This window comes from Argiope bruennichi, chromosome 10 (assembly GCF_947563725.1).
Source record: "Argiope bruennichi chromosome 10, qqArgBrue1.1, whole genome shotgun sequence".
NCBI classification, from domain to species: Eukaryota; Metazoa; Arthropoda; class Arachnida; order Araneae; family Araneidae; genus Argiope; species Argiope bruennichi.
In genome coordinates, this window is record NC_079160.1 from 64,555,232 (window position 1) to 64,843,589 (window position 288,358).

Sequence of the window (288,358 nt, forward strand, 5' to 3'; positions counted from 1 at the left end):
ATATAAAGGCCATTTTAATTAAACGGGAATTCTTCAGTAAACACAAGAAATAAGTGTATAATGTTTCTAATATAAGTCTTTTACCCTTTTGGTTAACATAAAAAAGGGCACTTTCGTGTTTGAAATATATCTTAGAAATAGGTGGGCGTCATTCTAGGCTAATAATTCTAACGAATGTAAACAAGAAATATTATGATAAAAATTACTTTTGAAGAACATAATTGCAGAATATCATTAAAAATAAGCAGATACTTTGTGTAAATTTATGTTGGAAATTATCTTTCGGATGCTTTGTATTTCTTTTTTCTAGATATAATCACACACCTTTACAAAATAGCTCATAAATATTTTTAACAATCTTATTAAAAAACAAAGAAGCCTTTGAAGTGAACAATAATGAATCTTAGCAGGAGATTCGCTTTTATAAAAAAGGAAAAAGTTAAAATATCTCCTAAATTAATATTTATAAAATACTTCATGAAATGCTTTAGCGAGCATTTTCATAATTCTTATACAACTGAGGCTTTAATCATAAAAATATTATTAATTAAAACTTATAAAAAATGTCCGAAAATTATCGAAAGATTTGAATTTGCCACCATTCGGGCAAAAATATGTTGGCAATCCTATTAAAAAAGGATTTAATAGCTGATATATTAGGGTTAGTAAAATTGGAGAGTTACAGGATAGAAAAACGTGTCAACGCAAGATTTGAATTAAATAAATAAATTAAAAAAAACAGTTTTTTTCCTTTAAATTGTTATATTTTTTATTGAATCATAAAGTATACAGGGTAGGATTATGTCCGGCTTTGCTGATGACCATTTTGCATAAATGTGGTTGGATTTCGTCGATGCAGAGTTGAATTTCCTTCTTCAATGCACGCGTGCTTGTGAGCTTGTTGGTATAAACATTTGATTTCAAATAACACCATAAAATGAAATCCAATAGTGTTAAATCATACGATCTAGGGGGCAATTCTCAAATTTTCGAACCGTGGTCATCAAATTTTTATTATTTTAGAAATATTGTTCAACAATGAAAACACATTGATCTATCGTGTAACATTCCATTTTTACTAATCCTAAACTATCCGCTGTCAAATGGGTTTTTTAATAGAGTTGCAAATACTTTACTGTGCGAATGGTAGCAAATTCCAATCTTGAGACATCCTTTATATTTTCACTAAATTTTCAGAAATAAAGTTTATTCACTAAGAATGAATATTTCTAAATAAAAGAAGATAGAGAAGAGAAGGAAGCTCTTAATTGTCTAGAAAGTACCCTAGTTTATTAATTATTTAATTATAATTTTTAAGATTTTTGATGCTATATGCTGCTGTATGACAAATATTTAGTATTCTGTGTTGAATAACATATAAGCCAGTTAACAACATCGGTACACGAGCATATGCTTTTGTATCCTGGTTATGTTACTTGACTGCTAATCACAAGGTCCCAGGTTCTATCCTCGCGCATCCAATCTCCTAAATTGGTAACCTCGGACGATGAATCTTGAACCCTCGTACAGCTGTTGTGGCGCCATCTACCCACAGCACACCGAAGTCATCAGACTCACTTAACGCAGCAAGCACTCATCCACTCACGATCGTCACAACGCTTGGCGCTACCCAACTGGGTACAGACCCATTAGACAACAGCTAAATGCATCAGCACTCAACAGCCATATCGCTCGTCTCCCCTCCGACTCACTGGAGGGAGAGTCTGTGATGAATAGCATATAAACCAATTAACAACTACGCTACACGATCATAGGCTTTTGTATCCTAGTCATGTTACATGACTGCGAACCACAAGGTCCTAGGTTCTATCCTCGCGCATATCAATCCCCTAAAATTCTTTTTAAATAATTTATCTTTTTTGATATTTGGATGGTCATTTTTTAATTACTCGCTTTTCAATAAACATTGTTAAATATTCAAGAAAGACAATTTTACATATGACGATGACTATCTATTTAAAAATATTTATTTTTAACATATTACCGACAGATTTTGATACAGATATATGAATCCTGTAATGTAAACTAGCCTATTTTCGTTTGTTCAGTGACAATAATGAAAAAAATTGAAGAACTCTAAATACGCTCTCATAATACTTTCCATACACATCTCTCATATTTTTTACCCATTAAAATAGAGTGCGGTGTATATTAATCATTTAGAGGCCAAATTGTGCCTTTGCAATCAGTTGTAAGAAGGAGGAAAAATGGAAAGTGGGATGAGTCCATTTTTCTTTTTCTTCGTAAACAAACTTTCGTATACATTTAGATTTAGATTCCTTTCAGTACTAAGCAATCGTACGTAAGTACAATGTGGAGCTGTTTGTTTATATTTAAGAGGAAGATCGTGGAAGCTCCAGTAAAAGCTTTCACAATTATTCATAAGTGGTCTTACTGTGTTTTTGAATGTATTGTTAGAAACATTAAGTGATTTTTTTATTCATTCTTTTCATTGTGCTTTTTGAGTCATTCAGGATTACGATGACTAAGTGGTATGGCTGCTGTTTGGTGATTAAAAGGCTCCAATTTAACATTCGATTTTAAAAAAGATAGTTGAGAATGTGAATCTTAAACAGGTGAAAGCTGGTTTCGACGATGAGAGGCCATCTTCATTGTGTTATATAATTGGTGGACCCAGTAGCAAACAAATATTGTACAATATTGTATGACATTGATCAATATTCACAATATTGTTTAATATTGTGGAATATTGTTTAATATATAATATCGCACAATATTGTGCAACAGACTGTGCTACCTATTAGAAGAAGAAAGGCTTTCATTCCAAAAATAAAAACTACCTATCAATATAGACAGGGATTTATTTCGAAAGTCAATTATATAATTAAACTAAATCTTGACCATGTTGTTCATTTCGTATAATTATGGGGAGTAACGTTTGGGTCATTATGATCCGAAAATTAAATTCAACTACAAGAAATTAAACTCTACAATTTTTTTTTAAAAAATACTGTATTAAACGATAACTAATACAGGATATTATTTTAACAATGTAAATTTTATATTATTAAAAATAATTATTAAATATTTAAATGCAAAACGTATATACCTAAAATAATAAATATGAATCACATCATTTTTAAATATTACTTCCTTTATATTGTCTATTTGAACAAAAGTATGCTCCATAAAGCTTGATGGTATATATATTTCTAGTAAAATGCATTTCATTTTTAATAGACCATACCAAAATTCCACATAATGATTATTTAATTTAAAATTATTATTAGATGACAAACCCGTTTGTCTTTTAGCTTGTAATTTTGATATTTTATTATGTTATTCATCATTCTGCCATGATGTTGTACTTACAGAATTTTCCCTAGTTCTTCCAATAACAGCCTTCATTTATTTGTTTGTTTTTCAATCGATTTATTAATTATCCAAGTCCTAAGAATAAAGATGTTGCTAGCAAATCTACCATAATAATATCTTCGGTCAACAATCTTGAAAAAATAATATCTTCGGTCAACAATTTTGTTCCTTTAACAAGTATATATAATCAAAATTTGAAAAAAAAGCCCATCAAAGCTCTTATTGATTTAATGTCATTTCTCGGTTTTTGTATGGTCGCTTATTAATTCATTTCTGATGATATAGTAGGCTCATGTATCATGCAAAATCAGAAAGCTGTAGGTTATTTTTCTCTAGCACCAAATATAGTAGTAATATGTGGTTTTAGAAGTTTATCCATTTTGTAGGAAGTATAATTATCATTTCTACCACTGTGCTCTCAGGTTTATATGTTAGATCTTTAGCAGATCACAAGTCTTTTTTAGTGAATAGGTCTGGGCCTTTTTCCTCTATAAATACATGAAAAGAATACAATTTCATTATCACATAAAGATAACATTTTGATTCTATATTTAGATGACATATTTAACAGGTGCTATTTAACGATGAAGGGAAAAAAAATATGCTACTCTATGGTAAAATTTTCTTATATCTGTTATTTATTCATAATTAAGATAAACGTATCATGGTGTGCTCTTTCAAAGCCAAATTACTGAACCTAGAGCTGCCAAATTCAGCACAAATAAACTTTGGTGAATTTTAATACAGTGAAATTTAAAAGACATATTAACAACACATTAATATTTTTGACAATACAAGATGTAATAGGACTAATCTCCATTTGAAAGGTCCGTGGTTATAATTAATAGATCCTATGCAAGACAATTAAAATAACTCTGTATTAATGTCTAACAACTTAACTGAATCACACAAATAAAGTTATTGTACGGTTTCAATGAAATTAAATATAACGATACCCCAAGAGAATCAGCTGATCACCAAAGGTCATTTTATAACAATAAGTATTTACTTGCAATCATGAGAATTTACTAAAAAATAAGACGATTATCATGGAGGAATTAAATTAATGTTTTTAACATGTTAATCGCCAAATCTCTTTATATAACCGTTTTTTAGCCAGATGTATCTGATCTGTCCTAAGAATAAAGATGTTGCTAGCAAATCTACCATAATAATATCTTCGGTCAACAATCTTGAAAAAATCGATATATTGGTTTTTAAAAATCTATGCAAGGATTCTATAATATCATATATGTCTATCCATGTCATAATTCATAATACTTCGGGAATTTTTCTTTGATGCATACAATCTAATCTCTAGTTAAAAAACTTTTTGAAAATGCTGCCTTTTCAGTCAATTATTTGTCATTTATTTTCACGTGTAAATTAAAAATACTCCCTAGAATCGTTTTGGGTAGCAATTAATATTCAAATGAATTTTTTATGTTCGTAAATCCTTTAAATTTTATAAATAAGAGAATATAATTATACATGTATACTTAATCAACAATGATTGGAGCAGATTGAACAAAATGTTAACTTTCAGTTACTGGTGACTGATAAGGCCTGGACAGTCAGCCACCGATGACTGATATAGTCCAAGAGAGATATATAGTATTAGTCAACGGTAGCTGATGTTCCCTAGAAGAAAAATATACTGATAATCATTGATGATTAACAAGGTCCATAAAGGATATGTATGTCAAGTACTGCGGCTAATGTGACCTGGAAGAAAAGAATATTGTCAATCACCGATGACTTACATAATCCCAAAGGATCCAATACGGTCAGTCGACAGTGTCTGACATAACATGAACAAAATGTACATTGTTATTTATTGTGCAGGTTGATTGTCAAGGTTTGAAAGAAAAGAAAAGCATTAGTCACTGTTGATTAGCATGATACTAATATGCAAAAAAAAAAAAAAAATCTGTTTATCAAAGAAAGGAACGATAACATAATTATCTTTAATAATTATATATTTTTCTTCCTATTAGATTTAAATTTCTTTACAGGCTGAAATTGAAGTAAATAATTTATGAGCTTTATTTTATTTTGACAGTTAAACGTTTGAGGTAATTAATTAAAAATGTTAACGCTATTAAATATGCATGAAAGTAAAGAGTATAGTGGTTTTCTTACACTATTTTAAGCCATGGACACCCTTTTAAAATAAAATGATTTTAATATTAAAAAGTAAAATTAATTGAAAAATCTTACATGTTTTTCATTAAATGAATATAAATGAAGTTTTAATAACTTCGTTCACCGAGCCTGAAGTTTTTAAATGGGAGAATAAAAAAAATTAAGTAAAATTTTTAATGCCTGGAAAGCTTTCTAATTTGAAGACACTTTATTTATAATTAAAATTTCTCATCTTTTAAATTTAGAAAATGAGAAAATTTAATTATAAGTAAATTACCATATTAACATATATGGTGCACCTTATGGGCGAGATTTTTTAACTTTTTGCAAAACACTTCAGCGAATTTAATCTTTAATTAAACATCCACTCAATTTTAAAGTTGATGACATTTTCAGTAGCAATTTAATCAATCTGTACTGAAACTTTTGAAATTATTTTCTTATGTCTTAACTACAAAAAAGAGTGATAAGTTTATTTCTTAATATTTTTTAACGGTGAATTCTTTTTAATTTGCTAATTGATTAATTTAATTGATTTTAAAGAATCTAATAATTCTAATTTATATCTTTATCATAATAACATTTTAATTGATTTTTAATACTTTTTTAAAAACTTCCATTCTGTTTCAATGAGCTAATTTTTTGAAATATTATATAACAGTATACTATTTCAACATTTCCAACATTTAATCATGAATTGAATAAAATTCTAATTCTATAAAAACAGTACCACATGGATATGAGTTTGAATAACAATCACCTTAAACAATAAAAAGGTATAATCTGAAATAATGACAAATATCTGGCTCCCAACAAAAGAATATAAATTAGCTTTTTTCAAGGTTAAAACTCAATGCCCACTCATTTTCCCCTTGTTTTTTAAAGAATTTTTGTGATCTGTGAACTAAGATTGGTGGTTACCACTTATGCGCTGATTTGAGACGTTTATATTCTAATATTTACATCAATTAGATTGATTCGAATAATGTTGCTTAAATGTAGAGGTGCAAAAATAATCTTTAGTTATATCTTTAGTAACATTAATTTAAACTTGTCTTTATCTGCAGACACATGTGTAAAATGCATGGCATTTATTGCTTTTTTATAAAGGGAGAATTGAGAATAAAATGCAAAAATGTAGAGATGTCTAAATAAACCCAAGAGCAAGAAAATAATCCTTTTATTAATTTATCACAATTTAAAGCATGACTATGTGACATATAGATTAAAAAAGTTTTAAACAATTGCGCTTTCATTTCTGTAAAAACATGTAAAATGTAACGTTAACCAATGTAAATAATTTTCTTTTTTAGAGATTTTTATTTTTGACTTTTTAAATCATGTTTGTAAAGATAAAATTTTGTAATAGATTTTTTAATCATTTCTCGATGCACTTTTTTCTGATTTTGTTGATAAGAACATTCTTTACTTTTCTATAAGAAAGATGAAAACCTTTTTTTCTTTAAAATTACTCTTTTATAATACTCGCAGAAAATTCTCAGTTGATTGATAAATATTTTTTTTTTTTTTTTTGTTAATTGCATATGAATAGTGCGACCTGGAATGATTTAGAAAAAAAATATTTTAAATTTTAAATTATCACATTTAATAATTAATTTTAAATTTAAAAAAATCGGCCAGATTTCTCCTCCCCCCCCCCCCCTCAACTTTTTCTTATACTAATATAATATAGAACTTTCCGCGGTAAATTGTAAAGAGGAAAAATTATACGAACTTTGGTATTCCTTTCGCTGATAGGGTTACAAACTCAATACATATTTAGGTTGAAATCTAATTTAATGTGCCCTTTGAATTTGTCGCCAATATGGTAACCTAAGCAAGAAAGTAGAGTAATTCTTCCAGCAAACCTATTCGCATTATCATTTATCTTGTTAGCCATTTTGGTTTTTGATTTTAACAGCTTTGTGCTTTTGCCATTCTGGGGGATATGAAAGTGCACATTATAGTAGATTTCAACCCCTTATTTACTATTTTGCTGAATAAACTTATTGAATTTCAGTTACATAAATCTTTGCTATATAGAATTGCTTAAAGGAATATATCTTATAGCCTATTTTGGTTACCTTTACCACATATCTTGTCACTAATAGGGCGTATAATGCTCACCATACAGACCTAAAGAAATTATGTGTTAAATTAATCAAATGCACATAAATTAATAAAATCAAATGCACATTAAATTAATCAAATGCATTTTTTTCTTTTTTTCTAACTAATCGCCTCAAGCAATCGGATGGTTTAACCGAGAATATTGATTATAGAAAAATAATTTAAACACAATTTCATGCCCATGATTCCGCCAAATTGACAGATATTAAAGCCGTGTTATTTTAATGGAAGGTTATTGTGTACATGAGCTTTGCTAACCGTCATGATATCATAGCGTTTTTAAAAATATAAATATCGCATAAATCTGTTACCAAAAAGGGAGATATTGTAACTTCATTTTTTGCCTTGCAAACTACATAGATGTTAAAGAAAATTCTTCTTCCCTTGAAATGAAAATGAAAGAAAATGAAAGAAAAATGAAAGAAAATCAAGCTATTAAATAATAACAAGACAATGGAAATGGTTTTAATTTCAGGGCAACATAAATTTTCTATTATCTTATTTGGAAGAAAGCAATTCTGTATTTAAAATAAATAATGGAATCATTCAGTTGTATAAAAACAATGAACTAATGTATTTTAGCCGATTCTTTTTATAATTCATAAAGTGTGTCAACAAAAATAATAAAGAAAAAAGAGTAATAATGCGAAAATTTCTCATTTATCGCAATTTTCTTAAGTATCCATAATTAAGAACATAATTCTAGAATATTTTAGAAATACTTAAAAGATATATTGAATACATTTAAATAATTCTTTTTTCAATCTAAAGAAAGAAAGAAAGAAATTAGTTCAAATTAAAATATACCAAAAACACAAAATTTCAATAGTTGGAAAAAATCAAATCCTTTCAACTAAAATAATTCTTTAGTAAACATTAAATGTGAGCTTAACATTAAAACTTTTCTTGAAATTGTTCCAAAAAACTCGAATTTTTTATTCTAAATAAAAAAAGGGAAAAGTAAGAATATTTATACCGTCTCAATTAATTCAATGCATATTCTACGATCTATGTTTGTTTTCTGAATTACAATAATGCTTCACAGTGTGCTAAAAAAATAAAAACAGGAAAGAATTGAATTGTTTTCTCGGTTTTTGAAATAAAGGATACTTGCATCTCTATTCGGAACATGAATGATAAAAGAAATCACAAAAAGCAGAGTTTAATTCAAATGTTTCTATTCTTTTTTTGTTCCTTTTAAACAATAGGATTTTTTAATGCATATATACAGATATTAGAAAGAATTTACAATAGCTTTTAAATAATTATTTTGTAAAAAATTGCCTTTCTGATTTATTAAATGATGAAATTAACATAACATTTATTTACTATTCTCCATTACATATAGACAAGATTAAAACTTTATTGTTTTCGGAGAAACATAGAAAACATAAATCTCTAGCAGGTTGCTTGCTTGACTTTTATTGCAACTAGGGATTGCAATATCGGACCAAAATTTCAATACCGGTATTCGGTATTTTTTAGATCTTAATACCGGGATACCGGTTTTAATACCGGTATTAGAAATTTTAGAAAAAGAAAGAAAACACAGGTGTTTCTTTGTTTTATTTGCCAGTTTTATTAGAAAGGGTAAATATCACAAAAAATAATTTGTAACTTATAAATTATAGCAGTATACAAAGAATCATAAAAAAGTAAAGGAACAACTTATTTATTTAAATCACAAAAAAATTGTAAATATCACTATTCAGTCTGTGATACTAATACAAATTTTTGAAATGTGATCTTAAAAAACATAATGCATCAATTGTACTGTCATTAAACCTGAAAAGTAATTTTGTGCAAAAATTACTAGCTGTCGAAAACGCTCTTTCGGCATCTATGTTAGTGGGTGGTAATGTTAGCAATGCGCGATATACTTTTTCCAAGTATTTACCTCTAAATCCCTCACTTTCAAATAAATCGATTTCTTATCGGATGGTTTTGGATATAGCTGATTTCTGTATTGTATTTTGGTTCATTGAAATTTTCTTATTTATCGCTAATTCTAATTTTTGTTCAAGAGACAATTCCTTTTCACTATCGACATTAATGCCATCCTAATCTTCGATAACTGAACCGAATTCTTTTGAATGTAAATAGGTTTGTGGGTAAAAAATTTTAAGAAAATTTACTATAAACTTAATCAGATTTGAATTCTTTATTTTCTTTTCTTCTTTTTCATTTTCATTTTTAAAATCATTATAATTATGTAAATACCATAAGACATTTTCTATTTCGATATGCCTTTCTTCTGTGCGATTATTCAATGTAATATATAATCTTCAGATAGTGATGTGTGCTGTTAGGAGTAAAGGGTTCTAACGTGTTTTAAAATCAAATATTAACATATATTCTGTTTTATTTTCAGTTAGTATGTATTTTAGTAATATATTTTATAGGGGAACATTTAAATATCTTAACAATTTTTCGATCTTTATAAATTATAGGAAGCAATTCTTGATGGGTTAATATTTCATCCTCATTAGCAATATCTTCTTCAACAATTACATTGTCATTATCTTCATTGTCAATATCACTCTCACTCTTACTCTCTTCAAAGTTGGAATCCGAAGTTTCTATATCCACAGTATTTGGATTTTTCTGTTCTTTATTTTTTTAGTATAATACATATATTACTCCTAACTGAATTCCATGAGCATAACACAATTGCTGATTTGCACCAATCAACTTTCCACCTTTTTTCATAACTGTTGCTCCATCAGTCATTATGGATACAATTTCTTTCAGGGATAATCCATGTTCCGCTAATTTAGTTTTAAGCAATTAATTAAGCCATTAATTAGCTAATTAATTTCACCCGTTATGGAGATATAAAAACAAAAACGTATACTATTTTGCTATGTTGGCGATCTCTGAACATATAGTGGAGACAATTTTAAAAATTTCTAGTAAATACCGAAAAACCGGTATTTAAACTTGTGAATACCGGTATTACAAGATTGTACAAATGGCTCAAAATACCGGTATTCGGTATCCCGGTATACCGGTATTGCAATCCCTAATTGCAACTTTATACTTCCAGAAAGTATCCCACGGGGGGTGGGTTCGTAAGGAGAAGCTTTCGGCATGATGGTTGGTTCTCGCCACCCTGTAGGGTACACGAAAACGTGGGATTTTGGCTCCTCCCATCGATGACTGGATATACTTCCTTATGGAAGGGTTGTACCATGGTCGGTGATGACCTTCAGGACTCTACAACAGTTCCCGTCAGTGTTGCTTTGCGACGGTCCAGTCATTCAGTTTTTTCCGTGTGTTTTCAAGTGGGTCAAAGTTGTTAGTTTATGATGGTTATTTCCAGAGGCGAAATTTCAGCTGATAGTTGGGGACAGTTAATGTCTCCGAAGTGATTATCAAACCTTCCTTTGGCTCTAGAAGGTTGATTTTGGAAATACATATGGGTTGAACTATTAAATTGTCATTTTTACAACTCTACTTGAAACAACTGAAATAAATTAAAATAATAAAATATTTTAAGCAAAACATAATGTATAAATTGTTATTATAAAAAAATTAAATAAAATGCCTTCTCTTTAATGAAAAATTCAAAATTCTTGATTTAAATCGCTTCTCGTTGCATTATTTGGTATTAAAATTAAAAAAGAAGAAATTTATCAGAAAACTGGCACTCATAACTATTATAATTAAGATGAAATAAGAATTTTCAATGAAAAAAGAATTTATCTCAGACGATGCAGTATAAATCGTAATAATTGATTTTTAAATAAAATTTTATTATTTTGAACTCATTGTCGTCGTCCTATTTCTCCTTAATTGATAATTATTAATAACAGGAGAAAAATAGCATATGTCTTTGGTGTTCTTCATAGGAATGTTAAATTTTAATTAACGCTGCTTCACCTAAGATCTTCATAATTCAATGTTAAATTTCATTTATAAATATGTTTTAAAACATATGAAGAGTTAAATATGAAACATACATCGAATCAAAATCAAGTAACTACAAAAATTAATGTTGTTAAAAATTAATGTTAAAGATTCTCTGAATTGGAAATTTCAATTTGTTATCTGAAAAAGGATTAAAATTTTGAAATTTCAGCATTATTATATTTAAAATGGATAATTCGGGAAATGTTATTCCAAATATATATGTATGTAATTTAAAATTAACACAGTATGATGAATTTGATAATGAATATAATCAAAACACTTTTGAAAAATTAGATTTTTTATTTTTTATTGCCATTTATTATTATTATTAATTAATATTTTAAATAAAAGTAGAAGTTATCTTCATTTTTTATTACTTAGCCTTTAATTTATAATTAATTTTATAAATATTATAAGATTTAAAATCAAATTTTATTCCAATTCACAAACAAATTTTTTCACTACAAGGAAATAATTATTTAATTCAACAAAATTTGAAATTATTAAGTTAATTTATATCTATGAAACTATTGAATAATTAATTTATTAGAAACTATTGAATTATCAAGAACTGAAAACGCTGTCAAAAATCTATAGAACTTCAGGAAGATGATTGACAAATTAATTACAACACTCTTTTCAAATTTTGAAAAAGATAATATTAATTTAAAAAATAATTCAAATTATAACATATTTCGATTCATATATAAAAAAAAACATATCGATTTTTAATTTTTTTTTAACTTCGATATATTTTGATAAAATTATACATGTTTAAATTCAAAATTCGTGGTTTATATCCCCTCCCCTCCCAAAAAAAAGTATAGCTGCAAAATCCTTTAAAACAAATTATTGTTCTAATCTTTTTTCCATATTAATATTTGAGAGTGTAAATTCAAATTGCATTCATAATAATTGATTTTCCAATAAAATGACAATAAAATTTCCTTATTTTGAACTCATTGTATTCGTCCTATTAAATAAAGAAAAATTTATTTAACGGCAAAAAAAAAAATAATCTCATTCTACTTGTTAGGAAAAGTAAGACAGGCGTTCAACATTCCACTTATTAAGAAGTCATTACATCAAAAATCAAAGAAAGCCATTAGATATTCTTAGATTTTTCTGCAAAGATTTCCATTAAAGTCACGCTTCTTAAAATTGAAGAAGAATTTGAGTTGGATTTCATTTCCTGTTAAACAACATGTCAGCTATCTTGATTAAGATTTTTAATCTATTCCATTTACTTTACAATTCGATTCCAGACGAGTTTCATTTAATTTTACTAGCTCTAGGTTATGTCTTTTTAAAATCATATATATTTTCCGAAAAATCTCCACCGTGCTTATTTTAAAGTACATATTATCGTTAAAAGATTGTTAACACTCAGAAGAAGTTTTCGTATCGAAAAAGATTAATGACTTTACTTCATTTCTATCAGATGTTAGTGCCTAAATAAGTATGTTTAGAACTGTTAAATGTTTTGTTAAGCATTGAACACTTATGTTTATTTTCTTCAAAAGGGGTGCACTTTGATGAAGGTCAATTCTAGTTATTTTTAAAAATATTATATATCACAGTATTTTGCATTACCTTTTATTTTTCCCTTTCTTTTAGGAGGAACAAATTTTGTACCTCAAGATTTCTTTACTTCTGTGTGCTTGCTAAAACACTTGCACACAGAAAAACCAACAATTTTCTTTTTTTGTGTATTTTATCATCTTGCAGAAATATAAGTATTTTCTTTATTTTATATATTCCTATTGAAAGTCTACAATTAGAAAGTATTCTTAGTTTAAGAAATTTGACCTCTAATATTTGAAGAATTTCTGCATTTCAGATTCCGATAAGTTCAAAAAATTGTATATAAAATTATTCCTCTCTGCGACTGTGTTTGTGAGATAATAATCTATAATGGAATGAGTAAATTTAATGCTTTAAGAAAGGTAACTCTATCAAAAAAAATTTTCAAAAATCTGATAACATCCATCTACATTTAGTGCTGCATTTGTTAATTAATCAAAAATTATTTTTTTAGCCAAATAAAAGTTACTATTTCATTTATCTAGTGAGCATAATTTTGGTAAATTTATCAAATTTAGAGCCAAATATGCTTTATATGTATGTTAAACTATTATTTGCTGCATTAGTGAACATGGAATACTGTAGCTTATAATCGAAAATGCTAGAATTTCAGTGAATGATTATGACATCAAGTCTGCAGACAGTGTCTGAGTTTTGACTATATCCTTGAAACATTTGGCCGTTTCTCCGTTTTACATCGCAGAATACACAAGCTGACAATTTGAAAGTGCAATGATTTGGATAAATGAAAAGCTTTATACTGTACTAATAACAAAAATATAGGCATATACTACAACTTTATCCCAAATGACAATGAGAAGTTGTTCAATACATATATTCAATTTTTCATTTCATAGGTTTCTTATAAATTAATATCCCATCTTTGCAGTTTTATTTAAAAAAAATGTTATCTTGTTGTACATTGGAAATCAAAAATAGCAATTGGAAGTTTATAACCAATTTAATTATAAGTGTTCAACATACGACAACTCATACGTTTGATTTGAAACTTTGATAGATGTAGATATGCATGAATGACAATAGCCGATATCTTTTATAAAAGATTGCATCAAACTTTTTTAAAAAGTTGCATCAAACAACAGATGTCTGCTTCATTGCTGCCAATTGACGTCGATGAATTTACAACACTGGTATGTCCAGCGTTTCAAAGCATCACACAAGACCATATAATTAATCCAATATCATAAGCAAATGAAATATAATTAGTAGTTTCTGACAAAAATCAGTGATTTGATTGTTCTTAAACCAAATAAATTAAAAAACCCTCCTTATATCTTCCGGCATTCTATTTTTAGTGTCTTTCAACAGCTAGTAACTTCACTGAAAGGATTAAGCACAGAAACATTGGAATTTCCCTCTATATCTTTCTTGGAAACAAGAATTTATAGAGATGCAAGAGCTACACTCTCTTTGGAACAACATGGTTCAGACAAAGAGTTTTCAGAATCGTTCTAAAGGTGAGACATCTTAGTTTTTTTCTCAAACAAGACAAAAAATAGTTTTCAGATAAGTGCTTTGCTGTGTTTATCGTGAAGGAATTGATGCTTATGTTATTTTTTAGGAGACACGTTGATTAAAGTTGATCAGGATATGTCTTAAACAGATTTTAATAAAATTTTAGGATTTTTTTTCTTAACATTTCTTAACTAGGTCAATGCCTAGTTTTATAATTCTTCAGTAAAACTTGAATCTCTACTGATAATAAAGGACATCTCTTTTAGATACATTTTGGGGCTTCTACAGGTCAGATATCAAATCTGACATAAATGTACTTGGAGAGAGGAAATAAATATCAAATTTGATTTAAATGTACTTGGAGAGAAGAAATTTATAAATTCAGAAGAATGTTTTGTAATATTAAAAATGAATTTTAATACATCAAAAATAAATTCAGGTGTTGTCATTTTTTAATGATTATTTTCCCTAGAAATGATGCGAATAATAATTACTATGTCATCTAAAAATGCAAAATATGTGCTTTTTATTAAACTAGATTTTTTTACTGACAACGATTTTCTGATATTTCGATACGTTAATGATTTTCTAAAAATATTTTTTGAATTACATCCTGTAATACATTTCATTGTTGCTATAACGTTCAAAACGATTTTAGTTTTCCTTCATATACATAGTTTTATATTTTCCTTCTGCAGTTGAAAATTAAAGGATAATGATTTCGTTTATTATTAAAATAAATTACATGAGGCTTAAAAAAACGTAATTATAGTCCGACATTAGGTATCTTACAATCAGATGAGAATTTATTTCGGACAGCCACGCTTTTAAATGAGAACTTGGGACTTCTCAGTGTTAAGAAGTATTCTCTACACAATAAACAGTGCAGATGAAAAATTCTAAAAATGAAAGGTTTTAATGTCTATTCTAATTCAAAGCATAGAAATAATTTGCGGAGGCAATAAAGAACATTATGTAGTACATAAGAAATTTATTTGAAATTAAAAATAATAACTAATTTTTACGAAATGGTTGAATGTCATAAGTATATGCTTATTAAATAAAAGATTAAAATTTTATATTTAAAAATTATTTTTTACTTCTTGAAAATCCATCTTGATATAAGTCTCAGAATTTCAGCCTCAAATTTTAATTATATTAAAAATATAAAATGCAAATACATGCAGAAGCAATTATTAGCACATTAAAAATAAATGAATTAAAAGTAATTGTTAAGAGTCAAATTGTCTGAATTAACTTTTTCAAGCAACATGAATTCATTCACTTGCTTTTTGAATTCTTATAAGTTATTTTTATCAAATATCTACAGCAGAGACAAAGAAAAAATGGAGAAATGGTATTGAATGCTAGAACTATGAGAAATATATTCAATTTTTCATTATATTCTTCAAAAAAAACATAAAAAATACAGTAATTTCTTCAATAAACTCGCACTTTGTTAGAATTGTTTATATTTTATATCTTATTATCAGTATAATAATACCTTTATTAAAAAGTGCGCGAGAAAACTCTTGGGAGACCTCTCCAGCAGCAGCCTTGGCGACAAACTCTCTCACTGTGAATATTAGTTGTGTTTAATTTTAATTAAACATATAATGAATAAGTTGTATTCATCAATCACTCAAATAAGTACTTATAAACATCGAATTGTGATAGAAATTTTAATAGCTTTGAATCTGTGTTGTTTATCAAATGTATGAACGTTTCTAGTTCCATGTATAAGTATTATGGTATTGCAGTCAATTTAAAGCATAACTGTTCAGGTAATCTAATTGCTCATTGTTTTTCGATGTATCATCACTTCACATCTTGGTTGGTTCCTAGTAAAAACTATTGATATAATAAATTGAATATATCTTCGTTATCTTTAAGTACTCGTAGAAAATGACAATATTGAATATCAAATTGATTATATAAACAGATTGAATTTGGTCACAATAATATAAAAATATTGCTGAAAATTAGCTAAGGTAATAATTTTTAATTGCAAAATTTATTAAAAAATGCATGTAAGCTAAATTTATAACATTATATTCGTAATATTGTGAAAAAAAATTAAAACTATAAAGACGTGTTTATGAAATTATCTATTCTGAAGTTAATACAGGAAAACATAAAAACAAGTGCAATTCTTGATCATATAAACGCAAATAAAAACTAAAAAAAAAAAAAATAAACACTTTTTCCCAGTTACACATTTTTATCCTTCAAACTACACTAATGACAAATATGATATCAAAATCAAATGATCTAATAATGAAATCAAATGATCTATACATCATTGATTATAACAGTTGTCATTAGAAACAGACGTCTATGAAAATAACGATTACATTTAGCCAGAGTAAGTAACATATGTAAACATTTTTTTCCCCGAATACGCTTTGCTTCTCAGATGTGGCTATAACATGGAGCCTTGGTCAACATTCTGCTCTCCTCGATATTTTGATAACATATTACAAAAAGAAAAAAATTAGTTGATTATATTTAGTCATGTCATAGTGATGTATTAATCTCACGTTAACGGAAACTTGATCAACACAATCTTGGCTACGTGAGGTCCAGAATATCATTATCTTTTGTGCCAAAGTTCTCATCTTCCAATAATAGAAGCGCATAAGTTATTCGATTATCATTAAAGCTCTTATTAATGTCTTGCAAGTCTATTATCTAACGTGTAAGAAGATTGCCTGTGAGTTATTGATGAACTTTCTCTATAATTCAGTACTCTAAAGAAGAATAACTATGTAATGGTTTCGTTAAATTATTCTGATATATCTAAAATTCAAATTTATGTGTAAGAATAAACGTGAGTCAGTTGGGATTATTCTTGTTTGTTTGTTTGTTTCTTATGGCACTTGCCACTGACAAGCCCGCTGTTACGAAGACAGCGATTTAAGCCTGAGGGGGACGTCTCTTATTTTTTATAGCAGAGCCAACTAGGGCCAAGAGTACGACTTTGCCACTCACGCATCATTCATTCGCTTGCACAACCCCTGTTTACAGGAGGGCGCATTCACACATCTCACAGATAGAACAACAGAAGAACAACCATGCCCAAACCGGGACTCGAACCCGTGACGCCCAAATCACGGGGAAGACGCGCTACCCCTATGCCAGGACGCCGGCGTGATTATTCTACTTCTCTACAGCATTACATCGATTGCCAAAATTCAGATTGCAAATTCAACAGCATTCACACCATGAATTGCAAATGCTTGATGATTTATCTATGCTTTATGCGACATATTGTTTGAGATTGATTTGTATTTTATAATAAAAATGTATTTATTGCCTATATAAAGTAATTTTAAACATTAAAATGAAACGTATATAAGTAACGCTATTTCGTAAATGAAATAAAATATTTAGTATGTAAAATAAAAATGTTAATTTGTTATATTTATAAATCATTTTTCATAACAGTTGGAAGAATTTATTATAACAGGAAAGACATTTTGATGTAAATAACAGCTCCTCATGTAATCCTTCAAATTTTAATTAGGAACTTATAGAATGTACATTAATATAATTGACTCGGAGAGAAGAGTTACAATAAAGTGATTTCTGTTGTAAAACGATGCTTTCGTAAAATATAAAGAATAAAAGGGACATTGTTCAATCTCTTAAGAGGGAAATTAAATATCGCATGCAATCTTTCATTTTTCAACAAATAAAATCACTATTTCTTCAGTTACATGAGAGTCATTCAGCATCTCAGTTATCAAGATTGGAGATGATTTAAACTACATCGAAAAATCATCTAAATGAATATGTTGTGAATTATATATTATTCTGAAATAAATTTTGATTAAGTTATTCAGTTTTAAAAGAGCTATTACTTCATGAATGTAAAAAATAAGAAAAAAATAAATATATTCTTCCTGCATCCATATCACAATCATTATGGATACGCCTCTGCCTTTTCTCGAACCTCAATAAGACAGAACATTATAAAGATAAGAGAAAAAAAATCCAAGGTATTGACAGATCAGATTATATAAAATTTCATTTCTTCGAACTTGAAATAAGATAATTTGTCAGCCTATTTTAACGACACGATTTTTTTTACCAATTTTAAGGGTACCTTGACTTACGCAGTTATTGTAAGGTAATTAATAAAATAAATTACAGAACTAGCCTCTCAAGAACGATGCAAGTATTAAGTAATTGAAATTTTTCGCCTTTACATTTTTTTTTATCATTTATTTTATGAGTACAACTGATCTGTTTTTACAATTGTTACAGATATAAACCATCTAGCTATTTTTTATATATTCATTGTTTAATTTCACATTTGCACTAAATCTATAACATGTTCGCCTGCTAAATATATATATTACATGAAATGGCAGTAAGAAAAATATAATTTTCCTTACTCAAATAAATTGTAATAAATATAGAATTTATCGGTTACTGAAAGCAATATTTGTAGTCTTTTATTGTTTACACATTCTTCATAATGACAATTAATAAAACTATAAACATGAAAAAAAATCATTCAAGGCTCAAAATTCACAAATTAAACCGATTTATTATATATGATGTCTGTGCTTGCTTAGTAATTATAAACATTTTTTTCAGGTATTCTAACGAAAAAAGAGACCTTTTTTAAAATCAGATAAATATGTGTGAGATCTAATGCTACATCACCCCTTTATTACTTTAATTATCATCCCCCCACACAAATCCATCAAGATACTAACTTGCATAGTATTGTTTTGTTCAATGAGTTATTTGGTAGTTAGCCTAGGAATCCTTTATATCTAAGACTACTAAATATTTATTATTGGTTATTATTTTCGTGTTTTATACTTTATAATTCTCATTTAAAACCAAATATTTATTGAGTTATAAATATACAAGATTTTCAAAATGTAACTGTTAAAATTGTTCATCTATATACTCAAAGATGGTGCAAGCTTACTTGCAACGGTTTTTTCCCCAAAAGGCGCATTTGCCCAGGCTTTACTCAGAGGGCAGAGGTTTTTTTGTTTGTTTGTTTGTTTGTTTCTCAAATACTTTGTTATGTCAATATGTTTATTTGACTTTAGATGCATTACTTACGTAGATGGCAAGTAAACAAATTACTTTATTCCAGGGCTCTAAGAGTTTTCGAATTAGTTTCAATCATGTTGTGATGGAAATATTGAGATATTACATCATTTTCAACATCCATATGAAATATATCTTGAATGCGTGGCGTAATGTAGTAAGACTAATCATGTTAGTTTTATTCTGAAAAAAAGATTTCAACATAAATGTCAGAAAATCCTGAGATTCATTTCTTAGACTAATGAGATTTGCATTTCTACTAAAAATATATGTTTAAAGGTCTTGAAAATAAATTTTATTACTTAAGCCTTAATTCATGTTAAAAATGAAACATTATTCCATATGAACCTGACCTGCAGCATGCTGTTTTCCGATTAAATGTAGATAAACCGATTCATTTAAGCACTTCCATGGCACTCTACAACACTAACAATTTATAAGTTTCTATTCGGTACCATCGTTAAACTAGAAATATGATTTGTACGATAACTGCAATTTTTGGAATTGTTTGACTCATTTATTTCACATATGCCGGTGTCCTGGCATAGGGGTAGCGCGTTTTCCCTTTGATCTGCGCTTCCTGGGTTCGAGTCCCAGTTCGAACATGGTTGTTCTTCATATGTTCTATCTGTGAGATGTGTGAATGTGCTCCCTTGTAAAAAGGGGCTGTGCAATTGAATGTGATACGTGAGTAGCTAAGACGTACTCTTGGCCCTAATTGGCGCTACTAAAAACAAGAGACACAACCTCGGCTTAAAATCGTCAGCGAAATTGTCCATGGCGCTATTAGAAACAACAACACAAATTTCACATATTCACGCATTTATTGCATTAATTATTCGATTCACAAAAATACCGATGTTTGTTGAGAAGATACTTCTAAATTGAATTAATTCGGTTGTAGTAGCATATATCTTCAATAATTTTTATAAGAGCTAAGCAAAGAAAAAATACCTATTTTGGACATCCAATACTGCTCTTTCAGGAAAAGAATTCCCGTGTGAAAGTTTTAATTTAGTTATTCTCTTTCCTATTGTAGTTAAGAGAATAATAAAAATATATTTATAATAGAACGATTTTTTAAAGAATCTTTAAAAAAACAAATTAATTTATATGCTTATTTTCAGCATTCTGCCGCCATATTTTTGAATTAAAAAAGTATATACACGACATATATATCCAAAAGTATATATATATATATATATATATATATATATATATATATATATATATATATATTTATATTTATATTTATATTTATATTTATTTTATATTTATATTTATATATATTTTATTTTATTATTTATTTATATATTTATATTATATATATATATATATATATATATATATATATATATATATATATATATATATATATATATATATATATATATATATATATATATATATATATATATATATATATATATATATATATATATATATATATATATATATATATATATATCCATTTCATAACAGAATTAAGATGTCGGTCCTTAGAGTGCAGCTTATGATTGCAACAAACATATTTTCATTCTAATAATTTCTTTATCATTAATTGAAAATTTAATATTAAATTAATAATTTTCAAAAAATGTATATTATGCTTATGTTTCTTTCAATGAGCAAACATTTTTAAACGCCTTAGAATCATGGGACAATTATTCATGAAAGAATATTTTATTTACCTGTGTGCTTTTAGTGCTTTTTTCCAAGATGCCTGTATAAAAATGTATGCATGGAATGAAGCATTTTCTTCAAAATTCTTCAACATTTCAATTTTTTTTTCACATTTTGGAAAAGCATTCTTTATTGAGCAGACGCACACTCTTCTCAAATTTAATTAGTTCAAATAAAGGGATATACCATCAGCTAAGAAAACATCGAGCTAGAATAAGGCACTGGTGATAAAAATAACGTATTTACTTAACATATAAATGAAGATTTAAAGAATGAATATAATGAAAGTTTGGAAGAAATAAAAGGATTTTCAAGCCTTGGATAAACATGGGCTTTTATGATATGAATACGTGATGAATAACATAGATGAAAATATGCAGATTAAAGTAAAATTCTAAAATGATATTTATGATACAAATAATGATAAACATTAATGTCTGAGAATTTCGGGATACATTTCTTAGATTAACTAGATTTGCATTTCTATCTCTTCTAAAAATATTCTTAGATTAACTAGATTTGCATTTCTATCTCTTCTAAAAATATATTTTTAAATCTATAAAAAAATTAATTTTATTATTTAGGCCTCGAAATTTCCAGCAAAAAAAAAAAAAAAAAAAAAAAAAAAAACTGTATCGAATTTTGAATGGGGGTGGGGTTTATAAATGGATTTGTTGTCTAAAACGTTTAACAAAAATTAAAAACTAATTACTATGATAACGCCATATACAAGTGGTGGTGGGTATTAATGTATAATGCCAATATATAAACATTAGATACCAATATTTAATATTAAAATGACAAAAAGGGATTAAATTCGTTCTGCATAGGCAGATTAGTATGCTATCTACGTGGTAAGTTAAAATGACCAGAAACTCTTCAGATTTCTTGAAATGTGTTGTAATCAATATGTTAAAACTCTTTTTAACAGAAACAATTGATAAATTGGATTTTCATTTAAACATGATAAAGGTATTTTGAATAAGGAATATGATTCATAGGTAACATCAAAACTCTTACACTGTATTTGGAGTATATTGTAACACCGATCATATGAATCTTTTAAATTCAAATAAATAAATGCAATGATGCTGTTTAGTTAGATTTTTACGCTAATATTAATAGAAATTTCTATCTTGCTATAAAAAAGTTATTTTTATCGTTGCTGTATTCAAATTCAATTCATTTTATTTATTACTATTCATTTATTCATTTTATTTTATTTATTACTACTAATATTTCATGAGTGGTTTTCTATTGTTGATGATCAACATATAAATATTCGGAAATATTGTTTCATATTTAGTAGGTCTTAGTATAAAGCATGCTTTAATTAAAATTTTGGAAATATTGTTGTACTGATAATAATTACAGATAATACTGATGTACTGATAATAAATGATGTACTGATAATAAATGATATTAATTAATATCATATTCAGAAATAAATAAAAATTATTTAACACTTACTCTCTCTATGGCATGAGTTAAACACTTACCATAATTTGAAATTTAAAAAAAATATATTTTTATTGATTTAATTGGATTTTTTTAGCAATCATTAATCACTGACGGCTATTAAAGTATATTTTGTTTCAGCAATATTTATTATAGCTATGTTTCCTTGATTAAGAGTTTTATTAAAAGCTTTATGCTACATTGTGTACATATTACAAATTATGAAATTTTGTTAATTAGAAAATTCAACATATTTTTATAAAATAAAGTGTTCATGCGCACGCTAAAAAGTATTTTTTTTTCAATTATTGTGTTTTTAAATTATTCATATATTGGATTTTAATAAAAAAAATATGATTATTATATGAATTTTGACAATAAATAAAGCATTTTTATACGATGTGGCAAATTTTTGAAAATTGTTTCGTTTTCCTTCTTAAACTGACAATATCAGTGAATTGCCATGCCATTTGGTTATCTAGTAATCCACAAATTTCTAAAATAATAAAGAAAGTATAATTAATACATATACATCTCTAATATGTCACATATACAAACAAAAACATGGACTGTTATTTTGTTATTTCAGTGTTGGTGTCTTCAATTTTCGTAAAGTAAATTGAATCCTTCCTTCCAATTTTTTCCACATTAATAAATATTAAAATAACTGTAATGAAGAAATTGCTTTTTATCTATATCAGGAACTCTATCTATCAGAAAGTGAAGATATTATTGATAAATTGCAAAAAAAAAATTATATCAGAATTTATTGGTAAATTATTATAACAAGTTGGAAGAAAATTACGAATTCGATCTGAATTTATATATTTTTTTGTCAGAAACTTCTAACAAAGTATACAATTTTAATTATGAATTTTATTTTAAATTTATGAGATTTTTAGTCAGAAACTTCCACCAAAATATATAATTTGCGAATACAGCATTAAAAGATATAAAATAGCATTTAAACGTGCATCATGAAAATGTAAAGATCAGTATAACTTCCTAAAAATGGACTTAGAAACAAATTTCAAATAGTTTTATAAAGAAGCTGTTAAAAATATTGAATAAAAATAATATTGGATAAAAATATCAACTTCTCTATGTAGTGATCCTTTGATTTTCATTGAAATGTGCCAACAAACACCTACAACTTACTTTAATATTAATAGAGGCGGAAATGCAGCGAGACACTTTGACCTTCAAGAAATTGATAATAACTACACTTAGCCAGACTAAGTAACTTACGAGAATAATTTATTTCCAAATGCATGCATTCCTTTCCTGACGGAAACAACTTTGATAAGAAGCTTCTGTCAACACTCTATTCACTTTAATACTTTGGCAACACATCACAGACACATAAATGAGCTATATTTAGCGTTGTCATAGTGATGTATTAATCTCATATTAGTGCAAACTTTATCGACTAACTTTTGGCAGTACGAGGTCCAGAATATCATTAACCCGTATACCAACATTCTCATCTTTTAGTAAGAGAAGTGCACAAGTTATTGGATTACGATTAATGCTTTTATTAGTATCCTACAAGCCTATTATCGCGTCTAAGAAAATCGATTCGCCAGTAAGTTTATTAATTAATAATCTGAACGATGTAACTCTATACAGGACATAAGTATAGTTATTTGATTAAATAAATTTTTACCATACCTAGAATTTAAATTTATGTATATGAATATGCTAGTCATCTGGAATTATTCTAACACCCTTCGAAATTACTTGAAACAACTGAATCTCGATAACAAATTCAAAATATTTCATTGCATAAGGTTAGTAAAATCCATAATTAATTATATAATTTTTTAAACATTATGAAGATATAAAAGAAGGAATAATATTTTATTTAATATGATTTTTTTTATCATTTAAATCTGAAAATGAGATTGAGTATTGAATCTGCTGCACACTTATTTATGTAACAAGGAGAGTGATTACATGATCCGGGGAGAGTTGAAATCTGATACTTCGCAATCTGAACATTACTAAGAAAAATCCATTTTGCTCTATTTACATATGTGGACACAAAATTAAGCCGAATTGTTAATTATTATTTGACAAAAACTTGTACGTTCGGATTCTCTGCCTGTTTACCACGGCAAAAAATATTGAGCCATATCATGTTTTTTTTTAGAACTGGATAGTACGAAAAAAATGAGGATATATCGAGCAGTTTCTATTGCGAGTGGAGATCTTGGAAAACAAAAAGTTAGGGCAAATAAAAATATTTAAGAATAATTCGTAAGAATATCCAGTGAGAATGAGAAAAAGTGCTGCATATATTTGTGATTTACATACAAAGTTTTCAAATTAAGGAGCATCGCCAATTTTCGTCACCAAGTAGATTCGCCACTTTCAAGTAAATCTAACCACTCAGAATGATATATCATTATTTCTCAAGTATAATTTTAAAAATATGATAAAAATAATGTCTTTTATTAATAAGATGTGTTCGTCAATGTTGATTGACATAACCAAATTAAGAATATTATTTATTTCCCTCTTCAACGATTATTCCAGTTTCATCATTATGTCAATCAATTTTGATGAAATATATCTTATCAAAGAGGAGAAAAAAAACTATTTTGATTTTTAAACATTTTTGAATTATATGTTTTTGCTTTATAGCATTTGCATTTATATCTCTCTATTACCAGAAAAAAAATTATTTTTGAAATTAATGATTCAAGTTTTAGTAATTAAGTAAAAGTTAATGTTATAATTGCATGCAAATTGGAATAATTTAAATTTACTTTTAGTAACAAATGTATTTATAATTTTTTTCTTACTGGCTGATATATATATATATATATATATATATCCTCCTTAAAAATTTAATTAAAAATGATTTTCCTAGAAATTACTGTAATGTCAATTTTTTAATTAAACAAGGTATGGTTTGGGATTAATCCTTTGGCTTAAATAAAAATAGAACTTTACTTGCATATTGGATCACTCAATAGATGGCGCTGGGTGCCTACCTCTGTTTACATAATTTACCGTTAACTTTTTTAAAAACAGGAAATCACAATCGATTGTTTAAAGTTTCCTTGACTGTTGGATGGTATGTGCTGGCTTTTTCGTTTTTAATTTTAATGCTGTTTTTGTTTTTATTGTTATTGTTTTTATTGTATTTTTACTTTGTTGTGGTTCTTTTTTTCTAATTTGTTATTTTGTATTTCCTTTCTGTTAAAATGGTATATCTCTTGAGCATAATTTCAGGGGATTTTCGGGTCACGAGGAATCATTATTAGACAAAGTCTGTATGTCCTCACAGAAAAAATCCCTTTATTTGAATCCCTGCCTGAGGGTGACCCTTGAAAATGTCTTCAGGCCGGATTCTTTTTTTAATATTTTTTTAATAATTTTTTTGGTTTAATTTTTATTTGATTTTTGTTTTTCCTATTAACTTGGTTCTAATACTTTTGTATATATATATATATATATATATATATATATATATATATATATATATATATATATATATATATATATATATATATATATATAAATTCAACATTTAACGATTTAATTACCAAAATAATATCATTACAGATAGAAATATGTTTCTTTAAATCATTGTTATTTAAAAGTAAGTATTGTTTTAAGAAACTCTCCTATATTGACGCGAAGTATTTCAAAAATAGATTTTTCAGTACCATGGACATTTTAGCTAAGTGGTAGTAAAAATCATCTGTTTCTAAAAGCCTCTTAGCTTCTAAACAGTATCTATCGCGAAATACATTATTTTTCCGCTATAATAAATGTCCGATAATTAGACGTTAAATTTTTTATTTTTAATGGAAATTGAAACAGTTATCGAAACCATGATAAAAGTATTTATTAAAATGTTCGCAAAACAAAGTAATAACAATAATATGCGAATATTTTCCATTACGAACAATTCCATTATCAAGTTATTTTGGCCTCCTACGCAAGATTTAAATAGTTCTACAGATTGCTGTTGCAGATGATAACGAGTTTCAAGCTGATTCAATGACCATTTTAATCTAACGCTGCCGTGTTTCGAAGGCACAGTTCATGCCACGGTGATGTCTCTAACCGGTTTCAGCTTCCAGCGAGATGGTATATTTCCCTAAGTTTGCATTCCATTAATTTAAATTGAATTTTGCAATATTGCTTCTGGTTACGTAGTCGCTTCACATTATTACCACTCATTCGAGGGGTTCGTTATGGAATGGAAGGAAATTCTCATATATTTGAATTGCTTCCTTCAATTTACAGTGGATGTCCTTAATAATTTAATATGTGCCCCGTGTTCCATTTCAATTCATGCTATAATCAAAAGTATACGAACACATTTCCGGAAAATAGTGTCGAAATGTTTTTAATTATGTTGCAAATTCAGTTACATAATATTAACTACAAATTACTTTCATAATATAATCATAATATTCACACAAATATTATGTTCTAATGATTTTATGAATAAAAGTGAACAACTTATGAAACTATTTCGCTAGTTATGATGCTTAATTTGCAATAATTTATGTAAAATTCTTAATTTATAATTATAAACAAATATTTGGTATATTTATAATCTTTTATTGAATTCAGTATTATTATAAGAAGATTTAAGCTTAAAGAATATCAATTTGTGTAAAAATTCTGGTCAGTTCCTTCCTTTTAGAAAGTCAAGTTAATATTTTTTTGAATCTTAATGGTATTTAACTTGAATTTTTACATAATTTGCGTATATATCTGACTCTGAAATTATTAATAAATAACATATTATATTTCGAATATAGACAGTTAGAATCAATTTGTTAAAAATTTTCAATTTATTTTGAATCTTTATGAAACTTAGTTTGATTTCCAATATCATGTTTCTTTGTTATTTTACCATATATAATGAAAATTTTCTATATTGAATCTTAAAAGTATGCATTTAAAAAAAAATGTCTGAAAAAATTTAAGAATTAAAAAAAAAAAATTGTATTTTTCTGAAATGATGTTATTTTTCAAAAAGCATGTAATTATTACCCAAAACAAACAAGCGCATTATTGAAAATCTAAAATCAGTGTATACTTTTGTGACAAAAGATAAGCCAATAAATCATTTCTTCTTCATCAATTTCTAACCGTTCACTTGAATGGATTCGGTAACAAATATTCACGTGTAAATGTGAGTTCTGGAATGTGTTTTGCATGGTTATATCCCAAAAATAGTTCGTCAAGCCTTTCCGAAGAAATTCGGGAGCGTTCATAGATCTGAAAGTGTCCAGATACACATCACAGATTTGATCAAATTGTGTATAATACCACTTTGTTTCAAATATTTTATTTGCTGTTTTAAGGTTCCTATTTTTTATTAGATATTATGCATTGTATAAAAAGTAATATTTTAACAAAAAAGGTTGTAATTGAATAATTATATGCAGCTATGTTATATTTATATGATTTATGTGAAGTTGCAAGAACAATTGATTGTAATTTTGCTAAACGCGCTACACCATTTCCATATTTTTGTTTCAGCGTGTACATAGTATAATTTGTGAAAAATGACCTGTAGCTTAAATTTGGACTTTTTTAGAATAAAAATGTAAAAGATTCAGAACTTATCAAAATTAGGAATCAATATTTTTCTTTACAATTATCATGACATAAACATTATATTGGGTTTAAGCATAATTATCAGGTGTTTCTTTGCCGTGTTATATTTTAATAAAAATTTACAAGATTTTATAAATTTAAGAATGAAAATATTCTTTTACTTTTAAGTTACAAAAATTCGTGTCTATAATCATACTCATATAATGCTATACCACTTTGAGAAAGATTGGGAAGCAGCGCAGTCATTTCGCAATCTCAACGAACTTTTCGGTGAGGGCACAATTAGCGAAAGTCGATGCAGAGAATGCCCGTTTCAAATCTGGTGACACTAGCTTGTACGATAAGACTGGAAGAGGTCGACCCTGGAACAGTTTGCATGTCGACAAATAAGATACAATGCAATGTGTGCCAAACACGTCAGAGCCTGTTTAGAGCTCTCGCAAACACCATTTTCGTTGATGGAAAGAATACAAAAACTGAGCATATCATCATTATGACCGAGGGCCCTTTATTGATGAAAGCCGAGTTTATGCATTTGAAGAGATCGGGAAATTCATAATCAAATCTTCAACTTGGTGTCGGGTTTCTCGCTTAAAGGAATACCAAGCTTGATAGCATTGCTGATTTCCATATCTTTCAAGGAGATTTAATTGGTGATTAAATCATTGGTGCTCATTGTTATACCCAAATTCTTCTTCTCCTTCAGCACCTATTTTGAAGTTATCACTTCTCTCTTAGGATGACTACACTACACCTTATTGTACACTGAATTCGCAGAACTGTTAAAAAGGGAAGCATAGTATATCAGCATATGGGTCGATAAGGTGTCGGTAAGGCTGGATTACCACTACAAGAGAAATAAACTGAAATGCATCAGCATTTCATTGACAACCTCATAGCCAGAAAGGTCAGGAAACGTAAAATGAAGAAAGTTCTTATTCCTTATTACTTGTTAGATTTTTGTAACAAACAAGCAATATTATGAAATTTTCCCTTTTATGTACAGTTATGTCTGAAAATAACCTTAATAAAGCCTGTTTTGAATTTATTTATCATTATTTTTTTTTCTTTCATTTAACTATTTCCGAAACATTATGGTACAGTTAGTGCCAACTTATAACATTTCTATGCAACATTACTTAAGGAAAAAATGCAATCTCGAACTAATTTTTGAGCACAGATTTGAATAGTTAAAACTGTCATTAAATTAGTATTTAACAATTTCTCTGGTTTTCCAATAGTACAAAAGTTATATCGAAAATATTATTCTTTTTAAAAAGTTAATAAACATGCACAAATAATAACTTATATATTATTACATTGATATACATTCGTTTATATCTTACACACAGTACCATTATTATCATTGAATTTATTAGCTTGCATTCTTAACATTAAAATAAATATTTTTCTTCAAAAAGAATTACTAAAGAGAAACGTCCGGGAGAAAATTTTAATATACTTGAAAATATGTTTAAAAATAAGTTTTTATTTCTTTTATAAATCTATAAATATGGCATTTCTTTAAAGTGGAATGGTCCAATTTATAAATCGTTTTATATGGAAGAAAAATAAAATATTAAACATCATTAGAGACAGAAATCGCTTTTCAGACTGAGTTATTTTCAAAACTAGCTTTCTTCTAGTTTTTGAATGCATCAAATAACCCTTCAGAAAACTTAATAGGGTCCATTACTCTAGACTCTTTTCAGAGTTTCAACTGTTTTTATATTAAGAAAATATCTTATTTTTCTTACAAGAATAAAAAGGAGAATATTGCTTCGAATAATTCCATATATTCTTGAGAGATAATCGCATATATTTGGAGAAAATATTTAATAATTTTCTACACTGGTAAAAAGAAACAATAAAAAATTAACGAATATGCTGCAGATGAATAACATGCTTATGCTCCTGCTGCAGATGTTGTGCTACAAAAAAACAGCATGTTATATATGAAGCTCCAAAAAATTCCTCGTTTTAATCTTGTTTCACATTATTTATTATTTAATTTTATTTCAAATAATTTATTTCACATTATTCTGCTACAAAAAACTTTTAAAAAATAAGGGTAAAATTGAATCCCCGAAATTTCTAAACGAGTCTTTCAATACTCAGTTGAATGAATTTTTAATTAATGATATTAACACACCATTTTAAATAACTCTACATTATGTAAATGTTCTAAGGAGCTATAGATTTTATTTATTATTCATCTATTAACTCATATTCTTTTAAAATCTTTAGATTTTTTATAAAAAACTCAATGTAATTGGGTATTTGTTTAATATACCTAATTAATATACATAATAAAATATTTAACAAGAATTTGGTATAAAAATAATTTTTATAGTCATCAATTTCTTTTAATTAGATTTGAAAATCATCCATAGCAATGAATCAAAACAAAATTTAAGGGGATAATTTGTAAATAAGAATGGCTTGTATCATTTGTTATTTTTCTTATCATCATACTCATATGAACAATAATTTTGTTGAATATAATTGATAAAATATAGTAACTAGAAATTGTGTTTTTAAATTTCCAAATCTTCAAAGTAGGTAATTTGAAGTTCATGATTTTGTTTCGTTGTGTATGATTGCGAATTGCAGAAAATGTTAACATTAAATGAAAAACAGTTATTTATTATTTTTGAAGAAATCGCATCTTTTACCACATCATTATCTTACAATTTATATGCTTAAACATGGTAACTATGGTATTTCCAAATATAATATATTAGTTGAATTTAATTGTTCAGAATATTAAAGAATTTTGAATTATTAAAATGCACTTTTTTCATATTTCTTTAGCTATAAACATATAGCTTTCGGTCCCATGACAAACAAAGTGTCACAAAAAAAAAACCCGTAAAAATTAATATAAAAGTAGGAGATTAAAACTAATTTTATATAAAACTATTGAAAATCTCAAGATATCGGATAAATGAATCATTATTTGTTCATAGTTTTAAATAATTCCAAGTCTCAATTTAAAAAAGACTTTTACTGTAAGCGTCAAAACTAAGACATATTTTTAAAAAAATCCAGCTTATTAAAAGATGACGAAAAATTGATAAAGATGAGCATTATTTGATATCACAGAAAATTGGAAAGAATAAAGTTGAATTTATTTTTTAATTGTAGATACATAAGAAAATAAAACTACAATACTTTTAGCTTCAAACCTTACAATATGCTGTTTTAAGCTCAGCTTTTAAAATAAAAGAATATTAATTGCACATTTAATGCTTAATCTTTGAAATAATATCCTTTGAAATTCAATATCCTGTGCTGGGAAAAATCTTTTTTTTTTTAGCCATGAAAAAAAAGGAAATAAAAATTCTCATTATATGGTGAGTTCTCTCATTAAATGCCGTGTTTTCAATATCAGGAGCTCAAAAAAATTCTGCAATTAAAAATATTCGAAGTCATATAAAGCTCAAAATGAATTTTCTAAGGGATCTGTTGAGAAATAATTAAGAAATAGAAATACTTATACAATAATAATAATTATTATTCGTAATTAGATATGATTCTATAGAATTTCTTAATGAAGTTATAAATTTTAACACCGTAATATCCCTTCTTTCTAAATAAGAGCATGAAATCCCTTGAAAAATAAATAAAGAAATGGAAATCGTCAAGCAATTGATATGTGAAATATTATGATATGCTTAAAATTTTTTATAATGCTCATTGTTTTTAATAAAATAATCAATGGGTATGTTGAAATGTGCAATATAATGAATTAATTTATGTTGCATCAATTCTATTAAAGAGCAAAATGCATTTCCAGACAAGAATATTAAAAGATGTATAAGTTCCAACATGAATGTAATATTGTCTTTAATTATATGAATCGAAAGCCAAATAAACGCATGGAAAAGTAAGGATTATCGATAAAATCTCAATTATTTTCACTTGTGTCTAAATGTGGAAGAGCAACTCATAATAAAATTCTGTTTTCGATTGGAATCAAGAAAGTCATTCGTCTATAAAAATATATATTTTAAGAAGAATGTGGTACGTTATATATTGATAATATGTATTTCATACTTTCGACTGGGAACTATAAGAATTTTGACAAATTATGAATGAAAATGTTGTGAGTATTCAAAAATTATTTTTGGAACAACTTTCATTTCATAGCACTATGCTGTTTAGTAAATATTTTATATCTGCCTGACGTTCTTCTCAGTTTCATGACTAGAATCTTACTTCCAGAAATTGTAATTTTAAATCCTTCCAATGAGACATAAAGCAAAAAAACTATGCATCTCAAGAATACTAGAAAGAAACTCTTGCCAGTCATGTATTTGTCATAGTGTATTATTTTTATATTTTTCTACATTATCAAATGTTTCTGACAGACGGGAGTTTCATATTTTGTGATCCGGTTTGTAAACTGTAACGCTTGAAAGAATATTTAGAAGTGTTTTTTTGTGTGTGTCACATATTTATTTCTAGACAAAATATTAAAAGGTTTACAATTATTATCAAATAAGCTGAAAATCATTTCTATACATAAAAAGCCAACATTGAAAATCAAGCATTATTCCTAAAATTATAATCAAAACTTCTCTTTTTTTTCTAACACATTTTAATTATTTAACTAGCAGAAAACTTTAATTAACTTCATAAGTATTATTTATTTTAAAATTAATCCTCCTCCCGAACTACAAAAAATAATCATAATATTTTATCAAAATATAGTCATTATCGAAAGCTTCTCTCAATTTTGTTTCGGATGTGAATTTTGAGGTGAATTTATAGCATTATTTATTAATTAAAATTCAAAACTGTGTCTGCTTTATGTCCAATTATAAATAATTCTCATTTCTTAAACATTATTATTATTATTATGCTTTGGGACTATTTTTTAAAACATTTTAAAGTCTAAAAAGATAATTAATTAAAAATTTTCAAAATCCTTTTAATAGGAGATGGATTTATAGTTTTCTGGATCATAAGTCATAATTATAATGAAATATAAATATTGGAGTGAAATTTTGTACTTGAACATCAAATTTGATGATTTTTTTTGTTGTAGTGTTTGAAATGCAAGAAATGTTTTGATAAATGTTTGATTAAAAGGCAAGAAAATGATGCACTGTTTTTAAGATGGTAAAAGGAAAAATCAATTTAGAAAGAATAAAGGAAATTCGATGGAAATTTTACACAACATGAATGAAAACGTTAAATGAAAACATAGTGAATGCGAAACCTAGAGAATTAAATTTTGTTCCAAAAATTCTAGTAGAAATGTTTACTAGAAATCGTTAACTACTGCCATTATTTCAGTAACGAATCCGCATTTGAAAGAATCTTTTCTCAGATGTAAACTGCGGAATTAAACAAAAATAAAACTTTATTGACAAAAAGACAATTTCTGCAAACCCGTCTGGCATAAAGGAAGAGTTTAGAGAAATATTCTTTAAAACGATACAAGATTTCCTGTAACTGCTAAAGATGTCTGATATCTATTCGGCATTCTCATTAAAATATTATCTACCAATTCTTGATATTTGCTAGTTCATTGCTTCACCAACATCTGTTTATTCATCTGTGGATATGGACGTTTAAAGAATTTGTTCTCAAGATATTACGCTATGAGCAATGGAATTTAAATCAGAAAGAACATTCTTGTCAATATAATCAACAATTTTCAAAAAACTTATTCACAGAATGAAATCGATATGGTCTGCCATCGCCTACTTAACAATTCTCAATGCTTACAAGTCAATTGAACCAATATTTGTTCTGACTCTGGTTTATTCGATTGTGGACATGGATAAGAACATAAACTTTCTTCCAAGACATTACGAATAAGAATCATGGAATTTAAATCAGGAGGAGCATACTTGCAAAAATATTTGAGCAAGAACAACTTTTCAACAGCTAATCCACAGCATGAAATCAACACGGTCTGCCATTATTTGACTTTTCCGCATACGGGAAAGTACGTTGTTGCTCTCTTTATTTTATATGCTATTACCACAATATGCAATCTTTTCACAGCTTACTGCATTTGGAAATGATAAGATATTTGTACGAATGTCTTTTATTGTACTTAATTTGGAATTAAGTTAGACTTTCAGAAGCATCTTTTATACAACCGCTTGTGTTCTGCCTGCTGTTACTACTTAGTTTTGTTTTAGTTCGTCTTCAACAACTGAGGGGCACCTCGAAATGAGGATGAGATGCTTCCGGCATGGTAGTTGGATTTCGCCATCCTGGAGGGTACACAAATAGGGGGGATCTTCCTTCGGGGGAGGGTTGTACTGTGGCCGGTGATGGCCCTTAGGACTCAACCACAGTTCCCACCAGTGTTGCTGTCTCGGCGGTCCGGTCATTCAGCCTTATGGTTTAAATCCGTATGCCTTCGTGGCGGGTCGGAGAGTCATTTGGTTGACTTGTAATTCGTCTTCTCAATCATTTTATTTAATAATTGCATTCACAAAAATTTTATACGATGTAAATTTATATGATAGTTTTAAAAAGTATTAATATCACTATATTATACATTACAAGTAGCATGTACACGTACATAATGTACTATACATTATAGAAATATAACAATGATATTCCACTTAATTCGAATTGAGTCAAATTTCTAGTTTATATAACCCTTAAGTAATTCGTCTTAACGTCTCCAACGTATGTATTCATCACATTTATAAACATTTAAATAAGAATTAAAAATTCGTAAATGAAGAATTCATAAATATTAAATTTCATTACAAGATGAATGGAAAATACCTCGAATATTTCGCAAATTCTCACGTGAATCAAAACGATCAATAGCTCTAAAAAGGTAGATATTATGTAATTATATAATAGAGAAAAATAAACCAATCTAGAGGATTTAAGTGAATCATTTACAAGATAATCAAATTTCATAAAATGAGAATGAATCTTTTATAGAAGGTCAAATAACAACATTTTGAATGTATGTTACTTCATTCCTGCTGTTATGTACATGAAATTGAACTTGAGGTTTAACTTTCTACCTTTTATTGAGTTGTTATTCACTTGATAATAGCATTAAGGGAAAATTTAACATCATATTGCTTTTATAATATATTGTTCCAAATTGAGCATTAGAAATAAAATGCTTATATCGATAGGAAATTTAAGTGATTTTTTTGTAGTTATATTTTTAGAAAAGTTATTAGCTTTACATCTTAAACCAATCGTCTCCAATGCGACCACCTTTTACATGGGTTAATATTACAATTTTATGAGTCGATTTTTAAAAGTGGGAGTGGTAGGTTAGGTAAAAAATGATATCTTATTTTATATTGCTTCTTATGGTTTCATTTTGAGCTAGTGTGCCCTCTTAAGCTTCGTAAAACCCTACTGCATATTCACTAGTACGCAGAAATCAGAAGAACTCGTGACAGTCTTCACAGTTAAAGAAAAAGATGAGACTGAGTGTTCTTTTCTCAAATGGTTAAATATCAATATCTCTGCATAAAATAGAAATTAGCAGTTAAATTCCAATAACAATGTCTTCCCTTTATGTCATTGAAATAAGTTACCCGAAATAATACTCCTGCTTATCAGGTATCATCCTCAAAATCTGAACAGGGTTCAAAATTAGGATTTACTAACCAGAATTCATTCCGAGAAACTTCTAAACCAGATTAAACTCATACCGCAAACCAAACTGACTTATATCACAGATCTTTTATTTCTATTCATTCTTGCTTAATTTGACTTGGTAGTCCTTTCTTGAGACAATCTAACTTGCAATGCTGTACTTATGAGGGAAGGGCAAAGGGACTTGGAGTTTCACCATATTATTGTCTTTGTTACGTGTCATGTAAGCAAAACCTTAGTGCGTTTATATCAGTTTTTTAAAGCTTGATCTAATAAATCAGCGAAGAATTAAAATAATGTCCCAGGCATCATTTACACTGGCTCTGTCATTATTGATTTGTCGACTTATTCTGTTTGCTTCTTTATCCTTTGAAACTTACGATGGAATCTACCAGAAATTAAGTACCTGGATAAGTCATATCACTGACTTTCTGACCCGCTCGAAGGCACACGGATAAATAATACTGAATGACCGGAACGCCGCAACAGCAATACTGGTGGGAACTGAGATTGAGTCCTAAGGGCCATCACCAGCCACGGTACAACCTTTCCGGAGGGAAGTACGTCCCGTCATCGATGGAAGGAGCTAGATACCCCACCTTTTTGTGTGCCCACCAGGGTGGCGAGATCCAATAACCATACCGGAAGCACCTCATCCTGATTTCGAACTGCCCCAAGGGGCTTTAAATAACTAGATAAATAAGTTGTGTTGAAACCTTAATTTTTATTTAATGACACGAAATAGATGGAAAGATATTAAGTCAGAAAATATAACTATGCATTCAAAATTATAGGCAAATAATAGTTTTCACATAAAAAAGTATAAAAATAAGAGTATAAAAAAAGGAATAGTCCGGGATAGAGTTAATGTCAATTCATATCTCACGAGATATTTATTCCATTTGTTCTAAAGTTTCAGAGAATGAAGTGATGAATGATCCCTTAATAATATAAAACTCAGACTTGAAAAGTCATCACTGCCATGAATTATAGTTATCGCATCGCTTTAAAAGAATATTTCGATAACTGTCTGAAGCATAATTGTATTTTATATCTTATGAAGCATATATGCAAATCTGTCTATTCCAAATGTTTGCATATAGTTTTGGCAAAAGATTATTCAGATTGTATATATCTATCTCCACAAATTATAAATAAAGAAGATCAATAATCTGCATTGTAAAGCTTTGGAATTTTCAATATTCAACAGAAAAAGTATCTAAAATTTTATCTTCAGAAAAAAAAATAAAGCATAGAAGATACAAATATTGGAAATTAAAATCAAGTTGAAAGAAATCACTAATATGCAATAGACATTGCGTCTAAAATTTGAGAGAAAAAAAATATAAACTTGGTCATTATTGCTTCTGAAACGGTTTTTTTTCTTTTCATTATTATACCATAAATTTCGAATGAAAAACAAACCTGTAACATTTAAAGTTCCCGTGTAAAAATATTTGAATTAGGGAAGATGTGCATGAATCATTAAATTGAAAGAAAAAAAAATAACAAACAAAATTAAAACTATTTTCAACATTTTTTTTTAATGCTGAAGTAATAAATTTTCGAAATACGAAACTGGGATCGTAAGATTTACTTTGAAACTAGATTCTGCTTACATAAAAACATTTGATATGTGCGTGGGAGGGAAGGAGTTTACGGTCACTGACTTTTAACAACCAGGAAACCTCTCTTATCTGGGATATTCGCACTTCTCGCGTGTGGGAATGATAAAGAAGAAATTTTGTCGTCTTTTTTCGAAAGCTTCTTGCTTGTAGACTGATATTTATTTTCAAGAAATATCTGCATGCTTCTGTCTACATGCTTCACGATTTCTCTGCTTTCTCTTTGTCAGACAGTTTCAGAGAACCCATGTTCAGATAAATTAGTCACTCGGAGGTCTAGAAATAAAATTCCGGAATGCGACAAACTCATATTTCATGTCAGAGTGACTTTTGACAATTTTCCATCTACGCATAGAAATTACCATATAGAAAGCTGAAATCCTAAGTTTAGTTTGTTAATTAATTCCGATATAGCAAGTATTTCAGCAAATTAAGTAGTTTTATTTATTGCATACTTATTTATTTAAGTCATTATTTGCTATAAATAATAGTAAATAATATTTACATAAGAAGTTTACTTATTCAACATTTAGTTCATGTGGTATAAAATCTCTTCCCATTTATATATTGTCTCTTCCCATTACAGAGATAATATCTTATAAATTTCATTAGCACAGCCAAAATAAAGGGAAACAAAATCATCAGCTATTTGTTCGAAGTTCTTTATGAAGCCTTTTTAAAAAAGAATCATCATATCTGCAAATAAAATGAAAATGTAAGCTGTATTTATAATTTATGAAGTGAAAAAACAAGTATGATAATATTTAGAAAAAGGAAAACTCCTTATTCAAAAATTTTGTTAGTTGTTAAAAAGTGTGAATTTAATACCTATCTATTAATAAATTCAAAATTATCTTTCTTTCTTGAATAGGAATATTACCACAAAAGTTATTTTTTTATAATAATTAGAATGTCAAAAGTCATATGAAAAATTCAGGAGTGTGTTTAATTTTCATAGTCGATCAATACATATGCTTGAAGGCGATTGCACATGAACTATATTAACCGTTTAATTCAGAAATATTATTTTTTTTAAATATCAAAAATTAATATGTTTCTATAAGTTTTGGCAAAATTGGGAAATTATGATGTACAAGATTTTACGCATATCTTAATTTTGCAAAACCTTAAAACTTTGCTTAATTTTGCATGATACTTTGTCTTCATTTCTTTTGTAATGAACATGATGCCCATCCTATCTTATAGTAAAAAGATATTAAATATTTAAATAATTGTAAAATATTCTTGCTGAGACATTTAAATCGACGTATAAAATTCTTCAAGCCTAAAATTTAAAACTTACATTACGTACATTACACAGTGAAACTGGATAGAACCTAGATTCAAAATTCATGAAACTTATCTTCTCAAAAGAGTTTATCGAAAATAACAATAATTTTTTAACAAATGACTCATAAAAAGAAACAGACAGTTTAGATAAAATCTCTCCAAAAATATCTAAAAATACCAGAGGTTTCGATGCCTTTTCGTCAAATAAACATGTAAAAGAAAAGTATCGTAATTGTTAAACAAAGCAAATTCGAAGTTTTGATGATTCTCCACGTTTCAGACAGATTCTGTCTGAGTTCGAAAAACAAAGTTTTGAAATTTCTGTCTGTCTGTCTGTGTATATCTTCGGCAACTCCAAAATTCCTTGGGAAAATGAATGCAACTTGGTGTCTGGTATCCACACCAAATATGTAGACCTCTACTGAATTTTGAATGAAAATCATTCAGGGGAATCTTCATCTCCCGAAATACAAGTGAATGCTATAATTGAAAGACAAAAATCTATACAAATAGAACTTCTACTGAATTTTGAATGAAATTCATTCAGGGGAATCTTCATCTCCCGAAATACAAGTGAATGCTATAATTGAAAGACAAAAATCTATACAAATATAACTTCTACTGAATTTTGAGCGAAATTCATTCAGGGGAATCTTCATCTCCCGAAATACAAGTGAATGCTATAATTGAATGACAAAAATCTATACAAATAGAACTTCTACTGAATTTTGAGCGAAATTCATTCAGGGGAATCTTCATCTCCCGAAATACAAGTGAATGCTATAATTGGAAGACAAAAAGCTATACAAATAAAATACAATATACGATCGTAATATTTAAAGTGAAGATACCCATCAAAATTTGAACCAAACACGTCAAACAATCCATCGATTTGTACTGCAGGAAGCATGTATACTCAATAGCCTGGAAAGGAAAAGTATTTTATAATTGATATTTACTGCACAGTTTTAACTTCTAAAGCGTAGATAACAAATTTTGAATCAAATCTGTCAATGGATTGTCCATCTCTTGGTATGTGGCTTTGTCTGCATGTAACGTTTTAACTCAGAAATCCAATTGCTTAAATGAATCAAATTTGGTACATGATGCTGTTATTAAAATTTTAATTATGTGTCCAATTTGGTTTCAGTCAGTATGGAGTAAGGAGTACAAAATATAAACTTGGATTTTTTTTATCATATTATTTAACACTAAACTTTCAATTTAGAAAAAATAAAAATGGGCCTTTTTCCATGCTCCACAATTTTTATGAAGAAGGAACTCCTATAAAATCTTTATAAGGAAGAATTCGAAAGTACTTTATTGAAGTATTTGAATAGTAAGAGATATGTTTGAAGCTCAGAAATGTTATTATGCAATCCGAAATCGTCGAGTTCAGGAAACCGAAATGTTTTTAAAATAAATATTCCTTAATAATGAAAAATTGTATATCATATCAAATTGCTCATAATTTCTTATACAATATATTAAAAACATATTATTTACATTAAAAATTCAATTTAATTTGTAAAAGTTCTTTTTTTAAAGAAATATTAGAAAAACTGGCAATTAATGGCTTAAAGAAATAATGCAGAATTACTCAATGAACAAATCTTAAAAGAATTAACAAATTTCCAGAATCAAAATAAGCGATATTTTATTTATGTACCATGGCTTCTTTGCATAATTTTTTTTTTATAAAATCTTGTTAAAGATGCTTTTGATTCTTCTAAAAAATATTCGAATTTTGATTTTTTTTGAAAGGATGAAATTCTTTTCGCAGAGGAAGCAAATTAACTATCTTATCTTTAACAAAAGTATTTACAAAATTCAGTAAAATATTTTAAAATATTTCGATAGTATTAAATTTGATACCATCTATTTGTATTATATAATACAAAGTATATATAATAATTTGTATTATATAATTCAAGTAACATTATACTTATAATAATATATATATATATATATATATATATTTGTCAACAAAGTAAAAATTCAGCTATTTCAAAATAAACACTCTAATCGAAAGAAATTTTATCTTAGAACAAAAAGTGAAAATTGCTTAAAAAAAAAGAGACTTAGTACACTTTATTTTTATTTTCCCTGCAATATCCTTAAGGAAACTAGACAATAAACTGCTCTGTTATTTAAGATAATGATAGCTGGTTTATAGAGAATTCGGGAAGTCAATGAAGTAAAGATTACTCTTAGCTAATCGACCCTCTTGCAAGGCAAATTCTTGTGATTGACATTATAATTGATTAGCCCGGATCCCGTGTCACTGGCAGGAGGCTTCGCATGGAGCGGTAAACCTCTTTCCTCTTTAATTAAAGCTGGAAGGATTTATAGCCTTAGGAAAGAGTTGCTTATGAGAATCTTTGAAATTGTCTTTCCTAGTGTATACTTAGTTGCTTTACTATGGATTTCATTTTGAACATTGTTGCCAAGACAACATGCTTATAAAATGATAGAAATTTTAAAAATTTTTTAACATATTAAAAAACAAAACTCAATAATTAAAGGTAACATAAAAATTCAAACGTAACGTAACAAAACTCATAAGTTTTCCGTTTTATGCAAAATACTGCTGTATATACACATTTATTCGTATTTTTAATGTGTTCTATCCAATCCTAACGCTAATTTCAAATTTTGAAAAAAAAACTAATATAGATGAAACGATACATACGCTATGGAAGGAATACTATTATTTTCTGATCACTAGCTGATTCATCTTCTAGCCTATGTTTCACTAAATGTTCACCCCTTCATATAATGTCCACCAGGATTAAGTAATTTTTATTATGAAAATAATCCCTGACCTTGGTCAAGACCATTAAATGTCAAGCAATGACCTTTCTTGAGATTTATTGAATAGCATTGGCTTTTTAGCAAATACAATTTGAGAGTATTTCAACGCCTTACTTATTGGTGGATTTACTGTCATAAGTAAAGGTCTTGACCTTAATAAAAAAAAAAGCCATTAAATGTCAATCAGTGACCTTGCTTGACATTTATTGAAGAGCATTGCCTTCTAAGAAATGATAATTTGAGAGAGTTTCATCGTCTTACTCATTCGTGGATTTGCTGTGGATAAGCATAGGTCTTGATCTTGATAAAAATAATCCATTAAATACCAACCACTGACCTTACTTGACATTTATCGAAGAGCATTGCCTTCTAAGCAAAAATAGTCTGAGAATGTTTCATCATCTTAACACTAGTTCGGGAAATCTCTATCCAAGTAAGTAACTCTAATTACTATTTTATGATCATAACGGCATACAGTAGATGCAACAGTACATTTCTCTCTCAAAATAGTTTGGGATAGATGAGATATGAAAACTTATAGAGGATCAGGAAGAGAGATATTTGCCAAGAAAGCTTGGAGAGTGTGCCTGGAATCTCCATTATTTAACGAAACTGAAAATAAGTAACACAACACAGTAAATTGATTTCATGATATTTCGCAGAAAGGATAGTATGAATGGATGGTATTTTTCAAAGGAAAAAAGGGGGAGACACTGAAGGGAATTTCTTTATCAATCACCATAACGACGGAAAATAAAAAAAAATCATAAAATAATGGCTTTGGTTAGTAGGAAGGTATGTGAATTTAAATGGCTGAAATTGAATTTTTGCAGAGACCATCTGACGTTGAAAAGTTAGGAATATCAAAATGGAGAAGTAAATCTTAAACACTTCCCTTATAAGATAACTTCTGATAGGCAATCTTAGCAACTAGTTTCGGTTCTGGACTATGATCGTACTTAAGAATGGGGAAGTGGCTTATGCACTGTAATCTTGAAGGTTACACGAAGGTGCTAAAAAGAAGAAATTTGGAGCGATGTTTGAAATATGTAATGCTTACGAAAAATATAACTTTTTTTAGATAAATTAAATGCTAGGGTCTTAAAAATTTATAATAAATACAGTATAGAGTGTGTCATGATTTGTATGTTGAGGAAGTTTACTAGTACTGCAGTTACATCTTACATAAGCTGTATCGGTTGTATTTTTATTTGCCAATTTGATGCGTTTCTAAAATTTCATTTTATTAAATACTGACAATCATTATAAATATTTGCTCGTCGTTAAAGTAATTCTTACACCTCTGCTGCAATTCTGGTTTATAATAAGAAATAGGCCTATCGAGTGATGATGATGATGTGTCCGCGTTACCACTGAAAGGGGGTGCTGTAGCTTCTGAGGGTAAAGACCCCTGTGCATCCGAGGGCAGAAGTCTGACTTCTAGCTCGTATGAAGATGATAGACACACTTTCGCTTGCACAAACCCTATTTACAGAGGGGCACATTTACACACCTCACAGATAGAACACAGAACAACCATGCTCGAAGCAGTACTCGAACCCGGAACGCCTAGATCACGAGACGCGCTACCCCTAGGCCAGGACGTTAATTGATAAAATTGTCTATCGGGTTTAATTGATAAAAGATGGTAAATCTTAGAACCATAGTCCTTAACACGAAATGATTTATAAACCCTTTTTCTTTTCCTTTAATTGCATATTTGTACTAATTAATTTCATCATATATTAATTAATTAATCAAAGAAGACAACACAGATTTCCATTCAATATTTTATTCACGTTACATAAATAGTACACATGAAAAACAATCAACACTTAATACAATATTTACAGTCTCTACTATCTTTGCAATGACACGGAGTGCACAAGCATGGTACATAAAAATATTCTGAATAAAGGCTTTATAAATTCGCTACATCGAAAATATTTCTAGGAGTTTGAAAAAATGTCGTTGGTTAATTGAGGTTTCTGTGATAAAAAGAGTTGATTTATGTATCACAATATCAACAATACATACAGGCGTTAAATTATCTTTTATTAATATACAACATGGTGTAATCTCAAAGCAGGATTTAACTTGGAGGTTGTAAATCAGGAACTATTTAATTCAGCCCAATAAATGAAATGACGAAGGTTATGTTATTTAAAACTCGTATATACAATATTTTTAACAGTTTCTGAGTGCATGTGCTCACTGGTGGATTTTTGTAAGTTGGTATCATTTTTAAGACATTCACTGATGAAAAGACAAGTATTGATTTATACATGGTTTCTTTATGTTAAATAAGACATGCCCTTTAAAACATTCATTTCAGAAAAAAAGATTATAGTTTAAAAGTGAGTTAAAAATTAAAAACAATCCGTCATCAGTGACTTAATAAATGCGGATGGCATTCATGGGAGCATCTTATTTTAACCCATTGATCATATTCAGCTTAGAAAGAAGCCCTAAACACACTGATAACACTGTGATAACGTCACTGACAACTAAACACTGTGATAACGCCACCCGAATGCTGACACAAGCATCTGTATTACCGGTTGCTACACAGCTGACACTTACTAAAATCTTAATACATTGATCCATTAAAACACTGTTAAATAATTGTGCTGAAAAGGAGTGAAAAGGTCTTTTATGTTCAGAAATAAAATTAGTGTAAATAATGAACATGGGGCCATTTATTTACATATAGTAAGTATTGTTGTATGTGATATTTTACACTAACAGCAGATCTGGTATTTACATCTTCCTTATTTCTCCTGTTTTATGTAAATTAAATTCAAGTGGTAAAGTTTATATGAATCAATAAATTTAAGTGATGAAATTAAATTAATAAATGAAAATAAATTTAAGTAAATAATAAAAAAATCAATTTTCCAGATTTTAATTTATAAAATGAAATACGTTTCATTAATTACGATAATATAGAATACGTACAGTTTTAAAAATCTGTAACTAACTTTTAAAAATTTAAATAACAGGTGCATTTTATGGTAAAGAGATATATTTTTTAAGTTATTTTTCAAAACATTTTTTTTCAAATCATTATAAGCATATAAAAATAAATTTATTGTATTTATACAATATTTTAAATAGCAGCCTTTACTAGGATAATTATCTGTTAAAAGTAAATTTTACCATTTATGAGATATGCCATATTTTAAAATAATCTATTTATAAAGAAAAAATAGCGTGTAATTTTGAACTTTTTCAACATCATATCATTCGATTAAAAAAAATTTATTGTATTTATATAATATTTTAAATAGCAGTCTTTACTAGGATAATTATCCGTTCAAAGTAATTTTTAACCATTTATGAGCAATGCCATATTTTAAAATAATCTATTTATAAAGAAAAAATAGCGTGTAATTTTGAACTTTTTCAACATCATATCATTCGATTAAAAAAATTTATTGTATTTATATAATATTTTAAATAGCAGTCTTTACTAGGATAATTATCCATTCAAAGTAATTTTTAACCATTTATGAGCAATGCCATATTTTAAAATAATCTATTTATAAAGAAAAAATAGCGTGTAATTTTGAACTTTTTCAACATCATATCATTCGATTAAAAAAAAAATTTATTGTATTTATATAATATTTTAAATAGCAGTCTTTACTAGGATAATTATCCGTTCAAAGTAATTTTTAACCATTTATGAGCAATGCCATATTTTAAAATAATCTATTTATAAAGAAAAAATAGCGTGTAATTTTGAACTTTTTCAACATCATATCATTCGATTAAAAAAAATTTATTGTATTTATATAATATTTTAAATAGCAGTCTTTACTAGGATAATTATCCGTTCAAAGTAATTTTTAACCATTTATGAGCAATGCCATATTTTAAAATAATCTATTTATAAAGAAAAAATAGCGTGTAATTTTGAACTTTTTCAACATCATATCATTCGATTAAAAAAATATTTCATGTATATTAAAATGAAAGTAAGTTCAAGGAAATTATTCATTCAACATATATATACTATTATACTAATTTTTACTAAGTAAATATTGAATCAACTGCATAATGAATATTATGCAGTTGATTCAATATTTACTTAGTCGAAATTCCCTCTTTTATCTGTAACTCAGATTTAGAAACGTAACCAACGCCAACGACCCATTTTAATTTTTAACTATTACCATTTTAAAAAATTGTTTATCTTAGAAACCTTCTTATATTTTGTTACTGGCGATTTGGCATCCATTGGCGGTTGATTAGGGATTATTTAATGATTTTCAATCACATTGAATATTTGACAGACTAATATTTGTAATATGAGCGATTCATCATCGCAATTGTAGAATATATTGCTTTAATAATATTGATATTATTATTATATTAGGGCTAGAAAACAAAATACATTTTTGTATTTGTCTTGGCATTCAAATAAAATGTTTTCCAGCTTTTTAAACGTTAAAATTGAAATTAATAATTAATGAGCGAATTAATACACTCATTATCTTTCAAATTTTGATAAAGCCTTGAGATTACACATTATAAGAGCAATAAAACATTTATATGATGCAGGCAACAACAACAATTCAAAAGGACTCGCTGGCTCTTAACGGAAGCAGAATAATTGTATGTACTGTTATTGGATTGTATTTGTTTTTATCACTTCATATGCTCGAGCCTATGTGTAAAAATGAAGTAAATACATTTATTTGAATATTTTACATGCAAATTAAGTTCAAGTATTGCAGAAAAACAAATGCAAATGTGCACTTAAATAGAATGAAATAAGAAACACAACATCAAAGACATGTTACGCTAAATATTTACAAATAGTAAAACACTGAAATTTGCGAGAAATCTACACTTTAATTCTGATTTTAGATTTGCAAAAGCACTTTTAAAAAACACTTTTAATTCTGATTTTAGATTTGCAAATAGCCTTTCTGTAATTTTGACAGAAAGGTGCAATAATAATTGCATAGAGAAATTTCTATTTATCTTTCGGAAATGATTAAAAATTGATAAAAATAGTTATTTAATTTATTGCATTTTTGCAGTAAAGTCTTGTTAACAAACAACTGGTAATTACAAATAATAGTTCAACTGTCCGTATCATATATTTTATTATAATTCTGGAAAAACGTTTCACTTTTGATTTTTCCCTGCTTTTTTAGGATTTGATTTATTAAAATGTATTTTTTAAATGAAATTATGTCATTATATTTATTTTCTAGCCGTATAAATTATGATAGCTTTAATAAATAAAGAAGGAATTACACAATCACTATTTCTCTTATCAAAGAGTTTTGTTATTCTTAAAAATATCTGAAATTTTCTTTTTAACAAATATTTGAAAACAATGACTTGCTAAAACATTTCACTTATTTTGTCACATTTATATGAACACTAAAAGTTCACTATTTAATATCACATTGATGAGTGATTGCGATATAGTACAGTTTATTTTTAGTCATCTAGCAGTGAAAAATAATCTGTACATTTTTATAAAATCTAACTTATACAGAGACATTCAGTAATGTGTACAGGAATTTCTTTTATTTATTAATGATATTATCATTTTCATAAGAGTTATTTAAGGAATTTAAAATAATAAAAGATTGTATATCTCTTCAAAATATTTCTATTCATTTATGTACGAACATAATTTACTCACCAATTATTTACAAGCTACTTGAAATAATATTTCAATAGTAATTTATAAATGTATTCAACAATCATTAATAACTATTTTGTTTGAGAAGCATTGGAGATAAACATAGCTCTATTTTAAGAGTTTTTGTATATTGCCCTTTAAATATCGTCCGGAGTGTCACATGGGCATCGAACCATCACTTCTCAAACGTACAGATGAAATTAAATCTTTTAAATATAATACAATTCGATACAAAAATGAAATACAGTCAATTTTTGATTCAATGACTTATTTGAATCAGTATAACAGCACCTACCAGAAACAGAATGAGCCATCTAATTAGATAATAAATAAACACAAAATAGCTAAAGTGTTAAAAATTAAATCATAACTATTATATGCAAATGCTTTCAGTTGTGGTGGTATAAAATTCAGCAAACAATTGTTTTCTCGATAGAGTACTGCTTTCAGGATTTTTATATTGAATTATTCTCTTTACAAATAAATTTTCATCAAATAAAGTACATCACATTTCGAAATCTCTCAAATATTACATAAAGCATTTAAAATTTCAAATTGACAAATAACAAGTATGGTAAAAATTTTGTTTTATATACATAGCTTTATTTTTAGATTAATTTATATAATAGAGCATTTATTTATCAAAATTATCGATGTAATATTATAATTTTATAGAAGACAGTACTTGAAGGGAGAAGTATTAGTCCATCATTCTTTAGAGTTATTTTGACATGGTTATCTGTTCAAAATTAACGTTAAAAATTCGTATATCGCTCTTTACCTTGGTGATCTTTGATTAAACAACTGATCCACTGATTCCAAGGAAACAACAATTATTTACTCTTGCAGAAACAGAATATATTCAGTTTGATTTTTGAAAGAAAGAAATTGAAGAAAGGAAGTAAATAACCTAAAATGGGAATGCAGATGTTTTGATTCTATATCACTGTTGACATTCTCTTCCTTTCAAGTAAAATCTATAGGATTTGAAATTGGACATTTTAAATTTAATATCGATAACAACTTATAAATTATGTTTATTTATGAAGTGTATTCAGAAAGAGAATTCTTATTCCCAGAACATTCTGAAAATTATGCAATACTGTTTAATTTTTATACAGTATTGCATCTGCATATTATGTATATAATGTATTGTTGTGCATTACCTAAAAAAAATGTATTTTTCCGCTTTCTCTTGCTCTACTAATTATATTTATATTCTTTCTCCAGTATCAATCTTGAAACAAACTTTATGTCAACAAATCATGCACTTATAAATTCAAACATTTAAGAAAATGAAATTTTCTTTATTGCCCTTAAAAAATTATTAAATTTTGATATATAATAATTATCGCCACTAATAGAAAGTTTTCGTGGCTTTACGTCCATTAAGTTATTTAAATGAAAACAAAAATTCTTATAACTGTGATCCTATAAAACATCCAAGTGGTATATTATCAATATCAATTAAAATATAATTCCTGAAAACAAAGTAGATTGTAAAGTAATTCATTTGACAAGATTTTTCTTAAAAGAAACCCTCTTTTCGGTTGTGGGAGTTGGAGTGGGTGATGATCCCATCCCTTTAAGGAAAGCTTCGATGGCTCCTCCCAATAAATTTGGATCCACGAAATTACTATCGTCCCATGGGACAGGTGTTTCTGATGCTTCTTCTCCATCCTCGTTCTCTTCCACAATTTTGTCCTTCACCTCAATTAGAGGTCCAGACAACCTTCTTTTGACCTCTGGTACTACTTCAAGGAAGGCACCCGTTTTCTTGATGCAGATGTCATCCGTCGTCTTTTTACTGCCTTGTCGACTCGGCTGGGGAGGTTGGTAGACCGTGGTCCTGATCGCAGGCTTGTTGGGAACTCTAGCAGCAATACGCTCTACATTTGGCAAACTGGTCGGATCTAGAGAAGCGGACCGGGACGATCTGAAGGACCCTCTGGTTAGCGGTGAGTTGGGGGCTACTTTGAGCGATGGTGACTTGAGGACAGGTATCGGAGACGTTGGAAGACTCGAGGACACGGGTACAATAAGTTCAGCAGGTGAGGATACTCGTCTCTCCTTTGCTCCTGGGACTTTTGTCATAAGATTCATGAGATCCTCTTTCTTGCAGATAATACCTCGGACTTCAGCACTGCCATGCTAAATAAATAAGAAATCGTATTATGATGATTAAATAAATCTCAGCCATATTTAGGCATTCAGAATCTGAAATGATGCCTCAAATAAATTTACTATATGGAATTAATTTCGGAGAATATAACTATGTAAATGGTATTCCAAAATTAAAGCAAGATTTGAATTAGCCATCATTCGTGCAGTAAAATATTGGTAACCATATTAAAGAAACTATATGAGAGCTGATAGTTTAGGGTTAGTAAAAAGTGAGCGTTAAGCGATAAAATAACATGTTTTCATTGTTGAACAATATTTCAAAAATAATAAAAATATGGTAGCCACGATTCAAAAATCTGATAATTGTCATCCTAGATCGAATGATTTAACGCCATGGGACTTATTTTTATTGGGTTATTTATATTCAAATGACTATGCCAATACGCCCACAAGCACATGTGCAATGAAAAAGGAAACTGAACCCTGCATGAACAAAATTTCGCTATATCTATGAAAAATGGTCATGGAAAATTTCAACGAAAAGTTACTTATATACCAGCAAAACCATGGAGGTCATTTTCCCTTAGTGTTATTTCATACATAACCCTATCCTACATACTTTGTGATTCAAGAAAAATATAACAATTTAAAAAAAAATCTCTTTTTTTATTTAACTCAAATTTTGCATTAATACATTGTTCTATCGTGTAAGCCACCATTTTTACTAATCTAAAATATCAAAAATCCATTTTTTAATAAAGTTGCCAACACGAATGGTGGAAAATTCTAAGCTTGAATTAATTTTGGGACACCCTTTACAAACTTAAGTCGCTGAGAAAAATCTGAATTTTGGAATGCTTTTGGCAAGTGCAAATGCTGCAAATCTAACAAAATTGATTTGAAGTAATATAGTAACTATGCACTGCAAAATAAAAAAGGAGTTTCAAATTTTTTTGCGTGTGATTCTATTTTCCTTTGTTAGTTCTTTCAAAAAGGAAGCAAATTTCTTTTGACCGATTGTGAAGTATATAATTTCGAAAGACATGTATGTTCCTCAATATAATTTCTAATATAAATTTCTACAATAATGCTTTTTTTTGGTGAGTTAGGATTTTTTCTACTGATGTCATAACAAAACCATAAATATTAAAAACTAAATGCCCATCTAATAACATATCAATTTTTTATCTCCTTTAACTTCAACGCAATCGATTAAATACAGGGTGATTATAAAAAGAACTATCCGGATATATGAGTGTATACTATCATACTGTTCACTGGAACGGAATAAAATTTGGGTTCAAGGTATTGTGAGGTGTGCTTTTAAGAATCATTTGAAAAACAACAGTTAAGCTCTAACAATTACGTTTATAACAGAAATAAATTCCAAAATTTTCAAATGGCAACACCACCTTTTTTTTCTGTAATGTGTTCTCCGTAGCAATAAACAATAAACAGCTTGCTACAGTAACTGTAGCAAGAAAATCACCAGCGATAGACTAATTAAGAAGAAAATAACAAATAACAGTAACAGTCTTTTTTGTGTTTTCCAAATTTTCTACTTGACCTATCTCAATCACGATGACATTTTTCATGCGGCAGACAGTGCCTAGAACCAAAGTACATGCTATGCCGAAAGGAATCTTTTTAATTTCACATCTCTGTTATGCAACCACAGTTGTTTCCCCCTTTTTTTTTCTTAGTCTGTCTAACGTGTATGATGTTTTACTACAGATACCATTCCAAAGTTGTTGATTTTTGCTATGGAAAACATATTCCTATTAAAAAAACCTTGGTGTTGCTATTCCAAAATTTTGAAATTTCATCACTATAAGTGCAACTGTTAGAGATTAACTGTTGTTTTTCATATGAATCTTGAGCGCATGCCTCAAATACCTTGAAACAAAATTTTATTCCGTTCTTGTAAACTGTATGATAGTTACGGTCTCATATAATGGAACCATATTCTCCTTTTTATAATCACCTTGCACTTTATACATATTGAAAGCATATTGAATACAGGACAACATGACAAGCATCTTATATATGCATCTTACCTTTAATGATTCGCTGTCAACATTAGGGACACTATCTGAATCGCTTCCACTTTTACGTCTCAAAGAGCTGAATCTGCTCTTGAATGTTTTTGAATCGGTTTCTTTGTTCTCAGTTGTTGGCACCACCGTAGTCCCATCTTCTTCTGAGACGACAATGCTTGTCGTTGGAGTTGCAGTGGACAATTTCTTGAATCCTTTCAGAAGCTCTCCAGAAGCCATGCTTTTACTAAAGAATTTGGAGCTCTTCCAAGCTGCATGCTTTGGAGATTTGTTTTTGGTTGGAGAGTCAACCTTTCCCTCGCCTTTTTGCATCAGGAGGCGTGTGGATACTCGCCGTTCACTCTTCGAAGGCGATCGAGCTTCTGGTGTAGAGCAGCCAGATGAGGATGGTGAAGAGGTCAATTTCGTGGATTTTGTACCATCTGGGGAATGTTCGACAATCGGTTCATTATTTTCATCATTCGGGCCAGATCCTCGGCGAGGACTCAGAGAACGTCTTCTGGCTGATGGGGATTCCCCAACTTTGCAAATTTCGCGTTGCTGAAGGGCCATTGTTACTCAGTTGAGATACCTATTTCAATGGCCACATATAAATATCTGAAAGAAAGAAAAATGATCTCTATTTAATGAAAAGTAACAGAAAATAAAACATATTATTATATTTTATGAAGTTACTAAAGTAATGTTTAAGCATTATATTTTGTTTTAGAAACATCAATATTTAAAATTATTAAGCTCTAAAAATACATCAAGATAAAAATTTTCTCCCATAAATAAAAGGATGATCAAATTTTTTAAAAAAAAATTCTTTTGAGCAGGAGGGAACTAATCTTTTAAAAGAATAAACATTAGGTTGATAAGATTTTCTATGATTTAACGATTATAAAAAAACATTAGCACTCAAATAAACATTTTATCTACTCTATCACTTTTAAGAACAGTAAGTATCAATTTTTTTCTTGCTTTCATGGTAAAATTTTAAATTTAAATTGTTTTTTAGATTTAAATTTACATCAAAGTATTAGTAATCAGTTAATAAATAACTTTAAATTGAGAAAGGAAAGACAAAAATCTTAATTTTTATGATTAAAGAAAAGACTGTAATTCAGATACTTTTGGAATTGGAATCCGTTCATGTATTTATGTGTATATGTATTTGTATTATATATTTTGTATATATTTAAAATTTGTTACAATATAATTTTTGAAAAGTTCCTGGATAGTTTTAGAAAACTGTTACAAAAAATTTCAATTTTTAATTGAGTGGAAATTAACATTGTTTTGTTCTTTTTCCCTGACAAAAATGCAAACGAATTCAAATAAAAATTTAAACACATGATGAATAAATATATAACACGCAAGATATCCTTTGAATTAACTAAATACCCCGTAAATTGCTCTTACAAGCAAGTTGAAGAATATTTTATTTAAAACGTACAGTCACATTCGTAGTTACTTTTTCTCCTTTCTTTTTAAAAAGTCGGTGTAATTAAAATTCCAGTTAAGTAACTTAAGAAACAAAACAGTGAATTTAAATAACATTTTAATTAAAGTACATACAATAGCATAGGAACAGTTTAAAATTAAAACTGTTACTACTAATTTCACGGATGAAGGGAATTTCCTTGCCAACCATAAATAAATTCCTTAGAAGATTAATGGAGCTGCAGGCTAGTGGTTTCATAAGTTAAGTAAATACTTATACGATTTTTTAAAAAAAATTGTTAATTTTTTATTTTATAATGATTAACTGGTAAATTACCATTCATATATATATATATATATATATATATATATATATATATATATATATATATATATATATATATATATATATATATATATATATATATATATATATATATATATATATATATATATATATATATATATATATATATATATATATATATATATATATATAATAAGAGTTTTCCTATTCTGGATTCATTATCGATTTTAGAAAATATATATAAAATAAAGAAGAAAGTAAATTTTGAAAATAAAACTTATATGTTTCATTAGAGTTGCTTTTATTTTAAACTGTCTTCAATTATCGAACTATTTAATTATTTCACCTTTTCGTGATTTTTTTTGTTTCATATTTTCTTTTGGAATTTATTGAATAAGTCAAACAGAATTCGGTTTTATTTTTTAATTCTTTTCATAAAGTCAATTAAAATAAATAATTGCATTGTCTAATTTTTTTAAATCATTCTATACAAGAGTTTAGAATTATTGAAGTACTATTTCAGTTCGTTTTTTTGTTTCTTCATAAAATCTAATGTGTTAAATGTTATTTTCTTTATATTGCTGTAGAAGCAATATATTCAAGAAATGTCATGGATTTTAGACTTAGAATTGGCAGAATTCTGAAAAGAACAAAGGGGAAAATATTTTCATTTTCTGTTCTCTCGCATGCTGCTGTTTTCTATTTCAGTAATAAAAGAATCATTAATTATCAACACTACATCAATAATTATTTAATGAAAAAATAATTATTTAACGAAAAAATAATTATTTATTGTAAATAAAATAATAATGATTTATTAAAACAATAATTATTTTATAAAACTATAATTAATTATTAATTTCAATTGCCTATTCTTTTTATAGAAGGTCTTCCATTAAAATTTAATTCATTTCTTTTCATAATAGAAAAATTAAATTTTAATTGATGATAAGAAGTTTTCATTCTGTGATTTTAAAATGAACAATCTATTTTTTATTATTTAGTACAAATTAGAAATGAAACTTTCAATAAGAATATTCCACTTTTTTCCCTTACAAAAATCTCAGTTTTTATAATATAATAAAATATAATATAAGGCTACCTACCAGATTTATTTCATGCTTTACATAAAAAAAAATCATTATTTAATTTACATATGACAAATGTTTCATGTGATTTCTGTATTGATTTGTTTACTGATTTATATTATGATTATTTTTTTAGGATTAAGTATATTCATTACAATGATTCAGCCTTTGTTTATGGATTTATTTTTTAAATAATTTCAATTCGATTTTAATGCATCATCTATGATTCCATGGAAATTAATTTTCTTTTTATCTTTCACTGATTTGTACAATCCGCTTGTTTTGTATCGAACAATTTCTAGTAATTAGACATTTTGTACGCATTACTATTTTCTTGATTTGTCTGAATAACTGGCGGATTTTTTACTTTGATAATATTTTTTGTTAAAACAGTTTTCCGTCTTTCCAATTAAACTCACTTCCTAATAAAATCTTCCATGCTGCTTTTTTGACATATCAGAGATTTCACGTAGATTGAAAAAATAATTTACTTATTTAAATTTAAAAATGTTGTAATAATTATAATAAAATATATATGCAAAATAAAAATTTATCAATATCCAAAATTACGAAATTGTGCATTGAAATATGTCATCGTACTCAAATAGATTCTGATTCCACTTTTTATCCTGAAAACTATAAGGAGAATAAAAGCTTTCATATTTAAAAAAAAAATGCCGAACTTCACTGAGACACATTTTAAAAATAATATTTCATAGAGACTGTAGATACCATCAATGAAAAAGCACTTTTGAAAAATTCCTCGCGTTACGTAATAAAATAGGGAAGAATGCTCACGTTTACCGCCCCCCCCCAAAAAAAAAGGTTTCATTACAATGCCCTAGGGATTTCTGTTAACTAAAAATTTTAACAAATATTCATCTTCTTAATTTGTCTGTTAAGTGTATACAAAGCCAAACTTTTTCTCAGAATATTATAAAAAATTAAAGCAAGATAAATCCTTGAATCCCACGTTTTTTAGATTTCAAAATTAGATTTTTAAAAATAATTTCCGTACGTGCCATTTATGAAAACAACAGCAAAACGCACATAAAATAATCGAAGTAGAATTCAGGAAGAAATTTATATATTCTAAATTCTATTCTAAAAATATTTCTTATTATTTGAAAATCTATTTAATTTTTTTTTAATTTAAAAATTATAAAATTCCCTTCTTGTAAAAAAAAACCCTCCTTATCATTAGCATTTGCTTTGCGTTATTGGCTTCACATAAATTATGTATCAAAAAGAATCGTTTTTTGTGAATGTATATTTTCTTATATCTCATCTACAGTTTGAAATCCTCTCTTTTAAGATATATTTAAAATTTAGGAATTGAAAAACTACAGCAAGTCGATTCTGAAGTTACTTATAAGTTTACTATCCACTTATCAACTATTCCTCAATTATTGACTAGTTCGGCATCAATTCATGATTTTCTCAAGAAATAAGACACATATTTTGTACGTCTGCAACATATTAGTCAAAATTTTCTGAAATGAGTTTTTGAGAGAACGTCAATTTTCTTAAATCTTGGATATTTAACTACGATTTGTACATTTCAAGGCTTAAATTTGTACATTCAAGGCCCATTTGACTTGGAATTTATCCTATAGTTTTAGATGGATGTTCTGCGTCTATGAAATATGTATTATTCACACAGTTCGTACAGGTTAAAATTATCTTTTCTATAAATGTGTTGCATTATTTTACTAACATAGTTTAAAACTTTATGCAGAATTTCTCACCTGCTTTTCTTTAGTCTTATATATTTGCATTATAAAATTCAGAAAATAGGGCAATATGACTTGAAGTTCCCAAAAGAGTAGCAGCCGACATTTTAATGTGATTGACAAATTATAACGTTAAAACTCTACTTTGAAAATCCGAAATATTTTTAAGCAATATAAGTATTATATAATTATGATAAGTGAGAAGAAGAAAAATTCTTGTTAAATCATTTTTATTCTTCATGACTGAGCAAAAGTCTAAATTTAGCTATTTTTAAAAGTGTTTTGTTTAAAACATATACAAATTTACCTATAAGAAGGGCGATATAACTTGAAGTTCCCAAAAGAATAGCAGCCGACATTTTAATATGATTGGCATGTTATAACGTTAAAATTCTATTTTGAAAGTCTGATATATTTTTTAACAATATAAGTATAATATAATTATGATAAGTGAGAAGAAGAAAAATTCTTGTTAAATCATTTTTATTCTCCGCGATTGAGCAAATGGAAAAATTTAGCTATTTTTAAAAGTGTTTTGTTTAAAGCATATACAATAAATCAATAGACATGTTCAAAACTCTGGTGAATGTACAAAAGGAATATAGGAACACGTATTCAGAGCTTATTTGCCTATAAGAAAGGCTTTACAGAGATTTAGCTGAGCTAACATTTATTTTATAAGTCCAATTTTCTTATGAAATTGAAGTTTGGTGAATTTGTAGCAATTATGCTCTGAAAAGTGTGTGAAAGAACTAGGCGCAATACAATTGTTAAAATTAAAGTGGCGTTAATATTCAAAAGATTAGGAATACTTTTGAGAATATGTAGTACGTTCGATAAGAAGTTCTCTTACACAAGAAATTAATAGAGTAAAGATCTTAAAAATCACATCGGCAAATGTTTAACTGAATGAATGTTAAATTTTATCGTATTCGTTGACTATTGGATTTGTGGAAGCAATCTTCATTTTAACCAATGATATCTGAATTAAAGAAGTAATTCAAGTGGATTTATTCTTGCATGTAATGAAGTAATTAGTGAAAACGATTTGAAGAGAAATGAGTATGATATCGATTGTCAGTATTTAAGTTGAATAATTATCACAGAGAATTAACCTTTCTAACAGATGTTCTCTCACGCAAAATTTTCGCATGAAATTAGGTTAAGTAGTTTTAAATGAAATAAACTGTGTGATTTTAATTGCATTTAATAAGAATTGAGTTATTAAAAAATGATTACGAATTTTTTTGTAAACATTGAATAGTTTAGACTTTAATTTGTTTTCAGAACTCAAATTTCAGTTATGTAGAGCAGTAAGCAAATATTAGTTATTGCTTAGGAATTGAATATTTTTTGCTTTCAATCCATTCATAAAATGGAAGATAATATTATGTTTTTACAGAATTGAATCTCTGTTTTTTATTGAATCCATAAATGGTGGGTAAATTGCAATTTTTTTTAAAAAATATAAATTACTATCTGGGTATTATTTTGTCATTATTGTTATCAACATTTATTTTGTGATTTTAGAGGGACACAATTTTGTTGGATTCCAACTATCTACTTAAAAATCAGAAATCTGATATGATTTGAGTGAAGTCTTTCTCGTCATTTAAATTCATTAGTCATTCTAGCATATTAACAGAATAATTGAATCGAAAAATAGCTACATTTAAAAAAAATATATAAAGTTTTCTAACCTTATTTCCTTATTTTAAATGTGATTAAACATAAAAATAAAAGAAACAAATAAACTTTTTTAAATAAGTTTAATACTATCATAACAGAAACATAATTATTGACAACATTACGTAAAAATGATCAAATTCAGAAAATTTGAATGTATTTCTTTTTGATTGCATAATTATTTAATCTTTATCATAAAAGCAAGTCTATGAGCCTTTTTTTCTTGTGTTACCTTTTTTTCAACTTTTAAGATAAGCCAAATTATTTTGTAAAATTGCATTTTATTCGTGACAACATTTTATATAACAATTTTCCAAAAAAATTGCTAAAAATTATTTATTTGCTTTATTTACCTGAAAAATACATACAATTAGTTAGTAATTGTGTGAAGCTCTTTTTATAGGAATTTCAAAACGAATTTCATTCCGTTTAAAGCAATTAAAATGTATAGTTTATATTTTTAAATAATGATAAATTCAATCTCATAAACAGTTTTTTCTTCGAAAACACAACATCCTACCCCGTGACATATAGTTTTTTCTTGATTTTTTCTGATTCTTTTTCAAAAATCAGTTAATTTTAACCCCCAAATCAGAAAGCATACAGGATCACAATTGATACAATAATCAAAAAAGTACTTATTTATCTTCTAATAATAAATATATATCTGGTTGTGTGTGTCAGTTGGCACTCTACATGACAGACTGCTGGATTTAGAAATACTAAAGTTGGCACAAAATTACTACGAAAGGCAGGATGTATATTTCTGAGCAATTATTTGAGATAATAATTACAATTTAATTCATTAAAATTTAATTATTAATAACGAAATGAATTAATTTTGCGTATTGGTTACAATTTTAACATTTTTTTAAAGCTAACACTAATGTAGCAGTGCTGTAATTTTTTCCTACCGAAATTAGAATATTCAAGAGAGCACAGTATTTAGCTTTCCAAAAAAATTACCAAGTATTTAGTGTTTATTTACTTAATTCTTGACATGCTGCCACTATTTTTACATTGTTCGACAAGTATTAATAAGATGTAAATGGAGTTTGCCATAATCACTCGAAGATGGAATTTCGTCGATTTCCCCCGAAATGGTGATGGGAAAAAAATCCATTATTCTCTGAGTCAATCTAATTACCTTGAACAGCTGCTTTGGCTTATTTGTTATTGTAAGAATCATTTGAAGATAATGAACTTAAGATTTTCTGTTAATGAGTTTTCTGATCAGAGGCGAATAATGTGATGGTCCATTTGGCCCCATCTCTTATACTTTCCATCTTCCTTATGCCACCATTCATAAGGCAGGATATAGTCTTTGATTTCTTTATGAAAAACAGAAATCTGAGAACGTCTTCACAATGTAGTGAACATTTATGGGCGCAAATACTTGAATACTAATTGATTTGTATATAATTTTATAAGCACCAATCAGCTACAGCACATCCCAGAAAAGTGGTGGATGCCCACATTCTGAACCTCCTGTTCCAGAGGTTACAGTGTCTTCTTACAGGTTAACGGTACATGTACAGGTAAGTATCAAAATAATGGAAACAGCTTAGATTTATAAAGAATCTTTTATTAGTATGGTGTAGGACCGCCTTTGGCATGTATTACAGCTTGGATTCTCCTAGGAATCGATTCATACAAGTAATGAATAATGTTTATTGTCCCATTCTGCCTGGAAATATTGTGAAAGTTCTGGGAGAAATGCCGGTGGAGGATATAGATTCCGTATTAAACGCTCTTAAATGGTATAAAACTGTTCAATTATATTGAGGTCGGGTGAATGTGCGGGCCAAGGCAGAACTTCATCCTCGTGTTCATCAAACCATGATTAGGCAAGTCTCGCTGCAGAGATAGATGCATTATCATCCTGGAAAATTCCATCTCTTGCAGGAAACAAAGTTTGCATCATAAGTTGGACCCAGTCAGCAAACATTTTTCTATACTTCTCCCCAGTGATCCTTCCTTCCAGGGTTGCGATTGATCCAGAAGAAAACCACGACATGGCTGTCCATATTATGACAGATCCACTTCCATGCTTGACAGTCGGAAGGAGACAATCATGATCATACGCATGTGCTCATGTCCTCCAAACGCGTACCCGTCCTGTTGCAGGGAAAATTGTGAAACACGATTCGCCAGACCATATTACTTTCTTCCACTTATCAATCGACCAGGTTTTGTGAGTGTGACACCACTTTAGACGACGTTTACCATTAACATGCTTGACATGTGGCTTGGGAATTGCTGCTCTGTCATAAATGTTCTGTTTATGAAGATGCCTTTTAACTGTAATCACAGACACTGGAGAATCCAGATGGATTTTGAGCTCTATGGTCACTTTTGCTGCAGTGTTTAGCTTTTTAGACATTAAAATTCCTACGGATTGTAATGTCTAAATCTTTAGTACCCGTCAGTCACAGACACTGGAGAATCCAGATGGATTTTGAGCTCTATGGTCACTTTTGCTGCAGTTTTTAGCTTTTTAGACATTAAAATTCCTACGGATTGTAATGTCTAAATCTTTAGTACCCGTCAGTCACAGACACTGGAGAATCCAGATGGATTTTGAGCTCTATGGTCACTTTTGCTGCAGTTTTTAGCTTTTTAGACATTAAAATTCCTACGGATTGTAATGTCTAAATCTTTAGTACCCGTCAGTCACAGACACTGGAGAATCCAGATGGATTTTGAGCTCTATGGTCACTTTTGCTGCAGTTTTTAGCTTTTTAGACATTAAAATTCCTACGGATTGTAATGTCTAAATCTTTAGTACCCGTCAGTCACAGACACTGGAGAATCCAGATGGATTTTGAGCTCTATGGTCACTTTTGCTGCAGTTTTTAGCTTTTTAGACATTAAAATTCCTACGGATTGTAATGTCTAAATCTTTAGTACCCGTCAGTCACTTTCACTGAGCTAATCTTTCTACTCACTAATTCGCTTTGCTGAGCTTTCTTCCTGCGCTGTATGTATGCTATCAGAACTTTAGATACCGTACCTATAGAATCGCCTGAAATTTGGTATGTTTCGACCACACTTGCTCCAGCAAGACGGGCTACTACAATTTTTCGTCTTTGAAAATCTGAGAGGTCCGACATTTCAAGCTTTTGAAAAAAAAAAATACAAGAATTACGGAGTTTTAATAATTCTAACACATACTACCAGAATATATATATTTCTATTTATAAAAAAACTGATGACTATTATTATATTTTAAGCGCATTATTTCGAAGCGCATTCAAAAGTATTATTTTGATAACCACCTGTATATCCCTCGTCTTACGAGCCGCAACCAGAATGCCTGTCATGCCATGTTAACCACTAATTGAATCAGAAATTAGCCATACTACTTAAAAGTCGATTAATGATAGATTATACAATTTTCAAGCTAATATCACGTTTAGTTCCAAAATAGTTATGATTATTTCAAGTGTTAACTCTTACATTAAATTTTGGTGATCTAGAAAAAGGAACTCTGCACTAAATGTAACAATTTTTTTATTATTTAGAAAACAGCTTATTTTATCCTAATTTCCACGAAAATAACTAGCATCCTTAAAACATTTATTCAAATAACTAGTTAATTTCTTATTAGTTTTTTCTGACTTTATTTGAACTTTAGTTAATTTCTTTTAAAAGAAAAACTTATAAATGAATATATTTTGAGTCATTTTAACCATTTGTGGGTAGGTTGGCAAACTGTAAACACTAGCTCTGCTTTTTTTTCTCTAGATGTGCAAGTGTCATTTTTTTGCAAACACTCTGTGAAATCAAATATAGAGTTTCCATTTATGATTCCTAGGAGACAGCTCAATATATTGGAATATTTAATTGAGGTTGAAGCACACGAAAAAGTGACTATTTTTATGAACTTCATATTAAAAAGTCTTTAAAAAAGTACGATGTTTTTTTTTTAATTCCAGTTTCCATTGATATGATATTATAAATAAATGATTAAGAAGCAGTAACATTCATTTATATAGTCATTTTTTTAACTTTCCAAAGGTATGTGCAAATTTACACCCCTCCGCTCCCCCCCCCAGTAAAGCTTTTTTTATTGCAGTAATCTTCAGCTAACTCTTGGGAGAGAAGGTTCATCGCTTCTCAAATTCTTACAGTTGTATTTGTGCATCCAGTAAAGAAAGAAGGGATGGGTTTAATATTTTTCTATGTGCCTGAGGTTTTCACGCCTGTAAAGTCAGTAAATAAAAAATGTACTTCTCCGGCTCTCATTTCTAGAATTTCTTTCGCTTGAATTTGCCGCTTTTACAACTTGGAGATTTAGGAAATTTTTTCTTTGATTTTATTTATTTTAACTCTTATCTTATACATACATACATATATGTATACATATGTACATACATGTAATGATATCTCTTAATCTAATTTAAATTCTAATTTATTTTCTTAATTTTGTTTTAATTTAACCCGCGTTGATTTCATCCAAAATTATTCTCTTATTTCCTGATCCAATTCCCATTTTTTTATTCAATTAATCCTACATGCGTTCTATAAAATGGCAGAATTCAGCATGCCCTCACGCTCTGAGCGAAGGGATAAAGATAATTATTTTTATAAGAAGAATTATTTATATATTTTTTTAATAATAATACAAAAAATTATTTATATATTTTTTATATTTTTAATAAGATAAAAGAATTATTTTTAAAGAATTTTTTTTCATAAATATTGCACGGTGCCCCTCAAAAAATTAAACCCTTGATTGTCGTCCCCAAATGTCACACGGGCATCCAAACCTCAATCTTATAAGCATTACTTAAATCATTCAAATACCTTATAATTTAATATAAAAATTACACATTAACTTCAATTCGTCTGTACTATGCCAGCGCCCTTCAATAACGAAATCAGTAACTAAATAAGAACTAGTAAGATTCTTAGTAATAAGCAGTAATATCAGTCATTCAAATTTCAGTGATAATCAGTGCGGCATTCAAAAACGGAAGATATCATATTAAATTAAGATTTAGATCATAATTAGATTTAGAATTTAATTCTAATTATATGATAAATTAAATTTATGGTTAATTATAAATAATTTTATGGAACATAGAAATTTAGATTTAATGCACTTCAATAATCATGAACTCTTTATGATTTTTTTAAAATCTGAAACATCAAAATATGTTTTAAAAATTCAGCATATTAATTATTCCTAGAAGCTATCATTTACACATTTATGATAAATTTGGCATTTAGTTTTACTAGAGCCTAAAACAACCGTTAAATTTCGCAATGCGATGGTTAAGTTTTCCTCTAAAACTAGTTAGTAGCATTCATAAAAGATGAATCAGAACCTTTTCTAATTTACATGGTATTCTTTTAACATTTTTCACCATTCGTACCAAACGTCATCCCTTCATTATATCAAAGACATTCTCTTTGTAAATATAACCAAGAAACAAATAAATTAGCAAATTCTACACTCAGTATGTTTATTTAATAAAACTAATGGATTCTTAGTGATTAAAATGTCTTTCAAAAATGGCAGGTCTCGGTGATAAAATAAAACCATCTCACACTGCTTTTGTCTTTAAACAATCAGTAATGAACAGAAAAAAAAAGTCAACCGCTTAAGCAACCATCTATGTAATTAAACATCTCCCGTCACTTCTTTTTTTTTTAACCTGTCTCATTTACACAGCGAAGATTCTGTGTTATTTGCGAGAAAAATGTAAGAATGGTGATGGAGAAATAGCGTACTTTACACTCGCCGGATACATCATTATCGTCATGATGTGTTTCTTTCCGCATCATTCTTGTTACTCTAGAAAAGTGTCTGCTTTTACCCGTGAGGCATGAAAATGAACAATCTCTGTTCTTGAGAATGCATTGAGAAGAAAAGTAATGATTGGAAATCGATTTATCGATTATTTTCTTGCCAGACATTACATATCACTCAAAACTGGTTTTGGAATATAAAGAGACTTGGGGGTTACTTTAGACGTATAATTTTGTAATTGTGACTTTAGTTATAAAACAGTGTAAAAATATATATAGTTTTTAAACAAAATAAAATAGTTTCTTTTTTATTTTTTCGCTAAGAAATTTGCTTGATAATTCAATTACATCAAAACTACATTGATCAAGTAAAATTTTGCCTTACAGTATGTGAACTGAAATTCACACTTTTTGAATAGCACTTCCTTTTGCTGACAATAAATATGTGTATCTTTTCGGTGTTCATTATCTTATAATCTTTTTGTTTATATATACAATAAAAGGCTGGATTAAGAAATTTTTAATAACTTTTTTCAGAAACAGAATATTTGAAATAAAAATCCATACTCAGATATGTATTTTGAAACAATAAAATTAATATTATTGCATTATACTACAATTTTAATACATGGAATGCAAAATTTCTGAAAGCATGAAATCAAAATGAGTATGATTTAAATAAAAAACATCGCATGACATAAATAACTTTCAGTCATAAAAGTATAACAAAAATTTTGTTTTTTGAAAAACAGAAAGTAAATTTAGAGAATATAAACATGATATACCAGACAGAATGTCATAAAATAATCAGTTTCTTTTTTCCAAAAACTATATATTTATTTGTTAACAATTTCCTCAGAAAAGAGATATTCAAATAAAAAAGAATCAGGTGAAATCGAATTAACAAAAAAATTTTAGAAATGAATAAAATGAAACGATTATTTATAAAAGTTATGAATTAATTATATCTTTTTATTAAGGAACTGTTTGCAAATATGCAAGCAATTATTGTATCTTAGATTAAAAGTGTGGTACAAGGTAATATAAGGTATGTATCTTAGACTTTTGGAAATGAATATATATTCAGAGATTCAATATTCAAAAAGTACAATAACAACGAATATTTTTCTAGTGGGGCTGTTATTGACAGTTTATGAAAGCAGGGATATTTAGGAAATATAACTTTATATTATTAAACACCTACTCTTGCTTTATTTCATTATACATAATTTTCATATAACGCTATCAGACATTTTCTATTTCACTTTGTAAAATTACTGGAACTGCTTATAAACAAATTTTGGTTACATATATAGTTTAAAAAGCATAATTCTTTTAAATTTATAGTAAATGTTTCTTTATAAATATTAAAGCCAATAAGTAATATAAATAATAAGGGCAAAAGTAGGACAATTTCATTATTCAATGAAGCGTGCTAAATAAATTGCTTATACGCATGAAAATTTTCCAATGAATATTATGCTAATATAAACAAATTATAAAGTTACAACAAAAAATTTATGATTATGCATCAATTTTTACAGTAGTCAGATGGGGAAAAAATTTGACTTCGGATCTTATTGGAAAAAAAATAATAATTTATAATCTGGAAGAAAAATAATCATCAGATTTTAAATGTTGAAAGATGTAAAAAAAAAATAACCGTAAAAAATAACGGTTTTCTTTTTCTTCTAACTCCTTTGCTAAATACAACTGGTCCAGTAAATCTCAAGCTCTTCTTCTGCATTTGTTATTAGTCAAGAAAAATGTATGCTTCTTTAGCCATTTATCTTTTCCTTAAATTTAACTCTTGTATACTTTTTTATCTTGAATTCTCTCTGTATGGCTAAACCCCTTACTCAAAAGTAAGGTCTTTTTTATGATTTGCAAATACAAGGAAACGTAACAGCTGTCTTCACATCAATATGTTTAAAAAATGAGTTTCTAAACCTCTTCTGTCTTGGTCGATCCTTGCTTTGTTTGCTGGTGCATTGAAGGACTTTGATTTTGAATAATGAGTATAAACGCATGCTCTTTTGCTTTCTTATATTGAGTTTCAGCATTCCATTTTAATATGTTGCGTACAATTCAGTGGTAATGTTTAAAATAGATATTTTTTCTTATATATTCGATATTTCTTCTAATAGATAAAATTATATTATATTATTAATTATTATATTATATATTATAAATAAACGCGTTATGTTCATTTACCAATCATGAACAATTGGATCTTTTGCATGATTGAATGGTCACAAATATATGGAAAAAAATCATAATACATTTCAAATATTTAATTATTTAAAAAGACATGGATGCTATTATGTATAATGTTATATATGTATACTACACACACACACACACACACACACACACACACACACACACATATATATATATATATATATATATATATATATATATATATATATATACATCTATGCGTTGGTAACTAAAGTTAAGTTTTAAAGGCCATCACAGGTCATGGAACTACTCTTCTAGTAGGAGGTACGTCTCATCATCGGAGTAGATTTATTTTTGCATCACATTATTTCTACACCCAAAAGAGAAGTGAGAGCCGATTATCACAACAATAGCTGTTCGTACTCTTTTTTGGGGTGTCACAGGATGGAGATAATAATCAGCATTAAAAAAGAAATATTTTCAATAATTATTTGACCAAAATTATCATTTAACTATAAATACCCTGTATGAATTTTTAAGAGATTTCATCATTCACAATCTTATCATATTATGTCTCATTAACCATAAATTAGAGATAATGGTGTGCTTCATGCCGACTTGCATCATTAAAAGACATTCATATGCATACAGAATGCAAGGAAAAATCATTCTATGTATAATCAGTAAACTGTTGCAGAATTTCGCTGTCTACTCTGTAATTCTAACCTAGATCAAAATTTTCAATTAAGAATAACTTACTTACCTATCATCAGCCGCAATCTTATTGGATAAGATTTTATTAACCATGTATTAGAGAGAATGTTATACTTCATACCAACTCGCATCATTAGAAGAAATTCTTATACATACTGAATGCAAGGAGAAAGCATTATATATACAACCAGTAAGTTAATAGAAGAAATTCCATGTCTACGCTGCAGTTCTAAACATTTTCAATTATGAATAACTTCCCTAATGTAGTTTCTCAGAGTTTTCATCAGCCACAGTCTCATCGGATCACGTTTTATTATCTATGCATTAGAAAACATATTGTATTTCATTTCGGCTTGCATCATTAGAAGAAATTCTTATACTTATTGAAAGCAAAGAAAAAGCTTTGTATGCATAATCAGTAAGCTGTTGGAAGAAATTCCCTATCTACGCTGCAGTTCTAACGAAAGGATTTCTCGTAACAACAAGAAATATAACAATGCGAATAAGTGAATCATTCATTCGGCTAAATCATTTAGGTCAAGTAACATGTATATCCAAGAAGCGGAATTTCTTTCTGTTTCTATTCAACTATGAAAGAGGTCTTCTCCGTTGCATAGGAAAGCGAGCAAGCAATAGAAGGCAGGCGTAACGGTGAAAAGGTGCTGATTCTAGCAGCTTGGCAGAAACTACATGTTTTCTGATTCGCTTAGCACAAGACTGTTGGAGATTAAATTAACTCGGATATTTCTGTCGCTAAGACAGAAGTCTAGAAGATGTTAGAAATGGCTAGAATATATTATTGTATATAATAGATCTTGGTGATGTATGTAAACTGAAAATATAATAATAAAACTGTGATGTTTCTATTTCATGATAAGTTCCATGGAATAAAAGTTTATTTCTTGATATCCATTCTTAATAAAATATTTTTATGTATATAAAAAGATTCAATGTATAATTTAATCTCTAATTTTGGTATATATTCTTTTATAAAAAAGAGATAAGAAATTATAAAATATGGGTAAGTAAATTAAAGCGATTTAATAATATTAAGGGAACAATTATAAAAAGTAAATATCATGAAAATTGTGTTTCGCTTGAAATAAATGCACAGAAAAATTAAGATATAATTATTTAAAAGAATCTAATATTTCAAATTTTGTATTATTTTGATTGTAAGTATAAATTTTCTACTCTAGGTAGAAACTCTGATAGCTCTTAAATATTTTTCAGATAAATTAATTGTTAAAAATTTTTAGTAGATCAAATTATTAAATGGAGCATACCTCGATGAATATACAAATGGGGCAACAAGGGAAAATTAACATTTTCATGCCATAAATTCCTTTGAATATTATAATATCACGATAATATTTCTGTTCTAAAAAAGAATTAATTTTCAAAAAAATGTTGTTCATTTTTAAGTTTATAAAATGGGTCTTAATGGTGATTTTCAAAAAAGAAGTACTGGAAAAACTGAAAGATATCGGATGAAAATTTTTATGTTTGAAAAACTACGTACGAAAGACTAATTTTAAATTTTCTAGGTTGTTACTATTCGTAAAATTAATAAATTCATTTTACTGATATATATGATAAATAAAAGTGATGATATATAAATGATAAATAGTGATAAATAAATATGATAAATAGTGATAAATAAATATGATAGATAGTGATAAATAAATATGATAAATAGTGAAAAATAAATATGATAAATAGTGATAAATAAATATGATAAATAGTGAAAAATAAATATGATAAATAGTGATAAATAAATATGATAAATAGTGATAAATAAATATGATAAATAGTGATAAATAAATATGATAAATAGTGATAAATAAATATGATAAATAGTGATAAATAAATATGATAAATAGTGATAAATAAAAATGATATATAGTGATAATTCTATAAACATCATTGTGTCGGCTTTTTTTTTTGTAGAAGTTTTTGCTCAAAATGAATATGCTATTTCTGTGATATTTGCTTATGATGCATTTTACTAATATTTTTGATAGAATCCAAATAGTACAAGACCATCTCAAGAAATCAAATTCTTTCTTCGCCTTATTCATAGATTTTGTGAGGAAAAAAAATCTGTTCAGATTTTGAAAATAATATTTTCATTTTTAATTTCTAAAATTTCAAAATATTTTTTTATAAATAATTTAATTACTTATATATACCAATTTGCTATTGAGTAGTATTAAGCCAAAATGAAAATTCTAAGAAATCTAAATATCTCACAGAAAGCAGCAGAAAAAAATATGTCTCCTTTAAACAATAACCAGTAATAATATCCAATATCAGATTCATTTCAATAAAAATATGCGTTTTATGTAACGCAGCAAATATTTACATTCACGTGAGATAATGTATAATAATCTTCTTACTCTTAATTAATTGCAGAGGAAATAGACTAATTTAATAATCCTACTTAAATATATTATCATCCAACGATCATAATCTTTGTTTGAACATCACGGGTTCCACTAACTACGCACTAATGAAATTATCACAGCTGTTTCATGTTCTTAATCAATGGGTGAAATTATTAATTTATATTTTTATCTATCGATAAGATATATTGCTAAGGAAAAAAAATTGAATTAAGAATAATACGATTATATATTTTTCAATTAAGGAATATTATATTACTGAAATGAATGAAGAGTACTTAAGTATTAATCGATTTCTAAAATTTTCAATCCGGTTATCCCAGTATGCTGCGATATACTTTTTAAAATTATTTGATAATGCACAGTTGTGAGCAAGATAATGTGATAAGGTGAATATTACACGATATTTTGCGATATTATAAGATGTTGTCTTAAATGCTTTAATAACCGAAAAATTATCGTTTTAAAATTTTATCTAAATTTGATTTTTTCTTAATTTGATAATGAAAAAATTTAATTTTATATAATAACCTTTAGGATCTGATGTGAATATTTTTCGAAAAAAAAATACCCATTTATAACTTGACATTGAATTCAATTCATAATTAGCTTTTTAAAATTTTTAAACGCATAGTTATTTTACGAAAGAATCTTAAGAAAATAAAGCAAATTATGCATAAAATGACAGAGACATTTTTCTTGACAGAATTTGATTTACATGTATATAAGTCATGTATATAAATATGTATATAAGTCATGTATATTGTTTGTTTGTTTGTTTCTTATGGCACTTGCCACTGACAAGCCCGCTGTTACGAAGACAGCGATTTAAGCCTGAGGGGGACGTCTCTTATTTTTTATAGCAGCGCCAACTAGGGCCAAGAGTACGACTTTGCCACTCACGCATCAATCATTCGCTTGCACAACCCCTTTTTACAGGAGGGCACATTCACACATCTCACAGATAGAACAACAGAAGAACAACCTTGCCCAAACCAGGACTCGAACCCAGGACGCCCAGATCACGGGGAAGACGCGCTACCCCTATGCCAGGACGCCGGCAGTCATGTATATAAATATGTATATAAGTCATGCATATAAATATGTATATAAGTCATTTAGTGAAAATCGGAAAGGGGCCACATGAACTCTAGAAACGGAGGCGTGGTGTGGTATTAAGATGGTGTGGTATTAAGAGTTAAGTGTATATAATCATTATAAGTATATAAGTCATTATATTTGCTTTTATATAAGCGTGAATCAAATAGCAATTTATAATTCCTTTTTCAGAAGTAATTCAATCAAATCAACAGCAACAGCAAAACTTAAGATAAAGTATAAAGCAAAAAATATAAAACAAAAACATAAATCAAAGTTACTGACACTTTAGTAACGTAGTAGATTAATTTTATCTCAGTCTTTTCAGTTTAACTCAATATTAAAGTGAACTGTTCTGGAAATTTAATATCCCGAAATACATTTTTTCATCTTTAAGAGAATATTGATTTTCTTTGCAAGTGCTGCTATATATCAGTGTCAAATCTTGCGAAAAATTTATTTTCTATAGTTAAACGTGGGAAGTCAGCTAATTATGATAGAGACTTTGCGGTTATATTTGCCAAGTATGATTTGTTTAAAGCCAAAATTAATTTCTGCATCGCATTTTTACTTGGTCCCCTCTTGAACAGGTTTTAGATATTAAAGAAACGTTCTTTCATTAGCGAAACCTACGCACCATTCTCAAATATCTTTGATGTAGACAATTCGCTTTGCTCTCTTAATAAGACAGAATTTATCATGAATTCCTCTGTTGAGAAGAAGGCTTTTGTTTCGAGAAAGATAAGCTTTGATTAAGACGTCTTTATTCTATGAATTTTCACAGTCGACTCTAGAGGAATGGCTAAAAGCTGCACTTCAGTTACAATTTTCACTTTATCAAAGCCATTTTGAGCAGTAAAATTTCCATAAGTTTTGCTTAAACATCATTTCGGAAATTTCTCGTGGGATTCGTAAACTCATGAGCAAATATATTTAGAAAGAAATTAGATGTTAGTTAAAACGACAATACCAGTATGTGTAATAATCGACCAATAGGGGCTGAACTTGAAAAGACTTGCTTATCAATATGATCATAATGGGATTTATTTCTTTTAAAATTTATATTTATTATATAAGTAAAAAAATATTATAATTATTTTTGAAAATTAATATTTGAAGTTATTTATTAAAAGTTTCTAAAAAGTTACCTTTTTAAGATTTGAATATTATGAATATTGTTGAACTTAACTTGAAGGCAGTAAATATAATTATTTAAAATATAATGATATAATGCTGTCATTCACCAGGAGTAGTAATACTAAGGATCAAGTAGTTTTCTGTCTAAAATAAAAGCATAGTCATTTGAAAAAAATATTTAATTGTTTATCACCATTAAAAATTATTATTTAAACGATTATTATCATTACTTCATTTTAACTTGAATTATCATTATAATTACATCAAAATGTTATTAATAAAGCTCGCCACAAAAAATTTTTTCATCTAAATAACGTGTATAAATAAGGTTAGTGCGCTTTACAAAATACGTAATTTTTGTATTTTGTCACAAAATCCTGTCCTATGTCACTAATGGTTACACTTTCTAAAAGTTCATGTTTATTAATAATTTAATATAAAAGAAAATTTCAGTAAAAGGATTAATCATTGTGTGCAATTTCGTTTAAATGAGATTAATTAAACAAATTGCCAAACAATGAACTTTTTCATATATTTGATTTAAATTTTCTTATTGATTTCTTTTTGCCGAAGTGAAACACAAATGTGAGCCAATTCCTCCTGAAACCTCTCTAGATAGATAATTTAATACTTCAGAAATAACCATCAGACTTCTACATTAGGAAAGAAATTTCAAACTTGTTTTTATCTATAGAAAGGATCGACTGCTATCTATGAATCTAAATAAGCATCAAATCAGATGTAATATTGTTACGAAATTTCTAGGTTCGTTTGGATAGGGGAAGTGATATGGTGTGTAGAACGCTCAATCAGCAGGCGGCAGTAGAAAAAAAAACGACGTTTATTTACACGAAGACAGGACATTACAAAGACAACTATATACAGCATAGAGGAGACAATTATCTTCAGCCAAGACGTGCACATAGCAGCACACAACAAGACTCTACTGCAGACAGTAGCGCACAGCTTAGTTCAGCACTAGCTTGACTCCGTCACTGCTCTGCTAATCTCTGGAAGACCCGTTGTTTACCGTCGATTCCGACTACTACCCGGCAGCTGCAGACTGCTGCCTCCTTTTATAGGTCTCAGGAGACGGGACTAGAAGCCTCTCAACCAATCAGGAACGTTCGAGGCGTATCTCGGTTCCTAATGGGCGGATCGGGAAAATTCTCAATGTTTCGGGTATAATCTATTTTGGCGCCAAAGTCGCCAAATTCGTCTCTAAGCCGCCAAATGGTTACAAAGTTTGTCGCCAAGCTCTGGGATCTCCTACGCGACACCCGGACTCCGTCCAATACAGATGACTGTAAAACAGTCTTTCTGATGATGGAACCAACTATGCTGGGAAGCAGCATCACAGATTCGTAACAATATGTATTTCTTTGTAATAAGAATTTGAGGCGATATTTGGTTTGTTATAAACTTCAAGCAATTTTTGAATCTTTGCTTTTATTTTAATAAAGCCTTGGGCATTTCTGATCTGGCAATAAATGATCCCTGTAAAAAAATTTCATTTATTTTTCTAGAGAAAATCTCACATATATAATTTGAGACAGGTATAAAAAGCAAATTATTAAAGGAAGCAAAAAAGTTATCGTTTGCAAAACTATTACCTATCATAAAAAAGCTAAAGATTTAAAAATGTCGATATTTTTCACTTTATCTCTCTGAGATATAAACCAAATTATAGCTTTTATACTTCGATATTTTTTTCTTCAAACTTTTATGAAAAAGAAAATCGTGCTAACTCTCAAACTATTCTTTGTTTTCAATTGATAATGCGAATCACGTGATAGTACGTGATAGAACATAAATCACGTTTATCTGGAACTTGCCGTTTCTTTATTCTTTCTTTACGAATCGATGTAATTGATTCCTGTTGTCAAGCCGGAAGTTGATGATAGATTCATTTTGTCTAGATATATAAGGAAAACAAATGTTTTTCACCCTCTACCATCTCTCCCAAGAATTTTATAAGTCGTGGAGTTCGTTATCAACGTGCGAATGAAGAAAATGCAGTTGATAGATTTCAAATAGAATAGCTTGAGTTTAAGAAGAACAAAGAAAAATATATAAATTAAAAATTAACTTTTGATCCTTAAGAACAAAGAAATGTAAGCTATCAAAGAAATTTTGGCACAATAAATGTTTAATCTGTTCTATTGCACAATACTGTTTGTAAGACAAAAATTTGTTTGTTTTAATTATCTATCAACTGAGTGAAACGAGGAAATAAAAATTTATGTAATTATTTATTAATTTTCTGTAGCATATATACATACTATAAAAATATAAAAAACTAACATAAATTACAGAGATGAAAAGTAAAAAAAAGGAAAAACCTATTTTTGCTTACACCATAAGCTGCATCAATAAAAATGACATTAATCCAAGGCAAAAGATAATAAATCCGAAAATTGCGAGCAAAAATGAAGAAAAAAGAAAATATAAAATGCATATTACGGAAAAATGCATATCAAAAGAAAAATATCTCTCTGATATTCAGAATACTCTTTATTTTGCACAATGGAGATCACGTTGTTTTAAATTTGATAAAACGTTGGTTTTAAAGTAGAAAAAAATATTTTAGAAATCAACTGGATGCTCTTCTCCTGCTGAGCAAAATTCTGTGATTATTTTCTTTTATTTTCCCTGTTTTTTTTATGCTCTGAATTTCTTGCGCATTTTATTTGTTATATGCTCTGAATTTACATTATACTAATATTGACACTAATTTTTACAGCTCAGTTGGATTTAAAAAGTCAATGAATAATGATTATTATTGAATAGTTGCGTAAAATTTTATTTTACCACCTTCCACAAAAATATGTATATAAAGTACTTAAACCTGAATGTTATGCAGGTACTTATGAGCATTAATAACAGTGAAAACGCTTTTCTGAAATTATTTAGTATGCATATTGCTTATTAGAAGCTTATTATCTTAATATTTCAGCAATTTTATTACCATTAATAAATAGAGTTATTATTTAAGCATATTAACTTCATTTGTAATTTGTATTTTCAAGAAAAATTCGGTATGTATAATTTCATCCCAATAAAAATGTTAGGTAAATTCTACATTGGAAACAATTTCCAAGTTACATCCAAGTTAACATAAAAAGAAAATTCTTATATTTAGAATAATAAATATTACTTTAATTCACATATGGACATAAAAAGAAAGCATTAAGAAGTCATAACTTTTACAATCTTTATTTAATGCGACACCTTCCACGGCAATAACTTTAAATATGAGCATAAACTTTATTTAGACTTTAACTGTAATGTATCTTTTGAACCCAATACGTTTTGAAATCTTAAATATCATATTTGTTTAACATTAAAAGCGACAAAAATATTTTGTAACAGAAATAATTGGGAAAAAGTAATCTCTATGGAAAACGTTTATAATAGACACTGTAATCATTATTTTAAGTGATTACCTACTTTATCTTGGAATTCATTTACATAAAACACGCCCTTCTCATCTTAGACTATCAATACAGATTGATGCCACAGAGCACATTTGTTTATTAAAATTAAATTAATAATAGTTTAAACTTAACAAAAGCTTTTGAGTCCTTTAAAGCCTTTAAAATTTTTTTAAAAAAATATATTATAAATAATAGCAGATGGTATTAATTTCTATGAAATTATATTGTTAAAAAAATAAAAATATAATTTCATAGAAATTAATACCATCCTCTATTATTTTTAAATATTGTTGTTTTTTTTTTCATATTCTAGACGTATATGAACAATTAAATTCAAAATGAAACGGATTAATCTATGCAATTATTTGAAAGTTCAAAAATACCATCGAATATCAAGTAAAAATCGTCTGTACTTCTTTATTAGTATGATCAACTATTCTCAAAATTGAGTTCATATTAGCGGTAAAATTTACCGCAATTAATAATTATGCTATTATAAAAATTAGTATAATAATTCATTACGACAAAAATAGCTATAACAGAATTAAATTATAATCATAAAACTGGTTTCTGGCGGTTATAGGAAATTTTTGCTTGTAATTAGAATAATTTGTAATAAAAGATAATGATATGTATGCAATTAAAACTACGCATAATATTTTATTATACATGCTGCAGATTATCAACTAAATTAAGCTTTTTAATTTATATGGTGTCTGTGGGTTCAAATGTAAGTTTAAAAAATATTTTTAAAATTTTAATTATTTAAAAATTATGCAGATTTTATGATATTTTTCCAACATAGCATAACCCTTTTTGAACTCAAAAAAAAAAATATCGATTAACATTTTTTCTTTTTTTTTTACAGTGTAGTTTTTTCCCCTTACGTTTAGCAATTTCTGAAAAATATTATTGCATGATTTTCAACAATAGATTCTATTGGCACAATTAAATTCAAATTATTTTATGGTTTCGCTAATTATTTAACTTTATTATCTTTTTTTTCGTTGTTCAAATCTAAAGAAAATAGTTTACTAAACATTTGAGCAGTTTGCATGAAAAATAATCGTACTACATCAAAAAAATAAAATTAATAGTTATGTGTAGTATCAATTTAATTTCAATTGAATGAAACCAATATTTCTGGCTTTCTAACTTGTCTTGAAGGATAATTAGTCAGAAATTTGTACTACAGATTACATATCCTAAATTCTTTCAGGGCTAAGTCCGTTGAATAAAGAACAAAGTTACAAAGAACAAAGTTAAAGTAAATTAAAATCATATTTACTTAAATTTGAAAAAATAAAACGAATCGCATCAATAAAGCTGACTTAATATTAAATAAATTATTTTTTGACATTTCTTTCTTTTTTTATTGAACAAAAACATCGAAAAAACAAGTTATTTTCATAAGCTATTCCCATCCGAAAGCACTGCGAGTTTCCAAGAATTTTTCATCTTCCCTCGCTATTATGATAAAAGTGCAAATGACAGCTTGTCAATGAAACCGTCAAAATGAACTTTGCATTAGAATGATAAACACTCCGGGGGTTCTATTATCTTTTGTTGAGAAACATATATATATTATAAGCACCAACTCCTCCCAAAAGAAAGAGTTGAGAAGTCACGTTGAGTAAAATATAGATTTCTTTTCAAATCTGGCAAATAAACTAATTATATATTTTTTACTTTCTTAAGTTATACTACCTATTATTGGAATTATTATTATCGGAACTTTTTAAAAAATAATTCGTTTATTCAAATGAAAAGTTTAAATTTGACGTGAAAAATTGAGCAATGTTATATAAGATATATATTGTATAATATTGAAAAAACGTTAAATATGTATTATCAAAAGAAAATGTTATGTAAAATATGGATCTGTTATAAAATCTATGAAATGCCATTGATATTAGAAGTATTTATTTTATTATTCCTTTTTATACTATATAATGAATTTTATAATATATACTATACTATAATTTTATACTATATATATTTTATACTATATACTATTTAAATATATAAAAAGTTTCTAAAAGTAAAAAATACAATCAATCTCCTCTTATAAAATCAAGCATAAATGCATGAAACTATAAAAAAAATCGCCAGTTACGCACGCACACACACACACACACACACACACACACACACACACACACACACACACACACACACACACACACACACACACACACACACACACACACACACACACACAATATATATATACAATTGCATTTGCCGATCAGCTGGTTCTTCGACGATATCGCATAAATAAAACTGTCAACGTCAAATTATCAATATTTAAAGGTGCGTTATTTTAACTATCCTATATATGCTTTGTTCATTGAGAAAATTGTTAATAGAAAGTTGAAATTTGTTAATAGAAAGCAATCCTATGGCATCATCATAGCCCAAATAAAAATGTAAATGTATCGTTCATTTATCTTCTAAATTTCGCTGTAATTATGATAATAGCACAGATGGTTAACAGAATATTACCTATTTAGCTTTTAACATTTAAGAAAATATACCTAGTAAATATATGAGGAAAACGGCTTGAATTTCAGAATCACAATGTAATCTATTGTAAAAATTAAGTAAACAGTATTTTAAAAATATCAAAATTTTAGAAAATAGTTCACGGCCATCAAATTTGTATCATTAACATAAATAATTTTAATTTTAAAATGTCGTAAAAAATTTTTTAAAGTAATATCATCGTAAATAATGGTGGAAAAAAATTTCAATTTTTCATTAATTGAATTCATCAAGTTAACACATAAATATATATATATATATATAATACATTTAAATACTGGATAAATTTTTTAATGCTTAATCGCTCTAATGCATGTTAATTTGATTTCTAAAAAAATATTATTTTGGAAAATTAAATAATGTTTAAATTATGAAATGGAATATTTTCGGCATGTTATTTAAAAGAAAATTATTGGATTTATGAATTGAAAATACTTGCTAATGAAGTTAAAATTTTAAATTACATTCAAATTAACTTTTTTTTTTGGATTTTTAAAACGGCATATTTGTCAACAGTATAATTTTTTTCAATCCTTCTCAAAAGTTTAAATTTAAATTCAAAATGAGCTTGCCTTTACTTTCCCGTCTTTATTTCTTTGTTGATTGCTATGCTGTTTTGTATCAATAGAATAATTTTAAGAGGTTCTCCACAGTTTACTTTTTCACCCAGTTTTCTTACCATGGTTTATTGAATCCCTTGTAAAAGAGAATGTTATTGAATATAGTCAACAATGGAAAATGTATATCAGTTCAATCGCTGTAATATTCCACAAATTTTGATCTATGTTATTTATAACATAGTATATTTGACGAAAATTTTAGTACTATTGACGAAAATTTTAACAGGAATAATCTGTACAAAACACTATCTGTATCTGTACAGACTACCTGAACAAAACACCATAATTTTATTTGTAATACCTTTTATATATGATTGATAATGTAATCATAATAATAAAGGTTGCCCACCACCAATTATATAGTAAAGATTGGAATGTCTATGTCATCAATTTTCTTTTGTTGTCTAAGCATATTTAAGAAGATAATAATATTAAAATTCTATTTTATTTATATTTAATTTATAATTAGCGATATATTTCGGTATTATAAAGACACTGGATACAGATCAACGATGACTTATCAAGATTTTTTTATTTATTTAGAAGTATTTAATGCTCTTCATATTTCAAATTGCATGTATAGAAGTAATCAGTTATATATATATATATATATATATATATATATATATAACTAAAGTAAACGACAAATCTAGTCTGTGTTTGGAACTACAGCATAGATAACACAGTTACCAAATGATATGTATAATGATTGTATTCACCATATCATTATATCAGGAGCTATTGTAGTACAGCGTTTATGTTTACATGCATATGGGATTCGTTAATTAAGTATGTGCGTTTGTGTAATCTGAGATTCCAGGACTACCTAAGTTAAGCGTCAAAACTTAAGTCGCAATTTTATATTTAAAAGGAAAAGTATGGAGTTGTGTGTTTAAAAAACATTTGTACTTGAAATCAAATATCAATAATAATTGATACTAAATTATAATTCATCACAATATGACTTTTAATGAATTATGTCATCCTTTGTGAATATTTCAAATGCATAAAAACTAATAAAAGGTTTCATAAAAAAAATAACGTTTAACTTTTACTACCACTTTTTTGTAAACTTCTGTTAACTTCTTTTGATAGCCAACTGTACGCCTTTAATACTGGTTGTACTTGGTTTTAATTAAATCTTTTAAGCATAATTTACTATTTTAAAATTCTAAAGCAAACTATTTTTGACATTGAAATCTAAATATAAAGTTAATAATTTAATTTATTTAATTATGAAATTTATAATAATTAAATTAGTCCTAATTGCAGAAATTACACTTGTTCTGCAATTAGGGTACTAATTTAATTCAGCCCAATTTAGAACATTAAATGACAGCGTCCAACAACGGATTGATTTTATTGAAATGCGCTGCTGAAATTTTAAAAAAATAGTAGGAAGGCATTATAAGGCTGCTAATAACCTTCAAATGAATGTAATTCCATTAAAAATCAAAATTTTAATGCACTATTGCCAAATGTAAGAAGAATCTTCCTTATTTATGTAATTACAATGGAAAAAAAATCAACTGGATATTTAGCAAAATAGTGATGACAGTTTTAATTTTATTCCAACAACAAAAAGTATTATTGGATATTTTCCATTAAATTTTTTTAAAAATTGTACAAAGTAAAAACTTATATTTTTAAATTTTGAAATGACGTGAAAATTTTTCTTTATTAATTCATGAAATAATTGCATAGAAATAAAAGTATCTAGATAATTTTAAATAGCTAAAATTCTGATTAAAATTTAAAGAAATATCTTGAGTTGTGTGTTTACATTCTTAAAATTACATGTGTGTCAAATTTGGTAGCTGAAATCACATCTGAACAGTTAAACGTCAACTGACTCATACAATACACACAATACACAACTGACAATAACACACATTATTATTTTTTATTAGTAAAGAAACAGATAGAAACCTTCAAGGATAGGTGAAATTTTATAAACGCTGCTACTATTTAAAATCGAATTAATTTTCTCAAAAAGTAAAATTCGAGAAAAAAACCCAATCATAAAAAATAAATCTGAGTAAATATTTTAACATTTTTCTCTTAATCCAAGCAATAGTTTGTCTTTATTAAACAAATAATAAGAAAAAAAAATTCAGAGTTCAAAATCTTAACTTCATTAACAGAGAATAATCTTTCTTTTTTTTATACATGACTTGCTAAAATGTTCACTTTAAAAAGATATTTTGGAACATTCTAAATTGAATTATATATTTGCTGAAAAATTATTCTTCGCGAAAGTTAAAACTTGGCTTTTTCTTGTGATTTTACAGGATTTTCTTCATAGATTCACCTAAGTAAATATAAAATAACCTACAGACGCACGCTCTTTGCCATCCTTTAATCTAATTACTTTCAAGAAATTTGATTCATTCTGAAATATAACCGAAAAGTTAAAATTCAATTATTGATTAAGACTTTTTTAAATGCTGCTGATAAATTTTATAATCTTTACCGGTTTTGCGAAGTTAAAATAAATAAATGATCTTTATTTTTTATTATTTAAGCAAATAAAAACAATCCAAACAAAATAAGGTGTACATTTCTGTACAAAGACATATATTTTGTTCTGTGTAATGTTCGGTACTTTATCTATTTACAATTAAGTTATCTTGAATAGAAATTGAGGAAAATTTACACATTAGTATATGAACAATGGCCTAGCAAAAAAATTATTAAAAAGAGCTTTGGCTTAACAAAAGTAAAAAAAAAAAAAAATGTATAGCAAAAAATATACAATAGAACGCGAGCTGTATACACCGATTGTGCTAAACTTTAATTTTTATGTATATTAATATATCTCAAGAAACATTGTTTCAGTTGACTTTTGATTAGATTTTTCAAACTTTTAAATTTACTTAAGAGCTTAATTTGTAAAAACCAATTTAGTATTGAAATCTTGTCCGATGATGATCGTGACAACTGTGTAGGCAATCTAGATAGGACAATAAGTATCGCTTAACATGCTACGGCATATTTGTTGCCCTGCATAAAGTTTGGCAAATCACTAGTTGCAGTAAAGCAGCTTGGAAGAAAATGAATTATTTATATAGTATGATATGTTAATTGACCTAGCTTTAGTGCACAATGTAGCTGAACCATGCTCTTGGCTTACATTCTAAATATGATGCGACAATTAAGTTTTGGTACGTATTATCTTTGTAACAAGGTTTATATCTAGTTCTAGGTTGATGAAATATAGGTTGATTATATCTAGTTCTAGGTAGTCACCGCATTAGGAAGCGCGAGTTAAATCTGAACAGTGATACGACGAAAGAAACCAACATCTCATATAGCATTCTAGTCTCTAATTACCAACATCTACCGTTTTATCATCAAATTTAACTTCCACCAGGTCCATATACGAGGCTGAGTTTTAATGAAAGTTGGTCTCAGATCCATGTTGCTGAAACTCGACATTCAGGCAATGAGCAACTTGTGACACAAAAGTGTATAATACCTCATTATGATAAAAAAAAGAAATGTAATTATAATTATAATTTTAATATGATTTTAGTGTCACTAAAAGTTATTCTATTTTTACTAAAATAAAAATACGAGAGATGTAATTAAAAGAAGTCTGAGAGAATAAAGAAAACGTGTACATATATGCCATATTTACGGTGAACTAAGTAGTTACAGAAGGTGGTTAATTTTAAAATATTTTTGATGTATTCAGAAATAACAAAGGCTATTAAAATATTTCCGCATTTCATTTATCTTCACATATTAATTTTCATTTATCTTCACACATAAAAGTATTGATTATATCATATTCGCTAAAAATTTTTCAATTTCTATTGCAAAGCGATTGCCGTTTACATTAATACTTTTTTATTAAAAAATTAATTTTACTCAGTATTAAAGTCAAAGTTTAGTATCAAAATAAATTTAAGCTAGATATTAGATTAACAAAGTTGAGCTACTTCTCATTTTAGAAAGGCAAATATTTTAATCAAAAGGAAACAATTTTCTATTTAATTGTGATATAGTCATGTGATTTATATATCGCTTACAACAAATAACATAAAAAAATATTATTTTTGTGAATTCTGAAAAATCTAAAAAAAATATTGTTTTTTTTTTTTTTACTTTCAAATAATAGACAAGAAACAATTGATATAATATTAATTTTAAAAAATCCATTGATTTATTAAAACTAGACGTAGAAATTCACTTTGCACACATAAGTTTTACTATAAAAACTATAAAAGAAATAATCCTTTCTAAAATTTCTAAGAAATACTTTAAAAGATGATTCCCAGGATATCCAAAATCATGCCCTTGTCTTTAAATTTATAAATGTGGGTAGTATTTCTTCTTCGCTGTCTTTCTTCTATGCTACGTGGAGGCAGTATCGGAAAATACGACTTCTCGAAATGGCAAGAAAGATTGAACCACAAGATTTCGTTGTCTCTAGTTCTTTCAAGAAAATGGAAAGTTACTGCTTGGGGATGTTTTGAAGATGGAACAAAGAAGTCGTAAAGAAATGTTTTCTATTGTCTGCTTCAAATCTAGAATTTAAATTTTCAGCGAAGCAAGGCATATTGATTTTTAAAGACATAAAACTTCGTCTGAAATCTGTCAATACTTTTTTCTGAAATAAAAGAAACCGAATTTTAAATTTCTTTCTGTATCATATTCCCATATTCAAATCATAGATTTTCCAAAAATATACGAAATAGTATTGCAATATGGATAATGAACTTCATACAAAGCTTTTAATTTTCATCAAACGTACAGTCATAATAAAAATATCTGTGGTGTTATATGAAATAATTTTATTTTCACTAAGGTATTTAATCTTATATGAGATGTTCAGAATCAGAATTAATGAAACTATCGGAATTTCAATTTTATTCAAACTCGCTGTAGATTTAAATTATCTAGTGTTTCTTTTTTATCCTATTTTCAAATTTATATAAATATATGATGTCTAATTTATTTATATGAAAATTATAGGTTAGTCCAATCAGGATCAGATTATTTCTATATTACTTCACAACATACGCATATATGCCTTATTAATATTATTTTTAATGTTGTTGTTTGACAATAAAAATAGAGTGTTAAACAATCAGTTGATAGTTCTAGCCGATGTTGTTGCGAATCTGTAATAATATTGTTCAACGATATTAACTTCATATACCCAAGTAAAACAACTTATTACACAATATTATACAATATTATCTCATATTATATTATTCAATATTAAAAAATTATTGTACAATATTATATAAAGTGTATTTTATTCAACGCGCACTAACTCACAGATATACAAGGTATCCTGAAATACAATGACGATTAGATTAAAAAATTAAGTCTTTTAGCAAATTCATGTGACAAACCAAAAATTTTTCCTCATAAAGTTTTTGATTTTAGTTTAAAACATTGTCGATAGATGGCGCTTTAAGCCCCTTTTATTGTTTTTCTCGCATGCAAATCATAGCCTCAGAAGGGATTACTCTTTCGACTTTAAAAATACTCAGCCCTCAGAAGGGGTTATTTTCGCCTTTAAAAATACTCAGCCCCAGAAGGTGTTACTCTTTCGGCTTTAAAAGGAGTATTTTGTGACTGGACGAACAATAGAGAGCGGAACAGCAAATTCTGTAGGAAAATGTTGTGCTATGATTTTCATTTATTAAAAGATTTGAAAAAATTGTGATATAATTTTCAATTATTTCTTTGTTTACATGTTTATTATCTGCATCGCCATTGGTCTGTATATTTTTTAACTAAAACCAAAAACTGTGAAACGAAAATCTTATGACGTGTCACATGAATTCGTTGCAAGAATTGTTATACATATATATATATATATATATATATATATATATATATATATATATATATATATATATATATATATATATATATATATATATATATATATATATTAATACCAAAAATGGGCATAATCTAATGAAATAAATTACCATAGTTTTTTGTGAAAAAAATTTTGCAACACAAGGTACCATAAAAATTCAGTATGAATTAAATTTACATTGTGAGGAAAAAATGGAATCCTGCGTTACAAAATAAGCTGTTGCACATCTTTCCATAGAAAACATAAAAGTTTAATCTTCAAATAATGAGTCCTTTATATCGAACCATAAATACAACATAATTGTCCAAACTATTTAAATTTCTTTTAATATTTTTTCTCTTAAGAGCAAAGACAACTTATTTATAGTTAACTGGGGGGGGGCTATATGATATTCTATCTCCGAGGGATATCCTATATTACTTTTTTCTCTTCACGAAATAAACATCAGAGGAAAGCGTGCTCTTCAGAGTCTTAACGTACGTTCGAAGAAATCGGATCAAGCACTAAATGGCATTAGGATAAGAGAGATCATATGTCTTTTCCCAGTCCCTCCCAGGGGATGTCGTTATAAGAAGATAATAAAAGGATTCGGAGCAGGGTTGAAATGTCCTGAGACTTCGAGCGAGTAAAGATATTTTCTGTCCTTAGGGCATTTAAGCAAAATAATGAAGATTCAATATTTTCTTCTTCGATTATGTTGCATAAGCAAGAAATAAAATGTTAAAAATAAATTTGTATAAGTTAAAAAAAATTCATTTATATAGTTTAGTAATCATTTCTTATTTAATAATATGCTTTAGAAATATAATAAAAATATGATAAACGTAAAATACATAAAAACAGTAAAAAACATGTATTCAAAATATCAATCATTTTTCTAATTCATTTCCAAGTGGTACGATACATTTGAAATTGAAATGTAATTAAATTTAACAACTAACCGATAATAAAGTACTGAAAATCTTGAAATGGTTTCTAATTATAGAGGAAAAATAAATATATAAATTTTAAATATTACATACATATAAGAAGTGACAGCAAATGCAAATTGAAAATCTATATTTATAAATACAAAGCAAGGCATGTTAATAAAGTTATTCAAAAATAATTGCAATTTTAAAATTTCAATATAAACGATATTTTTTGTGTTGAAAGTGCAAATAGAATCTATTATTGAAAGAAGGAAAGTACCTTCGTTTCAGTAATCAACTCTTATGGTAAAATTGAGATTCAAATTTTAGCGATTTGATGTAAACATGTAATCATAGAAACCATACTTTTTATGAAATGTCTTGAAACACTTCGCTGACATATATTCTAAAGCAAAAGCAAACATTATTTAATAATGCTAAGATGAAAGTATTTAGTTTCGCATAGATTTATTAAAAGAAAATTGGCCCCTCTTGGCTCCTTAAAATTGGCTTTCTTATGATGGGAAATCTGATATTTTGAAACTGAGATTTAAATTTTGTAGTTTCAGTATTAATATTCAATTATATATATAAAAATTACCATGATTTCTGCTTTTCAAAATTATAAATAATTTCTGTAGCTTCACAGCTACAATAAAAAAAATGGCATTTAATATTTCCAGGAAGAAGACATTTTCTCACAGCAAAAAAAAACCAGATATTCAAACACTGAGATTTAAATTTTGTACTTTTAATGTCAATATTCAATTCGATAAATCAAAATTATCATGAATTCCATTTATCAAAACCAACAAAATTATCATAAATTCTGTAGCTTCACAAACCAGTTTTCTAATACTGAGATTTAAATTTTGTATTATCAATATTCAGTTTCATAAATAAAAATTATCACGAATTCCATTTTAACAAAATTATATATAAATTCTGATGGAAAACTTCTTTTATATTCTTTTTTAAAGTCTAAATGTTGTTTAATAGTGAAAGAATGAATATATTCCTTTTCTCAAATCGCACAATATGGTTAATTCTGGTTCTTAAGTCATAAAAAATCCATTTTTCTTGCGTTGAATTTTAAATTTTCAATGTGCAAAAGATTGTTCTACTTATTTTTAGCTTATTAGCTCTGTTCTCTCAGTGCTAAAAATGAATTAGAGCTTTTAACATACTCTGAGTTTTACAAATAAAAAGAATCCTCTTTGGACAAATTTTAGAATTTTAAAGATAAAGATTTTAGATTTATTTGTAAATTCTATGTTTATCTGGAAATTTAATAAAGAATAAAATTTTAGACAAATAAGATAAGGAATACGGGTTTTTTTAGATCTGAAATAATTTTACAATCGAATTTCTTAGAAGTTCGATAATTCCTAAAATGCTTGAGAAAAGATGATTGAACAAAGATACAGTTTGAAAGGATTTCAGTGATGAAGAAGTTAGGAAGAAAGAATTAGTTCTTAAAATATTTATTTCTTTTATAACAGATAATATTCAAATAAATTTTCTTTTGATATTGCTTTATTGTTATAGAAATGAAGAGATATTTGATAAAATATGAATCTTTTTATTTTCAATGCAGTCTTATTTGCTCTCATTTATGTTCGTATAAAAGATAAATCATGTTTTATTTCATCCAGTTTAATCTTTCAATAGATATTTATTTATTTTCACTTGCATTTTGACAGAAAAAAATAATTCTTAAAGAAATACGTTTTCGTTGGAGTTCATGCTATCTTTGAAGGAAGAGATAATAATTATCTCTCATTCTCATTTGTCATCGTTAAAGTTATCTCCAGACAATTTATCTTTATTAATTCATTAACTGAAATTCGTTTCATTATCATGTTATTAATATAGCAGTCTCATATCTCATACTCTTTATATGGGATATGATATAACGTGTACCCATAATAAATTGCATTCCATTAATATTGCAGTTGATTGTGGTCGGTTCTCCCTATTCGAGAGTTTGATATCAAACTGATTCTCTCAATTGACACAATTTCTATAGTCACCATAATTTCTCTTTTTAGAGAGAGATCGCTAGTTTGTCCTCAATGTAATGTTGATTATAATGTTATATTTCAGTTAAATGCAATTTATTTTATAATCCTTGTCATTATTATTTTAATTTATTGTCTCTAAATTTGCGAGATTTGGTGGATAAAAAATAATGCCCGAATACTTAATTTTTTTTTAAATCTATTCGTTTTTATTTTTGTTTTCAACATTCCTCTTGTTTCTGAAGTTTTTATATTTTCTTCATTCATTTTTGTAATAAATTTTATACAGATTTCATGCTCTATTCAATTGTTTTAAATTTTAGTAAAATATTCATCACCTGCTTTTAAATTTCACTATTTGTTTGGCACATTATAGCCAAATATAGCGTCTGCACCAATAAGCAGCAATGGCATGTTCTTTGTAAGATATCTTGGTTCTTAGGAGATACCAGTTTTCTTCTGCGTTCAGTACGGCTTATAACTGAAATTCCGTTTCCGTTGCGTCTAATAAACAAAGTACTTCACCATTTCAGTGATTATGAATTAATTGGAACTGTAGATAATTGATGGATATTTGCTGTTTTTCATGTATTCATATTTATATTCACGAATAAAAAATACAGATTGACCACAATGTCTTCCTCTGAATAAAAAGAAACCATTATTGAAGAGCCTCTGACTATAATACAATAAACTTTTCACTATGGAATAATCATATTCTTGATTTTTATTAGCCTAACAGATGGTGTATTTCGTGTGTAAATAGCGATTTTGCATTTGATTACTCTCAAATTGACGTAAACGAAATACTGGTGAAAATAGTGAAAATGACGTCAACGTTCACCCGATATTATTATTTTTCCTTTTTTGAATTGCATTTTCTTTTGTGAGTGCTTACAATGTTAACTGAAGATGTTGATATACTCCAAGTTCTAGAGGGACAGTCGAAATGTTATGTGGCAAGAATTGAAATGCCTTCTGACATTCTTCGAGTATGACGGGTTATCATATTAAAATTTATTGGCATAAATATTTTTTTTCAAAACTTTCATAACCATCTTTACAGTATATTTGAACAACCAAACCCAACTTATTTTATTCCTATTACAATATTTTTTGCAGTCAGAAAAAAAAAAACTTTATTACATCTCTGTATGTTGACCTATTACCTAACAAGCTTGAACTGCTATAATTCTAATGATAACCGTTGGTAAGACATTGTTAGTTAACAGATTGAAAATATTAATGGTGGTTTTCGATTCTATGTAACTGCCATCCATAATGCTTTTCTGTATAACGACATTTTACAGGGCATTAAGAAAGTCGTAAAAAGAATTGTGGGAACAACATCATTTCATACAACATAGTTTTGAATAATATAATTTGAATTTTCGTGCAATTTTATCCTCGAAATACTGCACGTGATCATGAAATATATACTTGATCTATATATTTCATGATCAAAATTTCTACTCTGGAGATTCAAATTTATTATTCTCTTCATTTCATTTCAAAAGAGTTTGAGGGGGGAGGGCAATGTTTATTCTCCCATGCTTTTTCATTATTGCAACTGTAACCTCTTATTTATTTTTATTTAGCATCATAGCAACAATGAAATACCGAGTCTGAACGTTTTTTCTCTTGATGCTTCTTGCAAATGATAATGTTCTATATTTGAACATAAAAGATGGTGACTTGGATTTCTGTATTTTCTTTATTAATAGATTGGGCTTGTTAATAGCAAATAAAGTTAAACCTAATTCTATGAATTTCTAAAAAGGTAAATTTTTCAGGAAAGTGAAAAGGTGACGACATTTTAGAGCAAGATATTGCATGATGTTTCCATGATGTTCAGTACTTTGAATGCTATACAATATCATGAAGATATTGTAACAATATTGAAAGATATTGTAACAATATTGAGAGATATTTTAGATTATTTACAGATTAGAATGCAGGGTGAGAGTTTGACCAAATACTTTTTATTTAGGTTATAGATAAGTTCGTAATATGATATCAGTTTCTGAAACTAAGGGATATGGTTCAAATATATGCTCAGATTATCAATCCTTAATCTATATTTATATAAAGTTCAATGTGTGTGTGTGTTGGCGCTCTATAGAAAAACACCATTAATAGAAAAACACATTAATAGACATGCGCATGATGAATCTGAAAAAATTTTGTTGACAAATTCTTGAGATATTACATAAATTAAGAAAGATATTCTTTAGTGTCCATAAGGTTTAAATGCTCAGTGACTTTGTTTTCAGTAATCATATTACAAAAAAGGGCTTTGTTTCAGTACAAAATATTATTATATTAATTGCAGATTAATCATTTCCACTTTAATTTAAAGCATAAATTCTACGAAAGCTAACAGAAAATTAGAGAGATACAGATTACGTTTGACTGAAGGCCTTTATAGTATTATGAGTGAATTGAAATTTGAAGTTTTAAAATATTTTAATGAAGAAGCTATTAAAGTAGGAATTACATAAAATATTTAATTATTAAAATTTTAACGAGCATTAAGATTGGCGAACCGGCTGGTCGAAAAAGGCGGCTAGTCTAGAATTAAAATAACAAAATTTGAAATAAAATTGAAAAATGTTTTATGAAAAATTATTCACTAAGTAAAGGATGTAATTTCATTTTAGACATTAATTTATTTAGCAAAATAATAAAAATATATCTTCAATAGAAAGATGATCAAAATTAAATTAGGTTGTTTAAATAGATAAAATCTTAGATGAAGTAACGCAAACAGCTTTAATAATTAGGAAAATGTGATATATGTTGTAAATGCATAATGGTAAAGCATTCTTAGATGTGAAATTTATGGACGCATATTTTTGTAAATCTCATGCAAACTATTTTCAACAAAAATCTCAAAATTAAATTTAGGAAACTTGAGATATACCAGTGCTTTACGTTAATGCAAATAAATAAATAAATATCTGACTTAAATGCATTTTGAAAGGGATTGGTATATCCAACTGCGCTTTCCAGACAAAATTAAAATTTTTATTTGCACTTAATAAAAGTATTAAATTTAAAAGAGAGTAAATAAATAAATTTGAAAAGCATTAAATACCCAAGAGAAAACACTTAAATGTATAAATAATATTACAATTTAAGTGAATTTATATTCGGGAGTTTATTTATGACTTTCGCAATGTAAATTTTAAACAAATTTATTTATATAAAATGATATATTTCGCAGTAAAATATTATAAATTTATATGAAGAAACCATTTTGATATATGAAAATTATAATGCATATCAAATATTTATTCAAACATTTTCAGATATTGTAGAATAAAACCCAAGTAAATAATTTTGAAGCATAATCTTTTGTCACATCAAAAGGATTTATAGCTGGCGCAATGGGTTTCAGTTGAAAAGAAATGTCAGTAGTAAAATTCAAAAATTCAATGCTGTTTAAAAAAGTTTCTGAAAGCTATATGAAATTATAGAAAACTTAAAATTTTATTTACTTTAGGGAGCAATTCTTGTATCAATAATTGTCGTAAAAATCAAATATCAGTTTAGTTAATATACATAATAAACTGAGTGAAAAATTGAAGAAAAAATTACCATTTACAAAAATTTCTTAGTTCTTAAATTCTTTTTCATTTTATTTCTTCATTCATTTCCAAGTGATCTGAAATGCACACCACAAATATCTGATATTATTATTAATTTATAATATTTCTTCCCACCTCAGTAATTCTTCTGGCAATAAGATTGTTCTACAGATAACTCTGATTGATGCTGAATTCATGCCAAGTCAATGATCCTTGGCCATTAATTTGGCAACGTTGAAGACAAAAGAGAACATTCCAGAAACTACAAGAATCTTGGTGATCCTACCCCGTCTAGGAAACAAGAAAAACAAAGAAACATAGCTGAAGAGTAATGAGTCAGCGAGAGCAGAAGAAAAGAGACATAAGCAGTTGAGTGAAGTTTCTCAACTATGTATTCTCTTTCAGCACTTTACGCTGTAAACTTCTTTTTTTGCTTGTGTGTCACAGTTTAGTGCAAGTGCTGTTCCTGTGTATGCTTCATTTGTGTTTTCTTTATTGTATTAGAGTTTTCGTATGAAAGAAAGCTTTGCTAATTATTATTAAACCTGTTGGAAATTTCACCATACAAAAATAGAATGGATTTCCGAAAATTTTCAGAACACTATTTTCATGTTCAGCTATATTGCTCTCTACTATGTCTTCTAAATATTCTATATTTTTAGGCAATTTGCACCATAATTGTTATCGGACAAGCTCAAATTAATTTCTTTTCTTCAACCAAAAATAATTCCAAAATATAATAATGTAGGATTATCAAAAATGAGTATGTTTTCTTAAGTATTGAAATACATGGTGATCATCAAATATTTCTTTATTACAACATAAATTTTTATCACCTCATTACTTCACACTGTAAAAATTTTTACATAAATTCAGGAATTCGAAAAAAATTTCAAAGAAACTAAAATGACGCAGAAAAATTAATTCGACGTATTCCAATCAAATTCAGGAATTTAGAAATCTCTAATCGGCCTATGCCTTTATAATGATAGAGATTAATTAAATGAACAGAGTCTTTATTAATAAACGCTCAGTGTAGGGTAAATAACAGTGATGTACTTTCCAGTAATTGAAAATGAAAAATGTTATAGTTTCTTATTCAGATTAAAGGAAACTAGTTTGTTTTAGGACGAGATTTTGAGAAACTAAGGAGCATTTACTTCATTCCTAATTTAAAATCTCATTAAATCTTTAAAACCCTTTATTATTTCGTGTATCTTGCCTACTAAATAAGCATGTAACAAATGTTATGTTTTCCTGTAAACAATTTCATGTTAAAACCAGTTTCGAACAATTTTCTTCTTAATTCCTCAAGGAAATTAAACCAGTTTCATCGCTTCATTAGTAATTCTTATTCATTATTTAATCACGCTAAATTCATTGATTTTATTATAAACAAATCTATCTATTTTCCCCTCCATTTCTTTAAGAATTTTCCTCATTGCCTCCTACATTACATTCCTTCATTTTATATCCTTCCTATAAAAAAAACGAAAAAAAAATCCTCTTGACAAGCTGGAAGGCAAAGGTAAATTACTTTACACCTAAATTACTATAAGACAACATAAATTGTTGATGTTAGAAACAGTCAAAATGTGATCTTGAAAATCACATTTTAACCCCTAATTTTTAAGATATTGAAATCATTGAACAATTATAAATACGAAAGTTGTTTATATTAATGAGGCGCTAATTTGGCAATTTGGATTTTTTTTTGTCTTCAATATTAAGAAAGTTTTAGCGAAAGGAAAATTTTAAGCCCCTCCCACCATCTCCATCCCCTTTGAGTTAAATGGACCATTTATGAACTTGTCCGAGATTTTTCCAATTCTAATAACATACTCCAAAGTGACTTGTTAAAAAGCTGATTGTTCTTAAAAATAGAAATACTGTTGCGAATGTCTCGCATGAGGAAAAATCCTAAATTAATTCAAGTAGGTACAAAGAGAATAACTCAAAATAAATCATGCTTTAAAAACGTTTTTAAGAATGAAAGAAGGTTGTTTTCCGTATCTTTTCCAAACTTTAATTTTCTTCTTGTATCATTGCAAATTTATGAATCGTCTTAAGAGTAATGAATAATTCATCAGTCCTCTGAAAATAGGGCAAAAACTGAATTATTTATCTTTGTCGCAACATTAGTTTCTAAGAGCTTAAGTTTACTTTAAAAATTTAACTTTCCGAATGGTTGCTTTTAATTTCTAACAATTTTAGGGTTCTATTATCCATGTAAACATCACATTCTTCTAAAGAATTAGTGAATTATGCAAAAAAAAGGAAAATATAACTTCTTGCGAAATATCTTTCATTTGGTTTTCTGTACAGGCACTGTGTTTTTTTAATCTAAGATTTTTTTCATACTGACTTTGTTAATATTTTTCTTGAATTTAAAAAGCATAGCCTTTTTTGTTTTGCTCCCTCCAATATTCAATTTGATTATATTTTCTGAGTTAGTAATAATTCGACAACGAGTTCAAGAAAAGTTTGTGATAAGCATGATTTTCAGACGATATTCGATCCTAACGCTTAAGTATGTGAATGATTTAGTTTTCATTTGCAAATTTGTTTCAAATGTTTAAATTCTGTGACCTGCGTTTAATGGAACATCATGGAATATACAGCATTCTAAGGAAATTATGAGTTCTAATAACTTTCCTTCCCTAGTTCCTTAATTATCTCTATTTAAAAATTGATAGATTAGTGTGCATCCTTTAAACGAATTTCTAATAGCATTTTCAAAAGCTTCAAGAATCTTTCTGTTTCATACCAAATCATAACATAAATATCTTTTAAATATCTTTTAGTTTGTTCTGAATACTTTCCATTAAGGCAAACAACACATTTAGGTTAATCACAAGTTAACTACACTGACCACACTGAAGCACAGGGATAAATTGAGTTATCCGACCACCGCGGCAGCATTGGAGGGAACTGATTTCAAAAGGCAATCACCATCAACGGTATAACCTTCCCGAAGGAAGTCATGTCCTCGGTACGGGGTATCCGACCCCACACCATTTCTCTACCAGCCCGGATGGTGAGAACCAACCACCATATCGAAAGCTTCTCATCCTCAAATCTAAACTTCTATACCAGATGAACTTCTACAATTCCATAAGAAGTTGGCATATAGAAGGTCCCTGAATATTCCCAATCTTGACATTCTCATTTAATTAGAAATAATAAGGGATGAGAGACTAGAACTTTCTTCACGGACTCAGTAGCAGAGGGTTTTTGTTTATCTTGTTAGGTTTGTTTTAATATTTAAACCACTTCGACATAAGAATTTCGCTATCGTCACATAATTAATCAATGGTTATCATTTATTGTTTATATGGTATTAAGCATATCCGTAAAGGTTCTGAATAAGTGTTTTAATAATCAGTAAAGATGAGAGTTGGTCGAAGAAGGCAGTTAACATTTTAATGACTAAATGCGAGAGTGGTTTTTCCGAAGTAATTCTTTATATTGTCTTAACTGTTATCCCGTTACTCTCTACCCCAAATTGTGGACTTCCAAAAAATAACTCAGTTTTCTTTTTTTTTAATCATCCTCAAATGAGCTTTTAGGTTTGTAGTATAATGAAGAAAACCGAGTTACGTTTTGGATGGTTTTCCATTAAAATTGAAACATGACAAAGAAAGCAAAATTTCAGTAAAAAATGCAACAACGTTGCCATTGACTTAAACTTTTGAATTACAAATTAAAATTCTATTTTTAAATGATTTTTTTTAAAATAACTTAACTATATTTATCAGCAATTTAACTCGAGCGAAATGAAAAAAAAGAAGAAGGAAATCAAGTTGTAACTTTAATTTGCGATAGATCGCCAAATGTGCCAACCTACTGCATTATTTTCTAATTTTTTTTCTATTAACCCTAAAAGCAAAAAATTGATGCCTCAAAAGTGATAAATAGCCAATTTGTTCCATACGTTTTGAGGCTTCAACATTATGTTGCCTGTGCATTTTGAGGCTTCAAAAACCTCAAACCAAAACAACATCATGTTCTCACATGATAATAATATTTCACTGCAAAATTCATTAATCTAATTCGGTGTATTTTTAGGTCCCATCACTGCATACAGGAAAATACTCATATCGATGGATGTTCTACTATTTGACAGATATTATTTATAATTGAATACAATCTGCATTTTAGATGTGAAAGTTGTGCACCAACTTTTATTCAGGCCGTTCTTCATGATTAGAAATCATCACATGTCTTATACTTGAACAAACAAACTCCCTATGAATGAGTTTCGTTGAAAATCCAACATTTGAGAGTAATGCATTAAAAATTTATCTGTTAACCACAAATTCAGTATGAAGGCCACATAAAAATTTTTATCTGTTTATCTGAAAGAGTTTTAGAGTTATCAAGCGTGCAGATAGATGGGATGACAGACAGACATAATTTCAAATAGACAGTAAGAAAAGTCCAGAACACTTGCCTGGTAAACTAAAGAAATGTCCAGAATCTTCTGGAACATGAAATAAAGAGAAACATAAAATCAAGGAACTAACTATTTTCCCAAACTGTGAATAGCATTGTCTCTCGCGGGATTTGAACCCACAATCTCTTGATTATGAAATCAGTGCCATGTTCATTCGGCCATGGAGAGTCAACTGCCTCTTCTCAATGCGGCAATATTAATACAAATTAATATCAATACAATACAAGATTTAATACCCATGTATTGTACAAAGTATCAAATCTAATCAAATTTACAAGTTAAAAGTGATATTGAGTGTTTTCTCAATTATCAAATTTACAAGTTAAAAGTGCTATTGAGTGTTTTCTCAATTATTTCATCTTTATTCTTCATTTTCTCATTTGAAAATAATTATAAGAATATAATAATTTAATAGAATTGTTGAATATTTCATCTTATGGCTTTTTTGCAATGAAACATAAAGAACTGTGAAGAATATCTGTGATCACTGAGAATATCTGTGAACGCAGTCTCTGCTTAAATCTTAGTAATCAATTTGTGATATAGAATACGGAGTTACAGCAATTTCGAAGAATTATAATATATATCCATAATATAGAAAAATTAGCATATTATACTTAAGGCATTGATAGCCATATTATTAAATAAGAAGATTCATTCTAGTTTTATACTTTTGTATTAGCTTGTATAACGTAATACTGTTTCTGATTTGAATTGAGTGTAATGAGCACAGAGAATCCAATCCCTAAATCCAATCTCTGAATAATCCTTAATAAACACCGTAGCTGGATAGCAGGTTATATGAGATTTCTCGGAGGAATATAATATATATTCACAATATTGTGAAATTAGCATATTATGCCCAGGGAAATTGATAGCTATATTATTAGATAACACTACTTAGGGCATTCTAATTGTATATTTCTATATTATCTATGCAAGTACATTATATTGCTTCCGATTTGAGACAAATGGTATGCATATATACAAAATATAATCGTATTTAATAGCGTCATGATAACAGTTTTAAATTTTCAAAATTTGCATTCTTAAATTCTTGATTAATTTGAATTAATATTTAATTTATATTGAATGGTAAATAAAATTATTGTTGAAATAGTTAAAAAAAATTCTTGCAGATTTCTTGAAAACTGGTAGTAATAGTACATTAAAATATATAAAAAGAATAGAGGATAATCACAAGCCTTTCCCTGATAACAGTAAAAATAAAACTGTTACAACATTTATTTCTCAGACATAAATTTAAAAAAAACCTATTCTAATTACTTATTTTTATGATTGTTTCAATATATTGTAACAAGGTTTATAAAGTTTTTCATAAAACAACTTTGGCGTAATAAATATCGATGTGAGATCCTTTTGGTAGCTCGAAGAATAACAAAGGCGATATTCCAATTCTCGCCAAGTACTATTGTCTAACAGTTTTGACTATCACACTAGATACAACATATGTGATCCTAATTTTGAGTTCTTTAGTGTATTCAACTGACATTATAAACACTCTGTCCTTTATGCAACTCCCAAATCGACCATGAGCAACAAGCCGATTTGAATAGTCATGTTTTTGATATGTTTTTAGTCCAACAAATATCGCCATTTCATAATAATTGAATGTAAAATCGCTATTTTTGCATTATTTGTGCTATTTTTGAATTAAAACAATTTATATTTTAATAACAATGTTAATAAATAATGTGTACTTCATCAGAGTATTAAAATTTGTATTACCCAATGCACATTTTAGCAAAGCAAATTCTGTAATAAACAACTAGCTACTATTATCTTTGATTCCATCAAGATCCATTAAGGATTCATGAAGAAGATAGTCACCATGATGATCAAGTGATGAATGAGTCTTTGATGAATAAGTGGGTCAGTGAATGAGAATGAATTCTGAGTGCTGGAGCGATAAATATGGTTACGTCTTTCCAGTTTTAAGTCGCCAAGAAATGGCGCCAATGAAATATTAAATAATTTTCATATTTCATTTTCTAGAAAACCTTCAAGACTCATTGCTTGTTATGTGTGTTCTTAAAAGTAATAAAAATGCATTAAAATGCTACAATTCATATTAAGGATAAAGATAAATTATGTATTTATAAAATTTATCTTGTCTCTTTAATGTGAAAAATTCCTAGTTGCGTTATATGAGCAATTTATGACAAGCTCACTTTACTGTCGTTATGCTTTAAATGATTGCCTGTCCTGGAATAATCTAAGCAATTTTTAACTCCGATTGAACATATGATATCCGAAACCTGCATGAATTTACATAGTGAGAGTTGATGTGCAGATACAATTAAATGAATGATCGCCATTTTTCCTTTTCTGCGATGGAATAAATATTTAAAATGCCAAAATCGTGATATCATTTCGAATCATAAGAAATGTTCCTTTTTTGCAATGGAATAAATATTTAAAATGAAAAAATCGTGATATCATTTCAAATTGTAAGAAATTAATATTTAAATTGAAAAAATCGTGATATCATTTCGAATTGTAAGAAATGATCATTTTTTTTTTGCAATGGAAAAAATATTTAAAATGCCAAAATCGTAATATCATTTCGAATCGTAAGAAATGTTCTTTTTTTTGCAATTCAATAAATATTTATAATGCCAAAATCTTGATATCATTTCGAATCGTAAAAAATTATCCTTTTTTTTTGCAATGGAATAAATATTTAAAATGCCAAAGTCGTGATATCATTTCTAATCATAAGAAATTATTCTTTTTTACAATGGAATAATTTTTTTAAAATGACAAAATCGTGATATCATTTCGAATTGTAAGAAATGTTCCCTTTTTTTTACGAAAGCTCATAAATATTTTTTTATTTCCACAATATAGCATGGTAAGGTTTAAATACGTCCACCATAATTTCTTGCACCAATAATTAATTAGCATACATCAATGTGGATCGACACTGCTTTTGAATGAAGAACTGAAAAATGGAATGAAAGATATGAGGTTAATAAAATATAGCAATTTTATTCCATTGTGAAACATTTGCAATTTGCCTCATTACCATTTATTTATTTATTTAACAATTTTTTCTTTATTTATATTAATTATTCCTATATTGAAAAAATCCGTTTACTAGTATAAATCACAAGAATTGTAAAAGATTATATTCGCATGAATGTTTTTCTTCCATTTTTGTTGTATCATATAAGAAGTATACAAAGTGAAAGTATAATTGCAATAGTCAACAAATTCAAATTCACGATTCTAACTCCTCTGTGTCCGAAAAATTCATTTTTAAAATTATGTCTGTCTCTCTTTAAACATAATAACAAAAATACTTCAGTTTGATGATTGAAATTTGGTATCTGATATTTATATCAAATTTGTAGATTTCTACAAATTTTGAATGAAATTCACCGATAGGAAATCTATCTGTGGCATTGTCCTGACATCATCGTCAGAAAATCTCTAACAGAATCCCTGGAACCGAAAAAAATATTTTTGACATTATGTCTGTTTTTCTGTGAACACGATAATTCAAAACGCTTGAGATAATTTGGTATACGGAATAAGAATATAATTTGGTGATTTCTATTAAATTTTGAAGGAAATTCATTCACAGGAAGTCTCTCAGTTTGGCTGTTCGGGAACAAGTAAACTCGGAAATTATAAAACGTAAAAACCTAGATAAGTAAAATGTGGAACACATGTGTATCATCTAAAGTATAAAACAGTTTTAAATTTTGAGAAAATTCCACAAAGTATTGATTGTACATATATAAATGGAAGTCAAAATTTTAGTAAGATATACACTTTTCTTCAATAAAAATTATAAAAAAAATTAAATTAAATTAATTTCATTCGTTTCAAATAAATATTTAAAATTTTAACAACTAATTCTGCAGTAAAAATTTTTCATCCATCATCTTTAAATAATACAACCCGAAAAATATTTGAATGTCCTGCTTTTCAATTTTTGTTGCATTGTCTCTTGGATTAAAAATGACAGTAATAATGGTATTAGGAAGAGATAAAACTTTTAAGTAGTCATCCTATAGGAAATCACAAAATATGCAATTTAATCACCGCAACCAATAAAAATACCAGCATACTTCCAAAAGGAGCAAATCCTTTTTAATTGTTCAGCTTACCAAATAAGCTCTTAGAAAGACAGGGAAATTAGCGCCTTTCGCCTGTGAACTTTCTGCTAAACAGAAAGACAAGTTAATTTCTCAAGCGCCGCATGAAATCTTGCGGGATCGAAACTAGATCGATTTTTCCACTGTTGTGCATCACCTCCAGGCAAAACTAAAGGATGGACAAATGCTCACTGCAGAGTCCCTCAAATTTGCCAGGAATTTGCGGAAACAAAGACTTTACGACTTTTGGAATCGTAATTGCAATCATTGATTGATTGCCCCTACGTTATGGTGGTCGGAAAGGCTATTAAAAGCCTGCGCTGACCGCTCGACCATTAACATCTGTCGCTGGCAGGTGAGAAAGTGCTTGGCGAAGCTGGCGCTTTTATTCAATCTATTATTTGTTATCTCTACTATTATGTGACAAGAACACTTGTAGAGCATGAAATATAGTGTTGTATTCTCGTGTATAGTCTATAAAAACAAAACTAAATAAAAGATGCAAAATTTTGATAAGAAAGTCTGAAAGGAAGTCCGAATTCAGATTATCATACGTCTCTATTTATAAGACCTGCTTTACTAAAAAAGTAAAGTCTATTTCTGGATTATATATTTGCGGGAAAATAATAATTCAAAAACACAATAGCTAATAGATAGAATTAACAAATAATATGAATATAAGTAATAAAAAGAATATACATAATCTGCTTAATGTATACAACAATTAAAATAGAAAGAAGTGATCAACATATATATCAATTATTTGAAAATAAACTCTTAATCAATGGTTGCAAATTTTAATTCCAAATGTATCTTCTTTACTAAATATCATATTGCCTTAAGTCGCAAATCATTTCATGCTGAATTATTCAAACTTCTAAATATTCGGTGAAACTTTTATTAGAATTTTTCAATATACACCTTAGATAACAAAATTCGATTAAATTATGAAAATAAACTAAAATACCATTCCGCTGCTAAAAATAAACTAAATAAACTAACGCAAATCTAGAAAATGTTTTAAAGGTAGAATTAATTGTCATATAATTAAAACATAAACCAAATGAGCAAACAATTACAAACATGAAATAATGGTGCTTCTTTATACTTTGTGAAGCATAACAGAAGTTTATAGACACTCATAGAGCATAATGTGTTCGAAGACAATATTCATTACTCCAATTGTTAGTAAACTAGTCATTTATTTGTTATAAATTTACAAAGGAATATAATTTACCTTTCTGGAAAAAAAATCAATACATTTATGTATATTTTTCAATTTGTTTCTACATATATTTAAAATAATAACGCTATTTCACAATTTTTTGCTTTAAGATTTTTAATGCCTCTCATCTTTAATATCTTCTTTCAGAATTAGTAGAGGGTAAAAATAGAATGAGACCCCCCCCCCAAAAAAAATTCCAAAACTTCATAAAACGAGATCATCTACTTGGGCACAAAATTTTTATATACTATCAATAGAGGTTGCATTGAAGAAGCAGTTCTTATCATCTTCGAATTATTTTTCTGTTTCATTCTATTTTCATCTTATTTCTAGTCTTAAGAATACCACATACCGAAGAATAGTCTTGAGAATACCACATGCCATGGTGGCTGGCGCACGTATAAATCTGTCGTGACCACAAAGTCCTCCAAGTCGAGGCAATAGCACTGGGAATACTGGATCAGAGGTGATCGTTCTCTGATTCAGATCTAATTTACGATCTGAGGATGAATGAATGAAATGCAGGAATGAAGTCCACCCCGTAAATAGGGGTTGTGACACATAATAGTACTCTTGGCCAGATGGCGCTACTAAAAAACAAGAGACGCTTTCTCGGCTTAAAATCGCTGACTTCGCAAACGGGCTTGTCTGTGACAAGTGTCATTAAAAGCAACAACAGAATGCCACATTGTTAAGTTCTTTCCCCCAGCATTTGCTTAGGCTAACTGCGACAAACAGGTGTTGTTTCTTTGTTTTATGCATAGCGTCACTTCTTGTTGTGCTACTTTTATGAAGCGCTCTTTGTTCAAGAAAATATTCATTTGTAAATCAGACAAATGATTGTAATCGAAATCTCGAGATATAAGCTATATAATTGATAATTAATTAAATAAGAGAATATTTTTAAAATTAATTCTATTTCATTCATGAATTTCCAAACAATTTTAAACATAAAACATAGTTTCATTAAGAATTTTTTTTTTCGTTTAATAAATTTAACAAACTCTCGAAGCATGTTGAATAAATTAACGAAATAATTTTGGATTTTTTTTGGGGGGGGGGATTGATATTTAAAAAATAACTCAAGGACAATACATGAAAGACAATTCTAAATTCATAAGTTTTTGACAGCATCAAATACTTTTAGGATATTAAACAAAGAAATATGCGGAATGGAATATACTTGAAAATTTAATTAATGAATATGTTCGATTCAATTTCGCAGAATCTCTTTCAACACAAACATTTAAATGCAAAAAAGATAAAAATGTGCCATTTCCGTATAATTAATTAAATTTTGAACTTCCAATTACCTTTCCAATTATATAGCGTTTTATTCTCTATGAACAATTTTCAGGAGTTGATATCATTAAAGCTCTTCGAGTCAGCATGTGGTTTTCGAATATTTTTCTTCACCATATGTTTGAATACATCTGTATTTCTTTTATTTTAATTTTCTCTATTTCTTAGTGGAGTTTCTAACCAGAAAGTAATTAATTAATATTTTTAGAGTAGCATTTATAGTATATTTGGAAAAATTAATTAAAATGGTTAGATGTTCACTTATTTCTATAGGGATATTTTTGCCTTCTTTGTTTTATGAGGCTTAATTAAAATAATTAATGTTACATACGGATTAGTGACAAATGACTTTTCTTCCAATTAATCCTTGTTTTCTAACACTAATTAATACCGCATAGGATATTATCTACGCCAAATACTATATGCATTGGAAAATTATTGCATAAAAATTTCAAAATTAAAATTAACAGGTGAAACGAATAAACAGAACGAACCGACTAATCAACTGTCACGCCTCTAACCTCCACATAGCTGCGCCAATCACATGGCAAAAAGGAGAATAAATTGAAGAGAGAGAAACAGTTGTGAGGGCGTGTGTGGGTGATATCTGGATGAGTTTGTGTTACTAGGAGTTCCAGTAGGGACTCCGAGAAGTGAGTTTAAATTTAAAGTGGAATTTAATTGTATATATGTAAATTGTTATCTATCATTTAATTCATAAAATATAATAAACTTGTGTTGCCAAGAAAAGTGTAATCACTTGGTGTCTTCAAGCAACACCAAGGTTAAGGGATCTACAAGGAACGGGTGAGACAGGATGAGCTCATGTAAACAAAATGACTTTTTAATGAAATCTCAAAATGGTATATATTTGATATTGTATGGTCAGCATTTCTGTCAAAACTATGGTATGGTATTCAATTGCTTTGAACAAGCAATTCAGTAGATGAAATTTAAAAATTTTTACTCGAGGCCGTATTGTTAAGAAGTCAGAAAAATTTTGAAATGTTGCTTGTGTATCAGAGGAGTTAGAAATCATAAGTATCATCCACAAGCCGGAAGGCCCAGCTGTCACGAGAAGAATTATGGTTGTCAATAGACAACTATGATTCCATCTTCCAATAACAATAGACATGAGACAGACAATGGATGAAAACCGAATCCATATGCTGGATAACTGGATAATATGGATGAATGGATGATTCATTTCGTGATCTAGCTTAGCTAGCAGAGTGTGCAAATGAGGTCTATTTGCAAAACGATCATTTGAGTGTTTGTCATTAACGTCTGTTCATAGGATAAAATGAACAGACGTTATAACTCCAGAAAGAAAACAATTGGACAAACAAACAATGAGCATGATTGTTCATTATGGATAATTCTTTTCTACTATTCGATTCGTGACATATAAATAAATCTGAAAAGAGATGGGAACACACGATCTCATCAACATCAATAAGGGAACTTCAAATTTCTCCCTTGTTGATACTAAATAGGTAATTGCATTGCATGGTTAATTTCAACGTTTCAAATGAACTCAGCTACCTGCAATCACTATTGTAACATTTTGCATCTTCAAGGTGCTATGGTTCCTCAATTCTTTTTCATAAACTGCAGCGTTACACCTCATTATATAGTGGATGTTGTAAAGTTTTTCGAATACATAGATACTCTGCATATTGAATTATCTTTAAAGTCCCCTGGCTTAAATAATTTAAAATGAAAGTATTTCTTATCTCTATATATCAACCCCCCGGGGGGCACCTAAAATGAGGATGAGAGGCTTCCGGCATGGTGGTTGGATCTCACCACCCTGGAGGGGTACACTAATAGGTGGGGGATCTGACTCATCCCATCGATGACGGGGCGTACTTCCTTCAGGGAGGGTTGTACCGTGGCCGGTGACGGTCCTTAGGACTCAGCCACAGTTCCCGCCAGTGTTGCTGTTGCCACGGTCTGGTCATTCAGTTTTATGGTTTAAATCCGTGTGCCTTCGTGGCGGGTCGGAGAGTTAGATGGCTGACTTTATATATCTAAACTAAATTTTCTGATGAATATTCGATGTACAGAAGTTTCAATGTTACAGAAGCAAATATTATTATTTTTATCTACATTACTATTTTTTCCTATTTACTGTCTTATTTATTTTTCTATCCTAAATATTTATATAAAGTACAAATAAAATTTTAAAAAAACATTAAGTTATTAAAGAAATGCATTTCAATATATCTCTCGATATTCCATGCCATTCGCGTCTTTAAATATCATCTCTGCTTCTACGTTCTATAAAGAAGCTCAATATCACACCTAAAGATTTCTGTTTCCTTGCTCACCGTAAGAAATCTAAATTTATTTAAGGTAAAAATCTTGTTCAAAATTTGTATTGGGTTGAGTTTAGGATTATATTGGTACCAGAGCTATTATTAGGAAATTGCTCCTACATATGGTTCTTTCCAAGTTAGGAAATGAATGATAAAAGCAAAGAAAATTATGTAATTCACCGTCAGTTGCTTATTGTTTTTTCATAAGGGACTTTCGGTTAACCGAATACTTCAATTACAGTAAGGAATGCAAAAATATTTATATGTTTTCTTATGAACGAAACATTTTTGCACCAATAAATACTCATATTTTTTGTCAGCAAAAATTTTTGTTTAATGCACAGACTTACAGAATTCATCAACTTCCTCTTTAACTAAATTATTTTTCCCCACAATTTCTCAAAGGTTAAATAACAAGCATTTCTTCAGTGATTTTCACTTAAAAAAATTTCTCATTGGCCACGGTAATTTCAGTTACTATCTCAAGAACTTTGGATTTTCGGACACTGATCTGCGCTCTTACAGCATGGGTGGAGTTCAAAATGTCGAACTCTTGCTTTCTAACTGCTCCAAACTTACTGAAGGGAGAAGGGATTTTATTGTGGATCTCGATGCCTGTCATATTACGTTTCCACCTCCGCTTCAAGTTTTGGTCTACCACAAAACGGCTTTTTTCTCATTCTATAAATGTATTGTCTTTGCTGCTTCAGTTTTTAATTAGTCTTGTTTTTTCTTTGTTTTCTTTGCTTTATTTTTTCTACTTTTGTTTTTATCTTTATTTTTATCTGTTTTTATCTATCTATGTAGTTGTTTCTACTTACATATGTAAGCTTTGTGCTATACTTTGTGTTGCGCAAGGATTGCCTTGTTACTAATAAAAAAAATGCACATTTTCAAAACAAAATCTAATTATCGATTTAAAATTCAAGATTCAGGAAAAGCGTTCGATATGTAGATATTTTAGTTACGTAGTAGCTTTAAATATGTTGATTATACTATACTAGAAATTTTAAGTTATGCTTTATTGTGCTCGTATAAATAACAATCCATGTGATTCTCTCGTATTTAATTAAAAGTGGATGATACATATAATTTGTATTTGGTTTTAAATACAACTAACTTAGATTTTGTGTAATGAAAATTTTGATGACGCCACACTATTTAAATCACATTATCTTTATACTTTAACATGCGTTAACAACCGTAGATATTTTTCTTTTGAAGATACATATTTTATTTCTAAATTATATCCAATTTTTTGGTTCTTAGTAAACATTATCCAGAATAAGTAAGTCCAGAATAAGTAAAAGTTCATTTAAGTATGAAACCGACGGCAGGTGGATGTTTTGTTGAAATATTTTCCAAATGAAATATAAATGCAAGGCAATTATCCCTGACATTCCTGCAAGAAGATACAGTATCTCTATATATTAATGAAATCAGAATTTCCTAGTAATATTATCTTTCGAATACAGAATCTTCTAAATCGTATGCAATTACTACAACATTACGCTTATAAAAGGTAACTTTTTCCATGTTGAAAATACACATGCCTCCTAATCGATTAACGTATATTTTTTCTTCTTTCCCATCTAATAATTATCGTTGCTAACGTTAGATCAATTTTTTTATTATTAGGAAAGCAATTTTATAACCACTTAGACAGTGGGTTATTAACACAAAGTGTGGGTTATTACCACAAAGTGTGAGTTATTGCCACATATGCTTATCTTATGACTCAAATTAAAATCATGTAGTCTCGAAACAGAACATTAAAATCATTAGAGAAAAGAAGTGTTCTTTCTTTCTAACGAAATCCAGTTTTCAAGGGAATATTGAGATATCAACTCTCCCGATATCTAAAAGTTAATTTTCATTCTAAATTCGAAATGAATAAAATATTAAGAAAAAAAAACTTTGAATGAATTATTAAAAATATGTTTATTTATTCTCAAAATCTTTAATGTGCAAATTTTTTCCAAATTATGCTATCAGAAGTTTGATTTATGTAGATAATTTTTATTTCTCTCTTAGGCACTAACCCTTTTACTCCTAAATTCTGAGGAATATAAGCTTTCTTCAGACTTCCTAATATATGAACTACAATTATTTTTAATTTAAAGCAGTAGCTCCACAAATGGAGTATTTTTGTATCCATAGGCGCTATTACATCAATTATCTGAACAGATTCTCATTAAAACGGAAACAGGAAGCTATAAATTTTCGCTCTAATTGGGTGCTTTAATGTTTTTACTTCTTTCTTCAGCTAATTACCAACGCTGAACTAAGATGATGTAAAATTTGGTACTAACTGACATAGTTTAGGTATTCAAGGTTTCAAATAGCAAGGTTTTTAAAAAATGACTGAAATAAAGTAATAGATTTTGCCATAGGCACATTGAAAGTGAAGCAGTAGTTCATCTGCAAATAACTCCGAATCTAGAACAAAATAATGATCCAGTAACATCCAAAATCACATAAAATATTACCGGAAAATTATTTTTGATATAAAAGTTCTTCAATATCTGTTATAAATTATAAATAAATATAAATAAATTATGTAATATCAGATAACAAGAGCATAAAATAATGTAGATTACACTATTAGGGGTTATTTCCTGCCCATAGATCCGCAGTTATATTCACATTCAGCGATACTTTAGGTTTTTGAGACTTGTTTAAAATCGATAACACGCATCCTATTAATTTAAAATATTATACAATAATTTCAAGCTGCTGTTCAATACTTCAAATTCTGGACAACATCATGTCAGGTTTGGATGGTAACAATGTTATTGGCATTTTAAGCTAATAGGAAAAGAATCACTCCTAGCAAAATTTATCACCTATTTTTTAAAAATGCTATAAATGAAATTGTAAGTATACAACAAAATGTGGCATGGCTATCGTTATTCTTAGAAATTAAATTTGTTACAGCCGGGAGATAGTATACCATGATTTGTTTCTTACATATATTAGAGTATCCCAAAAGTTACTTTCTTATTTCTAGTATGAAATGAATAGACAATATTTACTGTTTAAGGTATTATTTATTTTGTTATATAGGAATCCTTTTGCTCTATTACTTTCTTTAATCTTTCAGGAAGCCTCATTATGCCGTCTTTCCAAAATTGTTGAGTTTTGGGCAAGAAATAATCCTTGAGGTGAGCTTTTATTTCGCTGATGGATTTAAAGCACTTATCGCGAAGAGAATATTTAAAGGACAGAAACAAATAATAATCAAATGGGGCGAAATCTGGAGAGTATGCAGGATGCGGTAAAACATCCTAAACAAACTGTAAGAGCTTCTCTTTTACGACTAATGTAATATGTGGTGTCGCGTTGTTATGATGAAAAACAACACCTCGTCGGTTCATTAATTCTGGCCGGGTTTGTTTTGTGTGTGTGTGTGTGTGTGTGTGTGTGTGTGCTATGGCAGCTTTTAATTGATCCAGTTGATGACAAAATTTCTTAGAATTTATTGTTTCACCTTGAAGAAGGAGCTCATAGGAAATTACGGCTTCCAAATCCCACCAAATGGACAAAAGAACTTTTTTGTGGTATAGTAGAATTCTAGTACAACTGAAACCGATGACATAAACGGCTAACAGATAAGCCTGCATGTTTGCACAAGTAGAGCCAAATAAGGTCATTTATAGCGCGATGAGAAAGAAACTTTTGGGACACCGTAATAATAACCCACATTAGAAGATGAGCATGAAGAATGTAAAGGCAAAAGACTTGAAGTTTTAATACATATCATTCATTGACTTATATTTAAAATCTCTGCTGCTTTTAAAATCCTGTACTTATTACTGGCACCACAGTTCTAAAATGGATTGCATGAAAAATTAAACTTTAGATCCTAAATTAGTTAATCAGATGGTCACGAAATTGTGACCATTTGATTAATTAATTGTTATGTGTAAACAAACCAATTCTCTTTAATACTGTTTTTTAGATATCGTCTCTTAGAAACCAGTATCATCTATGTTGGTTCCCCCCCCCCCAAGTTTTAAAAGCAAAAAAATAGAGAATTTTTCAAAACAAATATTTTTTTTTTAATTTAATATGAACATCAGGCTGCATTTTCTTATCAGATGTGAAAAAATAGAAACACGTTTTGCAAATGGTTGAGAAAAATTCAGTTTCTTTCTTGTTTTTTTTTTTTTTTTTTTTTTTTTTTTTTTTTTTTTTTAATTTGAACAATTATTAGTAACGATGTATTTATTTAAGAATAAATAATTAGCCTTTAATGCATTATTTAAGGAAAAATGGTACATTTTTTGGTAACGGTAAATTTTAAAAGTTCATTTTTTTACTTACCTTTCGAAAGTAGATATTATTTATCTTATTCTTATTTGCGACAAACCCATAAACATACACCTGAAAAAATTAAGGATACTATAATAAAAGGCTAGGATTTAAGCTTTTAGTAAAATAATCAAATAGCTTGATAGAAAATACTTTTCATTTTTAAATTCTACAAAACATGACAGCTGTAGTTCTTTGGCAAAACATTTTATAGAGAATATTTCATTGATAAAATCAAAGCTAAAATATATAAAAGAAATGATTATAACATTTATAAAATACTTTTAATTGGCTATAATATTGTTTCGAAGTATATAATAATATCTATAATTCCAATATAAATCAACACCGAATACATTTGACATATAGCTTAGTATAAAATTTGTAGAGAATCTACTATTCCAAATGATATTCTGTATTATAAACTATTTATTTATTTATGGAAGGTAGGAGATTCTTTTATGGATATGTATTTAGATTCACTGATTCATACAGATCAATTAAATCATATTATTGCTCTCGTAAAATCCAACTCTATGGATGCTTCCAAAAGCGATGGAATCAAAATAAAAATCACAATTTGTAATTAAGAGTTTAGTCATCATTTAATCGCTCAAGCCAGAACTGTATATATATTTTTATATAAATAAATTTCTATATTTATATTTATTGTTATATATAATTAAATAAATAATCCAACAGCAATCTATTATATCGACATTACTATTTTTTACAGAATAGTTACGTATTATTACTTTTTCTTCTTTATATATATTTCTTTATCATATAAAAAAGAGAGAGATTAAAAGAAGAATTTCAAAATTACAAATGTATTTTTTGTTTAAAAAAAAAGATACGCAATCGAATTTTAGTAGGCATTTTTTTTTCCTTTATAAAGCATCTACATTGTTATCAATTTCATTAAATTTCTTATAAAATAAAAAGAATTATTCATAACTAAAACAAAAATTGTGTATTATAAAATAGAGGGAACAATTAGTAATAATGCTTTCCTATTTTTACTATTGTAGTATTTAATAAAAAATAATAGATTTGGGATTTTTTTAAAAATTAATTTGCTTCACAGTGATTTTTTGCTTTTTCTATTTAATTAAATGAATAGAATATTCTTTAAAATCAATGATATTTAACTAAACATTCTTATTTTTAATATTTATAACTATTCTTAACATTTATAGCATATAATACTGGATAAAAACGGTACAGCTAACGAGGATTAATTGTTCTCTTTTTGTAAGAGCACCATAGGGATTTTTCCTTTTTCCAGTAACTTTTCTAAGCCTTTTTTCAGATCTTTTTCTTTACTCAACACCATATCTAACGTTTTATCGGCTTAGTGAATCCTTTTCCCAAAGAAGTATGTTTATTTATTTATATATTACACTTCCTTCCAAAGATATGGCCATAAAGATTCCAAGATAACTATTTATCTTCCTATTATTTTCTTCCGGAAGAATTCCGTGGGATAATTTCAGAGACCATTAGTTTTCTACTTCTTTGTACCACACAGTGCTTTTTCGAATAAGAAAGCATCCGCATGCCAGGTTTTAAATCGATTGGAAAGGTAGCAGATTCTTATGATGGATGAAATATGTCCCCATGGCAAACATTTTAAAACCATTTTAACAAATAAAGGGACTTGGATGTGTTCTGTAACTATATCTTCAAAGCTTTAGAAGTGCCAGTTTTAATCCATAAATCTTCTGCAGTTGAAAATATTGCAGCTGTCTAACAAAGTAATGTGTTTCTTGTAAATGGACTAACATAGTGAACAAATGAAAGATTTCTTTTCATGGGAAAAAAACTATTTTATTTTACAGTAGAGCTTTAAAATACACAATAAACATAAAGTTGTTATGTGTGTTAACGATTATATTATACTTCAGAGTGTTTCTAATTCGTTTATGGTTGTTAGAAAAATTTGCAAATATTTTTTAGAAATATTTGTTAAATATGCGTGATTTAATCTGTATGATTTTTGTTATATGATAGATTTTTTTTGTATGGTATGGACAGATATCAAAGATGAAACCTGACGATATACCACTCTCTCAGAGTTTATTTACTCTCCGATTGATGATGTTTGATTCCAATGTATATGAATCTGTCCTTTTCTTATATATCAGTTAAGCTTTCATGATGAATCTTTAAGAAATTGAATATTGAACAAGTGATTCGACATTGACGAAACGGAGACATTACCATTAGACCATTGCTTCTGAAACGGATTGTCGAGTTTTGAATTTAATTTATCGTTTCCTGGCACTCTGTTTGTTAACTATTGAAGAACTTTCCAATTTCATCATATATGTTATGATTTATATAGAGATAGACAGATATAGATGTAGATTGATAGCGGATTCTGAGAACATCCTGAAATATTTTGTGCAGAAAATACTGCGCCTATTTCAGCATTGAAGAGATCAAATCTTTAATTAGTGACTTCGATATAAACTGAAATTTAAATCTGTTATTTTATTACCGTAATTGGTACTTGAAATCAAGAAATATGTGGCGATAACGTTACCAGATGCTTTAGTACGAATTTCGAATGTATTTGTGCCTCATTTATTAATGTTACCTACCAATCATCTTTTGCAGTCTACTGATTCACGGGAAAAATGATTAATTTCAATTCAATATTATAAAAAAATTCATTCTCAAATCTCTCTTAACAAGAAATTTTTAAGTAAATGATTGTAACAAATATTTAATCATCATAATTCTAATAACTTTAAGAATACGATTGGCATGTGCTTTTTATTGTGTGTACATGGATCTTTTTAATGGACTCGCATGAAATCACATAAAAATATTTTTTATAGAATTTAAATTGGTGAAAAAATTAGTTCATGCAAAATTTCTTGATTTGCATTCTTACAATATTTTGTAAGAATGCAAAATCAAGCATCATTTTTCATTACCCTAATCTTTATTTTAAATTGTTCTATGGCGAATTTTCTTCTCTCAAAGAATATCTTTATTAAAACATGCAGTTTTTGTAATTCTTGACCAAAATGCCTCGGTTGCAGAAAACCAACACACAGGCAGAATTTCCCTCCTTTATTATTAGTAGAGATAGAAAGAATGCATAATATATTGCGTTTGTTGTTTTGCGCCTGTAAGCGTTCGATGTTTGATACAGAAAATAAATAAAAATGCTATTTATTAGAAATGTATCATTTCACTATTTGCATTTGATGCATAAAATGGGTAAAAAGGAGATAAGATGCAGCATTACTAAAATTTTAACATAAAATGCCTTTATTCCGGTATCAAAATTACTTTTCGCTCGGTTATATTTGTAACTTGATCCTTTTCTCCATCAGTATTTCGAATTTCATTTTTCCGGGCGTCTTTGATTCGATGAAATTGAATAAAATTGGTACATTTTTCGATATCTAATTCCGTTTCTACAAAATTGAATGCTGAAAATGTGTTGTGAATGCGATATAATATTTCTTTTCTTATTATCTAAATAAGCCGCGTATGTTGATATTCAACAAAAGTTGTATTCATGAAATATATATGTATCATCCTTTTTGGAGGGTACAACAGAGTTCGGATATTTTATGCTTCAGATGTATAAATGTATAGATTTCTATTTTTATATTATTTCTTAAATACTTATCACAACTTTTATTTATCTTTGATTATTTTTTAGTACAACTTCATTCTTTACTTTTGTTGCGAACGATATTTAATGACGAAAATATAAATCATAGAATTATTTGCGTTTCAAAAAAAAATAAAAAAAAATACTGAATTTAAAAGAAAAAGAGGAAACATAGAACTATCTAATTAAATCTATCTACCTACAAATAATTTTCAATGTGTTTGTTTGATTGTATGTTTGTATATCATACATTAGCAGTTCCTATTTGGATTAAAACAGAATTTGATACACATAATCCATAGCATACTTTCTTATACAGTTAGAAAGCTCCTGCGATTCTCTAAAAGTTGTGAAATGAGGTATTGAAAGATTTTACATTTTTCCGTCATAACTTCTAAAACATCGCTGCATAAACAATTACTTTTATACTATATTAAAATTTAAAGAATTATTTTTATATGTATAAAATTGCTATTTTCCTAATTTTAAACCTTTTTAAAATGAATTCAAACTTAGTTTATAACTATTGTTTCCTTAGAGATATCAAGTTTATTTTGCTATTTAAAGACATTTATCACTAATGCACTTTTGAGAATGTGAAAGTTATTTTCTTCAGTAATTTTTTCTTTTGTTTTTGTTGCATAGAATTTTTAATTTAGTTTGAGTTGAATTTGTTAGATAGCACTTTTTGATATTACTTTAAAAGCTATACCAGAAAACTCGTTAACTGCTTGATCTAATTTTGCTTTCGAATTTAATACTTTAAAATTATTAATTAAATCTTCAAATTAGAATACCAGAAGTATTTTTACTTTCTTGTATGTGACGTATAGATAAAGTATTGTAATCGTCAAAAATTCGAACTCGGGATCTTGACGAATATCTACGTTTCAGTTATCCTTGAGTTCGAAAAAATAATTTTGGAACCCATGTGTCACAGAGATAATTAAAAATCCTTGAACTAGATGGATGAAATTTGTTATACGGTAGTTGTACTAAACGTTTAGATTACTATCGAATTTTGAACAAATTCCTTTTATAGGAAGAATGTCTATATGGTTGTACGAATACACTTTAACATGATAACTACAAAACTAGAAAGATTGGAGATAAAATTCAACGCACAGATTTAACATTTATAAGTTTGGACACCTATCAAAGTTTGAGCACAGTTCAACAAAGGATTGATCATTCTGTCAGTCTTTATTTTCAGAAACATGTAAATACGATAACTTAAAAACGGAATGATTTAAACATTTCACACTTGACATGAGATTTTGTAACTACAAGCGTTATTTTGTGTGATTTTTTAAAAATTGCTCGGGAAAAATATGTCTAAAACACTAATTCCATTTTGTGTTATTACTATCTTCATGCCAAGAATTACTCCCCAAAAATCTCCGCCAGGATCATACCATTGATTCAATAAAAATGCAAACTTCAAGCCAAAGATTAATATTTCATAATTATTGTATGCCAATGCCATTCAAGAGCATATTCTTTGAATTTATTTGAAAGAATACAAGAAAGTTTTTGGGGACCACTTTTGCTGGTTTTAGTGGTTTTTAACTTGAGTTTTCTGTCATTGAAAAGCTTTGAAGTTTGATTTCTTCGCATTAGAGAATAACCTTTTATTTATTTATTTATGCTAAAATTCCATCAGTACGCTTTTTTTTCCTTCAAAAAGATTTGTTAATATAATTCAAAGGGTCACTTTCTCCTTATATTGTTAATCTTTTAATTTACAATCTAATCTCTTAAAAAGATTGCTAAAAAGTCCACATTAGGCCGTTGTGAACCTAGAAATCCCACGTTTTGCTGATATAAACCTAGAAATTCCACAATTCCCCCATGGCCAATCATATAAAGCCAGAATTATATATATATATATATATAGCGCATTTCTTTCTGGGAGGAATATATCCTATGTAAAATATGGAATTATCATATATAAATAAGCTTATCGAAAATCCTCACTGAACACTGGATAGATAAAAATGTTATAGTCAATGCATATGATAGACGATTGAGGCGCAGATACGAAAATTTTCTGAAAACCGCTTTTTGTAAGGAATATATCCACTTTTTTATATAAAAAATTTGGAAGTATAATGAGAAGAAAATAAGAATGCGATATTTTTAAATTTGTCAGCAGCAAACTACTTTTGAAGAAAAAATGTAAAATCGAAGATATATATAGATAAATATTTTTCAGGCTGTTGAATTTACTTGAAACTAATATTTATATACTGGCATCATTTCAGATTAGATTCTACCAAAGATTCTGTATATATAGATGTCAAGTGGATATCGAAAAACATTGTGTGGGATACATTTTATCACTGATGTGGCTAGAAACATTTGAAACTGAGGAGTATGACTTCAGGTATGACGTTAAAAATGATCTTCAGAGATTTTCTACAAGGGGCTTAAATCTTTACTAAATAAAACAGAAACTTTTTCTTAATTATTTTTAATTTTTATAAAGGCTCATTGCAAGGAGAGCCTATCTACTTAACTTTCATGCACATCATATATAAACAAGTATTCTGGGAAATCAGAGTAGCTTTGAAAATCTAAATACTTCACAGTACGTTTATTGTAAGTATCAATTCTTGAACTATAAATGCCTGAAAGAGTGAAATGGATTGATTTTGGTAAAGCGAAGAAAATTGTAGGCAGGATTTCAGCAGGGAAAGCATCAGAATGGAAAGGATTGAGACAAAATTTATTTTAATACTAAAACCATTACACAGGTACAAAATACTTTTGTAGTGATCTGTCTTGCTTAATGTGTCTTTGTGAATTTATTTCTGTACTTATATTATTATTAATAGATTGAAATAAAGAAAACCTGAAAATATATTAGCATTTGTTAGTATGCAGAAAAAATATAAGTGACTTCAGAATAAATGTAAAGTTGCTCAAATTGAATTGGTATGTTTAGAGGGCTCTAGAGAATGCTCTATTTGCTTAAGGGATACAAAAATAAAAAAAGGCCCGAAGACATTTCAAATGATACATTTACCCGTACATCTAATTAAAAGAAAATATACGCTAGCATCTTTTTAACAGTATCTGAGAGATGGTATCGGATTTTCGAATCTACAAATTTTGGTTACTAATTGTGTTATTACCATAAACCTCAGATATTCTAGAAACTTCATTTTTGGCTACCATCATCATCAAATGGTCGCCAAGATCATTCGGTTACCATCCATTATCATCAAACAAAAATAGTTGTTACTCTTTCTTCCTAATATGTAGGAACTAGATATGGAGGGGAAAATATTTATCTGTAACACTTAATTATGCAGAAATGTTATTTAATATTTGATAAAGTTTTATGTAGCTTAAACATTTATTTTTGGATAATATCACAAAGATTCTTCCATTTCTACATATATAACCCTATCAAGAGGACTCACTGTTTTTCTTGATTACGGAGAGTCATGAATATCAAAATTCGTGGTCAAAATGTGCTTGCAAATATTTATAAAATATCATCTTTGGTACTTCATCATGATATATAACATGTCTAACTAAACATGAAAAATGTTTTAACTATTTATAAAAATTGTAAAATATGATTATCCAATATGCTATTTTTTTGGATTTTGATTCGATATCTCATTCAGGTATACTTTGAAAATGAGAAGAACCAAAGAATCCTTTTATTTTTTTAGGGATCTCATATTCATATTTATGATACCCTCTCAAATATATTAAAGAAATTTCTTTCACTTATACAATTTCAGAATATGTAATTATTTGATTAGTACTAACACGTTATTCTGCGTGTTTACACCACCATCTAAGTGGAAATGAGCATAGTCTGTTCATAAGGTATGTAATTATCAATAGTCATCCTCTTGCATCTTCGCATCGGAAAATGAAGGCATGCCGGACAACCTTGCGATTTCAATAATTGAACAAAATGAAACTTTTAAGGGTTCAACTTCTGAATTTTGTCTAAATTCGTGCACATAGTTGCCTATGGAATCCAGTACTCGTGCTATTAAGCAGGCATTACAGGCATAGCATTTGAAGATCTTATAGAAGCTTCAACTATTGTACCGTTGAACTTAGCACTCTTCTCGCAGCGCAACATCCAGAGAACCGCGTTCTTCAAACTTACTTATCATATATTTAACCTCATTTACGGTCATGGCCCCTTTCTTTAATTTTTTATTTGTTGGTATACACGTAATGCGAAATTCATAGCGAAATTCAATGAGTTACACATTAGTATATAGTTTAAAGCATCAATTGGAAAAATTTCGGTTCATATTTATTGCCAACAATTGGAAAAATTTCAGACCATTTGTTTTTCGACGGAGAATTTGGCCTCGTAGTTGAAGTAACAAGTATATGAAATTTCATACGAATTTGTTCAATAGAAATGTAACTACGAGTCACTGAGTCCCGTCAGTTTAAGGTATCCGACTACGTTAAAAACACTGGTTTTCGACCACATTGGCGAATTCTTCTTTTATTATTTCTTGTAGTTCAGGCTTTCCTCTTTCCAAAATAGTATTTTCTAGGAAAAGGAAGGTCTGACATATCATCCAGGAGAATTTTAAACAATTTTTTAGCTAAAATATTTCTTCAATTTTCTCAAACTTCAATTTTTATAAAAATTATCCACCGTTAACATGATATCTCAAAAACTAATAGAGGTATTTACATAAAAATTTCAGCGTGTGTTTTAAATAATATGGGTAATGAAATGAACCAAAAGTTTTATTGTTGGGGAAATACTTTTTCATTTATAGGTGTTTTTAGAAAAATTAAGTTGCAAATTTATGGAAAAAATGTAAATATACGCACGTTTTTACCCATAATTTCTTTGAATCTCAAAATGTTTCTTAGATTTTGGTTCATTTCATTCATCATTATATTCTATAATTTGTGTACAAAGAAAAATAGGATTGCTGCATTACAATTTTGTGTAGAGTGTTAACCGTTTAGGTTGAATTTCATTAAAATTTACTACAAATTTTCCTATTTTTCAAAATATATTAAATTTCCAAATAATTTTTTGTATATATAGTGTTTATAATTGACAATACATCTAAAAACCATAAATAGTTTTAAAAAAATCCAATTTTTCAAAAATATTGCTTCGAACGTAGTCGGCTACCTTAAATTTAACCACCCTGTTCAAATAATAAAGAAATAATAAATAAATAAACATTTATGCAAATGATATTAATAATAAATAAAAATTATAAATACATAATACATTCAAAATTTACGAATGCATGGCTAAAAAATGCAGTAATTTATAAATCTCATTCAAAAGGTGCAAGTAAAAAGAAATATCAAACACTTACAAATAAAAATGATTTATAAATCCATTTAGAGAAAAAAAAAAGATGAATATGATCCAATTTAGAAAACAGAAGTAAATTTATGCCTGAAATAATATGAAGACAGAACAGAAGAGAATAAAATAAAAAAAGACTGTGTACCTCCAGTGATAAATGGAAGATGTATTTGGGTCAAACGATGTCAATAATCCAATTCACACTAGTCAGAAAACAATGTTTGTAATAAAAAGAAAGAACTATGCCTTTATCGAAAAGGAGAAAAGAAAAAAGCATTAAGCAGTGGAATTTTTGAACTGGGAAATTTTAAATTTTGGAGAAGAAATAGGAAGTTGCATGCAGCCTTTTTTTAAATAATTCGAAAATAAAGTATGTGATGTCTTTCTTCCATTTTGAAGTTATCATAATTCAGTTTAGGCAAGTTCTTCTACCATACTTGTACATTAGAATATGGAATTGAAATTATCCACAAGGTAAGTTACAAATCCTTCTGATTAGTTCTGCAAGGGAGATTATCATAATGAAATTAATCATATCAAAATATATTAGCAGCACCCAAGAAGAATACATAAATTATATTTTGGAAAGACAATGACTGCAAATGAGAATTATTTTAACAAAGAGAAAATACAGATAATACTCAATTTCAGAAGATAAATATTTCTACATTCTTTAGCTGTCGAGTAAACCACAATAAAAGAAACGATCTAGTTACATCCAGTAATATGAAAATTATATTTAAAGCATGTAAACTAACAGCATAAGTTATAAGCATAATATTTACTGGCGCAAAAACTTAAAATCGCCGTCTTGTATATCAATACATAGTTGCCTCACTTCGTAAATTGTTGGATTGATGAATTGATTCTTGTCCTATAACGCTATTTTAATCAGTGGACATGTACTTGGTAGAGGAGGAATTTGCTTTTTTTCTAATGTAATTTGGTTTTATATAAAGTTTTCCCAATTTTTTTTAAAATTACTTCAGTGAAAAGCCTTAAATTTTACTAGGCTTTTATTTATAAGTATGAGCTAAGATTTTGATGTTTTGAATTAGACTTAAGGAACCACGTTTGACTCCATCTTCACTTTAGCGCGATTATCTCGAGAAAAAAAAGAACTCTAAATATATAGTTATTTAAATACTTCCATATTTTAAGAGAAGGCTGTATTTTACTGTTTTCAAAGGACAACCAAATCTTTTTATATCAGTACTTCCAATAAATTTATTAGTTAATTGTTCTCTAATAAGTTAACCCTATATTTATCTTGCTCAACCACTTACTAAGGGATCTCATTGTATATGCATTTGTTATGTCCGAAGGTTAAAACCCTTGAGTTCAAGCCCTCTATGACACTCCCCTCATATCAGCAGATAAACTCCCATTAAAGATTTTATAAATATATCCTCGGAACACACGACTTATTGAGGGAATATAAATTATTCGAATACTGTTGTTAATATAATCATATAATCTTTTTATTACTCAGAAAAATGCTAAAATATAATCATTATTTCAATGTTTAAATACACCTATTCTTTGATTTTATCATAATGATTTTTTTTAAAAGATGGTTTCTTTCATTCTCTTCGAGCTGAAATGAGAAAATAAAAACAAAAGACAAAATAAACTTAGAAATTGCTAGATGTATTTTCTTCTATAATCCTTTCTTCCAGTTCCGCATTACAATGAAATCAATCCGCTTTAGTTAAGATGATTTGACAGAGATTATCTTTCAAAGGTATATCCTTTCTTGAAACATATTTAAAACATTTATATTTTTAAATGATGTAACTCCCTGCTATGTTTATGTTTAACTGCGATATAAAAAAAATTCAGCAAATGGAAATAAAAAGGCACTTAATGGTATATTAAAAAGGAAAAGTCCTTTTGTACTAGAAATCTAGATGAAAAATGAAATTCTGAAAAGCGTAAATCGCAAATAAGATTTCTCTAAGTAAATTGTTAAAGAATTATATTGGTGATATTTTTTTACCTTTTAAATATTGTTGACGAATAACTTTATTTTTATATTTATTGTATCTTAATTTCTTTGTAATGATGTCTGAATTAGATAAAAAAAAAGTTTTATGAGTTGCTTTAGATTGTAGAAATGAAGGCGTGCTTAATGTCTTTATGTACTTATTATATTGTAATTTTTAACTGAACATATCAGGGTTATTATAAATATATAATAAACATCTTAATAATTCTCAAATTGTCCACTTGATGGCGCCATCTGCATGAAATCTTAGATATCCTTAGAAAAAAGATTTAATTAAACTTTGATTTCATACATGTGGCTCCATCTGGCAGGGAATTTCCTAAAAATGCCAATTATAAGATTCTATAATATTTATAATAATAATACATAAATTGAAAAAAATACGCATGATAATTCTGATGATGATTAGGTTTGTGCCAAAACTGGCGTTACCCAGTAAAAGAATCTTAATTAAAATCAAAATTGTAATAAAAAAGAAATTAAAATATTGATAGCTGTCAAAATAGTAGCAATTCCAAACATTCGATACGCATAAGTGCTGGGTGCAAATAAAGCCAGGCAAAGAATTTTTTTAAAAAAGTAGTAGGGAAGCAAGAGTAATACAGGCAAAAATATTTTCTTATTGCATTAATAAAAGTACGTCTTAAAAACTTTTTTTAAGTTTTCTTTATTTGCACTCTTCAGTTCTTCATTATGGTATCTCGTAATATTGAGCAGAATGTCTGAAAACTGATAACATACTTCCGTTGATCTTACTATTTAAAATTTTATTGAGTATCTTAGTATGTTCGCACAAAACTTTTTTTAAAAACCGAATAATGGTATTCTTACTTTAACCCGTTCGTATATTGAATTGTACAATTTCGAGTGGGATTTGTTCTTGGCTTCAGATTCAATTTTACAAAAAAAAAACATATATTTTTTCTGAGAATGCGATGAATTTCCATCAGTTATAGAACTTCTTCTACTTAATATTAAACATTCACATTTATGTGACAGATTAATATAGATTGATACGATTATATCTTCATCCTCTGACCTTTTTTCAATAAATTTAGATTAAATCCATGACATATTTTCATATACTTTTCAAACCCAGAAAATATTTTTTAAAAATTACCCTGTACAGTTTGCATATTACAAAGCAGAATATATTCGTTAACATGGTGACATTTATTTATTACTTGATTTGAGGTATAGACAGAATTATTCCGTTATTGATGGTGATATATTATTCCCCCTGGCTGACAGAAAAAGATGAGTGGATTTCAGCATTTATGCGGAGGATATGAGGCACCCCGCTGACAGCTATTGCTTGACCATTGCACATTAATCACATCAGAAGAGATTCACATAAACTTCTCGGCCTTTTTCGTTTGATATTTGATATATTTATATCTATATGTTAATGATATTGATATGGATTGGTATATGAGAGCATTTATCATTAAAATTAAGCCTGTGATATATATTAAAGTAAGTTGAAAATGCTATGGCACAATTTAAAGAGGTGAAAATATTAGTAAAATATATTTTTAACTTACAGAGGCTATTGTGTAATGCAGTAAATACGCTTATATGTATGACATTCTGCAACTGGGGTTTAAATATAACCGATAATGTTTTTGTTTTTTTAAATCTAGGCATAAGTCTAAAAGTTCTTCCTTAGAATTGAAGGACTCATCTTTCTTCATCTTATTTTGCATTTTTCAGTGGCCATGACATGATGGAAGGAAAAAAACAAGTAAGTTTTAAGAATGTTATTGTTCTTTTGGCACTTGCCACGGACAAACCCGCTGTTCAAAGACAGCCGATTTAAGCCTAAGGGGGAGCGCCTCTTATTTTTATCGTAGAGCCAACTTGGGCCAAGAGTACGACTTGGCTCTCACGCATCACTCATTCGCTTGCACAACTCCTTTTTTACAGGAGGACACATTCACATATCTCACAGATAGAACAGGAAGAACAACCATGCTCGAACCCGGGACGCCCAGAAGACGGGGAAGATGCGCTTCTCCTATGCCAGGACGCCGGCATTTTTAAGAACAGAATTTTTAACTTTGGGTGTAATAGGAATATATATTTTCCCAGTTCCTTTAAGCCTATTTTCTGAAAATTTGGCGATATGAGTAAAGAACTGGATGAAAGATTTCATGATGTCATAAAACCTGTCGAGGACTCATTCCGAGTCATATGAGGTACTCATATGGGGCAAATTTCTGTGTGAATCTGTAAAAAAGTCTTGCAGAAACAAGAATATGAAATTTGAAAAGCTTTCATGCGAAAGATATGGATGTGTTCCTTTTGTTTTATTTGTTTCGTTCTCATTTTTTAAAAGTTATTGTTCATTTACATAATATTTTTTTTTTCGTTCTTAGTTCCGTAAGATTTACAAAAATTCTGATAATTTTTATTTCTTATACTTGTTATGTAACTTAAAGTAAAGCCATTTCTTTGAATATTGTCTGTACCAGTAAAAAATAAAATAAGGAATTTCAACAGAATACAAGCATAATAAGGACCAATAAGAGGGTAGATGGAACCGTTTATTGTTGGACTGCGTAAGTTAAGTTCATTCAAATATGTCAAAAACTTTTTCAAAAAAGGGAAAAAAAAAATAACAATTTCAGTCTTTTAATTCCTCATTCTCTTGTGGATTTATAAATGTTTTATAGTGCCAGACCCTGAAGTATCACTTCATTTTTTTCATTTAAAAACAAATTAATTAAATTAATTATTTTAGATTATAACAATATTTAGATTATAATTAGATTATATCTAGATTATAATGATTTAATTATTTTAGATTATAATGATATTCAGCATGTCATTAATTAAAATGTCAGGACCATTTAATGCATTTATTGTTGTTATACGGAAAAAAATATAAATAAATAAAATAAAATAAAAACTTTTCCATAATCTTTTAACAAATTTGTTCAGTCTGTCTTTATTTAAAATGTCAGTTCAAAGGATGTGTTTTATTTATTATTATTTACTAGATGATAAATTCTTCACTCATCAATTAAAATATTATGCTTAGAATTTGATTTCGTTTTAATTTTAAAAGGCTTTATAGGCAAAATGAAGTAATTGCTTAGTAATGGAGCAGAAGCCAGGTTCAGCCAACGTTGAAGAAAACGAATTTTTAAATTCCAACCAACAATAAAATTGAAAAAGTGAAGTAAAATGCATAATGTGTCTCCAACCCGATTTTTGCAATATGGTAAAATTTAACAAAAATTTAAATGCCACAGATTTTAAATCTTAAAATTGTAATTTTTATTTAAAAACAAATTAATTGTTTTATATTAACTTATTTTTTTTTTTACAATTTTGCAGTTATAAATTGATTCTTGAAAATAAATTCCTAATTCATAAAGCAATTAGCAGATGAATCTCGAAGTTCCAATTTACTTGTTATAAAACTAATTCCCAATACCCTCTTAATCGAAATTTGGAATCTAATTGTTCAAAACCGTCAAGATTGATACAGGAAAGGACTTCAGATATAATTTAAACTAAGTAAACAGAGAAACCTCCACATGGAATTGATATTAAAATATGATTCAATATCTTCAGCTACTTTAACGTTACTGATAAATCGTGAATGACACGTTCACTGGTATTTACATTGGCACAATTTAATCTGGCATTATTGTTATCTTTACGCTCCGTTTGACTTAAATCAATGAGAGGAAGTCAACAATTACGGTGTGGATTAAAACTGCTTTAAATGCCTCTGAAGCTAATGGCCAGATTTTGAGCTTGATATTTGTATTCTAAAAATTAATATTTCTTCCCATATTTTTTGAAAAAAATTTTCATGGTTTTTTTTTTTTTTTTATTGCTTGCAATTTTTTATGGATTTTATTTTACGAGTTTAATTTTTCAGTCGGTATAGAATTAAAAAAAATTAAGATTTTAAATCTGTGGCAATTCGAATTTCTATTAAATTTTGCCATATAGAAAAAATCAGTTCGGAGAGTCATTGTGCCTTTTACTTCCTTTTTTCAATTTTATTGTTGGTTGGAATTAAAAAATTCATTTTCCTCAACGTTGGCTAAACCTGGATTCTGCTCCATTACTAAGCAATTACTTCATTTTGCCTATAAAGCCTTTTAAAATTAAAACGAAAATCAAATTCTAAGCATAATATTTTAATTGATGAGTGAAGAATTTACCATCTAGTAAATAATAATAAATAAAACACATCCTTTGAACTGACATTTTAAATAAAGACAGACTGAACAAATTTGTTAAAAGATTATGGAAAAGTTTTTATTTTATTTTATTGATTTATATTTTTTTCCGTATAACAACAATAAATGCATTAAATGGTCCTGACAGTTTAAAGCTTAGTTTAATTATTTAGCTTAGTTTAAATTATTTTGAAAGGCAAGTTCAATATATTTCGTCAAAAAGAAAATTTTATTAAAGAAAGGCGCTTTCATTAGTTTTCTAAAATATGCGCTTAATGGTGCTTAGTGAAAATGCTATAAAACCAAACTATACTGCTGTCTGTTTCCTTAAAAGTATGAAATGAAAATGGAATATATGAATATAATCACTGATATGTTTGATTTTAAATGCTTTTACTTAACTCACATATTTCATGTTTATAAGCTTAAATTTTTGCAATCCATTTTTTTTCACTAACATCCTTAAATATCAGTTTAGTTTTATTAAAGTCCCGTTTTAAAGGAACACTAGGGCTATTTTGGGAAGGACTTTGAAATTTTTAGTTGCAGTCAGATTTCGAGGACTACACCTGAGCTGTCAGCCCGTCTTCAAATTTCAACACCACACCAGCTGGAGGATATTTGGCCTCAATGAATTTAAAGTATACCAAACGACATACCGACGGTTCTTTGGTGCCTTATATATTAGAATTCTGAGATTTGGTTCAATTATTGATTCTTAATATTAAATGATCATATATGCCAACCGACACGTTGCAATTAATACTAGCAGTGAAAGTGAAGAAAAGTTAATATCGTTACCGTCAATATTCTTTGTAAGTATAATACAGACAGATGAAGGTCGTTTTAATATAATAAGATGTATAGCTGTATAGCAGTGAGAATTTCTGCGCTTAGTTATTTTGCAGCCGCGGGTTTACTTGGCGATTTTCAGATTATACCAAGCTCTATTACACATAAGATGACAAGATTTACAAAAGATGGCTACACACCCGAATTTATTTGTCAATTTTCAGATTCTGCCAATATGGATCACTAGGTTTCATCGTAAGATGCCAAGCCCCATGTACAAAATGGCATAATGATTGATGGCTTAGGTTGGCGATAGTTTGAACTTTTTTAGTGATTTATCGGAGAGGAGAACTAAAAATAATCAAGTATCAGAACTTCTAACAGCACAGAAACTGCGCAGGATTTGCAGAATCTTCGACAATCGTCTTTTAATGCACGCCATCTTCCATAATTCACGCTACTTGTCCAAATCTTCCAGATGAATGTTGTGGCATTAAGAGTAAGGAATGAATCTAATGACAGTAAATTCTGTATTCTCTAAGCTTGTAGACTCCACAAGGTTTAGTGTATATATATATATATATATATGCATTAACTCTAAAGTCTAAAGATTAACATGAGGTGATACTACAAATGGTCTCATCTCATAGACACTATATAACACCTGGGGGGGGCACTTTTATGATAATAGGTGTATATGTAATAGGTGTATATGTTTTGAATTAAGTGCAGGGGGAGGATGCTCAAGATTTAGTGGGCACAATGATATTTCGAAAAGATATATGTGGCCAGTACACAATAGTTATTACCACTGACTCAATGTTCCGGTCTAAATCATTACAAAGAGAGCAAAGAAAATTGAGGGTTAAGTTCTTAGATTCACAGCTGCTAAAGTTAATTCCCACTTCTTGAAAGAAAAAAGGCTAAGAAAAAATAACCAAGTTACAAGAAATTGAATATAAAAAATGTTAATATCGAAAATCAGTTTTCATAGTTCATAGTGATATGAAATAATTTTGAATGGTTTTTTCAAAATCTCACATTAATTTAATAATTTAAATGGAAAAAAATTTAAAGAGGATTTAAATGAAGAAAGTTAACTTATCATGAATTGAATTCAAAAAATGTCTGCATTTGTGTTTTTTAAGCTCTTTTAAAAAAACAAAATACTAATAGAAGATTGTAGGTAAATGAAAATATCTAAAAACATAAAAAGAAATAGGAAAAAAATATTTTTGATTGTGCCAAGATTTATAGTAACATTTAAATTATTTAAATTTATACACTAATCAATATTATTTGTAATGGTGTATAAATAAGTATGTTTTATTAAAGGATTGTTCACTAGAATACATAGTTAATTCAACCTGAGACACATCTCCCTGAAAATCTATTCCGATTCAGATTAACAAATTTAATCCTAAATTAGTTTTAAATGTTCTATCTGAGATTATTTTTCATAGTAAATAAAAGAATGTAACTATGTATAACACAAAAATATTTATTTTGACATTGTTTAAACCAAAACAAATTTGTGCAATATTATGTGTCACTTTTCACTAATATAAGGAAAAAAAATTAAAAGATTTTTTTTAAAAAAGCAATAAAGTAAAAGCTGCATATAATTACAATAAAAAAAATTATTTATTTAATATCGTTTTCTTTCAGTTCAGTTTCTTTTCAATTCCTTTTTTCTAACTAATTTTAAAAATAATAATTTAAAAACGCCTTTTTTTTAAAAAAAAATAAAAATTTATTCTCTTATTAAGTTTGTTCGAACGAAATTGTCGCTTTATCCTCTGGCTTTTGTCACAAAAAATAAAAGAAAGGTAAACGTTATTAATATGTAATGTAGCTATGTAAAGGGTTTTTTTCTTAACAATTCTTACGTTTTCTTGATAATGCAGTATTAGTTCAATGAATAAAATGGATGGAAAAAGAAACTCTTCATTGAAGAAAAGATTGTAATATTCTGTAAAGAAAAAAGAATAATTTGCTCTAAATTTACTGTTTGTCGAACTGTTAAAGTCTTGGATAGAATTCAGGAAAGCATATGCGAATGTAATTTCTAGAAAGAGATTGATAAATATTTCTTTTTTTTAATTTTAAGAGCTTCTAATAAATTGTAGTAGTTTTTTATATTTAAAAATAATTGAAATCATTTAATCATTAGGAATTTTTTTTTCTAAGGATAAGATTGCGAATATATGTATCTGATACTTGTTAGTTTCTTTTAATTAAATAAGCTTAGTTAATTGCCTTAAGGGATTAGTTTGATGCCATAATGGATTAGATTCCAAAAAGCAGCAATTAGGATGTCATTGTTAATAGTAGTCAAATATTTATGTTACCGTTATTCAATATTACATTTTAGTTACTATTTTTAAGCCTGAGCTATAGCCAGATGATGCACATCATGATAAAATATGTATTGAAAATTGATAATATTTATATATATAATAAACACTCAAAAGGCAATAAAATAAAAATAAAAGATGTAAACATGAAACAAAAAATTGCCAGAGATGAAAATGCCAAATATTTGTTGCAATACGGAGCTTTTTCTGTGTAATAACGCATAAAATCAATTTTCAATTAAAGAACATTTATTCCTTTACACACACACACCACCAAAAAAACTGTTTTCTTGGGAGAAAACTCATCTAAATGATATTAAAAAGTCTACAATCTTTTCTTTTTTTTTTTCAAAATTACGATTTTTTTTATTGAATCGAAATTTTATCCGTCATAAACATTTTACTCAAATATGATAATCGGTTTTAGTTTCTTAGCTTTAGTTATATTAACGTCCCGTTTTAAAGCAACACTAAGGTTATTTTGGGACGTACCTCGTAATTTTGAACCATGGTTAGATGATGAGGACGACACCTGAGTTGGCACCCCCTTCTTCACATATAACAATCGGGATGAACTCTTATTTTCTGCTTCAAAGTTGAAAGATTGGATTTCGATTCAGAAAGTATGTTGTATTAGATACCGTGCTCATATTGGCCAGATTGTTTTAAATTTATAGAGGATGATTAAAAGAAATAATATCTTTTTGGTGAAAACTAAGATAATTCAAACTTTTTCAAATTTCATATGTGATATGTTTGAGTTGTTTTATTATTGTATGCGATCTCGTGATATGTTTCTTCTACTCACCATAACTCAAATTTACAAATTGATATTGCCAGTTATATCCATTTAAATTCAGAATGGTATTTTCATCAGTCAAAATAAAATGGATTTTTTTTTGTGCATTTACAGTGTTGTTTAAAATGTTATTAAGAATATATGTTATAAAATGGATAGATATAAAAAATATTTTTTTTTAGGATTTGTAAGTTAAACACTATTTCGACGTTTTCACCTGCTTTAAAAATCTGTCATATTTCAAGCAAAATTGGATATTTTGTGTGAGAAAGTGCAACTAAATAAAAATTGTTCAAAGAAAATTTATCAAGATATTTTTCTACGAAATAAAAAACAACATCGAATTTGATTTCACTGGTAAATGGAAAAACTTGTTCGAAACATTTCTTTATGTGAAGGAAATTGATAAACATTTATTTTCCTTTATTGGAAACTTTTATATATTTTTAAAAAGCATTCTTTCTTTTTAGGACAAGCATAGGTAAAGAAAATTTTACAGGAGTCTAGATATTAATGTTAGATCATAGGTTTAACTTCTTGACAGGTAAAAAAAATAAATCTTTATTCTTTTTTGGATATTGTGCTTATAATTTCTTGATTCAAGTGTGAAATTCTTTAATAAAATAGAAATGTATGTGAAAAGAACATTTCACTTTAAAACCAATTAATTCTGTCTTGTGAATGATGAAAAATATTGATTTTTATTGCAATTTCTGTGGATCCTTGATTGTATTAGTTTTAACAATGCTTTTAATAATATAAGAATAAATTTTCCAAATTTATATATCATTACACTTTTTTTAGATGTTTTCTGCTAGTGTTTGCGTGCATGTATGTATATTTTAAGATATTAAATTATTTTCGTAGTCAAAACGAATAGCTGCAAATTCTATGCATTTTTCATAATAGCTTTGGCAATTGCTTTGATGCATTGGTTTAAAGCTTTTGATGTTTATTACAAAGTATTATGAGTTTCAAAACATGCCCACTACAGTTATACATAAAGCAGTATTATAATTTATAAGCCACAGTGTCAATCATGATCCATTTCATTTTAAAGTCTACCAAATTACTTGTCTGTTATGTGTGTGTGTGTGTGTGTGTTTTTTTTGTATTTGATATTGGTTTAATGCATTTGATGTTTATTCCAAAATATTATGAGTTTCAAAACATGACCACTACAATGATACACAAAGCAGCATTATAATTTTATAGCCACGGTTTCAGTCTTGATGCATTTCGTTTTAAAGCCTACCGATTTAATTGACAGTTAAGCTGTTTTTGTATTTGTAAATAGAGTTACATAAATTAAGCTGTTCACTTCATGTTTCATATTTTTTTACTATTTCATATTATAGATTTTTATTTTGCCTTATAAATAAATTTAAACATTTGTCAGGAAATATAATATTTTTAAGTTAGTGTTATTACAGTAATTCTAAATTCGATATGATTCATGAAGGGACTTTTTTATATCTCCCTAAATGGGACTTTATCTATTTAAAACATCCTTGCCGCCAATAATAACATTTCCTGTTTAAAACTACTTCTCCTTAGGGACTTAGAGAAAGAACTTATGATTTATAAAAAATATAATAATTATAATTATTTTTTATTACTGATACTAATTATGCCTGTCTTACATGTGATATAAAAAACTGAATTGATTATTATTTTGAGAAGTATCGGTAATATAAATTCGTGCATGTGAAATTCTAATATTGGACATGCAATACAATGAAATGGGATTTATGAATAGGAACATCAGATTTGGAGTGCTCTGAATATTTAAAACAATAAAAGAACATTCTTTCAAAATTCTGTTTTAGTATTTCTTCCACTCTTTACCAAATACTACTTTATATTATATATATCACTTAATATATCCTCTGGCTTTTTTTCCCTTTAAAATTTGTTTAGAAGTCTAAAACTTAAGATTTTTGTCCATTAATGTTATGAAATTAAATGAAATTTGAGATCGGGAAATAATTCCCAGATAATTTAATTTGGAAAAAAATGTTTTAGAAGCCATTTAAAAAAACATTTCGTATACATAAATCTTATTCGTGTCCAATCTCATTGTATCATTGTTTCGACTAAAGTGCAGCATCTAACTGAACAGATATGATTCAGAGTCTTGCTATGGCTTCCAATGAAAAATGACAAGCAGAAGTCATAGAACTGCTATGATAAATGTTTTTAATATGTCCTTTTACATTCGTTTAGACCACTTCACATTGAATACGTTTGCCAGAAAACATAACGTAACTATTCTAATTTTTAAAAATTGGATTATAACATGTTTTATGTTAATTGGTTAAAAGCTTTATGGTTTATTCGGAATATCAGATAAAAGAAGCAATTGCTATTTAAGAAAAATAATAGGTTTTAATTAGATTTCGCTTATTTATATTGTGTTTTCTAAAATATTTGAACCAAAGTAAATGTGATGAATAAAGTTACGGTTAATTACTGAAAAATCATCGTCTGTTTCAAATCTACTTACTGTCTTAAAATGTATTCGGTATTTTTGACACCATCCAACAATGAATTCAAATTTTTCCATTTTTTTTTTTTTCTTTTTTCTCAAGCTTTATTTATTTTGCTTATTTGAATATAAATATATTAATTATACTTTATAAAACTTATTGAGGCAGAGGAATTTCAATAAAATTAGAACCATAAACGTGCTGTTTCAGGACAACTACATCATGAAGAAATTAATAAAAACAGTTTTATTAGTTTTTTTTTTTTTTTTTTGAAAAAGAATAATAATAACCGTTCAAGAACGATAGAGATAAACAAAATTAAAAATTTGGAAGAGTAAAGATTTCAAAGAAAACCCAATTCACTGAATCTACTGAACATCAGAATACTCAAAAAACACAAAATCATTAGATTTAAAGGAAGATAACGTATTTACAACAGAGAAACATAAACCTTATAATATATACGGCATATAATTTTTTTAATCTTAAAAATGGTGATGATGTAATTGATACAAAAACTGGTACAGTATATACGATGCAAGAAATGATCCAATGTAGTATGCATAAGGAGAAATTCATAATATATATTAAATATTTTTGAAAGAAGAAGTAACCCTTTTTGCATTTTTAATCCATAACTCCTTTGTTATTTCTTTGTCATTTTCTAGGTCCTTTAATATTGTCATAATTGAAGTACAGGGAAAACGCAAATTCCAATTGATTCAACAATATTTATTCTAAATAACATATCATTTTATAATATATTAAACTTCTTGGCTTAGTTCAGGTCCGAGGCCTTATTCCACAACATTTCATTCAAAAGTCTGAAGATATGCACTTAACGTATAAGCACGTTGATGGATTGGTTGATCAGTTACCAAAAATAAAGAATTGATGCTTTGTCTCCCATGATCCCAGATCTTTTCCGATTTATTTTTGATGAGGATGTCTGGAAGTTCATGTTCTATACAGATTACTTAATTGAAAGCTTATATAACCTGCCAACATTGTTAAAACCAAGTTGCGGAAAAATTTTAAGGGCTGTGTTGCAAACCTGATTTATTAGCGAAGGGATAAAAAAATGTTCTGATTTGAATGTTTCAAATAAATACAGAAATTATCTGTTGCTCAGCAACGAATTGGAATTAAAACATTTATTATGATTCGCCTTGTTTATGAATAGTTTTCCTTTTTCTTGATATTTTATGGTAAATTATCAATATAAAAGGCAGTGAGATTTAAAGTTTATACTCAGCCGTTTCTCAGTAAAATAAATGGTCTTATTTCAATAAACCAACCATATTCTTATTCATATTTTCTTACTATTTAAATTAGCTGTTATGAATTTAAAGACAAGAAAAACCTGTCATATATCATATACTATATTCCTTGACACATATCTAATAGCATAACTCCATAATTCTAAGATAACTTTAGAAAATAACAATAAAGTCCAACATTTATATTAATTTTTTTTAATTTAAAATGTAATCAAAACCATGGTTTCTTCTGAGTAAAAAGATAGTTGGTGTACCACTGATTCGGTTTTTAAAATACGCTTGTGTTAAATAACATTCAATACAGCTAATAATACATTAATTTGGCAAATATATATATAAAAAAAATATTGCACCTTTTCCAAATAGGAAATAAGTAAAAAAAAAATGTCTCAGTTTTGTCAACGCAGAGTTTTTATTTAATTATACAGTTCAGCAAGAAATTAATTTTTTCCTTATAATAGGAGAATATCCATCTAAACTCATGTCATTAGAAATGAATCCGCGAGTTAATTTTTTGTACTCATAAATCCAAAACAAATTCCTAATTGACTTTAATACTGCTGCTTGTTTTCAGTTAGAATGACACTAAGTATGAATTAGATTATTTCATTTAGAATGACATTAGATTGAACTCTCCTCTTTAAATGTCATGACATCATTTTCAAAATATTAATTAATATTATATGATGGAAAATAAAGAATTATGTTAACATAAAATTACATTATTTTTAAATGAAAATTTCTTTGATTACTTTCTTTAAAACTCGGCTGTGTTTTTATTTCAAAAATGCAGTTTTTTAAAATTAGTTTCGAAAAGGTTAAAAATTAACAATGTGTGTGCGTGTGCGTTAGAGTTTATTAAAAGTTCATATAACTGAACATTCAAGTGAAGGAAATGTTTTCCCTTCTCAGAAAGAACTCATTTATATAAATAAATCTACTGACGCATTTCAATGTTATACAAGAATATGAATTTTCTATCTTATTTGATGTATATATAAGGTCTATTTAAATTAGCTGTTATTAAATAAATGATACAATCTCGATGTGGAGAGGTATTAGAAACTTTCAATATCTCAAAGGTAATAGAACTTAGATGACATTTAAATGATATGTAATAAAGATAAAATTTCTCATAAGAGTGTAAGGATATAATATATTTGTTTTGTAATATTATTACATTAAGTGTTTTTATTTAAATAAGGATATTTTGATTAATAATAGCAAAAATCATTGCTATGCTTCATTTAGATTATTATATGAAAAAATGTTTTAGTAGTAAGTTGACATCATATCAACTTTTATTTCATCACGATTTATATAGCATCGATTTTATGGCATTTAAATATTTGATCTTTAATAATAAACATAACAATTCCCAAATGTTATTGTATTAGTAATAAAGAAAGACATTTTTTTTAAAGAAATGACTTATAAGGAATTGCAAATATTTCCATATTAGATATATCCCATTCTCCAAGTAAATAACTCTTGTCATGTTAAAAAATTGCAGTTTCATCTGTAAACACAATGGATTGAAAAATTCCGTGCGCATTCATAAAACATATTTCACTTTGGAGTAAAATATTCTTTTAAAAGAAGGCTTCAGCTTATTGGAATGGAAAACTTACAGTCAATCATGGAATAAAAGAAATATAGGCAGTATACATCAAATAGAAACCTTTCCCTATTGGGCAATAAATCGTGAGGTAGTGTCAACACTGAAGTATATCTCAGAACAGGTGGGTGTCTATTCATAGCAATAATTCACATAGAAATGTAGGCAGAAAAATAATATAAAAAGTGCTTTCTTTATGAAATGAAAAAATACTTTCGGTTTAACATGATGGCAGAAGGTGAACTGTTCCCCAGAAATTCATTGCTGCCCAAAGAAAGACACGTATTTTTAAACAATGACACATAATTTTGTTTGTGTCAACCACATTAGATGAAATAATTCCTGCTTAAAAGCAAGAAAGTGTAGATAGACCCATTTGTCTGAACATATAAGAATTATCCTAAATGCTTCTACTATTTTCTCCTCAAATGCTATAAAAGTTTAAGTTGTGATATTGAAAGAATATGGAGGAAAAGTCCATTATAATAGTGTTCAAAACCATTATCGCAAGTGTAGGTTACAAAGCTGTTTAAGACATAAATTAAAACGTAACGAATTTAAAAATTATTTTTCAAACTTGAACTTCTAAGCCAATGTATTTAACGAAAACTTTGAATATCAAATTTGTTTGTTAAGATGGATCATTTGAGAATTCAAATAGTTCACCTGATTTGAATTATTTAATATTTTATCATAAGGAATTTAGTCAGGACACTCACGATTCAGCTGAGTATTTTATGAACAGTTGAGATTTTAATAATCTTTCATCTTTCATATCCGATCACAATTAATTGGATTATCTTGTTTATAATCTAATATAAGCAAAGCAATATGCGCATATACTTTGCGAATATATATTCTGAACAAATCGTCAGACATTTATCAAATAACATGGTGGGATTTTAAATAAATGCAATCCTTATTAATAGCTATATAAGGCAATATTTCAGATGAATAAATTGTTAGCTCTAAGCGACTAATTTCCTATCAAGTTAATCTTTAGCATAATATTTAATTTAACTGTAAGTTAAATTATGAGAGCTTAAATATTGATATTTTGATTCAATTTTTATTCTAATAGCCTAGCTATTAGCTATTCTCTTAACGTTTTAATTTATTTTACTTTTATTAATTTAATAAATATCTTCATCACAAATATAAAAATTTGAAAAGTAATTTCAGTCTTATACAGAATAATATGGAATGTAGTTTACTTTAAGTTTTATTCATTTATTTATTTAATCTGATACCTTTGCAGATTAAATCAATTAAGACAATCGTGAATATAATGATAGGGAATTATTCATAAATATAAATTGTACTATCCGTCTTTTTAAAGCATAATAAGCTGCATTCTATATTTAAAAAGATATTTTTAACTATTGAAAATATTTTTTATTAAATCATTAAACGTATTGATATATTAATGAATCAGTTTCTAATATTTTTTAACCAAATAACCAAGAACAAAGAATTTTTTTAACTATCTAAAGAATTATCTAATTCACAAATTATTTATTTGTAATTAACACTTTGCATTATTTAAGGAACATAATGTTATATAAGTAAGAAATTGGATAATTCTGTTATAAATTCCATATTGTGTGTGATATTCAACCTATTATTTAGAGAATTTTAAGTAGACGAGTTTTTAATAACTATTAAATTAATTATTGATTATTTTTTTACTATTTTATTGAGGCAATCATCTAATTAGATGATAATAATAATATTGTAATTCTGTTAGTAAAACCATGGTTAAATATATCACATTTGTTAACAAAATTCACGGAGAAAATAACCACAATGTACATTGAAAAGCAAATGAATTTTGTATAGGAACTAAAAAAATCTTCATAGAGTGTTTTAAATCATTTCTTTTGTTTTATTTCAAAACATTTTCTATTTATCTTAACAAAAGAAGCATGTATCTAGAGAGAAGATCCAGAATTACAAGTAGAAAGCAAAATACGTAATTTCTAATTTCAAAGAGGACTTTTAACGTAGCAGTCAGCTTGAATTTCTATGGAAATAGCCTGATGAAATATTGAAATGATTAATCCGTTTTTAATTATAAAAAGTTTTTTTTTTTTTCATTTGCGAATTTAAAAAAAATTACGATGTAGATATCTCTTTTTCTTTTATGGACAAAAAATTTCAAGTTCTTTGCTTTCAGCCGCATTAAATTCTAGAAATTAAGTTTTTTTTTCAAGTAAATAAACCCGTAAAAATAAATAATTGTTGGTAAAGGGTTTATAAATGGCATATTTCTAAATGCGGAATACATTTTTGTGTCAAAAATTTTTAAGAAACTAAGCGAAATAAATTAGAAATCACTAAACGAAATAAAAATAAAAATTTTCAAATTTTAATTGCAAAATATTTTATTCAGTTTTATTAATTAAATATTCTGTACTGCTAAATTTCAAAATGCGATTTAACTATTTGAAATAAATATCATTAAAACTCTTTTAAAAATTCTAATAAAATGCGCAAGATATAAGATAATTTCTCATTATTACACTGTTTATGATGATCTGCTTTAATTTTGTAGTATCATAATTTTACAATTATTTATTTACTAAATTATGCCACTTATTTAAATATTATATTTTGCCAATATATTTATAAATATTATACTTAACATTGTGAGAAAGTCCATTGTGGATACGACAATTAAAATTATTGAATTTTATTAAATATCAAGATTTGTAAAAAATAAATAAAATCCCAGGAAAAATTTCAAGAATCAAAATTTTAAATTTAACTTAATGTAATAAAACCGGATATATCTTTGACTTCTATATTAATTTTAAAAAATGCGCCATTTATTGCAATTTTTATTTTGAATTTCAATTGGAAAGTACCATGTCTTAATAAATTTTTATATTAAATTCGAAAGAAGTACATATTTCACTTTCGAACAGAATGATTTAGTAAACTTCTAAGGCAAGAAATTAATTTACTTTTTAATTTTAGTATAATTATTTTATTATGTTCACTGAAATATGTCAGAAACTAGAGAAAGAACGACAAAAAAAATTGACAATTCCGTAATCATACAATGTGGTAATAATTAAAGTTCTACTTTGAAATGATCATAAAAGGAAAACTACAGGACCAAATGTTACCAAACTTGGAGGTCATGGGAATTTCTTTTCCGGCGAAAAAGTCCAAAAACTCAACACCAGGGGTGAAATGGCGTTGTATATAATTTTGTCAAACAAGCAAAAGCATGAAGATATCGGTTTCAAATATATTTAATCGTTTCTGTTGTTGTTTCTTGTGGCACTTGCCTATGGATAAACCCGCTGTTACAAAGACAGCGATTTAAGCCGAAAGGGCGCGTCTCTTGTTTTAGTAGCGCTAACTAGGGCCAAGAGTATGACTTTGCCACTCACGCATCACTCATTCACTTGCACTACCCCTTTTTACAAGGGGGCACATTCACACAACTCTCAGATAGAACAGAGGAAGAACAACAGTGCCCGAACCAAGAATCGACGCCCAGATCACGGAGAAGACACGCTACCTCTGTGCCAGGATGTCGGCTTTAATCGTTTCTGAAACATGCTACAAAGCATGTTCAATGTGGCTTCTACTATTTTCTGAAAGCAAGTTAAATCTCACTAATGCATTTCCAACATCAAGGAGAAATGTTCTTAGCATATCAAGGGAAAATGTTATGCACACGTTGGTGCATCATAGTCTTATTTTTGTTAAAAATATTGTATGCAACACCATCTCCTCCCCCGATAACGGTTTTTTTTATTAACGGAAAAGAAATTTCTATGCCGTCCTTTAAACTATTTCCAAGTTTGATAACATTTTGTCTAGCAGTTTTACTTTTATGGACATTTCAAAGTGGAACTTTAATCATAACCATCCTGTATATCACTAAAATCAAAGTAATCCTCACCAAATATGAATTATATTTTATTTTAAATGTGATGTGTTGAATCTCAAGATTTTTAAAAATATTCAATGAAAAAAAAAATGAGCAAAATTGTTGTAATTTATTTTTTTATCATTTTTGAGAACTTTTGGCGATATATAACGAAAATGCTCACAAATTCAAGCAAAAAGAAACTAATTCAAATCAAAAGACAATACATCAGCAAAACCTAAATGGCTTAAAGAAAAGAAAAAAAAAATTTTTTTGGCGAAATATCTTTAGTGGGCATTAATGTGAATTGAAACATTTAAAAAAATTGATCCAAAAAGGATAGGATTTTTATTCCTAATTTAACGGGGAAAAAGTTAGAAAGTTTAATTTACCTCAATTAATTCGTTGTAGATTCTAAGCTATCGAATTCGTTGTAAAAGTTAGCGAATTTGTTTTACCCCAATTAATTAGCTGCAGATTCTAAGTAAATTTTTGTTTTCTGAAATAAAATGATGTTTCACAACCAATTGAAAAATAATAGAAGAAGAAAAAAATTAAATGTTTTTTCCTGTTTTCCGAAAAAAAAAATTGTATCTTAGTTCAAAAAATAAAAATTAAAACAGAAAAATTTAATTCAAACGTTTTTCTTCCTTCTTTTTTTTATTTAATTAGAAAAATTATTGCTTTTAAAATATATTCATATGACTGGGATTTTATATAAGCTGTAGTTAAATATTATGTGTGAATGCATACTTTACATAAATACAATTTGCATTCCTTTACATAAATACAATAAATTAGCATTTTAGATTATATATATATATATATATATATATATATATATATATATATATATATATATATATATATATTATCAACAATGTTAATTTATTCAAATCAATATTATGAAATGAAATAATACGTCTAAAGTTTTAAATAATTTATAACATGTTAATACATTTTTAACTCATTATACACAAACGTAAGAAATTTATGATTTAACTCCTTCAGTGGTTATTAATATATTTGCAAAAATGCATTGAAAAAACGGCTTTAAAATTAAAAATAAGAACCTTATATTGTTAAATACATATATAATTTTAAAGAAGAGTTACATACTTTAATACTACTTCTATCTGATCATTGAAAAGTTTAGATACATTTTTTTAAAAAGGGCAAAATAGAAACAAAAGTCATTATGCCAAAAACTTTTCTAAATAGAATGATGTTTTGAAAATACAAAATTGAATATTTTCAATAGCTAGAAAAAATTCGCAGCATCTGATTTTAACATACATTCCTAAAATTTTGAATTTTAAATTTATATTTGATATGAAATGTTCATTTATTTCAGTTAAATTGTAAAGATAGGTCGGGATAGCCTGGTTGGTAGAGCGTCGGATTCGCGTCCCTTAGGTTGCGAGTTCGAACCCCGCAGGCCGAATGTCGAGAATAATACCACTGGGGGTACTGGATCAGTGGTGATCGTTCTCTGATTCAGGTCTAAATTACGATCTGTGTTTGAGTGAATGAAGTCCGCCCCGTAAAAAGGGTTGTGACGTGTGTATAGCTAAGTCGTTCTCTTGGCCCTAGATGGCGCTGCTATTGAAACAAGAGGCGTCCCCCCCCCAGGCTTGAATCCGCTGTCTTCGAACAGCGGGCTTGCCTATGGCAAGTGCCCTAAGAAACAACAACAAATTGTAAAAATTGTTTTTGGAAATAGGTTCATTTGAAAATCTCAGAAACTCGATATATATATATATATATTTCTACAAAATAATAATAATTCCCAATTCTATTTGCAAATGAAAATACTAAAGGAGATTTTTAACTTCGAATGATTTTTCTTTCCCATTAGGAACGTATTTCAAATAGTTTACCTTTTCAGCTTGACATGACATCCTGACATTACCAACGCCTATGTAAATTACGTCAAATAGAACATTTATTTTTTACATACAATGGAAAATAGAACAGAAATTGGATGGAAGATGTAAAATTCTGCAGAAAACTTTTTTAGCACATCATTAATCTATACTTATAATAAAGCTCAATGTGTGTGTGTGTGTGTGTGTGTGTGTGTTGGCGCTCTACAGGCCAGGTCATTTGACATACAGCTATCAAATTTGGTACATGTATACCTTAGAGGTCGGGAATGTGCACCTGGGGTCCCTTTTTTTGAAATTTTAATTAGAATTTTAATTATTAATTAAAAACTAACTTTCCCGCCAAAAAATCTTCCATTTTCCCCACCGCCAACTTTTCCGCCAAAAAAATCTTCCATTTTCGCCACCGCCAAACGAGTAAGGTTTCCGTGTTTTTTTTCTCCCAACAGTAATGAGGCTAGGGTTAGTATTTTTCGGCGGATTATTTCAAACGATTCTGTTTATTTTCTTAATGTTTGATGCATTTAAAATTAAACATTGTTAATTAATCGATCCTTCAGATTCATTCTGAAGTACTTTTGAATTAAAATAAAACAGAATAAATGAAATTAAAAATTTCTAATCCGCATAGCGTTACCCCAACTGGCGTAGAAAAAAAAATCCCGTATTTGCGTTACGTAACTGGCGTTGAAAATTCACGCATGCGCTTTGTGTTCTGAATTCCGCATTGTGTTGACGAATTATTATCAACTGATGCGGACTGGATTTAAATTTTTTTTAGGTTCGTTGCATGCTTTTGTAATTAAAATGTATTTATGTTAGTTATATATTTTTTGTATATGCTTATAGTTTTAAGTGCATCGTTTTTTAAGTAGTTTTTTTTAAACCTGTTTTAAACCGTCTATTTTAAACGATTCGTTTCATTTTCTTAGTGTTTGATGCATTTAAAAGTAAACATTGTTAATGAATCGATCTGCTCATGATGAATCTAAGAAAATTTTGTTGACAAATTCTTGAGATAATACGTAAATTGAAAAAGATATTCTTTAGTGCCCATAAAGTTTAAACGCTGAGTGACTCTATTTTCATTAATCAGATTATAAAAAAATTCTTTGTTTCAGTAAAAAATATTATTATATTAATTGCAGATGAATTCTTTCCACTTTAATTTAAAGCATAAATTCTACGGGTGCTAACAGAAAATTAGAGAGATACATATTACGTTATGACTGAAGGCCTTTATAATATTATGAGTGAATTATATGACTATCAAAATTTGAAGATTTAAAATATTTTGATGAAGAAGCTATTAAAGTAGGAATTGCATAAAATATTTAAATATAAAAATTTTAATGAACATTAAGATTGGCGAACCGGCTGGTCGACAAATTCTTCAGATATTACATAAATTAAGAAAGATATTTTTTAGTTCCCATAAGGTTTAAATGCTCAGTGACTCTGTTTTCGTTAATCATGTTATTAAAAAAATTAACATTTATTGACGAACACGGACACACTGATATTCACCGTTACTCTGATTAGATGTTACAAAATCTGAATAGATAAACATAAACGTGTAAACAGCTGTGCGCCGGTTTCTATGGCAACACAGCTGCAAAGGGAAAAGAAGTTTCTAATACAGAACATCTGCTTTACACAATTTTATATAATAACTTTTCCCCTTTTTCGTTTCATTTTTTTAAAAAAATTACTTATTTAATAAGAACACCTGCTTTACCCAATTTTTTAGAATAGTTATTTTCCCCTCTTCGCTTGCTTTAAAAAAACATCTATACTTATATATAAAGTTCAATGTGTGTGTGTTTGTGTGTGTTGGCGCTCCTCAGAAAAGACCATTTGACCTACAGCTACCAAATTTGGTACATGTATACCTTAGAGGTCGGGAATGTGCACCTGGGGTTCCTTTTTTTGAATTTTTAATTAGAATTTTAATTATTAATTAAAAGCTAACTTTCTCGACAAAAAATTATTCATTTTCCCTACCACGAAATGAGTAAGAGTTCTTTTTTTTTCCCCGACAGTAATGAGGCTAGGCTTTAGATTTTTCGGCTGATTATTTCAAAGGATTCTGTTTATTTTCTTAATGTTTGGTGCATTTAAAATTAAACATTGTTAATTAATCGATCTTTCAGATTAATTCTGCAATACTTTTGAATTAAAATAAAACAGAATAAAGGAAATAAAAATGTCTAATCTGCATAGCGTTACCCCAACTGGCTTAGAAAAACTCACGCATTTGCGTTACCGTAACTAGCTTTGTAAATTCACGCATGCACATTGTGTTCTGATTGTTGACATGACAACAAATATCAACGGACGATTTAAATTATTTTTAGATTAGTTGCATGCTTTTGTAATTAAAGTGTATTTATGTTAGTTATATATTTTTTGTGTATGCTTATAGTTTTAAGACCATCGTCTTTTAAGTAGTTTTTTTTAAACCTGTTTTCAACCGATTATTTTAAACGATTGGTTTTTTTTTTTTTTTTTTTTTTTTTTTTTTTTAGTGTTTGATGCATTTAAAATTAAACATTGTTAATTAATCAATCTGGTCATGATGAATCTGAGAAAATTTTGTTGACAAATTTTTGAAATATTACATAAATTAAGAAAGATATTCTTTAGTGCCCATAAAGTTTAAACACTCAGTGACTGTTTTCAATAATCATATTACAAAAAAAAAATACTTTGTTTCAGTAAAAAATATTATTATATTAATTGCAGATTAATCCTTTCCACTTTAATTTAAAGTATAAATTCTATGGGAGCCAACAGAAAATGAGAGAGATGCATATTACGTTATGACTGAAGGCGTTTATAATATTATGAGTGAATTATATGCCTATCAAAATTTGAAGTTTAAAAATATTTTGATGAAGAAGCTATTAAAGTAGGAATTGCATAAAATATTTAATTATGAAAATTTTAACGAACATTAAGATTGGCGAACCGGCTGGTCGCCAAAGGCGGCTAGTACTTATAATAAAGCTCAATGTGTGTGTGTGTGTGTGTGTGTGTGTGTGTGTGTGTGTGTGTTGGCGCTCTACATGCCAGGGCATTTGACATAAAGCTACCAAATTTGGTACATGTATACCTTAGATGTCGGGAATGTGCACCTGGGGTCCCGTTTTTTGAAATTTTAATTAAAATATTAATTATTAATTAAAAACTAACTTTCCCGCCAAAAAAATCTTCCATTTTCCCCACCGCCAATGAGTAAGGATTTAGTTTTTTTTTTTTTTCTCCCAACAGTAATAAGGCTAGGGTTAACATTTTACGGCGGATTATTTCAAACGATTCTGTTTATTTTCTTAATGTTTTATGCATTTAAAATTAAACATTGTTAATTAATCCATGTTTCAGATTCATTCTGAAGTACTTTTGAATTAAAATAACACAGAATAAAGGAAATTAAAAATGTATAATCTGCATAGCGTTACCCCAACTGGAGTAGAAAAATTCACGCATTTGCGTTACCGTAAAAGGCGAAGAAAATTCACGCCTGCGCATTGTGTTCCGATTGTTGCCATGACAACCATTATCAACGGACGATTTAAATTATTTTTAGGTTAGTTGCATGCTTTTGTAAGTAAATTGTATTTATGTTAGTTATATATTTTTTGTATATGCTTATACTTTTAAGTACATCGTTTTTTAAGTAGTTTTTTTTTAAAACCTGTTTTCAATGATTTAAATTATTTTTAGGTTAGTTGCATGCTTTTGTAATTAAATTGTATTTATGTTAGTTATATATTTTTTGTATATGCTTATAGTTTTAAGTACATCGTTTTTTAAGTAGTTTTTTAAAACCTGTTTTCGACCGTTTATTTTAAACGATTCATTTTATTTTTTGAGTGTTTGATGCATTTAAAATTAAACATTGTTAATGAATCGATCTGTTCCTGATGAATCCGAGAAAATTTTGTTGACAAATTCTTGAGATATTACATAAATTAAGAAAGATATTCTTATTATAGTGCCCAGAAAGTTTAAACGCTCAGTGACTCTGTTATCAGTAATCATATTATAAAAAAATGCTTTGTTTCAGTAAAAATATATTATTATATTAATTGTAGATTAATTCTTTCCACTTTAATTTAAAGCATAAATTCTACGGAAGCTAACAGAAAATGAGAGAGATACATATTACGTTATGACTGAAGGCCTTTATAATATTATGAGTGAATTATATCACTATCAAAATTTGAAGTTTTAAAATATTTTGATGAAGAATCTATTAAAGTAGGAATTGCGTAAAATATTTAATTATTAAAATTTAAACGCACATTAAGATTGGCGAACCAGCTGGTCGCCAAAGGCGGCTAGTAAATTATAAATCATAAAATTGGATTTTCGATTAAAAATCATTTTTACAAGACAGTTAAATTTAATATTAAATTTTCCTCATAAATTATATATATTATATATATATATATATATATATATATATATATATATATATATATATATATATATATATATATATATATATATATATATATATATATATGCAGGGTGCTTATAATTAAACTTCCTATAAACAGCATTATACAACGCAAACAGGCGAATGGATTGCAATGAAATTTGGTACATAGGCTGTACATGAGATGCGCTCACGAAATTTAAAAAAAAAAAAAAAAATGTTCCAAAATGTCCAACAGGAAAAATATTGATTTTAACACAAGAAACGAACAAAACGGAATACATAAATAATATTAACGTTTATTGACTAGTTTCTGATCACCTTGCCATCGAACCATATTAAGTAAAGGTAAGGAAAAAAATAATAATTTGCTATTTCAGAAAAACACTCAGTTTGCAGAAACAAGAACAGATTAGGATGCAATCGCAAAAGAGTAGCAGTTGTTAATCATTTCCAGGACGATATAGGTAATTGCGCTCCACGTGTCCACCCTCATTCACCTGCAAAATTTCAAGTCGATGGATAGTGTGTTCAACAAAAATTGTAATTGATTTGCTGCGATACTTCGCACATGAAGCGTTATGGAGTTATTTATGTCATTCAACCTCGCAACAAGATAACGTCATCATTACAGCCGGAAATATCGACATAAAAAAACATAATAAATCCAAACGTTTCTTATCCTAACCTGTTTTGCATAAAGCTTTCTCTTCTTATTAACCATGCAAATCTCTTCTTATAAATGCATTTTTTTTTTTCCTAGAACTCACAGCTTTTCCCGGTTTTACATTTTATTACTCATAATTTTTATGTTTTACCGGGAAAAGCGCCCTCTGGTAGACATTTTGGAATTTTTTTTTTGTCTGAATTCCGTGAGCGCATCTCGTGTATAGCCTATACGCCAAATTTCACTACAATCCGTTCTTCAGTTTGCCTTGTGTGTGTGTGTGTATATATATATATACAGTGGTTCAAACAATTGAGGGTACACCTTACTTTTACTTGATAAATACAAATTTCAATACAAATAACACATTAACGAAAACTGCAAACATGTTTTTATTTTTATACATAACAAATGGTTTAATTTAAAGTAAAGACAAAGAAAAATCAACGAAAAAACTTGTAAATTGAATTGGAAATTTTTGCCTCAAAAAATTGAGAAAACACCAATGAAATTTTAGTAACATCTCGCAGAAGCATAAAAAGAAAATATTTAGTTGCATATGTTTTGGCTTTTATAATGGCCTTTAAACGCCATGGTACCAATTCGACCAACACACACACACACACACGCACATATATATAATTGGTAATCTAAAAAGTATATCAATTTATTTTTCTTTTGCAAACAAAGTTATCTATAAAATAATAAAAAAATACATCTACAAATAATAAACTGGATCAGTTTTATGAGATAAAATACTTATGTTTTATATAAAGAAAGAGATAATTTATTAAAAGAAAATTTAACAGTTCATTCAAATTTTGTTATACGTTTAAATATCCAAACGTACAAAATAATATTTGTCCAAATGCACAGTGCTGTAAGTGCGTAGTAGGAAAAATAGTTCGGAATGCAATTTCAGATTAATTTCCCAGTAGAAATTCTGTTGCATTTACTTAGAGTATATTTCAAATTCATTATTCACCTCAAATTTATTATCAACACTCAAATTTATTATCAACAGAGTGATAACACAATATTTACTTGCTAAGGAGCAGTGTTTAATTTTTCTCAATAACAGCAACAAAATATGTGATAACAACACCAAGCTTCTTGAATTGCCCTCTGGTGGATAGACGGGTATGTTCTCTGATTATTTATAAACTAAATCTGAAGGAATAGAGTTTGCCTCTTGGTAAAACTGTATAATGGTACAACACATGTCCCTTATTAGTCATTCACTTCTATTTTAAAACTTTCATAGAATATGAAATCAAAGAAATAAAGAAATCATTATAATGAGTCCTGTATAATAGAACTCGTTGCTCAAATTATCTTTTCAGTTGAGATTCCAAGAAAAATAAGTATAAATTATCGAAAGTAAATAAAATAATCTTCTTATAAGTTAAAAATTTGAAAACAAAGAATATTAACTTGATTTCTCTCTTTGAAATATAATATTAATTCCATTAAAAGATAATATATATCTTGAAAAAAAAATGTTAAAAAGATCTATTTAAAGCAAAATTTAATTGTTTGGAAATATTTTGTTAATGAAATACGATGAATAAATCGAAAACTTAGTAAACAATATATTTAATTAATAAATTCTTTTATGATTATTGGTCTTTGAAAGTTATTAATAAATTGGACAAAGGAAATAATACATTCTAATTAGGGAGAGAGAAAAAAACCATTCGAAAGTTTTCAAAGGATTCGAATAAATTTCTTTCTTTTCGAGAAACATTAAAATCATGCTTTTCTGAATATTTTTAAATGATATCATTAAAACCTTTAAATGAGTTTTCCATCACTTTGAAAAACGGAGTGCATTGCTGTGATTGAATTATTTCCACATTTTTCTTTCATTTAAACAAGAATGAATGCTTCATTAAACAAAAATGTATGAACAAACAAGAATGATTTGTTGGTTTAATGTAATAATGACCAATCACATTCTTTCTTAATATTCATTTAAGAATTGCACTGTTGTGGTGAACAGACATTCAAGATTTGATTTGTTTAGTGATAAAATATATTTGCAATTGATTGATTTGATTTGCTAGGCTGGTATCTTTTCCTTTATTATATACAAGAATTATTTTTAAATATGCCCTGATATTCTGACTTTTTTGGATTACGAAACTAACATCACAATTAACATCAGCTTTCTATTAAACTCTATGACAAACCAGCATGGCTGTGGGTGCCTGGTACATGTGAAAATATACGATTCCAAGTATTGTATATCCACATTAACAATAATATTTTAGGCCTCATTTGAAGATCTATCAGTGAACCAGCTGAACGAAAGCAAATTTCGGCAAGCAACCATCACAAGCCTAAATTCAAGCAGCCTCAAATTAATATCACTAATAAAATATGGAAATTTTTAGTGAGTAAATAGAATTTATCCAAAATATGCAATATAAATTTTTACGCATAAATTTTAACCAAATATTAAAATACTTAAAAAACGTTTTTAAATCGATTTTTTCCAGTATACCTTCTTTTCATCTATAGAGATTAAAGACACTTATTCGAGAAAATAATTTAAGTTAAAAGGTCATGAAATAAAGAGAAAAAATAGCATACACCTTTAGGACTATTCAAAGATATATTTATTAATCACCATTAATAGGATATTTCAGAAAATGTAGTATCAGTTTGCTACAGAAATTCATGAATAATAATATTTGGAAAAACAGGTGATAAAATTAATAATCCAATTAAAACTTTAATAATTCAATTAAAACTAGTTATAATCGTGCTTGTGATCGTCTATGAATTAAAGATTCATAAAATACAATATTTACCAATATGAGCTTATAATTTCTAAAAATACATTTTTTTTTAAATTTTAATATTTCACGTGGCAATATCTTTCGGGAAATTATAAATCATAAAATAAATTAAAATTTTCAGTGTTCTTAAAGTTATTTAATTATTTTTATAACAACTTAAACTCAAACCTAAAAATGCATTTTAACTTCTGAGTTGCGTGGGCTGTTGGTTCTTTATACTTTGCCTTTATTTCTGTAACTTTAAGCTCTATTAAGTTGTTATATCAATTAAAAAATACTCCCTTAAAAATATTTGCTTACCATTACTTAGGTAAAAAGAACCTTCAAACACAAATAAATATATTGCGCATGCTCTCACACTCTCTTCAAAGTATTGCTGTTGTAAGCATTCCAATCATATTTCTGATCATCTTCGGACAAAGAAAGTTTAAACTCGTTTAAAAAAACACCAAAATAATAAAAGCGCATTTTACAGGTTTTGTTCTTAGCATTATGGCACTCTTTATGTATATTCATACTAAATGAAAGAAGCTCTATAATTTTGTAATTACCTTTTTTCTCGTATTTTGCCCCTTTTCTGAATTACGAATCCTAACTTCGCTTTTTGCCACCATCTGGCTTCTTAATCTCTTAAATACATTCAGGTACCACGTTTGTGGCAATAGTTATCGCCGCTTTCAAATTAATAAGGCTTAGAAGGAATTTAGTGGCCACTCTGTATCTAGAAAGAAAGTTTATTTTATTTTATAGCTCTACAGATAGATTGGAATTATATACTTTAATCTCCACAATCATTCAATCCGTAAATATTATTGTATTAATATTTTTTTGAATATTAATATCGTCATGGCCTGGACTCAGCTTCGAAGTTGGTGAATTTTAGATTCGATTTAAATTCAACAAAAGAACTTGCTTGTAACTAGGTCAGATTTTAGCCAAATCTCTCAGATTGAAACATCCTTACGCTGGCGTGGACATTTAAAGAGAGTGCCAACTTCAAGGGATATTTTTTTTCCCATTTGAACTCATCTCAAAATGTAACATCTGTTCCAAAACGCTTTTCTGTCGTTTTGAAAGATGACATAAATATATAACTAAACTAAAGTGAATATTAAGAAATGCATTTAATAATCGAAATGATTTCCTTTATCATCCCTCCTTTTTTTTTTTTTTTTTTTGAAGCCATTAAAGAAGATATCTTTTTTTAAAGATAAAGCAAATTCTCTATCTCTAAAATAACAAGAACATTCAACATTTCTTTATTATCAAATCATTATTCCAGAAACTAAGGGAGTCCACTTGATATTCTCTTTAAATTTTTCTCGAAGGAATTTCATTAAAATCACGCTTCTCGAAATTGAAGAAGAATTTCAGTTAGATTTCATTTCCTGTAAAATGACGTGCCGGCCATTTTGATTAAGTTTTTGAATTTATTCCATTTACTTTCCGATTCGATCTCAGGTGGGTTTCGTTTAATTTTCCCGAAGCTCAGATTAAATTTATTTTTAGCTCCTATATGCTGTATTATTTGAAGAAACACTTGCGTGCATATTTTAATGTAGGGATATCAGTAATGGATTGTCAATACTCTGAAAAAATTTTTTTACCTAAAATTATTTAATAGTCTCATATGTTTTCTTCCACCTGTTGTTCTTTATAATTTTTTCTGAGAACGGTGAAAGAAATATTTTTTAACAGGAACTGAAAGGCTCAGTGTTTATATATATATTTTTAAATAAAATTATTATTCATTTCAAGATACTATACGCTGCAGCATTGCACACTATTTACTAATAGCCGTCTCGATAATCAACTGGTTCTTTGATATTGTTACAAATAATGATTCAATTAAATCAACAAATTTTGAAATATAGTACGGAATGTTGGATAATATTTACCGAAGCTGTTAGTCTCATAGTAAGGAATGTAGTTTTACAAATGCAAGTTATGGATTTTAATGGACGCTGAATAAGGTAAAATCCTAACATGCTTAGCGGGATTGTTGTTGATCATTTGGCCTTTCAGCTATGAATTTGGTGAGAAAAAGGAAGGTTATAAAAGTAAAAGAATTTCGATGATATAATTATTAGGAAAATAGATCTGAGAACCTTCTAATTCTTTATCAGTAATTTTATATAATTCTTTTATTTTTTCAGGGAAAATTCTTTACGCTGTTAAAAAACTATAAAAAGGCAAACCAGAAACATGAGAAATAAATTCTCCCTTTGGAGTGTTGATCGTAGAAAGATCTATCTATCTTCTCTGAGCACTATTATTGTTCAGAATTAGCGAACTACTATCTGTTTAGACTGTGAGCTCTACAAGTGTTGTTCTTTGAGTATGAAATATCTATGTTTTTGCTTCGTGTCTTTCGTGGAATAAACATTATCCATTACCAAGCTTTCTGAATTTCTTGCACTGTATAATCATCTGACGACTACCATAACAAACTGTTTGAAACAATTGCAGTTGCTATATTATACATTAATGAATAACCGCATTTGATGATCACCTGGTTCGACGAAGATATTGGTTATACATTTAATTTCAACTAATAAACTTCGACATAATTTTATGCTCATGATTCCTTCAAATTACCAGTAATAAATCCGTACTAATTTACCAGTCTTGCATATTTCCTGTTCAAAATGTACATAGACGTTTCTATTGAGCGTGAGTCTCATGGCATCGTAGCACTACTGAAAATGTAATTAGACATTTCATCTATGTTCTGAATTTCTTTGTATAGCAAATGTACAGGTATTAAACAGATTTATTCTTTCATAGTTTACAACAATATAAGAAAATATAGGGATTAAATATTTAATGAAACAATAAAAATGGCTATAATTTCAGAGCAACGAAATAATCAGTTCTTAGAAATTCGACAAATAATATATTTTACAAAATTGCCACAATTCAAGGACATTTGCGCGTTTAAGAAATTAAATTTTAAACAAATCATTAAAAAATGAGTCATAGGTGTCGTTAAGAACAGATATATTTTTTAAATTTTGAAATGGTGTATAGCCCAAGTTTTTGGCAATAATATTTTTGAAATTTATCTTGGAAAAATTTCAAATTACAGCGGTTAAAGTTTCTAATTTAAAAATTCTAATAGATAAAAGTTCCAACAAAAATTGCTCCGAAGTAAGCATTGGTACATCTGCATTCAAAATGCATATGTGTCAAATTTAGTAGCTATAGGTAAAAGTCTTGGCTCGTAGAGCGCCAACACTCTCTCTCATATACACATTCATATGTATTAGTTTGCAAAAAACTAAGTTAAAACTACAAATATGGTACTTTTTCTGCAGGTGTATATTTTGTACAAAAATTTTTAAGGGATAAAGTATTTTAGTTCAATAAAGTTTAACTTCTGAATACCATCTAATAAAAATGCGGTACAAAGAAGCCGACTTTACTTCACCCTGTAGGGTATTTCAAGTATTTCCAGATGAAAAACTAAGAGATAATACATAACTCAGATAAATACAATCGAATCATTGAGAATCAAGCGTTCGCTTTTATGAATGATAATCATGTTAAAAGAAAAGCACCACATCTTACAATTGACTTAATTTTAACAAAAACGTTTCATTTAAAACAAAATGAAAAGTTACTCTAAAAGAAACAATTGGAAAATTAGAAAAACAGTAAACCGTTTCTTGAATGAAAAAACATTAATTCATGTGTGAAACAAAACATAACATGTAATTAGAACATTGAAAAATATAATCAGAATCAATTTCATAATAATTCTTCAACTGGCACTCTTAGTTTAACTTAATAATCTCAGTGTAAAAGAGGTGTAAAACAAAAAAGATATTAGATAGTAAGATAAAAATCATAGAAAGGGAAGGAAAAAAAGGAGAAAAATAGTGAACAGAACATTGAGTATAGATTTTTTTTAACACAATAGTAGGATTAAGTTACGTGGGAAAAAGTTGCTGCAACAACTTCCCAATAAAGATCCAGTCTCGAATTACATGATGCTAAAAGAACAACACTATAACCAAGTTGGGAAAAGTTGAAAAACAGCTTGTTTTTCTTTACTGGAGCATTAGGAGATTGTACAACAATTTTTATTTTTCAAAATTCGAGACATCATTTATTTGCAAGCTCTTTTTTTGTTATTTATGTCTCTTTTTAAATTCAAAATTTTCTTTCCACTTTTCCAAAAGTTTGTTTCTCTATAACTACGCATTTAAACATTTTTTTCTAATGAATTTAGATTTATTATTAATTTATTTAAAAGAATAATTCATTTAATAATTTTTAGTTTAATTGCCACCAATTGTATCTCATTTGTTTTATACATTAAACATATTAGTATTCAAAATGATAAACATTTTTACAGAAAATATATCGTTCTTCATAATTTCCCGTATGATTTTTTTTGGCTTTGTAATAAATTAAAACTGAATCATTTGCATATCAATGACTTATCTAATTGATTGATATTTTTTAAAAAGAAAAATGATAATTATAATTGTATTTAACAAGCGGTTTGAGTTTGAGCACAATTTTTTCAAATGACTAATTTTTAAATGATATTTTAATTGTAAAAAAACTATTATTGATATAAGTGAGAAAAAAGGATAATTTCTAGCGACTTAAGAAGTTCTGTACTTATGCTGCCATATTTTACAATATTGTTTAATACTTTGGATACTAAAGAATGTCATATTACTGTTGTTAGAGCTATTTCTGATAACAGAGATTTGGAAATTTTGAATTATTTTACATTTCACATTGCTAAATTATCAATAATTTACGTCATGTTTTTATTTTTACATAATTTTTTTTCTGTAAATTACAAACTAAAAAAAAAAAAAAAGAATTCAATGCTTCAAAGCGAATTTTCTTCTATTTTTTTTAGTATTAAGGTATCCGAACACGTTGAAAAGGTCGATTTTCGTCAAAACATGATATTTAAAAAAAAATTCCTTTATTGGATAGACCAGATCTGAGCTATCCAACGTTAATTAGAAGTTAGAGCTTTACGTTAATTAGAAGTCAAGATATTAATATTTTCGTAATGATCGGTAAATCCGAAGTGGACAATTAAATAGCCGGAAGTATGGATTTAAAGGGCCAAAAACATGTTAAAAATGTGTATAAACACAAATTTAGTTTTAAATAAAGAACATTTTTTGCACAGTAAAAGGGAAAATGCCAATGAGAGTTTTTACGGTGTTTTGTTCAAATTTGTACCTAAAGATGTCTTTGTTGAGCTCCAAACTCTCAGATTATAGGCATTTATCTCTTTAATACATTTTAACGAAGGTTTTATTGGATTACTGAATGTTCTTAAGGTTATTGGAGTGTATAATACTGCAAATGCAGTTAGAGCATTTGCTGAGCCCGAGAAAAACAGAATATACGAATCTAGGCGGCTTTCACTGCTAAACACAAAAATTACCAGAAAAAAAATAAAATGATTAAAAAAGGGAAACTATTAAATGCTGAGGAGGAAGAAGGTATAACCTATAAATGTGGTGAATTTTAAATATGTACACTTATTTATTAAAACATGTTATTGTATATTTTAAATGCATCTTTCTCAAAATTGATTTTTTTTTCTTACTTCAAATTAAATAACCCAGAATATAATTATTATATTATTATGAAATGTGGTGGAATTTGTCTTTATACTATTTTCTAAGGAATGAACTAAAAGAATTTATATTGAGGAAGTACTTTTTATATTTACAGCCTATTTATTGTTTGAACAATGACGTCATAAATTTACTAAAAAAGTCATGATAAATTCTTCAACTGGTTTAAAAATTTTTATTTATTATTATAACCATACGATTGTATTTCATTCCCTAGAGTAAATTATGTAGTTTATTTTGGTATAAGTTTTGTTCGGATGAGAGTAATAGTGTTTGGTGTAGCCAATTTGAAGTATTGAAAGAATTTGCTTAAATTTATGCTATTAAATGACAATTTTCAAAAAGTTTTAATGTTTATTTCAAATATTGACATCCTATTACTTATTTTGAATCGTCTTAAACCCAGAAATATGAATAAAGTATGTCTACACCATGTTTTTCTAATAAAGTGCTTCGAACGTATTCGGATTCCTTAAAGATAGATATTAAGGAAAACTTTCGAAAAGATTTCCACCAAATAGATTTAACATGATAAATAAATGAAGCATATTAAACCATATAAAAAATCTTTAACTACACAGGCTTGCAATTAAAAAAATATTAATAAAGAAAATAGTGTTTTTTATAGTTTTTTGGATACTGATTATTGGAAAAATTATTAAAAAATTCCACTCCTCATTTGGTGTCTTCTCTTGGTGTACATTGTATTCAATTCGGACCTGTGAATTATAAGTCATTACATTTTTTACGTTTACTTTTTCTTGTATTAGAGATTTATGAATTCCTGAAGCTATACTCATTAACCAAATTGTTTCTGTTGTATTTATGGTAACTTTACAATGAAAAAATAACAAAGAACCATTTCGGATTTCTAAAAAAATAAACTATTACATTTATTTTGGTATGAAATTAGTTGATCAAGACAAGTCATGGACACCGCATAAAGTATGTTGCATTTGTGTTGAAGAATTAAGATAGTGTATTAAACAAGGTCAAGAACAGTATATTTGGTTTAGAAAAATAATGAGTAAGGGAAGTAAAGAGAACTATATAATTCAAAGTGATAATTGCTATTTTTGCACTTTTAAGGTAAAAATTTCAGTTTAAAGAACAAGAAGCAAATAACGTATCCCAACATTCCATTGGGATACGATAAAAAGCTGATTATGCAAAAAGCTTGGTTCCATATTGAAAGAAGATTTTAAATGTTAGCAATAAAATTTCTCGTGTTCAGTAAAAAGTAAATTTAACGTAAATGAGTGAATTTCTTTTAAATTACGCATAACTATCTAAAAAGGGAGACACGTACTAACTGTATTCTTTCTTTTCTTCACAAAATAAACCTATGCTATTTTGATATTCTTACTCTTGTTTTATATATTATTCATACAAAAATTGATATTAAGTAGCTTTTAAAAATAAAATTAACATGTCAATTTGTTTTCTGATTGCACGTTTTCTCTTGTGTATCACAAAAATTTGATTTATATTCCTCATGTAAAGTAAGGAGATAAAAGCAGAATTATTTCGCCCTTATTTTCAATAGAAAACGAAGCCCACGATTAAATATTTAATTAAACAATAACAACTGTTTGAATTTAACATCAAAAATGCAAATATATATATATATACTCAATATTCAGGAATAAATCTTACGATAACTAAATAGAAATTATTTAAAAGATAATTCTTGTTTTCTAAAATATTATAAAAACAGTTTCTTTTTTGCATTAATATTATTATAAGAAAAGACACCAAAAATCTAGCTAAAAGTATAGAAAACTAAATTTTTAAATAAAACAAAAAAAAAAATGCTTCAAAATGCATATCACTAGTCTTCAATAGTAATATGAAATTTGGTAGATAATGACAATATAATGACAAGCGATAAAGATAATGATATAATGACAAGCGATATGGTCTGTATAATGCCATAAAACAGATCAGAACACGTGCAGATACATTTTCCCTTGTTATTAGCAGAATTATTTGATAGTTCTGTTGAAAGAGTAGTAGTTATTAAATTTTATGATATAATGTTCATATATTATTACTAAAAAGAACACAGTCGTTTGAAATTAATTTTTCATCTTTTTTATTCATTTTCACACTCTTTTCATCTGCATAGAAATGAGATATTGTAATGAAATTTTATCTGAATTTAGAAATAAAAATCAATTAAAATGATGTGCATTTCTGCATTCTTTATTGCTATACACTATTTCGATATTTAAATTTGCATTAAACACTAAATGTAAATTAATTTTTTATTCATACATGTGGCGCCATCTAGTAGAAAGTAAAGAAAATTTGATCTTGCGATTAAAAAATATTTATAATTACAATAATAAATAAATAATTAAAAAATTGGAAATACTTAAAATCGGAAAATTTAGAAATAAAAATCAATTAAATTGTTGTGCATTTGTGCATTCTTGATTGCTATACACTATTTCAATATTTTCAAAATTTAAATTTACATTAAACACTAAATGTAAATAAAATTTTTATTCATACATGTGGCGCCATCTAGTAGAAAATAAATACAAATTTTATATTGAGATTAAAAAATATTTATATTTACAATAATAAATAAAAGATTAAAAAATTGAAAATACTTAAAATTGGAAAATTTCATTTTTGCTAACATATTTATATTAATTTAAACTAACATATATGAGTTAATATTTACTAATATTATTAATAATATTTAATCAGGTTATAATTACTCTTTATAAAAATTATTTCTCTGGAAATCAAAATGAATGATTTTATCGTACATAGAAGCAGAATTTTGTAACATTTTACCATAAGGTTAATTGTAGCAAGTCACATTCTTCTGTTTTCTTCGTGTGCTTCGACGAACATTTTAGTTCATGTTCATCTAGTTAAACAAAAATCATATTAAAGTTTAACTTTCTTTTTCTTAATATTGCACATATTTTTCTTTGAAATATACAAGTTATATTGTTCTCAGAAACTTAAATTACTTTACAGAAAAATAAAAAAGCCATTTCCAAGTTTTAAAAAAGTTTCCTTCTTTTCTTTAGAGAAGAAATAATTCTGGAAGAAATTTCCTAGTTAAAAATTTTAAAAGAGAGTCACAGAAACAATGTGTTACTCTTAAACGAAATTATTTAATTTTTTTACTAAGCAAATACTTTTTATTAAGCTACTTTTAGAGCACAAATAGTTAAAATCCAATTAAATTGTCTTACTCTTATAAAAAATTATAATTTTGCAAGGAAGTTACTTTATATTTCTTTAAAACTCTTGTTTTAGTTAAGTCTTTATATTCAGAATATGATTTTAAAAATCTAGTGTCTGTAACATTAAAAAAAAGTCACAAAGATATATAGATGCTGATGTCTGATTTGCGTTGTAAATTATTTCTCTTTAGATATTTTTTTTTTTTTTGTCAGGAACCACGCATACATAAATGGAAATATTAAATATGAAAAACAATCTACTTCAGCATTTCATGAAAAAGGTTTCTTAATAGCTTAACTGCTTTAATTTCCTTTGCAATCTAATTGCCTTTTCTTTTTTCTTTCTTTCTCTTTTACCAGATGGCGCCACATGCATGGATTAAAAATTTTATTAAATTTAGTGATAGATACAAAATTTAATTTCAAAAGTACGGAAATAGTGTATTGTATCAATAACTCTTAAATTCACGACATTTTAATTTATTTTTAGTTTTAGAATTTAGATAAAATTTCTTTACAATACCTCATTCATATGAACACAAAATTAGTTAAGATAAATAAAATTAAAGAAAAATAAATTTCAAATGACTGTGTTCATTTTAGTAATAATATATGAATATTGTCTCATATTGGATAACAGTTTCTGATTCGGCAATCAGATTTTAATTGGATAAATCCAATTAAAATCCCGTTGAATAATTGAGTTGTATGTGGAATACTTGCAATTTTTGAATCGAATTATAGCGTTGACAAATTATTTAATTTTAACTCATGATTTTTATTAAAGTTAATTCGATGCCCATGCGGTTAATAAACACACGGAATTAATCGTTAAAAAAGCACCTAAAGTTAGGTGTTTTTGTTGCATTGTCAATTCGCCATAATGCACCTGAAGTCAGCATTTAAAATGTTTGTAATTGGTTATTTAAAAAGAAAAATTGCGAAAAATGTTTATAGCTTAATTATTGGCATTAGTTCAGTTTTCTGTTAAAAAATGTTTAGTGGAAGGATGACCTAATTAACGTTTAAGAAATTCTGTCAAACTCTATTTGATATTAAACAGAGACATATGAAATAGCATTCAAGAAATTAAGTTCTTTTTTCTTTGATTTGAAGATATAAATTCGATATACGCCCACTCAAATTTATTTTGAACTAGATTTTGCAATTTCAGAAATGTACGATGGAATTCTTTGCTCTTGTTACAACGCTCCCTGAGGCAATATAACACTCTTTTCGAAGATAAAGTTTTTTTAGATGCAATTTTAAAAATAAAATGTTTCTCTAGAAGAGAACTAGAAAATATTAAGAAGCAGGGCGAACCAATTGTCACATTATCTTTGTTTTTATTAAGTCATTGCGTTTTGGAATTTGTATTGAAACTCTTTCAAAATAAGATTGAAGATAAATAATTTTTATTGTACATATGCATAATATATGTACAAAAGATTAAAAAAGATTCCATACCAATAGTGAAAATACTGTAGCACTATAATGTTTTAGATTGGTTTCATCTATCTTTATTTTATGGTTCAAAATGTACTTCTAATTATACGAACCCATAATTTGTATTAAAAAAAATATATTTAAAATCATCTCATTTTAGATGACTAAGAATGGAATGATTGACACAATGAAATGTCTAGTTTCAAAATATGCTTATATATATACATATATACTTCATCGTATCATACAGTTTGCTTATTTTATTCTTTCTTTAAACAAACATGAACTTAAAGAGAGTAGTACATTGAACTTGTGTCTGTTTTTTAACGGTCATTAGGTTTATTTTTTCTGTCTTTTTAAGGAAAAGTAAATACTTTACTATGCTAACGATATTTGAATTTTCATAGAAAAGATTTCTGCAATTTGAATTTAAAATTATGGCAGTAATAAAAAATTTTCATACTTTACAATCTTACATTATGCTTTAATCAATATGACAATAGAGTAAAATATAAAAACAAGTTATATTTCATAATGTTTATGAGGTAGGTTATTTTCGTCGGATTAATTTGAATTTCAGAGTTTATAAAAGTTCAAATAAGTATCCAAAACAAAGAAAAATACTAGGTTTCATAATTATTTCTTTTTTGTATTATATAGGCCAAAAGAAAAAGTTTGAAATTACATTGTTGAATTCTCTCTTATTATCTTATGTACTACATTGCATTACTTAATTGAAAACACACAAATGGACCTGACAGAATTATGATTTTTCAGAATATACAAAGAAATCTATTACTTGGAGAACAGAATGGATTTCTGTTTTCAGAAATTATTAAACCTGGTATTATGATTGTATCAGGCATACAAATTTGCTATTTCTTTAACTTTAAAATAATAAATTGTATGCAAAAAAATATACTATTTCTGAAATCTAAATTCAGTTTTGAAAATAAATTTTAGTTGCATATTGTAACTTAATTTTAATGTTTCTTAACTGAATTATCAAATTGAAATCATAAACAAGCAATACATAATTAATTTGTAATTGCTACAAAGTAATGATTCAATTATTTTTAGCTTATGAATCATTAAATTAATGGTCAAACCTTTGTTAAAATCTGCTTCCTTCATACTTCAGCATCATTCTGCTTTTATTGGCTTTCAATAGATAGCAGCAAAGAACTATAAAATGGAACATCGGAATTTCCTTTTATATCTTTACACAAACCTCAAGCTAGAATTTATGGAGAGTTTAGGGCCATACCCTGTTAGCAGCAACATGGTCAAGACAAAAAGGTTCTGGAAAGTGTTTAGTCTTCTGTGGAAAGCGAGGGAGAGAAAGACAGGGAGACGGAATTTCTCGGAAAAGAAACTCTTCATTTTTTTTTCTCAAAAAGGCAAGAATGGAATGCAATTTAGTTCCTTTTGAAATGTTTTCCTTTGAATGAATCGTATAAGTTAATGCCAGTTCTATTCAAAATAAGAAAAATAAGGTCGAACAATCTCAATGTAGTTAATCCTTTAAAGGGCCATTTTTTTTCTAGTCATATAATATTAAAATATTTTTAGGCTTGAAATTAGAATAAGAAAAGGGGTTCATTTAGCTTATTAGATAAATTTAATTTGATTACTTAATTAATTTGGTAAATTAATAATTAAGTTACAAATCAAGACACATCATTTTATCTGAGATAAAGAACTAAAGCATCTAAGTTTCTGGCTTACTAAAAAAATTTGTCAGAACTTGTACCAACCTACATAATTTCATACAAAAATTGATGAATTTGGTGGGAAGCATACTTCCCACGGCCCTAGAAAGGGTTAAAAAAAGATATAATTTCAGGTTTGGGGGATGTTTTTTTCTTTTGTTATTCTGTGCCTTTCAAAAATGAATATCACCATTCCAAAAATAATATTTACATAATCTAAAAGACCGATTGATCTTCCAGCAAAAAAAAAAAAAAAAAATCCTGATTATACAATAAAAATTATCTAATCATCGGCATGGCATTCTGAATATAAATCTCAATTAATTTAGAAATTTTCGTTCCAGATAGACACTGAATATCAATAAAGAGCTTCAAAAGCAAAATTAAATATATTTTATAAAAATAAGGAATAAATAGATCCCGCTATTTAAATATTACTTATAAGACATACCACAAAAATAATTTTTTGCGTGGTATCTGGGCATTCTTGGACTAATTTCGACTGTAATTGAGGTGCAAATTTCAAATATAAAATCTCCACCAGCTCAATTTTTTTTAAAATCGGGTGTAACTAAATTATGAAATATTTAAAGATTTTAAAACAGCAAGTTACTCATATGGATAGATTGCATAAAAAATATTTCCATTTGTTGGTTATTGAAAATAAATTTGCGTGATGCTGTAAAGAACGATACAAGGACAGTTAACAAGTAAGGAAGAAGATTAGATTTCGTGAAAACCAATGAGAATTTTTGTGAATTTAGAAATGATTAACTTTTTCACTGGCCAGTAAGATATCTGCACGGAATATCCCTGGTCTCTGCTTATAAACAGATTGAAACAATACCAGTAGATAAGAAGTTTCTGTTCACCAAGAAAAAAGAGAGTTATTTCAGAAGTTATTCATGGACTCTTGAATCGGACGAGACCAAATCATCTTGCCTCCGTTGCATATATGCATTAATCATGAAGAATATTGAGTTTCACGAAAGCCAATAGGTAATTTGTGTGGATTTATAAATGATTAATATCTTCCTTGACCAGTAAGATATCTAATCGAAATGTCTCTGATCTCTGCTTATATGAGACAGCAGATTCAAACAATGCTACTGGATAAGAAAAGAATGCACTGAGAGATATACTGTTGCTTCAGAATTATTTCTGAGCACTTAAAACATACAGAATTATACAGAGTCATATTGTCTCTAAAAGTCATAAGACTAGAATTATTAAAACAATTCATAAAATATCTTAATCAGAATCGCTCGGCATACACAAAGGAACTAAATCTTGAATAAGTATAGGAAATTTTATTGCTGGAATGATCGGCTCATCAATCAAATAGCTCATAATCGGTCTTAAATCCATAGACTCTATTAATGAAATTGACCAATAATCGTGAGCCTCATTTGATGTTAAAAGTTTTCTAAGCAACAACAAGGCTGCAAACTATACAGCTTATATTAACAGCGTCAGAGACTTAGTTTCCAATATGAACATAAATGCTCATTTCTCTTATCCATTTAGTTCCTAATAAAATTAAACAATATTAGCAAAAAATAAGCTGAACGATTTCACCTTAACAAAAACTTCAAACAGCGTATATAACAAAGGAACTGTGATTCTCATATGATGAGAGATGATATTGCTAGGTGATTGTGCAAGGAAAGTTTATTCAAGAATATCAACCAAAAATTGCATTAGAGTGAATGAAAATAACCTTTTTTCTTCTTTGTCTTTACTTAACACTTCTTATTTCAACATTTTAGAAAGCGCAGATAAACAGTCAGGTTCCTGCATTTTTCTTCATTTAATTAATTGAATTTAAAATTAATTAAGTTCAAGTACTTAAATTGGAGATTACACTCTAACCTTTTTTAATGTTTTTAAGTAAATTGTAAAACTATTATGTATGATAAACAACAGCCATGGGCAGGACTCATGTCTAGCTTATTATATTAAGTGGGATTAATCAAGGTCTTCTTAAGCCTTCAATTTTGAAACAACTTTGAGTACAGTCAGGAAAGAAATGAGTATCTATAGTAAAGTGATTATGTTGAATTAATCGAGACATATTACAGAGCTCCTTATGAAGAAGTTAGGAAAATGTAAAAATTTACAGTTACATATAAAGTTGTCTATAAAATTGCCGATGATTAAAATTATAAACTTTCCATGGTTTGAAAAAAAAATAATTTAAAATTCAAACATCTTTTGAAAGAAACCAACTTTTGCATATTTTGACACTCATTAGCTGTTTAAGAGCTTTAAGAAGCACTTTTATTTTCAACTTGTTCAACAAGTGTTTTTCACATTAAAATGTTGTTATTCGAAAAATTAATTTATTCAGTGATAAGTAAAACAAATCTACTTTTTAAAATGAAAATATAATCCTATTTCAGAATCTTTTTAAATTTTAATTTTATATCCCATTTCGGTTTAATAACTTTGCTTGGCAAATTTCACCAGAAATTTAGGCAAACATTGGGCAATTTTATGTATATAGACTTTTTATCTTTTATTAAATTTTTGTAAACTTTTTCAAATAATACAATTTTAGCTTTTGATGTTTCTTTTAAATATATCAGATGCATAAACACATTAGAAAATATTTGAGAACTCTCAAATATCAAGATTACGTTGATATTTTTGTTGTGGCATATAAGGAAATTAAGAGTGAAAAAACCTTTGAAAATTATAACATTCCTCAAAGAATGATTTAATATAAAAGCTCAAATCAATGCTCTCCATTAGAAGTAACCAAGATACCAGACTGTACTGAGGAGTGACCAGGAAGATGAAATCCTAGAAGAAGTTCTTCCAGTGTAGATTAAGGATTGCCTTTGGGTGCTTTCGTCTGTGGCACGTCATGAAAGATCTCCCAGAATATTTGAATGAAAGGTTTCGCAGTTTTATAGTTGATGAAGAAAGATATATAGCTTCCAAGCACTTCAGCAGCAGAAAATTGTTGGTCGAACAAATAGATAAAGGGTTGTAACAGCAGAGATTAATCTCATTCTAAACACTTCTGAAGAACATGATAAAATATTGACGGTATTTGTTTGTTGGTCGAACAAATAGATAAAGGGTTGTAACAGCAGAGATTAATCTCATTCTAAACACTTCTGAAGAACATGATAAAATATTGACGGTATTTGTTTGTTGGTCGAACAAATAGATAAAGGGTTGTAACAGCAGAGATTAATCTCATTCTAAACACTTCTGAAGAACATGATAAAATATTGACGGTATATGTGAACTGGGAGACTAATGACAATGTTCTTTAAAATTAAAACTTAGATTGTTTGTTGTGGCTTAGCTTTGAATATCAAGAATTTTACTGATAAATTTCCTAATAGAGACGAGAAATTTGAGAATAAATATTCATACAAAAAAAAAATTTCTTTTCGACAGTGAGGTTTGCCTCTCTAATTTTTATGTTTTGAATGTTTTTCTCCATATTCCTTACAATTACGTTATTTCAATAGAATGTAAACCTAGCAATGAAGAATAAAGATTTATAATGGCTCAGAAGTATTTTTATACATTTCTAATATTCAGTAGTTGGAAGAAAAAAAAATATGAAAAAATTCTTTTTGCGTATGGTATGTAGATTTTTTTATCTTTCTATTTATGCCACATAAAGCGATGCTTTTAGCACAAAAATGATAGTTATGAGCTATAAAATGAAGTAGCGAGTACACTTGAGAAAAAAAATGTCACCATAAAAATATTTTTAAGTTATTTTTTATATTTTTTTTCGTAATTAAAAAATATGATTATAAAAATTTAAACAACAAAAAACATAAGCATAATTCATAATAATGTAATAGTACATTCCTTTTGAAATAATTTACCTATTTTCGAAAAATTCTAGTAATTGTTAAAGTTAATTCAACTAATTTGAAACGAATGAATCCAATGTTGCAATCCCAAATAATGAATACTTTTTCTTAATAGAAATATATTTCCTTTTACAATTGTATTCCTGCTATATTTTGTTTTTAACTTCACATAGCTAATTACAAATTTATTTCATTACACGAAATAACCAATTTTCCCCATTGTAAAAGCAATTTGTTTCCAAGCAGAAGCTTTCGTTTTCGGACAGAAATAGTTACAATAAGAGGTCTCCGACAACATTCTGCTCACCTTTAAACATCGACAACACATTGCATCAAAAATACATTAATGTGCTATATTTAGCGTTGTCATAGTGACGAATTAATCTCACATTAATAGCGAACTTGATCGACGTAATTTTGGATACACGAGGTTCAGAATATCATTAGATCTTGTTCCAGCGTTCTCATCTTCTAGCGTGAGAGGCGCGTGATTAAAGCGTTTGAGCTTGTTAGTATCTTACTAACGTATTATCCCACATCTAAGAAGATCGATACGCCAGTAAGTTATAATTAATTTTCTGCATGTTGTAACTCTATAAGGACACCTACATATTTGTTTGGTTAAACGAATTTCTACCGTATATAGAACTTAGATGAACATATACGATTTGTAGGAAATCAGTTGAAATTATTATATTTATTTTCAATATTATATCAATTATTGAGATTCTGAACGCAAATTCCTTAATTTTTCTTATTTCACAACGGTATTATGATATTATAACGTTACTATAATATGCAAATAAGAATAGAAGTATTTTTCGAATTGTTATTGAGAGAATAGAGAACGAATATTCGAAAGGAAATGAACTTTAAGATTTTTTTGTGTGTGATTTTGAAGTTTAACTACTGAGATTCTAAAGGAATAATAGTAGTAATATATATTTTTTCCATAAAATGTTGTATTGAAATTAACTAATCACATGTATAAAGGTAGCATGTATGGTTCATATAAGATTATATTCGATGGGCTGTTAAATTTAACCCTTTACTGCTTAGTAATGCATAAGTATTTCCTGGTTATCTGTTGAAAGCATTGCATTGGTACTTAATTTACCCGCTTTATGGAATGTTTATGGTATGAATTTTATGGTATAACTTAAAAGAATTGTTAAGACGAAGAAAAAACAATGCATTTATTCTCTAATACTAATTTACAAGTAAGAAGTGATACCTTTAACGACAGTATAGTTTATATTTATTTTTAAAAACATTTTTTTATCGCTATCTATTTATTGAAATCTAGAATCATTAAGATCGGTGAAATTTTGAAAATATTTTCTGCCATATTACTCGAAACTTTTATACAAAAATTATCGAACATATCTAGTGTTTTACGAAAAATTTCAATTAAATTTAAGAACAGTAATAAACTAATTTAAATATTTTTTAATCATTAGCTGTCTTTTAATTTCTAATTTATTTTTACAATCTGAAGACTGAAATTAGATTTGAGATACATAATTTAAAAGATAGATAATTTTCTCTATTTTACAAACGATGCAACAGCTCGGAATGATATTCCATAAAGTATAAGTACGTCATTTTTATGAATATAATGCGTCATGAGAAATCAATTAATGCATGCAAAAATCAAACATAGAAATGATATTAGATTACGAATACAAGTTAAGTAACTGTGAATATTCTTGATTAACTTTTGAACACATGCACTTATAAAAGGAAAAGAAATCATTGCTTTAAAATTATATTTTGCAATAATTCTTCAGTGAATTTTGCTGGCAGTACATTTATTCTCTGAAGATTGGCAAACATCAAATATATTTAAGCAACTGATTTATCATCAACTTTCACTATTAATTTATAAATGAGTAATAAACAAACACGTTTCAGATCGTGTCTCAATTAATAATAATAAATAAAACATACTGTGCAAAAATTATAAAAAGAAACATAACCACAAGCTTCATATAGAAAAGATGTATCCAATTCAAAAATAGACATTTTTTTTTTTGAAATCTCTGATTTTAATATTCTTATTTTTTTTACAAATATAAGCTTTGTATTTATATATTTATTATATTTTTTATTTATTATATTTTTCTGATTTTCGTTTAGTGGTAACAGTTTATGTTGCCACTAAATCCACAACGAGGTAGTAAATTAAAGATTTATTTCTTCATTATTTTAAGAAATTTTTATTGTTAAATTAGCTGTTGATTTGCTTAATAAGTAGTCTGCCTGTTGTTTTTAAATGTTTTGGGGGCAAAAGGGAGGTTGATTGGGAAATAAGAATTTTGAAGAGTTAATTATATAACCATATTTAACTTTACAAATATTATATTACAGCATTAATACATCTTTGATAAGATTACATTAAAGCAAATAGTGAAGTTTTAAATTAGAAAAAGTTTTTATGAACTGTGATTTAAGCTGACTTAAAAAATTAAAATATATCTGCTTTAAGTGGCTATTGCGTAGATAATTAATAACATAAACCAATGTTTTCATTTGAAATTAAATTTTAACAATGTAGAATAGATAAAATATCGATAGAATTTTAAATGAAATATTAAAGGAATTTAAATTTAAGAAATTAAATATAAATATAAATTCTAAAATGTAGAAAGGATATTTTTTTTAAATTTTATATTGATGATAAATAAAAAACCTTTTATGTATCATTATATTTTCAGAAATTATTGCAGAAAATCTCTAGAAATTCAGTTTAATTTTTAAGTAATTAAAATTTCAAAACAAATTTACAAATCTCTAACACACACACACACACACACACACACACACACACACACACACACACACACACACACACATCTTTATTTTTAGTGGTGACAGATATTAATAATATAGTAACAATTCAAACAAAGTATATGTTTTGAGATTATAGGCTTATTTATATAGAAGATAACTTACTGAATTTCATGGTATAGATCAGAAAAAGAGGGCATAACTGCATCACACGTTAATTTAAACTTTCCTTAAAAACACTTCGTGGTAAAAAATTAAATATTTCACATCAATGAATACTGCTTTGATTCAATGCCCGTCCTTCCCTAAAATATAAATTCTTTAGAATTTTTAATTGCTTAGAACACGCTTAAATTAATCATGTTTTTTGAAATACTAGTTTCAATTATTAATTAAAGTTTAAGTTTTAAACGAAAAAGTCTTTTAGTATACAAGATTGTTCCTTTGGTTCAGCGGAAACATTAAAGAGCCTGAGATCCACTCGACACTTTTGACAATTATGATAAAATATTATTTACCTCTTTCCTTTTAGTGCTTTGTTAAAACGAATATATAATTATTTGCATAAGGATTCATGCATTTTCACTAAAATTCTTTAGCATTTTCTTTATGTTCATCACATTTCCCTAAAGCTGCCTTTATGGAGAAGCGCACACGCCTCGCAAATTTAATTAGCTCGAACAAAGGAATTCCTCATCAGATAAGAATGTATAGAACTAGAGTAAAGCAACAGTGAATGAGAAAATGTATTTCCTCATTTTGACAATAGCTAGAGTTTCCGTTCAACAATAACAACAAAGCTATTGCAAGAATTCGGGGATTTTCGACTTAAACTAAACATAAGCTTTTAAGATATGAATATACTTTGAATAATAATGTTGAGAAATATTTGAAGATACAAGAATGGTTTTATCGTGAAAGGAGATTTGTATTATAAATAATGATTGAAGCAGAATCTTACGACGTATTTCTTAGGTAAAAGACTTAGTTTTTCTTAGACTTAAACTCAGTTTTAGGATTTTCCAGGATTTTGTCTTTCAGTGTCTTCAAAAATTTATTTTTTAAATAATATTCTAATTATTCTCTAAATAATATTGCAGTTTTTAATTTAAATATGTCAAGAAAATCTTTATTTTAAATTTCATTGAGAATTCAACTTGTTAAGATATAAAATGAAATCGATCACAGTTTAAAATGATAACAATATATCAAACGGCCAAATACAGTCCATATGTAATGAGAAATACCAATACTGAACCATAGAGTCTGAATGTTTGTGCGCATATATATGTGTTTGTTTGAATCTGTTTTATGTAAAATATTATAAAGCCCTGAATATATAAAAAGCTATAAATAAAAAATATTATTGGACAAGGTGTAAGTATAGCAAACCATAGAATCCTCAGATACATTTCCTAGACTAATTTGAGGTATCTGACTACGTTCAAAGGAATATTTTTAAAAAAATTGGATTTAAAAAAAAACTATTTATGTATTGTCAATTATAAACACTATAAATACAAAAAACATTATTTGAAAGTATAATATATTTTGAGAAATAGGAAAATGTGTAGTAATTTTTTGTGAAATTTAACCAAACCGGTTAACATTCCACACAAAATTGTAATGCAGCAATCTTATTTTTCTTTGTACTTAAATTATAGAATATAATGATGAATGAAATGAACCAAAATCTAAGGAACATTTTGAGATGCAAAGAAGTTATGGGTAAAATTATACGTATACATACATTTTTTCCATAAATTTACAACTTAATTTTTCTAAAAACACTTATAAATGAAAAAGTATTTCACCAACGATAAAACTTTTGGTTCATTTCATTGCCCACAGTATTTAAAACACATGCTGAAATTTTTATGTAAATACCTGCATTAGTTTTTCAGATATCATGTTAACGGTGGAGAAATTTTATGAAAATTAAAGTTTTGAGAAAATTGAAGTTAAAGAAATATTTTAGCTAAAAAATTGTTTAAAATTATCCTGGATGATATATCAGACCTTCCTTTTCCTAGAAAATACTATTTTGGATACTATTGTGTTTAACGATGGTTTATATTGAAACCTATAAAATGCTAAGAAATTATATCAATCTTAAAATTTGATGTAATTACTATAGTTCTATCCACTTTAAATAGATATTTAATGAAATGGAAGTAATAAACGTTTTAACATGATATTTTTTATAGGTTGTCACACAAAATAAAAATTAAGTAATGCAAGATGAGTAATGGGAAAATCATTCAAAACAGTTTACAAGAAAGATCGTCAGATGTACATACGTCATATTCTTCCCATAACACTTAATTGTTAGTAGGTGCTGGATAAAAAAAAGTTTTTTTTTCAAAATTTTAATTAAATTTTCAATTAAGATCTAATTTTTTTTAAATCCTTTAGTATTTTAAGAAAATATTTTTACAAATTCTTTTCGCTAATTTTAATATTTTTAAAAAGATTTTTTAAATAGATATTTAAATAATATTATCCTCCTTTTAGTTACAGGATTTATAGTCAAATATTAATACATTTTTAATGTATTCGGGTGTTATCGCTGCTTTATAATTCAGAGAAAATTATTTAAAATAAAATAGTAGATAAATAGATAATTATTTAAGATAAAGTATGATAAAATAAAGATTATCGAATCTAGATTGAAACATTACTATAATGTGATATTTTGAATAAGAAGTTATCTTTTTCCAATTTTTGGGAAATATGTATATTACAATTTATAAAAGTTTAAATTTTTAAGTTTTACAAGTATAAAAATGTATTCATTGAACGATGATTAATCTTTCGTATAATAATGCTATTTTTACATAAAATAAATGATAAATTACTTAAGAAGTTGGATGGAAAAAAACTTATTTAAAATAAAATGATATTACTTTTATGATGTAAAATAATAGCTAATGAACAAAATAAATAATACTTTTATGAAACAGATGAATTATTGATTAATTTAAGAATTAAGTATTCATTTTACAATGTAAAAATATTATTTTTGCGATTAACATACAGCATCTTTCTTCATATAGTTTATCTTTATAAAATGACATTGAAACCCATACATAAAAACATTTAATTTAAATAAATACATGATTAATAAGGATTTCAGGTACTTAAAGAATACAATTGTATAAGAATTTAACGTTTATATTTCCTTACCATGAAACAAAATAATCATTAAATATACAAAAAAAGTTAAATTTAAATAAATATCCAAATGACTATATTATAAGAGTACTTAAGGAATAATCTTGGAAAAGAATTTCTTGTTTATTTTTCCCTAAAATAAGAAAAGAGAATAATGAAACCACACAAATAAACAAAAAAAATGTTAAATGTCTTTCAGAATGAAACTTTGTAATTTTCTTTCCATTTTCAAATTTTTTTCATAGCTTATTTCCTTTGAGAAAAAACAGTTGTGTTCCTGTTGAAAATGTTTAAAGGTAAATATTTTGAATCTTCAGAAAATATGGGATATGAAAATACATTTTTGATAAATAAATCCACAACTAAACATTGCTGCATAAAATTCTTTTCTTCAAATGTTTAAAAAAATTCTATAATGTATAACTTAGATCGATTTCCCTCTGAAATATTAAAGTAGTAAACATAAATTCTGTAGATTTGTCTTTTTCAACAAAAATATTTTATTTTTTATATTCGTGTATACAAAGTGTGGGAAACGAAAGTACCGAGAAAACTCAACCTTTAGATTTTGATTAATCATCATATGGTAAATTCACCTGTATTTGAAATATATATTTTGCTAACAAAATTAAAAATATAGCCATCTAAAGAATACTTAAGAAAGGTATGATATAATTAATGTTTCAAATGTTTCCTATGCATTCTATTAAATGCTAAACCGACGAAATATAAAATACATTGGCAATTCATTTCGAATATTATTTTTTATAACTTTCATTTCCCTTCATACATTTTGAATTAAAGTTTTTTTAACTGTGCTCTTTCATTCTTATTTTTAATAGATGTTTGTATGATTGTAGGAAGCATATCTTTTATATATAAGTCTTATCATAAGCTTCTGTTTAAACTTTATCTAGATATCATTTTACATTTCATATAATTACCAATATTTATAGAGAGGAAAATTATCCTGTAACTTAAAATATACGAAAAAACACATTTTAAATTAATTTTAATACGTTAATTTAATCAACTTCAAGAAAATCGATTTCTTTTAGAAAAATAAAATTTTGTTCAGAGCATAAATTCCTAAATTGCAATTTACGTTCTGAATTGATTTAAATATCATTAATTATAATTTTATTTCTATATTATAGTCTTTTTTACATAGAGGTCATTCCTCACAGAATATAATAATATCTATCACAAGTGAAATTAATTTTTTTCCAATATATTGAATAGAAAAGTTTTGAGAAAATTTGAAAAGTTGAACACATCTGTAATGAAAAACAAACAAAATATACTCACTAATGATAGAGTATGGTACAGGAAAAATACACAAATATGGGAATAACATTTTAGATATATAAATATTTTTCATTCGATATTGTTAATAAATTAAATTAATAAATAAAATAATAAGTAAATAAATAAAATTATTTTACAGCTTGCAGTGATCATACACTCAATGTTGATTCAAGGACTCTTTTCTTCTCTAAAACAATTCTTTGAGTGATAACAACTCATTATTAATTCAATAATTCATAATTTGGCAATTTTAGATTTCAAGGATTGCATTTTTTGGAAAAATATTTTTAAAATCGGTTCAGCATTATCGGCTCACATGAGTATTATATTATATAGTTTATTTATATATTTGCAATAATTTGAATATAATTTGTGCAACTTTTTTTTTTTTGAAATTTCATAATTAACTAACAGAAAATTTCTTTATCAAAATTTTCACATTCTTTTGAATGACAAAAGAACACTATCCGGTGTAAAACATACACTTTTATTATATTTTTATTACTTGATATTTTGAATTTTTATTATTGGATTATTTTAATATTTTTGTTATTAATTTGGTTCTTTTTTTCGTACTTTTATATACATAAGCAAGTTCAGAGACAAATAAGTAAATATGAAAAAAAAGAAAGGCTCCTATTTCATTGTAGTAAATAATCCGATTTCTGAGAAAAATAAATGTAAATGAAAAATTTCCCATGAATTTAAGTCTTTGTTTCCAGCATCAAGTTCATTTTATAATTTTCATTATTCAATACTTTCTTCATTTTAATCTAATTTAAATACTTTAATTCCTGCAAATTTTACTTTCAAACTTTGATTTTTATTTCGTCAAAGTAGCTTAAATTGTTATTTAGGATTTTTTTTTCTTTATTTTTTTCTAATTGAATTCTCATTCAGAAAGATTTTAAAAAAATATTTTATTAGTCTTTTAAATTCCTAAAGATATTCTTATTGTTTCTCATGTTTTCAAAGAAAAATCTTCTTATTTTTTTTTTCTCAGGAGATTTGACAACGAAAATACATGTATATACGATAGAATTTTAACCAAAAAAAGAATTTAGGAAGTTTTCTAGTTTCTATTAACAGTAGCATTCTCAAGAAGTAAAAGAAGCGATCTCATGAAAAGAAAAGAAAACGACTTGCATTCTTCGAATTCATTTGTCGTATTAATTACAAATTAATAAACTACTTAGAATTCTCAATTAAGTGGAAAGAATGAAAACAATGTCTCTTTTAATTTATATTGTAGAAATGATCATAAACTTATCATAAGTGTCAAGAAAAAATGGAACGGTTCAAACATATTGAAATTAGTGATATGCTAATGCTCATATGCTAATTTCGAACAAATAAAAGAATATTAATTTATTAAAGATTTTTTTTCTCAACAAAAGTTTCATGCTCAATAAATAAATCATTAATTTAATAATTAACAAATAAATGGTTTCAACATGACTTGCAAATTATAAATAATAAAACAGACTTCTCTTTCTCATTGAACTAAATAACTTACGAAATAAATTAGGATTGAATTATCTCCATTGTAGATTGACAAAATAAAAATCGGTATTTTTATATATTGCAAACGATTTAAAAAATAAATGCACTCATTATAATCCGTAACTTAAATTCTTAACAATAAGATGAAAGGAACGTATGAAAGGATTTAGAGTTTCACGGAAGAATGATAATTAAAAAAAATTATATAACATGCTGTTTCTTTCAAAAACTCTAAAAAAAAAGATATTTCTACGAAATCAGATTTATGTGAACGATTATGTTTTTATTATAGCGATACCTTAAAAATATTTTTTTATTAGAAAACGAAACTAACTTTCAGATTGATTAAGCTTCAAAACTTATTTTTCTTTATCTTTCGAATGGATTATATAAACTTAAGGAGATTTGGCACTCTAAAAATTTTTTTTCTGTTTTGAGAATGAACAAATTTACTTTCACATTCAGCATTAGAGATAATTGGATATATTTCAAAGAATTGAATAAAAATATTATGCGAGTAAAATTTAAAAAAACATTCTTTTCTTCCGTTAAAAATATAAAATGTAAAATATTATGAGTAAGACATACTGTTATTACCAAATTATTTCTTCACACTTTTGAGAACCAGTTGGTTAGTAAAGAAAATTGGATGCATTTAATTTTAATTAAATAACTTATGAATAATTTGATAGTTATAATTCCCTCAACAAAGTATGTTTATAATTGAATTGTGACAAACAGTAAAGCTGTGTTTTTTAATACCATTACATCAAATTTTTTTTTGTTTCTAAAATTCAGAAGAGATTATAGTTACATGGCGCCACATTATCATTAACATCTTAACTGTCAGGATAATCTATTTCTAATCGAACGTTTTATTTTGTAACGATTTAATATACTATCTGAAAATTCTAAACAGATGTTAAATAAGATCTTTCTTCGATGGTTTTCAATAAATGCAGAAATGTCCGCGATTGAATTTTTGAATTCAAAAATGTTTCATCCATGGTTTTTAATTATAAATATCAGTTTTGTGCAAAACTATTTTCAAGACTTCGCAAAGAAAAATTCAAAATACTGTTCAACTTTAAATTTATTTAAATTTTATTTAAAATTTCAAGGCATCGATTCAAGTTGCACATTTTTACTATCCTTTATATATATGTGTGGTAAATTTGGTAGTTTTAGGACAAACTGCATCTCGACAGATGCACACGTGGCACACAATCTCAATAACATTTCAGTAAATGTTCAATTACTTTTTTTACAAATGAACAGCATGTAAAGTTTTATTCGCACAAATTTGTAAGCATACATAAATTATAATTGTTAATAAAATAAACCATACCAATTTAAAAATTAACATTAATTTTGAAATCTGTGATTAAATGCTCGTTTCTATAATTCATTATAAATACACACAATTTCATTATAAAATTGTTTTCACTTGATAGAAGAAAATTCAAGCTCATTCAGCAATATTTTAAGGAGTCATATAATAGAATCTGTAAAGTATATTTATAAATGATTCATAATGATTTATGTAAATTTATAATGGTTGATTTAAGATTTTAATGCATGCGCGTGTGTGTGTGTGTGTGTGTGTGCGTGCGTGTGTGTGAATACGTTTATTATCTTTAAAGCAAATTATACAATTTTTAAAAATAAAAAAAAACACATTAATGTCTTCTTTTTTTAATTTTAAGGCATTTTAGGTGATAAAATTTATAATTTTTGTAAATATCAGATAACATTACATTTTAAACAGTGTAAAGTTTTGTGTTTCTGTTTAATAATAAAATCTTTAGAAATAATTTTATGCGTACGCCTTCAATCCTCATAAATATTTCGTGATTTTCTAAACTGAAATAGTCTTTTAATTATCCAAAACAATCCAAAACTAAAATGCTTCTCCGGTTTGATTTTGAGGTTTAAAAGAATCTTTATTATAAATTTTATGTTTTTATAAATCTTAGGTTACTTCCTCAAAAGTTAAGACAAGTGAAACATTTCAAGGACATTTAAATTTTAAACTGCCATATTTTTTCGAAATACTTTTTAAAAATATAACTTCGTGCCTGAGCCCAAGAAACATTCATTTTACATTGCTATTTAAGTCGCATATACCCATGCCTATAGGATATCAAAAGATAATTAAAAAAGAAATGGCATGTTTTTGGCCATTTTTGGTATTTCCGAAATTTGCCATTCCCTTATGATTTAATATTCTAAATCGTTTATAGTTTAGAGTGAAGAATCAAAAGAATTTCGATATAAACCTTTTGCAAATGTAATAAAAATATCTTGTCGTGGGCATTCTAATTTTCTCGAAGAATTTATTTCCGTCGGCTATAGCTTAATGATTAATATCCGTCTTTCTTTCCAAACGTTTCATTTCATGTCAGGAATTTTGTACCTCAAGGAAATGTAATTTTACTTTTAGATGCTGAACGATAAAGGAAAAAAAATATATATTCCAAGAATTTCAAACGAAGCCTTTGTCAGATTGATGCAAAACCTGTCAGCCTTTTATCTTTTTATATTGCATTCTGTTCAAATTTCCTAGATAATAGGAGATTTCATATGTATTTTATCATTTTTATAAACCGCACACAAGTTTGAAATCAAACTTAGAAAAATGTTTTTGAGATTCAAAATGACTCCCAAAAATGTATAAAAATTTTAATAATATAGGCTATGTCGCATGCAGTGACTTATAAAAAGTTTACATTGAAGTCTAAACAAATTTTTTTTCTTATACATTTGAAACGTTTTCCTAGAGTTATTTGATTAAAAACAAAAGAAATAATTTAATATAAAAATAGTTCATTAGAATTGAAACGCAATTTTATAGGATTTTGCAACTTTTTAACTATTCAACTTAGGAATCTTAATGTAATCAGGATCCGGTTTCTTCAATACGCAGTTTACTGATTTCTTTTCTTTTTGTTCCACTCGGAAAGATATTCGAATTGAGTGATTCCAAAAAATGTCCCTTTCTAATTATTAAACACCGTCGCATCTTTATAAATGCTCATACGCCTATTCAGCATGCATATTTAATATCTGAATGCAAATAAAAACAACACATTTATTAAGTATCAATGTTTTTAAAAATATATAGAGAGATTTACTTATTATGTTGTTTAGAAAATGATGACAAGAAAACATTCAAATAGATACACTGAAATAAAATATATTTCTATGGCTTCTGAATTAGTAAACAGAGAAAATGATGCAATAAGATTCTTTATAGTTTGTTACACTAGAAATGGAACAACTGATTTAAAAATAAATGGATTGTATTATTTTAATCTTTGAAATCAATAAGAGATTAATGACCAATAAAAAATAATTGAGAAATGCTATAATAGAAGGAAACAAAAAAGTTAATAATAATTATAATTATAAAATGTTACTGAAGGTATATTTAGAATGATTGTAAAAAATAAAAATTATTCATATACACATACACAAAACTAAGAATTACTGATAGAAACATTCTTTCAAGATACATTAAAGTTTCATCTTTTTAATGTAATCGTTCCCCGTGGTCTGTAACTCTGAGCAGAGTTTTAAATATCACCACCTCTTTTATCCTTGTCATTATTAAATAAACAAATCCCAAATTTTGTTTTGGATTCAAGTAATGCAAAGAGTTTTTTTAATGTTTGGATAGCCTTATTTGGCGATGCGAGAATAAATTTCAGGAATCAAGGAGCTAAATTATGCAATTTTTATTATTTTGTTTTTAAATTGATTCATTATATTCCTAAACTGAAGATTGTTTCTAATATTTTCTTTTGGAATTATTTTCATCTGTATATTTATCATAGTATCTTTTTATGTTAGTGGATCACTATTACTTTCATTCTGATTTAAGTGATTAGTTTTGATTTAAACGTTCCTAAACATTGTGGAAACTGAAGATATCTCTGCAAGGAAACAAACGTTTTAGTGAAAATATATATTTACATCTAAAGGGCTTTTTTTTAATTTTTTAAGCACTATGCCATTGTGCAGGAGATTTTCTACTAAATCATTCTATAGTTAATTTGTGATTACCAAAAGCGATGTCTTTTAGGATTTGAGTTCCATTATTTGTTCTGGAACATTCAATGACCTTTTTTATCGACCCACAGGAGTAATAAAAGAGAGCCACACAGTATAAAAGAATTGGTAATCGAATCGGGCAAAGCGAATACTGCGAATATCTCAGCGAGCTTCCTCTGGGATCTTTATACTGTTACGTTTGTTTAATAACGATTTGTCATTTATATGCAACTTTATACTACAAGTGCTGTTTTTGTATGCACTTTGGCTGCGTTTTTTTTACTTGTGCTTCACGTTTCCGTGCTGAATATTGTTATGCTCAGCGTTGAGTATTGAATTCTGAGCTGAAGCATTGTTATTCGCTATTGAGACTGTCGATTTTCTTACCTTACTGGATTTTCTTTAAAAATATAAACAGCACTTATACACAGTTCTTGATACAAAAATTTAATGTAAATTGTTGATTTGTTTAATTATCATACTCATATACGCGTGAACAAGGAGACGGGCAAAATCGAAGCTGAATTCGGTCCAAAATTTAATGCATATCTTCAATCATGATGATAATATTTATGTTAAAATGTATGAATTTAACTAGTTGTGGTTTTGAGTTGCAATCGTAGCATCCATATAAAAATGAGCATCATTAATTTCAGCTTTAATGGGTTTCGGAAAAACTAATAAAAATCTGCACACTGAGTTTCAAGCAATTAGACGGATTATTATATCCACTAATAGGAAGACAATCATTATCCGAAAAAATTGTTTTTTCGGATAATGATTATTTCGGATAATGATAACTCAAAAGAAAGTAAAAATATATTTAGGAGAGATAAAACCTGTCTATATATTAATGTCGATCCATATATATAACGTCTTTTTAAAGGTAAAAATGTATCAGCACAGTGCTTTTCCCAACCTGTGGATATATCTAGACATTATTTAAATTTTCTCTAACAATGTACAAGTTCTTTTCTTCGAATTTAAAAACCCCTTCCCCTCACTTGAAAAAATGGTCTTTGTTCATCGATTCTAAGGACACTCACTGAAAAAATCTATCATCGATTCTAAAGTCAATTAATCACTATAATGGCAGTGATTAATGCTTCTGCTCCAAATAGGTCTCATGTACTTCGAATGAAATAAAAGTCCTTTCGAGTTTCGGTTTATTCTTATTTTCTTTAAACTGTACCTAATTTTTTTTTCTAAAAAACTCCTGAAAGCAATAGTGTATTTGAAATCATGCTTAAAATTTTGAGGAATTCTGTTTTTAATATAACTAATTTTTGTTTGGCATTATCTGCATTTTTATAATAAAATTTGAAATTTATTATTTATAAAAGTTTAATTACTCAAATTAATGGTGTAATATGTAGAAAATAATGAAGAGTAATAAAACTTGGGTATGGACTGAAATCACCAATTTGTTTTTAAAATTAAAGCTAATGACATACCATCAAAGGAAGACTGTTTCTCCCCCCCCCCACACACACAACCACCATCTTTGAAAGAAATTGAAAATTGCTTTCCAGTTGTATTTTCTCTAAGGGCAATCTTGGAACAAAGTTCACCAACTCATATCACCGAACCATCTAACTTTTTATTTCCATATGAAAGAAAAGAAAAAGTTTTTTCAAAACTTTTTATTTTTCTATGAAAGCTCATGATATTGTGTTATGTCATCAAGGGTCTTTTGCCTTTCACCATTTGCAATTTTTGGTGGTAATCGAAAAAAAAAAAAAAAAAAAAAAAAAAAACACTGCACAAGTGCGCATTTTCCATGGGAAAATCAAACAACAAAATGCACCAATCTTAACCTCTGAAACGATCTAAAAAAGCTTTATTTATGTGAACCCTCAAGACCCCTGGATGTGTCGTTAATGGCTGTCTACTTACCAACATGCTTCACTTTCATGAGAAATCAAAAACACACATCTTTACATTCTCCGTGGTGAAAACTTCCGATAGTATTCAAAACCGCAATTATCATACCAATTTTTAAAATTTTTGTTATTGTTTTGTTATTTTAGTTTGGATTAAATTTATATTTACAAATTTTTTAAAAGCTAGTTTTCTTCGACAATTTGCCAATTTTGCTAATTTAAAGAATAAGTAAAAAATCAGAAAACTCTATTATAATTTTGCAACTTTTACGCATATTATCATAATTGTACTTTTATTATGATTTTGTTATTATAATAGGTAATTCCTCAAAATTGACTTATGTGGTTAAATTAACCTCATTAATACTAGTCATCATCAGCAAACATATTAATATCATTAATATAGTCATGTCGTCGAATAGTAATGAAATACATCTCACTAAAGCAATAGAAAGTACTACTTTAAATAATGATATTAATTTTTTAAATTATGCTTAATAATAGAATAATTTAATTTGTTCATTATGCTTGCAAAGTGACAAAATGAATTGATATTAAAATTGGCGAAATTGGGCCAGATTTTGATGGTGGGAGCTTATCTATGCTTCATTTTGCAAAATCTCTCGAAGGGAAGGGGATAATAGAAGATTCTTGAAGACGAATTTTAGGATCATGAGCTATCATAAAAAATACTAAATGGCAAACTCATATATTAACTATTTCATTTAGTGGTTGTAAATTGCGAACACTGGCAAGCCTTTTTTACAGAGAATATATAAAGAAGTGATGTTTTTGAAATATTTCTTGTAGATGGACGAAAAAGGCAACATTAATTGATATGAAATTCATATGACCATTAGTAAGTTTGCATTTATATGAAATAAAAATATCATAATAGGGACAGTATTTTTAATAAGTGAATAATAAAAATGAACTGAAATGGTACACAAATAAAGGGAAGAAAGTGTACGCTTAGCCCAGATCTGCATCAAAGAGATCTAAAAATTCCAAGCCTACTTCTAGATTCTAAATTTTGAATATTTTTATCATTGAAACACTTTAATAAACATTTCTTAACAAGAAAGATGAAATATCTCATATCATAAACTCATCTCATCATCCTTTCGTATTTCTTTTATTTCAATATTTAATCTTCTAATTAATTTCTTTAATAGTTAGTTAATTATGTAGATCTCTTTTTATAAAAAAAGAGATCTACATCATTAACTTCCGTGTTAAAATTGGTGGCAGTTACCTAAATTTCGTTCTTGTTACTTATGGCACTTTACAAGCTCGCTGACAGATCTGTCAGCGATATAAGCCGATTGAGTGTCTCTTGTTTTTTTTAGTAGCACCAACTAGGGCCAAAAGTACGACTTAGCTACTTCATGCGTCACTTTCGCTTGCACAACACATTTTTACAAGGGGGCACATTCACAAACATCACAGAAGAAAAACAGCCGTCCTGAACCGGGACTCGATCCCGGGACGCCCAGATAACGGGGAAGACGCGTTACCCTTATGCCAGGATGTTGGTGCCTAAACTTCAATTGATTTATATTGGATACAGAATTATCAATCAGTTAAGATCGGATTAATTAAACTTATCATATTTCTTAATTACTGAATGCTTGTATGACATTCAATTGAATAAAGATTCATTGACTTTTAATATTATTTTCAGTCAATGTCAAATAAATCAGAGAAAATTAGGATAGTTGAAAGTACATTAATGAATCCTTATTTTCAAGAAGCTTCCTCCATCTTCTACTATATTATTATTATTCATTATAATTATTAGTCATTATTTCATGATGTTCCTTTTTTTAATCTTGGATATATAAAATATAATTAATATAACAGTGAAAATCAAGTAATCCATTAAAAAAAATTATCTTTAATTTTCATAAATTTCTATGCTTTTAGTTAGGTCAATCAATTTCTCTGAAATAATTATTTAAAGTACAATTATATGCATGATATAAAGCAAAATCAACTATGAGCTCACCTTCAATTGCCTAGCTAGAATTATACAAGATGTTTTAACAGGCGAATATGCTCGATGTTTTTATTTTCTAATCTATATAACTTCTGTAATGGTGTGAATAAAATAATAATAACATAACTTACAACAATGCAATAAACTTAATAACAAATATTTATGACTTTTAACTCAATAACTACGATTTTAAAAGATTAGAATAGTTCCAATTATAAAGCAAGATAAATTAGCAGAATCTAGAGACATTTACAACAGGATAATGAATTGCGTAACAAGAAAAAATCGAATGTCTAGGTACTTCTAATAGATCGATAAAGTCAGTCTATAAGAAAATTAGTAGGAATACAACTGCCACTAGGCTGACGGAATTAATATCAACAAGTTGCCTTTTCAGCAGCATTATCGACCACAGTTGGAAGAAATCAGAAATACGAAATATAATCAAAGATGGTATACGAACAAGAAAGTTATTCTTAGAATGAGTTGGCTGTATAATTTAGAAATAATAATATATTGAGAGGTATTTGGAAAATTGCTTTTATTTTTGTTATCTCAACCTCCTTTGCATTAAATAAGAGATTTAAAAATTTTCTGATATTTAATAGATTTAAATGAGCAATGCAGAATGCACACTGGATTTGTTGTTTTCCTTATTATCGGAGGAGTACTGGTTTGAAAATTCAACCAAAATACAACTTTTCTTTCATGATATCAGTTCCTTTTTTCCCCCAATAATTCACTCAATAAGCAAAGGATTTTTTGAAGCATTGGTATAAAATGCAATAAAATGGGAGAAAAAAATGTGTGAATAATAAAAAAATAATATTTTAAAGGAAAGAAAAATAATAGACGGACTGTGAAAAGAGAAAAACCGGCGGAAATGCGTAAAACGTTCTCCCACATTCTCTAAAAACGGAAAATCCCTCTAATCCCTCTTCTCTAAAAATGGAGACTAAAATTAAATTTTTATTCTAATTTTTTAAATTATATTTTCTATTTTAGTGCTGAAAATTGATTCATTCGTGCTATTTTTATGATATATTGTTGAATGTGTTTGAATTATATATTGATCTATTATTGAAAGTGAGTGTTTCACATGTGAGTGTTTTTCACATTTAAATTCAACTTTTATTTCACTTAAATATATTTCATAACACAATTAAAAGGAATATCTCATGCTATTCTTTATAATTTAGATGGGAAATCATTTGGATGAAGAAAATTCAAGTTATTATTAAAATTTTATATTATTTAATATAATCAAAATATTTATGGAAATAAAAGCGGCTACAAATGTCGCAAAATTAAAAAAAAATGTTTCTTAATATAACCGTTTAAAACTGTTCAAATATTTTACGCAAAAAAACTAGACGAATATCTGATTTTATAAATACAATACATTTGGCTAAATTAAAGTTAAGAATCGAAAAAAAAATTTAAAATCACAAAAATAAAGAATTTTTATAGCATTTGTGTATAAAAAATCGCATTGAGCAAATAATAATATTATAATATAATGAGAGAAATCTGAATGTAATAGCAGTTCATGTAATTTCCGAATCTCATTTTAAAATATAATGTTCTTTAAAAAAATTCTTCAAGATTCCACATCTTTAATTAAGCATGATGTTCTTTAAAATGCCGCTTTTCTTTAATTCTGATGATATTCTTTAGAAAAATCTTCAAAATGCGTTAACTTACATGTTCATTCTTTAATAATACGTCATTTTAGTTTAAAATCCATGATCATTGAAGTTACTAATTCTATAAGTTTTTCAATTGAATTGTAACAATTTTAGACTCTAAACAAAATTACGACCATTTATTTAGCTTGAAGTACAAGAAACATTTAACAAGACATTGCTTTTGGTTTTCTGTTTCTAAGTATTTCTGGTACTTAGTATGTGTTCTGTTGCACTTCAAAAATCACTTCACACTACTTTTCAAAAAGTCACTTCAAAAATACACTTCAAAAATCAAAATTTTTATTTATATCTGGCATATTGAAGTTTAAAACAAATTTTGAACGAATTCGAAAGTTTTATGCAAACTGTTATAAAATATTATTCTTCGAAATACTCAAACGATTTTTTTTAAATAAAATTATCATTCTAATAAGTTACAATTAAATTTTTTGCGTTCATCCAACTCGTAGTTTTAAACAAAAATCAAGAACAATAAATGTACTTTCAAGAACAGTTCGAATATTTGCATTCCGTAAGATGGCTAAAAATAAAGTAGAATAAATTATTAGTTTTGTGAAATCCTATCTTATTGATTGAAATTCTTCTTTGAACCGACACCTCAAGTTTGCTTCCGAACATTTCTTGACAAAAAAAAAAGAAAATAAATTTTTAAATGAATTCTTGAATTGAAAGAGAATTCTCTGGCATTCTTAACATGGATTCAAAAAATTTACAAGAAAATATTCCACCTAAAAATTTATATTTTGCTTGACTGTACTATTTTCTTACAGTATGCCATTTGACTGTACTAATTCTATAAATATATTGAATAAATAGTAAGATGTTTCTTGTTCAGAGATTTTAAGTAAGACATGTAACATCTAGTAACTAAAACCATATATTATATACATGTATAATAAAAAGCAATAGGTAAAAAGTAAAAAACAATAGGTTAGGTATAAATATAGTAATGCATCCTATTAAATTTCTCATATATGAGAAGAAATACTGAAATATTTCAAAATATTTCTTCTTCAAAACACATACAAATATTTTAAAGTCCATTGTAATGATTTTAAATTAATAGTCTGGGATCTTATATCCGAAAACATTCATCGTATAAACAAATAAAATTTTTAATTATTCCCTAAATTAATTGAAGTGTTGGAGTTTTACCCTACGTAGTCTCAAATCTGTGAAGATAAAAATAAATTTAAGTTTGAATTTATAAAAAACAACTCCTTTAAGCACAATTTTTTAAGCAATTTTTATGGAAGCCATAAAAATTTCCATAGAAGTACAATATTTTCTTTTATTAAAACAATTAATAATTAAAAAAAATTTAAAAAACATAAAAATATTTCATTTTTATTAAAATTTAATGATGGAAAAGATGTTTCAAAAAGTTTTTCGATTGTGTTGCATCGTTGTAAGTTGTAAGTTTTATTTTCTGTAAGCTCATAATTTCGAGTTAAACATCATTTTTTAAGCTGTCAAAATATTTTGTTATGAATTATTTTAAAATGTTACTGAATTGTCATAGTACTGAATTGAAGAATATTATATTTTTGAAATAAATTAACATGTGTAAGCAAATAAATAGCATTAATAATGATTTAATAAATTCTATAAATAAAAAAACCTCTTTTTAAAAAAAATATAAAGCAAAAAATGAAGAGAAACCATTTTCCTTCTATTTTTTAAAGTTTAATGAAAAGATAATCGTAGAGGAAATTTTTCGAATGTGTTTTATCCATTAATATATGACTCAAAATAAGTAAAATTAAACATATTCACTAATATCTTAAATAGAAAAGTGGTAAATATTCCACCGAATACATTTTAATAAATTTATTCAAGTTTAATGGTTTTACATTTTGCTTGTTTTTCTTATTCTATTTGGGTAAATTAATTGGAAATAAAGAGGATAAAATAATTTGAAATGTATAAGAAAAAAGTTAGCGTGTCATTAAATATGAAAATGTCATAATTAAAGGATCGAAAAAAATCAGAAGAATGCTTTATTTGTTTTATTATTTGACTCTATAATTAAAAAAAAATGCCTTAATAGATAACTTTTTTTTATATTTTATAAAAATTATTAAAATGCAATTCAGTAGAAGTAAAATGTTAATCAATTTTAAAGAAAATTAAAATTAACTCGATTTTAATTAAATTAATTTTATTTATTAAAATGAATGAATTAAATAAATTTCTTTTATGTATTATGAAAAGAATTAGAAAGGAGATTTGTTTTGACCAGAAGCTAATTTATTCAACATAATCTTTCTTTCTTTTACATGACTTTACATCTGTAAAACATCCGTGACTTTACATAAAAATTATGTCTTCAGTTTTTTATATCATTAAATTATTATATTTGAGATTCATTATAATGTTGGAAATCGGTTTTATTTTATTTTAGAATTTCCCTCATTTTTATACGCCTAATAGCTTAAAATTACGGAAAAAATTCATAATTTGTTATTACTTCTAATCTATTATAAGTTTTTTTAAAAATTAACCTAAACAAATAGTATTCCAATACGAACTTCTATTAATCTTTTTATAAAGTAATTAAATTCAGTGTTATTCATAAACATATAAATGCTGAAAATAATCAGGCTTTCAAATTTGATACGATTTGCATCAGTGACAAGCATATTCTGAAAGGAAGAAAAACCACCATTGTGAAATGATTATATTTTACAACTATTCCTCCATGTAAAATTTTAATTTTTTAAACTATTAAATATTGAAAATAAAATACAAAATGTCATGAAATGCACCTTATTTGATATAATTAGCATTAAAAACTTAGATAATTTTATATATGATTCGCATAAATATCTTAATTATTTTTTTTTTCTTGTAGGCATACAAATAAGTTTGATTAAAAAAATTTACGAATTAGTGTATGTAGTGATTTCTTTTACGCTTCTACTTTTCTAAGATCTAACAAGTTGTAAAAAAAAAATTACTTTCAAACTTTTCATTTATGTTAAACCAACTTTTGCATTAAATCAACCTTTGCATTTATGTTAAAAATCATTTACATTCAAAATTCATCAAACAATGCATCCTTTAAAAACAGTTATATCATTAATACAATTAAAGCATAAATTTTCCTGAAACCAATTCAAAATTATTGTTCTTAATATGCGATAATTATTGAATCCTGGCCATAAATTATAAAGATGCTATTGCTTCTATGAAACATACACAACTTAAAATGTAAAGGAATTGTATTTTTATAAATTTTTTAATGATATATGCTATTATATGACTTTTTTGTTATGAATTTTTTATGTTAAAAACGAGGTTTTTTATATATAAAATAATTTGCCATTCAATTTACGTACTAAATATTATCTTATGCAAATAATCTTAATACTAAAATCAAGTGATAATGAAAATTCAAATTATAAAATTATCAGTGCTATGATCATTGCGCATTAATAGATATCAAAAATAAGTATATGAAAATAAAAGTGCATTATCATAATAAGTATTAAAATAACTACTTGCATATTTCAAGGTACAAAAAATAGTTGCTTGTCCTTAAAAAAATTACTTTTATCTATAAAAATATCATATATTTCTGATATTAACTTTATGAAAGTACGCATTCATTGAACTAGAACTTACAATGGCGGAAAAACTTTCATAGGACATGTCAAGTAATAACCAGATATAAAATTATTCATAAAATGTATCTTCAACACAAAAAAGTTAATGGTGCGCTTTTATATATGGCCCATACGTAATATAATTAACGTAAGGTCACTCCTGGGATTCTCTTTATAACCTCCAGAGAAAACTCTCAAGGACACTTGCTAACTTATTCTATCAACAAGTTTCCCCATGCATGCTTTTCTAAATATATCACTCAAATCATCTTCCATATCAAGACACCAATTTTAAATCTTTAAAATATCAGCATCAATTAAATCGAAACAGAACACCACTTTAAATGTCACAAGAAAGATTGAAAAAAGATTTGAACTTTTCTTATCGTAAATCTTACCTGTTCTTCGAAGCGTGGGAGAAAAAAACTCAAAATGAGAGGTTTAATGTCCCAGAAAAATACTTTGTCCCAGGATTTCGTCCCGTCCGTTACATGAGCGCAAGAGTTGGATCCAACTCTTGAGAAGTGTTTTCGGAAATTGGTTTTCGAGGTCCCCGTGAATTATGCTAATCGGCGCGCACAGTCGCAGATGTTTTCGGGCGCACACTCTTCTGGAGCGTTCCCGGTAAAGGAAGCGGAGGAGATGACCGGGATCCAGGCAAAATTTCGAATCGAACTAGGGTTGCTGCATGAGGTGTTGCGCTCCTGGAAAAGTTGCAGTTGGCGATATTTATCGCTCCAATATTTCTAATTAGAAAGAAAAAGGCTAATTTTTTCAGTACTTTGATTTTAAAAATAATATTTCGCAATTTAATAATCCACCTATTTTTGGTACTTTTGCCCAAACATGGACAAACTCTTAGATAACTGAACCAGTAAAAGTTTAGATAATTGATACAATATTTTAACTTCTAACAAAGAGAATGGATTCACTACAATTTTATCGCATACACTCTAATAAAGGTGTTATTCTTTCTCCCCCATCCGCTTAAAACTGATGGAGGCTTACGAAACAGTGAACGTTACAAGTACTCAGATTTTTATTTCCAGAGTCTCAAATCTGAGTGTTTTGCATTTCATTGTATTCGTTAGAGGAAAAAAACCAAGAAAGCATTTGGACACTCTTTTGCGATCCACGGAAACTGAAACTTGAGGTACAAGTAAATTTTAATAACAAGATAATATACTAATTTATTTAATTTTCTGTCTTTTTAAGTTACCAAGTTTAAATACATGCGATTGTATAGATCAATAGACAATAAACTGTTGACAGATTGGTTCAGAATTTATTACATATTCTTTTATATATAAAATTAATCTATTATTCAATAAATTTGAATTAAGTGCCGACGTCCTAACATAAGTGAAGCGCATCTTCCCCGTGATCTGGGCGTCCAGGGTTCGAATCCCGCTTCGGGCATGGTTGTACTTCATTTGTGTTCTATATGTGAGTCTGTGAGGTGTGTGAATGTGCCCCCCCCCCTGTAAAAAGGGGTGCGAATGGGTGTTTGTGTGTCATCTTCATATGAGCTAGAAGTCAGACTTTTGCCCTCGGGTGCTCAGGGGTCTTTACCCTCAGAAGCTACTGCATCCCCTTTCTGTGGTAACGCGGACACGACATCATCATTTGAATTAAGCATCAAATTTCATTTGACATTTTTATATGCTTTACAGCTACCAAGTTCACTTTTACTCGGACAAATTTCCTGAAAATGGGATTCGCTCATTATTTGAAATAAATCTACAAATATGTTATAAAGAGCACAAAAACAAGTTTCATTTCTCAAGTTTAGGAGGTTTCTGAGCTATCGTGTTCAGACATAGAAAAATAATTATCAAAATGTGTTTTTCTATCATTATTAATTTATTTATTACAAGAATTACTAAATTTAGACAATACATACCTTGAAAAGGAAGGATGTGCACCTTTTTTTATAAAGCGATAGACTTTGATGTTTTCACGCAATAATATCTGAGAATATTTCCGTGAAAAAATGATTTCTGTGCCATTTATATATATATACTAACCGCCTTTGGCGACCAGCCGGTTCGCCAGTATTACCGCTCGCTACAATTTTCAATTAAATATTTTAAGTAACTGGTCTCTTAATAGATTCTCAAACAAAACATTTTTAATCTTCAAATTTTGATAGTCATACCAAACTTATACTGTTGTTTAGATCGTTCCGTTCAATTTACTATATATATTTTGCTAATTTGTTGTCATTTCCGGTAAAACTTCAACTTTAATTTAAAGTGGAAATGATGAAATTGCAATTAATATAAAGATATTTTTTAACAAAACCAAGAGTTTTATCTTATTTGTCATCTTTATTGTTATTTATATATTATTATTATTATTGAATATGAGTATTGCAAACAGAATCGCTCGGTATTTAAGTCTTATGTGAACTACAAAATATTTTTCATAATTTATCATATATCTCAAAGAATAATTCAACAAAAATTTCTCAGATTCAGCATAAAATTCAGTTTTTAGTTTTGCTTTTTTAAAAGGATTGAAATGAAATCAATAATAATATTTTGTTCCGGCCTATAAATATATTTCAAAAATTATGAAATCTAAATTTAATGCAGTAAGGTATCATATTCTGAGAAATATTCTGGGCACACCAAATTTTAAATAAATGAATGACAGTTTCTATTTTCCACGATCAACTAAGACTTATTTATAAAGTTTTGAATTTTAAAAATTTAGAAAAACTCAACATTTTCATAATCTTAGACCAATTAATCTTGAGAAAACTGCGCTCTGATTGGCGTGTTTTCTTTGAAACGATCGATGGAAATTTTTTTTATTGAATAGTGATATTGAAATTTTCATAAATCAGTCAGTTTAAGTGATTGATTTAGTTGATTGAAAATTAACTCTTTTTATTTAAAATATTAGTGTTTCAAGAACATTTTGTTAATCGTGATTTCCACAGCAGAAGCTTTATGTAAAATCAAAAATTCGTTATTTATTAGAGCATTTATTGAATCAAGTTACATAAAATATAATCATTTTCCATTTAGACCATTTTAGCAGATCTGTGTCTTACTAAAGGTTTACAAATTAGCTGTGTGGCCCTGATTTGAATGGATATCCTGTTCATATTAAACAAAACTTGCCTTGAAATAAAACTGATTTATTGGATTAATAATATAGAGAGTGTAAAAGATCAAAAAATAATTTTTCTTGAATTTATTTTTAGAAAAAAATAATATTTCATATTTGTTTCATTTCCTACAGACACGTGCCGAAAATTATATTTTTGCAGATTTCATTTCCAAAAAGATTTAATTTATTTTTAATTGGAGCTTTAATCAATGTGATGGCAACACTTTGAAAAAAGCTAAATTTTCCCCATGAATGCGAAACGTGCTCGGGCAGCTTAAATTTTATTTTTATTTTGTACGAAAAAAAAATTGTTGAAAAATATAGTTAAAATTTTTATTTAAAAATTCATTAAAGATAGAAATTTAATTTTAAGGTTAAAGCATTGGTATCATTTAAAAGATAAATTTTTGATCTTTAATTTCATGTAAAAATCTTTTTTTGTGCGGTAATATTTTCGGAAGTTATAGCAGAAACACGCCAAAATTTCGCTTAATTTTTAAATAAATAAAATTCAAATTAAAAATTCGAAAAAATAACCCCCAGGTGCACAGTCCCGGCCTCCAAGGTATACACGTGCCAAATGTGGTAGCTATAGGTTGAATGGTCTGGTCTGTAGAGCGCCAACACACACACACACACACACTGAGCTTTATTATAAGTATAGATTGAAGAAAATCTGAAATATGAAATTACTCCAAATTTTCTCATGTGAATTTTTCTCTTTATGTACTTTGTATCCTAGGAAGTAAAAATAAAACAGTCCATTTTATATAAGCTCATTTCATAACAATATTCTAAAGTGCCAGCACACGTAAAAAGTAGACCCCACTTGTAATGAAATCTACTACTTAATTTTTTCTGAATCTACTGTAAAAACACCTATTTTTTCAAATTATACATAAAAATGCATTAAGTAACATAGTATGAAAATAGGGATGATAAAAATTTCAACAACTTCTTACATGTCAAAATCCGGAAAGTGCCAAACCTGCACCCGTGAGTTAATAGTGTTTGTTTAAAGTTACATTTCATGCAAAGGTATTTAAAAGCACCAACAAAAAATATCATGGCAAATTTTAAACAGTCATTACATGCCATTTTTTCCAAATATAAATAGAATATTTTCTTCGTTACTTCACTTATGTTGCTGAGTAATGTATCTGAAAACATTATTTCAAAGAAAATTTATTTCGTTAATTTTTGAAGAGAAAATTAAAGTGAAGTAAGCCATTTTCTTCAGAAAGCTCTGATGAGCATTCATCAGCGAAATCAATTCATAAGAAATGGCATCAGAAGCTTTAAAAATGTTAGCAATTATGACAAATAAATTGAAAAAAAAATCGAAAATCAGGATTAAGAGTTGAAAGCGTTACTAAAGTGATTAAATATCAAAGTAACTGGAATTGATTGATTCATTCACCTAAAAGCATCGAGAGTTTTTCAAAACGTAAAAAAAAAGATTTGTGCAAAAAAATAATCGCCAACATGTAATAAGACTAGCTAAATATACAAAAAGCATTTTTTCGGATTTGTTGCCCATCTCACATATTCACCAATAGTTAATCTTACGTTTATATAAATACTGATCGAGCCACCGCTCGGGCGAGCAATTCACTTCTTTTCAGCAGAGTTGAGCATTTTATCTATGTCCGGATACGTAATTTTCTGTCTAATTGGGGAATGTTGACGCTACTTTTGAAAATCTTCAGATGAGTCATTATTTCTCTGAAAATAAACAAAGGCATAACATAAAAATAAAATTTTTGCTAACTGGTGGGAGCAGAGCACTTGGAAGTTCCTTACATAGCCTTAATTGAAGATGCTGTCCTTAAGCCCTCTGTATAAAAATTATGGATTTGGGGTGAGATTCAAGCAATGAACGCTCAAGCACTATTCTGCATATAAACGTTTTGTTTTGCGCGGTATAGTAAAAATATCATCATATGCATTTGTGAACGCCTTATTTCTTATCATTATAAGCAAAATATGACGCAGTACTACAATTTTAATAAAAAGATGACATATCGTATTTAATTTATTTAAGACATTGCGCTTTTAAGTTAGCCGCTTGTTGTTTTAAGTTTATATGCATGAAACTGCATATACAAACAGATGGTCATATGTTTTGAGGTAGTCTGCAAAAATACGATAAAATATCCACATTTTAGAATGCTAAAGGTGTGTCTAAATTTCATTTATTTAAGTCATTGTACATTTGATTCATCAAAGTATAGACCTTCGGTGGATTTAAAATTCAAAAGCTTCGGAAATTTCAAGAAGATTTATTCCTTAAATATTAAATATACTTATCAAATTTAATACCTCTTCTCTTTAAATGCTGTAAATATTCGCATTACATTGTACATAGACAAATTTCCTGTAATTATAATTCGTACAGAATTTGATTAAATTTCATTCATTTCGACTAAGACAGTTTCGAATCGTCATGTTTCAGACAAATAAACATAATTCTAGAAATGTATTATTCGGTGCCAGAGAGATCAGAAAGTGAAGATTCTTCAGAATCTCGAATTTTTAAACCACTGCAATATTGTATACACAGGGTGGTTATAATTAAACTTCCCCTATAAACAGAATCCTACAACGCAAACGGGTGAACGGATTGCAACGAAATTTGATATATAACCTATACACGAAATGCGCTCACAGAATATTGAAGAAAAAAATGTAGTTCCAAAATGTCCACCAGAGGGTGTTTTTCCGAAAAAACATTAAATTTAACACAATAAACAAACAAAACTCAATGTAGAAACAATATCAACAATCAGGAACAAGAATTATGAGTAATAAATGAAAAATCGGGAAAAGCAGGAAACTCCATAGCACTTCATGTGCTAAGCATCACAACTGATCAGTTACAATCTGCTGTTCAACACACTGTCCATTGACTTGAAATTTTGCAGGTGAATGAGGGTGGTCACATGAAGCCCTTTCCTTACATCGTCCTAGACACGATTAACAACTGCTCCTCTTGTGCAATTTTGTCCTAATCTGTTCTTGTTTCTGCAAACTGAACTAGTTTTTTCCTCGAACAGCTACTATTATTTTTTCGTTACCTTTATTTAATCAGGTTCAATGACAAGATGATTAGAAACTAGTCAACAAATATTAATATTGTTTCTGTATACCGTTTGGGCCATTTATTTTGATAAATTTAATATTTTTCCGGAAAAGGAGCCCTCTGGTAGAAATTTTGATTTTTTTTTTTTTTTTTTTTTTTGAAATTTCGTGAGCGTATCTCGTGTATAGTCTGTATACCAAATTTCGTTGCAATCCGTTCATCCGTTTGTGTTGTAGGATGAAGTTTATAGGCGAAGTTTAATTATAACTACCCTGTACTTTGTATACTAAATCTAAAATGAATGGCGTCAAATTTCTATGCATGCAAATACAGTAGGCCGAATTTTAGAATATGGCACAATAAATGATGTCAACCATTATATTCATTGCATTATTCTTAAATTCATTTAGAAAGGTATACAGAAAAAAATTGTATCTTTTAAATATAGGTTGTTTAATAGAAATAAGGAAAATGAGTACTAGCTAAATCCCTTGCCACACTAACACCTAATCGAATTCAGCATTATCAATTCACATGACTAACGCATTCATCCCGGGTTGATTGAAAATTATGTGTCTTCCCACATCGCCACTTCTTAGTAATTGCTTTGACGTCGTCATCTAAACAGAACCTCATCCCTAAGAGGTCTTCCTTAATTTGTTGGAAATGAAGCCATCATTAGTTTCCAAGTTCACGCCTAAATAAGGAATGACATCATTTCTCCTCTTGAAGTTCTGCTTCAAGTCTTGGAGAAATGATGTCGAGTTTGGCGGACAGTGTGGGCCTGGGGATTTCGCGATTTCTGGTCTGTTGATTTCTTGATCGCCATAAATTCAGCAATTTTATGGTGAATCTCACATTTAGAGCTACTCTTAGTCCCTAAGAAGAACTTTAAGCTTAGCTATTTCACGAGAGACCAGTTTTCTACGATTTGATCCAATAAATATAGTTTCTAAAGCTCTGTAAATTTTGCCAACAGTTAGCAAAGGCCATTTCATATCTCTCTCAGAGAAAAATAAGTTTTTTTTCAATTATTTGTTTTGAAGTAATCTTTTCTTTTTCCTTTTCTTCCTTATTTCTTTCTTTGGATTGGCTTTCGTTTCCTTTCATCCACGATAAAAATGGGTTCGTGTAATTTAAAAATATTTTCAGAATTTACTTTTGATTTCTGCTTACAGATAGATTAAGACGGTGTATCGATTTTTTAGTAATCCTTATTTTTTTATGTTTTCAATGTAATTTTTAGGTTTAGGGAAGTGATCTTTAAGATTTTAAAAATTAATCGAAGAATATTTGTCACTAGAATAAGGATTTAAGGAAACAAAGAGAAGAAAAAGAATTAAGAATTTAAAATTATTGTTTATTCGTATGAGTCTTCCTGTATGCTTTAACTCTTTTTTTTTGTTTAAGGGATAAATTTTTAAATTATATGCTCAATTTTTATATATTTATGTTGAATAATCGTGAGGATTGATGTGCAGTTTAAGTTCTATTGCATTTATCAATGTTTAATATTAATTTATTACAAAACTGAAGTAATATATTTATATTGGTAATTTTGAAAATATACTCATTTTTATTACCATCTTAAAAAGTATATCACATGAATATATAATAGAATCATCGAGATAAAAATTCACAATTTTGTATGAAACATAAATATGTTTTCAGAAAGCTAATTCCTGTTTTTCTGTGGTTGAAGAAGTATGTTGTTTATGCAAAATGTTTCTTAAATCGATTCTTCATTGCTTTTGTTCAAATTTTGCATCTTAACATTTTACTCAATGAAAGAATGTTAAGTAAATAGTGTATTTATGTTCGTTTCTTTCTTTTGAAAGTATTGAAGAAAAGCTATCTAGAAGAGATTTGAAAAATTTCTTTTCATCGGTTTTCTTTAGAAATTATTAGTTGAAAATCTTGATGATTGCATAAGCGTTTGAGAGAAGAATTTTAAGCAACTTTTAAAGAAAAAATATCATAGAGTTGAAACACTTAAATGAATTTACTAAAAATATTGAAGTATTAAAACAGTATTTAAGCACTAAAAAATAAATTTTCATTCTAATTTTTCCACACTTTTTATTCTTAAGACATGAAGCGACAAGCCTAATTGGACACTCTTTCCATTTAGCTCACGATATTCGATTTCATCACTGTACTGATGGCTTTATATCTGTGCAAGATTGAGAAAAGCATGCATCTAATAAGCCTGATACATTTCTTTATATATTTATGGTAACTTGCACTGTGCATTCCTTTAAAAACGCTTTCTCTTCAATAAATTGCCTGTGGTTCGTGTTCCATTGCGGATAATAATATTGATTGAAATTTGTTGTCGATATCAAGTCATGTAATGATATCTAAATTATTTAAATTGTATTTATAAAACGACTTTAATTTCTGTAACATCTGTCAAGAATGACCTTATCGATAAATTCATCGACGACAGACAAACGCCTAGAGCAAGAGTATACTATCGATCATCAATGACTGATGTGGTCAGAAGGAGAAGATATAGCGTTGAGTATCCAGTGACTGATGTGATCTGAATAGAATATATACTGTCTATCACAGGTGATTGGCGTGGTCCAAACGGAAAGCATGGTGTCAGTCACTTGTGACTGATATGGCGCTTATCACTATTATAAATATGGCGCAGTCTTGCCATTAACTTTATTCTTTATTAAGGTATTATTAACCCTTTCTGGGGCCGTGGGAAATATGCTTCCCACCAAATTTTTCAATCTTTGTATGAAATTATGTAGGTTGGCATAAGTTCTGACATTTTTTTTTAGTTAAGTCAGAAACTTAGAAGCTTCAGTTCTTTATCTCAGACAAAATGATGTGTCTTGATTTGTTACTTAATTATTAATTAACCAAAATCATTAATTAATCAAATTAAAATTATCTAATAAGCTAAATGAATCCCTTTTCTTATTCTAATTTCCAGCCTAAAAATATTTTAACATAATATGACTAGAAAAAAATGACACTTTAAAGGATTAAATAGATCTTATAAATCCTTTTTCAATGCGAAGCAGCTTCAGTTACGTAGTATAGAAATTTAATTAACCAATTAGATCTATCCATTACCAAGATATGGCAATATTAAATAGTGATTTATTAATGATAATACTCAAGAAGAAAAGAGTGAAAAATAACAAGATGTCAAATTTACATACCTGAAACAATGAGAGCAGAATAAAATGGGATAAATGTTATTTTTATGCGTGTGAAATTACATCATTTTAAAATAAAGAACATATTAGTGAACAGGACTGTATCTCTGTATCAAGATGTAATGCAAAACTTGCTTTATCTATGATATTTACATTAAAATAATTTAAATCAGATACTTTACTGTAATGCAAATTACAAAATTCATATAATCTAGTTTAACATAATTCTTTAAACAAATTAGTTTAAATATTTCTGAGTAATTTAAATAAAAAAAAATATTAATAAGATATGATGCTATATAAGTACCTTAAATCTACATAAAATAATCAGTGAGGTCTTCATTCACAAACAAAGTAAAAAGTAAAAGAATACCTATTTGTGTAAATGATATAATCAAAAAGAATGATTTGTCCAAAATATGTTTAAAGTATAATTTTTTACATTAACAGAAGTGTTGAGAGTCAGAATAAAATTCTGACAAATGTCAAAGTGGAAATAAAAGTTCTATTAAAGGTTTAGAGATTATATATATACAAGTAAAGTTAGGGTTTTACAATTTTTTAATAAGTAAAAAGCGGGTAAACATACAAAATCTGACAATATCGTGATAAAACTCACTAGTGTGACTTTAAACAAAATGTCTTAAATCTCACCGAATTCTAAAGAAAAAAAAAGAAACATGCTTACATTTGTCTGTTTGTTATGCTATATATTATTTTTACCTGGAAGGAAATGACCAAATTGATTCAAAAATATAAAGAGTTTGATAAATCAAAATTGACATATAAACTGAAGGTCTTCAGTTCTATCAAATTTTAAAAGAAACCCATTTAGGAATACTTTGCAATATCGTTTTATTATCTAGACATGTTCTTTTCTTACTAAATACAATGCCGAGCGATCATTAATAAGTATAGTGAAAATGGGTTCGGTGAAATGTGAAGCATCTGAGCTATGAGACAAAACAGTGAATTATGCGCCCAAAGTCAAGCAACTAAAACTTTGTTTGTGATAATTTAAATGTTTACCTCTTTTAATATGTTTTTGTTTATGTTGCGCGATTATCTAATTTCTGTATCACATTTAATTAATTAAAACAAACTAGCTAAGATCATAACATACATATCTTGACACAAAGAAAGCTAAATATCCAAAATAATTTTTGAAACATGAATGTTGTCAGACATATCCATATTCACACGGGAAAATATATTTTAAAAATCTGCGAGTTAAGCTGACATACTGATTGAGTTACTCTCAATTATATCTCTAATTCAGAGCTTGATGATCAAGCTCTTATGAATGAATGTTCTCAGGTATACCCACACTCACACAGGGAAATATATTTTAAACTAGCCATCTGTGAAGACCCACGGGTTTCGCAGAAATGCTTTTTGAATTACTCTCAATTATATCTCTTATGTATAGCTTAATGTTCGTGCTCTCATCCACTCACAAAATTCATAAGCATTAAATTATGACAGAAATAAACGTCATGTTATTTTAATAGCCCCATATATTTTATATTCATTATTTTGTAGAGAATAGCATATAAGCCAGTTAACAGATCTTCTATCAGAACAATTGCTTTTGCATAATGGTTATGTTACTGGACTGCGAACCGCACGGTTCCAGGTTCTATCCTTCGCGCATCTCAAACCCCTAAATTGGTAAACTCGGACGATGAACCTTCAACCTTCGTACATCTGTTGTAGCGCCATCTACCCACAACCAAAGTCGTCAGACTCACTTGACGCAGCAAACCAAAGTCGTCAGACAACTTGACGCCGCAACCACTCATTCCACACACGCTCGCCATAACGCTTGGCGCTACTCAACTGAGTACTGGCCCATTAGACAACAGTTTAATACATCACCACTCAACAGACATATCGTTCGTCTCACCTCCGACTCACTGGAAGGAGAGTCTGTAGTGAATAGCATATAAGCCAGTTAACAACTACACTACACGGGCATATGCTTTAGTATATTGGTTATGTTAATGGACTGCGAACCACAAGGTTCCAGGTTCTATCTTCGCGCATCCCAATCTGATACAAATCATTTTATTTAAATCAATATCCATGTTATCATAGTGCCATTAAATTAATCTATTTATTGCAACTATCCGGTTCTTCTATCTTCTGACTCTCTCGCAACTGTAACTGCAATTTCGGATTACTTACTAGACGCCTTTGGCAGCAGGCGAAATAAAAAATTGCTAAAATTTGATTTAAGTAGTTTATTTACTGAATTCCTCAACAAAATATTGTTAAATTTCAAATCTTATTATTATTACTTTAAACTGTTATATTCATTCTTTTATGCATTTCCTTAATTTTACTTCAATACTCTAATATATCTAATAATATCACAGGAACGAGAACAAATGTTTAAAATGTGAGCAATTCAAACATATTTCGAAATTGTTTGATTTTGAAATTAAACCTTAATTGTAAGAACAACCATGTTTCGAAAATTTACTAAAGCATACTTTTTACTCAATATAGAAAAAAAAAAGTCGAATCATCATATCTATGTTAACACCACTGAAAAAAAAATTCATGATGAAATATTAGTTAAACAATGAAAGCGATTTGAATACAATTCAGTGTTGAAATATAACGTGGTAAAATATGCTTAAAATATTATTTAAAAAATTATTAACATTAGAAAGAAAAGTAAGTTGCAAAAAATTTGCTATTATTGAAAATATGACTTAGTGAATCTTATGATGAGGAAAAAAAACATTTTTGTGCTATAATATTCTTTGTTAACAAAAAAAAACACATCCTAAAATTTACTTTAGTTTTTAATAAATTAAAATTTAAAAATTGCTCGGAAATGCACTTTTACTCTCTAAAGAATATATGCGCGCCAAATTGGTAGTTCTAAGTTAAACGGCCAACCTCTATAGTGGCAGGACACATGAGTAAGTACACACACGCATTCATATTTATAATTAGTAGAGTTTAAGATAGTTGTGTATCATATGCATGCACGTTGATATTTACTCACCAATATGTTATACATTGATTTCTTGTTATCATATTTATGAAACGAAATGCAAATTTTAAAATTTATGAAATGAATGGCGCAAAATCTTGAATGGTAAAAATTAATTACTTGAACTTTGATTTAAGAAAACATCCATCTCTGAATATTAGTTTCTGAAATTATTATGTGTTAATTTAAACTAACGGAACAAGAAAGCAACATTGATAAAACAGGAATAGAAAGTTTTAGATACTTTAAATCAAACTATAGTGAAGTCAAACTAGAATAAAACAAAAACGCAATCATTTACTACAATTCATTAAGATATCTGGTTAGAAAAAAGAATAATTCCGATTTTTTTTCACTATTTAATTAGTTTAATTTCTTAACATTGACACTTTGTAATGGCATCACCTCAAATATTATAAACTTATCGTCTTTGGCGATAATCTGGTTCTTAAGAATTATTATTAGTATTTCTTTTCTATTAATTCTTCTGCACATAACTAATGTTCATGATTCAATCAAAAAAGTATTTTTAAGCATCAAATTGTTAATATTCACTAATAAGTTTACACAATTTCTTTTTATTGCATAAATGAACCTTCCTTATAGAGTCTGTGGAATCAAAAGGCTATAAAAATATAATGGTTAGAGTGATTCGGTTTGGTAATTGCACGTTTTATTTCGCAGTACTATAATTACTTTTTGTATTTCTCATGTAATTTTTGCAGGTGGATTTTTTTTCAGTGATGCATAAAAATCTCAGAATTAAATATCATATAAAGCAATAAAAATAAATTTCAATAAAGAAAGTGTTCATAGAAAATTAAGCAAAAAAAAGGATTTTGAAATATGCAGGAATGCAGGAGAAGGTTAAATAAAAATAATTGATATTTTGTATAGACGATTTTTTGAATTATAAATGCAAATTATTCCAATATACAAATTATAATTTTATTAATATTTTCGTTAGGAACTAAATTCTCTCTTAGTTTTTATTTAATTAAGATTCTGACTAAAAATTTCAAAATTTCAAAACTCCGCTCCCTGAATTCAATCCTATCATCCAATGCATATTTATCCAAAATTTATTTCCTCTGTTCCAAACGTTCTGATCAGTAAAACAACAACATACACGCGTCCACACATGCTTCTTCATTATTAGTATAATTAGACGATAAAAACTTTTGATATTCATTTAATAATTAATTAATTAATTTAATAAATTGTATTCAAAAAATATTTTTGAAGAAGTACGAAAACGTTAAATTATCATTGTTATAAGCGTTTACTTTTTAAATTATGAAACGATGCAAAAAACATTTCGTTCGTTAATAATTCAGAAATATTAGAGTGAAATGCAAAATACTCTCTTAATTTTTGTTGAATTACAATTCTATTTAAAATTTCAAAAATTTTCTCCGAGATGCACATTTCCACCTTCCAAAATATGTATAAAATTCGTTACCTCTAAGTAAAATGGTATGACTCGTAAAGTGGCGTTAATGTAAGCATCAGAGGTAAGCATATTTTTCTTTATAGATATTAATTTCATAAGCAATATAAACATTAATTTTGCTTCGTTTTTTTTTCATTCTCTTATCTATTAATTCAAAAATGAAATGAAGGCCAAAGTATTTGACTTTCACTTTATTTATGAAATGTCCGCAAAACTCCGCAAAATTTAAAATGACTAGTGTTGCAAAATCAAAAGTTAATCTCCATCATTTTGTACCAATTATAATGCATTGAAGCATATTTTTATTATATGCATAAATAGAAATATGGTCATTTTTATATGCCTTCGAACATTAATTAAATCTTTCATTATTATAAATTATACTCAATCTATTAAAATGCATTGTATATACTGCAATGTCGGATTATCTATCTAAATACAGAATGCTCATAAGTATTAGTAATTTTTGAAATATCACATGTGTAAAATGTAAATGAAAATAATATTTAATTTTTTTCTTTCATAAAACATGGGCCGCGGTGGCCTGGTGGTAAGATCTCGGCTTGTGAGCCGTAGGGTTTCATGTTTGTGACCCGATTCCACCGAATAACAGTCGTGTAAGGAGGTCTGTTGCACGTTAAATCCGTCAGACCAAACGTCCTCCCGCTGGTGTGGTCTGGTGTGGTGTGGAGAGGGGGTGCCAGCTCAGGTGTCGTCCTCGTCATCTGACAGCGGTTCAAAATTATGAGATCCGTCCCAAAATAGCCCTAGTGTTGCTTCACAACGAGATGTTAATGTTAATATAACTAAACTAAATTAAAACCTCATAACACATTTTCATTGCCGTATGGATAAGCTATACAAAATCAATTATAAATTCGATGACCCTTTATGAGAATTATATTTCAACAAATATTAAGACAAAAAGAAACATGATATTCCATTTTTCCATAAAAAGGAACGTTAAATTGGACATTTTTTATATAGAAAAGTTTCCTTCTTTAAAAATTATGAACTATTTATTAGGGTCCTAAGACTGAACTTTGTAACTTTAGGTTTTGCACGCTTACCTAATTTCCGATTTGTAATGTCAAAAGACTATAGTAACAATAGAAATCCATGCTGTTGTATCTGCTGAGAAGAGATGAGTATACATTGATTAGAAGTACTGACTATTCATCTGTTATCGTGAATAGAGAGGAATAAAATGCACAATAATTAGTCGGTGATGCAAACAATGAATCGTACTTCAAAGACAATATTGTCCAAAGAAACTACATTTCCCCAAGTCATTTTGAAGACTTGCTAATCAAGATGAATAGTGTTTTCAGGATGATAATTTTGAGCTTTAAAGAGATCCAATGAGGGAGGAAGTTAATAAAATGGCAGTAATTCCATATGTTGAAGATGAAAAAGGGGGCAAATCTTAAAAACTCATAAATGCAGATTTACAAAGTTTATATGTTGATGTCTTAAATCATCAAAAAATATTTTCTTTCAAGATTTCTTTAATATCTTTGATAAAATAATTATATCTAAAAATAAACTAGAAACTTTGATTTATCATCAAAATCGTGAAGTTCAAATAGGTATGCGTTTTTATAATAGATTCAAGTCATCAATTTATTATAATAAAGAAAGATTTGATCCATGTGTGTATACTTATGTTTATGCGTTTATGTGAGTGTGCATGCATGTCTGTTCATGTTTGTCTATGGATTTTGTTGCTTTATAAGCCAGACCGTTTGAATTAGAGCCGCCAAATTTGGCATGAATAAACTTCGGAAGTTTAAGAAGTGTACAAAGGAATGGAACTTTTTAATTTTTATAAGAATTTAAATTAATTAATAATTAAATAAATTTTAATGATTTTCGGAAATAAAGTCCGGTAATATAATTACAAAAAAAAAGTTTATATACTATTTTGAAATTTAAATGCATTTTAAATGCCTTATTTTAATTGTTAGTCAAAATTTAAATTTAATTTACACAATTTTTAAGAATATAATTTGAATTTCTTTATTTTAATGGAATTCAAACTTTATTTATTTTTTAAAAAAACATTAAAATATATCTCGTTTTTCCATTGTTGTAAGCGCTGGATGAAAAATAATTACATCCAATAATTTTATAGAATAATATTTTAGTTTAACGTGGAATAGTATTGTGAAGTTACAATTTGAAAGAGAGGTGCAATTTGAAGATATATCGTAAGATTTTAAAAGCACTGTGAAAGTCGCTGATGTGGCTGAACTCCATTAAGAAATTTCATGTATTCAAGACACAAAATAAGTATAAAATTATAAAATAAATAAAGTGAATGCAATCATTTTACATGCAATCATTTACAATAATATAAAAGAGAATGCAATCATTTACAATAATATAAAACGAATGCGATTATTTTACAGTTTGAGGCTTAAGAATATGTTGCTGAAAAATCATGAACATAATAAGATATTTAATTCAAATGAAACAGAATAAAGATTACATCAAATTAACAGGTGATCGTCAAAGGCGGCTAGTATTGCATAAGAGAAGAATTAAAACTAATTCTCAACGAAAAATTCCCTATAATAAGGATTTGATTATTTCTAATTTATTACTGTGTGTAGATAAAGTGTCTTATAAATTTCTTAAATATGAAGGAACTCAGATTGCATTATAATCAACGGACCTCGTTTAAAATGTGTTCGAAGAATGCCACCAGAATAATAATCTAATAATTTAAATCCTCCAGATTCAATAAATCTTACTATATTTAATTAAGGAAGTCTAGACAATATCTTATTAAAATTTACGATGAATATTTCGAAAACATTTCTGTAAAAGTATTTTCAAGGTTTACATTCTTCAAGTATATTCTATAGAATCTTTTCAATTATGGTAAATTTTTACCAATAATTATTTAGGGGAAATGATTGCACTGATTAAGACTGAAATTTCTTTTTTATAAATAGAAAAAAAGAATTTTACTGAAATAATTCCTGCAAACAACAAATCGTGTACTTATTTAAGACCAATTGTATTGTGAAAAAAAATGTACATTTTCCTTGTTATTCAGAATGTACGTATTGGCATATCATTTTCCAGAATTACTCCTTTTATTTATTTTGGAAAATATATTCACTAACTTTAATGAAATAGAAATTTTAAGTATCTTTTTTGCTCAGAAATATTGCTTTTAAACTATAATATTTTTGTGAATATAAAAATACATCAAATATATTATATTGTATATATATATATATATATATATATATATATATATATATATATATATATTCGTTTGATCTTTGATTTATAAATCTATCACGTCATATAAAATACAAAACAATAGTTTTAACTTAGAAGCCACATTTGATATTCTAATTTTACTAAAATGTAAAGCAATTTATTTTTATTTTAAAGTAATTTGAAGAACTACTATATTTTAAAAATTAAAAACTGCAGCACTTATATTGAAGTTAATATTTATAGATATAAAACACGATATTACTAAATTCGAAATGAAAACTAATTGCAGCCTTTTTCTAAGCTATCCAATACTGAAATGCGAGGACGCATTTCATCTTCAGAGACATGGATGTTTCTTTCCTGAAATGGGGAAAATTATTGATAGGTAAAAATTCTAATGATCTAAAGATTTGATTTTCTAAATGATCTTGAAGGTAACTGCTATGAAAGACGACTTTCCCTCTGAAAACTGATTTTAGTGAAATATTTTTCACCTTGGGCCTTGAAAGCAGATTATATTCTCCCGCGTTTGAAATAGTTCGGAAATACATTTTCATAATCAAATTATATATGCTTGAAATAAATACTTAATCCGTATAGGATATTTTATTTGGTTTGATTTTTAATTATGCAACTTTTTCCTCATTTAATTATTCATTTGTTAATAAATTATAAGGAATATTATGAATTATGTGATTGTTAAAACTAATTATTTCAACTTCGCATGATAAAATAAGTAGAAAATAATTTATAAATCGGTTATGCAAAATGCTTGATGCAGAAACTATTCATAATGATATATTGTGCAAAATGTTGGAGTTATTTATTTGTAGTTATTTTTAGTAAATGTTATTTAAGAACAGAGTTTTCAAAAATTTTGTGTATATTTTTAACTAAAATTAAATAAAATCTTAAAGTTCTACTTGATAATTTTGCAGCGTATCTTTGAAACAATTCATTTTTTTCCTTAGTTGATTTTAAAGTCATTAGTTTTCAGTGACACACATTTTATTTCCAAACAATTTTTTTCAGGAATTTTAAAACTTTAAATAATATTTACAGTCTTATATACTTTGCAACATTTATTATATATCTCTTATATATTTTATAGCTACTCTTTCATTGCTTTAGTTTTTGCATTTTATACACAAGTATTTCAACGATATTAAATATATTTTTTGTGTGAGCCCTATTACTACTATAAAAACCATACTACTACTTAAAACCATACTTCGGATTTCTACTTATAATAAACAAGAATAGATGTGTATATTGGTATTCTATAGCCATTTTACTGTTTGATCGAGACTTCCGAAACTCGTTACAGATTTGAAATATAACTCTAATTAAATGATTAAGTTAACTCTTACTTCAAATTAAATCTAGAAAAGCGAAATTTTAAGAAAATGTCTTTATACTTTCCTGTATGTCTCTCAAGTAATTATTGAATTATCTTGCTTCTTACCCTTCCCCTTCCCTTCTACTTCTTCCCCTTTCGCTCGACGAAAGGCGTATGGAGTGCTATTCAGATGGAGATATGGAGAGTTATTCAGAATGGAGAGTATATATGGAGAGTTATTCAGTATGGAGAGTTATATATGGAGAGTTATTCAGTATGGAGAGTTATATATGGAGAGTTATTCAGTATGGAGAGTTATTCAGTATGGAGAGTTATATATGGAGAGTTATTCAGTATGGAGAGTTATATATGGAGAGTTATTCAGTATGGAGAGTTATATATGGAGAGTTATTCAGTATGGAGAGTTATATATGGAGAGTTATTCAGATCTATAGCACTCTAACAAAGTTCATTTTAGACTTATAATGGATATACAGCCATAATGTGTCATATAATATTTTTGTAATTCTAAAGCATTTGCGTTTATTAATAAATATCAGTAAGAATTGTAAAATACACAACTGCCAAAAAAATAAACAATTACAAATGGCACTATATCAGAAAAAATAATAAAAAAGGAGAAAATCTGTCATCCCAAAGATGTTTCGGAAAGATTCGAATTGAACTCCAATAAGCGATGAAATTTAAATTAGAAAAATTAAAAGCCAAATGATGAACGAAAAATATTATTGTATTCTCTAAATTTGCTAATATTAAATGTCATTTTAAATACTTTTCATAAGAGTGATAATTAAATTCAATTTTTAAAAAAAAATATTTTAAAAACAATCCATCGAAATGGGATTCTTTTTAATATCTTTGTTTAGTGATGTGAAATGAATTGAAATATATATATATATATATATATTTGAAAAATATATGATTATTAAATGAAATGAAGAAGACGCAATATTTTCCCAAAAGGAGTGTACTATCTTTTTTTACATGAAAATTATAAGTCAGAATATCCTACATAAAGTTGAAATTCATACACAAAAATCTGAAAGCGTCGTGTAATTAGAATATCAAAATGCATTCAAATGCCCAGGGTTGAATATAAATATATTTATATAATTCAAGTTATAAAATCCATCTATTTGTATTGAATGAGTGCTTATTTCATTTACTTTTCTGGGAAAAGAGATTATTAAAAAGGAACGGGCAAGTATTTTTCAACCATGTAATTTGCACCTATCTCTTTAAGATTGTTTATGCATTCTCTTTATTATTACCATAGATCGTTCTCACAGACAGCATTAATCGAATAATTAATATGAATGCTAAATTAACGCTTCTTGCTGTATATAGCACATAGTGATGATTGTATGACATGCAATTTCAAAAATATATCGCTGATGTTTCGACTTAAGATAGAAAATTGTATTTAATTCCTCGTATAAATCATACCGTTTTCGAGGGCAATTCTATAAGATAGTTTCTCTATAACTCCACAGTGAAATATTCTTCATTATTTCATTAAAGCGATACCAGTTATCGTCAATTAAAAATATTGGCGGCAAATATTGCCAATCCAGTATCTCCGTTTAGTAATTAAAAGTAACAGCGAAGTATTGGCATAAAAACCTCTGCGTGTTACCGCTGAGGCCGAATTAATGGAAAAATATTAAATATTTTTGAATTGTATTTAAGGAATTCATATTTATTATTAAATTATGTTACTTAAAAGAATTTAAAACCCATTAATGAATTTTGGTGCTGAAATATTATAATAACGTATTTACAATTTGGTGACAAAACAGAACACACTTAATGTATATATGTTTCTGTATGTCTATGTGTGTATTTAAATTAGATGTAAGAAATAATTTTAAGTCCTCCTAATAAAATTAATTATCTATATCACATTATTAGATGCTTAAAAAACAAATGAAGGTGTGTTGGAAATAAATACGGTAATCACTGAGGATATTAAACTAAAATTATTACGTAATTAAGTACTTTACATTGCAAACAATTCAATATTGAGGAAAAAAACTATTATTAAAAACACCTTTCAGAATTAGCTGGTTTCTTTAAAAAAGTAATTCTTCCATTTAAAGATAATATTTGTTTATATCAATATAAACATTTGATGACACAGAAAAAGAAAATATATAGGAACCTTTCAGAATTCCCGCCATTATACATGATAAGAAAGCGTAAGAAATTTATTTTAAAGAAACAATATTGAGCAAAACCTGGATCTGATTACAAATAATAACAAAAGGCTTTGAAAACTGCTAAATAAAAATAATGGAAAATATAATGTATTCAAAATTGTAAACATTTTCCGAAATTAAAAATCCATATATATTTTTTTTCGTACATAGCTGTTTTGAATTCAAAATAATGGATTTTTAAAAAAATATTGTGAAACAACATATTCTAAGCATAGAAGGCGAGCATTCAATTCAAAAGCGCCAATTTTTCAGATGGATTACTTTTATCATTACTTTGTATGAATTTTTTTTTCTTGAAGCGAAACATGTTATTTGAAGTTTTGTTGAAAGAGGCTCTTTCAAAAGAATACTCAGCTAATGCATCCCTTCAGCGTGATGTATTAATGCCATACATGTTTTTGAAAAAATCGAATAAGATAGCATTTTCAAAAAAGGCATCAATGTAATGTAGAAGGAATTTTTTTTAAGGAAATGTCTCCTATTTGATAATATTACATTCGAAATATTCAGTTCAGAAAAATACTAAAATTCCGTCCCGATAACCAATTGTTTTTTCAATCAAAGGAAATATTATCTGCATACTTCATTTATCAGACAAAAATAATATGCTTATTTTTCTTATGGGCTTTCATTTATTTCTTCTCTTTTGCTTAAATTATCCACAAGCATTTCTTCGTATAACTGCGAAAATATATTTTTTAATTTAAATATTTTAAACATAAGAACAGAAATAAGGTGTTTAGAATTTAACATTAAAAATGGAGTTGCATTATATAAAATAAATTATAGTTTTACAAAATAATTCCTTACAGGATTCTGTAATTTTTTAAGGCAAGATAAAATATTTTGAATTTTGAGAAATATGGAAAGGAGGAGTTACTTTTATAAAAAAAGAGAATTTGTAAAATTATTTATGTAAAATTAAAACAAACTTACACAAAAAATTGTCCCTCAGTTCTAGCTTGAATTTAAAGTTTATATGATTTATCAAAGGAAATTCTTTAACTTATGTCATGCAGATACCTTTTTTATTACATAGCTATCTTAAAGACACAATACTTCATTGAAAATTTAGCTAAACATTTCTTTATAATAGATTAAAAAAACTTGAATAGCGAATACCAAATAATATAGGCCGAAATAAATATTTAAAATACGTTTATTTCAAAAGAAATATTTATATATGTATCATATATCCTTTTCATATTTAAACTATCTAACATTTCCAAAAAGAAATATTGTTGAACTAGATCCTTTATTACATGAAATTTAATATTTTTTTTCTTATATAAAATATATCCACGCAGTATTGCAAAAAAGTCAAAAAAATATATTCTATATTTAAGTATTAGAATGTTTTTATATGAATGAAAGAAAATCAATATTTTAAACCGAATAAAGTGCAAACTTTTGATACTTCATCCGGTTATAACTTTTTAAAATTAGACTATTGGTGTGTAAACAATCTAAATATGATAGCAAAAAAGCAATGTATTTCTATGATAAATTTAATCCATAAATTCTATTCGAAAAATACTACTTAAACTTAAAATCGCGATTTTAGGAATAAAAATTACAATAAATAAAAACATTTCTATCAAAATATATTCAGCAAGTATTTAAAGCCGATTCTGCTATTTTTTAAATATGGATAATTTTCTGAAATTCGAGTAACTATCATTAATAAAAAGCAGTATATAAACATGCAATAAAATTTATAAATTATTAAGCAGATTCTAGAAATTAAAATCGAAATATAATTCATTGTATGTCTTGGTTTATTGAACAATATACGTTTAAAATGAAATTCTATTGAACTAAAAACATTTTTAAGAAACTTTTCAAAACCTCTTGCTACTAAAAACATTTTCGAAGGAAATAATATATATTTTTTGAATTTCAAATACTTATTTACTTTCTTAATTCAAATTACATATTTATCTAAGCGATATTTTTGCACATCCCAACGATAGGCTGCAATATCATATAGTTTCTCAACTTTCATCTGCAAAAAATTCAACTGAGAAATTAGTGACTCACTATTTATATACAAGTAAAGTCAGATATATAAACACTATCTTTTGTAAATTCATAAAAATATATTGCATGACTGTTAACTATATAAATTAATCTTATAATTTTGTCATTCATTTTTTTATCATAAGTTATCAAAAATTAGAAAATGAATAAACAATTGATAACATTTCAACAAATAATTATAAAACTTTATGAATATTTGGCAATTTATAGAACGTTTCCACAAAAATTATAATTATAAAATTTATCAATATTTGATATTTTATACAATATTTCAGCAACGCATTACTATTGCAGATTTCTTTGTAGATTTTGCATTTTATATCGCATGAAATTTCAACAATAAATAATAGTTATAATTTTTCATACATTTTTTTCTTTCTCGCATCATCTCCCATAGAGGTCTTGACTCTCTTAATCTACATAAAATTGTGGACCTTAGTATGGCCGTGAATTCCTTGCATGGTGTTGGTGAAAGATAGTTACGAAATACATGTCCTTGGTGTAAATCCATCATCTTTATTGAATCTATCGTGCAAATATATATTTTGGACATCTTCTTTCCAACCGATTGAAGTCAAAATTTGAAAATGAGCTATAATTGCAGTCACAAGATAACATACCGAATTTCATTGATTTAAGTCTCTACATTATAGATTTGTTGCGTTTATATGCATGAGAAAGTACAGACTAACAAGTAGTCAACCGTTTGAGGAATTTGATTTTAAATCTGATAATTACTTATATCTATATTTTAGATGTTAAAACTGTGCATCAAATTTTATATACCTTGCTCTTTACGTTCGGTAATTGAGTTTACTTATACTCCTCGGCCGAAGAAAAGACTTATATTAAGTAAAAAGTAAAAACTTCTTTTCAATGGATTTAATTCAAAATTCAACAGAAATCTATAAATTTGATCATAATTATATATGAAAAATTTCAGCCATTTATAACAAAGCAGTTTTGAGTTAACGCATTCACAGACAAAATGCCAAAAAAATTGTTTTTCGAACTCAGGGATTTTTGAAATCTCGAATAATACGATTCGTGAATATATCGAATTCGAATGTTATAATGATTCTCATATTTCTTCTATATTTCATATGCAAAAAAGTGTAGTAAACATATAGCCAACAAGCTTATCTTGTTCAGTAAACCACGCATAACTATAGTTTGTTCATTTATACGACTAATATGAACCGTCATTGTGGGACAGAAAAACAAAAGTTTTCTGGAGAAGCATGTAAGGTTCATATGGCTAAAACGAGTACTGCAGTTGACACTGGCTTTACGTTGCGATTACCACTTAAAAATAAATGTATTATATAAATGAGCATTCAAGTAAAACTATAAAACATATATAAAATAGTCTATTGCTAGATAACACTTTTTTTTTTCTTAAATTAGAATATTGATTGTTGTCTTTCAATATTTTAAAGTACGTGTTAAAATTCAAGAAAACGAAATACGGTTCTCAGAAACGTCTCACAAAGCAAACTTTAAAACGTTAATCTCTCCTCCATTCACTATGAGTGGCCTTTTCTACAAATTATTCTAAGCATTTAAGTGTAGACAAATTTTCTCCGCTCTTTACATTTAAGTATTCCATTATGCTTATCGCCCGTCTGTTTATCCCTTCATTACGAAAACAGTATTTTTTGTGCAGTTGTTCTAGAAAAAGAATTTTAAGTCTAGAGAAGAATTTTAAATGGACTGTTTGCATTTCTGGTTTGCGAAGATTTCGGAGTAAAGATAAATGTATGTTAATTTTAGTTTCGTCTTTTCTTTAAATGTTTTCATTATTTCAAACGCTTATCATGAGGAAGGTAGCTAATATGTAAATTTTTGGAATATTCAGATCTAATAATGCAAAGCAATTTTTTTTCCTTTTCTATTTCTTAACATACAAGGGGTGTTCGAATGAAAAGGCACGAAAGAACACTGTGGGTATAAATGAAGACTTTATTCAAAGTATACACCATGGGTCTGAGCACAACGATCCCATTGATTAACGAGCTGAAGCATTCCCCGTTCCTAGAGTTCCTGTGGTTGTGACGAGACGCAGTCTTTCACAGCGTCCTTGAATTCTCCGTCCGAGTTACAGTGCTTCCCTTTCAGAGGTTTTTTCAGTGGACCAAACACACGAAAATCGCTGGGCGACATATCCGGGCTGCAGGGTGGATGGTCTAGCTGCTGCTACTTGAACTTGGCCAGTTCCGCGTGTGTGACCCTGGAGACGTGTGGATGCGCGTTATCATGGAGCAACACCACACCCTCCGTGAGTAGTCCCGGTCTTTTATTCTTGATGGACCTGCGTAGTCTTCGGAGTGTCTCACAGTACACATCGGAGTTAATGGTGCGTCTGTGATCGAGGAATTCAACAAGTAGCAGACCTTGGACTTCAATTGGACGGCGCTCTTTACAAGAGCCTCTGCTCTCTCCTGCGTATGCGGGTGCAAGTGCATGCTCCGCTCTACGCCGGAGACTCCGACCGCATCCTTATATGTCTCAATACGTCCTCCCACAGCGACGTAGGGAAATATGTTAACGGTTATGTTGTTACGACGTTTCAGACTTTTTTTCATTTGAACACTCCTTGTATTTACACAAATTTTTTTGGCAAGTATAACACTCTTAAATAAAGAATCTGTTAGATATAGGATGTCAAATAAAGTTGTAAAAGTTCAAAAGTACATGAAAAAACAGAATATTTAATAAATATTATCTAGTTCACTACTAATATGGGTAGAGATAGAAAAATTCAGGAACAGATAAATGCAAGAATACCCAATAATAACTAATAGATCTAGTAACTGATAGCACTAGTAAGATCCGATAGTGTAAAGTAAGTTTTTTCCCATTTCTTAACATATTTACTGATATTTTCTTTTCTTTGACAAGTATAATAACAATCTTAAGTGAAGAATCCGTTAGATATAAAATGTCAAATAAAATGGTAAACGTTCAAAAGTCCTGATAAAAGAAGAATATTTAAAATAAATATCATCTAGCTCACTAATAGTATGGGTAGAGATAGATAAATACAAAAAGAGATAGATAAATATAAGAATACCCACTAGCAACAAATATAAGTCACAGGGTAATCAACAATATCTATTCATCAAAGATGAATTTAAATTGGATATTTCAGATATTTCTCTAATAAGTTATCTCAACCAGATTTGATTGGATCTCATATTTTGGAATTCTAATAATCCTTCAAATAATTAGAATGAAAATACAAAAATTAAAGAAAAAAAATAAGATGTGTATCGTTTAGCGTTAGTGTTGTGTTACATATTAAAATATTATATATTAAAAATGAATTTCTCTCTTGAAATTAAATGATCAAAACAGAAAAAAGAAGGAAAAAAGTACTTATAATTAGCCATTATTTAATGAGTAATTCCTTATAGTTTGTCGATACACTTTATGATCAAGATGGTACGAAGAGTTGAGCAGTTCGTTGGTACATCATTCATAGTAACCGTCAGAAAAGCACTCAAATGTTAATAATCGAACATTCAAACAGAATTTTCGTTCTGTTTTTAATGATATCCAAAAATTTGTAATTTTTATTTCTACAATGGTTGTACTTAGTATTAAAAATCTTACTAACTCAATAATTTTGAATGGAAAATCCCAATTCAATATGCGAATACCAATTACCCTGATTCATTAAGCAAAATTACATCAAAACATTTAAATTAAAAAAAATGATGATGAAGAACACTGAGTAATCATGAGTCAGCATTTTCGAAAGTTAAAGGAAATATTCCAATAGAATTAAATTTTTTATTTGAAAAACTATAATTGATTTGCGTTGTGGAATTGGTTATCCAAAGTAGGTCTCTAAATTTGGAACCTATATATATTGCCAGAAAAGAAGTAGAAGTTAAAACACCGCTTTTACATGTTTACAAAAAAGTATTGATATGAGAAAAATCTTTTAAATTTAAAAAGTATTAGCATTAGAATTATCTATAAAAGCTGAGCTGTAAAACATTATGAAACCTTAATTAAATTCGGAATAAAATTTAATTATTTATATCAATGTTTTATTTTCAAAGCAACACTAGGGCTATTTTGCTACATACCTCATAATCAGACGACGAGAACGTCATTTGAGCTAGCACTCGCTCTCCAAACTTCCGCACCACTCCATCTGGAGGACATTTGGCCCCGAAGGATTTGAAGTGCACCAATCCCGCTTACACTGCGGTTCTACAATGGAATAATAAATTCGGGAGTAAATTTTAAAATAAATTCAATTTTTTTTTAATTATTTAAATGAGTATTTGTGGGAATAACTAAAAAATGTTAGATTGATATCCGATTTTCTTAAAGTTTAACTCCTTTGGAAAAATAAAGCATTTGATCGTCCAAAAACGATTATAAATTCCTTTCTTCAAAATGGAATTTTCGGGAAATTTTGAAGAAAATGATTAATATAATTTAAACGCGTTGTTCTTTTATTTCAAATAATACTGAGTTTTCAGAAAACAAAAGTTGCAAATATTGAATATGATGTTAGCATTTTGTCTTAGTTATTAAGCTTGAATGAAGTTATTCTCGCAAATGCTATTATTTAATGTTTTTCGGAAAGCAGCTTTGCAAATTGTCTTTTCTTTTTCAAATTTATTTTCGCAGATTTTTTAGACTATGATTATAACATCAGAAATCGAAAAGCAACTTTTTAAAAACAGGATTATGTTTAGGTTCAAGAATTTTCATTGATGCATTGATTTCTTCTTCATTAAAAAAAATCGAACTTCCTAAAAATATTAGAGATTCCAAAAAAGAATTTGGTGTCAGATATTCCTTTTCGTGTAACATATAATTAAGCGTAATTATCGATCACATTGGAAGAAAGTTTTTTAAAAAATATTCTTCCTAGAGTAGGTTTTTTCAAAAAAATATTTATTCATAAATTGTTATAATCTTTAAAAATTAATTGTAAAAGTCTTTTTAATAGCTATAATTTTACTATCTAGACGTTTCTCTGAGTTTAATATCTTATCATAAAAACGCCAAAATCAAATATTGTTACTGCTTTACACTATTTTCTGATAGCCTATCAGAATCGCGAAAGAAATTTTCTTCATCGACTTAGATAAGACAAATGTTTATTCAGACGGTGTTCAAATTCGGGTGGGAAAAATATTCTTGTGTATTTTGAAATAAATATTCTTTTTTGTTATTAACCATATGCCTTTGACCAGCAATAAATAAGGAGGGATTTATTTGTATGTGATTTTGAAATATTTTTTGACGTTTTATTTCTGGTATACAGTTAATGTATAACTACCAGAAAACGCATTTTTGACACCTTTTATCCCTCTGAATGAAACTAAAATTTGATGCAATTGTAATCAAAAAATTACGTACCAAATTTCATATATTTAAAACCATGCGTTTTTGAGCTATCGCTCTCACATGCACATGCCTACAGACCTACCTCACTTGAAGGATATGCTTCGAAATATAAACGGATTAACACTTCGGATTTTAAATCTGTGCACTAAATATTATTTATTTCATTTTCTTTTCTTTTTTTTCCAGTAACTGAAGTAATTTATATTCGAACAAATGAGCTTCTCCTTAAAGGATTTTTTTTTTTAATTCAACCCATTCAGGAAGAGATAGAAACCTACAAATTTAGCATAAAAACCATACACCAAACAAACTTCAGTTGTTAAGCTTAATGCCTTATTCAGTGGTTTTCATAGGCGAAGAAACTAAATGATAAGCATAATTCTAAACATGTGGTGGAGATTAGATTAATGGAAATTTTGACGATAACAATATTTTCCAATTAATACTTCATATAGGAAAAAGTACGCAATTGTTTTGTATATTTTTAAAGGAAACATATTACTTAATCAAATTATATAAGTTACTTGATTTTAACATATAGACTGCGTGTTCTGACATATTATTAAACAGAAGCTGAAAATAATCAATAAATATTCAAGTATGTAACTATATATAGCAAAAACAATTCTATTTTATTTTATATATATATATATTCATTCCACTAACTCTGGCTATCTTGTTTGAGAAAGATTTCTCAAATAGAGAGATATTTTTCAAAAACTATATACTTCTTTAAGAATAACAGAATTGAATTTATGATGTCAAAAAGTATTTTATTATTAAAAAACTCATGCTTGGTGAACATCTCGACTTATGATTATAGCTGTAAACAAATGATAAGAAACAATAAAAAAGATAAGGAAAGGAGAAATCATCCAATAAATATTTCAACTAAAATTGTTACAGGAATACTTTTGACAATGCTATATTTATTGAATCTATATATTTTTTTAAATATAAAATTCTTAAAATATCTCTATAAGTTTTTGTGGTTCGTGAATAGAATTTCGTACTCAATAAACCTCATTTCGTACCTCATTCTCGTTATTCAGAAAATTTATGTAACATATTTTTTTAATAAAAAGTATGTGTTTAGCATTAACTCACATGCCTTAACTAACAAGCTAGTTAGCTATAAACTGGGAATGTCATTAATAAGACTGGTAACAAACCAGAGGGAATGGCGTCCCCACAACTTTCTCACGTACTCTCCAATAAAGGTCTTAACCACCTCCCCCCCGAATAAAATTACGGAACTTGGTTAAGCCACCAAAAACCTTGCATGACAATGACAAACAATTTCGAAATATAAAAGTGTCGCTTGAATGTAGCCTCATTCTTGAATCTTTCGAGCAAAAATATTTTGGGCATCTTTTATCCGACCTAACGAAATCCAAATTTGATGCAAAATTCAATTGCAATAAAAAAACCACATACCGCATTTCACAGATTTAAGTCGTTGCCTTTATGAATTATTGATGGATTTGGTACAGAATATGATGTAGATCTACACTTTAAATGGTAATCCTGTATACCATTTTGAAATGCATTCCATTGAAATATGAAAGGAAATTTTGCTACAATGTGTGTGTATGTGAAAACAAAGACAGACCGGTATTTCTTTAATAAAGAAGCTTATAAACAGAATAATTTAATACTTATTTTTAACTGTACAAATTTTAGAAAATATTAATAGATGTTTTTCAATAAATTTTAATTTCGGATTTTTTTTTTTTTTTTTTGAGAATCTTTATTCGAAAATATCTGTCAATGCTAAAAAGTGTCCATTAATTTTATCTAAATAATTTTCTATTCTAATCATGATGCTTTGTAATGAATAATAGCACATGAGAATCAATAAGAATCCCAATTAAAATATTTGAAAACATGTGAATAAAGTTCTTTGAGTATTAAGTTGACATTTTGACTGTCTTCTTTCTTTTAAAAATCCGGCATACAAACAAAAATATAGATATAAGTTTCCTGAAAATATTTAAGTTCACTTTTGATTTATTTGAAATGCAAATGCCACTTTAATATCCACTTTTGATTAATATCTGCCTATTACAGATTTTTATTAAATTGAATTTTGAAAATTTAAAAACTTTTTATAGCTCATGTTGAAAATAGTTTGAATTTTTCCTGAATGCTTAAATTGAAATATGAGTAATATCAAATTTATTATCAATGCATTATTAGCAACAGATCTATAAAGAGTTAATATTTATTTCAAATGATATCTGAATATTTGCTTACGAAATAGTTTTCAAATGAAAAATAAAATTCAAAAAAGATTTATAACCTTAATTTTTTATGATATCAAAATTTTCAGTAAAGCATTTAAATAAACCTAATTCAATTTCACCGTAAATGAAATTTGAAAACTTTCAAATAAAGTATAAAAACTCTAAAAGAGGTGAAAGCACAATTTAGTGGTTTCTTATTTCAATTCCATGTTGCAGAAATAACTAATTTCAAGGATTTTCAGCACGTCTAAATAAAGTTAATAAATCATTTGCAAGAAATTACTTTGCGAATTGCTTACTAATTTAAGGAAAGTAAAGTGAAAGTTATCCATTCAATTTCAAAATAAATAAAAATTATTGGTCGTTAGTATGTATTTGAGATGAAAGTAATTTGTAATATATGAAAACGAAAAAAGTTATTTAATACAGACATTATTCGTGTTACACAATATTATCTTTTTAATCAAAAAAATAAACTTAAAACATTGTGGTAAATCATTAAATGAATTTAATCATTTGAAAATATATTTTCTCTTTAATGGATAAATAAGAATTTATATTCATAATGGTATTATATCTTATTTAATATTGTTTGAAACGACACCATAGTTATGAATTTAATCCGGCATCTATATTTAAATTATAATTACTTTACTGTTTTTTGGTATATTAATTAAAAACAAACATTTTTCAAAAACACTTTTATTAAAATTTTAATTCTAATCTTAAGTATATTTCACATTAATTATTATAAATACTGTAGGTTCTTATAGCAATTTTTTTCTTAAATAAAAAATAGATGGCGCCACTTATATAGAATCAAATTTTCATTAAAATCTATTAACTGTCAAGGAATAAAACTTTGATAAATAGTAAAAGGAACTTCGTTTCTTTGATATTCATAATGGTATTATATCTTATTTAATATTGCTTAAAGCGACACCATAGTTATGAATTTAATATGGCATCTATAGTTAAATTATAATTACTTTACTGTTTTTTGGTATATTAACAAAAAACAAACATTTTTCAAAAACACTTTTATTAAAATTTTAATTCTAATCTTAAGTATATTACACATTAATTTTATAAATACTGTAGGTTCTTATAGCAATTTTTTTCTTAAATAAAAAATAGATGGCGCCACTTATATAGAATCAAATTTTCATTAAAATCTATTAACTATCAAGGAATAAAACTTTGATAAATAGTAAAAGGAATTTCGTTTCTTTTCAAAATACATTAGTTACACTAAAATGCAGGGCTGCAATATATCAATGTGAGTACAAATTTTGATTATTAAAATATTGTAAAGATAAATGCTTCTAGAAAACGGGAAAAAAATGACTTAAAAATTGATCATTTTTCAAAATTATCAGTGACAATAGAAAATGATGGAATTAATAATGCTTTTATTCAGGAACGTTGAAAACAATAATAATGCAGCATTTAATTACTTTCAGTATTTAACTTAAAATGGAACTTTCAAAGCATGTAGGAAAGGCGAACTTTATTGAATATTTTCTGTCCACTTCAGTTTCACTGAAAACATGCTAGGGGAGGAAAATTGGAGACGATGTAAAATATGACAACATAAATCAATTTCTGGGACTTTCCTCTGGACTAGAAAAAAATCCTCTAAACTTCCCTCAACATTTTTTGAATCTTGCATGTGGATTCCACTTTATTTAATAGTAATTCGGAAAACGAGATGAAGGGTTCGTATCTGACCCTATCCGCCATTTTATTTTGAAGAAAGCCTTATATTTTTGATTTTATAATGATTTGATATAAATGATTTTATTTCTACTTACAAAGCCTTATATTTATATTTTTAAAAAATAATAATAAAAGCATGTATTTGTTTGGATGCTAAAAGGAAGACAGCCAGGTTTTAAAAAATGCAAAATGGATCTTTTAAACAAAAGTTGTGCTAAAAGAACTATGCTCCTTGCAAATCGAGATTTTAATATGCATCATATACAGGAAAAGCAAGTTACCCACTTCAGAGGGCTCTAAAATACATGCTATTGGTCTAAATAAGATAAAATTTGAACTACAGATTATTCAGATGATGCGCTTTACATTTATTAATTTAAAAAAAGTAGTACAAAATTTCATCAATAGATGGCGCTGTAACACAAATGGCATTTATGTGCATACATTGAAAATGTGAAACATAATTTGCGTTACAACACTTGTCTATTACTATTTTTCTTTGAATAAAAAGAAGACGGATTTTGCATGAACATTAGGTTTTCCTCTATTTGTCATGCCTATGTTGCAAGAAAGATCGCTGCTGGTGAAATTGTTCTACCAGAACCAACAAAACTCCGTTGCAGCTCTAAAGGAATTTCGTCGTATAAAGCATAGACAAAGATGTTTAATGTCTCTAGGTGCCCTACGCTAGATGATGCAGAAATTTGCAAAAAAATGGGCAACTTGGCATTCTTTTAGAGAGAGAACAAAAAAAAACCGTCTTCCAGCGTTGAAAATGTTGATACTACGCGCGTTGAAGCCAGCAATGAGTCGCCGCATAATAGTGTGAGTTTGCCAGTTATTTCCCGTGCTCTGAGTATGCCATATTCAACTGTACGAAAAATCGTATGACAGATTTTGCATTTTTATCCATACAAAATCAAGTCTGTGCAACTGTTGCAGGACGGGGACTTAGAGGTTCGTAACACTTTTGCACTTCAGTTCCTTGCTCGAATGGTGGTTGACACAACTTGGCCATGGAACATTCTGTGGAGTGGTGAGGCCCAATTTTGCCTCAATTGGCAAATTAATATCCACAACAGTCGAATTAGTGCAGGGGAAAAGCCTTACGTTATCCAGGAACAACCCTTGCATCCTAAAAAAGTGACAACATGTTGTGGTTTTACAGCTACTTTTATCATTTTTTTTTGTTAAAGACATTTTTTCTTTGAAGAGATAACTTCAAATGGAATCCAAACCTGTTCTGTCACAGGACAACGGTATCATGATATGCTGAGAGATTTTGTAATGCCAACTCTTCTACAGCGTGAATGTCTTCAAGACATCATTTTCATGCAGGATGGTGCACCACCTCATATTGATCGTCTTGTAAAGCGATTGTTAATACAGCATTTTACATAAGCATGAGTTATGCGCTTACATTTCCTAACAGCATGACCTCCTCGCTCACCCGACATCACCCCTTGCGACTTTGGGTTGTGGGTTTATTTGAAGGAAAATATCTACTGTCAAAGGCCATCATCTCTATCAGATCTGAATGACAACATTTGGCGCCATATTCTTAAAATTCCGGCAGACTCACTCCGGTCATCATCTTTCCAATTTGAGTATATTGTTGAAAATGAAGGAGGACATATTGAGAAATTTTAATTTTACATTATTTAACAATTATACACCATATTAAATGGTTTTATGTGTATTACAACGCCACCCAACGGTGAATTTTTGTACTATTTTTTAATTAATAAATGTAAATCACATCACTCAATTATCTGTAGTTCAAATATTATCTCATTTGGATCAATAGAATGCATTTTAGAGCCCTCTTAAATGGGTAACTTATTTCTTGCTAACCCTGTATTTTAAATATTTATGAATGCCGTAAGAACCTTTTTTTTAAAAAGTAGGCACCGAGGTTTAATTTCAACAACACTGTTTTACGATAAGTGTTAAAAGGATTTTTTTAAATAAAAAAAATATTATTTTTACTACTACCATAATCAAACCATGTTTTTAAAATGATTTTATTACATTTAAATTTTTCATCTTGAATAATATTCATAATTCATTTTTATATATATTAGAGAATACTGTAACCATATTTTTATCTGATTCCTTCCCAGACACCATGTATATGAAGAATGTATAGTGTAGGAGAATGAATGTATATGTATTATAGAATTCTACAGATGTGTTCGTTAGGCATAAAGATAACAAATTTGGCGCAGATGCACTTCGAATGAAGGGAATGTGAACCGCGTAATGATTTTCATGGAATAGAAATAATTACAAATTAATTAATTATCGATTAATAAAAATAATTAAGCAATAAATTAAAAAATTAATTAAAATAGTAATATTTAAAAGTTAAGTACTAGTCATTAATAAAATATTAATTAATTAAAAATTGTTAATAAATTGTTATTGTATCGACTGTTAATAAATATTATTTTGAAACATTCTTTCACTCTTCCTGATGCAACTATATGTATGTGTATGTTAAACTATATGTAACTGTATATGAAACTATACATAACTGTATATGTATATTAAACGAAATGCTGAAAAAAAATTCTTCTATCGTAAAGTCCAACCTGCGTACTGTTCCCTATTAACAACGAAGATTGCTCGATCCAGTCTGACATCCCCCATCCCTGTTCACAGCAGCTTAAACTAATCAAGTAAACCAAAACAACTAACCAATATAGTTCGTCAATAGTTTACTAATAGCAGATAGGTTATTCAAATCTTAAAATAGTATATTCCATTATTTAATATGGCAAATTAATCATTTATTAATTGATTTGATGATAAATTTTATCTAGATTCAATTAAGTTAAAAATGCAAATTTAGATTTTAATGAAGATGGCTTTAATCATAGTGATATTATTGTGACGAAAAAATTCGTCCCATGGTGTATGGCGCAAGAAATGCAACAAGCTCATCAAGCTCATTAACGGTAAACAGCGCTTTTCCCCATAAAATATAGATAGCTAAATTCATTTAAATCATGTATAAGAATAGTACTTGAAAAAAGCAACAACAGACAAGCAAACAGCAAAACATTAATTACACAACAACAGGAAAAATGAGCTCCGTGTATACTTTCGCAATGTTGTAGCCTTCAAAAGAAAGAATTCGCGTGAAGGATTCATTTCAGCATCTCACGTTTATATAGATTTCATAATAGGGCATAGAATTTTCTAGAAGAATCTATGGATCTTTGTTCCAATTTTTAACATAATCAGTATTGTTTTATTTTAATAAATAAATGAACTTTTGCGTTTACATTCTTTCATAAATTCGAAATTATTTAAAAGCACGCATATTAAAGTTTAACAGTTTGAAGAAATGAAATTATATAAAAATAAAGGAGCAGGAATATTTATTGGCATTATCAAAATTATATAAAAGTGATAAGATTTAGTCTTAGTTCTTTAGAATATTTTTGATTATAAATTTGTGTTCATTTAAAGATGGTAATATCAAACAGGTTCAATATTTATCAGGGTATAAATGCTGAAATGCGTGATATCTGTAAAGATAATAAGGAATATACGCTATCTTTCCATATTGCTGAGAATTTTTATGATGTTTTAATTTCCTTTGCATAAATTAAATTAAATTAAATTGTCTTACTTTTAGCTTAGCAAATTTTCAATTAAAGTCTTGAAAAAATTAAACCGAAGATTAAATTCGAGGGTCTCTAAAATTATAGTTGATTAATGTGCATACCACGCCTCAGTAAAAAAAAACCTAGCATGGCAGTATTTATTTTATAGAGTTGAAAAACAAACATAGAAAGAAAATCTAATCAGAATGTAAGGAGGCGTAAGAAAAAGTTAGTTTCCACTCATCGATAAAAATAAAAAAAAAGAGTCTCACTATAGTTCCGTAATGAAGCAAATGAAAAAATAGCACACTGGATGTGTGACAGAAAAAGGAAGTATCTGGGGAGCTATCCTTGACACACTTCTTTCGTTTTCTTTGGACATCCTCAAGAATCCAGCGACAGTTGAGATAAAGTTTTCCTATTATATTTACCAAGATAGTTTAATAGGGCAATTTTAAAAATTATATAGCATTAAATTTATTTAATTTAATAAAATGAAAAATCTATATAATTATATAACGTGTTAATTGGCACGTTACATAATTTAGGCCCAAAAATATTATCATTATATTGTCCATTTCCTTCTTGAAGTCGCTTGAGGGGCATTTTAAAAAATTGAATGTCTGTTAGATTTTAAGATTATATTAAATGTGTAAAATGGATTTAAATTTGTCATTTATAACAGAGTATGTTTGAAGAAAGAATTATATATATATCACACACACACACACACTTAACCTTCTCATCCATACGATAATTTTAGTTCAAATACTGGCTCAGCATTCCCCACCCCTTTCAAAAACTGTAATGACAGCTCGTTTTCTTAATGGCTATTATATGAAAAAGGTACAGCTAGTTGGTAACTATTCAGCAAATGTGTTATCGGACGTCTAATGAATGTTCTTAGAAAACCTCTCTGTTCACCGAATCAATTTGAGCGAGCATCTCTAACAAACAAAGCACGCGCTACAGGTATTCACTTCACTACACTTAATGACATGAAGTGGAATTTGACATCTATATCCGGGTGATTCAAATGGGCTAAGTAACTTCATTGAAACGTTGTTTGCAAACTTTCAATATTTATAGAGTAAACTTCCAGGAATGGCCTCAGGATTGAAATATATACAATCTTTTGATAAAATGCTTAATCTGATAAAAATCAAGCATTTTGAATTATATAAGCTTTATTACAAGCAAGAGATTAATTCCCAATTTTTGAAAATGTTTAATTTATATAAATCTATCAGCTGATTCAAAAATCATATCTAATAGGATCAGTACAAATATGTGTTTCAAAAGTTAATTTCCATGACTTTTTTTATGCATATTTTTTGAATGTTTATGATATTAATACACATAGACAATTTTACACTAAAAATATATGTTGCTTTTGATTGCAGCATTATACATGTAATGAATGTATTCTTGAATTTAAGAAAGAATTATGAATTAAAAAATGTTATTCTTGTAATGCATCTATTTCTTCCAGCCGAAACTTAAAATGGGCAACATCAAAATATAAATGCATAGTTCAAATTATTACATAAACAAATAAGAATTATCAGTGTTTTTTAATAGATATAATCAAACAATGATTTTCCTAGAAAAGTTAATTAATACATTACATACTTTATTCTGAATTAAAAAGGGAGCGAAATTCATGCAAGGATCGATTCATAATATTTTCAATGTTTGAAAATGTCTTACGTTATCTTCTGAAATGAAATTATTAACTGATAAAATCAAAACGCATTGTAAAATAGTTCCCGTAAAGAATGCTCAAAACGTTTTGCTTATGCTATGAAAAATTCATATTTCTTGTTAAGAAAAAACTTTTCTAAAAAATATCTTGTTTCTTTTTGTGCTATATTTGTGCCTAAAATTATTCTGAGGAAACTAGTGCAAGCACTATAAATTATTCGAATAAAGAATGCCGAATAACAGTTCTTAAAATACTTCTGATCATATTAACAAATAAATCAAAAAATAGCACTTAAATTCAAAATTTCTGTATAAAACAAGTTATGTGTTTTTTAACATGATTTTCATTTTAGTACATTTCAAATGAAAAAAAAGTATTTATTAATATTCATTTCACTTAATTTTTGTATACAATTAATATTTTACAGTTTGCATACTTACTCTATAGGAAAGTAAAATTTCATTTATTTGTAAAGTAAATTCAACTGAATTCCTACATCTTTTAAAAACAGAAAGCTAGCTTTATTATTAATATTAACAATCAGGACACTTTCTAAACGCTTTCACAAAATTTTTGAACAAAAATTAATCCGAAAGAGAAATGCATGGGTTATTTATATTAAAATCTTTCTTTTCAGAAAATATTTTATAGGGAAATACTATATAGACTGTTTACGATAAAATCCATTATTCTAACATGAAATCATTCAATTAAATATTCAGTCATAACTGATTCCTTTTTAAGCAGAAATGTAATTCATACTGCTGAAGAGTTATCAGTTTTATTTGAATGGGAAAGAGATGATTTTTATTAAATATGAATACATAAGTATGTACTGAATATATTTAACCTTAATTTTTGCAATATTTTACATTAAATGTGAATTTAATTATAAATTTTACATTGAATAAGAATTTAATTATAAACTTTACATTAAATGAGGAATATATCCGGTCCAAATTATAAACGGCTTCAAAAATTTTGAAACTGTCTAGAATTAGTGCCGTATATTCTAGAAGGGTTTTCGTATTCTAACTTTTGAATTTATAACTCTGTAAGTAATATTTTGTTTAGTTATTAAATTGGTTGTGATTAAGTTTTTACTTCAATAAGTCTTAAAAATTCATTGATCTCTGAAGATCTGTATGAAGGCATGTATATATGGCTAGAATTGAGATATATAAGTGAAAACGAAGATTCTTAATTTGTTTACAAGTTCATTGAACTCTGCATCCATCTTGAATCCATCATCCATCCACTGATTAGGAGCAACCTATTCTGTAAGAATGGAAACTTGACATGGCGTAATAGAAATAGTAAACCGATTAAATTGAAAGATCAGAAAACATCCATATTTTAATTAATTTTATATCCCGATATTATGCTTTGTCATGCATCTTGAATTTCTTTTTTTTCTCTGGACCAATAAAATAAGAAAGAATGAAAGAAAATATTAAGTTAATTATAGTGTTCCCGAAAACTCATTTCAGAAAGATACCTATCTTCATACCTTAGATATCTGCAAGATTAATTTTATTTACAGGACGCTATTTCTTCCATGATAAATCTTAATTGTCTTTTCTGAAGTTAATCCTTTAGTAAAAATCCGTTCAGATAAATCTTCTAAATAGGAATGAAAATAGCTTCCAATGCATGACAGAAAATGATTGATAGAGATGCATTATAATATTTTAACAGTCTGGAGACTTTTTTTGAAGCAATGACTTTGCTAATGGAGTCTTACTTATTATTCAAAGATTCGATTAAGTAAATAGTTGAGAGAGGAAAAAAATAAAAAATCACTGTGCGCACACTCGTTGAAATAATCTGGTTATTGAATGTTCTTGATTAATTTTTCTTTTCTCATCAATTCTCTATCAAAAAACTGTTTCATCACCTATTTGTTTTTTGCAATCATTATTATAATTTGTCTTTGAAAACAGGTATCTGGACTTTTGTAACCTTATGCACACATTTGTTTGTTTTGAAGAAGGATTTAAACACATTTTATTTCGGAATTTTTAACATAATCTTTTTTCTTTTGCCATAAATAAAAAATTCAATGTAAGTTTTATATATCCTTGATTTTAAAGCGCAATAATTCTTTAAATTCGTGTATATAATTTCTGCTTAAAATGTTTTTAAAGGCAATTTTTTAAAGTGATATTTAAAGGAAAATTATATTTTATATAATGTGATTTTATGCAACTATGTTTTTATAGCATTACTACAATTTCAATTGTATTATGTTAAGAAAACTATTCCCGACGAGACAATAAATAAAAGAAATGGGCCGTTTCGTGGGTTAAATATGGATGCAAATACTTTCATACATATTATGATAAATGTATGACTGAATATTTGAATTCAAATGAGGGAAAATTACATTAAAAGTGAATGGGAAAACATAAATCTAAAACTGGATACAGTTAAATTTATTTTTAAATGTCTTGTGAGTAGTAGATTACTGCACAAGTATTTTCATATATATTATCATAAATGTATGATTGAATATTTTAATTCAAATGCTGGAAAATTAAATTAAAATGCATACCTATATCAATGAAAAAATATACAACCCAAATTGGATACAGTTAAATTCATTTTTAACCGTCTTGTGAGCAGGAGATTACTACACAAGTATTTTCATACATATTATCACAAATGTTTGATTGAATATTTGAATTCAAATGATGGAAAATTAAATTAAAATACATACAAATATGAATGAAAAAATATAAAACCCAAAACTGGATACAGTTAAATTTGTTTTTAAATTTCTTGTGAGCAGTAGATTACTATACAAATTGAGAGTTTCAAACGAAATTAGATGTCACTTCGCTGAAATCAAATTATCTCATTCCGGGGTGTTAACAAATGCATTGAATAGCAGATAGAAATTTAGTTCAAAGAGTGACGCGAAATACAAGATACTTAATGGTCTAAAAATTTAATTAGTTTCTGTCTTATTGTGAAATACCGAATACAGATGAAAAAAATTGAAAGCGCATCTTTTCATTTAAGTAGTTAATGAATGCCTGTAATCTGAGAATTAATGTAATTGATCAATTCCAAAGAAATTCGCTATCTTTTCGAAATTCGAAATATATTTCGACTGAGGAGTTAAGCTAAAACTTTTATTTTGCAATACGGCGAGCAATTGCCTTAACAAAATATGTTGGGAGAAACATAGTTTATTCAACACTGGAGAACACTTTTAATGAATTCAACTTAATTAAAGCTGAAATGTCCGGTTACCATTTTTAACTAAATTTGCTTAAATAATAAGTTAATTGAAAAGGAAATCAATTTATGAAGTCTTATAAATTAAAAATAAATAAAGAGTAATTTGTATGCCCAAAGAAAATCAAATACGAATCATCGAAACTTTTAAGATCATCTTAAAGAATTGTCAAGAAATTCTCTTTTTTTTTGCATTGAATTTCCAAGATTTGCTTTTATATTGAACATAAAATTCGAGTTATTAAGTCAGATGTATGCAATATTCAGTATGTACTGACCTTCTGAAAAGATTATACAATTGGTATTAGAATAAGTTTCTTTAGGTTTTCTTATCACTAGTAAAGTTATTAGTATAAAGGTGTTAACAGCTACTTTTCTAATCAACAATTCTCACCAAATTCTTGAATTCAAGATATAAGATAAACGAAAAATGTGGCATCATTTCTTAGCTAAAATGATCTGAAACTTTAAAATTAATTTCTTAGTAAGATTAATAAAATTAATTTTAATTTTAATACTTTTTAAATAAATTTAATAAAATAAAAATAATTAATTATCATAAAATTAATTAATGCCTTAATAAAATTAAAGCATTAAAAAGGAGAAATTTTTTGTCTTGCTTTAATTGGATATAAGTTTTTGAGTAGAGAGAAAAATCTCATATTTAAATTCGTTTCTTTTTTTAATTTTTTTTTTCTGTCTCCCTCTTGCTGAAATTGTCAAAAAAGGTTAGCAAATGTAAAACATAAACTAGAAATTTTTTTAATTCTGTATCAAATAACTAAGTTCTGTTAGTTATTGTAAATTTTTGCTATTCTCGCATAACAATTGACTAACTATTTTTTCTTTTATTTGGGTTTAAAAATAATCTTCCTGCTATGAGATACTACCCTTTTCCTACACTCATAACAAGCATACGATGGCATAGAAACATTCTATATTCACTACGAAATATAGATATGATTGATGGTAATTGTAGGACGCATTAAAGAACTACGATAAAAAAAATGAGTATGTGATGAAACAGTATTTAAAAATAATTCATTAATTTAAAAACAATTTAATTATTCTAATAAATATTCTTTGCAATTGAATTTTAGATTTATTGCCACTGTCGCTAAATTTTATATAACTCTTTGAACAACCCTTAGATACTTGAAAATATATATTCGTCAATGAAACCATCGTTTGAAGCTCACTAAGTGCCATCAGTGTGAATGTGCTCCAACAACAACTAATTTTTTTTTAGTTGATTATAATTCAATTTTAAAAATGAGTAATGTGTATAATATCAAATGGAAGCTTAAAATAATCATACTATCAATTTAATTTCATGTAACAGTTTCCAGAACTGCACAAGTCGAATACGCAAGCAATTAATTACTATTTACTGTATCGGTTGAGTTGTCACTTATTATAAAGACGCTTATCTATAACATTCTTTATTTTACATATATCATGTAAAAATTACACAATGAAAATTTGGTGAAGAATTATAAGATGGCAACAACATAATTATACAAATAAATTAAGAAATATTTTTTAAACAAGATATTGCACAATTGTTATTTTTTTTTTTTTTAAATTTGGAATCATTTTACGAATTCCAAAAATAAACCTTCTTCCCATACTGACAAATATCTAAATAAGAAGAAAACTGAAAAAACTATTTTGGTCGAGCTAGAGTGTCAAATAAAAATTTTTCGTTCCGTTTTCCAGACTTACTTGTAAATAAAAAGTAACGGACCTGTCAGCCGGAAAGAAGTTTGTGGGGGTTTTCTGTATATTTTCACGTGGTAGAGAAGGATCTTGAAAATTGATTTCTGAAAACTTTTTTTTGTTTGTAATTTTACGTTTCTCCCAAAGCATTTGCAGTGAAGTTAAAATATCAATTTTTATATGGTCGTTTAATATTTTCGTAAAGTTAAAACTTTTTGGACGAGTAATGAAAAAATGATGTAATATATATAGAGTAGTAATACAATAGTTTAATTCTATCCAATTATATTCACATCCTGTTCTTAATTACACAAAAATTATGTCGCCAAGGACTGGAAATTCTGAAACACTGTCAGATAACTAAACCATCATTTGCACTGGTAATGACTCTTTGAAATTCCGCTGCATAGAAAAGGACGAGCATTTAAAACTTTTGAGTCTAAGTATACAATGAAATAGACACGCTTACGTGAGGTTGGCTCAATGGTATCCATGTTCCAGTCTATAATGACTCTTCCATACATTATAGACTATTCTATTCTATAAAGTTCGATCTTTTTGCCAAGTTATCAAATTCCATATGCAGGAAGAAATGTCATCTTTGTCACAATTTTGAACGAAATAACAGTGAAAAAAGCAATAAATAGTGCCCAATTAAAACCTATTCATCGGCATAAATTGCAGAAATATACTTGCATCAGAGGCAACTACATGCAAAACAATATAGTATCTAAAAGAGCCATATGAGTTGGTAAAACTATCAACTATCACTCATATTTCCAAAATGATACTAAGTATCGAAAAGAATAAATTCTCAAACTAGAGTTCAGTACTGAATTAATGCGAAAAGTTTTCAAACATTGTACACTCATTCACAACATTTCAAACGTTGCATAACAATCAACCCATTCACATTTCGATTGATTGCGAAAAATGTGTAAATTCTCACCCCCCCCAAAAAAATTGATTTTATCTCGACTTATTATCATGTTATTGTCATGTGTTCTTGTTTTGATTAGGAGGGTTTGAAGTTCGAAATCGCGTAGACAATGAATATTGAAACTCGAATATATATAAAAATATATATACATACAAGTCATTAACTAGTTTAAACCTGTTTGAAACAATCACGAGACTTTTCTATCTATCTCTCTCCCTCTTCCTCTTTCTCTCCCTCTCTGATAGAGAAGTCTCGTAATTCTTTCAAACCGGTTTAAACTGGTTAGTGACTTAAATTAATTAAAACAAATAATGACTTAAAAATAATAATGTTCTCACATGATAACTTGAAATTTGTGATCGTAGATTTCATTTGAATTCATTATTATTATTATTTTGCAATTTGTTTTATCTCATGACATCTTATTGAAAAATGTAAACATAAATCAAAATCTTTCATCCTGTGCATACCTTAGGAAATTTCAGCTTTATCATTAGGCATTTAAATAAGGTGAAAGTATTTTAAACACTACACAAGTTATTTTATGTCCGAAATCATTATTATTATATTTCTCTTCATATTTAATTTCCCAATTAGTCAAGTGTCTCGTATAAAATTAGTTTTTAAACATCTAAAGAAAAGGAAATTTATTTATTCCATAATGTGCGGTACACAAAAGGGTATTTATTATTTAACGATAAAAAAAAGTCAAAACTCCCCAAATGTTGTACCAAAACGCGCTAGCCTATGAGCACGCTTTTAACTTACGAAAAAGAAATAAGCATATGTTACGCTGTTTATTCAAAATATAAACGCTGATATCGCTAACGAATTATAGAAATACAAGAGAAACAGAACCAATTGGTCTAAAATAGTGTGTTTAGCATAAAAATTAGATCATGGCGATAGACATTGTGAAACTTGATTGCTAAAAGAAAATGGATTTTAACTGTCTTTTACCATATAGAGAACGTTATTGTTCTGCATATTTTGTGAGTTACGACATAGTTTTTTTTATTTTAGTTCATTCCAATGTTCATTCATATAAAGTTAAAATTTGAGCTTTTATATGAAAGTTATCAAATGACATTGAAGACAAACATCTTTATTCTTAAAAAGAAAAAAAAATTACCGAGAAAGGAGAAAAAATATCGTATTTTTCAAAATAATTAAACATATCCAATCAGAAAATTAACTACTTGTTATGCAAACGTTAAATAATATATGGCAAACTATCTATTCCGAGTATGCCAAATCCAGCTTTGTTCATTTATTGATTTGGAAAACAAATTATGTTTCGAAAACTATATAAAGTGAATCATCTGCGAAGAATTCATTCACCTTCGCCAAATAAATTTCCGGAATTTTGAATTGTCGGCATAAATAATAATGAATTTCTACCAAACTGATTACTCACACGAGAATCCAAATTTCCAATCAACTCATTCCAACCATGCCTTTCCTACACAATTCAATTTCACTGAATAAAGGCGTCACAAATAATTTGATTTTCACACAATAACTCCTGTGTTATCCACGGTTGTATCCCATCTTTATTTAGAATATCATAATTGTATCACTGAACTAATAGAAATCCCTGCACTTGAGTCAAAATATATTTTGATCTCATTTGAAATTTCTCAACTGAATAGAACGCTGGATTTGCATTTTTAATGTATATAAAGTTTACGAATTTCCTGATTGTGCAATGATTTTATTCTTATTATTATTTAGCTTTAAATTTACGAAATATATTTTGTAACCAATTCTTTGAACCAAAGTATACCGACGTCAGGTTTCATTCAGAATAGGAAGCCAGCCGCTGCATGGTTGTCAAATTTGTATGTATTCCACTAGTTAGTTTTATTTGCAGATGGCTTTAAGCAGTGAATTTTATTATATGACCATGTAATTTTGTGTATTGCTTTTATTATAGCTATACATTGTTTTAATATGACATTTATCAGCTATTTCAAAAATACTCTGATTGGTCTAATTCTAAATGTATTTAACTAATTCTACATAAATAACTCTAAATTTATCAAATAAATACTAAACATGGTGTTGAAAAAATTTTAATGTGTTAATACCATGCAACTACTAAATGGGACGTAGCTCGATTTCAAAGCTACATCAAATTTATTTTGAGAAGTAAAGATCCTTTTTAATATTTGATCTTATGATGAGGGCAGTATATGAGTCGGCATATCCTGGAAAAAAATTTACACGAGACATCTACATGCTTGGCTTCATCGGAATTAATGCGTATTCAATGAAATTGAGTCTCGAAATAATGGTTTTCTGTTTTAAAACTTGAATTTTCAAACCGATGACTCACGATTTCTTAATCGATAATTCAATCATCAAATTTATAAAGCAATTTCTCATTTCTTCGTCAAAATATTCATTTAAAAAAAAAGAACTATTAGAACTTTATCATCCATGTTTTAACCAGATCAAAACCAGAACCAGTCACAAGATGAATCTGCAATGAAATAGTGTCTTGAAATATTAGTTTTCTGTTTTAAAGTTGGATGTTCAAACCGATGACTCACGCGATCATAACTTGTAATGCAATCATCAACTTCAAATATGAACCAAAATGAAAACAATTGTTCATTTCTTCGTCAAAATATTTATTTAAATAAAGAACTATGGGAACTTCAACACCCATGTTTTAACCTGATCAAAATCAGAGCCAGTAACAAGATGGATTTGCGATAAAAAAGAGCCTAGAAATAATTGTTTTCTATTTTAAATTTGGAAGTTCAAACCGATGACTCACGCGATCATAACTTGTAATGCAATCATCAACTTCAAATCTGAACCAAAATGAAAACAATTTCTTATTTCTTCGTCAAAATATTCATTAAAAAACTATGAAAACATTATCAGCCCTGATGAATGCAACAGATCGTATCTTTCAATAGTTTGAAAAGAAGTAAAAACACATTCTCGAGTCTAGTTAATGGCAAAATGCTTAGAGGAAAATATAGAGTTAAAGGAAAACGCTTAGAGGAAATTATTTTCGTGACTTCAACATGAACGTAAATATGTGATTGACGTTGAATGACCACAATCCGAGAAGATTTCTAATTGCACAGATTCTTATGGCTGTTCTAAAGTATTTGAGATTGATAAAGATGATTACATCTTAAAATTTGAATCAATTCTTAATTGTTATATTTCTATTTATCCGGTACTTGATCATTACGGGGCTAATTATGGTTATTTGACATTATGTTGATCCAACTTAGTTCTTAATCCATCACAATGCCTTTTTCCCTTTCAAACAAAATGAATAATCCTTTCCGAGAAATAAATACCCTTCTATGCAAAATTTAATTAACTAAAGTTGAATATTTCATTAAAAGTTTTCATGTATGAAGAGAACATTTTCTTTGAAACAACTGGGATGGAAGCTTCGCATAAAATATTTTCTGAAAAGAGAAGTTTTATCTTAAGTACTCCGGATAACCTTGTTGCGGATTAATTTTAAATCGTGTGTTCTCGGAACCTTTCAAAAAGTTTTATGGCTGTAAACAGTTGCCTAAATAAGAAAACTCTTTTGCACTTTTAGGGGATGGAAGATCTAGTTAAAAGGATTAAATTATAATTTTAACTTGCAGAATTGGAACGTTGCTGGAAGGTTTAAGGTTTCATTATTTTAAAACGCTAACATTGACTTTGATTTAGATGAATAATTGTAATATATTAGTGAATCTTCTGATTTGTTATATGAATACCAGTTTTTGATTGAAAGTTTTAGCCTGCATTTTAGCAAGAAATTCGTCTTTTTAGTATGAAATCCTTAGAGAAATATTTATCTGTATAACCACCTGCCTTCAGAGTATTTTCAGGAAATACATGGCATGAAAATTATTCAATGTAAAATTCTCTTTAATTAATTTTTCAAGTTATGAAATAGTTTAAAATCATATAGTTTTTTTTAAAAAACTTTCCTAAATTCTATTGTATTAACACTATTCTATAACTTTTCTTTATGACTGTAGTTTAGAGATTAGCAAAATAATAATAATAAGAAACACTTAGATTATAAGGATAAGATGTTCATATCTTTGAATATTTTATAGCAAAATATCATTTATATTCTTTTCCTTTATCTAAAATTTAGCGTTTTACTTTGATTCTATAATAACAAAATGCATATTTTCTTATTTTATAATTTTACTATTAGCTTTATTTTAAGATTTAAATTTTAAAGATTCTTTAACCCCGTACACTTATAGTTTGAAATGTTACATTATTTATTAATAACATTTATAATAGATAGAATATTTATTTATTACATATTTTTAACTAACTTCAAACTTTTTAACAAAAGAGCAGTATATTTTTATAACAATTAAAGATATGTAACCAAAATATATTTTTAACTTTTTAGTGAGTTCCGTGAGTAAAATATTCGATAAACATATTTTTAAAAACTATTTTTTTGACTTTTCAACTCAATCTCTATACAAAATAAGATGATTCCGGGTAAATTACGCAAATTCTGAACTGAAGTCACGACTTTCCTTATTGTAACGGAAAATTTGATATGCAGAATGGGCTTCATTTTTAAAAGTGGAAAGAGTACAGTTCTTTTTGGAGATCAGCTGCTGAATGAAGTGCAGCGATCACAGTCTGAACCTGAAAGATCTTGAGATGCTCCTCTACCAAGAACAAACTTCTGTGTTGCAAATAGGCGTGACTTTGGAGATTCGGTTGCTGACTTGTATGATGCACTTAATCTAGTGTAGCAAAACTTCTTCGTAACTGTATTGTACAATCCTGGATAAAATTATTATTATAAAGATCAAACTTTTTGCTTATCGAAAATGAACTTCAAGCAACCCCGAGATCGAGTTCATGCTCATCTGTGAATATTCAAATCATTAGTCCTTTTCCAATACCCCATGATGCAACAAGTTTCGGTCTCCAATCCCTTGCTTTTATTTATTTATTTATTTTACGTTTAAGATCATTGGACGTAGTTTTAAGAAAAACATCACAATTGTGCTATATCAACTTTCTAATAAAGCAGAATTATCGTTATGGACAGCACCGTTATAACACATTGTGTATTTTAAGTGCAACACTTACGTATTGTTCTTTAGATAAGGTAAAATGTAATTTTTTTCTATTCATTTTTTCCGAAATAATATGCGTTTTCTCTAGAGGGTTCTTTGTTGTTTGCAAATGTGCGAAGTCATCAAATGTGGTTTTTTTCCTTTGTGCTAGGTGGAGCTGTTCATCGGCAGCCCCATCAAGTTTCCCGCATGGCCCCTTGCTAGGAAGAGGCATTGCTTGTATATTGTTCACTAGAACGATAATTATATTTCCTACGAACAGCTTTAAATTACAACGAGTAAGTAAATACTAAGCAGAGATACAAAAAAATATGGTTAAAGGAAGGTTAATCTGTATGCGCAACTGCATCACAAGCTATCTAACTAGTTTGATATCCTTCTGGTTATAGACATCGGGGCACAGGAATCAGTTATATATATAGACCCAATTTTCACTTTATGGGTGATACACACGATATTTTCGAGACATAGATTATTAAAAAATTGACGAAATTGTTAAATTATATTGTGCAACATCTTTATGCTTCTAAATCCGCCATCATTAGTCCTATATAGCAAAAGTGAAGCATTGCAAAATTGAAGCATCAAAAGAATTACACATACTTTGTGTAATTCTTTTGATGAAAATTAGCCATATACTTCATAAATGTGATTATTTCTGTATTTAAATTCAAACAATGTGGGAAAATATAGATTTTGCTGGAACGAAAGATTCATTACAGGAAATTCATCGTTAAATACAATTTCGCTGTGAATACAATACAATTTGCATATCATTTCGAATTCTGAAAAATCTATTGCTTATTGTCCTAGAGCAAACAAACACATTAACTGTTTTATATTGTATAATTATAATATTATTTATATATGTACAAATTTATATATAGCGTCTGAACAAAAATTATTGGTAAAAATAAGCTTAGTTGGAACAAATCATTTTTCCTGAGGAAATCAATAAAATCTCATTAAGCCAGAGAAAGAAAAATAATTACAACAGCCATGGTCTTCAGATATTTTTCTCCTCTTACACACATGTAAATGTCGACTGTTTCATCATTTGTCTCATGTGGAATTTCTTTGATTGATTCAAGAGAAGTAGGTAATTAAATCTCTTCGCACGATTGTTTCCTAATATCAATTTATTAAGGAAATAGCTGCTTACTCTCTGTACTATTTTTGTGATATCTGGACAATTTTATTTGGATGTTTGTGTTGAACGATATATTGCTAGTTAAACTTGATTTGATAAAGTGCATTAATGTAAAGGGGATCATTTATAAATAAATTTAAATTAAATAGAATGTTTTTAACATTAATGTCTAAAATTAATTTAAAAATACATGGCATTTTTTCCTTTTTATATATTTATCATTGCTAAAGGAGTTTGGAAATCAGCAATTCGTCAGCCGTATTAATGTCAATAATTTACTAATGGCAACACTTTAAAAAATTACTAAAAATATATATCTTTGAATTATATTTGTATAATAAAATAAAGCATTCCGATGAATTAATTATGCACGGAGCAAAATTTATCTGAAAAAAAATATGTCGGAAGCAGATAAAATTTCCTAAATTGTTAAAGCTATCAGCAGAATGCTAAGGCAAAGGTTTTATATTTTGATATCTTTTTAAAATAGGGGACATAAGTAAGCAGAATACCTTTGACAATATATCAAAATATAATGAGGTTTCAAATGAAATAATAAATGGCAAAACTGTACCAGTGTTTGTAATAGGAGGCATTGCTTTATGTATCTATTTTTTTGAATATTGTATCTACTTTTTAATTTAAACCAAAATTAAAAGAAAAAGAATTTATAACTCACTTTTTTTTAATTAAAATATATAATTAGAACAAATCTGCTTCTGCTGTCGGAATATTCAATTAATTTTTTTGAAATATTAATTTTTAAATAATATTATTTTAATTTCCTGAAAAGAAAGCAGTGGTTGATTTTTTTTCGATTCTCAATGTATACACTGTTTGCGTGCCAACAGTTATACCACGAGGCTTACAAATGTGTCAGAAGGCATACAATTGATAGTAGAATAAATTTCAAATATAAAGACGCAGGTACAAATACAAAGGAAAATAGGGAAAACAAGAAAATATATATTAGAACAAAATTACTCACATATTAACAGAAATATACCTCAAATGATACAATACAATTGAAGAAGCATGATCAAATAAAAATAAAATATTCAAAATACAAATACAAAAGCATAAAATATATATGCAAATGTATTGTAGGCAAACACACAGAAATAAAGTCTAAATAATACGGGAAAAAATACTATTAATATATGAACAAAAGGAAATGAAAGAGGATTTGTTATGCACAAAGGCAGATAAATGAGGAGGCCAAGCTATGTTGTTCTTTAGAAGGCAGTTCCTGAGTTTACGCCTTTCGGGAATAAATTTGATGCATTCAAATAACAAATGCTTCTCATCCTGGACTGACTGCACCTCTCCAGCACGTACACCAATCAGTCGGCGACAAATTGGATCGTTTTAAATATGCTTTAAAGTTTCCATGTCCAATCAGAAACTGAGTAATCTTGAAACTAGACTTAAATTAGTTAACCTTTAAGCGTCTCTGAATGTAAGTAATAAATTCCTTAGTGAAATGCGCATTAGTCGATGCAGATATAAGGTATTCCATTCAGATATAACCTTATATTTAAAGACATTCTTTAAATAAGATTTCGGAATGCTCATAGGAAAGAAATGAACTTGTTTTTTTCGCTTCTTTGGCAAGCCAATCGGCGCGTTTATTGTTATAGATTAACGTATGACATCTAACAAAAGAAAAAAAAATGCACATCTCTGCCTCGAAGAAAACTCAGATTGGATTGCGTTTTAACAATTATTTGGTTTAGGGAATCGATGTTATTTAAGGCATGTAAAGCTGAAAGGGAGTCGCTGCAAATTAAGAACTTCAACGCAAGGTTTTGATTATTATTAATCCAAGAAATTGCTTGGGTTATGCAAAGCAATTCAGCCTTGAAAGCACTACATTCTTCTCTCATTCTGAATTGGTGAGTTTCAATTTCAATATAATCTTGGGGGAAAACAGCAAATGCAAGGCCAACCTTCTACTACAACAGTAAATCAGACAACAGGAAAGTTGTCTTCAATATTATTATGATAACTAATTAAGTTCTTTCTAACTAATTAAGAGAAAATCTTTCAGAAGGGTGGGTGGTTGGATTTAAAATGCGTATTTTGTTTCCAGATTTTACTAAAGTGTATTAAAATTTAAATATGGATGCAGTATTTTTTCTTGTGCATATAAAAGAAAGTAAGTTAAACTGAAATACAAATAAGTTAATAATAATAAATAAATAATACAGTTTCATCAATTTGCTGAAAAGGAATTTCATTTTAATTATATTTGTCTGTTAGTCATATTTGGAGTCATATATGGAGTCATATTCATACTGAATGAAATATAATCATATTTATTTACGCATTGACAGTTAAATTCTGAAATTATTTAAGTTGCATGCAACCGCTGTCTATATGTATTCATAATGAACAATTCTAGTAGTATATTTCACAATAACGTTGGAAAAAAGGCACAACGCTAATCGCATCGTTACATAGTATTGGAGAAGAAAATTTTAATCATATAATTTATTCCAGAAATTTTTTTAGTAATCGGACTATCACGTGCCTTGAAACAAGTGAATACACTTTTCTTGGCAACAAGTCTATTACATCTTACGGATTAAATGATCGATACTATTTACATGAGTAGAATTAAATTTTTATTTTGTGGTGCCATCTTGACCACGCATCCTTCTTGCTGCTGTCGTGGCACCATCTATCCGCAGCAAAAGTCGCCATACACACTTGACGCAGCAACCAAAACTCGTCAGACACACTTGACGAAGCAACCAAAAAAGTCGTCAGACTCACTTGACACAACAGCAACAACTCACACACGCCATAACGCTTGGCGCGATAAAATCGTTCGTCTCTCACTTTTGTCTTGTGGTTATGTTACGCGGCTACGGACGCTAGCGTCGCAGGTTCATTCCTCGCTCATAACAATCTGCCACAATTTAAATCTAAACTCCTGTGTAGGTTCTCCCTCCCTCGGAGCTCCTACCAACACACACTCTTACAGGCATCAGCCACCAACTCTCTCGCTCAACGTTTCATCTCTTCACTGCATCTCTTTGGAAGGCTGGAACAGTTTCGTAGAAGTTAGAGGCATGACAATAGGCGATGTACTTTAATACTTTAGTAGCGGTTTCCAAGGAATTCACCAAAGCGGTTACATTACAAAGCGGTTACATTTAGTAGTGGTTACATTTTCACCAAATTATTCCAATGTATATTTGAAAATTTCTATGCTCAGCTTCCAAGAGCATTACTCCATTCCACTTTGACAGAAATTAATTTAATTTTCTTCCATTTTCTAGGGACATATTTTAATTTTTTCTGTCCTTTATCGTGACTGTTTTACAGTACCTAGGTTTGTTAATATCTCTTAAATATCACTAATTTTAATATCGCTAGAGATTTTTTAACAAATTTTTCTTCTCATTTTTTAAGATTCGAAATTTGTTTTCTATGCTATGTGTTGTGCGTTGCTTATTCCTTTTGGTTTGTACACCAATTCAAACCAAGTAAGAGATTGGAGGATGCAGTAGCTTCTGAGGTTAAAGATCCCTGAGTAGCCTATCCAGAAATCTGACTTCTAGCGCACATGAAGATGGCACACACACACACTCTTGCACAACCCTTTTTTAACCAAGAAAGAGGGATGCAGTAGCTTCTGAGGGTAAAGACCCCTTATTACCCAAGCCAGAAATCTGACTTCTAGCTGACATGAAGATGACACACACACACACGCTTGCACAACAATTTTTTACAGGAGGACTCTTTCGTACACCTCATAGACAGAACATAGGGTAAAGAACAACCCTGCTCGAACAAGGACTCGAAGTGGGGATGCCCTGATCACGGAGAAGACGTTCTACCCGAAGACAAGGACGCCGACATGTTGAGAGTTACAAATAAAACAAAAATGAACAGATGTTTGCACTATTTTTTTTTAAAGTTTCATTTAACTTCAGCACCAAAGCCATTAAATCAAATATTTTGTTGTATTGACATTTGAGGTATCGAAATATAATTTTACCTATACTGCAACTTTACATTTTTCTTCAATCCGATATTTTATTTTATAATTTAAATTTTGTTTACCGTAGAATAGCCATCATTTGCTTGCACTATTAAATCCAATTAAATTTGCAAAACGCCGACCCTTTCCATATAAACAAGATTTTACGAATTAATTCTCATTTAATACTGTTTGCTTTAAACATTTATTAAGAAGAAGCTCTCTTAACTAATCAGAAATTATTTATAATGAAAATCAACACAATTAACATCAAATGTAATCATACAAGAATAATGAAAATGATGCATAGAGACCTAAGTTACTGTTTGATAAACCTAATAGATTATATAATGATATATCTACCAATTTAAGTATTAGGCAGAAAAAATATAATTCCAATTTTTTGAATAAGAACGCCACAAACTCCATTAAATTAATATCAATTTTTAATTCCTCATTTTGTTTAGTAAAAGGAGAATTACAAACGTACATAAAGTATTAAGATTTTTCAACAATATATGCAATTTAATCTTTCATCAGAAACTTAATTCGAAAAGACGATTAAAGTTTTAAATTTTTCCTTCAATAATTTTTTCGAAATAATTTTCGTAATAATTTTATAATCTGCTATGAAGAATTAAACATGAAAATCGGTAGAAAGTTTTAGAATCCCCATTAAAGTATTTAACTTGTGGGAAAAAAAGATAAAATAAAATCGGAAAGTGGATTTATTGAAAATTTTAATCAAATACCAGAGTTAAAACAAAAATTCAACTATAAAAGTCTTGAAAAATTTTAGACTCTTTAAAAATCTTTCCGAAATGCAAATTTTACTGTTCTTTCTTCTTTCTTCTCTATTTTTCTTTATTTTCTAGATAAAACTTATCATGAAACCTTATTATTGTTGTATTAGATAAAAAGTTACAGATATTTAACATTTCAGAAAAAGTGTTCAGAATTTTTTCAATGAGAACTAAGCACTTTGTTAGGCATATCATCAATGCAACTTCATCAACAAATTAAATAATTAATTTTTATTTTAATTGATCCCAAAACTGTCAACTGAAACCCTGCTTATAAAATGGGTTAAAATAAAAACAGAATTCAAAATATTTTATAAACTTAATCTTAAGATACCAAAGTATTTAGTGAAGCATTCAGATGAATTTAATTCAATTTCACAGTGAAGAGGGTTTTGAAAACTTTGAAGAAAAGATAAGCACTTTAGAGAGGCGTCAATACATTCGGCTCTAGACTAAACTCCATGTTGCAGAAGCAATTGAAGAATTTAAATGAATTTCAGAGCACAATTTAAAGCAAATAACTTGTTCAGGGATATTAATGCAATTAAAGTGAAGGTTACACATGCAGTTTTGTTGCAAAATTAAATGTTTCCTCGTCAGTAAATATACAAATTAAATAACATGCAATTAACAAGAAAATAATTGTTTTAAAATAACTTTTTTAGTGCACAATATGTTACAGAATTTTTTTTTTTTTTTTTGTTAAGAGTATAAACACCAAACAGTTTTAATCACAGTAATACAATGTTAATTTTGAATAAAGAATTAGGAATTTATATCACTGTGGTTTAATTACTGCATATTGCTGCTTCAAGTGTCTCCTGAAATTATGACTTGTTTGTTTATCAATATTGATAAGAATTTTTTTTTTTTATTATTTTTAGAATATTATCAATAAACTTAAGTAAATAATTAAAGATAATTTTTGACAATTTACAAGTAAATATATTTCGCTATGAATAATAAAAAAATTGAGAAAATGTAGTGATACTTTTCTCATATTCGTTACCAGTTGGCGCCACGCATATATAACCAAATTCTTATTAATGTCATTTGATTAAATAGAAAATTAAGTTCCTAAGAAATAATAGAATTGATTTATTATTACTGGGTAAGCATAATTCTGCAGAATTTCAGAACTGCTTTATATCAGACAAAAATAAAAAAAAACTGATTATTGAAATATTACTAATATTAATAAATCTAGTAGTATGTTTAAATAAATTCATTCACCAATTTTTCAAATCACTAGCTGTTATGACTTTCCCAGCAGAAAAATGAAGTGATCAATATTTTTATTCAAATACAATACAATTAGCAGGTTTACATTTCATCCAAAATTCTTAATTTATCATAAAATGTAATCTTGAAAGTTTCTAAAAGCAGTGAAATTTACTGAATATTCTTTTGTTCATTTCTACTTCATTGCAATCATGCCTGGATGAAAAAAATGTTAGATGGCGCAAAATATTCAGACAGAAATCAAATTTCGAAAACATTGTCTTTTACGGAAAAATCCATTAAACTTGTATCAACATTTTCTCAGATAACAGCAAACCCCTCTCGTTCCTTTATTTTGATCATTTTAGTTCTTAGAATACTGGAACACCTGAGTTTCTCTTTCTAACATAAGAAAAATCCCTGATCCCCTTTAAAAACAGAAATGACAGCCCGTATTCACAAGGGTTGTTATACAAATGTGATCACCTCCTAGCTGATAACTATAAAACAAATGCATGCTTGGACACACTTTGAGTGTTTTTAGAAAACCGTTCTCTCCCCCAAATCCATCTAAGCGAACGTCTCTAGCAAACAAAGTACACGCCACAGGTATTTAATCAGTTAACAACGGAAGCGGGGGGATAATTTGGTTGCGATATTCAAGTGATGCCAAATGGTTCTATAGTTTCATTGAATATGTGTTTTTGGCCGTTTCGTACTGATAGAGTTAATATTTTTTCTAATTTATTGTAAGTATTTTTGTATGAATTCTTTTATTTTCAGACACCGTAAATTTATAATGAAATACATCGTATATTCAAAATTATTGCTTGAATAAAAAGTAATAAAAGAAAACGCTCAATAAATTTCATGAATATATATTTTATATACAACTAATTGCTCAATGGAAGTTTAATCCCCACTTAATATTTCTTTTCATAGATCAAGGAGTTAATTTTAGTTTTAGGTCGTAAAATGAAATCTTAGTTCGTTTTTTTACAAAAACTGAATTAATCTCTCTGTTATTATCCGTTTGCGTACAGTAAATAAAATTTTACAAAATCGATCAAATTTTCAAATTTAAAAGAATATATTTAAACAACATACTACGAGGATCAATCTAATTCAAGCATTGAACGAATTTGTTTCGAACATGTCGAGATTAAGAAAAGAAAGATAATAGAACATCTATTGATTTCATGATTAACATTTGCTTTCGGAAGATAGACATTCATTAAATGTTCAAATGAAAGAAGATTCATTCATTTCATTCTACATTTATCTAATTAGATATGTTTCAGAACAGAGAGGCAAATAAATGAATTTTTTACTTAACAGATTTCTTGTAATTCGTATGATAAACCAAATTGCCATTTAAGTACATTTTTCAGTTTCCGGGGAATGAATGTATTTATTTTTTAGTGAAGTGCCTCAGCTACATTTCGAATATCTATATTTTCAAGAATGTTTATTATATATGAATCTTTAAGAAACTTAGTTCTTCTGATATATATTAATGAAAGGATATTAAATAAGATTTTGATAATCTCAATTTTCAATTTTTACTTTTGTTATAGAAGTCGTTACATAAAAAAATAATTTCATCATCAAAAAATTATGAATACAAAAGTTTGATTGATTTTCAAGTTCCTGTCCTTTTTATATCCAATAAAAAAATGATTGGAATAATAATTCTGATGGCATTAAAAATAGAACAAGATGGGTGGAACTTTTAATCAAAATTTTTGCATTGTTGAATATCTTTGATATTTCGGAAAAATCTGCATTTTTTTTCCAAATATATAAAATATTTTCTTTTTTTAAAAAAAATTACTATTTATTATAAAAAAAGATTTTAAACAGATTCTACATTAAAAATTCATCAGCCTTTTATTTTAAAAGAATTTTTAATTTTTATGATTGGATAACATATCTGTAAGATTGCAATTTTTCAAAGCAATTTTTTTTAAAAAAATCCAATCTTTTAATGATTAAAACATTTTTCTGAATACCTAGAACCTTGGATTATTTAAATAAAATTTCGATAATAAAGCTGAGCTCCTTTGTAAGTATAATAAATATTCGCTATGATTCCTGTTTTAAATTCTAGTCGTCCTCCACTGGATACCGCATTCGTTGCTTTTTTTTTTTTTTTGCTGCTCAAACTCCCTTATCCTTTTTTGTAAATGCATGAATTATTAATAATTTTACTCCCGATTCCTTCAAAATATTTGAAACAACTTCTATAGCAAAAATTTATTGTTATTTTCGTTAGCTATTTAGAAAATCTGTAACTTATTTAGACATACATTTTCAAATGAAATACACTATTATTGTAATTTTTAAATTGTTTTATGAGCATTATTTAATGCAATCTAAAAATTTAAAAAATTATATTATATCAAATTATGTTTTTACGTATTCTGTATGTAATAATAAATTAAAATGCGTTAAATATTTCAAAAAATTAGCATCTAATTTTATACAACAGATCTCGCAGTTTTCCACAGATTATACATAATATTTTGTACAATCTGTGGCACAGATTGTACATAATAATTTTTGTTTTACTATCCAAAATTTGCTGCAGACCCATTTAAAGAAATACGCAATGGAAGATGGATCACATCGTTTTCCAATAAGATCATTTTCCAATTCTAATCGATAGCATTTAGAAAACAAAGAAAAATTCAAATATTTGAAGGCAGACTTGATCATTATAGGAATGTGTAAGTCACCATCAAAAAAATTAATATGTATTTCAGTAGAAATAATCAGGTTTTTTTTAATTATTTTCAAATGTCTTAAAATACCGATAACGGCTATCAATTCATACTATTCAACATTATACTATTCTTTATACTATAGTTGTATTAATGCAAGTGATGAAAAATAAAATGTCCAAAATCAAAACCAGAAGCCTTGTGCAATTTTTCCAGGATAACGAAGATCTCATTTCCACAAACCCAAGCCTAGAATAGTTTACTCCATTGAATTTCTCAATAAAGCACTTCTCCAAGCTCCTTAACCCTTTCCATCCAAATCCATGGGTTCATTCACCCCATCAAACCCTCAGTTATATTGTGTTCTCGTAATTTTGTGTGTTAAATGTAAAATTTAATGTAATTTTCTCAAAAAATTTTTTTGCTTATACTAATTAAACGATTAACAGATCCTGCAGATTGCAAGTTTGGAAGTATTCAGTGGTGAAAAGAAAATATATGCTGTTGCCTTTCGAAACTTCACGATTTCTTTTTCTAAGAATTTCCATAATACTGATCAATGATCGAATAACGAAAACAACAAATGAATTATTATTAATGAGTCTAGAATGCCATAACTCTCTGACGCCGCAGACATACTGAGTCTAGAATGTCATGAATCTAGAATATAATAGATATATTGGGACTAAAATGACAAAATATTATTATATTGCTGACATAATGAGACCATAATGACACAAGTATAGGATATTGCTGATATTCTGAAACTAGATATTATTCTCCTTTAAAACGTTAAAGATTCAGAGGTACAAATATGTTCGATGACAGTACCACGTTTCTCTTGGGTTCTTTATCATAAGAAAAAAATATAACAAAATTCTGCATCTACTCCAAGTTCTAAAAACTGGAAAGAGAGATATTTATTGTTACGATATGTATGTTAAGTCAAATGACCTTAGAAAACCTTTGGTAACTTGGGCATACACAGAGAGTTTTACTTATGATTATGCGACCGCTGGTGCCTCCTGCATCCACTAGAGTTGTTGTAACGATGTAGTAAAAAATAGGCCATCATTTTAAGGAAAATGTACTTCCGCAAGAAAATGCGATAAAATCTCAGTTGAGCCCTGATCGTAATATGTATGAAAAAAACGTTTTCCTATAAGCATCCTGTAAGCATCAACATTTTCAAATGTTGATGCTTAAGTATTCTTGTGAATCACGTTGTCTTTCTATTCTTTGGTTTTACACCAGTTGGGAGCTGTCAAAATAAAATTTCACCCGAGAAAAGAAAGATATTAAGCCTTCAAAAGAAGTATGAAATGATTTTTTTGTTCATGACTTCTTTTAGGCAGATTCCTATAGGAAGACTACATATTTTTATTTGCAATCGTGTGTTAACGTGTTTTTATAGGAAGAGAACAACTCATGAATAGAATCAAAATAAATTTATGAAACGCTTAAAAACGTACATAATGGGAACCAAAAAATAATATATATATATATATATATATATATATATATATAACAGTGTTTATTTTATGGATTAAAAGAAAGCAAAAGTAAAAAACTGTTTAAAATCGAAGGAATTAGAAAAAATCTTAGACATAAGACACTCTTAGACATAAGAAAAACCTCCGCAATAGTTTCATAATGAAACAAATGAAAAAATAGCGCATTTCTTGATGTTCGTCAGGAAAAAAGAAGTATCTGTGGAACATGGCTCGATATTTTTCTCTCGTTAATCCATTTTTTCTGGAAAGTCCTTAGATGTCTAGTGGCGAAAAAAGTCGATATAATGAGAGGGAATCATGCTATGTTGACAAAACTAATTATTTCTATTTTCAAAATTATATAAATGATAATGCAAACAAGTTTTGATACATAAATTATAATATTATGATCATCGTTATCCATATTTTTCTAGCCTTCGCTTGTGAGAGATATTAAGTAAAACATTTTGCAACTATTGCCTCGAAAATTGATAGGCAAATAGATTTTTCTATTAATAAAAATGTATGTCTAAATGTGCCATACGGAAAGACCTTAATTTTCTGAAAAAATACAGTTAAAACTTCGGTAGTTTTTAAAGCATGTTTCAATGTATTTAAAGGCAATTTTCATGAAAATATGTGATATTTAATCTTCAAGCATAGTCTCAAAATTGAAGAATATACGAAGATTTCGATGAATATTCTGAATCCGATAAAAAATATAGATTTTAAAAATAGAATATTATTTTTTTACAACATAAATTATCAGTTTACAGAATTTGTCGAACTTTAATTAGGTAATTTAAAAATTATTTATAACATATAAAATAGAAAAAGGAACACATTCCTTATGAGTAATTATAAAAGTTAAAGTCCTTTTTTTCAAATTCAAAATGACGTAGCACCACTGACTGGGAATTAAAATTTAACTAAACCCTTTTTACTCGATAAATAAAGTTTAAGTATTTAAAAATAATGTATTTTCCTTAAAAACAGACATGTATAGGAATTTTCTAATCTCCAGAGCATTAAGAAGTGAATGAAAAAAAATATATTTACAAAAATGAACTAACTGAAGCTAAATAAAAATGCATAATAATAAGATTTTTAGCGAGATTTTTTCTCTGAAACGTTGGAATTTTGTTTCGATCAGATAAAATTAATTTAATTATGAAAATTGATTTCCTAGACAGAAAGAAAATAATCCTTTTTTGAACAAAATCTTTACTGCATTTCTCTCGTCTGCCTGATAGAAATTCGTTTTCTTGTCTCTAGGGTACAACTCAAATCTACATATTTTATGGAATGAATATGAATTGTAGCTAGGATAACTTATATAAAATGTGATTAAAATATAAATCAGTAGGAAAAAAGCTTTTAAGCACGAAACAAATATATTGGATTAAATATTTCTCTTCTAAAAGTGCCTTCTACTTTTTTTGCTTCCTGGATGCGATCTGCATTTGTACTTTAATTTTCGAACGGTGTATGCACTAAATAAATAATGAGGTTTAAGAATCATTGATGATTATATAAAACTGACAAACATCTTTAGTTTGAAGTACATAACATTAGAGTAGTCATACATACAAATAGATAAAAGAATTAAGTAAAATGTAATGATTATTCCCTTCTTTATTTTAACATGCAAATAAAAGATCTTGTATGTAGATAGAATTATATCTTCCATTATTTAAAAATTTTAACTTATTTTAGCATCACAGTGCAATTTCGAGAAATTTTATTGCTTTTATTGAAAGTATGCCCTGAAACGGTTATCTGTCCTTACTGAATAATTGGGGTCAAAAGTATTAAATTTAATGAGATGAAGAAATCTGGAAACTCGTACGTTATTTAAAGTGACTTGACTGTGTATTTTTAAGTTTTAAAACTCTGTTCAAATTAAAATATGTGAAAATAATCTTTAAATATATTAAATAATTTATGCATAATAGTTAATCCAACAAATGAAGTCAATAAAAATATAAATGAGTCAACAATAAAAAAAAAACAATTTCTAAAACATACTTTTGTTAAAGAAATAAAAAAGTAATAATCAATTTAGAAAATGTTATAAATATCACTATTTTTTTAACTTGGGCATTGTTATTATGGGATCAAAATTTAATAAATTTAATCCAGTATCGCTCAATAAGATTGTTAAAATATTGCAGTTTTATATTATCTGTAACACATTATTGGGCAAAATTTCGAAAAAAAATAGTTTGTTAAAATATTTTTAATAATTATAGAGCATTATAAATATTTCAAAAAGTATTTGATTTTAAATTATTTAGTATCAGAACAACAAAAATTCGTTATATTAAAATCTCTCTTACAAGAAAACATTTTAAATTAAAATTCCATCCGGATTGTTTCAGATAAAATTAACTTTCCTAATAGGAGACTTTTAATTAAATATTCAACCATAGTAATAAAATTTTGAGTTGAAAGGTGATTAATAACACTGAAGTCTTGTCAATTATGTTTGTGAAATGAAAGTTATTTTGATTAATTATGAATGCTTAACAATATAAACAGTATACATAATTTCAAGTATTGGAATACAATACATTAAATGACATTTTAAATATTTGTCTTAGAAATGAGTTGCAATTAATATTTTAAAATATCAATATTTTTTGAAGCTTTGAATTTAAATTTTATAGATTAATGTTTGATAGCTTTAAATATTTTACTTCAATAATGTTTGATAGATTTATCATGAAGACATTCCTATTGTATGAAAATGCGTATAGCATGAAATTATATCTTTAAAAAGCCAATTTTTGGATTAGTTATATTTGAAATTGGGATGTCATTTCTTGCAAGTATAAATATATTTTCTGAAGAGCTTTGAAAGTGATTCTGTACATGCGTACAACAAATAATTCTTTCTTGTTGTTCTATTAGAGTAACTTAAATAATATTGAATACTTTCAACAAGATACTGTGGAATTAATTAGTCAATTTATATATTACAATAGCCTTTGTTTTATTATATGCTTATCGTTTTTGAATTATTCTTAATTTACAAATCGTTTATCTCACTAATCTTCTGATGTTTTCGATTTTTATTCTTTTTTTATTATTATTATGACTTTCAAATTACGTTTTTGATGAAGGATATGTTTGCAAAGCTTGAAAACATTTCAATTCTTTCATTTTTTTTATCACTCTCGTTTTGAAAATATTTGGATAGAAGAGTCAATTCTGGGTTAGAAAACTGATGGAATCATTTGTACTAAAATAACGAAATTTATTTTGTTTTGGTGCCGTGTTTCATTTTGTACGCCAATGTAACTTTAAAACTAGGAAAGTAGGATATAAACTTATGATCCAATGCTTTTCATTTAAATAATAATCAAAGTTGTAAGCTCCCCAGCAACGAACCTAATGTAGGACCCTAATGAGACATTTATCAAACAATAAATATCCTTTTCTAGTACAAGAACAAAGGGATTTTTTTTTACTAATTAAAAAAAATCCTTCTCTGGAATAATGAATCTAATTTAACAGTTCTAGATAATCAACGTAGCAATCGTCAAGTATCTTAAAGATAGAGATTTATCTAGTAACTCGAAATAAAGCTAATTCTAATCGCTGAACACTGAATTATTTGACGTTTGAAACTCAGTTGTCGGAAATATTAAAATGCATTCAAATTCTAATTAATTTTAAATCTAGAGTTGTACTTTACTATGTACGAAAATTTCATCATTTTCTCTTCCCTAACATGAGAAGAAATAAAGGTTTAAAAAAAGCACATCCTGAAGCTAATTAAAGTGTTTCCTGAAGACTCATTTCAGTAAAAGATTCTAAAAAGAGAATTCGGTGCAAGATTAATTCTATTTATAAGACGCTCTCTCCTGAATGATTAATCTTAATCTTAATTTTTTTTCTAAAGCGGATTCCTAAAAAAAAATATTTTCGAGAAAAATATGGCAAATAAGGAAGTGAATTCCTTACTATGCATGGCAGCAATCAAACAACAACAGAACTGTATTATATTTCTTAAATTAGGAGCTTTTTTAGTTTTTTTTAAAGGAAAGATTTTGTTAATGAAGTCGTATTTATTATTCGAGGAACCAATTAGGAAAATATGATGAGAGCAAAATAACTCAACAAATAACGTGTTATTGTACACGCACTAATTAAAACATATGCCTATTATATGACAAGATTAATTTAATTTTATTTTATTTTTGATTTATTGCCATAGAAACTGATTAATTTAAGAACAAAATAATGATTTATTTAACTATTATGATTTGAGCAACGATAATATTTTTGAATTTTGTTTTTGTTACTCTCTTAAAATGTATGTTTACATTTTGAGACAATAAATCGAATATGAAAAAATTGCATTTTGAATTTATGATATTTGGATATTTGAATGCAAGTTGAATTCAAAGTATATGAATGAAAATATTTTAAGTGTGAAGAAGATATTATTAGAAATATTCCTGAATGAAAAAAACATATCATTAAAATAGAGAAGTGCAGTCATGTTCATGCTTTTTTGCTGCCCGAAGCATCAATAAAGACATTTTTTTTAGTGATACTTCATAAATAAAGGTAATAGAAAAGCAATTTATTTTGAATAGTTTCTGATTTACATCAATGTTTCTTTCATGACTTCAATGAAACAAAATGAAGATTTAAAGAATGTTTAAACATATATAGTTCCATTCTTTTTCTTACTTAAGAAACAAAATTGAGAAACAATGAAATAATATGTAAAGTACTGAGTTGGTAATATTAATTGTCTAATGATAGTGCTAAAACTGAATATATTCCAATAACATAAGTAATAGATACAATACATCAAAATACACGGCACTGTCATATGTTTCTTAAACATATTCAGAAAATTCCGATGTAATTAGGGGTTTATCCGTACAGACAAATTCTCTATAGAGATTAGTAATTACCTATGTTGCCAAGTTATTCAGAGGTGATTCATAGTGCAACCTTGTCATGAATCACATTCAGAACCATGCAAGAAACAAGAGCTTCCAAGCTTGATATGGGCCGATGAAGAATTCTTTGGGCCGCACGACATTAACAACAAATTGACCTTCCATTATTAACTCTCTAATTCTGAAGATAATTGGAATTTAGGATGGGACTCCTAAGTTCATTTTTCAAGGATAAAGAAAAACTTACCTCCGTAATTTCATTGCAATGATAATACAAGTTTTTAAGAAGTTGACATACAACAGTTGGTCCCATTTAGCTGATGGCTACTAAGCAAATGTATATTCCAACATCCTCTGAGAGTTCTCAAGAACCTTCTTTGTCCTCCAACCCATCTGACAGAGCTCATCAAACAAACAAAACATATGCCACGGGCATTCAATCAATCACACTTAACGAAAGGCAGCGGATAATTTGCAGTGCTATTCAGGCGTTTCAGGCGTCTACCATTGTTTCATTGAAGGGGTGTTTGGGAGCCTTTCAGAAATGAGAGTGTTAAAAGTCTCTTCTCCTAAAATTGCAAGTCATATGACTTATCTTGTTCATATTGGTAATGGCAGGTCATATATCTTGTGCTGTCTGTTGTTAAAATAGCATAAGAAGGAAAATAAGCTTTGTGGCAGAAAAATACTGCCTTCTCCCCCATTTCTCAATATAAAGGATTTGGATATGACAACCAAATAAATATATGTTTTATATGATATATATTTAATATTAATAGATGCATCGATAATGTTCTACAAATTAATTGACTTTCTTAAAGGAATCTCATATATTTTTGAACAAAATACAATAATTCCGAATATGGAATACTTTTGCTCTTCAGGAAATATTAAGTGTATTAAAGCTAATAATTATGCCTCAGATATGTTTCGGAAAGCAAAAAAAATATTCATCTTGGTGGGACGTCTTGAAATCTTAGTTAAATCTTGGGAGTGTTTCAGTAATAACTTAAAAGATTTCAAGGATTTTTATTTTTTTAGGATTGCGTAATAAAGTTTTTAAAAAACTTCTAAATATATTTTCCAGTAAAAGAGAAATGAAATTACATTTTACGAAATAATTGTCACTTTCAATTAAGGAATTAGAAGCTGCTTTTACAAATATTAAAATGATGTATCACTAACTATCTAATCCAAGTTTTTCCAAATTTGATTTTCCCCCTTTTTAATTTGAAGAATATTTCTGTTTTTAAAAGTTTATAAAATGAATCATCTAAATATTTTCTTAAATTTCCATAAATCTTGAAACAAAGATATAATAAATATTTATCAATCTGATAACAAACTCCTCGAAATTAACTCCCAGTCAATTCGTTATTTAAAATAAAGTTAATGTTAAATTCGCATTTCCTACACAATTCAATTTAACTAAATAAAGAGGTTAAGATTAATTTAATTTTCGTATAATTACTCCTGTGCTATTCATGGCTGAAGCCGATCTTTATTTAGAATATCCGAGTTGTGCTTCAGTAGTAATAGTTTTTCTGTTTTTAAACCAAAATGTGTCTCGATTATACGTAAAGCATCATAAATGAGCGAATGAAATAACAATGTGTGTTGAATTTGCATTATTAATACAAACAAAGGGCTCGTATTTCAAGATTATATAAATTCCTATGTTTGCAGTTCTATTTTCCTTTTTAATTTACTCTATATACTTTAAAACTAAAGATTAGATAAAATTCAGAAGATTTTCTAAACGTAATGTTTTGATAAATTCTATAACATCAAAACGTTCAATGAAGCATTCAATTGAACTTAATTAAATTTCTGCATGAACTGGCTTTGAAAACGTTCAAGAAAAAGATAAGCACTTTAAAAGAGGCGAAAGCACAAATTTAACAATCTCTTAAAGAGATTCCATAATGTGGAAACAGTTAAATGATTTTCATCGCGCATGTTTTATGAGAATAAATATTCATAGGATAATTCAATCATCTAAGCGTTTTAAATCTAAGTTACGCATAAAGTTTGCGACCAAATTAAAATAACTGATTGTTTGCACGCAAAAGCGATGATAATAATCTGTGATTAATAAAAATTTAAAAAGTTCTAAGAACAGTATCTTTTGTACCAAATAATTTTTTTAATTACAAATATTAGTAAAATATATTAGTTAATCGTCAAAGTAATTTTAATCACAGTAATATTTTATTTTAATCTTTGATTAACGAATAGGAATTTATTTCTTCCGATATTCATCGTGATTTTATATATGTTGAATACTGTGTTAAACTATTATAATTTTTAATAACAATAGATTTATTTCTATATACTATTTAATAGCGTCACGCAATTATAATTATGTGTAGGCATTCAGATAAATTTTAATTTATTTTTAGTACATTAATAAAAAATATTTAATTATTTAATTATATTAAAAATATTTCATTTTAATCATTAATATATTCACTTTAATTATTATAAGTATTGGATAATAATAATTTTTTTCGAAAATAACTGCTAGATGGCGGCACTCGTATACAATCAAATTTCAATTAAATCATTTGATCAATATAAAATTATGGTCTAAATATACTAAAATGGGTGTTATTTATATACATACTACATTTTGCACTAAATTTTAGAACTATAATATATCAAAAGGTGAGTAAATATTTGACTATTAATGGCACATAACCAATGCGAAAAAAAATTTTAATTGTTTATTTTTAAAAACAATTAGTAGCTACAGCTTTCCAGTCGCAAACAACGATTCAAGGATCAATAATTTTAATTAGAATCAATGCAGGAACTGCGTTTCATCTATTTTAATTTCCATCTTTTCATCTTTAAATGAAATCCTTTAAATTTTGCAAAAGAGTAGTAAACTTCACTGAATATTTTCTGTTCACTTCAACTTCATTGCATACATGTCTGGAGAAGAAAATGGTAGGCGGTGAAAAATTTAACAGAAAACAATTTCTTAGACTTCTTTCCTGGACGTGAGGAAATCCACTGAACTTCTGTCAACTTCTTCTCAGGCAGATGGTGGATTTCATAATATTTGAGAAGTGAAAAGAAAGGCTCCTATCCGCAATTCTTCGCTATTTTCTTTTGAAAAAAAGCCTTTCATTTTTTATATTTATAGATTTGTAATATAAGGAATAGAAAAAAATATAAATAAAGTACATTTTTGTTTGGGTGTTTTAAGGAATAATATATTTAAAAAAAATTGAAATAGAGAATTAAGGATAAAAGAGTAAATGCTTGAAATGTTAAAGGAAATATTATCAACAAATTAGATTCCAGTATCATATTTTATATATCTAAATTTTAATGAATGACTTCGTAAAATTCTTATAATGGTCATTAAAATTTAATTTGATTGCAGCATTTGAGATTTTAAACTGAAATCAATATTTTTTATAATAGATTGTTTTCTGCTTTATGCAGTCATAAACTAAGCATGTTTTTAAACCGTTTTTGTTTCCCTTACCTTTTACTTTTAATTTTTAATAAATTCATTTTATAATATCATTATATATCATTTTTAATATCATTATACATTTTTATAAATACTATAGGATATTAAGAATACACAATACACATAAAATGATAAAAATATTGAACATTTATGTATTTTTCTACAGTTTACAGAGATAGGAGACCTGATTCAAATTTAATATGATTGATACAACATCAAATTTAAATAGTGTTAAATGCCCAATTCAAGTTTTGGCAGTTGAGAGGATATAGTTTCAAGTTTATTATAAAACAATTAATAAAATTCCTTCTTAACACTAGAACGTCCAGGATTTCGATTACTCTTAAACATCGGCCTGTGACGTTTCGACTCCACTATATAAAATATATCAAATAATTGCAGAACTTCTGTTAAGTAGGGTTTAGTGTTAAGACTTTTTAATATTATTTCATATAATTATCATATATTATGATCCTTTATATCATAAAGAACTGTAACAAAACAAATTACTTCTTCAGATTCTCCGCAGTCTCTTTCACGCGATCTTATGTCTTCATTGGAATCTATATAAGAAAGGGACAACTCACCACCACCCGATTCATTCTCAGAAAGCTCTCGAAACAAATTAGCAATTTCATTAGGGCTTGGACCTTTTCTACGGGCCGTCGTTTCAGGGTGTTTGCTCTGCATAACCTTAGAAAATCGAATGAACTTTTTTTATGAGCAGATAAGCAAATGCTATCTAACGAAACACTTAGGTACAACAGTTTTAGCATAATTGATTCATTTCCGCTGTGAAGCCAATAACATTGCATTCAAAGTCAAACAAATGTGGGATAGTAACTTTGGGAAGTTTGTTTTACTTAGTGAACTATCGTTTGTTGAACAACAGCTATTTATAATTATAAATTGCCTTGGTTTCGAAATGACCCCAGCTGACATTCTAGGTATATTTAGATGTTAAAATCTGTCCTAATTAATCTAGAACCACAAAATTTTTCTGTGTAATCACCATGGAAAATGATTAAAAGTCACGAAAAAATTTCAAATTCCCAGCTAAAATGCGGAAAGGAAAACAAACTAACAGGCTCGACACCGATGGACGTTCTTGTATTAAAACTAAATGATTGAAAATACATGGCGGCGTCTTGGCCTATAGGTAGCGCGTCTTCCCCGTGACGTAGGCCTTCCGGGTTCGAGTCCTGGTTTGGGCATGGTTATTCTCTTCCTAGCGTTCTCTCTGTGAGGTGTGTGAATGAGCCCCCCTGTAAAAAGGGGTTGTGTAAGCGAGTGTGTGTGTGTGTGTGTGTGAGCTTGAAATCAGACTTTTGACCTCGGATGTTCAGGGGTCTTTACCCTCAGAAGCTACTGCGCAAAATTTGACTTAAAATAGTCACATGACAAAAAAATGAAAATATATTCTAATAATCCCATTTTTTAAGTGATTTGGATGTTATTTTTTTAATACTAAAATACTTTCCGTTTGTTTATTTTCTTTTTTTTTTCCTTTATTTTCACTACTAACAATTTAATAAACATTCAGAAGAATTTTTCAGGAATGAAACAACTGGGATGGAAGCTTCGCATAAAATATTTTCTGAAAAGAGAAGTTTTATCTTAAGTACTCCGGATAACCTTGTTGCGGATTAATTTTAAATCGTGTGTTCTCGGAACCTTTCAAAAAGTTTTATGGCTGTAAACAGTTGCCTAAATAAGAAAACTCTTTTGCACTTTTAGGGGATGGAAGATCTAGTTAAAAGGATTAAATTATAATTTTAACTTGCAGAATTGGAACGTTGCTGGAAGGTTTAAGGTTTCATTATTTTAAAACGCTAACATTGACTTTGATTTAGATGAATAATTGTAATATATTAGTGAATCTTCTGATTTGTTATATGAATACCAGTTTTTGATTGAAAGTTTTAGCCTGCATTTTAGCAAGAAATTCGTCTTTTTAGTATGAAATCCTTAGAGAAATATTTATCTGTATAACCACCTGCCTTCAGAGTATTTTCAGGAAATACATGGCATGAAAATTATTCAATGTAAAATGCTCTTTAATTAATTTTTCAAGTTATGAAATAGTTTAAAATCATATAGTTTTTTTTTAAAAAACTTTCCTAAATTCTATTGTATTAACACTATTCTATAACTTTTCTTTATGACTGTAGTTTAGAGATTAGCAAAATAATAATAAGAAGAAACACTTAGATTATAAGGATAAGATGTTCATATCTTTGAATATTTTATAGCAAAATATCATTTATATTCTTTTCCTTTATCTAAAATTTAGCGTTTTACTTTGATTCTATAATAACAAAATGCATATTTTCTTATTTTATAATTTTACTATTAGCTTTATTTTAAGATTTAAATTTTAAAGATTCTTTAACCCCGTACACTTATAGTTTGAAATGTTACATTATTTATTAATAACATTTATAATAGATAGAATATTTATTTATTACATATTTTTAACTAACTTCAAACTTTTTAACAAAAGAGCAGTATATTTTTATAACAATTAAAGATATGTAACCAAAATATATTTTTAACTTTTTAGTGAGTTCCGTGAGTAAAATATTCGATAAACATATTTTTAAAAACTATTTTTCTGACTTTTCAACTCAATCTCTATACAAAATAAGATGATTCCGGGTAAATTACGCAAATTCTGAACTGAAGTCACGACTTTCCTTATTGTAACGGAAAATTTGATATGCAGAATGGGCTTCATTTTTAAAAGTGGAAAGAGTACAGTTCTTTTTGGAGATCAGCTGCTGAATGAAGTGCAGCGATCACAGTCTGAACCTGAAAGATCTTGAGATGCTCCTCTACCAAGAACAAACTTCTGTGTTGCAAATAGGTGTGACTTTGGAGATTCGGTTGCTGACTTGTATGATGCACTTAATCTAGTGTAGCAAAACTTCTTCGTAACTGTATTGTACAATCCTGGATAAAATTATTATTATAAAGATCAAACTTTTTGCTTATCGAAAATGAACTTCAAGCAACCCCGAAATCGAGTTCATGCTCATCTGTGAATATTCAAATCATTAGTCCTTTTCCAATACCCCATGATGCAACAAGTTTCGGTCTCCAATCCCTTGCTTTTATTTATTTATTTATTTTACGTTTAAGATCATTGGACGTAGTTTTAAGAAAAACATCACAATTGTGCTATATCAACTTTCTAATAAAGCAGAATTATCGTTATGGACAGCACCGTTATAACACATTGTGTATTTTAAGTGCAACACTTACGTATTGTTCTTTAGATAAGGTAAAATGTATTTTTTTTCTATTGTATGTAATTTTTTTCTATTGGTTATTCTCTTCCTTGCGTTCTCTCTGTGAGGTGTGTGAATGGGCCCCCCTGTAAAAAGGGGTTGTGTAAGCGAGTGTGTGTGTGTGAGCTTGAAATCAGACTTTTGACCTCGGATGTTCAGGGGTCTTTACCCTCAGAAGCTACTGCGCAAAATTTGGCTTAAAATAGTCACATGACAAAAAAAAATGAAAATATATTCTAATAATCTCATTTTTTAAGTGATTTTGATGTTATTTTTTTAATACTAAAATACTTTCCGTTTGTTTATTTTCTTTTTTTTTCCTTTATTTTCACTACTAACAATTTAATAAACATTCAGAAGAATTTTTCAGGAATGATATTTGTTTTTACTCAAAGGTTTCTATTTATTTTAAAGCTCGTAATTTAATATTTTGTTGTTTCATCTTTTTCCTTCTCTTGAGAAAATGCAACTACCTTTATATTTTTAAATTACTAAAACATATAATGTTTTGAAGAGATAGCAAAGTAGTGAAAATAATAATTCCACCGATATTAATGTAAAACTTCTGAATATAAATGTTTCTAATGCAAGTAATGTGAATGAAACAAGAAATTTGAAAACACATAAGAAAATGAACCATTGAATTACGTAATGTAAATAGTTCTCTAATTCATTGCATACATTCGTTATGTTTCTCCTGTTATGAAGCACCTTAAATTAATAAAGAAATTTATCTTATTAACGGAATAATTGCTACAGTTGTTGCTTAAATAAACGAAACACATGAAAAGATCTGACAAATTAAATTCATCTGTAATTTACTTAAGCAAATAACTTATTTTCATCCTAAAGTAAGATGTTCTGTCCCTTACATATTATCCTCATTTAATAATTGTTTTACATATAAAGGCTTTAACTATAAATGACTAAATTGCGAAAACAGAATCAATCAGTTTGACATTATCTGTTTTCGTTCAACTGATTTAATAAATAAACTCTTGCAGTCTCCGTCAAATTCCTGCACCTAAATGAATAACTTTTACAAAAATGCTTTGATAAAAGATCCAACAAACATTAAGCAAATAGAATTATTTTTCGAATACATTCAAGTTAAGACAATGGTATTGTCCCTCGCCCCATGGAAATAATTAGACGTTAATTTTTTGAAAGCTAAAGCAAGTAAGATACATCTAATCACTAATCAGATTAAAACCAAATATATGACATGTACCAGTTTTAATAAACCTTATTTTGAAACGGGAGAATGTAAGTTTGAAACTGTCAATAGCGGGTCACTGTCATCCGGAGCTATAGCGCCAGTGAAGAAGATAATATTTCAGCACGATTTTATTTAAAAAGATTTCAACATTTAATACTTTTTAACATATAAAAACAGTGTTCTTCGAAGAGCAAAAGACATTTCTTAATTATTTAAATAAAATTTGCAAGGATAAAATAAAAACCCTTCAGGTGGAATTATGAAATATTTAAACGGTTTCTTTTATTTCGTATACTGGGTATAACTGGACAGAGGATCTAGTAAACAAAATTCCAAGTTTGTGTTTGGAAAATTAAAAAAAAAGTTACATATCTAATATACTAAACATTCCATCAAAACTGTTGCAAAAAGAATAATATTACGATCTGACTAAAAATTGCCATTTTGTCAAATATTTTGCATTTACAAACGACATATTAAAGGATAGAATTATGATAAATTTAATTTATATACAAAATCAAATTATATATAAATTAATACATGAAATCATTAGATTATAATGAAATTATAAATTTAATTAATATATAAAATATAAAATCATAAATTTTGTGAATATTATTTTCTTGAAAATTATATAATTTAGAAATTTTACAATAGAAAGTTCTGAAATTCATAAATTATTTGTACTGCTGTCATTATTATTGCTTATTTTTAATTTTATGATTTTTATAACAATATTATACAACAAAAAATACTTTAGATCTTTTTTTCTGATTTGTAAATGCAAAATGTATAAGTTTTAACTATCAGATTTTTTAACAATTTAGTGCATATTCTAAATAGCTGTTCAATAAATTTCAAAAATTAGATAAAATAAATCATACAATGTAAAAAAAATATTTAATAATCATGAAAAGAAAGTAAATAACCATTGTGAAAAGAGTATGAAAAGTACGTTGTATACTTTTTCATGGAAATTCTTAAAACAATTCTTATTTCTTTTCAGGAACAAGAACACTTTGCATTTCATATATATGAATGTTAATTTTACTATTTTATTCAAATCAGAAATATCGCATTTTCCAATGACAAATCGGAACTTAATCATAGGCGTTTGCAAAGTCTGAAATACGAAGATGACCTAAAACCATTACCTTAAATAAAAATATTAATGTTATAATGACATTTTACATGGATAGAATTTATTATTTTAAGTAAAAAAAAGTCTTTAACAGAATAAACATAAACGGAATTTTAAAAAAAAAGAATCAGCTTGCAACGTAGTGGCATTATAGAAGTTTGAAATATCCATTTAGTTGAAATGCCTGGTATAACGGACATATATTTTGATTCAAATATACTTACTAAAAAAAAACCGGGCAAAAAATTCATCATTTAACGTTACCCAAAAAGTAATGAATTATCATGCAGGTCTTTAAAAAAGGCAAATAAAAGTTTAAATACTAACAATAAGTTAAAATCTCATTTCACCATTCATACTGATTAACTCATTTTTGCAAGTAGAATTCAGGTTTCAAAAAAAATTCTATAAATGGATTAATGTTATTCCTGTAACAGAAATTATAAAATAATATAAAAATTGCGAATCAGCTGAGAAATAGCATACAATTTTATCATTTATTAAATAAATAGCAGCTGTTCAAAGTTAATGTCCTGTATACAAGACAGCAGGTCTGAAGAAGCAAAAACCTCTCTGTTAGTTAAATTTCAATAATACTGAAGTGGATTCAAAACTTGGATTTCTATTTTTCCATAAAATCTCCCTTATTTTTCTCTAAAATTTTCACTCTTTTTCACTAAAATGTCCACTTTTTCTGTAGAATATTCTCTATGTTTCTTAAGACACGTTTGTTCCATGTTTCTTGATGTTTCTTCTTCGCACAACAAACTTATTTGTGTGACCTTCTCAACAACTCAAACTCTCGTCTTATATCCTTACTAGTAAAGCATGCTTTCTAATCCTTTAAGCAAATTACTTAATTACCCTTTGCAAATGTATGAGTAATTAATTACTTCAGTCACCCTTACTCTAAAGGGACTAAAAAAATTTCTCTTCCAGAAAAGTTCATATTATTCTCCATCGATGTGAAGAAAGCAATTAATGAATTCAAAAACACATTTTCTTATTAAATTTATGTAACCATTTTTCTTATTTTTAAAACAAATTTACAGAGATTAAATTTAATTTTTTCTCATTATTGCATGAACACAAAAGTAATGAAAGGAATTCCTAAACAACTTTACAGAAACTAAATCCTTATGAACCAATGACCAAAGAATAAACTTTCGATTAATTTGAATCCACATTTTCTTAAAAGGTTGCTCAATGGCTACTGATTGCCAACAGATTTCCCATAATCAGTATTACACTTGAGAATTCATTCTCCTGCTCAAAATGAAGCTGAAGACCTTCTTAAAAGAAGATACTCGAGGAGCAAATTTAGTAAGGAAAATAAACTTGACGAGGAGTTTGAAAGAAAATGGTGATTTGAGATTCAGTTTTTAGGTTCTACATCAAAGAAGAAATATGCGATAACTATTAAACTGCATAATTAGTCTAATTATTATTCATAAATATTGCTATAATTATTAAAATTACTATGACTATTAAAATTTAATTATAAGTGATATGATGATTAAAACTTAGTATGGATATTGTGATTACTATTGAAAAATGTAAACAAAATGGTTGTGGTTTATTTCCCATTAAAAAAGTTAAGAAAAACTATAAAACTAAAAAAATTGTTGTTTTAACAGTTTCTGATTGCTTTCACCGATACTGATTGTATATATAATTATTCCCATCTCAACTGATTTATCTGAAGATTTTAAATATACTTTGATATTCTAAATATTGCGATACATAAAAGAACAAGAATTCCATCAGTTTTCTGTGCGAAACTAATATTTATTACAATAGAAATAAACATAATTTTATTGTAGTTTCCAATTCTATTAAGACGATAATATATATATATATATATATATAACCAAATAAAAATAATTATTAGAAATAAATATTAAGTTTAAAGCCATAGAATTAAAAGGAAAGAGATAATGAATCCGGTCTGAAGACTTTCTCAAGAGTCACCCTCAAGCAAGGATTCAAACCAGGGATTTTTTTTTTTTTTGTTACTTTCTGACTTTCGCCACAAACTGACCGAAAATCCCAAGAAATTGAGGAATTGGAGATAAAATTAGTATCACAAAATTAAAAATAATTATACAATAACAAATAAAATCATTTCCAAATTTACCAAACAACAAAAGACCACAAAAATAGAACCAAATTTATTAAAATCAAAACACTTACCAATTGAAAGTGCAATTCCAAAAAACAATGTGAGGCAAAAAAAAATTGTTAGTGCAATTGTACTCCGTTAAAATAAACTAAATTTAATTTTCAAGCGTTTAAAGCTATATACGCCTACCGCGTTCCGCCATAATGCCCAACAGTAAAATTTCGTAATAATTTCATAACAAAACCAATAAAATTTAGATTCGTAACTTGTAGCACCGGCAATTACAATTACCATACGGAAAAACATTTCTTATATTGAAACAACAAACAATCTCATTAAAAACTTATCTACTAATGAATTTCCTCAAAACTTTTGCAATATAGAAGTTTTGATAAGAGAAAGTTTATCTAATTTCTGACTTCCTCCAGTTTATTCACTTTGAATTTTAACTCAATAGATGGCGCTTCTATTAATCCTTATGATGACGATGCATTATGATAAAACGTGGTGGGCGTAAATAGCTTTAAGCGCGGGAAAATTAAATTTAGTTTAGTTTAAAACGGAGTACAATTACACTTCAAAATTTTTTACCTCACACTATCTTTTGGAATTGCATTTTCAATTGGTAAGTGTTTTGCTTTCATATTTTAATGAATTTGGTTCTATTTTTATGGTCTTTTGTTGTTTGGTTTTACTGTCATCTTATGTGGATTTAAAAAAATCTTGGAAATGGTTTTAATTGTTATTATATAATTATTTTTAATTTTGTGATACTAATTTTATCTCCAAAACCTCAATTTCCTGGGGTTTTCGGGTCACGAGGGGTCAGTTTGTGGCGAAAGTCAGACCCCTCGCAGAAAAAAATCGCTGGCTTGAATCCTTGCCTAAGGGTTCTATTTTTGAGAAAGTTTTCAGGTCAGATTCATTATATCTTTCTTTTTTGATTCTTTGGCTTTAAACTTAATATTTATTTCTAATAATTATTTTAATTTGGTTAAGTTTATTTGTGTTTTAGTTGTAGCAGCATTAGCGCTCTCTAAACACAATTTATGTTTTATTATATAGGTTCAAGAAATATTTTTGTAGGTAAATTTTCATATTGTGTTTGTATTGATAGTTTCCTATATATATATATAATATTAGTCTTTGCACTTGATATACTAATAGATTGGCAATAACGTTTCAATCTACACATAGGTTATTTTCTTAAAAGACTTCGAAACAGTGGGCCAATATCAAAGCCTAAAAATAGGCATGTTTATTCCTTATTAAGACTTCATTTATCCAAAAGTATAAGCATGTTTCCCGATAGCCCCATTTTCTCAAATTTCAATCTTAAACTACATGTTAAAAATTCCAAAAATCGACCTCTAACCTCTCCCGCCTCCCAGTTCTAAAAGTTTGTTCCAAGGTACTTAACGTTATTTTAATATGTAGGACGAACTAGAAAATTCCAGGAAATTTTTGTTGAATATTTGAATTTGCAAATCAATCCTTCTTGTACAAAAATGTGTCACAGGCACAATGTGCATCCAATTGTGGAGTAAAGATACAGTAATGGAAAGAGTAAAGCATCATATTACAGATATATTCAGTCAAAATACTTCCCTAAGGAAACTTTCCCTTAGAAAATGTAAAAGAAGCTCATTTGAGACGTGATTTCTGCATGTAAATGTTAAGAGAAAACAAAGATTTTCAAATATATATTTTCTACTATTCTTTTGAGCTATTAAGCTTATAATTGGATTTCTTGAAATGTACAAAAGTATCAGTAATGAGCTTCGAAAGTAAATCCTCGTCAGCGAGGGAAAAAAAAGGATTAAAACCAAATTTCAGCTTATTGTACTCAACAATACCTATAATAATAATGATTTGCATTTGTAGAAACTTATTCCTTCGGAAAAACTAATTTGCCATACGCAGGATACCCTAACGAAATCTTTTTTTAATATTTTGACTTATTCTACATGCAAGAAATTAAATTTAGAAAAAAAACGTATTTGTGATATTTATGTAGTATGAGCCCCTATGCTACTCCCTGTACCTCGCCGGCAGATGGCAGTAGTGTTCCAACTAGAAGTATAAGTGAGGCAAACGGCAGAAGAAAGACACGGGGTGCGAGAGTGTGTGAGCTTCTAAGTTGAAGGATAATAGCCATGCTATGTTCGCCTGAACTGCAATCAACCCTATACTTTTGTTCTTTTGCTTAATGTTCGTGTAGTCCTGTGTTCGTTTATTAAAATATGGAAAAGACAAACGTGCCGTCTTCTTTCGATTGAGGACACGATCCTACATTTATTTATTTAAATACAAGTCTTGAAAAGATGAGAACAAAAGGTTTATTATAACAATCTCTATAAGTGTGCTGTTCGTTTCAGTATCCTGATATTACCGCTTTTCGATGATTCTATCTTACTAAGGTGTGAGATGCGGAATTCTTCGTCATTCTTTGACTTCGATTCCCGCCCTATTAGATACTTTTGTGTTTATTTTTATTTCATGTGCATATGAGTATCGTGTCGTTTCTGAACTTATTATTTTATTTTAATTTAATCTAGTAATTCGAGTTTACTTTATTGTTAAATGTAAGCAGCTCCTCCTTTCATATTTATTCTCACTCCTATTTTGACGAATTAAACCTATCCTAACACATGCGCAAAACCACGCAGGATTTTAGAATCCGTTGGCAAAGAATAAATCTTATTTATACTGCAAGTGAGCAAAAACATAGTACGACAGTACTTATTTTAATAGATTCAAAAGAAGCCACAGGAAAAAAAATCTCCAAAAGGGATATAATAGAAAGATGTTACTTTTCACTTTTAAAATAATATAAAAATGAACCACTGTAATAGTTTGGCAATTAAAGAAATAATGAGAAGGAATAAAAAGAAAATACCAATTAACAATAAGGAAAAAGGAATTATTTGATGAAACTTCCATGACGTAATACTCCATTCAATCAGCTTTTATTGGAAGTCCTTAGGATCCAGTAGGATAAGAATCGGTATAATGTGAGCAACCTGTCTGTCAAATGCAACTATTTTTATTTAAAAATGGAAATGATTCTATGTACTAAATTATGTATGTTATACAATTTAGGCAACAAAAAAAAGTTAATCACCAGTATTATCCCCCTCTTTCTAGTCATCGATTATGTTAATCGCAATGCAGAAAAATTTCAAAACTATTGCCAAGCAAATTAAAAGGTATTTATATTTTTAATCAATGATATACAAATAAGATGCATTTGCATTTGTTTTTAATAGCAACATATGTCTAAATATGCAATACAAAAAGATCTAAACTCTAAAAAAAATTTCAAGCGAGCGCGTGTGTGTGTCTGTTTCTATCTGCATGTTTTAATGCATTTTGAATTAATGTTAACATATGTCTAATACTTTATATAGATCTTTAATCGCTGAAAGACATTAAAAAAATATTTTTTTTTACTATTTTTTTCTCATGCTTTAATGCAGCATTTATAAAGAGTTCTATAAAGATTACCAGGACGATTGGTATAAAAATTGAAGAACGTACACAATTGTTAATGAATACTTTTAATATGAAAAGTTATTTTAAAATAGAAAAATATTTTTATAAGTAATAGATAAACTACCAATGTATAAGGATGATTTTTATAAAATGATTCATCTAATTCAAAAATTAATTCTAATTGTATCAATCAAAATAATTCCATTAAAAAAAATTTTCTACAGTAATTGAAACAGATGTTTTGGGGTTTTCATGATAAAATGGACGCAGAAGTTTTACAATAAATTATTTCTTCTGATTGTAGAATCATACATATATGAAACGAAATATATATTATATTGTCAAACGAAGTTATTCTGTTATAATGTCGCGTTCTTGGTTATTGGTTCCTGAGATGTAACATATGTAAAAATTTTATTTGTTATGAAAACCCACATTACATGTTACAATATTACATTCCTTAAGATAAATCTTCTAGAACCATATTGCAGCAGAAATTTACACGTAAAAATAAGGTTTTTATTTTTTTAAAATTGGCCTTAAAAAAGAAAAATTATTCGGAGAGCGTAGATAAGTATATTTAAAATGCTGATTTAAAAAGTTTTATAGATTTCTTTTAAGAATTCTTCCAACTATGAGATTTGTTTCAAATGTTGTTCATCAAAAAGATTTCACTGAAATGCTAAAGCAGAATGAACTAAAAATTAGCGGTTTCGCAAAAGGAGAAGCCCGAGTTTTATGCTAGATTTCTTAATCAGATGATCTTGGTAAAATTATCTAATCAATGAATCTAATTAGTAATAAATATAATAAAAAAGTATCTAATCAATCTAATTTAATTAATAATCAAGACTTTTATTAAATTTACAACACTATTTGTCATTATTGTTAGTTTTAAATAAAAACTTGTTTTTTTTTATTATATGATATACAATTTTTGAATACATTGAAATAGTGCATTGCAATTGCAAATGGAAAACATGTAAAATTTTTAATGGAATGTAAGAAATTATGAAAAAAAGGTCGATTAAAGAATTCAATTTTTACCAACATGAAACAAATAACTTTTAATAAAATTATACAGCTATAAAATACTCTTATTTGTATTTTCTGATAAAGGGGTGGTGCCTTTTTTTCAATTTATTTAATTACCGATATTTTTTCCCAAATAAAAATATGAAGATTCTTTACTGAATATTTACTGTTGCTCTTTCGTTTTCAATGACATAAATTTATTTTCTTGTCTCTGAGGGAACAACTAATCTCTACACATTAAATAAATATGAAACATAGAAAAGATTTCTAATGGAAAATGTGATTATAACTTTAAATCAGTTGGGAAAAAAACCATTTTGCTCTCTGAACGAAACATATTTATTGGATTAATTTATTGTCTTGTAATAATGACTTCTTTCATATTTAATGACATTTTCCGCTCAGTAAAAGTAACATGTATTTGTACTTCCACTTCCGAAAAACATTTGCTAGAAATAAAAGAAAAAAGTAAATTTTAAAAATTACAGGTACTTTATTAAACATCCGATCATATTTTGTATAATATAATAAAATAATAAAGAAATCGATAATTCATATTTAGCACGAATAAAACATCAAAAAATATTTTCAATGAAATGTAATCTTATTCCTTTGTTGTTTTTTTTATGCTAACATATAAATAACTGATGTCGGTGATAGAATTTTACAGTACAAAATTAAATTTCTTTATCATAATATGACAAATTCGGTACTTTATTCTTCTGAAAATCTGTAATGGCATTTTTGCCGCTTTTTGAATAATGCACGAATGCTGTAAATTTAATGCGATAAAAAATCTTGGAAAGTCATTTTTTTTTAAAGTGCCATAAAATCACGATTCAAATTTTAAAATTTCGTTCACAAATTTCCTTTTGTTTTTTTAATTTGATTGCATCTTAATTAAACAAATCAAATGAAAGAATAGAAATGGCCTACGTATCAAACAATTCTTAAAATACATTTTCATTAAACGAATCAATACAGAGATTTTCTATTAATTATTATATATTTTTAATATTAATTTATAAATTATTTTTATAAAGTAATACAGACACTTGTAGTCCTTATTTTCTAAATTTTTCTATTCTGTGGCACCACTGGTATTTATAGAACATTGAATTAATTTAATATATTAAGTCATAATTGAATTTTTATTATATTACCATACGGCATAATTATTTATAATACATAAACAGATAAAATTTGAAACCCAAGTGTTTCAAGGTTTAATTAAATTTAATTATGCTAAACCTTTCATTTTTTCAGCCTTAAAAATTCATGTTAAATAAGATTTTTGCTATTAAATTTTATTGATTTTTGCATAATATCCTAAATTATTCTAAAAAGTTGATGGGATTATAAGGGAATTAAACATAAGGAATTAAACAAATTTGCTTTAAAGTATTATATTTCCATTGGAAATACTCAAACAGTAACATCTCTTTAAAAAAAATTCTTTAAAGAAATTACATTTAAATTATTTATGGCTTATTTATGTGCCTATTTAAATTATATGGGCTTATTATTTAAATTATATGTGCCTATTTGCTTTCTTAAATTATATTTTTTCTTTTTTAAAAATTATGAAAATAGATCACAAAATATTTCTGATCATAATAACATATAAATCGTATTTGTAATCTAAATTCATTATCTATACAGAAAGACTAATAATTTGTTTTTCGAAATAATATTCTGTGTGGTAGATAATATTAACATGCTTGCTTATTTATTTTGAAAACAGGATTTAATTTTATTAGCTGAATACTACATCTTTCAAAAGCAGTAAGCTAGTCGTATTAGTCTACTTTCAAAAATTCACACACGTTTTCACAAAATGTTCAATCTGAAATTAATCTTATGCAGAATTGTTTGAATTACTTATAATAAAACTCTCTTTAATTAAAGTATTTTGTACGAAAATTCAATCTGCCATGTTTTACGTAAATTCTGCTTTTCTGACATGAAAACATTTAATTAAATATTCAGCCTAATGAATTAAATTTTGAGCAGAAAGGAGGTTAATGCAGTTGAAGGGTTATTAATTTTGTTTGAATAGGAAAGAGACCATTTTGATTAATTGCGAATCCATTTCAATACATGCAATGGATTTAAGTTTTAGAGTGCATTCATTTTATTAAATGAGATTTCAGATGCACAGCTTTAAAATAAGCTATAATTATTATGCTTTAATGTGAGAGACACAATTTACTCTAAGCTTTTAATTTCAAGTTTTTCAGATTAAAATAGTTTACCAATCATGTTTTTTTTTTATTCTAGTAGATATAAAAAGTTCTAGCATGATGGCATTCAAATCTCTATTATGAAAAAATATCTTTGAGCATTATTGTTATAATAGGCGTTTTCCTACAATTGAAAAGGCGCCTTTTGCAGAAGGTAATGAATGGATGATATTCTTCTCCCATGCATTGCATATAATTTTCTTCTTGCTTTCTTATGTTATCTTAAATAATATTGTATCAAAATATTGTGTATTTAATCAGAAAACCTATATATAATATTAACTAATCAAAACACATATTATCTCAAAAATTATCAACTGATAATATTCTAATGTCGTTGATTTATATGCGTTTATTTTGTTGTGATTATAATATCATATGTTTAAAATGTTATGTTAAATTCAGACCAAATTTACATCGCTTGAGATTCGAAAATGTAAATAATTCTATTTGGCCAACTCTAAATTATCTATAATTTTAAGTCAAATTAAACACAAATATGAAAAAACGTTCGAATTTTAGTTCTAAATCTTTATTATTATTACATTATATATATAATTTCCAAAATTTCTCAATTTTCTCTGCAGTAAAAAATAATAAATTCTAAAAAATAATAAAGATTGAAGATAATTATTTCCTGAAAATCCAGTTCCATAAATGAATCTAAAAATATAATTTTCAATGCGAGATAAATTTCTGCTTACAAAACACTATCTCCTGTTATTAAATCTTATTTTTTTTTTAAAGCTAATTCTTTAGCCCGTTATAGGGTCTTATTTTCGGATTTTCACAAACAAAAAATTTTTTATGGTTATATTTTGATAAACTAATGATATGAATATTAAAGCATCAAAAGTGTGTTGATTAACCATTTAATTTTTGAAATAAGGGGTAGTAAATATATTTAGCAAAAATTATTTTAGGGAAAACTGAAAGTAGTAAGAATACCACAGAGCCACCATGGAGCGCCAACGTTAAAAATATCATCGAATGTTCATTTGCAAGTATATTTATCACTCATGTAGGTAATTACTTATGTTGGTAATTTAAAACAACTTTATACAATGTTTTTTTTAATTAGAATTCATTGAAATAAATTCAGTAATATCTTACATTAAAGTTCAAAGCTCATCTTGCATTTATTAAGCAGGCTGGGTAAATTGCAACATTGCAAAAAAAAAAATGTAATCTGATGCAATTTCATTAATAACATCCTCCAACGTTTATTTTTAAGAAATAAACTGAAATGTCATAACAGTATTAAAATAATCAATACCTAGAAAGTGATGTCAAAATATGCATAAAATCATTATCAGGAAGATTTCGAAATGTAAGAAATTCCAACAGAATCAATAGTTTTTGTTAATTTAAAAAAGAATTTTGAATTTAAATTAAATGAATTCAATAAAAATTAATGATAATTAAATATAAGAATATCTTAGACATAATGAACATAACACAATGGTGTTTCATTTCAGAAAACTTTTTCAAGAGTAAAAATTTAATGACAAACGCTGGAACTTAATGACGCTACGAAAATCCTTAAACCGAGAACGGGCAGTGGCAAGCATATTTACCATTTTTTAATTAAAAAGATATTTAATTATATATTTAATGTATTTCAGAGCTATTAAAGTAGCTAAATCGAATTTTAAGCATCTAATTACCCTATTTGTGATTTTAAAATATTTTTGATCCTTCATAATATATTTTTTACAGGTGTTAAATATATACTAGGGAGCTATAAATGTTTAAATAAAAATCTTTCGATACAATTATATTAAATAGGTGCGATAATACCTTACTATGGTATGATCTACCAGGTTATCTTTTGAGGGGAAACTTTATTTTTTAAAAATATTATTTATGATTGAAGAATCCAATGAGGTAAATACGTTGAAAGGCAAGAGAAAAAAATCATACGCACACACGTTACATTTTTTTATTTATAATATTCAAGAATAATTTATTATTCAATTTCTATAAAAAATATTTTTTTTAAATTCTTAATGTGACTTTGTAATTGCTATTATGAGTTTAATAACGATAGTACTTTTTAAACACGTCTTAATTATTCTTTTTAAATGTAAGCATATGATAAAAAATAATAAGTGGAACATGAAAACTTCTTTTAAATGCAATGTAGAAATATTATTAGAAATCAATATTGTTGAGTTCAAAAGAGGATATTCCGATATAAAATACTTCAAACTTAAGTACATATCACAATGAAATTCAGAAATTTATTTTTTGCGTGCGTTTCTGCTGGCTAATGCGATTGAGATGCTACAAAACAATTCTTTGTGCTGTTACTTATAACCGAATTGCTGCTTGTATGCTCTGTTTACTGCAATGCTTCTTATATATACTTCGATTTTTTTATTGTGTGTTTGTGCTTTTGCATCGCTATTTGTTATGGAGCCATGTTCGGTGTCTCTATAAAGTGACTTTACCTTTAGTTTAAAAATTTGTTTATTGTTTCTTATTTTTAAATAATAAATTTTGAACCACGACGAGTCAAGAATATTGTTTGACGTTTAAAATTTTTCATTCACTCTTCTAATTTGCAACTTACATTCCTTCTTTAACTACTTTATGTATACTTTATAACCACACTTAGCGTTAGAATATAGTGAATTTTAAAATAAAGCAGCATTTTAATCTTTGGATTTTACCCTTCATACAGTAACTTCAAGAATATTCCCGTTGTAGCGAATTTGTGATCGAATTACTTACTACTACTTATTTGTTACTTTTAATTAAAGCGAGTCTTAACCGAGCCGCAAAATAATTAACGAGCATGATAAACTGTTTCATCATACGTTCAATCCACCGAACTCGTTGATTTTCTGATAATGGATATTGAATTTCCTGTAACACCGGCGGCTGAAAGATAAAATTTAAACCTCTATTTTGTACAATAAAGCAAGATTGTTAAAGAAACCTTTCTTAGCATAAGAAAATTACTTAAGTGAAAATAATTCATTCAGTAATGAGTAGTTTAGTTTACATTGACATAGAAATTTACTTTAAAATAGTTTATTGAAATGGAATTCAATTGACAGGTTTAGGAATTAGGTTATTATAATTTTATCTTAATAAGAATTACAGGAATTAGATTTTTAAAACTAAATATAGTCAAATTGGGAATGGTTGAAGTGTTTATGATTGTCCGATTTAAACAATATTCATGTCTCAGCTTAATTTTGTGATCACATAAGTTTCTTTCAAATGAAAGATCAATACAACTTTTCATGTTATGTGTATATATTATTCGATGTGTGTGTGTGTGTGTGTGTGTGTGTGTGTGTGTGTGTGTGTGTGTGTGTGTGTGTGTGTGTGTGCGTGTGTGTGTGTGTGCGTGCGTGCGTGCGTGTGTGTGTGTGTGTGTGTGTGTGTGTGTGTGTGTGTGTGTGTGTGTGTGTGTGTGTGTGTGTTTAAATTCCAGCATGTATATTAAAATGCTGTTTTGAATTAATGGGTTAAATTTTCCAGACACTTGTTTATTTAACCCTGGATCTATAACACTTTTCTTATTTCAATAATCCTATTGTAACAATTGAAAGTAAAAATACATAAAATTCCTTTATAGCTATCTTCAAAATATAATTTCAGAAGTTAATAATCTTAATACTGAAAATGAAATTTGATAATCGCGTTCGATACAGTTAGTTTAGTTTACTTATATTAATGTCCCGTTTTAAAGCAACACTATGTATATTTTGTGATGGACCTCGTAATTTTGAGCCGTGGTCAGATGACGAGGCCGACACTTGAGCTGGCACTCCCCTCTCCACAAAAGTGTGAGGACGATTGGACCTGACCGATTTAACGTGCAACAGACCCCCTTACACGACGGATCTTCGATGAAATCGGGTCTCGAACCTGAAACCTTAAGGATCAGGAGCCGAGACCTTACCACCAGGCCATCGCGACCCCTTCTTGTTAGATTTGAATATATGTTTTTAAGTAAACAAACAAATTTCATAGTTATGCATATTTCTAAGCTTATGGAAATGGTAGGAAATAGTTTACGAATTTGACAAATTTGACGGGATAAATCAGATTTAAAAAAAATATATTGTATCAAATAAAAGTCTTACCAGCTATTCAGAAATTCTTCTACTCTAAGAGAAATACTTGTCAACAAAATGTGTTAGCCATCACAAACTTTTAAAAATTAATCATGTTTCTTAAGAGTGAAATGGAAATTTTTCTTGCTATTATTGTTGGATCTAGGCCCCCAGAGAAATAGAAATAAGTAGATATCTAAAAATTCTTTCTACCGTTCCAACCCTGATTTAAAAAATATTCAATTTTCTTCGATAACTTCACGATATTGTATAGTTTTCAGAATATGATCAGATAATAAAAAATATCTTTGCTAACAGGTAAAAAAGTCGTAGGGAAATAGGAATACAAGAATTCTTCCTCTGTCGTAAGAAATCTTAGAATTAATACAGGAATTCTTATTCTCACGGAGAAATTTTTGAACTATTAATATATATTTAATTACACAATCATTGAAGGCGAAAATCATCTTAATTCTGTAAGACTGCATTCATTTTTGTATTGGGTTTTGTTGAATATCAACTATATACAATAAGGGAATGCGTTTTTCAACACAATACATAAACATATATTGGGAAATCAAAACGCTATAGTTAATGACAGATTAAGTTACCACTGACAGGTGAAACTCTAAGCTATTTCATGAAATCAAGTTAAACAGTTTTTAGTGTAATCAAGCAGTATCTAAAAATAATTTATTTGCTTATTTATTTAAAATTTGTAATCTGTTTTTTAAAAATGGATTTAATTTTGTATTCGCTGGAGAATGGCCAGTTCTTGGTCACTATGAACTTTCAACTTCATTTGTAACGTATTATAACAGATAATATGTTATCTGGAGGAAATAGGGTTTTATTGTTTATATCGTACTATATATACATTTGAAATATATCTGCTCAGAAATTTATCATTCTTTTTTTTTTAACATGTATCGTGGATATATACTGAAAAATGTAAAAAATGCTTTGTAATATTTGTGCAATGACAATGAAGTTATTTAAACGTAAAAAAATTAAACAAATGTTTTGTATAGCTTACACATGAAAATGTACAAAAAGTTTTAAATTATAAATGATATAATATCATCATTTTGATTTTGGAGTTTAGAGGCATCAAAGAAATGAGAGCAAAAAATTTATAAAAATTTTAAATTAGATTCAATCCTTTTGTAATATGAATCTCTGGCGACTTCCTGTCATAGGGGTAGAGCCTCTTCCCCGTGGGGCCTCCCGGTTCGGACATGGTTGTTCTCCTGTGTTCTATCTATGAGGGTTTTGAATGTATCCTCTTGTAAAAAGGGGCTGTGCAAGCGAATGTGACGCATAAATAGTTAAGTTTTATTCTTGGTCCTAGTTGGTACTATTGAAAAAACAAGAGACGTTCACTCGGCTTAAATCGCTGACGGTAACTGTCAGCGGACTTGTAAAGTTCCATAAGTCACAACAACAACGAATCTCTAAATAGTAGAAGTATCTTCTGGAAAAAATAGTATTGGCTTCAAATAAAAAAATATTTTTTAAATGGACTTATATGCAAAAACATGAACCAAAAGAATTTCACAATAGAATTAAAAAAAAGTTCCAGCGTTTTGGAGAACAGTCTTGAAATTTAATTTCGGAAGACATTTTACATGGTGTCTAGCATATTTATACCAAGTCATATTTGCAGAGAATTTAAGCAAGCAGAAAATAACCATCACTTTTCAGTAAGATTCTTTACTACCTTTCTAAGCTTGAAAGATCTCGGATGAAAGATGAAGAAACTAGTTTATAAATTTAAAGAGTTTTCAATTAAGAAATTAAAGAAAAATAATATAGGTCTATTTAAAGTCTACACTGTTCTGTAAAATTCAAAGAATTTCAAAAGCTATAGCCATAAAAGTGGTATCAAGATCAAAGCAAATTATTTACATCCCGTACTAATGACAAGAATTAGAATTCTTTCTCAACTCAAAGATGGCGCAGTTTTCCGAAAAGAATAAATTACAAACTGTGAAGTATCATAGATCTGATCCAGAAAACATGCGACCATTGCACGGATCAAATCTTCAATGAGACCATATGCCTTTAACCAAATAGAATATGAGAAAAAATGTCTCTTAATAATAAAATTTTATTTGGGCTTGTTGTAAGCAGCTTCGTATTATAACAGCTTAATGGAAAAATTGCATATAAAACGAATTCATTTTATTTGATTCTTATATCAGGGATTTCTGCTTTGCGTTCTGTAATTTTGATAAGAGAAAAATAAGTTATGTAAAAAACAATTTTGTGTAAGGGATTGATATAATTGACATCTTACTTAGATGCCTGATTAGCTATTTTTCTAATCTGAAATTATATGTAGAAGTTTTCAAACAAGGTTCAATCTATTTATTTCAAAATATAAGAAGACAAGCAAAGATCTCCCATACTGTATATAGCATGTTAAATGTACGAAAGATACGTTGTGGCAGTTTATTACTTAAAGGAGTTGGAAACAAACTATTCTTCAGAATATTGAGCATATCCTGTGAGGCAGAATTTTCATCTTGTCTCTTAATTGATCGAAAATTAATATTTTAATTCAATGTTACAAAATAACATTGTCTAATGTCTTTTCTGAAAAAAAAATGTCTTTTCTAGAAAAAAAATTACGTGGAGATGAAAAAACAAAATCTCATTTTACACCCTAATTGTCATTTTCAATTGAAAAATTCGGAATTGTTCATAGAAATCTTAAAACATGCAAGGCCAACAATTTAAATACAAGATCTCCTAAACTTGACTTTGTTCTTGTTTCTAAAACTTTGTGAATCTACGGCAATGAAATCTGAATGAATCTATAGCAAAATATTTGCTTACCCTTGTTCAAATAAATTTCCACAATCCTTGAAACGACGATACAATGAATTTCTAAGGAAATGAGTTCGGAAGTTCTAATCAATTCATTAAACATTTAAGAGGATATTCATGTTACATTGCATTTTCTACACAAATCAATTTAAGGAATAGGACAAAAGAGTAACTACTAATTTAATCTTCACACAATAACTCCTGCGTTATTCATGGCTGAAACATATGTTTATTTAGAGTATTCTAACTGTACTATAGAATCAATAGATACCTTTGAATTTGAATCAAAATATATTTTGATTTATTTGAAACCTCACGGTTGAACAAATGAGATGACAATGAGCATTGAACTTGTAATATTAATCTAAATAAAGAACAAGAATTTGGATTTATAGAAACATTTTATTCCTGTGATTGTTATTTCGCTTGAAATTTACTTAATATATTTTGAAACTATTTAGTTGAACTCAAATGTCACTATTCCGACCTTATTTCAAAATGAAATCCCATATAGAGTATGTTTATGTAAACAAAAAAATTTTATAACTGATTTTTCTATCATTTCCTTTTATTGCAGTATTCTTTAATTGCCTACATTTGTAAATTCTTGAACATAAAATCGCACTATAATGTATGCTTAGAAATATTAAATTGTGAACTTGGAAAAAAATAATACCGCGTAATATTTAAAACAATAAATTAAAAACTGATCCTTAGAATTTTGAAGAATTAAAGTAAACTATATTTATTTTTGAAAAATGATAAAAGTAGTTGGAGCATTAACACTTTATAAACCGGTAGTAAATTCGCTAAGCCTGTACATCACTCTTCCCTTTCATCTACGCATTCAACAATAATCGTTCTAATCGTTTTAGTTACACACCCCTTGCGAATTTAATCAACCACAATGTTAATCACCTTGAAGATAATTTTATTTCTTTGCCTTATTATATTTTTCTGCAAATTAAAATTCTTACTGAAATAAATACAAAAATGTAAATAAAACAGATCTCATCTTCAATTAGCAATGACAGGAGAGAATTCATTTCTATCATTTTCATCAAAATATCTGCCTAAAAATTTCTTTAAGAAAATAATTTTGCGTGTTCTTAGTTACAAACTGGGTCATCTTTATTTGATATGAAGGTGAAGAAAACAAGTTCTTGTCTGTTCGAAAAATTTGCCATCTGAAAAAAATCTTTACACATTTGGTCACTTGTTATTTAAACTTATAATTACAGCAAAACATATAGCATTCTCACTTTTTCTACAAAACTCTCAGAGAAAACAGACATTAAACAATTCCATTTTTCAAGATTTTAGCCTGTCTCAATAGTATGTTTAACGTTGAATGACTACAATCAGCGATGAATTCTTATTGCACAGAATCTGATGGTCATAATAGCACTTATGAGAGATAATAAAAACCAATATAAATGCATTCTGAATCCATTCTTATGTATTGTATTTTTAATTATTCTGTGCTTGATTATTATTATGCTTATTACTGTTATTTATCATTATGTTAATACAACTCTTTTCTTAATTCGTTACAATACCTTTCTTCCATTTCAAAGAAAATGAATAATCCTTTTGCAGCATGATGACCCAAATTCAGTTAACTGAGGTTGAATATATAATTCAAAGTTTTCATTTATGAGAAATTTCATTGAGCTGATAAGAAATTTTAGCCTAAACTGAGTAGTTTTAAAATATATTTAGAAAGTTTTAAGTTAAGTACTCCAGACAGTTTTGTTCAGATTAATTTTACATCTTCTGTTTTCTGAAACCTTTTTAAAAAGTTATCTGTCTATAAACATTTCCCTAATAAGAAAATTCGGTCATTTTCGAAGGATGAGGATCTAGTGAATAGGTTTAAAACATTATTTTAGCTTGAAGCAATAGAGGATATGTCGAAGGTTTGAATGTGATTATTTTAAAACATTGGAATAGATTTTCCTAAGATGAAAAATGATAATAAAATTATGCTCTTTAAGATTTTTAATACGAAAAGCAATTATGAGTTGAAAATTTATATCTTGAACTACTTTTTCTTGTTTTTTAAATAATTCTAAATGGAAAATGTATATACGGCTGCCTTCAATGTATTTTCATGGAAAGTAAGGCAACAAAATTGGATAAAAATTCTATTACTGATATATTTTCTGAAATATGCTGATGAAATAATAAATACTGTAAATTATTTTAAGATAAGTCCTTACAAATCAATATATCATAACAAATTAAATAATTATTAAGTCATTTCATAAATTTTCAAGATTATTATTTCAAGACAAGATTAGGACGACTATTGTTCAATGCGTAGTTGAAGAGTAGAATGATGCACAAGTTTAGCTAATGTACTACCGGTTTAGAAAGTGTCATTATTTTAAGATGAAAAGTCCTTACAAATCAATATATCATAACAAATTAAATAATTATTAAGTCATTTCATAAATTTTCAAGATTATTATTTCAAGACAAGATTAGGACGACTATTGTTCAATGCGTAGTTGAAGAGTAGAATGATACACAAGTTTAGCTAATGTACTACCGGTTTAGAAAGTGTCATTATTTTAAGATGAAAAGTCCTTACAAATCAATATATCATAACAAATTAAATAATTATTAAGTCATTTCATAAATTTTCAAGATTATTATTTCAAGACAAGATTAGGACGACTATTGTTCAATGCGTAGTTGAAGAGTAGAATGATACACAAGTTTAGCTAATGTACTACCGGTTTAGAAAGTGTCATTATTTTAAGATGAAAAGTCCTTACAAATCAATATATCATAACAAATTAAATAATTATTAAGTCATTTCATAAATTTTCAAGATTATTATTTCAAGACAAGATTAGGACGACTATTGTTCAATGCGTAGTTGAAGAGTAGAATGATACACAAGTTTAGCTAATGTACTACCGGTTTAGAAAGTGTCATTATTTTAAGATGAAAAGTCCTTACAAATCAATATATCATAACAAATTAAATAATTATTAAGTCATTTCATAAATTTTCAAGATTATTATTTTAAGACAAGATTATGACGACTATTGTTCAATGCGTAGTTGAAGAGTAGAATGATGCACAAGTTTAGCTAATGTACTACCGGTTTAGAAAGTGTCATTATTTTAAGATGAAAAGTCCTTACAAATCAATATATCATAACAAATTAAATAATTATTAAGTCATTTCATAAATTTTCAAGATTATTATTTCAAGACAAGATTAGGACGACTATTGTTCAATGCGTAGTTGAAGAGTAGAATGATGCACAAGTTTAGCTAATGTACTACCGGTTTAGAAAGTGTCATTATTTTAAGATGAAAAGTCCTTACAAATCAATATATCATAACAAATTAAATAATTATTAAGTCATTTCATAAATTTTCAAGATTATTATTTCAAGATTAGAACGACTATTGTTCAATACGTAGGTGAAAGGGAAGAATGAGGTACAAATTTAGCCAATGTTCTACCGGTCCATGTTTCTACTACCAGAAATTCCATGCGTTTTCAATTTACTATTCCATGTATTTTGTTCCACTAATGGCAAGTTTTGAACTACCATATCGAAGTACTAACTTTGTAGTATCTTTGTCAGCATTTTCACTGAGGTATCTGTGTGCTGTCTTCTCTTCTTGTCCGCTTTACCTATCTTCTGTTATATATACTGTCAAAAGTTATAAGATACGGTGAGTATGAAAGCCCCTGCTGTATCTGCCTATGCGGAGTTTCGTACGACTATTTCTAATATATCCGTGTTGGAGTGGTCGAGTTCATCTATCTCGGAACTTGCCTATATCCACAATATCTGCAAAATCTTTTCCTTTAAAAAAAAAACATGGTTATCTTCAATTAAAAAATATCGTTTTTACTTCCTCGTATGCGAAGTATGTATGTAGGAAATATTGTAAAAGTCAAAACGTTCGAACTCGAGATTTTCTCGAATATCGAAGTTTCATGCCTCTTCGAGTTCAAAAAACACATTTTTGATATTATGTATTTCAGTCTGTCTGCCTTTGAACATGACAATTCAAAAACACTTTGAGCTAAAAGGCTCAAATTTGGTACATGGGATTATGATAAAAATTTATGGATCTGTATCAAATTTTGAATACAATCCATTCACGTAGTCTGTCCTTCTAGCTTTTTGAGTTTAAGTGATAACCACAAAGCTCTAAGAGTTAAGTAGATAAAATTTGATATACAAGTTTAGAATCTAAAATATAGATACTTATAAAATTTTGAACCAAACTCTGGGTACCGTTCAACGTCTTTCGATTTGTGCTTTCGTATCCATATCAGCACAATAACTCATTAACGCAATGACTTAAATATATGAAATATGGTACGTAGTTTTATGATTCAGTTTTAGTTCGGTGTCAATGTTTGTTCAATGAGCTTAAATTAATAAAATATTAATAAATGTTAATAAAATGTTAATACTGTAAGTACAAATGTAGTTTCGTGTCAAACCTTGGTCAATCAGCAGCAAAAAAATTCATCCGAATTACATATTGATTCAGTAAAAATGCTAGATTCAAACCAAAGATATATATTTCTTAAAAATCGTTCACAAATTTATGCAAGTTATTCTCTGTGATAGCCAAGGCCTTCAGCTGTATGGGCAGGAAGGTCAAAAATATTTTTATTGTAGAATAAGTCAGAAAGAGGAGACACCTTCCGCTGAGTTTTAATATCATTAAACAGCTTTAATACTTGATCAGTTTCCGAAATTATCTTTAGCATTCTTCAAGTGTGAATATTTTACGCAATGCTAATATAAATTAAAGGTTTTAACGCACCAGAAATAAATTTCAACGGTTAAGTGATCATTTCAAAGTAGATTAAATGTAGATTTAAAAATTTCGACATTACTTACCCAAGTCAGAGGCAATAATCATCTGCCCATCAGTCTCTCTATAAAAGCTTAAATTTCCACCACCTCTGCCATAGATTTTGTTCTATCATCAGTTTCTGAATCATGATGTGTCTTTGAAAAGAAAAAAATCGTTGCTGCGTTGTGCCAGCTCTCTATAAGGGTAAAATAATTGTTCTGGTTAATGCATGTAAAATGTGACTATTTTTTTCATGTATATTCTAAAAAAATAACAAGGATTAAAATAGCAAATCTTTTATTTAAAGTATTGTTATTGGAAAATTTAGTGTAATTCACAGTGTCGGATTTTCAGAAGTTTTACTATATTTGGAATATGAACAATATATTTTGCGACACTGTTTAATATTGAAAATTATCGTAACAGTATATTATGAAATGTATATGTATTTCTAACACATCAAATTTTCTATATTTAAGAATAGTAGTATTCTTTATCCATTTTATCATGTATATAACGGCTTTGGTGAAAAATAATCCGCCTACATATTCGTAGTTGGGAAACATTCCTCCACGCCACTCGCAACAGAATTCCTAAGGACGTTAAATAAAGCTTGATTAAACAAAAGAAAGAAAGGCAAATACGTCAGCCTTGTTCTTCAGCCACTTTTGTCTACTTACACATGTCCAGATGTCCGCTATTTCTTCATTTGCTTCATGGCAAAAGTATTGTGGAATTTCTTTATATTCTTCTAGGGAGGAAAGGAATATCTGCTTACTTTCTGTACTATTCCGTAATTCTGAATATTTTTAATATGGAAGTCTGTGAAGCTAATCAACATTATATTGCTAGTTAGCTTTAATTTGCAAAATATGCTGGTTGGTGATAATCCTACTTAATGCTTAATTAAATCTATTTGAATACAAATGTTAAAATTGAACCTTTTCATCTTTCTTATATTTATTTACGAAAAGATTATAGGAGTCAAATTTTCGTTTTAATCAGTCTAAATATCGTTTTGATAACTACACTTTAACTTTCAATTTAAAGCGCATTTTAAGAAAAAATATCACTTTTTATTTGAAATTTCAAATTTGAACAAACGTTTTTTCAATTTTTTTCACATTAAAGGTAATTTTTAAGTATTATTATTTAAAATGATAATCTTAAATTCCATGAAATATATAATGTATAGAGCGTTCGGAGTTTAAGATACGATTAATGTCCAGCTAAGTTTAAATATATTTTTTTTTTACTGAAGTAAAATTATTATTAAAAAAATTAAATCGAAAAATTATTAAATTTTTAATAATAATGTATTTTTTGTGCCTAAAATAAACCTAAGATAATACAAATAATTGTTAAGAAACAGCTTTACAACTTATTTAAAAATAGCTTTTTAATAATCTTTATTTTCTACTTCACAAGCTAAATTTTCATAATTTCATAGACAGTAAAGCCTATTGAATTTTTATTTAATAAATTCATTACATGTTAACTATTCACATGGAATAAAAATATTATTAATTTGATAAATCACTTGCATGCGCATGCTTGACTGCGCTATCCAGAGAGATGTCTCTCTGTAAAAGCCATAAAATTTGGTACACAAGTAATTGTAAAGGTTTTCAACACACTTCTTATCTCTAATTTTAAAATTTAATGAAGAAAATGTCGTGATTAATATGTGTTTTGATGATTTTTTTAGCCACGTAATTACCAATTTTTTTTCGTTTGCTAATAGAATCGTTTCCTAACTTTATTAATTTAATTTTTATAAATCAGATTTTAAATTAAACACAATTAATTGTTTAATTGTATCAAATCATTCCAAATGCAAGCATAATGTTGATACATAGCTATTTTAATACTTCCCTAAATGTAAAATTTAACAAGTATTATTTCCAAAAAATTTTTTAAATTATCTATTTGGTGCTGAATTAGTGCTAATTTATCTAGCTTTTTACGTTTCGTAGTTATCGCGTTTTCAGTTGTTTTTCTACAATCGCCCAGACACGTTTCCCCTAAATACGTAGATTTCTTTCGAAATTTAACAGAAACGTACAAATTTTGTATAAAATCAGTATAGAAAATTCCATATGTTTAGCTAAAATTATTTTTGAGGAACCATGTACAAGGGGAAACAGACAAGCCTTAACTCACAAAAATAGGTTTTTTTTTTTTTTTTTTTTTTTTACTTAAGTATGAAACGTGATGATTCTCTTTGCATATTTCGAATTATTTACGAGAAAGTAAATAATGTAAAACTTCAGCCCCAGAAAATAAGTAAAAAAGCCAAATAATTTTTTTTAAAAACTGTTGTCATATAAAAATTTACATTCCAACTACAGTAGATTTTTGTGGTGCACAAGGATTGACTTATTATTAATAATAATAATAAAGAAAAAAAACTACAGTCGATAGCTGAATAACAACAAAAATAATTTTAAAATGTGCTTCAAATAAAAATATAAATACATATACTAAATTATTGCCTTATTCTTTTTAGTGCATTCCTCTTAAATCAACTAAGTACCTATGAGACCGAGCTTCTCTCGGCATTTTTTTTCTGTAAAATCATAAATAAAATCCTGTCCTAAGGCTCCTTTAAAATTACAAGTGAAATCTAATTAAATTGCAGACGAGGGATTGAGCATCAGAAAATTATATAGGAGTGCAAATCCCTAACACCTACTCCATCTCTGATACACTTTTGCCAGTCATATACTATAGTCACTCGTCAATATTAAGTTGTAAAAAATGCTTTTTTGTGTGTAAAATTGCTTTTTTTAAGGAAAGACATCTATATAGATAAATTTAAAAATCAAAACCTTATCTAAACATAAAATTTGATTTAAATTGTTATATACTTCTCCAAGATACACGAAATAAATTTGTATATTGCTCTTTTACAATTATAAGATAACATTTTAAAGAATGGTTAAGCATTTCTAAGAATTCCAACCTAAACATTTCTTCACACTTTCTATTTAAGCTGCCCATATCCACATATTTCTGTTCATTTAGAAATTAAAAGTTGGTTGTAACACATTTTGGAGCTTGAGAAAATGTAGAAAAAATGACAATACTATGAGTTTTTTTAAAATTTTTTAAAGCAATGTGTATTTATTTTTCTTAAGACACCTGTGTAATTTTTATTATTTTTCTGCCCCCTAAGTGCCTGAAATGTGGAGAATAAAAGATGGAGAAAAAGAAAATGTTTTTTTTTTTTTTTTTTTTTTAATTTTGAAGCAATGCACAATTTTTTTCTAAAGATAATTGTATAATGTATATAACTTTTCTATCTCCTTGGTACCTGTAAATGTTATAACCTACATTTTTATGTATATTGTAAATAAATGCGGTTGGCGTTTTTAGTGCATCTTGGTACTCTGACTAGAATCATATGATACCACTGAAATATAAGTAGCTTGATTTCACTTCAGGGAATTTGAGGCATCAATAAATTATTCATGCATCTGCAAACAGCGATGATAGCTGCAGTTCCAATGACGCTTTTGAATACAAATTGAAGGTTTTGCTATGGAGATGACGATTAGCATTTAGAATGGATATCTCGATGAATATTCTAGACATCTAAAATTTCACTTTCCGGAATGCTCTATTTCGACATTGAAAGGTTTTATTTGAATAAACTTACAATGAATTTATCTCCCAGAAGAAATTTCTTCTTTTTAAAAGCAAATATTTCATTTGGAAACTTTCTTCAAATGCTAAACAAACAATACATCATCCCTTATCCCTTGAGTCTAGAATCATTCAGATTCTTGAAAATTTAAGTGAAAATGCGGCTAAAAAGACAAAAAAAATGAAGAACTGAGTCACAGATCCCATGATAGATACTATTCCTTACTTTCCTTAATTGTTATTGAAATTTACTTTAAACTTTCGCTAGAAATAGTAATGCAAGAAAAACCGAAAGATACGAAGACTAAAACCCCAAGGAATAATATGCAAAAACGTAATTGAAAAAGCAACGTGTAACGTAAGTGAAAAGACAGACTAACACATCCTAAAATACAAATACAAAGGAGTACAAAATGACATAAAAGAATACAAAGATGAAAGAATGCAAAACAACACAAAATAATAAAAATTTATGACATAAAAAAAGTTATAAAAAGAAGCAAACACAATACATGATTTATTTAAATGTAAAACTGTCTCATACTAATAAAGGAAACGAAAGCACATATAGAATTGACTTTTTATCCAACTTCTGAAAATTGGTTTACGGCCGTACAAACAGGAATGCTTTACTTCAGTTATTTACTAAATGGCATTTTGTTAGTCACTATAACGGATCTCAAAAACAGCTTATTATCATCTTTATATAATAGGTAAGCATTATATTTTTTAATGTAGCAACATTTAATATCATGCAATTGTAATGATTCAACTATTCAGTTTCTAAAAATGAAAAAAAATCTAACATTGGGCTTAAAACTTCATATTTGAAAGTGCATTTATTTTAATTTTGAAAATTAATAAAGTTACTATAGCACCTTTTTTCATAACATTTGAATAACAATGGCGTTTTTTCAGTTAAAAGCCTAAAATGATTGTTACTAAAAAAACTGATGATAACCTCTTCTTGGTTTTCTCGTAAGTTTCCACCAAAAAATATTACTCTCCGAATTCCAAAAGAAAAATAATATAGAAGAGAAAGTTAATTAAATTATATTTGATGAGAATGGAAATGATAAATATCTTTTTAATTTTGATACCATAATATTTTAATAGAAATCATTCAAGTTTTTATTATGTTCTAAATTTCAATGCTGCTGTTAAAATGATTAATATTTTCTGAAGTTTGATACCTCTATTCATCGTTTCAACGAGGATTTATTCAGATTGGAATTAGTCAAAACATGAATTAGTGCATACCATTCATAGCCTTGTTTTTTATCAATCCTAATAACGAACGAACTAAATAAAAAAAATAAATTACGATTTGTCCTAAAGAAGTAGTCTAAAAACAGAATTTAGATTATTATTGGGCCATGCGTGTCATTGCACGTAACTAAATTTTCATAAAAAGAATTATTTCATAAAATTTCAAATTCTACCTAAATTTTCAGAGAAGAAACACAAAAGGATTTCTGAAAACTATTAAACAATAAGATCCAGAATATCAAACTTATTCTAGAAGTAAATTTATCTGGAAAGTTTTCTTATTATTATCTCTGAAATTAGCGAGCTCTTTTTTTGTAAATCATTTTAATAATGATGTTTTATTTATATGATCTGATCAATTAAGCACGCAAGTTGGTGGTAATGAAGTGGAAGAAATGTTTTAAAAACACTCATTAAAATATGCTTGATCGAGATTAATTAGTTATCTCGATCAAACATATATTCAATTTTTATTTTTATCTTATTTTTGCAAAAATAAATTACTTTGGTGTATAAGGATAAAATTTTCAATAAGCAAAAATTTTAATAAAAAAATGAGAAGTTTTAAGATATCTTGCCTGCAATTTCATTGAAATATTAGCGCGTGCTTTAAGATTAAAAAAAAAACAGAACCAAGTTCTTAAATGCTTTTGTGCCGTAATACGACCCGTAATCTTAAAGGATTAAATAGCAAAAAGAAAGGACTCGCTTTCTTGGCAATAACAGTTTAAAAATGGGATATTAACAAGAGAAGTTCAAACTAATCTCTCCAACCCTGTTCATAAAAAAATAATTTAATGAGCTAAAATTGTAAATAGATATACCAAACAAAATTTCAAATCATTTGAATAGAGTATTTTGCTATATACTTACTTCTCTTACTCCTGTTTATCTAAAGAAATGCAAACAGAAAGTCAGAAAGGAAAGCAGCTTGCAGTTGGAAGAGTATTTAAGCCTTTTTATGAAAGCAACGAAATGTATCAATATCAGGATAGATGACAGCAAATTTAAAGATTTTCTATGCTTAAAAATTAAAAACATCATCGAAGGTATTTATACGATATCCATTTTTTTTCATGTTATATACCCGGTATTTGTAATTTTTGTTGTACACAGGGTGTCCACACTATCTCGGGTCAATAGTTGATTTGAGGACTGATATAGATTGACATAAATTTCTAATTGTAAAAAATGCTCTGAATGGCATACAAAATTATATTGTTGTTTTATCAATAAATATACATCAGAAAAAATAACGAAGCCTGAATTTTTATACAATCATCCAGTTCTATTAATCGCATTTATCAAAATATTATAGATACACTATCATTTTAAATAAAACATCCTTTAAACTTCTGCGACTAAAGTTTTCAGAATTAAAAAAAAAATTCAATATCCCTATTTTAGATGATTTTAAACTACTTCAATAGGCGATTCTAAAAAGATCGGCCAATCATCGGCAGGCGCTTCCTCCAGATTACCCTAATCCAAAACGTTAGCAAAATAAGATATAAATATTTATATCCTTTAAAGAATTTTAATAATAGAAATGATTTCTAGTATTTTAGAAATTATCTGTTGGTCTAAGATTCGAGTTGGCTTTCTGTATAATATACATAAAATGAGAAGTGCAATTCATAATTAATTGAATGCAAATTCAAAGGATATTATTTTAAAACAATGGTTCATGAAAAAAGTATAATTATAAGATGTAAAAAAATTATTGTTAAAAGAAATGTGTAGGTTTGGCTAATTTTCTATATAAGCTCATTTAGCGTAATTGCAAGCACATTTTCTGATCCCCCTACTCGGGAAATTTTCCAACTAATGATGGGAAATGGGTCTTAATCTTTCTTTGAAGCTCCTCATTAGTCTAGAATTTCTTTAAATTTTCTTCTGAGGATATAATAATTTTTAATATAATCGGAGTGTAAATTCACTCTCTGGTCAGAACAGTGGACCAAATTTCTGATCATCTCTTAGAAGAACGTTGCCATCAGTAATGGGGCACAGACCTGGGTCTTTCATTGAAGCTCCTCATTAGTCTAGAATTTCTTTAAATTTTCTTCTGAGGATATAATAATTTTTAATATAATCGGAGTATAAATTCACTCTCTGGTCAGAACAGTGGACCAAATTTCTGATCATCTCTTAGAAGAACGTTGCCATCAATAATGGGACACAGACCTGGGTTTTTCGTTGAAGCTCCTCATTAGTCTAGAATTTCTTTAAATTTTCTTCTGAGGATATAATAATTTTTAATATAATCGGAGTATAAATTTACTCTCTGGTCAGAACAGTGGACCAAATTTCTGATCCTCTCTTAGAAGAACGTTGCCATCAGTAATGGGACACAGACCTGGGTCTTTCTTTGAAACTCCTAATTAGTCTAGAATTTCATTAATTTTTCTTTTGAGGATATAATCGAGAGCATGAATGTCTACACTACAATGTCGTAATCCAGAATTCTATTTGGTTAGCGCGCCGTTGCGACTATCTTGCAACCTTCTCTGTCTTCATGCAAAATGCAACTTACAACCAGATTCATTCAAATTAGAACCGGATTTTAATATTTTCTCTCAATTAAAAAACGAACTTAAATGCTAAAATAGTAGTTCTAGATTAATCAGGAGTTTCAGAAAAAGTTCAGACTTCTCTCACACCACTGTTAGCAATTTTTTTTCCAAAAGAGGTTCAGAAACCTAGTTCACTGTTAACTCTCCCTAGATCATTGAAAAGTATTGTATATTTAAGAGAAAACTAAAAGAATTTCTGGACAATGATCATTTTCAAAAAAGGACAAGACCCATCTTCGATCACTAATGGCAATATTCTTTGAAGTGACAATCAGAAAGTCCACCGTTATGTTTTTCGAAGACGAGAGAAAACCTTATCCACCAACATCTAAGACAGAAGAACCCCACCAATTCAAAACAAAAATGCAAGTAGTTATAATTACTCGGACTAAAGCCCTCACAGGTTTAACAAGTCACACAGGTGCAACAAAAACTTACTAGTAAAGATACAAACATACATATAGCTTTTAATAGTATCGGTAAAATATAATAAAAAAATTACATTAATAAATCAGGAAATATAATTGTACTAACAAACATACTAATAACACAATTTTGAACGGATAAAATTCTTGAAAATTATTAACATGAGCAGTGTTTAAATAATAAGAAAAATGAAAAGATAAAATAAAATGCGAAATGACAAATAATATGATATAAAATAATGATAAATAGAAATATAAGATGAATAAAAAATAAAACTATTAGTAAATATAGAATGTGCCTTTACAATAAAAGTAAAGAATGTTATAATATTATAAATAAATTAGTATTTAAAATATTATCAATAATAAAGCAAAAGTATCATATAAACAATTTATAATATTTAGCACAATTGCTCTAAATTTCAATACATAAGTATTATATTCCTTAAGTACTATCATGCAAGAGAGTTTCCAATATATTTCCTTCAATGTTCTTGATCTCATTTTTTCCAGTTTTATGTTGGATCAATCCCCGCAGGTCGATAATTATTTAGAAAGAATTTTTCCCGTATTAGTATGTATTTTCGACATCCACAAATATAATGTAAAACATCTGTCCTTCAGTTATAATCTAGCAATTTTCCAAAGAAATGATTTTTATAAGTCGGAAAACAACCACGAATAGTTAAAATTTGATTTATATAAAAGATTCCTTGTCATCTTTTATAATTCACTGATTGCATCAAGTAAAAATAAGCCTTTTAATTATTACATAATTTCCATCTATTTCACCATTTTTTTAATTTTAAGTTTAATCCATAACTTAGGTATTCTTTAATCCACCCGTACTGCCAATGTCTGAATCATCTGACAATTACGTCGAAAAATATGATTTTACCTAAAGTTTGTAAACGAATTCATTTTGTTCTCAAAAATTGATTTTTATGGTTCATTGGAGACAGGAAAAAATAAATGCCCTTCGTAAATATCCATATATTGTGATGCACCATCAACACAATTGAAGACGGTATTTAGTAAAGATTTGGTTCAATCTCAAAAAAAAATATTTTGAGAAAACCTGATTAGTTACTATTCCTGTTCTGAAGCATATCGAAGAGATTAGCAAGCAAAAAAATAGCGAGTTTTTTCAAATACATGTTCTTAATAAACACTTTGTGGAATGTTCCACAATTGATCGATTCCGTCAAATTTCGTTATTTTCAGCCCATTTTTATGCTAATTTATAAATAAATCAGCTCTTCCTCTGATTAATTCTATTGTGTAAGAGTATGTAAAAAAGAATTAATTTTTTGCTGATAATTTGATATGATTTATTAGATTGATTGATTTCCTTGTTATTTTGGATTATTTAATTCGATCAATGTCCATCAAAAATCTTCTTCAGGAACATTTTTATTTTTTAAGAAATATAATTGAAAAGAGGGAGATGCTATCTGTAAAAGTTTTATGCATTTGCATATTTTTAAATTTAGAAGCAAATGAAGTGAAATGTATAAATGTTGTTGTTGTTTCTTATGGCACTTGCCATGGACAAGCCCGCTGTTACGAAGACAGCGAAAAAGCCGGTGGAGGAGCGTCTTTTTTTTTCTTTTCTTTTAGTAGTGCCAACTTGGGCCAAGAGTACGACTTTGCTATTCACGCATCACTTATTCGCTTGCACAACCCTTTTCTACAGGAGGGCACATTCACACATCTCACCCTGCCCAAACCGAGACTCGAACCCAGGACGCCCAGATCACGGGAAAGACGCGCTACCCCTATGCCAGGACGCCGGCGAACTGTATAAATAAACATGAGAACTATAAAATATAAGCTGTTTTTGTAAGAGAACATTTTAAGGTTACACAAATTCATCATCGTTTCCAGAATATTCCACATGTTGCCAGTATTAATATGCAGGTTCATTCTGTAAGAATGTAAAAAAAATCGTTTTATGATATTTGTTACTCCAAGAATTTTTCGAAATCAAATCATGCATTATATTTTCTGAATCACCATGAAGAAAATACGACCATATACGACTTTCAAAAGAATATGTATTTCGTTAAACCTCATTTATACCGATTCCTAAGCAGTGTC

The 288,358-nt window shown here is 27.6% G+C and overlaps 1 protein-coding gene across 2 annotated transcripts; it reads right to left on the minus strand.

The window, feature by feature from the left end:
- Positions 1 to 48,076: 48,076 nt before the first annotated feature.
- On the minus strand, positions 48,077 to 184,507 carry LOC129988895 (uncharacterized). 2 transcript variants are annotated; one of them, XM_056097180.1, is made up of 4 exons: positions 184,300 to 184,507; positions 107,856 to 107,915; positions 51,597 to 52,193; positions 48,077 to 49,566 (listed from the first exon to the last, which is right to left on the minus strand). In XM_056097180.1, exons 3-4 carry the CDS (start codon positions 52,146 to 52,148, stop codon positions 48,925 to 48,927), a joined length of 1,194 nt encoding a protein of 397 aa, XP_055953155.1. In that variant the 5' UTR covers positions 52,149 to 52,193; positions 107,856 to 107,915; positions 184,300 to 184,507; the 3' UTR covers positions 48,077 to 48,924. The 2 variants fall into 2 exon arrangements, with proteins under 2 accessions (XP_055953155.1, XP_055953154.1); XM_056097179.1 differs by lacking the exon at positions 107,856 to 107,915.
- Positions 184,508 to 288,358: the final 103,851 nt, after the last annotated feature.

Bases quoted from the DNA above. Each gene is read 5' to 3' on its own strand.
- LOC129988895 (XM_056097179.1), bottom strand. From the start codon at position 52,148: ATGGCCCTTCAGCAACGCGAAATTTGCAAAGTTGGGGAATCCCCATCA. The intron at 49,567-51,596 runs GTAAGATGCATA...TTATTTATTTAG, and splicing joins TTGACAGCGAATCATTAAAG to CATGGCAGTGCTGAAGTCCG.